The sequence below is a fragment of the Podarcis vaucheri genome, assembly GCF_965113315.1.
Source record: "Podarcis vaucheri genome assembly, chromosome: 7".
Classification (NCBI taxonomy): domain Eukaryota; kingdom Metazoa; phylum Chordata; class Lepidosauria; order Squamata; family Lacertidae; genus Podarcis; species Podarcis vaucheri.
This window is the reverse complement of record NC_138765.1, coordinates 2,790,809-2,999,980: the sequence shown is the minus strand read 5'-3', so window position 1 is coordinate 2,999,980 and position 209,172 is coordinate 2,790,809. Positions and strand designations below refer to the sequence as shown.

Sequence of the window (209,172 nt, the reverse complement as noted above, 5' to 3'; positions counted from 1 at the left end):
TCGCTTTGAGAACACTGTCCCACCATCTTGTCCTCTGCCATCCCCTTCTCCTTGTGCCCTCCATCTTTCCCAACATCAGGGTCTTTTCCAGGGAGTCTTCTCTTCTCATGAGGTGGCCAAAATATTGGAGCCTCAGCTTCAGGATCTGTCCTTCCAGTGAGCACTCAGGGCTGATTTCCTTCAGAATGGATCATTTTGATCTTCTTGCAGTCCATGGGACTCTCCAGAGTCTCCTCCAGCACCAGAATTCAGAAGCATCCATTCTTTGGCGATCAGCCTTCTTTATGGTCCAGCTCTCGCTTCCATACATCACTACTGGGAAAACCATGGCTTTAACTATATGGACCTTCCTGCTATTACAGGCGTATATATCCTCTCAAGGCAACTGCTGTTGCCATTCTGCTGAAGCTGAGCTGGTTGGGGTCTGGTCAGACTCCCTGGGGACCATACATACCCCACTTTGGGGGTGCAATTAAATGCAATAAGAAAATGCAAATAAAAGAGAGCAACACAGCTGCCTGGGTCAAGGAGCAGCTGTGGGGGCAGGAGCAAAGTGGGCAGGAATCTGCCCTTTGACCTTGGGCTGGTTAATACGAGTCTCAGCCTAAGTCACCTCACAGGGTTGTTGGGAGGATAAAATGGGTGCTGCTGGGTCTGAATTCCTTGGAAGAAAAGTGGGAACAGAAACAAAAACCTTCCTGTTTAAGTTACAGATAGGTAGCCTGTTGGTCTGCCATAGTCAAAATAAAAAAAATTCCTTCCAGTAGCACCTTAAAGACCAACTAAGTTAGTTCTTGGTATGAGCTTTCGTGTGCATGCACACTTCTTCAGATACACTGAAACAGAAGTTGCCAGATCCTTCTACATAGTGAGAAGGTGGGGAGGGGTATTACTCAGAAGGGTGGTGGGAATGGGAGATTGGCAGATAGCTGAGATGAGCCTTGGGATGTATCCAAGAAGTGTGCATGCACATGAAAGCTCATCTCAGCTATCTGCCAATCTCCCATTCCCACCACCCTTCTGAGTAATACCCCTCCCCACCTTCTCACTATATAGAAGGATCTGGCAACTTCTGTTTCAGTGTATCTGAAGAAGTGTGCATGCACACGAAAGCTCATACCAATAACTAACTTAGTTGGTCTTTAAGGTGCTACTGGAAGGAATTTTTTTATTCTTCCCGTTTAAGTTCACCGAAATGTTTCGTGCAGCCTAGGATAAGAGCAGAATGTTATTTGGGTGTTATTTTGCACGTGCTCCCGAAACACCAGCTCCTGGGTCGAAGTGCCATATTTCATGATATATCTTTGTGACGCTGCTGTATGTTGAGAGAACTGAGAAAGAGAGAAAAAGCAAGCCTTTCTCTGCTCCAACCAGCCACTCTCGACCTCGACTTTTCCAAGGGGACCCAGGCGTCCTGCCTGCTTCCTCTCGGCGTTCCCTCTAACGCAGCAGCTAGCAGGTCTCATTGTGCCAAGAAGAAAAGAGAAGACGTCGGGGGGAGTCTTTCGCGGTTGGGGTTGGGGGGGGGGAGCGGTTTGGAAAGTTTTTGCTTCTCCGAGGGGCGTGGCCTCTGGCTGCCGGAGGCGGGGCCAAGGCCCGCCCTGCCTATAAGAAGTTCGGAGGGGCCCCTTTACGCTTCCATTCATAAGCTGCGCGCGTGCCTTCCTGCTCCTGTTTGATCTCCAGCCTGTTCCCCAGCGCGGCACCTGCGGCTTCGTCTGCGCTTCCCCGCCGCTTTGGCTCCACTTCTCCCCTTTGGCTGCTGCTCTTGGACGCCGCTCGCCGGGGACTTGGCTCTCTGCAGAGTCTCCGGAGCTCGCCTTCCTCCTCTCCTTGGAGTCCCGGCTACATGGCTCTCCGCCTCCTCTTCTCCGGCTTCCTGGCGCTGCTGTGCGCCCCGCGGGTGAGTGCGCAGCGATCGGATTCCCGCGCGTAAAGAGAGCGCGCAGCCGGACCCGCTGGCAAAACGCGCCGTTTCCTACGCGCGAGGAGGGGTGTAGGACTTAAAGGTGCCTTCACCTCCCGCTCCCGATGCCCGTTTACGGCGATTTTAGGTGACTCCGAGGAGGACCAGGTGGTTTGCTGCGAATAAAGTAGCCCTTGCGCTCGTGTGCGTACAGACACTTGGGTATCGATCTGCCCAAGCTTTGCTGTTGAGTGGGAGACAGACAGGAGTGTCAACTTGGCTCCGCGGCCGTGGGTGCCGTGCAGCGTGCATGGCCCTGGCACCGAAATTTGTGGGTGCCCCGGGCCCCTTAATAGAATTTCGCGGGTGCCCGGGGACCCAGGGAGTAGTTGGTACCCATGGAAAGAGACTGGTCCGTTTGCGTGCGCTCTGGGGAAGAAGGCTGCGTTTGGCGCCCCAGCCTTCAGGTTGCAAACCCCGAGGTCTCAGGCAAGCTGTTCGTAGTAAAAGGAAGGACGTGTCAGATGTCGGGTTTTTCAAGTTTCTAGTCCACATTACAGTGTACAGGTGGGAAATGTGTGCAGCCTTTTGGAAGCCTGCGTATCTCTAGATAGGACTTGCCTAAACAAGTGCTACCATGAAACTTTGGGTCCTTATAATAGCTACTTGTTATTAATTGCATATCCTGCCTTTCTTCCAAGGACCTAAATGGAGTATATATGGCTCCCCCCATTTTATCCTTTCAGCAACTGAGGTAGGTTAGGTTGATGGAGCAAGGTCACGTGGTGAGGGTCATGGCTGAGTGGCCCAGTCCTCATCCAACACTCTTAATTTAAGCAACTGTGGTTGTTACTAAATCCTTCGGAAATAGAGCAGAACAGAAGGAAGTTGTTTGTTTGTTTTTAAAGGAATCTGGTCCTGGGTTGGTAAAGCAAAAGCAACTTGCGTGGAGCACCATCTGCCGTTGTCTTCAGAAGTTTTTTGTACTGTGTTTAAGACAAAGTGATTTTTAATTAGGCTGCTTCCAGACAAGGGTTTCATACTGTAAATGGGTTGTTGCCGTATCGCAAGTGGGTTGTTTGCAACAGGTTTTCTTTGAAAAAGAAGCGCTCAGATTTCAATCAAGATGGAATGAAGAGGTGGGGTGCAGGCTGGTGTTTTATTGATGTACGTACAGTATATGCATTTATCGCTTCCCCCTCACTGTGCAATTCCAGAGGCAGCTCAGTATACCAACTTTTGGGCACACTTTCGGAAAACGCTATTTCCACGAGTGGTGATAATGGATGTCTGGTGAGACTAAGATTCTGACGCAGCAATTGCACAGAGATTAAAAGGGCAAAATCTGGAAATGTCTTCTGTTAGGAAATTTAGGGAATTGTCTGTGCACAGCCCCTTCACCAAAACTGGGATTTGAATTGGAGAGGATGACGGTGTTCTAAAAAGAGAAGTTTTGGGGTTGAAGTTTGCTAAGATTTGGTTGCTGTGTGTGTGTGTCAGTGGTAAAGAGAAGAGCAGTTAAATGAATCGGGATCTTTCTTGAATCAAAGCGCCGTTTTGTCTTTGTTCCCCATGAAAACTTGTTGCTGAATCCTTTGCGAACTGGGTTTTTCTCTTCTGAACTTTTGCCTTTTCAAACCTCCATCCCCCATAGCCAAAAGTTAGGGATGATGGGAGTTCAGCAACAGCCACCACTGTGCTAGACTTAAAAAAAATCTCTAGCTCAGCAATCTGTTTGGGCAGATGAGCGCATGGATGTTCGCTCTTGTGTGCTGTTGGCATGAAATATTGAGGAGGAGTGATAAGCCCCTCGCCTTGGCTACTCCCCTTCTCTGACCTGGCAACGAGGCCCCCGCCTGGTTGCAGAAGGCATTGACCTGAAGGACAGGAATAAAAGAGCAGATGTTTTCTTCCACCTAATGATTGCAACTTTCAGGGTCTGGGTTAGGGGTGTGTGTGTGTGTGAGAGAGAAAGATCTACACATGGAAGTATTAATTTAGTAGTAGATTTCTCGCAGCATTTGTGGCTGTTTGTGGGCGTCCCCAGAAGTCCTCTCTGCCCCATAGCATGGACCTCTATTTGGGATCCACAGATCTGGTTGGCCACTGCAAGAACAGGATACGGGATTAGATGGGCCCTTGGCCTGATCCCACAGGTCTCTTCTAAGGCTTGTTATATAGACATCAGTGCAGTCATGGAATCAGAGTTGGAAGGGACCCCCGAGGGTCATCTAGTCCAAACCCCTCTTGCAGTGCAGGAATCTCAGCTAAAGCATCCATGACAGACGGCCATCCAACCTCTGCTTCAAAACCTCCAGGGTAGGAGAGTCCGCCACCTCCCTTGTTTTTACAGTGGTACCTCAGGTTACATACGCTTCAGGTTACAGACTCCGCTAACCCAGAAATAGTGCTTCAGATTAAGAACTTTGCTTCAGGATGAGAACAGAAATCAGGCTCTGGCAGCGCGGCGGCAGCAGGAGGCCCCTTTAGCTAAAGTGGTGCTTCAGGTTAAGAACAGTTTCAGGTTAAGAACAGACCTCCGGAACGAATTAAATACTTAACCTGAGTTACCACTGTACACTTAAATCTTACACTCTTCCTACCCACCCTGACCTGTGCTCTTTCTTGCCAGGCCATTTGCATTTTAATCTTGCATCGCAATTCCCCCGTCTCCGCTGGACCAGCGTGTAAACACAGTGGTCTTCTTTTTTGACACACACACACACACACACCCTTCTTTACTGTCCTCTTCGTGCGCTTGGTTCTTGCCATGATAAATTAGTCTTTCGGGTGTTTTGGAACTGTGCGTCGTCGTCCCCCACCCCACCCCATCTTTATTACTCCAAAGTTGACCCTTGGTGTTGAAACCTTTTTGTGGCAGTGCTTTGGATCACGGTTGTTAAATGTAGTTTCAGCCTTTCTGATTCAGGACTTTAAATTGTGCTTTTATATCAAATTTCCTTTTCTGCGTATACTGTAATGTTTTACTGTTGCTAAGGCCACTGGCTAATGCAAATAAAGTTTATTTATCTTCTTGGTGTTGAAAAAGCAGGCTCTGGATGCTAGTGTGGTTAGAGTGTCAGACTCGGGCCGGAGACCCGGGTTCAAATCTCCACCCATCCATGCAGCTGACTGGGTGGCCTTGGATCAGTCGCTGTCTCTCAGCACAACCTGCTTCTCAGGGCTGTTGTGGGGATTAAATGGAGAGAGTGAGAACAGTGTGTGCCACCTCAAACTCCTTGAAGGAACGGTCATAGAATCATACAATTGTAGATTTGGAAGTGACCCCAAGGGTCATCAAGTCCAACCCTCTGGAATTCAGGAACGAAGGAGAGATCTAAAATGTACCGTAATAAATAATAAACTACGGCTGCAATTAAGTTTAGGCTTAGGCTGCATTCCTTCTCGCAAACCCTTCCAGGAAAGCACGTACAGTGGTACCTCGGGTTAAGAACTTAATTCATTCCAGAGGTCCGTTCTTAACCTGAAACTGTTCTTAACCTGAAGCACCACTTTAGCTAATGGGGCCTCCCACTGCCGCCGCTGCGCAATTTCTGTTCTCATCCTGAAGCAAAGTTCTTAACCCGAGGTACTATTTCTGGGTTAGCTGAGTCTGTAACCTGAAGCGTCTGTAACCACTGTATAGGCTCAGGTTATTAGCTAGTATTTTTCTTCTTCAATACTGGGGTGTCTTTATAATAAATATAAAGAAATAAACTTTTATTCGTATCCCACCCTCCCCGGCCAAGACCGGGCTCAGAGCTGCTAGCATCATAAAAACAACACAATGTGCATAAAAACAGACATCAATGAATTAAAATGCATCTTAAAATTAATTCAGACAAGTTAAAATCTAGACAGGTGGCAATCATCAGGTTGGAACTGAGAGTGGTTAATACTTGCCAGGACCAACTGTTTCCACTGAGCATACAAGGACCTGTGAGTGGGTTGGGGGCCGCTTTCAGGCTTGTTTTATGCAAAGGGAAGTAAGTCAAACTGCATCCTGCCCAAAGGCCAGGCGGAACAGCTCCGTCTTGCAGGCCCTGCGGAAAGATGTCACAGGGCCCTGGTCTCTTGTGGGAGGAGAGCGTTCCACCAGGCCGGGGCCACGGCCAAAAAGGCCCTGGCTCTAGTCGAGGCCAGTCTAATTTCCACCAGGTCAGGGCTGCTTCAGGGATCATCTGATGGGTGAGCTACCTGGCCATGGATTCAGTGAGGAGAAGCAGGAGAGCAGCAAATTTGTTTCATATGGCTGTTTGCAAAAGTGCGAGGGTTTCCTCACAAAAGTGGAGTGGGTATTACGTCTAGAAAGTCTTTACAGTTCCTCCAGGAAGCTAGTCTCCTTCCCTCCTGCCGCCAACACACACAAATATATCTGCCTCCAGACTCGGGAAAGTAGGGTGGAATTTGTGTGAAATGTTCTGTGTGTGTATATGAGAGAGAGAGAGATGCACAACGGAAATGTCTAAGCAGAGACCAATGGAAGGCCAAGTACTGCTTTTTCCAAGATGGAGGGAAAGTGTGCAGTGTAATTAATGTAGACTGTACAGTGGTACCTCAGGTTAAGTACTTAATTCGTTTCGGAGGTCCGTTCTTAATCTGAAACTGTTCTTAACCTGAAGCACCACTTTAGCTAATGGGAACTCCTGCTGTCGCTGCGCCACCGGAGCACAATTTCTGTTCTCATCCTGATGCAAAGTTCTTAACCCGAGGTACTATTTCTGGGTTAGCGGAGTCTGTAACCTGAAGCGTATGTAACCTGAGGTCCCACTGTAATCTAGATTCTGTTGTCAGTGCAGTGGATGCTTGGGTTGCGAACGTGATCTGTGCGGGATACACGTTCACAACCTGCAATGTTCGCAACCCGCAGCTGCACGTCTGCACACGCACGGGCTGCAATTCGGTGCTTCTGCGCATGCACGATTTAGTGCTTCTGCGCATGTGCGACCGCCAGAACCTGGAATTAACTCCTTCTGGTACTTCCGGGTTTTGGCAGTCCATAACCCCAAAAAACGCAACCTGAAGCATCTGTAACCCAAGGTATGACTATATATGGTTCGATATTGTTGTAAAAGGAGGCGGGGGCATAAAGAAAGAGACTGGGGAGAGTGACTGCAGTGTCCTACTCTAGATGGGGGTGTCTGGGAAAGAGGCATCGCTTTCTCTGCAAAAAGAGCTCAGAGGAAGAAAGATCCCTTGGCATGGTCAGATGATGTTGATGGGGTGGGGAACATGATACAGTGGTGCCTCGCAAGACGAAATTAATTCGTTCCGTGAATTTTTTCGTCTAGCGAATTTTTCGTCTTGCGAAGCACGGTTTCCCATAGGAATGCATTGAAAATCAATTAATGCGTTCCTATGGTAAAAAAAAAGTCCAAACAAAGCCAAATTTGGTACAACAAGAGTTTATTAAGTGCTCTTTAAAGTCACACATACTGTAAAGAGCATTTCAAAATTCAAACCCAGAATTTTTTTTAAAAAAACAGCAGCGTGGCCCAATGGTCACAGAAAATCATAAAAATGCAGGGGGGAAAACACAAGCTTCCAGATTCTTGCAAACCCCTCCCCAAATGTTCCCCCAGCCACCCAGCACACAGAAATTCAAATCCAGATTTTTTTTAAAAAAACAGCAGAGTGGCCCAATGGTCACAGAAAATCATAAAAATGCAGGAAAAAAACACACAAGCTTCCAGATTCTTGCAAACCCCTTCCCAACACCAAGTCCTTGAATTCCAAACACCCCAACCCAAAATCCAACCCCCCCAAAAAAAAGTTTTAAAAGCTTAACTTACCAAATGGCTGCAAAAGAAGTTTTGGAAAAGCTTCAAAAATCACCAAAGTCTTTAAAAACCTCAAAAAAGGCTACTATGTACACTGCGTTCTATGAGTTGCTCCTCGAAGTCAAGTCGCAACTGTATTAACGGTGTTAAGAAAAAGGAAACAAACTCGCAAGACGTTTTCGTCTTGCAAAGCAAGCCCATAGGGAAATTCGTCTTGCGAAGCAGCTCAAAAACCGCAAAACCCTTTCGTCTAGCGAGTTTTCCGTCTTGCGAGGCATTTGTCTTGCGGGGCACCACTCACGTTTCTGGGCAACATGTTCCCCACAGACATCTGTGAGAACAGGATGCCGGAACACTGCGGTCGGAAGCAGGGCATGGGTTGGAAAATGACAAAATGTCCGGCAAAATTCTGCCCAGAAAGCTCAACAACTTTGGCCAGAATTTTTAAAAAGCTCAAGTACTTTTGTGTCTGGATTTTCACTTTTTGAAATATGGCAACCCTACTCTACAACAGTGTGTAGAAATCAGCAGGCGATTTTTAAATTTTTGACAGCATGGAGATGAACACTTTCAATTGGTTGTTGTTGTTTAGTTGTTTAGTGGTGTCCGCCTCTTCGTGACCCCCTGGACCAGAGCACGCCAGGCCCTCCTGTCTTCCACTGCCTCCCGCAGTTTGGTCAAACCCATGCCGGTAGCTTCGAGAACACTGTCCCACCATCTCGTCCTCCGTCGTCCCCTTCTCCTTGTGCCCTCCATCTTTCCCAACATCAGGGTCTTCTTCTCTTCTTCTGAGGTGGCCAAAGTCTTGGAGCCTCAGCTTCAGGATCTGTCCTTCCAGTGAGCACTCAGGGCTGATTTCCTTCACAATGGATCGGTTTGATCTCATTGCAGTCCATGGGACTCTCAAGAGTCTCCTCCAGCACCAGAATTCAAAAGCATCCATTCTTCAGCGATCAGCCTTCTTTATGGTCCAGCTCTCACTTCCATACATCACTACTGGGAAAACCATAGCTTTAACTATATGGACCTTTGTTGGCAAGGTGATGTTGCCAAATCCAGCTGTAGTTCCTGGCGCAAGAGCTCAGGGCCATCTTAAGCATATCTGGCGCCATGGTGCAAATATCTCTCCGGCGCCGCCCCGCCCCCCCCCCGTTGTCGACCTTTTTTAGGGGGGGTGCTTTGGTCTGGCTCCTTTACATCACGTGGTCCGATGCTGCACGTAAGTAAGAGGCGTCCAGATTGCAACCCAGATGGCCTCCCATGAAACCTCCCTCTAAGCGCCTGGTGCCCCTTAAATGCCCCCGTCCGGGGAAGTCTGCACCACAGGAGTGCCAGCAAGCAGATCAGGTGGCTTGCTGGCTGTGCCATCCTCGCTTGGCATCAGGACCGCACAGGGCGCTTCCCTGCTCTGCTCGCAGGCTCCGCAGGGAGGTGCGCAGGCAGCAATGCGGCCAGAGAGGGGCGTCCTGTGCCTGCCCCCAATTGCGCCTGTCAGGCGGCCCCGGCAGAAGGGGACACAAAGAGGCTTCCCTGAGCAGGAGGCAGCATGCTCCGATGGGTGGCTGAGAGAAGGGAGCCGGGAAGGGAGTGCGCCCTGACTCTCCTTCCCAGACACTCAGCCTGTGGCCCCCTCCAAAATCTGGTGCCCTGACACCCCACACCACTAATCTCTGTGGGTAAGACGCCCCTGCAAGAGCTTATGAAAAGGTTGACAGGCATAAGTACAGTGGTACCTCTGGTTACAGACACTTCAGGTTATGGCTAACCCATAAATAGTACCTCGGGTTAAGAACTTTGCTTCAGGATGAGAACAGAAATCGCGCAGCGGTGGCAGCAGGAGGCCCCATTAGCTAAAGTGGTACCTCAGGTTAAGAACGGACCTCCAGAATGAATTAAGTTCTTTACCCGAGGTACCACTGTACTCTGGGAACTGGCTGTAACATTGGAGGGGGCTTATGAAGTTTGTCAGAAATCAGCAAACTTTTTCAGCAGGGGGCGAGTCCACTGTTGCTCAAACCTTGTGGGGGGCCGGACTATATTGGGGATGGGGGATGAACTAATTCCTATGCCCCACAAATGCATTTAAAATAAAAGGACACATTCTACTCATGTAAAAACACGCTGATTCCCGGACCGTCTGCGGGCCAGATTCAGAAGGTGACGGGGCAGGATCCAGCCCCTAGGCCTTAATTTGCCTACCCATGAAGTTTGTGCTTTGGCAACAGCTGCAGTGCAGCCCCCCACCCTGCCTGGGCCAGGGTGGTTGTGGGCTGAGGCCTCAGGGCAAGCACATTGGGTCCAGAGCATAACATTGAGGTTGGCAAGCTGACTGTTGCCCACTATGCAGATTTCACTTCCTGCCTGGATAAAAGGCTGTGAGGAAGGACTAAGGATGGGGAAAGGGACATTGTTACTGCCACTTACTGCTGAGCTAGGTTCAAGGTTTTTGAACAACTTAGGTCAAGGCTACCTCAGGGATTACCTGAACCCTTACATCCCAGCTCAGATCACGGAGATCAGCTGCAGGCAATGTTCGAAATTAGCCAGGCGCTAAGCGCATTTTGCACCCGGCTTTGGACCACTTGCGACCAAGTGAAGATTCCTGGGCGTCAGGATGGTGCCTGACGTCTCCAGCATCTGGGGATCACTGGATTTGGACTGTTTTCACACACTGATACCCCACCCTATCGTATCCTGTCAGTTCTATTTTATCTGCACAATCAGAAATGAATTTCTGGAACCAAATTGGGTTTTCGGGGCCGCCTGAGCAGGAAGAGTCACCGTTAAGAAAAAGAGTTTGGATTAATAGGCCAATATATATGTGGGCTATCCCTGGACAAAGTAACTTATTATAATAATAATTTACTATTTATACCCTGCCCATCTGGCTGGGCTTCCCCAGCCACTCTGGGCAGCTTCCAAAAGAATATTAAAATACTGTGATACATCAAACATTAAAAGCTTCCCTAAACAGGGCTGCCTTCAGATGTCTTCTAAAAGTCTGGTAGTTGTTTTTCTCTTTGACATCTGGTGGGAGGGCGTTCCACAGGGCGGGTGCCACCACCGAGAAGGCCCTCTGCCTGCTTCCCTGTAACTTGGCTTCTCGCAGTGAGGGAACCGCCAGAAGGCCCTCGGTGCTGGACCTCAGTGTCCGGGTAGAACGATGGAGGTAGAGACGCTCCTTCAGGTATACTTCTTTCAGTTCTTAAAGCTCTTAACCTAGCTCAAGCTTGCCATCTGAACCTGCCAGATGTTTAACTGAGAATCCATCACAGTCAGTCCATCATTTGAAAAGACTTTAGAGCTGTCTGGCCCCCAAGACTTACCTAGCTTATATATCCGAGTTTCTAACACCGGCTTCAGGTACATTGTTGGTCATTTCCCAAGTTGGTGAGGCTCATTTGACCATGAGAAGCCAAGCCTTTTGTGGCATTGGCCCAGCCCTGTGGAATACTCTGCCAATAGTATGGAATAACTGTACCAACTTTTCTTTTCCACCAAGCCTATGAAGGCAGTTAAGAACTCATCCTTCCATAATGCTTAATTGATGTCTGTATTTAACCTTTGTATGGTTTTATATTTCTATCGCTGCAAACCACTTTGAGATACACCATATTTTTCCGTGCATAAGACGAGGTTTTTTATTCATTTAAAAATGATGTTACAAATTGGGGCTCTTCTTATACACAGGTAGTGCGGGAGGGGGCGATTGGTTTCAGCTGCGAGCAGGAGATTCTCAGCGTCACATGGGTGGGCAATTGGTGGCTGTCGCAAGGGCTGTTTGTGATGGGCTGCCGCTGCGGCAATTGGGCGGTTTTTTGGTGGCTGCCGGCATTGAACGGGCAGACGATTGGTGGCTTCGGTGACGCTCGCCTTTCTCAGTGTTTGCACGCTGGGTGACCGATTTTCAGCAGTCCCCCCCAAAAAGCTTAACAACCCATGGCAGTCTCCCCCTATTTTCTTAATTTTGAGTCCCCCAAAATAGGGGGTGTCTTATACACAGGGGAGTGTTAGACACAGAAAAATACGGTTATATATCTGTATTTAGGACAGAAGGGTAAAGGACTCCTGACCGTTAAGTCCAGTCGTGTCCGACTCTGGGGTTGCGGCGCTCATCTCGCTTTAATGTCCAAGGGAGCCAGGCGTACAGCTTCTGGGTCATGTGGCCAGCAGGACTAAGCCGCTTCTGGCGAACCAGAGCAGCGCACGGAAACGCCGTTTACCTTCCCGCCGGATTGGTACCTATTTATCTACTTGCACTTTGATGTGCTTTCAAACTGCTAGGTTGGCAGGAGCTGGAACCGAACAACCGGAGCTCACCCCGTTGCGGGGATTCGAACCGCCGACCTTCTGATCGACAAGCCCAAGAGGCTCAGTGGTTTACACCAGAGCGCCACCCGCGTCCCTTATTTATGACATAGTGGTATACAAATATTGGTATCAATAAATGAATAGTTCAGTGGCAGAGCATTTGCTGTGCACGATGCAGGAAATCCTAGATTTAATTCCTAGCAGCATTTCCAGGAAGTGCTGTGAAAAGACCCCTACCAGAAATATTGGAGAGGCACTGTACAGGGTTATAAAGACTAGGACTAGCCACCTGAGAAACATAGAATCATAGAATCCTAGAGTTGGAAGAGACCACAAGGGCCATCGAGTCCAACCCCCTGCCAAGCAGGAAACACCATCAGAGCACTCCTGACATATGGTTGTCAAGCCTCTGCTTAAAGACCTCCAAAGTAGGAGACTCCACCACACTCCTTGGCAGCAAATTCCACTGTCAAACAGCTCTTACTGTCAGGAAGTTCTTCCTAATGTTTAGGTGGAATCTTCTTTCTTGTAGTTTGGATCCATTGCTCCGTGTCCGCTTCTCTGGAGCAGTAGGAAACAACCTTTCTCCCTCCTCTAGGTGACATCCTTTTATAGATTTGAACATGTCTATCATATCACCCCTTAACCTCCTCTTCTCCAGGCTAAACATGCCCAACAGTTTCTACCCAAATGCATTTCTGGTTTTAAGGAGTCTCTATAGGTGTATATTGTATTTTAAAATGGGGTTTCAAAGTTTTTGGGGTTTTTGAATGTCTGATGTAGATTTTTCAATTTCATTGTTCTGTATGGGACAATGACAATAAAGATATCGTATTGCATCGTATCACCAGTCAGTGCAGAAATGCTAATCTGGATGGACCCGATGGTCTGATTCGGTATCAGACAGAGAGCTTCCTGTGTTCCTGTAATAGCTCAGGGGGGGGGGCTACAAGGACTCTCCTATGTTAACTGGTTTCCCCCCACCCTCTCTTTATTGCTCACAGGCTGAGCTGGCCGGCGTCTTCGAACTTCAAGTCCACTCCTTCACCACCACCAGCCTGCGGAGCTTCTGCCACGGCGGCCAGCCCTGCCGCCTCTTCTTCCGCGTCTGCCTGAAGCACGCCCAGGCCGTGGTTTCTCCGGAGCCCCCCTGCACCTTTGGGGCAGCCTTGAGCGACATTGTCCCTGCTGACCGCAACGCCGTGGCCACCAGCGGGCCGATCCGGGTCCCTTTCCACTTCAAGTGGCCGGTGAGCTCCTTTCCCCCAGGCCTCAGATCTGCATGTTCTGAGCCTCTCGGTTTCAAACTCAGGACAGGAAGCCGTACTCTGCACCCCTTTCTCCCACGGGATCCTGATGAATTTGCTCCCTGTGTCCCATATAGTTGGCGTTTTCTGTCTGGCACATGCCTTGTTTCTGTACTTTAGTGTGCAACGAGAAGGTATGGGGAAAGATGTGTTGCGGCATGTGTGGGGCTAGGATATCTGTTGGGGGGTGCAGAACCTCAGTTAAGTATTTTTATTGATTTACTTGAGTGTGTGGGAATGTTCAGGGTTGGCAGAGAGGATATATTGTTTATTAATATCCTTCCTAACTTGCTCTAGAAAGTTCCTTTACTTAGCAGAGTTTACATTCCCCTTTTTACATGCACAGCAGATAGTTGGTCGCAGGCTCGTGTGAGCCTCTCACTATTATACAATTCGGTCTGTTTCAGATTGAATTGTACGTTCCTGGTAAGTTCCCTTGAATCCTTAAAAGAATAAAGACACCACGATCTTATTCAAAGTCCAGGGCAGTCTTTAGCATATAAGCCACCCAGATCCACCCAGCACACACACACCCCCGCCATCCAGAGACGAAACAGGTCCATGGCTCCACAAGTGACGCCGACTGCCAGTTATTTTTCTCGCGGGCTCCTTCTATAGTTGCAGCCTCAGGCTGGAGGCACCTTCTCCTCCCCAACCCACCACCAGAGCCGCTTGCTGCAGGAAGTTTCCAAGGTTTTAATTAATTTGCAGCAATTGAAGTGCGGTTAAGAGAGGAGGCGCGGAACAGCGGCGCAGCTCCCCCCCCCCCAAAAAAAATCTCCAAACAAAAACAGGCGTGGGGGTTGCCCTCTCTTGTTCCCAAATTTCTTTTCTTAGTGGGTTGGAAACGGTTGATTTTTCTTTTGAACCCCCAAACTTGAGCAGAAAAGCGGATGATTTTTCTTTCGAAGCCCCAAACTTGAGCAGAAAAGCGGAGAGTGCCACCGATGTCTTTGGTAAATGAGCGCACAGTCGAAAGTCCTTTAGCGAAACAGTAGGTATACATTTTGGTAATACCTAGGTACATATGCATTTTGTTTTTCTAGCTTGATGAAAATTATTTATTATTTCATAACAGGTAGATAGTTAAGAGCTTAGGTGGCTTCGGCTGCGGGCACCTGGCACCCCCCAGTATTTGGAGCCTGGGTACCCCACACCCGTGGGTAAAAACAGCCCTGCCAAAGTCAATAAAAGACGTTTACTTACATCAGTTCACAGTTGGATCCCTGAAGGCAGACTTAGTTACCACTACAGTCGTACCTCCAGGTGAATGTGCTTTGGGTTGAGCACGTTCGAGTTGAGCTCCGCGGCAACCCGGAAGTAACGGAGCGCGTAACATCTGGGTTTCGCCGCTCGCGTATGCGCAGACACTCAAAATGACGTCACGCACATGTGTGGAAGCGGCAAAACGCAAGAAGATCAGACGTATCCATCCTTAAGGAAATCAGCCCTGAGTGCTCACTGGAAGGACAGATCCTGAAGCTGAGGCTCCAAGACTTTGGCTACTTCAGGAGAAGAGAAGAAGGGGAAGATAGACTCTCCACTATGACCTGTCCATCTTGGGTGGCCCTGCACAGCATAGCTCATAGCTTCTCTGAGTTATTCAAGCCCCTTCGCCACTGCAAGGCAGGTGATCCATGAAGGGGATAGATCAGACCTCTCCATTCTAAAGGAAATCAGCCCTGAGTGCTCACTGGAAGGACAGATCCCGAAGCTGAGGCTCCAAGACTTTGGCCACCTCAGGAGAAGAGAAGATTCCCTGGAAAAGACCCTGATGTTGGGAGAGATGGAGGGCACAAGGAGAAGGGGACGGCAGAGGACGAGATGGTGGGACACTGTTCTCGAAGCCACCAGCATGAGTCTGACCAAACTGCGGGAGGCAGTGGAAGACAGGAGTGCCTGGCGTGCTCTGGTCCAGGGGGTCACCAAGAGGCGGACACCACTAAACGACTCAACAACAACAAAACCAAAAGAGTACCTTTTCTAGGATGCCACCTGTTGCAATAATGTGTTCACATTATCAAAAGACAAGTAAATACTTCTTCTTTTTTCCCTTTTTGGCAGTATCGTTTATCCACGTGCAACAAATTTGACCAGGACTTCTTTAAAGAAGTGATACCCTTGTTAAGACTGCCGGCCCTGCCATTAGGCAGGATGAGGCAAGTGCCTCAGACAGTTGATTTTGAGTGTCATGACAGCCAACTGTTAAGTTAAGATTATTATTATTATTATTATTATTATTATTATTATTATCATCATCATCATCATCATATATTATTTTACTGCCAGGGAAGAGGGGAAGCAGTTATGAGATTTTCTGCTTCAGGTGCTAAAATAAATTAGTCAGCTTTTTGGGTATTAGGTACCTTGACTTGGAGTTGAGCCGGGGGGTGGGGGTGGCATTTGCGGCTCTGCCTCCCTCAATATTATTATTATTATTATTATTATTATTATTATTATTACTACTACTACTACTACTACTACTACTACTACTACTACCGTATTTTCCCATGTATAAGACACCTCCTATTTTGGGGGAGTGAAAATTAAGAAAATACACTATCCGTGTATGACAACCCCTTATTTTAAACTTCAAAAATGTAGGAAAAAATATAGTCTTATACGCGGGAAAAATACAGTTCTTCTTCTTCTTTTTCTTCTTCTTTTGCGTGTGTGCAGCCCAGCTTAATAAGAATTTATTTGCTGTTTTTCCTCACTTGGTTAAGGCAAAACAGACAACACAATACACGATTTTAATATTTGAGTGTAACCCTAAAGGTGTTTCCCCACCAACTTGTTCCCTCACAGTTCTTGTTCTGAGGAGAAAACGAGAGAAATTTTCTTTTTTTCTTTTACAATTTTGGTCTATGTGGTGTTGGGAAGGCAGCCATTTATATTTATTTTTGGATCCGAGTATGTTCTCCTGAATCGAATTGTCGTGTTTTTTATTAAGTGTAAGACGCACTCTGGGAGTTTGAATGAAGGCTGTTGTAGAGAAAAACAACAACAGGAGACCGAGGAGAAATTGTGAGGGAAATACTGGACTGAGGTGGGGACAGTCTAGCCGGCATCTGGAGCAAACAGAGGACTACTTAGTTGCCCATAAACACCACATCCAGCTTTTTATTTTTATTTTAATGTGTGTATCAGCTCCATAAAAACTCTGACTCCATTTTAGCCGGTAGACGGAAAACCGCCCAGCAGCTTTTAGGCCGCCATGTTCACCCCGAGGCCTTTCTCTCTCTCTCTTTTTTATAATATTTTTTTATTAATTTTAACATAAAAATTATAAAATGTACCACAAAACTTATCACTTATACAATCTTTTTGGACTTCCATCAGCTCCTCTGATGATCCACCGTTTTCGCCACTTCTTATGCATTTCTTTACTTTATATTGCCCTTTACATCTCTTGACAAATCATCCTCCATTTTTGCAATACTTCCAATCCTACTCCTCACAAAACTTCTTGCAAGCCTACAAACGTCGTCTGTTCTTCACAATTACTTTTCAAATAGTCTGTAAATTTACTCCAGTCTTCCGTGAATTTCTGGTCCCGCCGGTTTCGAATCCTTCCTGTTAGTTTATCTAATTCTGCATAGTCCATTAACTTCATCCTCCATTCTTCAATCGTCGGCAATTCTTCTTGCTTCCATTTTTGGGCCAGTAATATTCTTGCTGCTGTTACTGCATATAAAAAAAGAGCTTATATTCCTTTCTATTTATATCACTCCCCACAATGCCCAGTAGAAATGCTTCTGGTTTCTTTATAAATGTATATTTCAACATTTTTTTCAACTCATTATATATCATCTCCCAGAAGCATTTCACCTTTTTACATTCCCACCACATGTGATTAAATGTTCCCTCTTTTTCTTTACATTTCCAACATTTATTACTAACTTTCTACATTTTCGGAGGCCTTTCTCTTGGAGCAAGGCCAGATTGACACACGACTCTCCTTCCTTCCTTCCTTCCTTCCTTCCTTCCTTCCTTCCTTCCTTCCTTCCTTCCTTTCTTTCTCCCACAAATCCTTTATTATTTTATTCACATAATATACACTCTTTACAACAAACAACTCCAAAATAAACAGACAGCTCCAAAAATGAAATCATATGTAACAAAACCATAAGTCTCATGTTTTCATTTACACTGATCTCCTCTCCGATACCTTTACTTGATATTTTTTGCTGCTTTCCTTATAGAATCTTTATGAAAATTTAAATCTCTTAAATCCTATGCCAATCTTTAACAATTAATCCCTTCACCTCCCTCCTCCCCAGCCCAGTACTTCCCTCCAGCCGTGTGGGATCTCCTTTACCTACTATTATTTTTGTTATTGTTGCGTTATCCACTTTATTTGTTATTCCAAACTCAATATATTATTATCGTATCTCCTTGCACCTTTTAAACTTTTCCATATTAATTTTTAATCTCCATCACCGACTTTTCATGTATTCCTTAATGCATTCTCACTCTTTATTAATTTTTTGATTAGAGTAGCCTCTAATTGATGCTGTTAATTTTGCCATCTCCGTGAATTCAAGAAATTTGGTTCTCCATTCTAATAATTCTGGTAATTTATCAGTTTTCCATTTTTTTGCCACGACGATTCTGGCTGCCACGGTTGCGTAAAGGAATATATTCCTTTTATCCTTAGGGATACTAAACCCAGCAAAAATGCTTCTGCTTTTTTAAAGATCGAACTCCTAAATACAGGTGAAACTAGAAAAATTAGGCAGAAATGACTGGCAGAATCCGAGACCAGGGAGAAGAGACAGTGGAAGAGGACTGGAAAAAATTTAAGGACTATTTGCAAAAGCATTGTAAACTGTATGAATGTTAAAATGATGCAGGATATAAAAACAACATGGCATTAGTAACCTAGTGGAAAGGAGTATGAAAATAACTGAACTATAAGAACAAAGACGAAATTTGAATAATATTATGTCAAACTTAAATATTTAAATATTTGATCATGAAAGACAAATTCGGAGACATAATTGCTGAAATGTACAATTTAAAACAAATTTTGAGAGAAGGTGAAACATTGCGGAACATGATTTTGTAACTAGGAACACAGAAAAGGGAGACGTGAGGGAGTCATGAAAGAGGATTATGGAAATAATACTCAAGAAACTGAACTATTTTCTTTTTTGTGTTTTTATATTATGTATTTTTTATTTGTATTTTTGTATGTCCTTTATGTTTTCTTTTTGTCTTCTTTTTTTAACTTTGTTGTATTGTTTGAACTGTTTGAAATCTTTAATAAATATCTTATATATATATAAAAAAACTCAAAAAATATCGTGGGAAAGTTCCTTGAGTTCTGTAATCCAACTTGAAAGGCGAAACTAATATATGAGACTCATGACATGCAAAGCAAGATATGTCAAGCCTTGATTTGTTATCATTGCGGTGATCATGGCGTACAGCTGATGAAAAGCCCCAATTAATCTCAGAAAATTAGAATATTCAAGGAAATCATCAAAACGAGGATTGCAAATCGAGCAAGTTTGGACCTCTGAGAAGTAGAGGCACATCTCGCTTTGCATGTCACGAGTCGATCTCATATATTAGTTTCACCTTTGAAGTTGAATGACCTAAATGAATGAACTTTCCCACGATATTCTGATTTTTCGAGTTTATCTTTTTAAGCTCTTCGTGTATCATAATCCAGAATTGTTTCACCACTTTGCACCCCCACGACTTTCCTTTCTGTCCCCCCCCCCTCAGCATTTTTCCTGACTTATAAAAATGGTTTCCCTGCATTCCCCAGCTTGTGAGAAGGGACCTTGCGTGCGCAAGTCCTAGTCTTAACCGTAGCTGAAAAAGTACCAAGGTGGATGCGAAATGGCTGCTCGCCGGCAGTTCCCTCACACCTGATTGCGGGCGTTTACTAAGCCCGAGGCGGCCATTTATGAACACGACAGTCTCGCCTCCCATAACAGTACTTTTGAAGTAAAACTCTTTTTTTAAAAAAAAAAGTATTGATTTTTCACATCTATTTATTTATTTATTTTTTCTAAAATGTTTATTGATTTTCCATTTTTTTAAAAAAACAAATAAACATAGATCTCAACAGTTTTTAAACCAATCCTAATAACATTGTTAACTGACTTCCTCGTATCCCCCTAGTTTAATTTCAGCGTATGTCATTTTAACAGTTTTCCAAAACCAATTTTCTTGTTCACTTAACATCTTTCTTTCTTTCTTTCTTTCTTTCTTTCTTTCTTTCTTTCTTTCTTTCTTTCTTTCTTTCTTTCTTTCTATTTTGGCACTAAACATATTAACTCCTAAAATTACATATTTAAATCCTAAGCCTATCTAACATTTGCAAGCTTTTCCAATTAAATTAACTTAACATATTTAACTAAATAGTCTTTAAATTTCCTCCATTCCTCCTGGTACTCCTCCTCCTTCTGGTCGCGGCAGACTTTTCCAGTCAGATCGGCTAGCTCTGAAAACTCCATCATCTTTATCTGCCATGATTTTCCACATTTATAACAGATATAACATATAAAACACACAAAAGAAAACACGTTACAATACTAAAAAAAGAAACAATAATATAAACACTTATTACTTCTAAAACCCAATTTAACTTTCCTTGACAACTGACTGAATTTCAGTCTATCACCTTGTAACATTTCTCCAAAACCGTCTTTCTAATAAAATTAACTCCTTCAATTTACTACCTTCTTCTCTTTTCTTAATAATCTAAATCCATAATGCTTTACAATTCATTCTTATTCTAATCCGAAGCCTATTTGATACTTTCAAGTGTCTTCTAATTATGTTCTGTTACAATATTTGGCTAAATAATCTTTGACGTTCTTCCAATCTTCTTGATAATTCTCTTCTTTCTGGTCGCGGATTCTTCCAGTCAGGTCGGCCAGCTCCAATAAGTCCAACATCTTCATCTGCCATTGGTATTTCTTGAGATTTCCAGTTTTTAGCTAGCAGCAGTCTTGCCGCTGGAGTGGCATACAAAAACATCTTTTTGGGGCTAAAGTCAAAACTAAAATACAGCATCTGCTAATTTTTTTGGCACATGTGTCACTTGGTCTGCTTCTACTGACCAGAAGGGAAGAGTGACACCTGGCTTGAGAGCAGTACATGGGAAAAGGATCTAGGAGTCTTGGTTGACCACAAACTTGACATGAGCCAACAGTGTGACGCGGCAGCTAAAAAAGCCAATGCAATTCTGGGCTGCATCAATAGGAGTATAGCATCTAGATCAAGGGAAGTAATAGGGCCACTGTATTCTGCTCTGGTCAGACCTCACCTGGAGTCCTGTGTCCAGTTCTGGGCACCACAATTCAAGAAGGACACTGACAAACTGGAACGTGTCCAGAGGAGGGCAACCAAAATGGTCAAAGGCCTGCAAACGATGCCTTCTGAGGAACGGCTAAGGGAGCTGGGCATGTTTAGCCTGGAGAAGAGGAGGTTAAGGGGTGATATGATAGCCATGTTCAAAGATATAAAAGGATGTCACATAGAGGAGGGAGAAAGGTTGTTTTCTGCTGCTCCAGAGAAGCGGACACGGAGCAATGGATCCAAATACAAGAAAGAAGATTCCACCTAAACATTAGGAAGAACTTCCTGACAGTAAGAGCTGTTTGACAGTGGGATTTGCTGCCAAGGAGTGTGGTGGAGTCTCCTACTTTGGAGGTCTTTAAGCAGAGGCTTGACAACCATATGTCAGGAGTGCTCTGATGGTGTTTCCTGCTTGGCAGGGGGTTGGACTCGATGGCCCTTGTGGTCTCTTCCAACTCTAGGATTCTATGATTCTATGAGTTATGTGAACAGGAATAGTTGCGGAGGAAAATGGCCAAGTCCCAGCGCCACCCACTCAAAATGGCGGCACTCTTGCCTTTCCAGAACTTGAGATTATTACTATTTTTCTAATTGGAGCCTTGCGTAAAATCGAATGAAATGCATTTGACCACAAGGAGGACAGTAGCACAAGGGGCTATTGTTTTGGCATTTTTGTGAAAGAATCACCAGCTTTGTTGAACACAACCTCAACTGCTGGCCCATTTGAAAATAACTGAGAATCAAAGTTGTTGTTGTTTGTTGTTGTTAGTTACCTGCCCTTTGCCCTAAGGTCCCAGGGCGGGATGCAACATGAAAACATCCTATTAAGAACACTTTAAAACACAATCACAAAAAGTAAGGTGGCAATTACTGTTATCCTTGAAGACTGAGGAAGAAGTTGAGGCCTCTCGTTGCACCATAATAATAATAATAATAATAATAATAATAATAATAATAATAATAATTTATACCCCGCCCATCTGGCTGGGTTTCCCCAGCCACTCTGGGCGGCTTCCAACAGAACACTAAAGTACAATAAGCTATTAAACATTAAAAGCTTCCCTAAACAGGGCTGCCTTCAGATGTCTTCTAAAAGTTTGGTAGTTGTCTTTCTCTTTGACATCTGGTGGGAGGGTGTTCCACAGGGCGGGTGCCACCACCAAGAAGGCCCTCTGCCTGGTTCCCTGTAACTTGGCTTCTTGCAGTGAGGGAACTGCCAGAAGGCCCTCAGAGTTGGACCTCAGTGTCCAGGTAGAACGATGCGGGTGGAGACGCTCCTTCAGTTATACTGGACCGAGGCCATTTAGGGCTTTCAAGGTCAGCACCAACGCTTGGAGTTGTGTCTGGAAACGTACTGGGAGCCAATGTAGGTCTTTCAAGACTGGTGTTATATGGTCTCAGCAGCCGCTCCCAGTCACCTGTCTAGCTGCCACATTCTGGATTAGTTGTAGTTTCCGGGTCACCTTCAAAGGTAGCCCCACGTAGAGCGCATTGCAGTAGTCCAAGTGGGAGATAACCAGAGCATGCACCACTCTGGTGAGACAGTCCATGGGCAAGGAGGGTCTCATCCTGCGTACCAGATGGAGCTGATAAACAGCTGCCCTGGACACAGAATGGACCTGTGCCTCCATGGACAGCTGTGAGTCCAACAGCACCTTAGAGACCAACTGAGTATAATACAACTCTTTTGAAGACTTGATTCTTTTAAGGGAGTTTTTAGGTTTTTAAGAAGTCTTTTTAACTACCTTTTTAAAGAATTGTTCTAATTTATTTTGACTATGGCAGACCCAACATGGCTACCCACTTGAATCTCACAGGTTTGGACCCTGTTCAACAAATTGCAAAAATGGAGCAGATTTTATGATGACTGATGGTTTGTGGATTTTTTTGAGAGAGAAAGTGTTTGTGTGTTACTTTTAATTTTTTGAGTTTTATTTATTTAAGTTCTTATATTACATCGGTAAACATTATCATATTACACCACAAGGCTTATTGTAATATAATTTTCAGCATGTATACCAAGTTTATATACAAGGTTTATATAGCTAAAGAAGAGAAACAAGGACAAAAAACTATTCCAAAATCATATATGTACCAACACTTTGGACTTCCCGTTGTATATTCCTTTTTTTACAAATGAATGTACTCTTATTATTGTATATTTCTTTACATTTGATCTAATACATTCCTATATCAGTATGTACCCTTGGTCTTATTTCTCAACTCTGTCTCTCTCCAACGTCAATCGAATGTGTGTGTGTGTGTGTGTGTGTGTTTTTAACGAATGTTTCAAAGGATTTTTCTTTCATGTGCTGCCACAAATGTGCTTACAGGTTTAAACGGTGGATATAAATGTTTAAATTAAGGGAAATTGAGGTTCTCCCATGTTCCGTATGCTTGGGGGCTATTCTAAACTTGGAATTGTGGTTTTTTTGCCAAATTAACCCCCTCGTGAGTATTGAAAACTGGCAGCTTTTTACAGTAGAAAAACTTCTGCTGTATTTCCTCAAGTCTCTCTCACTTGTCTTTTCTCTTCTTCCTTCTCTCCCAGGGCACCTTTTCCCTCATTATTGAATCTTGGAGGGCAGAATCCGGAGAGCCATCGACAGGTAAGTTAAAAATAAATAATCAATCAATCTTTAGAGACCAAACAAATCATTACAAATCAATACACAATTCATACAGCCCTACCTCCAGGTTAAACAAGCATTTTGTTCAGAATAATAGGGCTCATTTGTTCTTGCAACCACCGATAAAAACTTCGCCACTGCTAACGTTCTAGCGTTTGTCCGGTCTTCCAAAAGGAACCTGACATAGTGAGCCTCTGATATTCCCGGGAAAGGTACCAGCAAGGGTAGTATCAGTTCAGCCCTGGCCTGCTTATATTTTGCACAATGCAACAAAATACGTTTTATGGAATCGATGTCTTGAGCACACCAGCAAAGTCTGTCCTGGTAGGGAACTCCTCTCAACCTGCCATCCAACACTGCAGAAGGAAAGACGTTTAATAATAATAATAATATCTTTATTGTCATTGCCCCCTTCGGGGGCAACGAAATTACTTCACTGCTCCATAAAAACACTAATTAAACAATACAGTATAATACAGCAAGGGAGATTAGATGACTTTCAAAGTCCAGGCTTCCCATTCAGGGCCGAGATCGCTCTGGAGTAGAAGCTGTTCTTAAGACGGCTCGTTCTTGTCTTCATCGTCCTGTATCTCCGTCCCGACGGCAGGAGCTCGAAGAGACAGTGACCAGGATGTGATGGATCTTTTACTCTGTCCAGTGCCTTCCTATGGCACCTTGTGGCATAAATCTGCTCTAAGGTGGAGAGTGGGCAGCCAACAGTGCTCTCTGCTGCCTTAACAACCCTGCACAACCCCAACCTGTCCCGGGTAGTACAGCTTCCGTACCACACACAGAAGCCATAAGTGAGCACGCTCTCAATGGCACAGTGATAGAAGGCAAGCAGCAGTTTCTGCGGAAGATGGTTTTTCCTTAGTATTCTCAAAAAGTACAGTCTCTGTACTTTTAGTACTTTTAGTCTGGCTTTGGTGGAAAGCCTTCGGTAGTTTGGTACTGTCAGGTTTTTAATGTAAGGTGTTAACTTAAAGACATGCCCATATTGTACTCCTACTGCCAGCGAACTACAGACTGCGTGTGATCGAGATCGCAAGTCACTGTGTGCACTATCCCATAATCTTTGCTTTAACGTCTTTTGGGCGCCTTCATAACCCAGGTAATACAGTTGGGGGGGGGAGACAGACCAATAGAGGTGGCTTTTTTAAGCCATCGCTTCTCGGCCTTTTGGCTAAGATCAAGTGTAATTAATAATAATAATAATAATAATATATTTATATCCCGCCCTCCCCAGCCAAAGCCGGGCTCAGGGTGGCTAACAACAATAAAATAATACACCATTCTAAAATCGTTCTAAAAATCACCATTCATTATAAAATGAATTCAAATCAAATTGATGGCAACCATAAATAAATTAATATACAGTGAAAATATTCAAAGTGCTGCACATTCATGATAAGTCCAAACAGCATTCCTGTAAAGAGGGCCAATAGCACCCAAAGCAATAAGAGAAAGATGAAACAATGACCAAAAAAATACATTAAGGGGGCAGGAATAGGAAAGTTATCGTGTGAGAGACATAGAAAGCGCTACATTCCTTTTTTGTTTTCATTGAGTTTATTTACAACACACACACACACACACACACACTTGTCAAACTAAACTGAAAATAATAGTACAGAATCAAAAGAAAAACAAACAACAAAACACACACACAAAAATACAAATAAGACATGATAACGTACGAAAACTTATACAAAACAAATAATCAATAATATATATGTACCATAATAAAAAAAATTCCTTCCAGTAGTACATTAGAGACTAACTAAGTTAGTTATTGGTATGAGCTTTCGTGTGCATGCACACTTCTTCAGATACCACTTCTTCAGATACCTTCTTCAGATATTTCTTGCATGTACACGAAAGCTCATACCAATAACTACCGTATTTTTCGCTCTATTGGACGCACCGGACCACAGGACACACCTAGTTTTTAGAGGGGGAAATCAAGGAAAAAAATATTATTCCCCCCCCAGCCCCAAAGAGCCACGGACAGGCTGCGCACTTCCTCTTTAGCCTTGCGCAGCATCTTTAGCCTTGCACAACGGGATGGATCGTGCCCGCTGTCCACCGGGGCTGGACTAGATGACTCCTGGGGTTCCCTTCCAACCCCACAATTCTATGACCACGGAAGGTGTTGGGGGTCTCCACCACTGGAGGCTTTTAAGCAGCGGTTGGGGGACCATCTGCCTGGCGTTCTTTAGCTGTGATTCCTACATTGTGAGGGGGCTGGGCTGGATGACCCTCGGGTGGCCCTCCCAACTCTATACAGTCCTACAATTCTGCGGCAGGAGATACCACAGCCACTTCACACAATGCCCACTCCCAATTTTCGTCGGAGAGACATGTGGCTTCAGTGTCTAGGTAGGTACCCCCCTACCTGCCACTCTTCCCCCACCCCACTTAAGGCGAGGGAATACCTGCCCAGAGAAGCTCCCAGGTGAGGCAAGGGTTAAGATCTACCTCTGGTAAATGGCTTTGTATCCCCCCTCTTTCCCTTTTCCTCTTCCTCTTCTTTGCTATTTCCTTCTTTTGTGTTTTGTTTAATCTGCTTTTATTGTATACTAAAATAAAAGTTGCAAAGTTTCCTTTTTTATAATATTCCCCCCCCCTCCAAACTAAAACGTTTAGATAAAAACACTGATCCAGAGGAAAAGAAGGGGGTGGAGAAAGGATGGAAAAAGAAAAAGAGGTAGAGATAGAGAGATTTTTAAAAAGTTGGCTTCTTTAGCCTTGCACAGCCTCCCGCGGCTGGAGAGGCGCGCAAGGCTAAAGAGGATGGATCGTGCTCACTGCCCTGGCTTCCTCTTTAGCCTTGCGCAGCCTTCCCCCCGGCTGGAGAGGTTGCGCAAGGCTTTTCCCCAGGAGGGAGAAGGGACTGACTGGCTGCATCAGTCCCTTCTCCCTCCTGGGGAAAAGCCCGCAAGAGCCGCGCGAAGCTTGTGTGTGGCTCTTGGGGGCTTTTCCTGCCTGCCTCCCCCCCTGCATTCGCTCCATAGGACACCCAGACTTTCCCCCTTAGTTTTTAAGACGGGAAAAGTGCATCCTATGGTGCGAAAAATACGGTAAGTTAGTTGTTCTCTATGGTGCTACTGGAAGGAATTTTTTTAATTTTGTTTCGACTATCTACCTGTAACTTTTCTTCTAATTGACTTCCTTCATCCTCAACACAGTTTGTTGTTGTTGGTTTTTTAGGTAAACGGTCTCCTTTTTAGAATAATAATAATAATTTATTTATACCCCACCCATCTGGTTGGGTTTCCTCAGCCACTCTGGGCAGCTTCCAACAAAATACAGTGGTACTTCTGGATGCGAACGGGATCCATTCTGGAGCCCCGTTCGCATCCTGAAGCGAAGGCAACCAGTATCTGCGCAGGGTCACGATTCGCCACTTCCGCACATGCGCGTGATGTCCTTTTGAGCGTCTGTGCATGTGCGAGCGGTGAAATCCGGAAATAACGCATTCTGTTACTTCTGGGTCGCCACGGAGCGCAACCCGAAAACGCTCAACTTGAAGCCTATTCAACCCGAGGTATGACTGTATTAAAATACAATACAGTGGTGCCTCGCAAGACGAAAAGAATCCGTTCTGTGATTTTCTTCGTCTAGCGGTTTTATCGTCTTGCGAAGCAAGCCCATTGACAGATTAGCGGATTATCGCTTTTAGCTCTATTAGTGGCTTTTAGCGTCTTATCGTCTTATCGGATCAGCTGATAAGCGGCTTAGCGGCTTAGAAAAAGGGGGGGGGGACACAGCAGGAACTCGCAAGACATTGTCGTCTTGTGAAGCAAGCCCATAGGAAATTTGTTTTGCAAAGCACCTCCAAAACGGAAAACTCTTTCGTCTAGCGAGTTTGCCGTCTTGCGAGGCATTCGTCTTGCGGGGCACCACTGTAGACCCTCAAACATTAAAAGCTTCCATAAACAGGACTACACTCCTCTTTTCTTTCTTTTGCATATAATTTTATTGATTTTCAAATTCTAACAATTATATAGTACCATAACGTAACAACCATTATCCCATTTGCCCTGCCGAGCACACGACTTCCCTCCGTCCTTCTTCTGGTTTCCTTCTGTTACCTTTTATTTTGCACGTTTGTAACATCTCCATCCTATATTTATCTTAACTTGTCTCAACACTCTCTTTTTATCTTAAATAGAATGTTAATTCTTCTCACGAAGTGAGCCTTATCTTAGAAAGGACTTACATTCCTTATTCCTAATAAGTTTTGAGGTAAAACTGTCCCTTTAAAAAATGTGTACCAGAAAGGCTTATGAATTATCCTTAAAATTTCATATGTATATATTTTGTATCAAAGGTCTTAAATGTTTGTGGGTTTTCGCTTTTGATTCATTCTGATGTCTGTTAAACATATTGTTAGCCATGCAGTTTCGTGCAGATGCATCCATTTGTGTGTGTGTATTGAACTGTAAAACTTCAGAGTTGGAAGAGGGACCCTCAAGGGTCATCTAGTCCAACCCCCGGCAGCGCAGGAATGGTAGCTAAGAAATCCCTGGCAGATGGCCATCTAACCTCTGCTTGGAAACCTCCAATGCAGGAAAGCCCAACCACCTTCCAAGGGAATCTGTTCCACCGTCAAATGGCTTTTATCGTCAGAAAGTTCTTTTTCTTTTTTTAATAATAATGTTTATTAAAGTTTCACAAACAATAAAAAAATTCCAGAATTTAAACATAAGAAAAACTACTAAGATATAAAAATACAAAAACAAAACACATAAAGAATACACAGTAAAAAACAGTTAGCAAAAGAAGAGAGGAAAAAAGAAAAAAAGAAAGAATAAGAACAAAGAGAAAAGCCAAGAGACAAAACAGAAAATAGATTAATATTTTCAAATCTTATATTTCATTCACTAGTTTCTTGACCTCCTCACGTCTCCCATTTTGTATTCCAGTTCAAATATTAAATTCCGCAAATCCTTACCCTCTAACATTTGTCCTCACTCGAGATATTAACCTATTATAAATGTCAATTTTCCAGTTATCAATCCTTATTTACATTTTCTTAGAAATCTTTTTACCAACACCACTTATTTTCCATCAGACATCGTTTTAACATTCCTTAATTTTGCAGTGCTTCTGCAGGTAGTCTTTAAATTTCTTCCAGTCTTCCTCCACCGACTCTTCTCCCTGGTCACGAATTCTGCCAGTAGAAAGTTCTTCCTAGCATTTAGTCGGAATTTCCTTTCTTGTCATATGAATTCATTGGTTCGGGTCCTACCCTCCCCAGCAGCAGAAAACAAGCTTAAATAAATAAATAAAATAATAATAATAATAATAATAATAATAATAATAATAATAATAATAATAATATAATAATAATAATAATTTATTTTATTTATACCCTGCCCATCTGGCTGACTTTCCCCAGCCACTCTGGGCGGCTCCCAATCAAGTGTTAAAAACAGTACAGTGTTAAATATTAAAAACTTCCCTGAACAGGGCTGCCTTCAGATGTCTTTTAAAGAGAAGACAGCTGCTTATTTCCTTCTTCCATGTGACAGCCCTTCGGATACAGTGGTACCTTAGTTCAGTGTTTCCCAAACGTATTTGGGCAACGGCACACCTGTTTACCGGAAAAAAATCTCGCGGCACACCGCCATTAAAGCCCCGCCCCGTGACGTCAGCGCGCAGCGTCACGCCGGGAGGGACGCACAAAAGTGAACGTTTTTTCCCTTCCCCTTGCCGGGGTGGGAGGAGGCAGCAGAGCGAGGGACTGAGGGACGGCGGCAGCTGAGGCGGCTGTTGTGGTGGTGGCGGCGATAGCGGGCGGAGGAGGAGCCGTCGCCGGGAGTTGCTGCTGCTGCTGTTGCTGCTGCTGCCCGGACATGCCGGCCTCCTCCTCCTCCGCTGTCTCGCGCTCCTCCCTTTTGCACGCGCTGCCCCGCCGCTCGGCACCACCACCGCGGAGCCGCCCCCGGCTCGACGCGGATCCTCGCCGCCGCCGCCTCTCGCCGCCCGACTCGCCCGCCTCCCTCCCACGGCACACCAGCCGGTGTCTCACGGAACACTAGTGTGCCGCGGAACACCGGTTGGGAAACACTGCCTTAGTTCTCAAACCTAATCCGTTCCGGAAGTCCGTTCCTAAAACAAAGCGTTCCAAAACCAAGGCACGCTTTCCCATAGGAAGTAATGCAAAACAGGTTAATCCGTTCCAGACTTTTAAAAACAACCCTTAAAACAGCAATTGAACATGAATTTTGCTATCTAACGAGACCACTGATCCCTAAAATGAAAGCAATAATCAGTGTACTGTACTATAAAATAAATAAATCAGTATTTTAGATGATAAAAATCTAAATTATTATTATTTCTTACCTGCACTGATGATAGCCCTTGTTTGGATGGGGGTTGGCTTTTATTCATTTCCACAGTCACACAATCAGTCAATCATTAGCTGAACGGGGTTCCACACAGTCACAAAAACAAATGAACCGAAAAAGCCTCAAAACGCAAAACAAATAGCAAAAACAAAAGCACCAAATATAAGCTCCAAATATCACTTTAGAACACTGCAATTGGAAACGGAAGGCTTGAATTACAATTGGGGGGGGCGCAAATTAGAAGCGCAACTGGTAACACAAGGGGATGCAAAACGGAGCACTTTCGGCTTCCGAAAAAATGTTTGAAAACCGGAACACTTACTTCCGGTTTTGCAGCGTTTGGGTTCCAAATTGTTCGTGAACTAAGCTGTTCAAAAACCGAGGTGCCACTGTATTTAAAGATGTCAAATCACCTCTCGGTCTCTCTTTCCTTCCCTAATAATGTATGATGATGAAGAATATGAGATACAGATAGTGTAACACTGTTTTCTCCCCAGTATCCTCCTCCTGTTATAGGCAGGAGTGGAGGTGTTGAAGCTTTTTTTCTTTTATAAATGTTATTTTATGTTTAATTTTCTCATATATGTATTTTAACAAAAAACAACAACCCCACCCCACAGTCTTTACATGATCGATCCACGTTTTCTTCGACTTCCCTTCCTGCCCTTCTGTGTTTCCTTATTTTGTATCTTTTTACTACTGCAGAACCAATTTATATCTAATTAATAACTTCCCATTATATTCCCTTTTAATTATCTTTTACTGCCAGAGTTTATGTCAGTCCTGCTGAAAAAGAAGTGGTTTGCTAAAGGTCTCACAGAGAGTTCATACAAAGATGAGAAATGAACCAGGCAGCTCCTAGTTAGCTGATCTATGGATGAAAAGCAGTATACATATTTAATACAGTGGTGCCTCGCAAGACGAAAAGAATCCGTTCTCTGATTCTCTTCGTCTTGCGGTTTTTTCGTCTTGCGAAGCAAGCCCATTGACGGATTAGAGGATTAGCGCTATTAGCGGCTTTTAGCGGCTTATCAGCTTATCAGATCAGCTGATAAGCGGCTTAGCGGCTTAGAAAAGGGGGGGAGGAAAAAACCCCCGCAGGAATTCACAAAACATTGTCGTCTTGCGAAGCAAGCCCATAGGAGATTCGTTTTGCGAAGCACCTCCAAAACGGAAAACTCTTTCGTCTAGCGAGTTTTCCGTCTTGCGAGGCATTCGTCTTGCGGGGCACCACTGTAATAATAATCGGGGGAATGGAGAAGAAACATAGATGGTTGAAATGAGGCTTATTCCAAGCCTGAATTGTCTGAAAATAAGTTCTTCCTGAGGTGTAAAAAAAAATGTAATTAAAAAGTGGGATGCTGTAGGGAATTCTATTGCTACACCTTGTGGTAATAATAATAATAATTTTTATTTATACCCTGCCCTCCCCAGCCATGGCCGAGCTCAGGGCTTCTAACAAGCAATAATAAAAACAAGTTGAATTAATACAACTTAAAAACAAGATTAAAATATTGAAACATTAAAATATTAAAATACAGCCTCATAACAGGAGGAGAAAGGAAAAAGGGAAAAGAAAGAGGGGGAGGGAATTGAATTGACTCCAAGCCAAAGGCCAGGCGGAACAACTCTGTCTTACAGGCCCTGCGGAAAGAAATTAGATCCCGCAGGGCCCTGGTCTCATGAGACAGAGCGTTTCACCAGGCCGGGGCCAGTGTTGAAAAGGCCCTGCTCTGGTTGAAGCTAATCTAACTCCCTTAGGGCCCGGGACCACTAGGGTGTTGCTATTCATGGACCTTAAGGTCCTCCGTGGGGCATATCGGGAGAGGCGGTCCCGTAGGTACGAGGGTCCTAGGCCACATAGAGCTTTAAAGGTCAAAACTAGCACTTTAAACCTGACCCTGTACTCCACTGGGAGCCAGTGCAGTTGGTAAAGCAGTGGATGAATGTGATCCCATGGCAGAGACCCCGTGAGGAGCCTCGCCACGGCATTCTGCACCCGCTGGAGTTTCTGGGACAGCTTCAAGGGCAGCCCTGTGTAGAGCAAATTACAGAAGTCAAGCCTGGAGGTGACCGTCGCATGGATCACTGTGGCCAGGTCGGGCCATGAATGAAACCCATGAGCCTGGAAAAAATCTCAAAAAGCCTAAAAATACTTCTCAGGGTGCCGTTGAATCCTTACATGACTATTTCATTCAGAATGAGAGCTCTTCAAAGACTGCACTTACATGTAAGGAACCAGGGGCCCCGGAAAATATTCTCACCTCACTAACCAGGGCTCTGCATTCAGAGTTCAGGCAATCTCAAATACTGCACTTAAAATATTATGACCACAGTGTGATCTGTGGAAATGGGAACAAATTTGTATCATTTCATATTGTGTAATTCTGGTTTGGGCAGTCAAGGCTCAGGAGCAAAACTGGAAATAAAAGCTGTTATGGACATCACAAAATACCCATTTCAAAGAAGAAACACTGACTGATCAACGCCTGCCCCCATAGACAGCGCCCCTTCACAAAACAAAATGCAGACAAGAAGCAGAAAAACCCCTCCTAGCAAAAAAACAATTTCTATACTTAGGAAATAAAAAGTAGGAGCCTTAGTTGGAATTCTGGTGTCCAGAGGTACCACATGGGGGGTCCCAGATGTAGGATAGCTAATGCCCTAAACACAGTGACGGTCAAACTTCTTTAGCTTCTGAAATCTTTGTAGGCATCAACAGTTTCAAACATACCCCACAAGTGATAGGAATTTACACACAAGGAAATGGTAGTTTCTTTGGAAGCTGCGTTCTGCACTCATGGCCAACTCATGTTGTCTTTGCTTCCGCACCATCCCAGAAAACTCATCAAGCCTGGAAGTAATTGTTGGAGCACACAGCTGTCCATCTTAATAATAGCATCCTTATTTTGCTAAAGGGGACGCGGGTGGCGCTGTGGGTTAAACCACTGAGCCTAGGACTTGCCGATCAGAAGGTCGGCGGTTCGAATCCCTGCGACAGGGTGAGCTCCCGTTGCTCAGTCCCTGCTCCTGCCAACCTAGCAGTTCGAAAGCATGTCAAAGTGTAAGTAGATAAATAGGTACCATTCTGGCGGGAAGGTAAACGGCGTTTCCGTGCGCTGCTCTGGTTCGCCAGAAGCGGCTTAGTCCTGCTGGCCACATGACCCAGAAGCTGTACGCCGGCTCCCTCGGCCAGTAAAGCGAGATGAGCGCCGCAACCCCAGAGTCGGTCACGACTGGACCTAATGGTCAGGGGTCCCTTTACCTTTACTATTTTGCTAAGCTTTAGGAAGCAGGATAAGCCATGGTTTATGAAGTTCAAGATGTGTTTCTGGTCCTCAGGTGTGACCATTTGGATCATTGTAGAAAAACGGCAACAATCTACAATCAAAATGTTATTAATAGAAAATGTTACTACTAGAAAAGCAATGAAAGGACACAGATAACAGCTAGTTTTGTGTAGCGGTTAGGGGGCACAAGATTGAGATATCTGCTCACCCATGACGCTTAACTTGGTGCCTTGCAGAATGCTGCAGCAAGACTCCTTATGGGGTCCTTGCCGCAGGATCACATTCACCTGGTGCTATACCAGCTGCACTGGCTCCCAGTGGAGTACAGGATCAGGTTTAAGGTGCTGGTTTTAACCTTTAAAGCCCTATACGGCATAGGACCCTCGTACCTACGGGACCGCCTCTCCTGGTATGCCCCGCGGAGGAACTTACGGTCTTCAAACAAAAACATATTGGAGGTCCCGGGCCACAACAACAAAGGGGTCCTGGGCCACTAACAAAGAGGTTAGGCTGGCCTCAGCCAGAGCCAGGGCTTTTTTGGCCGTGGCCCCGATCTGGTGGAGCACTCTGCCACAAGAGACTAGGGCCCTGTGGGACTTGACATCTTTCCGCAGGGCCTGCAAGACAGAGCTGTTCCACCAGGCCTTTGGCCAAGGCACAGCCTGACCCCCTCTCTCCTTCTGTAATCCTCATAGAACTCTAGCCCAATGGTTGCCATTAATTTGATTCTGAATTGATTTTAGTATGTATTTTAATTAATTGACTGTGTGATTTTATGTACGCTGTGCAATTTTACTTGTTGTTAGCCGCTCTGAGCCCGGTTTTGGCCGGGGAGGGCGGGATATAAATAAAATATTATTATTATTATTATTATTATTATTATTATTATTAGGCCAGTTACTGTCTCTCAGACTAACCTACTTCACAGGGTTCTTGTGAGGATAAAATAAGGAGCAGGAAAAACATGTACACAAACGTGGAGTAGTAGTAAAGAATCCCAAGGTTCTTTTATATTTATTGTGTGACGGCATTTGTAATGCTTCGTACAGTTCTGGTCATCTCAAAAAGGATATTATAGAATTGGAAAAGGTTCTGAAAAGGGCAACCAAAATGTTAAAGGGGATGGAGCAACTCCACTATGAGGAAATGCAACATTTGGAACTTTTTAGTTCAAAGGTGAGTAAGAGGTGACCTTAAAAGGTAAAGGGACCCCTGACCGTTAGGTCCAGTCGTGGCTGACTCTGGGGTTGTGGCGCTCATCTCGCTTTATTGGCCGAGGGAGCCGGCGTACAGCTTCCGGGTCATGTGGCCAACAGGACTAAGCCGCTTCTGGCGAACCAGAGCAGCGCACGGAAATGCCATTTACCTTCCCACCACAGTGGTACCTATTTATCTACTTGCACTTGATGTGCTTTCGAACTTCTAGGTTGGCAGGAGCAGGGACTGAGCAACAGGAGCTCACCCCGTGGTGGGGATTCGAACCGCCGACCTTCTGATCGGCAAGTCCTAGGCTCTGTGGTTTACCCCACAGCGCCACCCGCGTCCTTAAATAAGTTTATAAAACTCATGCGTGGCATGGGAAAAGTGAATAGAGAAAAGTGTTTCTCCCTCTCACAACACTAGAATTCAGGGGCATCCAATGAGGCTCAATATTAGATGATAAAGTATTTATTTACACAGTGCAGAGTTAAACTATGGAACAGGAGGCAGTGATGGCCACCTGCTTGGGTGGCTTTAAAAAGAGGATTGGGCCGTTTCATGGAGGAGATGGCTGGCACGATGGCTGTGCTCTGCGCGTACCTTTCCCCTCAAGTGCGCATGTGACCAGTACAGATGTGAAGTGTGCTCTCCTGGCTAGCTTCAAGAGAAGTATCCAGTATGAATTTGCTCATTTTGATGTGCACAGAGCTTTTCCCAGCACGTTTTCTTGAAGTGAGGTTTGAACCTCACTTCTTGTTGGCTATTTGCAGTTTAGTAGCGCTGCAGAGAGCTTGCTGGGGAGACCATGCATAACAAGGAACTCAAAAAGAACTTTAACCAGGTTTTAATAACAAAACAAAAACGCTAAAGATAACTGTTATGTACTGATGTTCTCACCCTGGGCCAGCAGGGGCATACTGTAGATAGTTATGCAAATGAAGGATCGAAAGTGACGTTCTGTGATTGGATAGTTTGTATGCAAATGAAGGATCGAAAAGTGACATTCTGTGATTGGATAGTTTTAGAAAGTTGCAACAGTTACAATTGTTCTGGAGCTCTATATAAGCTCTTCAGTTCTGTTCCAGCTTACTAATAAAGAGCTGCTTTGGAAGAATCGCTGTGTCATCTGATATGTTCGCCCACAACTTAACAAGAACAACAACAAACATGACCCAACCCATCCCCCAGGGTAATGAGAGAGCGAGGTGCTGCTCCTTATATACTATGCCCAAATGCTGACACAGCTTAATTAACACAATTTAGCAGCACCTGCTATGTTTCACAGCTGCAAGACTGGGTCTCGTTATTTGCCCTGGCCCTTAAAGACACACACAACTTGTGAAACAATAATGAACCTTCACATTTTACAGTGACCATTCAACACTTCTGGCTGGAGGTATCTCTTGCTCTCCCTGCCCACCATTCCTCCCATTGCTTGATGACCCATCCATCTGCCAACTTCTTTTCTCCCTTTCTCCAGAGGATGCCCAGAGGTTGATCAGTCGCTTGGCTACGCGCCGCCGCTTGGCTGTGGGTGAGGACTGGTCGCAAGATGTTCAGCTGGGAGACCAAAGCGAGCTGCGCTACTCCTACCACGTCACCTGCGATGAGCACTACTATGGGGAAAGCTGCTCGGACTACTGCCGGCCGCGGGACGATACCTTTGGGCACTACGCCTGCAACGAGCTGGGCAGCCGAATCTGCCTGGCAGGGTGGCGGGGCGAATACTGCTCTGAGCGTAAGTAACCTCTAAGGAGAGGAGGATGGTAGCAACCACAGCTTGTAGTAGTAGGGGGAAGGAGTGGAGTTGAGACGCTGGCATTTCCCTGGCATGAATTTAACACGACTCCCGTTTAACATAAAACAATACAATCATAGAACTGTTGAGTTGGAAGGTACACCAAGGGTCGTCTAGTCCAACCCCCTGCAGTGTAGGAACCACAGCTGGAAAATCAATGCCAGGTGGCCAATACTAAATTCTCAATGCATCTATAGTGGGAGAGTATATGGTGTTTTCTAGTGACCTACATACAGATCCGTATGGCAACAAAAGTCTGCAGCCCTATGCAGGCATAGCCAAACGTGGCCTTCCAGCTGTTTTGGGACTACAACTCCCATCATCCCTAGCTAACAGGACCAGTGGTCAGGGATGATGGGAATTGTAGTCCCAAAACAGCTGGAGGGCTGAGTTTGATCATGCTTGCATGGGGCGGCAGACTTTTGTTGTGGAATCTGTTCTGCTAAGAATTATTAGGAAAGGGGTTTAAAATAGCCAGTATCATAATAGCCTTTACATATTAGTAAAGGGTGCCTACATATGGAATAATGTGCGTCCATGTGGTTGCTCCCCTCTAGAGGATATTATTACTTTTGTGAGGTATTTATTACCTGCACTTCACCCTATGGTTCCAGGGAGGATTACAACATTAAGCCACATTATTAAAAACAATAAAAAAGAAATGAAGTAAGATTGGTCATGAAGTATCTAATGTACCGTATTTTTCGCTCTATAAGACGCACCAGACCACAAGACGCACCTAGTTTTTGGAGGAGGAAAACAAGAAAAAAAATATTCTGAATCCCAGAAGCCAGAACAGCAAGAGGGATCGCTGCGCAGCAAAAGCAGCAATCCCTCTTGCTGTTCTGGCTTCTGGGATAGCTGCGCAGCCTGCATTCGCTCCATAAGACGCACACACATTTCCCCTTACTTTTTAGGAGGGGGAAAGTGAGTCTTATAGAGCAAAAAATACGGTACATACTGTAGAAACAGAAAAAGGGAGAAAAACAGAACAAGCGACTGGAACTTTTTTCCTTTGAGAAAAAGCTATATTGAGCTTTTATAGTTTAGAAGAAAGGTGACTAAGGGCATGTGATGGGCTTGTAAAAGTATTTATGGTGCAGAGAAAGGAAGAGAGGTTTTCTTCCCTCTCCCATAACATTAGAGTTCAGAGTCTCTCCACTAATTTGGTTGGCAGTAAATCCTGGACAGACCAACTATTTATTCACACAATGGCGTTCTCTGCCAGGAGATTTGTGATGGTTCACTAGGGTAGATGGCTTTCATATTATAAGAAATACAGAAAGGGTTGGGTTTATTCACGGCTATTTCCTGTGATGGCTAAATGGAACTTCCAGGTATGGAGGCAGCGTACCCCAGAATGTCAGTTGATTTTGGTGGGGTAAAAGGTTGAAACACCGTATTTTTCGCTCTATAGGATGCACTTTTTTACCTCCAAAAATTAAGGGGAAATGTGTGTGCATCCTATGGAGCGAACGCAGGCTCCTTGGCTTCAGTGATAGCAACGCGAAGCCTCCGAAGCGCAGAGGGAGCGCTCCCTCCACGCTCCGGAGGCTTCGTGTTGCTTTCGCTGAAGTCTTCGGAGCGCAGCACGAGTTCCCACTGTGCTCTGGAGGCTTCGGGTTCCTTTTGCTGAAGCTGGGGGGGCAAGACTCTCCTGGCTTCAGCAGAGAGGGAGAGCTGCGCAGCGCCCCTTCAGCCAAGCGGGAGGAGAAATGGAAGGGGCTCCGTTTTTCCTGCCGCTTCGCTGAAGGGTCGCTGAGCAGAGAGGGGGAGAATTTTCCCCCTTGTTCTCTCCCTCTAAAACAAGGTGCGTCCTAGGGTCGGGTGTGTCCTATAGAGCGGAAAATACGGTATGTCACCTTCGTTCTCTCGTCATGGGTTTCCTAGAGATACTTTCTCAGCCACGGTTGGAAACAGGATGCTGGACTAAATGAGCTTTGCCAGCAAGGTAGTTCTTACATTCTTAATCATGGATCACTTTTCTTCCAAGTCAATCCATAGCGGTAGGAGTTTTTTTGGTGGTTTAACACCTCTTTATCAAACTGCTGCCTTAACATATGGTAGCTATGGAATATATCCAGACAAGCTCTACTCAGAGTAGACCCATTAATGTTAGCAGACTTAAGTTAGTTTTGTCCATTAATTTTAATAGGTTTACTCTGGATGCAACCAGAGGTGTACCTGGGGTCCCTTGCACCTTGACATGGAGGTATTTTGGTGCTCTCCTCCCCAGAAAAAAATCACTTTACTGCAGTAGCCCCATGAAAAAATTACACATTTTATGTGACCTAAGTACTTGAAGTATTTGAAGTGAGGACGAAGCAAGGAGAAAGGGCAAAAAAAAAAAATTTCACATGTCTTTGTGCTGTGGTGCAAGAGGACAGTAAGTTTCTCTCCCGCTTGATCTTGCCTTGACAGTGGTGGTGCAGTACCACACACAAATACATCACACACACACACACACACACACACACACACACACACAGAGTTTCCAGCAGTTTTCCTTCATGCAAACTTGCCATTTCTCCTACTGCTCAGCTCCAAGCTCTTGTCTAAACTCATGACCATACACAGATAACTGGAGACAGATATCTGGGGTGATTTTTGCACACCCACCCACACACCAGGCCTGCACCCCTGGCTTGGCAGGGGCTGGTTTTGCTAACCCCTAACGCCTCTGGATGCGGGTGGTCCTGTGGGTTAAACCACAGAGCCTAGGGCTTGCCTATCAGAAGGTTGGCGGTTCGAATCCCTGCAATGACGGGGTGAGCTCCCGTTGCTCGGTCCCTGCTCCTGCCAACCTAGCAGTTCGAAAGCACATCAAAGTGCAAGTAGATAAATAGGTACCGCTCTGGTGGGAAGGTAAACGGCGTTTCCGTGCGCTGCTCTGGTTCGCCAGAAGCGGCTTAGTCCTGCTGGCCACATGACCCGGAAGCTGTACGCCGGCTCCCTCGGCCAGTAAAGCGAGATGAGCGCCGCAACCCCAGGGGTCCCTTTACCTTTAACACCTCGGAATACAACCCATTATTTCTGTTAATCAAGAGTTTTCAGTGCTGAAACATTGACCCTGCACTGTTTGAATGAGCTCCCTCCTTTTGTGTGTGTGTGTCCAGGGGGGCGGCGGGTTGTAACTGCCTTCTTAGTGTAATTCTCACTGTCATCAAATATACCTGGGTATACAGTGTTCAAAACACTGCAGAGCAATTGACCCCCTTAGCTATAGACTAGAGATGGGGAACCTATGACCATCTGTGAGTTTCTAGGTTACAATCCCATCAGCCCTGGCCACTGACCAGACTGGCTGCTGGAGTCAGTAAACACCTGGAAGACCACAGTTTCCTTATTTCGCCCATTGTTGAAAACAGTGGCGTTGAAGCAGGTAAGGGAGAAACGATTCTATGTGTATTTGCAGCCTTTTGAGAGTCTCCTATGACCCCCACATCTGTAGGAGAATTTAGATAGCTACCAGGCCTTGACAAATAGACCCTGACAACCAAAAGAAAAACATTGCTGGTTATGAAGGATAGATTGGGGTTTTAATGTCAATGCAGTTAAAAGGATCAAGGGATTGTAGGGAAGGACTAAAAGAGTTGTTAGTTTAGAGAAAATAATAGTAATTTTAAAGCAATTTTTTTAAAAATAAAGGTTATAAACCATGGATCGAAGTGCCTAAAATATTTTTCTCACTCCCATTAATTGAAATGGATGGGCAGTCTGGTTAGGTTTAGTGCAAAATTTATTTTTAGAATTCACTCCCAGAAGTTGTGGTGGTGTGACCTCTCTTAGTGTGACCTAGCTTAGATAGTCTTAAGAAAGTTTGAGTAAACCCATCAAAAAGGTCTTATAAACAGATATTGTCCAAGAAATGTAACTGAAACCAATATGTTAATCATTCTCTTGTGGTTGAGCTTTCAGAAACATTTGGCTGGCTGTTGCTTGAGGGAGATTGGTCTCTCTGACTTAGGCAATTGGGTTCCCAAACTGTCACACTATTGAAAGCAAGGGATTTTCTTAAAATAGGCAAAACCACCGCTAGCAAGAGACACCCTTTCTTTCATGCCGTGAGGGAGAGAGAAGTCATTCCTGTTGACGAGGAAAACATTGTTGCGTGGCCAGGTCCCATACACTCCCAAGAAGTGGAATAAAGACACATGAAATAGTATTTTAGGTTAATGGGTGAAAAAGGCCACAACTTTATTGGTTACAGAATGTGAGTGGTATTGGCTTAAAGGTAAAGGTAAAGGGACCCCTGACCATTAGATCCAGTTGTGGCCAACTCTGGGGTTGCGGCGCTCATCTCGCTTTACTGGCTGAGGGAGCCGGCGTACAGCTTCCAGGTCATGTGGCCAGCATGACTGAGCCGCTTCTGGCGAACCAGAGCTGCGCACAGAAACACCGTTCACCTTCCCGCTGGAGTGGTACCTATTTATCTACTTGCACTTGTACATGCTTTTGAACTGCTAGGTTGGCAGGAGCAGGGACCGAGCAACGGGAGCTCACCCCGTCGCAGGGATTCGAACCGCCGACCTTCTGATCGGCAAGTCCTAGGCTCTGTGGGTTTAACCCACAGCGCCACCCGCGTCCCTTGGTATTGGCTTAGGCATTGGAAACCACACAACTATACCTGACTCCTGCCTGTCTACAGGAGTCTTGGAAGGGTTAACCACCAGTAGGGGGAGCCCTGCTGATACACATCAACTAGGGACTCCCCCAGGGTCACCGCTAGGGGTCATGCCATGGCCCTACCCCCCCCCCCAGTCTGGGGCTTCAGACAGAGACCATGCCCCCTGGATTCCTTTAACGGAATATCCTTGAATTAGGAGGGGTAGGTAATGGCCACTACCTCCCCTCACCTTCAACCTAAGAAAAGCAGGGGCGAGTCCTTGGCCGCGGGCAGTTTCAATAGCCTGCACCACACCCCTGGACTGTCCCAATTGGACGGCTTAAGGATGACGTGGCCGAGGACTACCCAATGCTCCCAGACCATAATCTCCGGGATGATGCTTCTGGGAATGGGAAATGGCTCTCCCTCACCTGTGTGGAGTGTGATACTTTCTGAAGATGCTCAGAAGCGCTACCCCTTTCACAGCAGAAAGTGTGATCAAATGTGCTGCCTGTCTTTTCCTGAGGTTTCTGGGATCAGAGATGGTGATCCTGTGTTGATCATACAGATTTGTGAGTTATTTAGATGTTAAAAGGATTAGACTGGGGGGGGGGGAGAGACAAATTGTGCATGTGTGAACCCCTTCTAATCCTCAAAAGTGGAAGCAGGATAATGGGCAGAAAGGGCAAACTTGGCTTAGCTCTGCAGCGCTTGTCGGTTTTGCCCATCTCCATGGAAATGGCTGTGGGGCTGGGGAATTTTACAGTCCCTTAAATCACAACGGTTTAATTGCCTCACAAAGCTTCCCCTTGGAGCCTTGGCATATGGAGGGGCTGGTTAACTTCCCAAGGGGAAAGGGCGGGGGGAGAGGGACTGGACACACTCCCCCCCTCTTTCCCCAGACACTCTGCTTTTGTTATTGAGGAACAATGGAGAGCAGCCAGAGATTAAAAGGGGGCGCGTGTTCCAAGCCAGCCATGCCCTGTCCTGTGGTGGCTCGCCTTTTGGGTGGCATGTGGACCTTTTGTTTGGTGCAGCGGCAGGCGCCAGATGTTGGCGTGACGCGTGAAATCTATACAGCAACAGCACTGGCTCTCTTCCCCCCCCTCTCTCCTCCTCCTCTCTCTGCTCCCCCTCCCTTCTTTTCTGTTTAACTCTTTTCAGCAATTTGTCTGCCCGGCTGCAGCAACAGCCACGGGTACTGCGAGAAACCCGGAGAGTGCAAGTGTCGCATTGGCTGGCAAGGGCACTTCTGCGATGAGTGCGTCCGCTACCCAGGCTGCCTCCACGGCACCTGCGCGCAGCCCTGGCAGTGCACCTGTCAAGAAGGTTGGGGCGGGCTGTTCTGCAACCAAGACCTCAACTACTGCACCAACCACCGCCCGTGCAAGAATGGCGCCACCTGCACCAACACAGGACCGGGGAGCTACACCTGCAGCTGCCGGGCTGGTTTTGCGGGGACGAAATGCGAGATCGAGACCAACGAATGCGACAGCAACCCTTGCAAGAATGGAGGCAGCTGCAATGTCAGTATAGCACCTTAACCCTCAAACTCCGCCTTCCTTTCTCCTAAACCCATTTTCACAACTGCTGTAAGTTTGTACGTTTTGCACATCCACCGCGTAACAGCAGATGCGTAGGTATCTCTCGTAAGATTACAGGTGCATCTGTTTGGATAATGTAATTTCTGTGTTCTGGGATGTTTCCAAATTCACATTTAGTAATCCTGGAAAGCAGGGGTTGTGTTGGGCTACACTGAAGAGAGGTAATGTAGGTTACTAATAGTAAAAGTTATAGGACTCTGTGAGCAAGTTGAAGTCTTGCACCAACTATGAACTCACTTAGGGAAGCTGCTGTTTTCTCACTCTCTGCCTATTAGACATGGCCTACCATACAAGGGGACGTGGGTGGCGCTGTGGGTTAAACTACAGAGCCTAGGACTTGCCGATCAGAAGGTCGGTGGTTCAAATCCCCACAATGGGGTGAGCTCCCATTGCTCAGCCCCTGCTCCTGCCAACCTCGCAGTTCGAAAGCACGTCAAAGTGCAAGTAGATAAATAGGTACCGCTCCGGTGGGAAGGTAAACGGCGTTTCCGTGCGCTGCTCTGGTTCACCAGAAGCGGCTCAGTCATGCTGGCCACATGACTGTACGCCGGCTCCCTCGGCCAATAAAGCGAGATGAGCACCGTAACCCCAGAGTCGTCTGCGACTGGACCTAATGGTCAGGGTTCCCTTTACCTTTACCTTTTACCATACTGTGGTGCCCCACAAGACGAATGCCTCGCAAGAAGAAAAACTCGCTAGACGAAAGGGTTTTGCGGTTTTTGAGCTGCTTCGCAAGACGAATTTCCCTATGGGCTTGCTTTGCAAGACGAAAACGTCTTGCAAGTTTGGTTCCTTTTTCTTAACACCGTTAATACAGTTGCGACTTGACTTTGAGGAGCAACTCATAGAACGCGGTGTGGTAGCCTTTTTTGAGTTTTTTGTTGATTTTTGAAGCTTTTCCAAAACTTTTCCGACACTGTGCTTCGCAAGACGAAAAATTCGCTAGATGAAAAAAGTCGCGGAACGAATTAATTTCGTCTTGCGAGGCACCCCTGTACAAGGAGGTTGTAAAGCACATTGAGACCATGTCTGATGTATTTTTATACACTGGAATTGTGGTTTAGAACTACTAGAAGCTACCATCAGGAAGGTGTGGGGGGGGTCTCCATGGAAGTCCCAGGTTGTATGTTGTCACTGCCAAGTATAATGCTGATCCACGCTTAGGAACCAGGTGTGAATTCTATCTCATATTACATGACAGACTTCCTTTGAGGGTTGGGGGAAGGCATTTCTGTGTGTATCTGAGAGAACTCTGCTGGAGACAGGCGTGCCCTCTTCCCTAATGGTTGCAGCAAAGCCCAGTGTTTCCCTTGGCTAGTGTGAATGGTACCCTGTGCTCAACTCAAATGCCAATTCAGTTGTGCAAAACCTGGCATACCCCTAAGACCACTTACGCATAGAATCATTGAATCTTAGAGTTGGAAGGGACCCAGGGGTCATCTAGTCCAGCCCACTGAAATGCTGGAATCTCAGCTAAAGCATCCATGACAGAAGGCCATCCAACCTCTGTTTAAAAACCTCCAAGGAAGGAGAGTCCACCACCTCTTGTGGGAATCTGTTCCACTGCTGAACAGTTCTTACTATCAGAAAGTTTTTTCGAATTTTTAGTCTGAATCTCCTTTCTTGCAGCCATGGCTTCAAGTCCTACCCTACAGAGCAGGAGAAAACAAGCATGCTCCCTCCTCCATGGCACAGCGCTTTAGATACTTGAAGTGGCTATCATATCTCCTCCCAGTCTCCTCTTTTCCAGGCTAAACCTCCCCAACTCCTTCAACTGTTCCTCATAAGGCTTGGTTTCCAGACCCTTGATCGTCTTTGTCGCCCTTCTCTGCACACATTCCAGCTTGTCAACATCCTTCTTAAACTGTGGTACTCAGAAATGGACACAGTACTCCACGTGTGGTCTGACCAAGGCAGAATAGAGCAGTACTATTACTTCCCTTGATCGGGACGCTATACTTCTGTTGATGCAGCCTAGAATAACATTCTTGTTTTTTGCTGCTGCATCACACTGTTGTCTCCTCTTAAGTGAGTTGTCCACCAAGACCCCTAGATCCTTTCTACAAGTACTGCTAGTAAGCCAGGTGTCCCCCATCTTATATTTGTCCATCTGGTTCTTCCTGCCTAAGAGCAGACCCTTACCTTTGTCCCTGTTGCAATCCCTTGTAGGAGTATGTCTGCACTGCGAAGGTAAATTTGTGTAACTGCCATGACTTCTCTACTCTGAACTTGGGGGGCTTGTAGCTGGGTAGAGGGCCTATTCTTTTTCTCGTATATCTAATGGGAACAGTATTTGCAGATTCTACTCAAGAATGTTATTCATAAATGCCAGCTTTGTAAGAAGAGGGTGCTGTAGGGAAATCCTCAAGGATTAGTCATTTCACAAATCAGAAGAGCCTTATCTTTGTTTGAAAACTTGCCTGTCAACTTCAGAGTTAGCACACACAGTGTGCACCTATGATGATGGTGGCATGAAATGGTGACAGAGTGGATTAACGATGTGTATACATACATACCAGAAGTCATAAGGGCAAGCCCAGAGATGAATGACAACTTTCAGAGGTGAAATTCAGTAGCCCAAATGGGAGAGCGAATATGTTTTGTACAGACAGTCTGGCCGTAAGCCAATCACCCCATGTAGCAGATTTGGAGCAACACTTTGGGAGATGAAGACAGGACATAAGTCACTAGGGGAGTTCTCCTTTCTAAGCTACGCTGAATTAAACTGAATAGAATTTGCACAGCAGGCAGCAAGTGGGGATCTGGACCCTGGCATGCTGGTATCCAAGCCCTAACGCTCTAGGAATCCAGGGTGGAACAGGGGACAAACATTTATTCACTTGTAGATTTGACATTGCCGTGCCTGACCAAGACACCCTTGCAATGAGTTCAGGCTTTAGCTAGCAAAGGTGCTCTTGCATTTAGAAGTGCCAATGACAGCTTTGTTTAGGAAACCAGGATTATGAAAAAGAAATGGTTTATGCTGCACTTAAATGAAACTGATCCAGCCCAAGATGGCTGAAAGGTAAGGTTTCTGGGGAGGAATGTGCTTCTATTTATTTTCCATTTTTCAGTGTGGGAAAAATGCATCTATGTTAGGTTTCTGGTTGCTTGTTCTGTCTCTCCTGTGCTTTGATCCCTGCAGGTGGTCTTAAGAGAGTCTGGTTTATTTTACTGATATAGTACAATGCGTGCGCATTGGTGTCCTGAGTGATGCAACTTGTGCTTTAAATCTTGATGGGGGGGCAAGGGTAACAAAAGAAGGCTGCAAAAATTCAGCTGCGTATACTCAGGCTTAATTTTTGTAGCAGATAAGAAACAAATGGTTACACAGATGTTTTAAGGAGGGTTTTTAGGTAAAAGGGAATATTCAAAGTGGCTTGCTCAGAGGCACATGAACAAATGTGTGTCTGCTGCAGGATTTTAACACAAAGCTCACTGGGGGAGAATTTTCCACCCTTGCCAAAGCAAACACCAGCTTCATAAATGGAATACAGTGGTACCTCGGGTTACATATTGTCAGAGCTGCTACCAGATCCCAGCTCACATAGGACCACGCTGGCCAGCGTCCACTTTATAAGAGTCTTTATTGAGTTACAGGTTTCATTTCCGAACTGCAGCGTGCAGCTCTACGTCTTCTACGCTAGACCGACGAAGACCCGTCTGAGTCTCCGCCTCTTGCACACCAACTTAATACCCTAGCCTTGCTCCACCTCCTGCGTCTTTCTTTCCGTCTCTGGGTCCCTCTGCCCCCCTGGGTCTCCTCCCTCCTACTCTCTTCCGAGGCTGAAGACCCCCCGGAGCCTTCTGCCTCCTTGCGGCGGGCTTTAGGACCTGGCTCACTCTCCGGGCTGCTTACTGCGCCAGCTTCCGCTGCATTTGAACTTGGCGCGCGCGCCCAACCTTCTACTTTCCTCTTAACCGTTTCCTCGCTCCCTGATGTGGGCGTGACTACTCCTGACTCATGCCCTCCCTCCTGCTGAAAGCCTCTGGAACCTGATGCCTGGTCCCCTTTCTCCCCGCTGCTCCCAGCTGGGCACGTTGGTCCCGACTTCCAGCTGCTGCTCTCTGATTCCCCTCTGGCCCCTTCTTCCTGGGGTGTCCCCCTGTGTTCCCCCCTTGCTCTGACCACTGGGGCTCCTTTCTGGGAATCCTCTGACTCACTGGAAAGGCTCGGGGATCTCGGGTCGTCATCATCACTCATCCTTCCTTCGTATTCCTCCCCCTCGCTCTCTGTTTCCTCCCTTTCCTGCGTCTCTGCTCCTGAACCCCTGACACATATGCTTCAGGTTACATACGCTTCAGGTTACAGACTCCGCTAACCCTGAAATAGTGCTTCAGGTTAAGAACTTTGCTTCAGGATGAGAACAGAAATCGTGCTCCAGTGGCACGGCAGCAGCAGGAGGCCCCATTCGCTAAAGTGGTGCTTCTGGTTAAGAACAGTTTCAGGTTAAGAACGTACCTCTGGAACGAAGTAAGTACTTAACGCGAGGTACCACTGTATGTCTCAGGACTGCAGCAGGGGAGAAAATGAATCAATTCCACTTCTAAATGTGCTCTGATACTTTTCAGTTATCCCTGCCCCCAAATAATGTCATTTCATTTTTAAAAACCTGCACCTTTACATGCGAAGATGCATTTAACTTTGCACTGAAACTTTTTGCACCTCTTCTTTTTCTTCCCACCTGTCATAATAGAAAAATATAAAGGGGTGGGATTCTTAAGGAAATTCTACATCACTTGCTAAAATTAGCATTTGTTTCCTAAATGTGAGGGTTTGTCGTCATGTCATCCCCTCCCCCCTCCCCTGCAAACACACTTTCTCTTGTGGATAATGTTTGAAAATGGAAAATTTATACTCAATCCCATTTCTTTAACTCAGCAGTTTCCTAGCTTTTCCTGCCCCCAGGGAGCTCTTTTATGTTAAGTGCAAAACTGGGGAGATGGGGAACTTTCGTGGGCAGCACTCCATGTCCTTTTCCTATAAAGGACCCCATGTGCCTGATAATGCTTTAATCCGAACTACTTCTAGAGTAAAAAGTGTGTTTGAATGCTTAAGCACTTACAAATGTGTATCCTTGGATCACCAGAACATTTTGACATGTCCTACATCTTGATTCAGCCTTGAATTAGCCCTCAAAATTGTTTACTAGTCAGCCTTCCCACCTGATAGTTGCATGTTGTGTGTTATATTGCAATGATTTTTAAATGCATGAGTTGCAACTATTCCTACTGTGAACATGTGTTTAGTGTTGATATTTTAGCAAAGGGTGCCACCTACTGGAAAATCTTAAACTTGAACTTCTGGCATCAAGTTTGTACAAACCTCTCCAAACAGTTCCAAGCAACTTTCACTGTTAACCTTTTTACAGATACAGTGGTACCTCGGGTTACATACGCTTCAGGTTACAGACTCCGCTAACCCAGAAATAGTACCTCAGGTTAAGAACTTTGCTTCAGGATGAGAACAGAAATCGCACGGCCCCATTAGCTAAAGTGGTGCTTCAGGTTAAGAACAGTTTCAGGTTAAGAACGGACCTCCGGAACAAATTAAGTACGTAACCCGAGGTACCACTGTATTTCCTTCAGGACGATCCATGGAGATGATGATGATGATTACCCATGCAACTCGTTCTCTGTGCCTAAGGGGCACCAAAGCAGACTGTGAATATGAACACAGTGGAGTCTGTTGTTCAAAGCAAAAATAGCACACTGTGGAATATTCAGAACATTTAATATAGCTGAGTAATCCTCACCACCTTACCCTTGTAAGGTAGGGTGTAATTATTATCCCTATATTGTAACTGAGGCAGCTGAGGATGCAGAGGCAAGACCACCAAATGAGTTTGTAGCAGGGATGAGATTTGAATTGGGGTTGCTTTTATTTGTAGCTCGGTCCTTTAGCCACTTTGCTGTACCTAATCCAATGAGTACCTGCAAGTTTGTCAAAATGCCAGCATCACTGCTAGTATCCCTGTCTGTTATTGACAGAAGAAGTGCAGCATGAAATAGGGAGAACATAAGAAACCGCAACTTCTAAAACTTTCTGCTTCTATACTGCTATTAACGTTACCAGAGCCCTGCTGTCTTCCTTTATATCTGGTCACTCAGGGGAAGTTGTTGGTAGCGGAAGGAGGGCAAAGAGAAGAAAATAAACCTTATTGCATTTTTCTAGGAGCGGTATATTCCAATGACAGAATTTTCCTTTATTTTTTTTGGAATATGATACTATAACCCTAGGAGCCGGTTCACCTATATGAAGCCACCAGGACATGACTGAACCTGTAAATGGGTGCATGAATGAGGGGAAGCAACACCACTCTTCCCCAACACATCTCCTTACAGCCTCCCCCTGCCCCCAAACACATAGCACTGTTCTCTTTGCAGAGTTCACTTCCAGCACTGGAGATTAGCTGAACAGAAAAGTGCCTGGTGAGACAAACTAAGGAGGTAAGCCATATTCTGGAAGGCTTAGCATCCCCATTAGCCTGTCACTTTTACTCCAAAAACCAGACACACATCAACCATACTTCTCACTTTTTAAACAGTGGGTTTAATTAATCCCTTTCAGGTGCACTGCTTTTAAATGAAGTCAGTTTCAATTATTGTTGTTGTTTAGTCGTTTAGTCGTGTCTGACTCTTCGTGCCCCCCTGGAGCAGAGCACGCCAGGCACTCCTGTCTTCCACTGCCTCCCGCAGTTGGGTCAAACTCAGGCTGGTAGCTTCGAGAACATTATCCAACCATCTCGTCCCCTTCTCCTTGCGCCCTCCATCTTTCCCAGCATCAGGGTCTTTTCCAGGGAGTCTTCTCTTCTCATGAGGTGGCCAAAGTCTTGGAGCCTCAACTTCAGGATCTGTCCTTCCAGTGAGTACTCGGAGCTGATTTCCTTAAGGATGGATAGATTTGATCATCTTGCAGTCCATGGGACTCTCAAGAATCTCCTCCAGCAGCAATTCAACTATTATATGCATATAATATACATATTCCTCCTCTGGTCCCCTGTGTGACAAGCAGGGATACTCCTTTCTCTACTACTGCAGAGTACGATCACCACACATGGAACAAGTGCATGACCATTTTGATATTGGCAGCATGAATGATAACAGAGAAAGGCTGCTTGAGCTGTGCATGTATCACAGCCTCTGCATCACAAACGCATTCTTCCCTGCCAAGACAAAACACTGACTCCTGGAAACATCCAAGCTCAGGCCACTAGCACCAGCTGGACTTGCCTGTCCCCAGGCGACTGGCACTAAACCCTGTTCCCGTCACATGGAACTACCACAGTGCTGACTGTGACATGGATCACTCCCTGGTGGCAAGCAAGATTCATCTCTAGCCAAAGAGAGCCCGTAGCACAAAGCAGAAAGTGCAGCCTCGAATTAACACTGGCAGAACAGTCATACCTGAACTTTGAACGCTTCTCTGATTCCGTCAGACAAGTCCCACTGAACTGCCTCAGGGATAACATTGAACCACATCAAAGAGGCAACCAAGACACAGCTTTGTCCTCCTTGGGCAAAAGAGAGCAACAGATCCTCAATTGGTTTGAGGCTGGCATAAAAGACATGGAGCCTGTTATCGCTGCCAAGCTCAAGGTTCTTGTGAACCACAAGCGTGCACCCTGCAAAAAGACACTTGCTGCACCGAGAGAGGCAAGGAGTGATGCCCAGCAGATTGCCAGACAATGTGCCAAGGACTACTGGCTAAAGCTGCATCAGAGCATTCAACTCACTGCTGACACTGGCAGCACTTATAAAAGGTTGTTGTTGAGTCGTGTCCGCCTCTTCGTGACCCCCTGGACCAGAGCACGCCAGGCACTCCTGTCTTCCACTGCCTCCCGCAGTTTGGTCAAACTCATGCTGGTCGCTTCAAGAACACTGTCCAACCATCTCATCCTCTGTCGTCCCCTTCTCCTTGTGCCCTCCATCTTTCCCAACATCAGGGTCCTTCCCAGGGAGTCTTCTCTTTTCACGAGGTGGCCAAAGTCTTGGAGCCTCAGCTTCAGGATCTGTCCTTCCAGTGAGCACTCAGGGCTGATTTCCTTCAGAATGGAGAGGTTGGATCTTCTTGCAGTCCATGGGACTCTCAAGAGTCTCCTCCAGCACCAGAATTCAAAATAAAAGGTATGAAGGCACAAAGAAAGCCTTTTGACCAACTGTCAGGAAAACTGCACCACTGAAAAGCTTGTCGGGCGAGATCATCACAGGCTGCCATACGCAGATGAAGTGATGGGCAGAGCACTATGAAGAACAGTAAAGGTAAAGGGACCCCTGACCATTAGGTCCAGTCATGGCCGACAATGGGGTTGCGGCGCTCATCTCGCTTTACTGGCCGAGGGAGCCGGCGTACAGCTTCCGGGTCATGTGGCCGGCATGACTAAGCCACTTCTGGCGAACCAGAGCAGCGCACGGAAACGCCATTTACCTTCCCGCCGGAGCGGTACCTATTTATCTACTTGCACTGGAGTGCTTTTGAATTGCTAGGCTGGCAGGAGCAGGGACCAAGCAGCGGGAGCTCATCCCGAATTCGAACCAGCAACCTTCTGATCGGCAAGCCCTAGGCTCTGTGGTTTAACCCACAGCACCACCCGCGTCCTATGAAAAACAGTGCTCACAGATAAACATGGTCTCTGACACAGCAACTGACAGCATCCAGACTACCTGTCCTGCGGGAGCTGAATGTCCCTACCTTGACAAGCAGAAGGTCACCATCAACTCTCAGGCATGTGTTAAAACTCCAGGACAGGAGGGAATCCTAACAGAAATGCTGAAAGCCTGCTTCAGTTCCTCCCTCATGACATATCTCCACAGCTGCCTCTTGCAGTATTGAGATCAAGGATCAGTGCCACATGACATGCGCAACTCCAGCATGGTGACCCTCTACAAGAACAAAGGAAGGTGACTGCCATGGCTGTAACTATTGTGGAATCTCAGTACTGTGGGTTGCAGTCACTTCCTGACAGCGTCTATCTATCCTGAGTCACAGTGTGAGTTTGGAGCTCAGAGGTCCACAGACAACATAACTTTATTGTTGTTTCAGCTGCTGGAGAAATGCTGAGAGCAGAGACGCCCCTTGCATGTTGCCTTCATAGACCTGGTGAAGGCTTGCCCACCTAAGCTTCACAAGATGATTGTGTCGTTCTACGAGAACATGCATGGCACTATCCAGTATGATGGCTCATGTCAGGTGTGAGTGGAGGAGCCAGGCCCTGTGACCAATAGGACTCTTCAGGACTGGGGTCTTCCTAAGTTTGTTCTGAAGGGTTCTGTCTTGGGCTCGGTCTTATTCAACATCTTTATCAATGACTTGGATGATGGACTCAAGGGCATCCTGATCAAATTTGCAGATGACACCAAACTGGGAGGGGTGGCTAACACCCCAGAGGACAGGATCACACTTCAAAACGACCTTGACAGATTAGAGAACTGGGCCAAAACAAACAAGATGAATTTTAACAGGGAGAAATGTAAAGTATTGCACTTGGGCAAAAAAAATGAGAGGCACAAATACAAGATGGGTGACACCTGGCTTGAGAGCAGTACATGTGAAAAGGATCTAGGAGTCTTGGTTGACCACAAACTTGACATGAGCCAACAGTGTTACGCGGCAGCTAAAAAAGCCAATGCAATTCTGGGCTGCATCAATAGGAGTATAGCATCTAGATCAAGGGAAGTAATAGTGCCACTGTATTCTGCTCTGGTCAGACCTCACCTGGAGTACTGTGTCCAGTTCTGGGCACCACAGTTCAAGAAGGACACTGACAAACTGGAACGTGTCCAGAGGAGGGCAACCAAAATGGTCAAAGGCCTGGAAACGATGCCTTATGAGGAACGGCTAAGGGAGCTGGGCATGTTTAGCCTGGAGAAGAGGAGGTTAAGGGGTGATATGATAGCCATGTTCAAATATAGAAAAGGATGTCACCTAGAGGAGGGAGAAAGGTTGTTTTCTGCTGCTCCGGAGAAGCGGACACGGAGCAATGGATCCAAACTACAAGAAAGAAGATTCCACCTAAACATTAGGAAGAACTTCCTGACAGTAAGAGCTGTTGGACAGTGGGATTTGCTGCCAAGGACTGTGGTGGAGTCTCCTACTTTGGAGGTCTTTAAGCAGAGGCCTGACAACCATATGTCAGGAGTGCTCTGATGGTGTTTCCTGCTTGGCAGGGGGTTGGACTCGATGGCCCTTGTGGTCTCTTCCAACTCTAGGATTCTATGATTCTATGAAGAAGCAAGGCGCAGCCACACAGGTGAGGCCGATTGATAACTCACTGCACCTGGTAGCAAGAGCCGGGAAGGGATATAAGGTTAGCATTTTCCCTTTGGCTCTTTGCCACAGCAACATGTTCCCTGCCTTGCTGCGTTTGACTCCTTGACTCCTTGCTTCTTGATCCTAGGACCTCTGACTTCGTGACTCCTTGCTTCCTGACCCTCAGACTCTTGGCTTTCTGACTCCTGGCTTCTGGACTCACGTTCCTGCTCCCACCCCGCCATCTTGCCCCCAGTCCCGACGTCCCCAGCTGGGATTTCGATCGTCCCTTAACCGGACTGTGACAGCAGAGGACCGGACCCCAGAGGCTGTGTTTTTGCTGTGGTTCTCTTTGACATATTCTTCTCCCTGGTGCTCTCGTATGCTTTCAGCTTAATGGAAGATGGTGTGTGCTTTCATTCAAGGAGCAACTGGGGTCTGTTCAACCCCGCACATTTCCGCACCAAGAGGAAAGTGTGACGGGTCCGAAATAATAAATTCAAGTGTGACGGGTCCATATCTAAGAGATATTGTTTGCAGACGATGCAGCCTTGACAATGCACTCTGAGGAAACTCTGCAGTGATGCATCAACCGTTTTGCCCAAACCTGCAGGTAGATCGGCCTTAACGTCAGCCCGATAAAGAACAACATCCTCAGTCAGGACATCACCAGCTCTCCATGCATCAGCATTGGTGATCCCATGCTTAAGGTAGTTGGTGATTTTTGTGTACCATAACCAGCAATCTTCCCATTGACACAGTGCTGGAAAAGTGTATTGGCAAGGAAGCTACGGCAATGGCTTGGCTATCCAAAGGGGTATGGGAGAATGCGATACTAACGTCCAGTACGAAGATGAAGGTCTACTAGGCTTGAGTGTTGAGCACACACTTTTATGAAAGTGAATCATGGGAAGAAATGAAGCCTCAGTGTCTTCCACATGTGCTGTATCAGGAAGATGTTGAGCATCATAGAGTCTCAAACAAAGATGTGCTCAAATTCCCAGCCTCTTCACCCTCCTGTCTCAGCAATGTCTATGCTGCCTTGGTCCTATCCACAGAATGGAAGATGGCAGGACCCCTAAGGATGTGCTCTATAGGGAGTCAACTTCAGACACTGAGTTACAAAAATGTCTGCAGATGTGATATAAAGGCTGGCAACATCAATTCTGCTGTGTGAGAATCCCTTGCAGACAACCACATTGCCTGGAGGCAGACAGGTCATGTTTCCACAGCAGTGACCAGAGGAGGAATGACTGCTGGGAGGAGTGTAGAAAGAAGAAATGCCGTGGTGCTTCTGCAACAGCACAACTGCACGCCTTCATCTGCCCCAGCTGCAACAAAACATGTCTCTTCTGTATTGGTCTCCACAACCGCAGCAGACGCTGTAACTCTCCAATGGTTTAACCTCCAAAGGTGCTTTCCTCCATTGTCTCCCGAAACAGACAGATATCAACAATAGGTGCCATATTGTGAAGGGCATAACCACACTCTTCCACACCAAGAAAGCAGTAACATTCAAAACAAAGAGCCGGGTGCCTTAATTTTAATCTTCACTGCATCTTAGAGTAGAAGAAGAAGAGTTTTGGATTTGATATCCCGCTTTATCACTACCCTAAGGAGTCTCAAAGTGGCTAACAATCTCCTTTCCCTTCCTCCCCCACAACAAACACTCTGTGAGGTGAGTGGGGCTGAGAGACTTCACAGAAGTGTGACTAGTCCAAGGTCACCCAGCAGCTGCATGTGGAGGAGCAGGGAAGCGAACCCGGTTCACCAGATTACAAGTAGTAATTACAAGAGTAGTAGTGCTTGAGTAAATTATTCCTGTTACTTGTGCCTACAGCAGCTAGAGGCTTTATATTCAGTTCATAAGTTTATTGTTCTAGCCAAAGACCATGACAAACTTGTGTTAAATGACAGTATTAGTAAAATAATGCAGAGCACACATCCATAATATAAAAATCGGCTTTGCCAAGTTCCAGAGCATTAAAACAGCTTCCCTTATGTTTCTGACGGCTCCAATTCTAATATTATTTTGCCTTTGTAAAATCCAGTTTGCTAACATCCATGATGTAAGAGAGAGAAGTTACCAGAGACACCAGCAAATTGAAATCCGTCTTGATTTAAGATTAGCCACAACAGTTTATAGCGATTTTATCTGACTCCTTTTTCCTGATTTTTATTTTATTTTATATGCGCACACACACACACACACACACACACACACACACACAATTTCCCCGGGTGTACCTGCTTGCTTATGTGAACAAAGGTTTCAGAAAGCGACCTCTTGGATCTCTGTATAAGGGACAGTGATGCCTACCACCTGAGGTTGACCACAAATAAAATGTCTGTCTGTGTACGGGACCTTGCTGTAGTGGCCATCCAAAACTGCAGTGGGCAGTTCAATAAAAGCATTTTTAATTTTTTTAAAAAATATATATTAAATTTGTATAGCACTCTATGATTCTATGTAAATTTTAGCCCTTTAATCTACATAAGTCCCCACTGTTCCATCTGTGTATTATAAACATTTTTCCCCTCATTTAACCATGCCTTTATGTGACAGGAGTGGGTGTCAAGACCAGCTCAGCAATTAAATCACACACAGTAAGTGATGTTAACTCTTTATTAGAAGAAACAAAGTCTGCTCCGCATTGCCGGGCCTCATGAGCACAGCAACTCTTCTTGGTAGATCTTGCCCCTATGAGGCAGTTGTGGAGTTTAAAAGTCTCCACCTTCCCACAACTGCCTAAGTCTCCTCCTGTCTTAGGTGCTTCCCATGCAGTCTGAGACGCTGCTGCCATCTCTGTTTTTGCTCCTCATATATCTCCTGGTTCTGGGAGACCAGGGCGGAGCGTAGCTTTTTGCAGCGCGCGGTGGGGTGGGAGAGAGACACCTTGGCTTCTTCACCAGCATGACTCATCTCTGCCTCTTGGCTTCTCTCCTCTTCTGCTTCTGCTTCTACTTCTGATTCTGGAATTCTGTCTGCCACAGACTCTTCCTGCTTGCTAAAACACCATTACCTCTTCAGCTTCTGACACCACCTTCTCCCAGGCTTCTCCCTCTGACCACAAATTGCTGTCTTGCCACCAATCTCTGGGCTCTGAGCCTCCATCCCTTGAGGGGTTCTCCAGCTGGTGCCTCCCACCATTCATCTGTGTACAGCCAGCCCATGATGTTATCCCATACATCAGGATCCTAAAAGGTTAGTTCAACACTGCCACTCTGGTTATAATTAGACAGGTATTTACAATGTAAACCTTGAAAGATACCTTCAACGGTGCCTCCGAAAATTTGTACACATCACTTGGGAAGACAGGCGAACTAATACCAGTGTACTGGAAGAAGCAAAGATCACCAGTGTTGAAGCAGCGATTCTTCAACATCAACTTGGTTGGACAGGTCGTGTTGTGCGGATGCCTGATGATCGTCTTCCAAAGCAACTACTCTATTCCAAACTTAGAAAGGGAAAGCGTAATGCTGGTGGTCAGCAAAAGAGGTTCAAAGACTCTCAAGGCAAATCTTTAAAAATGTAGTATAAACACCAACAACCGGGAAACACTGGCCTGCGAGCGCTCCAGTTGGAGAACAGCCTTTCCCAAAGGTGTCCTGGGCTTTGAAGACACTCGAACTCAGGACGCAAGGGAGAAACGTGCTAAGAGGAAGGCACACTTGGCAAATCCACACCGTGATCAACTCCTGCCCGGAAACCTATGTCCCCACTGTGGAAGGACATGTGGATCCAGAATTGGCCTCCACGGTCACTTGCAGACCGTGTTTATGGAAGACAATCTTACTCGGCTACCAGTGATCGCCAAAGAAGAAGAAGATAATGTAAACAATTTCCTAAATCCAAGGAAGCACCTACAATGGCTTGAATTTCTGCTTGCAGTTCAGATTCTGTATTCATGATTCTGCTGGGTTTCTACACTGGCCAGTTATGAGTGACCACCTGTAGAACATATGGCAACCTCTTTCTTCTCCATGCGCTATTTTTCCAGGTAGGCTTATTAATTCATTGTTCATTGCCTTTTCCTCTTGTCTGTGCGGTAGATCAGGAAACCTGAAGCCTCCAGAGTTCCATTGCAAGATTGAGACTTGAACAAATTTGGGTAGGTGACAGACCAATATCCTTTCCTTGGAAGGTAGCAAGTGGGTTATCAGCATACTCATCCACTATCAGTCGCCTTGGATCTGAAGGGGTTAAGTTGAGAATGGAAAACAACTCCATCTCTTGAGCACTTATATTGGTGTAAAAGCAAAGTTCCAATATTGATAGATGTCATTTAATTGTTTGGCTACTGAATCTGATAGAGCCTTAGTGAACTCAGACCTATCCTTCTCTTGATGTACCTTCAAGCCATCACTAACGTCAATTTCTTTGCAACCCTGCAGATAAGCCCTAGCAGAAATCAGAATTCCTGTGTCCAGTATACCAATTATGGCATTTAAGCCTGAAACATCCCTTTCCAATGTGTCAGTTCTGCTAAAGCTTCTCTCTGCTGTTTATTTAGACAGGTGACATTGGTCGCGTTCCCACAGTGAGGGAGTTTCAGCCTCTGTTCTGGCTGAGTCTATTGTGCCAAGATTGTTATTACACCTAGTTGAGATTTCATTATATGGAGGAAGCTGAGGTTGCCTGGGAGCATATATATTGGCTCCTAACAAGTTTCAGTCAATTGACCAGTTAGCTAAGCTCAGGGCCATCTTAAGCATATCGGGTGCCGTGGTTCCAAGATCCCTCCGGCGCCCCCCTTTCCCAGAGTTGTCAACCTTTCCCCAAGCCTCTGCGGGGATCGCTCTCCTCCTGCGGAGGCTTGGGAGGCAAGCTGCACGCCCACCAGCTGTATGGTTGACGGGGCACAGCTGGCAGGGAAAGGGGAGGCTGCCGGCAAAGCCGCACAGCTCCCCAACTCCCTGGGGCGCCCCTGAGAGGTCAGCACCCTGGTGCAACACGCCAGTATGCCCAATGGGGAAAGGCAGCTCTGGCTAAGCTTTTATTAGAGGAACATGTAGGATAAGGCTTCTCAAACCCCATTACTTGCACACGCACCATGTAAAGCAGGAGTCAGCAACCTAAGGCCCATAGGCCGGAAGCAGCCCACAAGCCGCCCCCGAACTGAGTTGCCCGCTTGCGTGCTGCGCTAAACCCATGCAGCACGGCGCGGGGACTCGCTTCCGCAACACCAAAAATCACACCGGCGCATGTGCAGATGCCCAAAAACACAGGCACGCGCATGACCCAGCCCACGGAGGGATCTCCGTGGGACCAATCTGGCCCAGGCATTGCTGACCCCTGATGTAAAGGACGAGGACTGTCCATGTAAGGCATATTTAGATGCTTTATATACAAACTTGCACTTGGTTTCCATCGTTGAACTCAGCCCAGCTGGTGCACAAGAGGAGAATCTGGAGGTAAAGCGAGGCAAAATAAAACGGGGGGCTGAACTGGGAGAGATGACGAAGAAAAAGTCCAAGTGTTACATAAAAGGTAAGTCTGAAGGTGCTACAGAAGTGTCACCAATTCCATGAGTAAAGCACCAGAATAGAAAATGGATATTCTACAGAGAAGAACAGATAACAAAAAGACTGAAAGCAGCAGGATGAAGGGAAGACAGAATTCATAGAGTACAAGAATATTAAAGACATAAAAGCAACTTTTTGGTAGTGCAAATAGGATAAAGAAGCTGATGTAGATAGAGATGGGGTGAAGAAAGGAAATAGATGGTTGAAAGGACAGGTAGAATGAGCAAACCAGCCAGAAGAATAAAGACAAGAATGAGAAATAGGGCAGAGATCAGAGAGTCCAGATGAAAAATAACCATGATCAAAATAAGAGTGATGTCCACAGAGGAAGGGCTGGGGTTTAGATTGTGAAGATACAAGCAGCAAGGTTTAGGAGGAGTTGAAGGTCAAGAGGAATTAAATATACTCTGCTTAAGCAACTGACAATGAGGACGGATAGGGACGCAGGTGGCGCTGTGGGTTAAACCACAGAGCCACTTGGGCTTGCTGATCGGAAGATCGGCCGTTCGAATCCCCGCAATGGGGTGAGCTCCTGTTGCTCGGTCCCTGCTCCTGCCCACCTAGCAGTTTGAAAGCACGTCAAAGTGCAAGTAGATAAATAGGTACCACTCCGGCGGGAAGGTAAACGGCGTTTCCGTGCGCTGCTCTGGTTTGCCAGAAGTGGCTTAGTCATGCTGGCCACATGACCCGGAAGCTGTATGCCGGCTCCCTCGGCCAATAAAGCGAGATGAGCGCTGCAACCCCAGAGTCATTTGCAACTGGGGTCCCTTCACCTTTATGAGGACGGATAAAAATATTGTCATTTGAAACATGCAGAGGACCATGAATGCAGAAGAGGAAACTGGAGACTTAGTTTTATCAGCTTCAAGAAAATGTTCTTACAGTCATGAAGGAATGGCAAAAGACAATTGATGACTGGATAAGTGCTGCTGAAACAGGTTTGGCTAAGTACTGCTGGAACAGGTTTTGAACACCACAAGCAGTAGACTAAGGTAAGAGGCAAAGACTGAAGGCATGTCCAGAATGATCCCAGTGTAGGTAAGGCTTTTGACAATGTCCCCTATGATAGTCTTGCAGAGAAGCTGGCGTAATGTGAGCTGGACAGCCCAAATGTGAGGTAACTGTTAGGTGGGTTTGCAGCTGGTTGACTGAACCTAAAGAGTTCTCACTCATGGTTCCTTGTCATGCTGGAAAAAAGTGAAAAGTGGGGTGCTGTGTTATCTTCCAGGCCCGTTATTGTTCAATGTCTTTATAAATGACTTGGACAAAGGAATTGAGGGGATGCTCATCAAATTTGCAGATGGCACCATACTGGGAAGGGTAACTAATGCAGCGGAAGACAGAATCAGGATTCAATATGACCTTAACAAATTGGAAAACTGGGTCCAGACTAACAAAATGAATTTCAAGAGGGACTAACAGAAGATTATAAAGCTAGGCAGGAAGACCCAGCTGCACAAATATGGGAGACACCTGGCTTGCATGTGAAAAGGATCTAGGGCACTGGTTCTCAACCTGTGGGTCCCCAGATGTTGGACTACAATTCCCATCATCCCTGAGCTCTGGCCTTGCTAGCTAGGGGTGATGGGAGTTGTAGTTCAACAACATCTGGAGACCCACAGGTTGAGAAAAGCTGATCTAGGGGTCTTAGCAGACCACAAGCTTGACATGAGTCAAGAGTGTGATGCAGCAGCAAAAAACGTGAATGCTATTCTAGGTTGCATCAACAGAAGTATAGTGTCCCAATCAAGGGAAGTAATAGTACTGCTCTATTCTGCCTTGGTCAGACCACACCTGGAGTACTGTGTCCAGTTCTGGGTGCCACAGTTTAAGAAAGATATTGACAAGCTGGAACGTGTGCAGAGCAGGGCAAGCAAGATGATCAAGGGTCTGGAAGTGAAGCCTCATGAAGAAAGGTTGAGGGAGCTGGGCGTGTTTATCTTGGAAAAGAGGAGACTGGGAGGAGATATGATAGCCATCTTCAAATACCTCAAGGGCTGTCACATGGAAGATGAAGGAAGCTTGTTTTCTCCTGCTCTGAAGGGTAGGACCTGAGCCAATGGCTTCAAGTTACAAGAAAGAAGATTCCGACTAAACGTCAGGAAGAACTTTCTGACAGTAAGAGCTGATGGACAATGGAATGGCCTCCTTCGGAAGGTGGTGGACTCTCTTTCCTTGAAGGTTTAAAAGCAGAGTTTGGATGGTCACCTGTCATAGATGCTTTAGCTGTGATTCCAGGGGACCGGACTAGGGGACCGTCCAACTCTACAGTTCTGATTCTGGATGGACTGGGCATTTACCTAGAACTTCATCATTCAAGAAACAAACATAAGTATTAAGTGTGCATGTTCATAGAATCATAGAATCATAGTTACAAGAGGCGTAAACATAATAGGGCCTGCTGCTCGCCTACCTTCTGTGAGACAGGAAATTTATGAACCTATGCATGTTTGCTTAGAAGAAAGTCCAACTAAATTCCATGAGACATGCCCCAATTAAGTACGAATATAATTACATTTGCATCCTTAAAACTTCCAAATTCAGTCGCCCTCTTCTGATTGTCCAGGGCACTTCATTTACTGCCTCCCCCCCCCCCCGAAAACTTTTGGACCCGGGTGGCCTTGACCTCCTATCAATTATGTGGTTGGTTGCAATGACTGTAGACCCAAAGTGCTGAGTCTGGATGGTTGAATGTTTACTTTGCTTGTTTAATACCTTCATGGTTGTCTCCAATACTCAAAGGAACCATCTTAGTCTTCCCCAGAGATCCATCTCTTGTCCCTGGCAGTAGGTACCAGAAGGTGAAGAGCTATTTAGATGCACCCTGTGCTTTCAGATGTCAATAATGGTCCCCAGTATTGCTGCATGTAGCCAATTCTACTTTTTAAAATCCAAAACTTTATTCCAGCAACCTGATGATCCTGTTCATGAAAGACTTACTTCACTCGTATTAGGGCTAATAACTTTGCTTGTAACTTCAGTCCTTTTATATCCATGCTGAGCAATATATTTTGTTGACAGTAGACTACCTAGAGAAGAAGTCAGTTGTCCATGTTCCCTTCCCAGGTGGCCATTTAGTGGGGACAGATTTGCTGAAAGCGTTGTCTGAGGGAGCAGTTGCACGAGCAAAGGAGGTTTGCTTCTCTTTCTGGTACTTCCAACTCCATTCCTATTGGCTTTCCAAAGACGACAGCTCAGGGAGACAAATGCAAAGATGAAATGGAACTGCATCGGTGAGAAATAGAGGCTCCCTCCTCTTTTCTCGGCCTCTTGCTGTCCATCCCTTATCCTCTTGAGCCTTTCCAGTAGCATGGAGGGAGAAAGGTGTAGCAAGTGAGAGATGTCAGGTTTGGCTCAGAAGCCTACCAGTTGTTGACTTTTAGGCTATGCATAATTAGTGTGGAGTATGTTTCAATATAATATTTAAAAAATGGATTGGAGATACTTTAACATGTGCTAGCTTCTCAGTGTTAGTAATGCAAGATTTTTGGATGATCTCTCTACTTACCACTCACCTAATTGTGTTTCTCCCATTTCATGCTTGTCTCCATGTGAACATGTGCTAATGTGTTACATTGAGTAGCACAATAGTTCAAAATACCACCTGATTTAAAATTCCATTTTGCAATGTAGCTCTCTGAGCAGAGAAGCTTCAACTTTCTCCATTTGTTCAGTCTCAGTACTGGTGAAAATATTTTTTCTTAGATAATAGACAGCAGGACAGTCAGGCTCTCTGGAGACCATTCTACCATTTTTGTTGTTGTTGTTTAGTCGTTTAGTCATTTCCGACTCTTCGTGACCCCCTGGACCAGAGCACGCCAGGCCCTCCTGTCTTCCACTGCCTCCCGCAGTTTGCTCAAACTCATGCTGGTAGCTTCGAGAACACTGTCCAACCATCTCGTCCTCTCCTGTCCCCTTCTCCTTGTGCCCTCCATCTTTCCTGACATCAGGGTCTTTTCCAAGCAGTCTTCTCTTCTCATGAGGTGGCCAAAGTCTTGGAGCCTCAGCTTCAGGAGTCTTGGAGCCTCACCTTCCAGTGAGCACTCAGGGCTGATTTCCTTCAGAATGGAGAGGTTTGATCTTCTTGCAGTCCATGGGACTCTCAAGAGTCTCCTCCAGCACCAGAATTCAGAAGCATCCATTCTTCGGCAATCAGCCTTCTTTATGGTCCAGCTCTCACTTCCATACATCACTACTGGGAAAACCATAGCTTGAACTTTGTTGGCAAGGTGATGTTTAAAACAGGTCTCAAGACCTTCCATGACCCCAGTTAATTTTATGGAAGCTGATTCTGTATTATCCTCATGGCTGTCTTGTAGCTCTGTTTGACACTCTTCCTGTGTTCACACACATTTTAAAGTGAAGATCTTCTAGACTGGAGTGGACTAGGGTGGTAACATGTAATCAGAAACAGGTTATATTTATAATGCCTTTGGTTTGCACAGTGTGATGTGCCTTGAGATAATGGTCTCCAAAATTACCCTTGGTGTGTTAAATACCAGTACTCTGCCTTTTAACATGGTGGTGATCAGAGTGCCCCTGGTCATGTGCAGAATGCTTCTCCCATTGCTGCTGAATATAATTCCAAGGAGACCTTCCCCCAGGACATCAGGTGGTGAGAGTGAGGAGGCTTCAGAGGTAGAGCAGTCATCTGAGAAGGTTAATGCCCCCTTTCTCAGAAATTAATAAATGGTTTTTACCTCCTCCCCCCGGAAGTAATTCCTTTTGAAAAAGTTAAGGAAACTATTGCCAGTCAGTGCTGATGCTGGCGTTTCGGATTGCCTGTTGCCTTGGCCTAAGACAGGGCCCACAAGAGCAAACACAAATGGAAAAGACAATTGAAAAGGCTGAGAAGTCCTGCCCACCTCTCTCTAACTGTATGGAGTGCCAGTGGTGAGTATTCAGGGCTCTGTACCAGCTTAGAAGACTGCTCTTCTCCAGGACATGCTCATCTCTGAGCTGCCAAAAGGAATCGAACTGGTCCATGAGATGCAGAGCTGACCCCGAATCTCTCACTATCAATGCCCTTGTGCAGAGATGGTTTTCTAGGCTCTGCTTTAGACTGACCCCTTTAAACTTAAGGGCTTTTTATGACATTTTAAAGAGGCATGTCATTGGATGAGTGGCACTAGCTGTACCTCCCATCAGATGTCAAAGAGATAAATAATTACAGTGGTGCCCCGGAGGTGCTTCACAAAACGAATTTCCTATGGGCTTGCTTCGCAAGACGACAATGTCTTGCGAGTTCCTGCTGGGTTTTTTTTTTCCTTTCCCCCCCTTTTCCTAAGCCGCTAAGGCGCTTATCAGCTGATCCGATCAGCAGATAAGCCGCTAAAAGCTGCTAATAGCGCTAATCCGCTAATCCGTCAATGGGCTTGCTTCACAAGACGAAAAAACCGCTAGACGAAGAGAATCACAGAACGGATTCTTTTCGTCTTGCGAGGCACCACTGTACCTGACATTCAGAAGACATCTGAAGGCAGCCCTGTTCAGGGAAGTTTTTAATATGTAACGCTGTACTGTTTATAACACTTGATTGGGAGCCACCCAGAGTGGCTGGGGAAACTCAGCCAGATGGGCGGGGTATAAATAAATAATAATAATTATTATTATTATTATTACTACTACTACTACTACTTCAGAGTTTGCAGGGCATCAGTTGAAGAAGGAGCAAAAAGGGTTTTCTTGTGTGTGTGTGTGTGTGTGTGTGTGTGTGTGTGTGTGTTTCTTGGTGGCTGATTAGCTGTTTTCCCTGTGTAAAGGTCAGAGGGGGCAGGGTTTCTGTTGAGGCAGGGGATTAGCTCTGGGAGGAGCTTATCAGAGTTTGCAGGGCATCTTTTAGATTTAGGGGAGCTAGTCTCAAACGTTTGTTGGGGAGATCTAGGTGTTTTTTTTGTGTGGGGGAAGTTATTTGTCCTGTCTTCAAGCTTTTTATGATGGAGGACCTCTGTAGCCAACCCCAACGACACGATCTCAAGATGGAAGGGGAGGGAACAGCTGCAGTCGCCTGCGATTCCTGCGCAATGTTTGCCATCTTGCCAAAGGTTGCAGGCAGCTTTACCTGCAGCAACTGCATGTTGATTGCCCTCTTAAAAGACAAAGTCCAGCAACTGGAGGAACGTGTAGCTACGCTCCAAAGAATTAGAGAGCTGGAGCTCTTCTTGGAAGCAACAGAGCACACCGTCCCCACCAAGGAGGAGACAGGGGACTCCCCTGAGAAGGAGTCTAGTTCACCAACAGATATATGTCTAGTTCACCAACAGCCAGATATATGGAGAAACGTGACTCAAAGAAGTAGGAGGCCCAGGGTTCACTCTGATTGCTTAGAAATACACAATCGCTTTGAGGTCCTCTCCCCTAGCATGGAAGACGAAGAGCAGACTCCATTTGAGGATCTCTCCCTCATTACAGTCGATCAGGTATATGAAGACGAGCAGCAAAGTCAGTCCTCAGGGGAATGTGCAGGCGACCTTGGAACGGACAGCTCACGGAAGAACCCCGACCAAACCCAAGAGGAGGCGTGTAGTGGTGATAGGGGATTCCCTACTGAGGGGAACAGAAGCAGTGATCTGTGGGCTTGACAAGATGTCTCGGGAAGTGTGCTGTCTCCCCGGGGCTAAGATCCAAGATGTAACTGAACGACTGCAAGGAATCATAAAACCCACTGACAAATACCCCTTCCTCTTGGTTCATGTGGGAACCAATGACACTGCAAGCAATAGCCTCCAGAAGATCAAAAGAGACTACGAGGCTCTCGGCAGGAAATTGAAGCAACTAAATGCACAAATTGTCATCTCATCTGTCCTCCCAGTTGAACGACGTGGCCCAGGGAGAGAGGGGAAAATAGTGGAAGTGAACAGCTGGCTTCGCAAATGGTGTAAACAGGAACGGTTTGGATTCTTAGATCACGGACTGCAGTTTCTTGAAGATGGACTTCTGGCAAGTGATGGGCTGCACCTCACAACGGTTGGGAGAAATGTTTTTGCCAAAAATCTCAGAAACCTCATCAGGAGGGCTTTAAACTGACTAATGTGGGGGAGGGAGACAGTGCTCCTGAAGGTAGGAGCCCATCAATTAATGAAGATGATCATCCAAATGTCATAGACCAAATGGAGAAAACAGCACACGGACCTAGTGGTGGGAGGAAAAAATCCTTAAATAAGAGACACGGGGGAATGAGTAATGGACTTCAATGTCTGTACACTAATGCGCAAAGCATGGGAAATAAACAAGATGAGCTTGAGCTCTTGGTACAGCAAACTAAATATGACATAATAGGCATCACTGAAACCTGGTGGGATAAGTCCCACGATTGGAATGTAATAATGGGGGGATACAATCTATTTCAGAGAAACAGACCAGACAAGAAAGGAGGAGGAGTGGCGTTATATGCCAGGGATGTGTATACCTGTGAAGAGATCCAAGATTTAGATCCTCAAAGCCAAAGTGAGAGCATTTGGGTCAAAATTAAGGGAGAGAAGAATAACAGAGACCTCATTGTGGGAGTTTACTATAGATCCCCAAGCCAAACGGAGGACATAGATGATGCCTTCCTGGAACAGATGGCCAAGCATGCAAAAGGAGTAATGGGGGACTTCAATTACCCGGATATTTGTTGGACGTCAAACTCAGCCAAGAGCATAAGGTCAAACAGATTCCTCACTGGCCTTGCAGACAACTTCATTGTCCAGAAAGTGGGAGAAGCAACAAGAGGAACAGTCATTTTAGATCTGGTCCTAACCAATGTTGATGACCTGCTTAGTGGGGCAGAAGTGGAAGGATCATTAGGCGCGAGTGATCATGCTCTTCTGAAGTTTACTATACAGCGGAAAGGAGCAGCCAAGCATACTAGGACTCAATTTCTTGACTTTAAGAAAGCCGACTTCATAAAACTTAGGGAAGTGCTGGGTGAGATCCCATGGACAACAATACTAAAAGGAAAGGGAGTTCATGATGGCTGGGAGTTTGTTAAGAGGGAGATACTAAAAGCACAACGTCAGGCAATACCAATGAGACGGAAACATGGAAGGTGCCTAAAGAAGCCAGGGTGGCTATCTAAAGAACTTTTAACTGAATTAAGATTAAAAAAGGATGTGTACAAAAAATGGAAAAGGGGGGAAACCACCAAAGAGGAATTCAAACAAATAGCCAGCACATGTAGACACAAAGTCAGAAAAGCTAAAGCACAGAATGAACTCAGGCTTGCTAGAGAGGTTAAAAGCAACAAAAAAGGCTTTTATGGGTAAGTTCGTAGCAAAAGGAAGAACAAAGAAACTGTGGGGTCACTCAGAGGAGAAGATGGTGAAATGCAAACAGGGGACACAGAAAGGGCTGAACTCCTCAATGCCTTCTTTGCCTCAGTCTTCTCCGATAAAGAAAACAATGCCCGACCTGAAGAATTTGGAGCAAATGATTCAGCAAAGGAAACACAGCCCAGAATAACTAAGGCGATAGTACAAGAATATTTGGCTAGTTTAGATGTATTCAAGTCTCCAGGGCCAGATGAACTGCATCCAAGAGTATTAAAAGAACTGGCAGATGTGATCTCAGAACCACTGGCAGTCATCTTTGAGAATTCCTGGAGAACAGGCGAAGTCCCGGCAGACTGGAGGAGGGCAAATGTTGTCCCTATTTTCAAAAAGGGGAAAAGAGAGGACCCAAATAATTACCGCCCAGTCAGTCTGACATCAATAGCAGGGAAGATTCTGGAGCAGATCATTAAGCAAACAGTCTGTGAGCACCTAGAAAGGAATGCTGTGATCACCAATAGTCAGCATGGATTTCTGAAAAATAAGTCATGTCAGACTAACCTGATCTCGTTTTTTGACAGAATTACAAGCCTGGTAGATGAAGGGAACGCAGTGGATGTAGCCTACCTTGATTTCAGCAAGGCATTTGACAAGGTGCCCCATGATATTCTTGTAAAGAAGCTGGTAAAATGCGGTCTTGACTATGCTACCACTCAGTGGATTTGTAACTGGCTGACTGACCAAACCCAAAGGGTGCTCATCAATGGTTCCTCTTCATCCTGGAGAAGAGTGACTAGTGGGGTGCCACAGGGTTCTGTCTTGGGCCCGGTCTTATTCAACATCTTTATCAACGACTTGGATGATGGACTCAAGGGCATCCTGATCAAATTTGCAGATGACACCAAACTGGGAGGGGTGGCTAACACCCCAGAGGACAGGATCACACTTCAAAACGACCTTGACAGATTGGCAGATGGGCAAAAATAAACAAGATGAATTTTAACAGGGAGAAATGTAAAGTATTGCACTTGGGCAAAAAAAATGAGAGGCACAAATACAAGATGGGTGACACCTGGCTTGAGAGCAGTACATGTGAAAAGGATCTAGGAGTCTTGGTTGACCACAAACTTGACATGAGCCAACAGTGTGACGCGGCAGCTAAAAAAGCCAATGCAATTCTGGGCTGCATCAATAGGAGTATAGCATCTAGATCAAGGGAAGTAATAGTGCCACTGTATTCTGCTCTGGTCAGACCACACCTGGAGTACTGTGTCCAGTTCTGGGCACCACAGTTCAAGAAGGACACTGACAAACTGGAACGTGTCCAGAGGAGGGCAACCAAAATGGTCAAAGGCCTGGAAACGATGCCTTATGAGGAACGGCTAAGGGAGCTGGGCATGTTTAGCCTGGAGAAGAGGAGGTTAAGGGGTGATATGATAGCCATGTTCAAATATATAAAAGGATGTCACCTAGAGGAGGGAGAAAGGTTGTTTTCTGCTGCTCCGGAGAAGCGGACACGGAGCAATGGATCCAAACTACAAGAAAGAAGATTCCACCTAAACATTAGGAAGAACTTCCTGACAGTAAGAGCTGTTCGACAGTGGAATTTGCTGCCAAGGAGTGTGGTGGAGTCTCCTCCTTTGGAGGTCTTTAAGCAGAGGCTTGACAACCATATGTCAGGAGTGCTCTGATGGTGTTTCCTGCTTGGCAGGGGGTTGGACTCGATGGCCCTTGTGGTCTCTTCCAACTCTATGATTCTATGATTCTATGATTCTATGATTCTATGATTCTACTACTACTACTACTATTGTAGTAGCACTGTGACCCAATATGTCTTGTGCCAATATGCCTGATGGTCACAATCTGTGCACCTAAGGCAGTGGTGGCGAACCTTTTAGAGACCAAATGCCCAAACTGCAACCCCACACCCATTTTTTATCGCAAAGTTCCAACACAGCAATTTAACCTGAATACTGAGAGGGACGCGGGTGGCGCTGTGGGTTAAACCGTCAGTAGTTCAAATCCCCATGACGGAGTGAGCTCCCGTTGCTTGGTCCCTGTTCCTGCCAACCTAGCAGTTCGAAAGCACGTCAAAGTGCAAGTAGATAAATAGGTACCGCTCCGGCAGGAAGGTAAACGGCGTTTCCGTGCGCTGCTCTGGTTCGCCAGAAGCAGCTTAGTCATGCTGGCCACATGACCTGGAAAAACTGTCTGCGGACAAACGTCAGCTCCCTCGACCAATAAAGCGAGATGTGCGCCGCAACCCCAGAGTCCGTCACGACTGGACCTAATGGTCAGGGGTCCCTTTACCTTTGCTGAGATTTTAGTTTAGAGAAAACAACTCATATATTAGCATCTTTTGTCGTAAAAGAAAAAAAGCAGCAACAGAGCTTTCAGTGATACAAACAATAATAATAATAATAAGAAGAAGAAGAAGAAGAAGAAGAAGAAGAAGAAGAAGAAGAAGAGACCAATGCCTCGCCCGGCCCTTCCCTTTGCCCCTCCCTGGCCACAAGGCTGCCTTCCTCAGTCTGGGCATCCCGTGCAGAGCGACTGAGCAAAAGGAGCCCTAAAGGCGCTGCAGCAGACAGGCCAGTTTGGGGATTTCGGCTCTTTACTGTCCTGCTTGTGCAGCACCCGAAACTGAGGGCCCGCCAAAATCATTGCCAGTGCTATTTCGCAATCCGCTTGCACAAAATACTAATTGCCACAATATGCTCCGGAAGCCTCCATGCAATTGGGTGCAATGAACTCAGGCCAAAAATAGCTGAGACCCCCTTTTTGGAGAGAGTCGGCGCCCTGACGGACATCGCATCTCGCTCCTGCTGTGCAGTTTTCTATGCCGACCCGCTACGCACATGGTGCTCTGGCTGCCCAAGTTGAGCTGAGGACTCGACGCGCCACCTTCGCCTTCTGCCAGCTCTGTGCTGGGGCGACAGCGCGCGTGCCCACAGAGTGCCCCCTCTGGCAAGCATGCCATAGGTTCGCCACCACTCACCTAGGGTAACTTGCAATATGAGGTCAGATCTATAAACTGCTACATATGAAGGTAACCTGTATTTGTTTAGGTCTAAAGACCTATGACCTTTAGGTTTTCTAAGCCAAGAGCATTCATCGTTAAGCCTTGCAAGAACTGAAATGCTTTGACCAAATCAAGTCTAACCAAAGCAAGGCTCCTCTGCAAGTAAAATGAAGTGAAAGATTAGCTATAAGTCCAAGATGTCTTTCATTCCTTCTATCCTTGAAAGTGCTTTAGCTGGGATAGGGCTAGCCAACATGGAGCTGTCCAGATATTGTTGTTGTTTAGTTGTTTAGTCGTGTCCGACTCTTTGTGACCCCCTGGACCAGAGCACGCCAGGCACTCCTGTCTTCCACTGCCTCCTGCAGTTTGGTCAAACTCATGCTGGTAGCTTCGAGAACACTGTCCCACCATCTCGTCCTCCGTCATCCCCTTCTCCTTGTGCCCTCCCTCTTTCCCAACATCAGGGTCTTTTCCAGGGAGTCTTCTCCTGAGGTGGCCAAAGTCTGGGAGCCTCAGCTTCAGGATCTGTCCTTCCAGTGAGCACTCAGGGCTGATTTCCTTCAGAATGGAGAGGTTGGATCTTCTTGCAGTCCATGGGACTCTCAAGAGTCTCCTCCAGCAACAGAATTCAAAAGCACCCATTCTTCGGCGATCAGCCTTCTTTATGGTCCAGCTCTCACTTCCACACATCACTACTGCTGTAGTCCAGATATTATGAGACTCCAACTCCCATCAGCTGCAGCCATCATGGCCAATGATCACGGACAGTGGCATAGTGTGGGTTGCTGGTGCCTGGGGCAGGCAAGCCGCTGATGCCACTAGAGCACCCCCCCCCGGAGCCAAGCTGTGGCATGCTGCACTGCCTGCCTGCCCACGGAGGGGGGAGTCCAGCCGGCTGACATGACCCTTGGCGGATAACCCCCCACACACACACACACCAGCAGAGAGGAGTGCTGGGCTGCGCTGGGCTGGGGTTGCCCCTTGCCTGCCTCCTTCCCTCTCTCCACGCCTGCTCACTGTGGGCCTTGGCTGCTCTGCTGCCTTCGCCTGGGTGGGGATTCCTGTGGAAGCTGGCGCCTGCCAGGGGGGCCTGGTTGCCTTGCCCCCCCCCCCCAGTCTCCTATGCTACACATTGATTAAGGATGGTGGGAACTAGGGCACAACAACATCTGGAAGGCACCCCTGGGTTGGCAACCCTTGAGATAGAGCATTTACAATGTTAAGTACGCTTTTCAGGAGCTGAACTGATGGGACCAAGCCAAAATAATGATCAGTTGGTTCTGCTTGGAGCTTAAATGTCAGAATGTGATAAAAATGTAAACCCTATTTAAAACACATGACAGGTATGTGTTTTGTATTGATTATATGTGAGATGAACAACTGTAGTGGATTAGGGGTCTGAACACAGTGAGACATGAGCCACTGGGAATATATCCTGTGCAAACTCCAATGAAACACACACAATTTTTTTTAATTGTATTTTTATCAAATTTTTTAAGATTGGTACAGTGGTTCCTCGGTTTAAGAACAGTCCTGTTTAAGAACGATTCGGTTTACGAACTCCGCAAAACCAGAAGTAGTGTCCCGGTTTGAGAACTTTACCTCGGTCTAAGAACAGAATCTGAATGGTGGAAGGGCACCGGTGGTGGGAGGACTCATTGGGGAAAGCGTGCCTCAGTTTAAGAACAGTTTCGGTTTAAGAACGGACTTCCGGAATGGATTAAGTTTGTAAACCGAGGTACCACTGTATTGTCTGTCTCCTGAAAACCTGAGTTGGGCCCTGTTCTCAGAATTATAAACTAAGAGACAAAAAACGCACAAGGAAAAGAGTCAAGAGGAAAGGTAACCATAAAGCAAGCATTTAAATCTAGCTGGGACTGGGTCAATCTCCTCTTTCCGATGGTCTTACACAGGAGACAACCTCAGCGGATTGTGCCTCAGCCTCATTCATCCTGGGCAAAAAGGCCTAATCACTCGGCTCTCTGTCCTTTTTTTGCAGGACTTGGAGAATGATTACAAATGCACCTGCCCTCAAGGTTTCTACGGCAAGAACTGCGAAGTCAGTGCTATGACCTGCGCCGATGGGCCTTGTTTCAATGGCGGGACCTGTGTGGAGAAACGGATTGGCGGCTACACTTGCCACTGCCCAATGAATTACCACGGTTCCAACTGTGAGAAGAAGATAGACCGGTGCAGTAATAACCCGTGTTTGAACAGTAAGTGTTCCTTTCCTCTCTGCAGTGTTTCATTGCACTAATTAAATGTAAAGGGTAAAGGGACCCCTGACCATTAGGTCCAGTCGTGACCGACTCTGGGGTTGCGGCGCTCATCTCGCTTTATTGGCCAAGGGAGCCGGCGTACAGCTTCCAGGTCATGTGGCCAGCAGGACTAAGCCGCTTCTAGCGAACCAGAGCAGCACACGGAAACACTGTTTACCTTCCCGCTGGAGCGGTACCTATTTATCTACTTGCACTTTGACGTGCTTTTGAACTGCTAGGTTGGCAGGAGCAGGGACTGAGCAACGGGAGCTCACCCCGTCGCGGGGATTCGAACTGCCGACCTTCTAATCAGCAAGTCCTAGACACTGTGGTTTAACCCACAGCGCCACCCACGTCCCTACACTAATTATGGCGATCCTAATTTGGATTTTGAGTATCACAAATGCAGTAGGGTGTTTTTTTAAGCATATACTTTTAAGAGGTGAACTGTAATCTTGCTGTGTCTTAAGCAAGGCTTCATTTATCTAGCACAGAAGACTACAGCAGTTGTAAGGTTTTAAAGAATGTCCAGAAGTCTAGGTTCCACATATCCTTGCAGGGTACCTTAGGAGGGACATGTAATGGTAAATCACTTTATATTTGGGTAGACATTTCCCATATCTGCATACTATTGTGTCAAAAGTGTCCGTAGCTTTTTGGTACAGAAACCCTAGTGAAGTAGTTTGCAGTTAAGACAGTATTTGTTAATTTATTGTTAAAAGGCGAAAGGTTACAAAATGGCTCTTGGGATAAGCTTTTCAAGGCTATCCTGCTAGATTACCAAAATGTATGTTGAGGCTCCCTAAAGGTAAAGGTAAAGGTACCCCCTGACCATTAGGTCCAGTCGCAGACAACTCTGGGGTTGTGGCGCTCATCTTGCTTTCTTGGCCGAGGGAGCCGGTGCTTGTCCGCAGACAGCTTCTGGATCATGTGGCCAGCATGACTTAAGTGGTGAACCAGAGCAGCACACGGAAACGCTGTTTACCTTCCCACCAGAGCGGTACCTATTTATCTACTTGCACTTTGACATGCTTTCGAACTGCTAGGTTGGCAGGAGCTGGGACCGAGCAACGGGAGCTCACCCCGTCGCAGGGATTTGAACCGCCGACCTTCTGATCGGCAAGCCCTAGGCTCTGTGGTTTAGACCACAGCACCACCTGCGTCCCTAGGCTCCCTAGGAAGGGTTAAAGTTTGCTTGCATTCTCTCTGCCAAATGCTGTTGGATGATGGCTCTAGTCAGCCCGGTCAATATGGCCACTGGTCAGGGCTGATGGGAGTTGTAGTCCAACTATGTCTGGCCTATACCACCTTGGCTAGTATGCCTCTTGATCTCCTCCTCCCCAGTATATAAGCAGTGACGTTTTCCCCAGGGACAGAGTGAGCATGTGGCAGGGGACCCTAATGCACCCTGCAAGTTGTGCAGGGATCTCAGAGGCTTCCTTTCTTACCCAGAAACACAGACTTAGTCCTGAACAACATAGTTCTTGCTTCTTCTTCTTCTTCTTCTTCTTCTTCTTCTTCTTCTTCTTCTTCTTCTTGTTATTTAGTCGTTTAGTCGTGTCCACCTCTTTGTGACCCCCTGGACCAGAGCACGCCAGGCCCTCCTGTCTTCCACTGCCTCCCGCAGTTTGGTCAGACTCATGCTGGTAGCTTCGAGAACACTGTCCTACCATCTCGTCCTCCCTTCTCCTTGTGCCCTCCATCTTTCTCAACATCAGGGTCTTTTCCAGGGAGTCTTCTCTTCTCATGAGGTGGCCAAAGTCTTGGAGCCTCAGCTTCAGGATCTGTCCTTCCAGGGAGCACTCAGGGCTGATTTCCTTCAGAATGGAGAGGTTTGAGCGGTAGTGTCAACCTAGTTGGCGAAGTGCGCCCAGGATTGCCCGCCAGCCACGTCCCTCCGGGCAACCTTGCTCTCCCAATCGCCTCCTCTGTGGCATGCGCTCTTCGGCTCCCAATGCCCTTCGGGTCAGTACAGGTCAGGGGCTGCGGTTGTCTGGAGAAAGTGCATGAGAGGAGGCTACTTTTGCAAGAGGCCGCAGTGAGTCGTGGGGATGGGCGACCCACGGGCAGGCTGCGCCGTGGGGATCGGGGGGTAGGGAGATGTGGGCAGGCTGCCGCATGGGGATTTGGGGTTGGAGGGCAGGCATGCTAGCTGGGTGGTGCTGGATAGGGGTTAGGGAGACATGCAGCAAGTTGGATAGGATAGATAAAACTTTATTCGCATTAGCCAATGGCCATAGCAACAGTAAAACATTACAGTATACGCAGAGAAGGGAATTTGGTATAAGAGCACAATTTAAAGTCCTGAATCAGCCGTCAGTTAGTGGCTCTTATTCTGATTGGCACTGCTATGAACCTAGCAACCTTTGCTGTTATCTGCTCATTGTGATCTGATAGAAGGAAGGAGATTGTGGCAGTGGCTGAGCGCCCTGGGATGGTTAGTACGAGTGGAGTGATGATCTCATTCCTCAGGTCTTTGTAGAGAGTGCAAGACAGGAGGATGTGTGCCGCTGTTTCGGTGCTACCATCTCCACAGGGGCAAAGACGTGTCTCAGGCGGGACCTTTTGGAATCGACCCTTGAGTACCGCAGATGGCAAAAGCATCCAGTCTTGCAAGTGTAAAAGCACGTCTGTATTTTGGGATAATAAGTTTGTGCAAATATGGGGCCAGAGAATCAAAATGGGGAGAAGGAAAATGAGGAGCAAGTTGGGTTGTGAGGTGGGGCTTAAGGAGACACGGGTGCAGGTTGGGTCATGGGGATCTGGGTTAGGGAAGCACATTCATAGGCTGGGTTGTGGGGAAGGGGGTTAGGGAGACGTGTATAGGCTGGGTTGTGGGGAAGGGGGTTAGGGAGACGTGTATAGGCTGGGTTGTGGGGAAGGGGGTTAGGGAGACGTGTATAGGCTGGGTCGTGGGGATGGGGGCATGGAAGGCCTGCATGTAGACTGGGCCAAGGGGGTGAGGGTGATCCATGTGTAGGCTGGGTTGTAGGGACGAGCATTAGCGATATTGACCATCTCTTTAGCCAAAAGCAGCCCCATACTTCCCACTGAAATACTAGTAAGTTTATTAAAATTGTCCTTCATTTTAAATACTTATTTTTTTCCTGCTTTTTGTGCACGACAAATAAATTACTGTATTTGTCGCTCCATAAGACGCACCTAGTTTTTAGAGGAGGAAAACAAGGGAAAAAATATTCTGAACGAAACAGTGGATGTATGGTTTTTGTGGTTCATGCTGTGGCTACAGACATGTGATTTGACGGTGAGTTTGGGGTAGTCCAGTGCAAAAATCCTGAGAATCCATGTGGAACCGTTCTTTGTAACCACATTTTTGCACCATTGCGGCCCCACGAAACAGCAGATATGTGGAGTTTTTGGTGCAGGCTTTAGCCATGGACATGCTATGTGATCTGGTGGTGAATTTGGGGTGCCCCAATGCAAAAATCCTGAGGATCCATCGGCTTTTACTTCCCCGCTCCCAGGCAGCCTCCTTTATTGCTAGCGTCCCTTATCTCCCTACTGACCACTTGCCAATCAGCTGCTCAGCAGCTTCATTTCAACACCCCCTTCCCTCTTTCTAAAAAAAAAAAAAAAGGACAATCTGCTTTTCTCCCCTAGGCAATTCGGCTCCAGGGACCGTGCATTCGCTCCATAAGACACACAGACATTTCCCCTTACTATTTAGGAGGAAAAAAGCGTGTCTTATGGAGTGAAAAATACGGTATGCGCAGTGTGCATAGGAATTCGTTCATATTTTTTTCAAACTATAGTCTGGCCCTGACAGTGTCTGAGGGTCAGTGAAATGGCCCCTTGTTTAAAAAGTTTGAGGACCCCTGCCCTTGATTGACGCAGAGGCATTTAAGCTTCCTTAGCTTAAATCACTGAATTACATCACCAAGAAAAACAAATAAATGTTCCAGTTTATCATCCATATATTTCCTCAACAAGCTACTAATTGACTACTATTATAAATAAACATATGGTCTATGGGCACAATCATACAAGCCCGTGTACTTTTTGCGCTATGGATCTGGCCTGACTTTAAAAGCCACAGAACATTTGTGAAATTAAGCCATTATGGTTCTCTGTGCAGTAAGAAATTGTGCAAATAAACCACAAACAACTTACTATTTGAAATATTTCTGCTTAATTTTCCAGAAGCAAGCGTAGGTAATTAGTGGATAGGTAAAAGAGGTAAAGGTAAAGAACCCCTGGGTGGTTAAGTCCAGTCAAAGGTGACTATGGGGTGCAGTCCTCATCTTGCTTTCAGGCCAAGGGAGCCGGTATTTGTCCGCAGACAACTTTCCGGGTCATGTGGCCAGCAGGACTAAATAATAATAATAAAAATAATAATTTATTATTTATACCCCGCCCATCTGGCTGGGTTTCCCCAGCCACTCTGGGCGGCTTCCAACTGAATATTAAAAACAGTACAGCTTCAAACATTAAAAACTTCCCTAAACCGTTTCTGGCGCAACTGAACACCATGACGGAAATCAGTGCGCACGGAAATGCCCTTTACCTTCCCACTGCAGTGGTACCTATTTATCTACTTGCACTGGTGTGCTTTCGAACTTCTATGTTGGCAGGAGCTGGGGCAAAGCAATGGGAGCTCACCCCGTCGCGGGGATTCGAACCGCTGACCTTCCGATCCGCAAGCCCAAGAGGCTCAGTGGTTTAGAGCACAGCACCACCCGCGTCCCTATTAGTGGATAGAAGAGCAGCATGGAAAGAATATGTCCAAACTGTTGCTTGGCAGTACCTATATATTCATAGTTTACAGAATATTGCTGACCTATTGATGATATTAATAATACTTGGCTGGGGGACCCTGTTCATTTGCAAAGAAAAGCAGGCCTTAACTGGGTGGTTGCATTCAGACATCACAATGACTCAGTGTGGAAGAAATGAGGAGGGCAACCAAAATGGTCAAAGGCCTGGAAACGATGCCTTATGAGGAACGGCTAAGGGAGCTGGGCATGTTTAGCCTGGAGAAGAGGAGGTTAAGGGGTGATATGATAGCCATGTTCAAAGATATAAAAGGATGTCACATAGAGGAGGGAGAAAGGTTGTTTTCTGCTGCTCCAGAGAAGCAGACACGGAGCAATGGATCCAAACTACAAGAAAGAAGATTCCACCTAAACATTAGGAAGAACTTCCTGACAGTAAGATCTGTTTGACAGTGGAATTTGCTGCCAAGGAGTGTGGTGGAGTCTCCTCCTTTGGAGGTCTTTAAGCAGAGGCTTGACAACCATATGTCAGGAGTGCTCTGATGGTGTTTCCTGCTTGGCAGGGGGTTGGACTCGATGGCCCTTGTGGTCTCTTCCAACTCTATGATTCTATGATTCTATGAAGCTTGTCTTCCCCTTGCATGTGCCCCTCTTTTTCTCAAGGGTGGCCACAAAGACAGAGAACTTTCGCTTCTATTATTGATTAACTGCAGTTTGACATTATGTCCAAACCTTGAACTGTAATTAATTTTAATAAGCGTTTGTTGAAACAAACCCACTACATAAATCAGTTTGCAGTTGGCTTGTTCTAACAAAATTCCGGTTAAGATTAATGCACTTGTCAGAGAGTTATAGATTTGGTTTTAAAGAACCTACTATGAATTGCATTTGATTCTTTGCAATTTAGATTTCTTTCTTTAAAAGAACATATATTTTAAAAGCACATTTAATATGGTTTACTAATCAGATGCAGGTTTTCTTAATCACAGATGTTTATCCATCCTTGCTCTGGACAGACAAGGCCTGGTAGTAGTAGTAGTAGTAGTAGTAGTAGTAGTAGTAGTAACAACAACAACAACAACAACAACAATTTATTTGTACCCCGCCCATGGTATAAGGCAGGGGTCCTCAAACGTTTTCAGCAGGGGGCCAGTCCACTGTCCCTCAGACCTTATGGGGGTTAGTCTATATTTTTTTGGGGGGGGGGATGAACGAGGGATGATGAGCGGCACATGAAAGGGCTCCGGAGAGGGGCTGCTTCAAATGGTGGCAAGTTGAGAGGGGCGCTCAGCCACCCGCTGCTCCTGTGTCTTGCAAGTGGCAGGGGCTGACGGTGGGACGATGAGCAGCGCACCAACAAAGCCCAGCCCCCTTCCTCCTCTAGGCAGGGTGGGGAGAAGCCAAGAGGAGGGAGGGAGGGAGGAGGCTCCGCCGCCGTGTGAGAGAGAGGGAAAGAACACGTGCGCTGGCGATCCATGCAGCGATTCTTGGACCACTGGCGGGCCAGGTTTAGAAGGCAATGGACGTGCTTTTACACTTGCAAGACTGGGCCTGATACGGCCACGGTCTTTAGTTTGCTGGCCCATGGAGTAGTAGATCATGGTGTTTGTCCTTCCAGCTTTGAGTACAAGTCTCTTAGCTTACATGAGGGCTTGCATAACCCACTTTTATTATGCATCTCTTCTTTTCCTTTAGTGATCACTTGTAGCCAAGTAAGATTGTCTTCCTAAACACAGTTTTAACAGTGAGTCCGTAAGTGACTGTGGAGGCCAGTTCTGGATCCACACGTCCTTCCACAGTGGGGACATTGGTTTCCAGGCGGGAGTTGATCACGGTGTGGATTTGCCAAGTGTGAGGAAGCTCTTAGCACCGTTTATCCCTTGCGTCCTGAGTTCGAGCGTCTTCAAAGTCCATGACACCTTTGGTAAAGGCTGTTCTCCAACTGGGGCGCTCGCAGGCCAGTGTTTCCCAGTTGCTGGTGTTTATACTATATTTTTAAGGATTTGCCTTGAGAGAGTCTTTGAACCTCTTTTGCTGACCACCAGCATTACGCTTTCCCTTTTTAAGTTCGGAATAGAGTAGCTGCTTTGGAAGAAGATCATCAGGCATCCCACACAACATGACCAGTCCAACAAAGTTCATGTTGAAGAATCATTGCTTCAACACAGGTGATCTTTGATTCTTCCAGTACACTGGTATTAGTTCAGCAGCTATATGCATCTCTTAGCCCCCACATCACTGGGATATAATTTAAGAGTGCAGGAACATCAGCAGGTATCAAGGATATAATCAATACAATGTTAATACAAACAATAATTTCTGACCACAAAGCAGCACACCTTATGAGCCTTCCAGCTCTCTGAGCTAGCCAATTCCTTCCTATAAAGGCACTGTGGGCTCCAGTATACCTGAAACATCAGATCTTGTTGAATCAGTTTCAATTTTAAGAAACACTGCATGTAGCTGCTGAAGCAACTTTTAATTGATTAGGATGAAATAGAACACACAAACTCTCTAGTCCATTTATCTTTAAGATCCTGAACATTGTATTTACAACGTTCCGATAAACAACTATTATGGGTTTAGTTTTCTGCAGAGATTATACCTCCCCTCCAGCAATATAAGAGATGCTTAGGCATCATAAATAGACATCAAAAGGTGCTGTAGTTGAAGATAGTGCCACTCAGTACTAGTGAGAAAGTGGAATCTAGCCTGCAAACTTGAAAATGGCAAAAAATACCCATCTGATCCTTTTAAGTGGTCTGACATTTAAACCCTGCTACCAGCCGCTACTTCCACAAAAAGGACCGCTTCTACATTTCAAATCTGGATTACTCCATGGAGTTAATTAGCATGAGCTTGTGGAGCAAAGTGTAACTGATGAGACATTATATGCTATGCCTCCCTAGCCATTGTCATTGCAGGTGGATATGGAGCCAGCATGCTGTATAGGTTAGAGCAGGCTTCCTCAACCTTGGCCCTCCAGGTGTTTTTGGCCTACAACTCCCATGATCCAAAGCTAGCAGGACCAGTGGTCAGGGATGATGGGAACTGTAGTCTCAAAACATCTGGAGGGCCAAGGTTGAGGAAGCCTGGGTTAGAGTGTTGGACCAGCATGGAAGGCATATTGAGAGTATATATATGGGTAACAACAGTGACCTTACTGTGGGTGTCTGCTGTAGACCTAGTCCAGGCCAGACTGAAGACTTGGATGATGCCTTCCTGCAGCAGATTATGAATAGTTCAAAAAGAGAGATATAGTAGTCATGGGAGGCTTCAACTTCCCCAATAACTGCTAGCATGAGTTTGTCCAAACTGCGGGAGGCAGTGGAAGACAGGAGGGTCTGGCATGCTCTGGTCCAGGGGGTCACGAAGGGTCAGACATGACTAAACGACTAAACAACAACTGGAATTCAAAATCTGCCAAGAATGTAAGATCCAACAAATTCCTACGTTGCATTGCTGACAATTTCATTTCTCACAAGGTGGAAGAAGCCACAAGGGCATTGTCTATCAGGGACCAGGTCTTCACCAACAGGGAAGACTAATGGATGAAGCAGACATTAGGGCTGGGCGAGATCTGGTTTTCAATACTATGATATATCACCAGGTAAACATCATGATATATTGATATATCACAATATCTGAAATAAGGGAGGAACTATGTAGAGGTGAACAGGATAATGTCCTGGCAACTGCTATTACTTAGGGGTCTAAAACAGCTGTCCCAGATTATTTCTATTCGCTATGACTCATTGCCACACTTTGTATTTTCCTGAATACCACCATTTGGTATCCAAGCCCAAAACCAAAAGTCCTATTTGGATGCATTTTGACTTGCCTGCTGATGAAACTGACTGTGTGGTGATTGCTGACATCATGATTTATCCATTTTAGACCCCTTCTTAGTAGAAGTTGCCAGGACATTAGCCTGTTCATCTCTTCTTAGTTGCTTCCTTATTTCAGACATTGTAGGTAGATTGCATTGTTTATATCGTGATGTATAACTGGGGATAACATTGTGATGTTTAGCTGGGGATATATCACAATGTTGAAAACCAGATATTGCCTAGCCCTCACACACATTGTGATTCATGATATATTGCCAACTCAAATATTATGAAACAGTTATCATGATATGAGCTTCAAACTGGTTTTGGATGATATATCGATATATCGCCCAGCCCTAGCAGACATACTGGGAACTTTGGAAGGAAGTGAGTGTGTCCTACTGGTTTTCATGATACAGAGGCAAAGGAAAGCTGAGTGTAGGAAGAATTGCACTCTGGACTTTAAAGAAGGCTGATTTCAAAAAGCTTAAGGAACTACTGGATGATGTCCCATGGTGAGAAATACTCAGAGAAGGGAGTCCAAGATGGATGGGACTTTCTTAAAGGTGAAATATACTGAAGGCACAAATGCAGACAATTCCAACAAGGAAGAAAAGTGGGAGGCATAAGGAGCTGGCAGGTGAGCTGAGATTTGAGAAGGGCATTTATAAGAAAAAGAAGAAAAGGGAAATCACAAAGGAGGAGTATACACAAGTAGCCAACAGATGCAAGGAGAAGGTTAGGTGAGCTAAAGCTCAGAATGAGCTGAGGCTTGCAAGGGAGGTTAAAAATAACCTTGGCTATCTTTGAAGCAAGACATAGAACAAGCAAGTAGTATGTCCTCTGGGTGGGGAAGATGGAGAGAAGCTGTTGGGTGACAGAGAGAAGATGGAATGGCTGAACACCTGGTTAACAACAGAACAATCAATTCAATGAAGGAGCTGCAGCCCAAGATAGGAAAAGAGATGATAAGGGAACACCAGGCTACTTTAAATGAATTCAGATCTCCAGTGCCTGATGAGCTGCACCCAAGGGTTCCAAAGGACCTTGCTGATGTAATCTCAGAGCCTTGGAGAACAGGTGAGGACCCTGCAGACTGGAGGGGGGCAAATGTTTTCCCCATCTTCAAACAGGAGGAAAAGGAAGTTCCAGGTAACTACCGACTGGTGACCTTGACATCGATACCAGGAAAGGTCCTAGAACAGATAATTAAATAGTAGGTCTCTGAGCACTTACAAAATGATACTATAATTGCTAAGACCCAGCATGGGTTTCTCAAAAATAAGTCATGCCAGAGGAATCTCTCTCTTTTTAATAGTGTTACAAGATCGGAGGATCAGGGAATTGATATGGGCCTAGCGTATCTTGATTTCAGTAGGGCTTTTTGACAAAGTCCCCCATGATAGTCTTGTAGAGAATCTGATAAAATGCGGGCTAGACGAGGTAACTGTTTTGTGCATCTGTACCTGGTTGTCTGACTGAACCCAAAGAGGGCTCACTAATGGTTTCTCAGCATCCTGGAAGAAAGTGACAATAGGGGCGCTACAGGGTTCTGTCTTGGGCCCATTGTTGTTCAACGTTTTTATAAACAGCTTGGATGAAGGAATTGAGGGGATGCTCATCAAATTTGCAGATGATTCCCTCCTGGGAGGGGTAGCTAATGCTTCAGAGGACAGAATCGGGATTCAAGATGGCCTTCACAGATTAGAAAATTGGGCCCAAACTAAAAAACTTAATTTCAGGAGGGACAAATGTCAGGTTCTGCACTTAGATGGGGAAAAGCAGCTGCACAAATGTAACAACTAGATTGCCAGCAGCACATGTGAAAAGGACCTGGCATCTTAGAACCTTAGACTACTGGCTTAGAACCTAAGTCAACAGTGCTGCGGTGCCAACTTGGGCTCCAGACTGTGGGTGTCCTGAGCGTGCGTGCCCCATAAGGTAAAGGTAAAGGGACCCCTGACCATTAGGTCCAGTCGTGACCAACTCTGGGGTTGCGCCGCTCATCTCGCTTTATTGGCCGAGGGAGCCGGCGTACAGCTTCCGGGTCATGTAGCCAGCAGGACTAAGCCGCTTCTGGCGAACCAGAGCAGCGCACGGAAATGCTGTTTACCTTCCCGCCAGAGCGGTACCTATTTATCTACTTGCACTTTGACGTGCTTTTGAACTGCTAGGTTGGCAGGAGCAGGGACCGAGCAACGGGAGCTCACCCCGCTGTGGGGATTTGAACCGCCGGCCTTCTGATCGGCAAGTCCTAGGCTCTGTGGTTTAACCCACAGTGCCGCCTGTGTCCCATGTGTGTGCCCCATGCCATGATGTAATGACATGACATGCCATGATGTCACATCACTACGTCATGATGTTGCGACACAGGGCATGCATGTGCTCCAGCGGCAACTGGGCTGGGACTTGGGTCTCCACCACAGCACCTCTGTTGGGACCTGCTGCAGCCGCGGATACACCCCAGAAGCACGTCTGCAGCAGCAGCAGCCCCCAACAGAGGTCCCGCAACAGCAACTGGGCTGGGGCCTGCATGCTCCACCAGTGCGCCAGAGGAAAGGCTGCAGCCGGTGCCAGGAGTGTGCAACAGTGGAGGGGTTTTCAGCTCATGGTCAATGATCTTCCATGAGTCATTGACCTGCAGTAGGTCAGTGAGCAGGCCAGTACACATGATCCTGACGTGCCTGCTTGCTCGGTAAAAGAGAGTTTGTTTCTTTTCCTTTTTGCCTGGTTTGCTTCCCGGCTGATACTCTGAGCTCCAAGCACCCTTTGAAGTAGGCAGACAGTGGCAAGCCAGCACTTTGTTGACCAGGGGCTGCCAGGCTTGTAGCTGACCAGTGAGACAGGATGATCTCTCCTACCGACAGAGGCAGTCCATAGTACTCGTACCTTATGCCAATCAGGTTGAGCTCATAGCTCATGGCTGCTGCCTCACATGTTGTTTTTGCTGTGTTTGCAGCATCGAAGTGACTTCTCTGGGGCGTAAGCTTGTGTATATAGAGGTCTTTGGCTGTCCAGACGACAGAACCCCTCTCTTCAGCCTTGTTGTGGTCCAAAGGAAAGAAAGCAGGGATGTTCCCAGGGGACCAGATTTATCGGACCATACCAGCCCCCTACCTTGCAGAAATTCACTATGTGGAATACCGTAGACTTCTTACAGCGGCTAGATTAAATGTCCTTGACTCTGCGATATTGTGGGGAAGGTACAGGGGAGTACCATACGCCCAGAGAATCTGTCATTGTGCTATGGGTGTGGTTGAGTCCACCGAACATATTCTCTTGACTTGCCCTTTTTATGCAGAGCTTAGACAAAATTTTATAGACCCGCTCCTATGTCAATCTAGTTTTCTACCCGGAGAAAACCAGGTTTTACACTTGTTGAATAATGTCACCAGAGCTATACCTTCTTTGGTGGCCAAATTTCTTTTTTTAGCTTTTAAGCGCCGAAAGATTTTAATTGACTGTATTGATATGGGGCTATCTGTTTAGCCCACTTTAGTGTTTGCTAAGTTCTAAAATCTTCCTGGAGTTTTAATTGTGTATTGACAAATGTTTTTTTCTGACTGACGGTCGAATAAAGAAGTGATTGATTGATTGACAATGCATATGGCAACAGGTTAGCCTGCCAGTCAAAGCCATTTCCGGGGTGTGGCTGCTGTCGCATGATGACAGCTTCTTGAAGCCACACATGAGAGCTGCATGCAGGGCGATGGGGAAACCAGTGGCGGACAAACTACCCAGAAGGATCACGAAATGTCCCCCACCAGAGATAATGCCTCTCCCTGAGCGAAATTCTGGCATGTGGAATTTTTACTCAACAATATTTATCATCAAAATGTTTATTCGGCTTTACGCCCATCATATAACACAACACAGCAAAACAAATCAAAACAAATCAAATAAAACAGCGGACTCGTACAAGCCACAAGCAGTACAACACTGTTCTCAACTCAGAAGGACAGATATTAGTCATTCACAAGAAAAGTTTAAAAATTAAGATTAAAAAAAATAAAAAATAAAATAAAATTTAGGCACTACACTAAAATCAATATCTGATGTAATTATAGAAAATTCTTATAACTAGCAATAATCAGCTAACATTCCATTCCGTCTCTTGTACGATAGGACAGCTGTTAGGAATTTAGCAACCTGTAGGGTAATATAAGGATCCACATCTTGAAGAACCCAGGCAAGCTGTAGGTCTACCGGTTTGTCAGCCATAGGCTGGATTATGGAAACAATATTTAGAATTATTTATGTATTAGGTTTGTATACCGCCCTTCACCCATAAATCTCAGGGCAGTTTACAGCATAAAAATACAATATGAAAACACAAAACATAAAATACAGAATAAAAACGAGAACATAAACAAAGCAAAACAATAACCCTCTCTCCCACAAACACATATTCTAAAGGGTATAGGATGTTAATCAGACAAAGGCCAGGATGAAGAGGAATGTTTTCACCTGCCGCCTAAAGGTGCACAATGAAGCATCCTATGCACAGTCAAGATTGTGCAATCCTTGCAGGTGTGGGGAGCCACAACCCACAATCTGCAATGCTCTACCCACTTATCTGGGGGTAAGCCTCATGGAGTTACTTATGAGCAGGCATGTAAAGGATTGAACTGCAAATGTATCTGTGCCTAACTGTGTAGTTTCATCTTCTTTTTAAAGGGAATGAAAGGTGGGAGTTGAGACCACTGGTATGGAGAATGAGCAAATATTTCAATTGTTTCCCCTCTCTATCCACAGTTCATACCTACTTTCTGGCAAGCCCCGAAATAGGAATGGGAAGCGTTTTTCTGCTGGTGGAAAGATCCCAACCTCCCCTGTGCTCTGTGGGCCACTTTGACAGGTGGCAGTCATTATGATGTGTGATTACAGCTTCAAAGGGGGTGAAAGTGAATGCCTTTGAAAGTGAGGTATTGTCAAATGAACTCACCCTGCTTTGTCAGTTTGCAGGCATGGTTTGGATTCAAACCACTCTTGCAAATGGACTTTTCCACTCACCATTGATGGGGTTGAAAAAAAGTTAGCAATTATCATCAATGTTATTTGTGTCTTGGAAGAACACAGGTGCTTGTCAGACCACCTTGTTTTTAAATGTCTTCATTATTTTACAAAATTAGACCCCGCATACCTAATGAAACCACTGTCTTGTTTTGAGCAGCCCCATCTTGTGGAATTGTTTGCAATTAGAGGGAACCCATGGAACCTGCAACCATGTGTGTGTCCCTGTTAGGATGCCTAAACTGGGATCAGCTTTATCTGCGAACAACAATCCTTCTGTTTTGTCTGATTAAGTTTCACTTTGCTAGTTTGCATGCAGTCTTTCAAGCGCCTTGGTGAGATTTTCGCTTGCATTTGTGTAATCTGATGGAAAGGTCGGAGAGCAGTGATGATCATTGAATCCTAGAGTTGGAAGAGACCACAAGGGCCATCGAGTCCAACCCCCTGTCAAGCAGGAAACACCATCAGAGCACTCCTGACATATGGTTGTCAAGCCTCTGCTTAAAGACCTCCAAAGTAGGAGACTCCACCACACTCCTTGGCAGCAAATTCCACTGTCAAACAGCTCTTACTGTCAGGAAGTTCTTCCTAATGTTTAGGTGGAATCTTCTTCCTTGTAGTTTGGATCCATTGCTCCGTGTCCGCTTCTCTGGAGCAGCAGAAAACAACCTTTCTCCCTCCTCTATGTGACATCCTTTTGTATATTTGAACATGGCTATCATATCACCCCTTAACCTCCTCTTCTCCAGGCTAAACATGCCCAGCTCCCTTAGCCGTTCCTCATAAGGCATCGTTTCCAGGCCTTTGACCATTTTGGTTGCCCTCCTCTGGACACGTTCCAGTTTGTCAGTGTCCTTCTTGAACTGTGGTGCCCAGAACTGGACATAGTACTCCAGGTGAGGTCTGACCAGAGCAGAATACCGTGGCACTATTACTTCCCTTGATCTAGATGCTATACTCCTATTGATGCAGCCCAGAATTGCATTGGCTTTTTTAGCTGCCGCATCACACTGTTGGCTCAGTGTACCAATGATGATGAACAGTGTACTGATGATGATGTCTTACTCTTCCTTAAAAGGCAAAGGACCCCTGACAGTTAAGTCCAGTCGCGAATGACTCTGGGGTTGCGGTGCTCACCTCGCTTTACTGGCCATGGGAGCTGGCGTTTGTATGCAGACAGTTTTTCCGGGTCATGTGGCCGGCATGACTAAGATGCTTCTGGCGAAACCAGAGCAGCGCACAGAAACACCGTTTACGTTCCCGCCGGAGTGGTACCTATTTATCTACTTGCATTTTGACATCCTTTCGAACTGCTAGGTGGGCAGGAGCAGGGACCGAGCAACGGGAGATCACCCGGTCACGGGGATTTGAACCGCCGACCTTCCAGTCGGCAAACCCTAGGCTCAGTGGTTTTGACTACAGCGCCACCCGCATCCCACTACTCTACATTAAAGGTAAAGGTACCCCGACCGTTAGGTCCGGTCACGGATGACTCTAGGGTTATGCGCTCATCTCGCTTTACTGGCCATGGGAGCCGGCGTTTGTATGCAGACAGTTTTTCCGGGTCATGTGGCCGGCATGACTAAGCCGCTTCTGGCAAACCAGAGCAGAGCACGGAATATAATAATAATAATAATAATAATTTATTATTTGTACCCCGCCCATCTGGCTGGGTTTCCCCAGCCACTCTGGGCGGCTTCCACAGAAACCAAAGAACACTAAAATATCATACATTAAAAGCTTCCCTGAATAGGGCCGCCTTAAGATGTCTTCTGAATGTCAGGTAGTTGTCCATCACCTTGACATCCAACGTCGTTTACCTTCCCGCTGGAGCGGTACCTATTTATCTACTTGCACTTTGACGTGCTTTTGAACTGCTAGGTGGGCAGGAGCAGGGACCGAGCAACAGGAGCTCACCCCGTCACAAGGATTCGAACTGCCAACCTTCCAATCGGCAAGCCCTAGGCTCTGTGGTTCAGACCACAGCACCACCCGTTTCTTCATTACAGCAGTGTAATTACTTCCTAAGCCCTAGAAATGATTTAGCTTGAAACAGGAGGTCAGTTCAACACATCACATGCAATCAACATGAAAATTACTTGGCGTGGATCCTGTTTTTTCAGGCTCCAACAGTCTCTGCAGGAGGAGGAAGCCCAACTGCTTGAAGCAATTGGAGAGGGCTTGGGGGCGGGTGGGGGGAGAGGAGGCAGGCATCTCCTTGCAGCAGGAAACTCCTTTGCTGTCTTCTGCTATCCCACCCCCCAAAAATGCTACAGGCCTGCCAAGATGAGCTTCACTGCACTCACTCAGCCAGACCAGTTACCAAGTACAGTGGTGCCTCGCAAGATGAAAAGAATCCGTTCTGTGATTCTCTTCGTCTAGCGGTTTTTTTTTTTGTCTTGCGAAGCAAGCCCATTGAAGGATTAGTGGATTAGCGCTATTAGAGGCTTTTAGAGGCTTTTAGCGGCTTATCTGCTGATTGGGTCAGGTGATAAGCGGCTTAGCAGCTTAGAAAAAGGGGGGAAGGGGGAAAAAACCAGCAGGAACTCGCAAGACATTGTCATCTTGCGAAGCAAGCCCATAGGAGATTCGTTTTGCGAAGCACCTCCAAAACGGAAAACTCTTTCGTCTAGCGAGTTTTCCGTCTTGCGAGGCATTCGTCTTCCGGGGCACCACTGTAAGCTGAAGTAACTGTGCCTGAAAGTGATACCGTATTTTTCGCTCTATAAGACACACTTTCCCCCTCCCAAAAAGTAAGGGGAAATGTGTGTGCGTCTTATGGAGCGAATGCAGGCTGCGCAGCTATTGCTGAAGCCAGAACAGCAAGAGGGATCTGTGTTTAGCGATCTCTCTTTCTCTCCTGGCTTCAGGGATAGCCATGCAAAGCCTCTTGAGCACAGCGGGAGCGCTCCTGCCTCTTCGCTCAAGAGCCTTTGCGTTGCTTTCTTGTTTCCCTCCTCTAAAAACTAGGTGCGTCTTATGGTCGGGTGCGTCTTATAGAGCGAAAAATACGGTAGTTGCGGACTTCTCTATAGAAATGTTGTATTGCCAGTATCTGTATTCACAGACTAGAATCTTAGAGCTGGAAGGGCTCCAAGGGTCATCCAGTCCAGCCCCCTGCACTGTAGGAATCTCAGCTAAAGCATTCAGGACAGATGGCTGTGAAAACCTCGAAGGAAGGAGAGTCCACAACCTCCCAAGGGAGACTGTTCTGCTGTCAAACAGCTCTTCCTGTCCAGATGAAGCCTATTTGGGGATTCTGGTAAAGAAGTGTGCAAGCATGGATGTTTGCTTTAGTGTTTCCAAAATGGCTGCTTCTTCATCTCATGTTTTGCAGAGCAGGGCTTGCCTCCACAAGTCACTGCCAAGTTCTCTCTTCCCCTCTTCCTGGATTTTAACCAACTCAAATCCTCTATTAGCTGTATTTGTTCAGAAAGCATTTTGTCTAGAAGCAAACTTTGTGTTCAGCCTTCTTATGAAAGGCTTTTCATCCTCAAGAAGAATGTGGCGCATGATACAACAATCAAGATTTCAGAGTTCTTTGACAGAAGTAGGCCCTCATACAACCACATTCTTCTTGAGGATGAAAAGGGTATCAAACTCTGCCAGGAGAAGTTCATATTTTTGCTTGTGGTCCTCTTCAGCAAGGTAAAAGATCCACAAACTTCCCAAACTTCTTATAATAGACTTGCACCAGTCCTTTCTCCTTATGGAGTCTTCTGGCCTGGCAAAGGCAAGCAAATGTTTCTTTCCATGCAGGCCTTGCCACAGAATTATTAAAAGCTAAAAAGATTTCTAGATTAGGGAACTGTGTCATTTTGTTTTGTTAGGAATTTGTGGGTTTAAAACTTAGAATCCTAGAGTTGGAAGAGACCACAAGGGCCATTGAGTCCAACCCCCTGCCAAGCAGGAAACACCATCAGAGCACTCCTGACATATGGTTGTCAAGCCTCTGCTTAAAGACCTCCAAAGTAGGAGACTCCACCACACTCTTGGGCAGCAAATTCCACTGTCAAACAGCTCTTACTGTCAGGAAGTTCTTCCTAATGTTTAGGTGGAATCTTCTTTCTTGTAGTTTGGATCCATTGCTCCGTGTCCGCTTCTCTGGAGCAGCAGAAAACAACCTTTCTCCCTCCTCTATGTGACATCCTTTTCTATATTTGAACATGGCTATCATATCACCCCTTAACCTCCTCTTCTCCATGCTAAACATGCCCAGCTCCCTTAGCCGTCCCTCATAAGGCATCGTTTCCAGGCCTTTGACCATTTTGACTTCTGACACTGTCAAAGAAGTCTTTGAGGGCAAACCAGTCTGGAAGCTAGCAAGAACTTGTATGATTCTTATCATAAAGAGACAAACAACAGGAACTCCACTTTTTTTAGGCAGCATCAACAGAAGTAGAGTGTCCCGATCAAGGGAAGTAATACCAAAGGTAAAGATACCCCTGACCATTAGGTCCAATTGTGGATGACTCTGGGGTTGCGGTGCTCATCTCGTTCTTATAGGCTGAGGGAGCCGGTGTTGTCCACAGACAGCTTCCAGGTCATGACTAAGCCGCTTCTGGCGAACCAGAGCAGCGCATGGAAACACCGTTTACCTTCCCGCCGGAGCGGTACCTATTTATCTACTTGCACTTTGATGTGCTTTCGAACTGCTAGGTTGGCAGGAGCTGGTTCTGCCTTGGTCAGACCACACCTGGAGTACTCTATTCACTTCTGAGCACCACAGTTTAAGAAGGATGTTGACAAGCTGGAATGTGTGCCGAGAAGGGCGACAAAGACGATCAAGGGTCTGGAAACCAAGCCTTATGAAGAACAGTTGAAGGAGCTGAGGAGGTTTAGCCTGGAAAAGAGGAGATTGGGAGGAGACATAATAGCCATCTTCAAGTATCTAAAGGGCTGTCACATGGAAGAGGGCACAAGCTCTGGAAGGTAGGACTTGAACCAATGACTTCAAGCTACAAGAAAGTAATAGTACTGCTCTATTCTGCCTTGGTCAGACCACACCTGGAGTCCTGTGTCCAGTTCTGGGTGCCACAATTTAAGAAAGATATTGACAAGCTGGAATGTGTGCAGAGCAGGGCGAGCAGGATGATCAAGGGTCTGGAAGTGAAGCCTCATGAGGAAAGGTTGAGGGAGCTGGGCGTGTTTATCTTGGAAAAGAGGAGGCTGAGAGGAGATATGATAGCCATCTTCAAGTATCTCAAGGGCTGTCACATGGAAGATGAAGCAAGCTTGTTTTCTCCTGCTCTGAAGGGTAGGACTTGAGCCAATGGCTTCAAGTTACAAGAAAGAAGATTCCGACTAAACGTCAGGAAGAACTTTCTGACAGTAAGAGCTGATGGACAATGGAATGGCCTCCTTCGGAAGCTGGTGGACTCTCTTTCCTTGAAAATTTTTAAACAGAGTTTTCATGGTTACCTGTCATGGATGCTTTACCTGTGATTCCAGGGGGTTGGACTAGATGACCCTTGAGGTCCCTTCCAACCCTGCAATTCCATGACTAGAGGTGCTTACCCAGCTGTCACTATCTTCCGATGGGATTCAATCACATGCCAGCAGATTAGGGTAGTGCAATTAAAGTGGATTCAATGCACTTTCACAGCAATCCCATCATCTTTCTCTCCCAAGTCAGACTATTTATTTTTAAATAGGAAAAGGGAAAGTGATATGATAATGCAATAGGAAGTGTGGAATAGCAATGCAATGTCACCTACTCTCCCTGCCCAAAAAAATCTGGATGAATGCTCAATAGCCAGGTTGTGTGGCTGACCTAAGTACAATGCTACTTACTGACTGAACTATATGTCAGTTGCATCCACATAAGATAGACACAAGCCAGTGACAAACCTTGCGATCTCAAATTTCAGCAGTGCCCTGTGCAGTGCAAAAAGGGGACGCGGGTGGCGCTGTGGGTTAAACCACAGAGCCTAGGACTTGCCGATCAGAAGGTCGGCGGTTCGAATCCCCGCAACGGGGTGAGCTCCCGTTGCTCGGTCCCTGCTCCTGCCAACCTAGCAGTTCAAAAGCACGTCAAAGTGCAAGTAGATAAACAGGTACCACTCCGGTGGGAAGGTAAACGGCGTTTCCATGCACTGCTCTGGTTCGCCAGAAGCAGCTTAGTCATGCTGGCCACATGACCCGGAAGCTGTACGCCGGCTCCCTCAGTCAGTAAAGTGAGATGAGCGCCGCAACCCCAGAGTCGGCCACAACTCGACCTAATGGTCAGGGGTCGCTTTACCTTTACCTCTTGCACTCCATTCTAAAACATAGTTGCAACATCACTTAAGCTTCATGGCCAATGCAACCAAACTGGCTGCCTTAAATCCGCCTCTGCACAAGCCACTAGGGATCCCACAGAGGCAACAGCGGAGGAAGCCGCTCGGGCGCCTGGGACAGCGTGCCCAGGGTCAGAGCGCATCGCGAAGCCCCCAGTCTGCCTGCCTCCTCTCACTCAGCCGCCCTACAGTTGGGGGGGGGAGCAGCGGGTGGACCATTTGGCAGCATGGAGCCTTGGCATTCCCAAACCACCACGTCTCTCCCAGGAGTGCTGCCTGGCATTTTGTCACACACACCCCAGTGGTGACACCCGGGGCAGTCTCACCTGCCACACCCCATTCCTGCGCTCCCTGCACAGAGGCCTCACACAAGAAAGAGCTAATGAAAGAAGAAGAAGAGGAGGAGTTTGGATTTGATATCCTGCCTTTCACTCCCTTTAAGGAGTCTCAAAGCGGCTAACATTCTCCTTTCCCTTCCTCCCCCACAACAAAGACTCTGTGAGGTGAGTGGGGCTGAGAGACTTCAGAGAAGTGTGACTGGCCCAAGGTCACCCAGCAGCTGCAGGTGGAGGAGCGGGGAAGCAAGTGACTGGCCCAAGGTAACCAGCAGCTGCAGGTGGAGGAGCGGGGAAGCAAACCCGGTTCCCCAGAATACGAGACTACCGCTCTTAACCACTACACCACACTGGAAGGCAAAGCACTGCAAATCTGTAGTCCTATACTCTATGAACACAGTAGGACTTACATCTGAGTAAAATGCATAGGAACTGTTAGTAACCACAGCATGATTAATCAATACATGATTAATCAGTGGAACGTGTGCACAGCATGACAGGATGATCAAGGGTCTAGAAGCCAAACTTTATGATGAGGAATGGTTGAATGGGCAAATTCAGTTCAGATGATCATCTAATCTACTACTCTGGGCAAGACTCCCATAGAAGAAATGGAGTGGCCCTCATAGTCAACAAAAGAATGGCAAAAGCTGTACTGGGATGCAATCTCAAAAATGATAGAATGATCTTGATACAAATCCAAGGCAGACCTTTTAACATCACAGTTATCCAAGTTTATGCACCAACTAGCGGTGCTGAAGAAACTGAAATTGACCAATTCTATGAAGACTTGCAACATAAAAGGAACAACTGGCAAGTTTGTCCTTGGAGTTCAAAACGAAGCAGGGCAAAGGCTAATAGAATTCGGCCAAGAGAACAAGCTGGTCATCGCAAACACTCTTTTCCAACAACACAAGAGACGACTCTACACATGGACATCACCAGATGGGCAGCATCAAAATCAGATTGATTATATTCTCTGCAGCCAAAGATGGAGAAGCTCTATACAGTCAGCAAGAACAAGACCTGGAGCTGACTGTGGCTCAGATCATCAGCTTCTTATAGCAAAATTCAAGCTTAAACTGAAGAAAGTAGGAAAAACCACTGGACAGGTAAGATACAATCTAAATCAAATCCCTTATGAATACACAGTGGAAGTGAGGAACAGGTTTAAGGATATAGATTTGCTGGACAGAGTGCCTGAAGAACTATGGATGGAGGCTCGCAACATTATACAGGAGGCAGCAACTAAAACCATCCCAATGAAAAAGAAATGCAAGAAAGCAAAGTGGCTGTCCAACGAGGCCTTACAAATAGCGGGGGAGAGAAGGCAAGCAAAATGCGAGGGAGATAGTGAAAGATACAGGAAATTGAATGCAGATTTCCAAAGAATAGCAAGGAAAGACAAGAAGGCCTTCTTAAACGAGCAATGCAAAGAAATAGAGGAAAGCAACAGAATGGGAAGAACCAGAGATCTGTTCAAGAAAATCGGAAATATGAAAGGAACATTTCGTACAAAGATTACCATAATAAAGGACAAAAGTGGTAAAGATCTAACTGAAGCAGAAGACATCAAGAAGAGGTGGCAAGAATACACAGAGGAATTATACCAGAAAGATATGGATGTCTCGTACACCCCAGGTAGTGTGGTTGCTGACCTTGAGCCAGACATCCTGGAGAGTGAAGTCAAATGGGCCTTAGAAAGCACTGCAAATAACAAGGCCAGTGGAAGTGATGGTATTCCAGCTGAACTGTTTAAAATTTTAAAAGATGATGCTGTTAAGGTGCTACACTCAATATGCCAGCAAGTTTGGAAAACTCAGCAGTGGCCAGAGGATTGGAGAAGATCAGTCTACATCCCAATCCCAAAGAAGGGCAGTGCCAAAGAATGCTCCAACTACCGCACAATTGCACTCATTTCACACGCTAGCAAGGTTATGCTTAAAATTCTCAAGGCAGGCTTAAGAAGTATATGGACTGAGAACTCCCAGAAGTGCAAGCAGGATTTCGAAGGGGCAGAGGAACCAGAGACCAAATTGCAAACATGCGCTGGATTATGGAGAAAGCTAGAGAGTTCCAGAAAGACATCTACTTCTGCTTCATTGACTATGCAAAAGCCTTTGACTGTGTCGACCACAGCAAACTATGGCAAGTTCTTAAAGAAATGGGAGTGCCTGATCACCTCATCTGTCTCCTGCGAAATCTCTATGTGGGACAAGAAGCTACAGTTAGAACTGGATATGGAACAACTGATTGGTTCCAAATTGGGAAAGGAGTACGGCAAGGCTGTATATTGTCTCCCTGCTTATTTAACTTATATGCAGAATTCATCATGCGAAAGGCTGGGCTGGATGAATCCCAAGCCGGAATTAAGATTGCCGGAAGAAATATCAACAAACTCAGATATGCAGATGACACAACCTTGATGGCAGAAAGTGAAGAGGAATTAAAGAACCTTTTAATGAGGGTGAAAGAGGAGAGTGCAAAATATGGTCTGAAGCTCAACATCAAAAAAACGAAGATCATGGCCACTGGTCCCATCACCTCCTGGCAAATAGAAGGGGAAGAAATGGAGGCAGTGACAGATTTTACCTTCTTGGGCTCCATGATCACTGTAGATGGTGAAAGCAACCACAAAATTAAGACGCCAGCTTCTTGGGAGAAAAGCAATGACAAACCTAGATAGCATCTTAAAAAGCAGAGACATGACCTTGCCAACAAAAATCTGTATGGTTTTCCCAGTAGTGATGTATGGAAGTGAGAGCTAGACCATAAGGAAGGTTAATCACCAAAGAATTTATGCTTTTGAATTCTGGTGCTGGAGGAGACTCTTGAGAGTCCCATGGACTGCAAGAAGATCAAACCTCTCCATTCTGAAGGAAATCAGCCCTGAGTGCTCACTGGAAGGACAGATCCTGAAGCTGAGGCTCCAAGACTTTGGCCACCTCAGGAGAAGAGAAGACTCCCTGGAAAAGACCCTGATGTTGGGAAAGATGGAGGGCACAAGGAGAAGGGGACGACAGAGGACGAGATGGTTGGACAGTGTTCTGGAAGCTACCAGCATGAGTTTGACCAAACTGCGAGAGGCAGTGGAAGACAGAAGTGCCTGGCATGCTCTGGTCCTGGGGGGCACAAAGAGGCAGACACGACTAAATGACTAAATAACAACAACAAGAACTATGTTGTACCACAGTCTGAGGAAAGAAATGTTAAATGTTATTCTCAAGGATATCAAGGTTTAACCAAATGCTGCAAGGGAGCCAAGCAGACAGTTCCAGTACCTGGTCGCTGGCATAAGGAACAGACTCTCACCCTGTGACTGCTGCAGAAGAAATAGATCAACAGAATGCAAGTAACATTTAAATCACCACACCTTTACCTGGTAGATCTTGGAAAACACTTGTTCCAGATGAACTCACTACTGAAAACATGACCCAAATTATGGCAGCAGGTCATTCAGGCAGCTTAAAGCTCTAGCCATATTATCACTAGTTGTCAGTACCCTCAAGCAAACTGGGAGGCAGCGAGAGCAGTATAGGCAGCAAAGATAATCTTGAGACAGCATGAACCACATATTGCTCATTTACGTTACAGTCATCTCCACTGACAAGGAATTTTGCTGAACTATTATAGCTATGGATAGATAAATTTGACCACCCATTCCAACCCTAGAGAATTTCATTGCGTAGTGGCCTGACCTGCAAAAAAGTTGCTTGTTCAGACTATGAAGCTATAACTTGTGCAATTCATTGAGAGAACTGTTGCGTTAGAGCCTTGAGAGAGTTTTGTCCTTGAGACTTTGAGATGGGTAAATGATTAGCTGAACTACCAAATGTTGCACAAGTGCTGATTTATTTGTTTGTTCTTTACACAAAAGGCAGTACAGCAAATGTATGAATAGTGTCATTTTATAGTTAGTGCACTATGGGTTAAACCACAGAGCCTAGGACTTGCCAATCAGAAGGTCGGCGGTTCAAATCCCCGTGACGGGGTGAGCTCCTGTTGCTCAGTCCCAGCTCCTGCCAACCTAGCAGTTTGAAAGCATGTCAAAGTGCAAGTAGATAAATAGGTACCACTCCGGTGGGAAGGTAAACAGCGTTTCTGTGCGCTGCTCTGGTTCGCCAGAAGCGGCTTAGTCCTGCTGGCCACATGACCCGAAAGCTGTACGCCGGCTCCCTCGGCCAATAAAGTGAGATGAGCGCCACAACCCCAGAGTCAGCCACGACTGGACCTAATGGTCAGGGGTCCCTTTACCTTTACCTTAGGTGGCACTGGAGTTAGTTGTAAGAGTTGGGAGTTTCTTGTTGGAGAGAGGCATATTTCCTAGCTTCCTGCCTGGTATATCCTACAAGCCTTTCATGACCAGGGTTGCCATGTGTTCTCTTTTTTCAAGATATGCCCTCTTTTTCAGGGGTAATATTTTTGGTCCAGGTGGATTTTTTAAATTTGCCAAAATGTCTCTGGTTATACTTTCTGGATGAGACATAGACATAACTGGTGGCTGAAGACTTGCTTTCCTCTTCTCTTCTCCTGCTCCCTTCAGCAATATATCACAGCTTCTGTAGGCTACATATAGTAGGGGTATTTAAAATGAGAGTCATCATAGTGTCCTTTTTTTGCTCTTCAAAATATGGCAACCTTATGAATGCCAGAGTTTGCTAATGTAGCATCTGTGGGTGTACAATCATGCACAGAGGCCTTCCTGTTAGTTTCTGCTTCTCACTGAGCAGCTGCTGGGAGTCACAGGACTCTGTTTACATTCCAGAGACCTTCAAGTCTCCCAGGAAAGGAGACAGGATGTGACGTTAGTGTGGTTTCCTGTTTCCTTTGTTCCTTTGTTCAGTTGCTCTCTGCTCTCACAGGGAGAGGATGTGTATTTCTTTGCTCTCTGCTAGAAAATAAAGCATAGCAATGTAGCTCATACTATCTCATCCTTCTGTGTGCTGTTTTGATGCTCTGCTGGGACAACGTGCCTGAGGCCTTATCAAAGGATTAGGTCGTCAATTAATCGTCGGGAGGCGATTCTCAAGATGAGCCTTATCAGCTCGGTCGAAGGGAGATTCCGACACTTCCTTGGCATCCACAGGGTTCCCTTTGCTGAAATTAGGCTTCAGATAAGCATTCTGCTGTGGCCAATAGAATACAGTGGTGCCCCGCAAGACGAATGCCTCGCAAGAAAAAAAACTCGCTAGACGAAAGGTTTTTTCATTCGCGATTTGCCTCGCAAGACGAATTCCCCTATGGGCTTGCTTCGCAAGACGAAAACGTCTTGCGACTTTGTTAAACGGTTTAAACCGTGCTTCGCAAGAAGAAAAATTCGCTAGACAGCAAAAATTGCGGAACGAATTAATTTCGTCTTGCGGGGCACCACTGTAGTTTGTAGTCTGTGCTTGGTTGCAGTGTGCCCAGGGTGCCCTTAACTATCCGGTTTGGCAGAGTGCCTATGGGCCCCAAAAGTTGTTCACCCTTGATATGTGTGTTGGCCTATGCTGTAGAAACGCGCCTTTTTTTTGTTTTGTAAGTTCAGCCATGTATATTAGAAAATGGAACCCAAGTTGGGAAAACCACCAAGACCAAGAATGTATTATATTTTTCATTCTGTTATTTAAACTTTTTAAGTTATTTAAAGTTGGGGCAGCTGACAATGGTAAGAACTGGGAGGGTGACACTATGGGTGGGTATGAAGGCAAAGAGGGGTGTGTGTGTGTGTGTGTGTGTGTGTAGGGATCAAGGCCATGGAGGGTTTTGAAGGATAAGGAGCTTCTGCTGGCTCCTAGAACTGATAAGAAGAAAATACAGGTATTTAAGGAGAGGTGTTCTATGGTCTGAGTAGTAAGAGACATGAACGATTTTGACAGAAAAATTCTCAGTAGTAGAGGAGTGATAGTTAAGGCTGGCATTTATGTAGTAATTATGTGTCTGAAGCAGTTAACTTACATTATTTTAGTGAAGCTTACCTCTTTTTCTTTGGAGATCACTCGTTGCTGAGTAAGATTGTCTTCCATGCACACGGTCTTAATGGTGTGTCCGTAGGTGACTGTGGAGGCCAGTTCTGGATCCACACATCCTTCCACAGTGGGGACATAGGTTTCCAGATGGGAGATGGTCATGATGAGGGTTTACCAAAAGTGCCTTCCTCTTAGCACGTTTCTCCCTTGCGTCCTGAGTTCGAGTGTCTTCAAAGCCCAGGACACCTTTGGTAAAGGTTGTTCTCCAACTGGAGCACTCGCAGACCAGTGTTTCCCAACTCTCTGTGTTTATACTACATTTTTTAGATTTGCCTTGAGAGAGTCTTTAAACTTCTTTTGTTGACTACCAGCACCACTCTTTTCCATTTTTAAGTTCAGAATAGAGGAGTTACAGTACTTTATAAGACGATAAACAGGCATCCAGACAACATGACCAGTCCAATGAAGTTGATGTTGAAGAATCATTGCTTCAACACTCATGATCCTTGCTTCTTCCAGTTCGCCTGTCTTCCCAAGTGATATTTAAAAATTTTTGGAGACACCATTGATGGAATCTTTCAAGGCTTTGGAGATGGTGTTTTTAAGTGGCCCATGTTTCACAAGCATACAGTAAGGTTGGTGGTACAATAGCTTTGTAAACAAGCATTTTGGTTTCCCTGTGAATGTCCCGGTCCTCAAACACTCTGCACTTCAATCGGGAGAAAGCTGCACATACAGAGCTCAGACGATGCTGGATTTCGGCATCAGTGTTGGCCCTTGTGGAAAGGTAACAGCCCAGGTAGGAGAAGTGATCAACACCAATGTTACACCGCAGAGGGGTTGTTTTGTGTTTGTTGGTGCAGCACTTTGGTTTTTTTGGAATGTTGAGTGATAGACCAAGCTTTCTGTAAGCTTCTGCGAAGATATTTAGGATGGAGTGGAGGGTGTCCTCTGAGAGTGCATACACCATGTTGTCAGCATACTGAAGCTCTATGCCGGAAGTTATGGTAACCTTACTCTTTGCTTTCAGCCTGCTCAGATTAAAGAGCATTCCATCTGTTCAATACATGATTTCTACTCCTGTTACACTGTTGGTTTTTGGCAAGTTTTATTCGAAGGCTTGAAAGCCGCTCATTAATGCCGGTAAGGACTTCTGACAAGAGCTTCACAAGATCATTTTTGATAGCAAAGCCTACTCCATGTATTTGTCCTTCTTGTTTAGGTAGACCTTTCCAGAAGAATGTGTAGCCTTCTTTTTCTTCCTGCAGTTGTCCCTCTCCTGATCTTCGAGTTTCTTGAAGTGCTGTAATATTGATGCTAAAATGTCACAACTCTCTTGCAACGATGGCAGTCCTCATTAGCTGTGTTATCCAACAAAGTCCGTATATTCCATGTTCCAAAGTTCAATTATATTTTACGGCATCTGGGTGGTGACCCCACTGGACGCGGTAATCCAGACAGGGGAAAAGGGAGACTATGTTTAGAGACACCTTTTCTAGTCTCACCCCCTTTTCGGGGTGAGCAGAGTAGATCCTTAATAGGACTGCTCAGTCATGGATACAGCTGCTGAGCTACTCAAGTTCCTCTTTCCTCGAGTCACAATGACTGGATCTGTATCCACCGCCCATGTGCCGGTACATGACTAGGGGCTTCCAGATTTCATGGTCCTGCCCTCGTTACTAATTGCCAATCGCCATGGGACTTTTTTGGGTTTCGGATGGGTTTTTGGAAGATGCCTGTGCGTGAATTTGGTTTTTTGTGTAAAGATCAGCGCATGCTGACCAACATACAGTCTTTACAGTAAGGCTCTATTCCGATGGCGTGAGTATCACGACGACCGGTAGATTCTTATCTGCTACAGCCTTCATCCACCTTCACAGCTGCTGTAACATACCGCTTGTTATCTTCCGCCTGTTCTGCCATTGAGGACTTCTTGGATCATTCTTTGTCTAGCTCCTCACATTTGACCTTACCACATTGAGTGACCCTGCTGGGTGTACAAGACTTCTGACGGCTTCGCTCATAAGGATCATAGGAACATATGAGGCTACTCACCACGACAAGGTGATGATCCAAACCCTTTGAGAAAAACCAGTTTTGTTTCCCTGTTGCAGAATTGGGGATGAGAGTGAGGTCACTTAGTGAGTTGTTGTCTGCCTGTGGTGAGATCTAAATCAGAAATTGCCTATCTTCCTCTATGTTCTCGGAAGCATTGTTATTGCATGCTTAAATTAAGCCTCAATGGATTTTGAGGATGCTGGCTCTTCAAGCGAAAACATTTGCTGAAAGAAAGCTGCTCTTAAATGCATGCCTTCATCTCTATGAAGGAAACCACTCAGACTCTCTGTCTCCATTTTGCAGGATATGGATGAGAACTTCTATGTTTGGAGATAGTACGCCAACAAATATCAGTTTCTGTTGGCGAGGGCTCTTGCCTGCATGCTCTGCTTGTGGACTTCTCAGGGGCAAGTGATTGCACTGGTCACCGTAGAAAACAAAAATGCTGGAATACTGTAAATAGATTCTCAGCCTGATCCTGTAGGCCTGCTTCTACATTCTTCTGGTAAGAGGCAAAGGAGGTGGCTGTGATAACTTTATGCATTCCTATTTCCTTGAGTCGTGAGAAGCCACAGAAGCAGGGACTCAAGGCAGCTCACAACATATTAAGAAATATACTTACTGAATACAGTGGATGCTCAGGTTGCGAATGTGATCCGTGTGGGAGGAACATTCGCAACCCGCAGCGCCGCATCTCCGCACGCGTGAGTCGTGATTCGCTGCTTCTGCGCATGTTACGTCGAAACCCGGGAGTAACCTTTTCCGGTACTTCCAGGTTCAGCGCGGTGGGCAACCGAAAAATGCGCAACCTGAAGCGTCTGTAACCCGAGGTATGACTGTACAAAGTAATACAAACTAGATAAACACAATACGTAGTTAAAATAAGATGAAATACATTTAAATCCAGCATTAAAATAAGGATTACCTTGATAGATGAGAGATACCCTGAAGGAAGGAGACTTTCGTGCTTTCTAAATATTTCTTTTATTAACACATCCAAAAGCAGAGCAGCAGGTCCCAAGAAAACAATTCTGCAGCCTCCTTAAGTGGCACACCCAGTTTTAGCTGACTTCAGTGTGAAACTCCCAACTTTCTCTTCTGAAACTACCCGATAGTGGCACACACCTGCCCTTTCCCTCAATTGAAAGGTCTCGCTTTCTATAAGCCTTCTTGGTACCTCATTCAATAACTTAGATGCTGATAAGATGTTGTTGTTGTTGAGTCGTTTAGTCGTGTCCGCATCTTCGTGACCCCCTGGACCAGAGCACGCCAGGCACTCCTGTCTTCCACTGCCTCCCGCAGTTTGGTCAAACTCATCTTGGTAGCTTTGAGAACACTGTCCCACCATCTCGTCCTCTGTTGTCCCCTTCTCCTTGTGCCCTCCATCTTTCCCAGCATCAGGGTCTTTTCCAGGGAGTCTTCTCTTCTCATGAGGTGGCCAAAGTCTTGGAGCCTCAGCTTCAGGATCTGTCCTTCCAGTGAGCACTCAGGGCTGATTTCCTTCAGAATGGATAGGTTTGATCTTCTTGCAGTCCATGGGACTCTCCAGAGTCTCCTCCAGCACCAGAATTCAAAAGCATCAAGATAGGCTTGCCATATTTCAAAAAGTCCAATTCCTGACACCCCCAAAGCTGTTGAACTTCGTTGAGCTTTTTCTTTCTTTTTTTAACTTCAATTCCTTCCTTCCTTCCTTCCTTCCTTCCTTCCTTCCTTCCTTCCTTCCTTTCTTTCTCACCGCCCAGGGGGAAGGGGGCGGTGGCGCAGCCTCCCTCCCAAAAGCAAACAATAAAAACCAAAACAACCCAATGTCTCCAAGAGCAGATTCGTCATCTTCTTCTAGCAGGGAAATAATCATAGAATCCTAGAGTTGGAAGGGACCACAAGGGCCATCGAGTCCAATCCCCTGCCAAGCAGGAAACACCATCAGAGCACGCCTGACATATGGTTGTCAAGCCTCTGCTTAAAGACCTCCAAAGTAGGAGACTCCACCACACTCCCAGGCAGCAAATTCCACTGTCAAACAGCTCTTACTGTCAGGAAGTTCTTCCTAAGGTTTAGGTGGAATCTTCTTTCTTGTAGTTTGGATCCATTGCTCCGTGTCCGCTTCTCTGGAGCAGCAGAAAACAACCTTTCTCCCTCCTCTAGGTGACATCCTTTTATATATTTGAACATGGCTATCATATCACCCCTTAACCTCCTCTTCTCCAGGCTAAACATGCCCAGCTCCCTTAGCCGTTCCTCATAAGGCATCGTTTCCAGGCCTTTGACCATTTTGGTTGCCCTCCTCTGGACACGTTCCAGTTTGTCAGTGTCCTTCTTGAACTGTGGTGCCCAGAACTGGACACAGTACTCCAGGTGAGGTCTGACCAGAGCAGAATACAGTGGCACTATTACTTCCTTGATCTAGATGCTATACTCCTATTGATGCAGCCCAGAATTGCATTGGCTTTTTTAGCTGCCGCGTCACACTGTTGGCTCATGTCAAGTTTGTGGTCAAGCAAGACTCCTAGATCCTTTTCACATGTACTGCTCTCAAGCCAGGTGTCACCCATCTTGTATTTGTGCCTCTCATTTTTTTTGCCCAAGTGCAATACTTTACATTTCTCCCTGTTAAAATTCATCTTGTTTGTTTTGGCCCAGTTCTCTAATCTGTCAAGGTCGTTTTGAAGTGTGATCCTGTCCTCTGGGGTGTTAGCCACCCCTCCCAGTTTGGTGTCATCTGCAAATTTGATCAGGATGCCCTTGAGTCCATCATCCAAGTCGTTGATAAAGATGTTGAATAAGACCGGGCCCAAGACAGAACCCTGTGGCACCCCACTAGTCACTCTTCTCCAGGATGAAGAGGAACCATTGATGAGCACCCTTTGGGTTTGGTCAGTCAGCCAGTTACAAATCCACTGAGTGGTAGCATAGTCAAGACCGCATTTTACCAGCTTCTTTACAAGAATATCATGGGGCACCTTGTCAAATGCCTTGCTGAAATCAAGGTAGGCTACATCCACTGCGTTCCCTTCATCTACCAGGCTTGTAATTCTGTCAAAAAACGAGATCAGGTTAGTCTGACATGACTTATTTTTCAGAAATCCATGCTGACTATTGGTGATCACAGCATTCCTTTCTAGGTGCTCACAGGCTGTTTGCTTAATGATCTGCTCCAGAATCTTCCCTGCTATTGATGTCAGACTGACTGGGCGGTAATTATTTGGGTCCTCTCTTTTCCCCTTTTTGAAAATAGGGACAACATTTGCCCTCCTCCAGTCTACCGGGACTTCGCCTGTTCTCCAGGAATTCTCAAAGATGACTGCCAGTGGTTCTGAGATCACATCTGCCAGTTCTTTTAATACTCTTGGATGCAGTTCATCTGGCCCTGGAGACTTGAATACATCTAAACTAGCCAAATATTCTTGTACTATCTCCTTAGTTATTCTGGGCTGTGTTTCCTTTGCTGAATCATTTGCTCCAAATTCTTCAGGTCGGGCATTGTTTTCTTTATCGGAGAAGACTGAGGCAAAGAAGGCATTGAGGAGTTCAGCCCTTTCTGTGTCCCCTGTTTGCATTTCACCATCTTCTCCTCTGAGTGACCCCACTGTTTCTTTGTTCTTCCTTTTGCTACGAACATACCCATAAAAGCCTTTTTTGTTGCTTTTAACCTCTCTAGCAAGCCTGAGTTCATTCTGTGCTTTAGCTTTTCTGACTTTGTGTCTACACGTGCTGGCTATTTGTTTGAATTCCTCTTTGGTGGTTTCCCCCCTTTTCCATTTTTTGTACACATCCTTTTTTAATCTTAATTCAGTTAAAAGTTCTTTAGATAGCCACCCTGGCTTCTTTAGGCACCTTCCATGTTTCCGTCTCATTGGTATTGCCTGACGTTGTGCTTTTACTATCTCCCTCTTAACAAACTCCCAGCCATCATGAACTCCCTTTCCTTTTAGTATTGTTGTCCATGGGATCTCACCCAGCACTTCCCTAAGTTTTATGAAGTCGGCTTTCTTAAAGTCAAGAAATTGAGTCCTAGTATGCTTGGCTGCTCCTTTCCGCTGTATAGTAAACTTCAGAAGAGCATGATCACTCGCGCCTAATGATCCTTCCACTTCTACCCCACTAACCAGGTCATCAACATTGGTTAGGACCAGATCTAAAATGGCTGTTCCTCTTGTTGCTTCTCCCACTTTCTGGACAATGAAGTTGTCTGCAAGGCCAGTGAGGAATCTGTTTGACCATGAGTTTCATTCAGTCCATGAGTTTCATTCAGTGGCCCAAGGCATGTCTGTGAACTTGTAATTGAAGATGAGAGACAATATATTAGTCAATGCAGTGGTACCTCTGGTTGCGAACGGGGTCCGTTCTGGAGCCCCGTTTGCAACCTGAGAGAAATGCAACCCGTGTCTGTGCATCTGCGCATGCCTGGGTTGCAATTCACCGCTTCTGTGCATGCGCGTGACATCATTTTGAGTATCTGTGCATGCGCGAGCAGCGAAACCCGGAAGTAACCCATTCCGTTACTTCCGGGTCGCCGCGGGACGCAACCTGAAAAGATTTAACCCGAAGCGTCTTTAACCCGAAGTGTGACTGAATAGTACAGTGGTACCTCAGGTTAAGAACTTAATTCATTCTGGAGGTCCGTTCTTAGCCTGAAACAGTTCTTAACCTGAAGCACCACTTTAGCTAAAGGAGCCTCCTGCTGCCACCGCACCGCCACCGCACAATTTCTGTTCTCATCCTGAAGCAAAGTTCTTAACCCGAGGTACTATTTCTGAGTTAGCGGAGTCTGTAACCTGAAGCGTCTGTAACCCGAGGTACCACTGTATGTGGTGTTGTGGGGTGGGTAGTACCTCTGGTGAGGGCCACGTTGTGCTCCTTCTGGGATAGTTTGTCCACCTTTTGTCCCCCACCCTGAACTCATCTCTCACCTGTGGCTCCTAGAAGTTGTCAGCGTGCCACAGCGGCCACATCCCAGAAACACAGGGGCGTCGTGTGTGTTGCCGGCACCTGGGGCAGGGCAGGTGTTGCTCCCCCCGGTGGACTGGGCAGCAGTTAGTCCCTTCACCGGCCAGTGTCTAATCAAGAGAGTCTCCCCTTGCAAACTAGTTCCATCTTGAGAGCAGAGATAAGGCAGAGAAGTGAGAAGCTAGGAGGACCTCCGTGTTGCCTCACCCTCCTGTCCTTGCAGCAAGGCAAACTGGGCAACACCCATGGCTCCGGCAGTGCTTTCCTAACTCCCTTTTCTCCCCTCCCTCCTTGGTGGGCAGTGGCAACAGCAATGGCACCCTCCCTCTCCCTCCTTCCGTCTTGGCCAGCCCAGGGAAGGCACAGGTGTGTCTTTTCAGTGATGGCTTTGACCTGGTGGAATGCTCTGTCCCATGAGACCAGGGCCCTTCAGGATTTAACCTCCTTCTGCCTGGCCTGTAAGACAGAGCTATTCCACCTGGCCTTTAATTCGAATTCAGCCTGATCTTTTATTTCCCTTCCCTTCTCTTCCCTCCCTCTCCCCTTTTATGAAGATCACCTGCTCTGAGACCCCACAGCTCATTCTCCCCTGGCCTCCTCGCTGGCCCAAGTAGGACCAATTTAGCCAGTTAGCCCTGGGGATTATCGAATTGATTTTTGAATTTTATTGTTGTTCATGTTTTTATACTGAATTTTATGCTGCTTTTATAATTGTTTTAAATTTGTTGTTAGCCATCCTGAGCCCAGTTTTTGAACAGGGGAGGGCGGGGTATGAATAGAAGTTTATTATTATTATTATTATTATTATTATTATTATTATTATTCACTGGTCATGAGGAGAAGGAGGCCTGGGAGCAACTTGCCTCCCTGCAGCTCTGGCCTCAATGAGGGAGCCTGTTGTGGGGGTGCCCAGGACCATGGCTGCTCCCCCCCATGCTATGCCACTGTGGGAATGGCTTCAACTGGCGGCTAAACCAGGTGAGTGTGGCTGTTGGCGCCTTGTACTCCTCCTTCCAGCAACTCCTGCAGCCAAACTGGTGCAAAACATATTGCTCTGCTTGTTAGTATTCCTGCTCCGTGATTGCAGTCATGGGATTGTTGTCTTTCACATGACATTATATGTTTTGACTCCACCGAGTGGCAAGTGACGGAGACAGGATGTTTGTGTTCCTGTGTTCCGTGAAGTGGGACTATTGTCCTTTGTTTTTATCTCTTTGCTGTCTGATGTGAGAGAGAGAGAGAGAGAGGGAGCCATGTTGCAGTGCTCCGTGTGTGTTTATATGTAAATAAAGTAGAATAGCCAAAATGCTGAGTTGCTGAGGTCTGTCATGCAAACTCTGTGGATCCCTAAGTGTGCCGATGTCTGGTGGCATCGGTCACTGTGATGTTCAGGATGAAGAAAGCTCCCAGGAGGGAGAGAACATGCCAGTCCGTCATGTGTCTCTGCCAGGGTCCTACTCGAGTGCAGACTGAACTCCTGACACTGCTTTCCTTTGGACCACATCAACGAGACCGAGGCTGCCCAGGCTTGCGCTCCAGAGAGGTCACTTTGGTGCTTTTAACACACCAGTATGACTTCACCTCTGGGGGCGCACTCCATTGTCTCTCAAGACAGACGGATGACAATGACAATAATATAATAAAAGAAACAATTAAATGCAATTAAAAATCATAAAGTATCTACATGGTGCATTGCAGCTGCTATAGCAGCCAGAAAAACCATTAAACGTTCTGCCAAGACCAGCACTTTCCAAGTGGTCCAGGCAGGGGGTGGAGGTGGGAACCACATACACAAGAGAAACTGGAGAATGGGGGAAATAAATAGAAGTTGGATACTTCTTCCCTTTTGTTTGAACGGGGTTCCTCCTTCATGCTAGCACTTTCAATGATAACATTTAATACAATTGCATTTCTTTTTAAAAGCTGAAGGTTTCATTTCAGTTGACTAAAGATCCTTTGATTAAAGCTTAATGTGGTTTACAGACAGGAACTATGTGATTAGCACTGCTATGTACGATGGTGCTTACTCCTAGAAAGCTGCAAAAGATTGCAGTCATGCTAATCATGGAATTTGCTGCCTGGGAGTGTGGTGGAGTCTCCTTCTTTGGAGGTCTTTAAGCAGAGGCTTGACAACCATATGTCAGGAGTGCTCTGATGGTGTTTCCTGCTTGGCAGGGGGTTGGACTCGATGGCCCTTGTGGTCTCTTCCAACTCTATGATTCTATGATTCTATAACCCAAAAAAACTGGGCATTGTGCCAAGTACTGCTGCTCTGTTTGCATGTTCTGTTGGATCAACACAGCTGCCTGCAATTTTTGATTCTCCCTGGAGGCATGGCTTGTTAGACTATTCCGTTCCACCTTAAGTACAGGCATGACTGTTGTGCGTCACATGCCTGTTTACACTCCAGCACAGCTTGCTGGGAACTTCCGTTTGTGTATAGCTTTTGCTTATGCTGCTTGCTTGGACACAAAAAGGAGAAGATATGTTTTTTCCCTTGTCCTGATGTACGCTGAATAAACTGCCTGTAAATATGCTTTACACAGCCTCTCCCTGTCACTTCTGTTGTGTATTACCGTATTTTTCGCTCTATAAGATGCACCAGACCACAAGACGCACCTAGTTTTTGGAGGAGGAAAACAAGGGAAAAAAATTCTGAATTTCAGAAGCCAGAACAGCAAGAGGGATCGCTGTGCAGTGAAAGCAGCAATCCCTCTTGCTGTTCTGGCTTCTGTGATAGCTGCGCAGCCTGCATTTGCTCCATAAGACGCACACACATTTCCCCTTTCTTTTTAGGAGGGAAAAAGTGAGTTATAGAGCAAAAAATACGGTAATTACTCTGCTAATTAGAGCGTGCTCCAGCTTCTGAAGGCTTCTGAAGCTGTGGGTCACTGTTTCATGCTAAGCCAAGGACCGGAGATCGCCTGGCTACCGGCCGGTGGGCTTGAGCCAGCTGTGGGCTTGCCAATTGCCCCCGTTTGCTTGCAAGCACCCCAACATGGCTATGGGGGCTCACAAGATGAGTTCCTGAACTTCCACATTTATATCACTGCTTTGCAGTATCCATGGGATCATAGAATCTTGGAGTTGGGTCATCTAGTCCAACCCCCTGCAATGCTGGAATCTCAGCTAAAGCATCCCTGGCAGATGGCCGTCCGATCTCTCTTTAAAACCCTCCAGGAAAGGAGAGTCCACCACCTCTTGTGGGAGTCTCTTCCACTGCCGAACAGCTCTTACTGTCAGAAGGTTTTTCTGAATGTTTAAGTGGAATCTCCTTTCTTGCAACTTGAAGCCATTGGTTCGAGTTCAGGGCAGGAGAAAACAAGCACACTGCCTCCTCCACATGACAGCCCTCAATATATTTGAAGGAGGCATGGCAAGAGAAATTGATGGATTATGCAGAATTGGCGAAATTGACATACAAACTGCGAGACAAGGACCACTGTGACTTTAAAGAAGAATGGGAACTCTTTACAAACTACTTAAAAAAATGAATTGGCAGGTTTTGAATAAACATACACAAATTTATTGATTGTCAACATAATAGACAGGTAATTTTGTTACGATATGGATGCAATGCAGCTGCAAACTGCTAGCTTGAAAACATCACATAGAATCATAGAATCCTAGAGTTGGAAGAGACCACAAGGGCCATCGAGTCCAACCCCCTGCCAAGCAGGAAACACCATCAGAGCACTCCTGACATATGGTTGTCAAGCCTCTGCTTAACAACATGATGGGAATGTTGGGACTGTCTGTGGGAAACAGTGGGACAGTCAGTTCACAGGGCAATGCACCGGAATTTGCTCAGAGTGTAATTTGAGAACTTCCTCTTGTGTATGTACAGGAAGTACAGGAAGTCTTTGTCACTTGATTGCTGGAGTTTGAAGAGTACAGACACGTTTTCTGTAATGCTGCAAAGACAGAAATAAAAGCATGTAAATACGTTTCTGTCTATCTCATTTTCCCTGCCGGGGGAGCAGGAAAGAGTGGGTGTGCTCTTCCCACGCTGGGGAGGGTCGCCTATCAAGGCCAGCCTGGACTGCCGGGACGTGGGCAGCCAAAGTAGATCATCGGAACGCAAGCCGGAGGCCTGGGAGAGTTGCCAGCTTCTCCCGAAAGAGGCTTGAATTCCAACAAATTTAAGGATCTTTACAATTTTATAATATGCAGAGAATAACATGTGCTGAAAAATCAGAGAGAGGAACTGAGGGAAGTTTTTGGGGGGAGGGTTTTTCTTAGGGAGGGGAGAGGGGGGAAATATGGGGGGGGGAATGAAGATGATATGCTTTGATACTTTGTTATGTTGAAATTCTTAATGAAAATTATTTTTAAAAAGAAAAAGATATTTGAAGGTGGCTATCATATCTCCACCCAGTCTCCTATTTTCCAGGCTAATCATACCCATCTCCTTCAAGGGCTCCTCATAAGGCTTGGCGTCTAGATCCTTGATCGTCTTGGTTGCCCTCCTCTGTGAACGTTCATTTTGTTCCTCTCCCCATAATTTGATCACTACTTCTCACCCTTACGGAGGGCTTGGTGCCTGATGTTGCCTATGAGAATTAGAGGTTTCAGACCTCTCAAACTAGGAAGAATACGAAAGTATACCCTATTGAGAATTCCCCAATTCCCTTTGCTTCCCTATATGCAGCCAGTTGAGAAGACAGATGGTGCATACAGGGTACAAGGCTGCAAGCTAGGCCTCTGCTCCCTTAAATTTCTGCTAGCTCATGACTAAGAGGTGGCGCTTGTGTACTCCTTATGGGCTCCTTACCACGGGATCATTCATCCAGTGCCAAACCAGCTGCACTGGCTCCTGGTGGAGTACAGGATCAGGTTTAAAGTGCTGGTTTTGACCTTTAAAGCTCTATGTGGCCTAGGACCCTCGTACCTATGGGACCACCTCTCCTGGTATGCCCCGCGGAGGACCTTAAGGTCCACAAATGACAACATTTTGGAGGTCTTGTGCCTCAAGGAGGTTAGATTGGTCTCAGCCAGGGCCAGGGCCTTTTCAGTACTGGCCCCGACTTGGTGGAACGCTCTGTCCCAAGAGACCAGGGCCCTGCGGGACTTGACATCTTTCCGCAGGGCCTGCAAGATGGAGCCGTTCCACCTGGCCTTTGGTTTGGACTCAGTCTGACCCTTATGTTTCCCTTATGGTTTTGACTTTTAAAATGAGGCTGCATTTTAAATTGCATTTTAACCTGTATTTTTTTTTATAATGATATTTATTGAAACAAATTTTAAAGAAGTTATAAACATAAAACACATAAAACAGATAGAGTTGCAAAAATAATAAAAAGAAAATACAGAGCAAAACAAGAAGATAGTTAACAAAATAAAAAGATCATACCAAACACCAATAAATCCACCCAGAAAAAAGTAAAAAGAAAAGGATTATGTCTCCATATATTGTAGTTTACTCACTAGTTTCTTGACCTCCTCACACCTCCCTTTCTGTATTCCAGTTCAAATATTTAATTCAGCAAGTCCTTACCCTCTATCATTTACTTTTGCTCAACATCTTAAAGTATAATAAAAATGTAGTTTCAGTCATTATCAATCCAAATTTACATATTCTTATTAATCTTATTACTAACACCTCTTATTTTCAGTCCAACGTCCTTTTAACATTCCTTAATTTTACAGTATTTCTGTAGATAGTCTTTAAATTTTTTCCAATCTTCTTCCACCGACTCTTCTCCCTGGTCTCGGATTCTGCCAGTCATTTCTGCCAATTCCATATAGTCAATCACCTTCGTTTGCCATTCTTCCAGGGTGGGTAAACCTTGTGTCTTCCAGTACTTTGCGATGAGTATTCTTGCTGCTGTTATTGCATACAAAAAGAAAGTTCTATCTTTCTTTGGCACCAAATAGCCTGCAATGCCCAAGAGAAAGGCCTCTGGTTTCTTCGGGAAGGTATATTTAAATACCTTTTTCAGTTCATTATATATCATTTCCCAGAAAGCCTTAATCTTCGGGCACATCCACCAAAGGTGAAAGAATGTACCTTCAGTTTCTTTACATTTCCAGCATTTATTATCAGGCAAATGATAAATTTTGCAAGCTTGACTGGGGTCATGTACCACCTATAAATCATTTTCATAATATTCTCTCTCAAGGCATTACATGCCGTGAATTTTATACCGGTGGTCCACAACTGTTCCCAGTCAGCAAACATAATATTATGACCGACGTCCTGTGCCCATTTAATCATTACAGATTTAACCGTTTCATCCTGAGTATTCCATTTCAACAGCAAGTTATACATCTTTGACAAAATCTTAGTTTTGGGTTCTAACAATTCTGTTTCCAACTTTGATTTTTCCACCTGGAAGCCAATTTCTTTATCTGAGTTAAAGGTTTCTCTTATTTGGTAATAATGAAGCCAGTCTCGCACTTTATCTTGTAGATTCTCAAAACTCTGCAATTTCAATTTGTCTCCTTCCTGCTCCAAAATTTCCCAATATTTCGGCCATTTGGCCTCCATATTGAACTTTTTCAGAGCCTTCGCCTCCATTGGTGACAACCACCTCGGGGTTTTATTTTCAAGTAAGTCTTTGTATCTTATCCAGACATTAAACAGTGCTCTCCTGACAATATGGTTCTTAAACGCTTTATGAGCTTTAACCTTGCCATACCACAAGTATGCGTGCCACCCAAAGACATTGTTAAAACCTTCAAGATCCAGAATATCAGTGTTTTCAAGAAGTAGCCAGTCTTTCAACCAGCAGAAGGCTGCTGATTCGTAGTAAAGTTTAAAGTCTGGCAGAGCAAACCCCCCTCTTTCTTTAGCATCAGTCAGTATTTTAAATTTTATTCTGGGCTTTTTGCCCTGCCAAACAAATCTAGAGATATCTTTCTGCCACTTCTTGAAACAGTCCACTTTGTCTAAGATTTGTAATGATTGAAACAAAAACAACATTCTTGGCAATACATTCATCTTTATAACAGCAATTCGGCCCAGCAAGGAAAGCTTCAAATTTCACCATATCTCTAAATCTTTTTTAACCTCCGTCCAGCATTTTTCATAGTTATCTTTAAACAAGTTCCCATTTTTGGCTGTCACGTTAATCCCCAAATATTTAGCTTTCTTAACCACTGTTAAACCTGTCTCATTCTGAAACTTCTCTTTCTCAGTTATTGTTAGATTCTTTTCCAAAACTTTAGTTTTTAGTTTATTCAGCTTAAATCCTGCCACCTGACAAATTCGTGAATCACTTCTAAAACTCTTTTAGTACTAGGTTCTGGCTCCTGTAATGTCAAAACCAAATCATCTGCAAAGGCTTTTAATTTATATTGTTTAGTTCCGACCATTATACCTTTAATCAAATGGTCCCTTCTAATCATTAACCTGTATTTTAAATTGGTTTTCCTTCTTTTTCTTTTTTTTTCTTTCCTTATTATGTTTTTACTGAAATTTTATTGGTGTTAGATGCCCTGAGCCCAACTCTGGCCGGGGAGGGCAGGATATAAATACATTTTATTATTATTATTATTATTATTATTATTATTATTATTATTATTAAACGGGCCTGTCTCGGTATCGAGGTGCTGGGCTTGGTTCAGTTACCTCCTTGTTACCTGGACTGGAACCTGATTTTTTTTCTCTGCTTCAACTATCAAGACTTCCTAGAAATTGAAATTTCATTTTTCATTTGATCCCTGGCCATTACCTCACAGCACAGTTCCCACAATTGCCTGGGAAGAGGGAATGTCCTTTTTAAGCTATGCAAATATATATTATCTGCTTTTTGGATGGGTTTATTGCTTTGCTTGATGTATCGTGCTTTAAGAGTGACTCGCTCTAAACATTTGCCTTGCGGTAGAAACAATGGCTTACTGACTCGGTTGCCACAGGTGTCCGGGACTGAATAAACTACCGTATTTTTCGCTCCATAACACGCACCCAACCATAACACGCACATAGTTTTTAGAGGAGGAAAACAAGAAAAAAAAAATATTCTAAACGAAACAGTGGATGTATGATTTTTGTGGTTCATGCTGTGGCCACAGACATGTGATCTGACAGTGAGTTTGGAGTAGCCCAAGGCAAAAATCCTGAGGATCCATGTGGATCCATGCTTTGTAACCACGTTTTTGCACCACTGTGGCCCCAGGCGTGATTTTTGGGGTGCAAGCTGTAACCATGGATATGCTATGTGATCTGATGGTGAATTTGGGGTGACCCAGTGCAAAAATCGCGAGGATGCATGTGGATCCATGCTTTGTAACCACGTTTTAAGTGGGGAGGGAAGGAAAAGCACTCAAGGGACAAGGAGAAGGATGCTGCTAATAATGCAGAAGAGGGGTATAAGGGGAGAAAGCTCCTCTCCTCTCCCACTTTGCTCCTTTAAAGCAAGCAGGCTCTGCTTTTCTCCCTCCTCCCCGCTCATCCCTGGCTTAGCAAGCTGAAAAACTTTGCTGCTATGTAGTGAGCTGAGTGGGTGGGAGAGAGGGACAGAGAGCCTGCTTGCTTTAAAGGAACCAACCGGACAGGAGCCGCTTACTCCTTTAAAGAAGGAGCTTTGCTCCTTTAAAGAAGCAGGCTCTCTGTCCCTCTCTCCTCCCCACTCAGCGGCTCTTCTCCCGCTTTGCTGTTTCAAAGCGAGCCACGGAGGAGGGAAGGAAGGCTCACGACTGCAGCAGATCCCCCCGCCATCCATAGGCATTCCTTCCATAGCACGCACAGACATTTCCCCTTACTTTCTAGGAGGAAAAAAGTGAGTGTTATGGTGCAAAAAATACGGTAATTATTTGGCTGGTTTTCAGCCATTACCCTGCTTGCATGTCTCTGTAATTTCCTCTCCTTTCCTTTCCAGGTGGCCACTGTCTCGATCTGGGCCGCAGCGTGATCTGCAAATGCCGTCAGGGTTTTGCTGGCCCTCACTGCGAATTGAACATAGATGATTGCGCAGGAAACCCCTGTGCTAACGGAGGCACGTGCATCGATGGCCCCAACAGCTACACCTGCTCCTGCACCCTGGGCTATGGCGGAAAGGACTGTGGTACCCGCATGGACGCTTGTGGCTCCAACCCGTGCCTGAATAGTGGCACCTGCTATACCCACTTCTCGGGCCACGTCTGTGAGTGTTCGTCCGGCTACATGGGCTCCAGCTGCGAGTTCAAAGTTCAGGTTCCCACCCCTGTGAGCAGCCAGCGGGTGGCTGAAGGCCCTTTCCCCGTTGCCCTGGCCGTTTCCTTTGCTCTGGGGCTCATGACATTGGTGCTCGCGGCATGTGCCGCCGTGGCTGCGCTACGGCACATGAGGCAGGGGCGCAAAGCTCTGAAAAGCAGAGTCCGCAATGACCTAGCGACCATCAACAACCTCAAGGAGAGAGATGGCTTCCTCATCTCCCCTGGGCGCTTTAAGGTCTCGAACAAAGACAGCCGATTTGGTGGGGACCAGTTCAACTGCAAGAGGAAGTTGCTGGATCAGAGCCGCGAGTCTGTCTGCAAGAAGAAGCTGGAAAAGTAAGTGGTACCCATCGCTCCCATTTGAGCTCCTTCTGTTTGCCTGTAACTTGAAGACTGGGGTGAAGTTCTGGGGTAGGGTGCATGGGCAAATATTAGCACAAGGTTATTAACGTATTTATGGGACCGCGTCTCCTGGTCTGCCCTGCAGAGGACCTTAAGGCCCATGAATAATCATAGTTTAGAGGTCCCAGGCCCTAAGGTGGTTGATTACCTCCACCAGGGACAGGGCCTTTTCAGTGATGGCTCCCACCTGGTGGAATGCTCTGTCCCATGAGATCAGGGCCCTGCAAGATTTAACCTCCTTCTGCCGGGCCTGTAAGACAGAGCTATTCCACCTGGCTTTCAATTTGAACTTAGCCTGATCTTTTATTCCCCTTCCTTCCCTCCTCCTCCCCTTTTTATGAAGATTCCCCGCTCTGGGACCCCACAGCTAATTCTCCCCTGGTCTCCCCACTGGCCCAAATAGGACTAATTTAGCCAGCTAGCCCTGGTGATCATCTAATGTTTATTGGATGGATTTCCCCCCTAAATTGATTTTTTATTTTATTGTTATTCACGTTTTATACCGTATTTTATGCTGTTTTTTGTAGCATCAATTAAGTGTTTTAAATTTGTTTTGTTTTTTTTTATAAAATTTTTATTTGGTTTTCTGCTTTTGTAAAAACAAAACACACACAAAAAAAAGACAAAGGACAAAGACATGTATAAAATCAGCAAATCCCGGTTTCATAACCTTGTTCCCTGACTTCCCCCCACCTCCCCTCGTGCATCCCAGTTTCAAGATTATATCAGCAAGTTGGTATTTCTCCTCTTAAGCATCTTATTTATCTTATTACTTCTTTTATAATAAAAATTGATTTTCCTAAGTTGGACTTAAGTTCTCTTCCATCGATTTTCATTTTATCTTAATTAATTGGTCATATTGACCAAACCTAAAAGTCTTAAGAGTTTTTAAGAATCTCCTCTTCCCTCCCTCCCATCCCCGGTTTATGTCCCTTCCAAATAAAAATCCAAATTCGAGATTCTCAGCCTGGGTTCCTCACGTCCGAGGCTTTCAAGTCTCTTTCAGTCCCTCTCCGCCTGTCCTGTTGGTAGTCCTTTATGTCAGTCGTCGGGTCTGGAAAAAGTTCTTTCACCATCAAAGTATATCCTCTTCCCACAAGGAGATTCAAAAGTAACTGCTGAAAAATTTCCACAAAGCCTGTATCTTCAAAATCAAAGTCCAAACGGAGGCCCCAACCATATTTCTTTATTTTAAATTCCTGTATTCCATTTTGTCCCGGAACCTCCTCCTTCTTCTTCTGTGTCTTTCGCAGACTTGTGGTGGGTATGTTCCCAGCGTCTCCTTGCTTGTGTTCCACAGATGTCAGCTTTTGGTTGTTGCTTCCCAAGATTGCTTCTTCTTTTTCTTGTTGTTTAGTCTCTTCCACCTCTGTAGATATTGTTTCCCATTCAGCTGTGGATTCTTTCTCATTCAGGTCCTCAATACAAAGAGCAGAGTTGCCTGTTCCCAAGGTCATAGTCACAAGTTGTTTATTCATGGCCAAGCTCTGCTCTTGTAAGATTCCCACCAATTGAAACATCCTTTCGATTTCCACTAGTAACTTTCCTTCCACAGCCATTGTATCCATTGTAGTTTCACAAAATTCCCCCTAGGGGGAATCTGGTTACTTATTAGCTTTTTCACCAACAATCCTTTAACTAATTATTATTACTTTGTTTCCAACAGCTTTGACTCAATTGTAACTCGTCTTAGTCCAGAGGGATCTTAAATAGCAATTTTTCCACTTTAAACCGCCCGTTTGGCAGCTTTGACAGCTGTCAAACTCCGCAGCTCTTACACAGGCAGAAAGGCAGGACGTTCCCGAGCCCGGGAGGGGGGGTTGTTTAGAACAAAAAGAAGGTTTCCAAAACTCCACTCTCCAGCCCAAAATTTTCTTTAGCTAAATCTTGAAAGTTAGTGTCCTTTTTGACTCACCCCACCAAGGGTAGGCTCTCCAGCTTAGCTCTTGTGTCGTTGCTTAGATCGTCTGCAAGGGGGGGGGTGCGGACTTCCTTTTAGCACACCCCCCGGTCGTCTCAAATTCACAGGATAATATTCTTAAAGTCCAATTCCGTCTTACTCACGGGTGATTCTTTCGATGCAAATTTCAAGGAAGGAAGTCAGCGCTCTCTGGTCATGGCTCGCGGCTTCGCTCCACCGAGGTAGCGATCGACTCTCAGTGCCACGCCACCCCCGTATCCCCTCCGCAGCCTTTAAAAAGGCTCTTCGCGAATCAGGGGGGGCGCTTAAGGCACCCGCCGAGTCTTCAGTCCGCAGGCTTCCGCGCCTGCGGTTTTTAAGGGTCCCCGCGTCGCCGGCGCGGCAAAGACCCGTCCTCGGTAGGGCCGATTCCCTCCGCAGCTCGGAGGGAATCCGCCATTTCCAGATCGCGTCAACCCGGAAGTTTTTTTTAAGTGTTTTAAATTTGTTGTTAGCCGCCCTGAGCCCTGTTTTCTGAATCGGGAAGGGTGGGGTATAAATAAAAATTTATTAGTATTATTATTATTATTTATTAATTGGGACTGGGCATTTCAGTCCAGTCCATATTTGTTTGTTTATTTATTATTCTGAACTGCTACTTTGGAGCTTTATTCTCATCTGATAGAATGAAAGATTTATATTTCATTTGATTTATATTGTGCTGCTTGTATTGCATTTTATTTCATGCTTCTGTGAGCTGTTTTCAGCAGTAGTGGAAGTAATTTAATTTAAAAGTCCATGTAGATTTGGCAGGTAAGTACAAGAAAACAACTCTGTCCAGTCTAGTGATGCTCATAAGGCTGAGACACTGAGTTTATGCTAACGTGTTGGCTTATTGCAGTACATCTAAGAATATGTATATGTAGATATCCTCATTTGCTTGTGAGATGATCGTGTGATTTCTTCAGGAAAAACCTATCTGAGCAGGATCCTAAAGGACTCAGAGCCTCATTCATGGGATTGTTCCAGGAAACTGCCATTTAGATCTACCTCTTCTCAGTGTTTGTGTGTTACATTTGTGGGTAAACAGGAAGGAAGTATGTTTTACAACGTTCATCTCAAATTAAAAAAAAGTGTTGCAGTATGTTGTTTCCGGATACAGTGGTACCTCTAGATACGAACGGGATCCGTTCTGGAGCCCAGTTCGCATCTAGAAGTAAACGTAACTAGTGATGGCATGTCTGCGCACGCGCGCGTCACTTTTCACTGCTTCTGCGCATGCGCGTGATGTCATTTTGAGCGTCTGCGCAAGCGGCGAAACCCGGAAGTAATGCGCTCCATTACTTCTGGGTTGCTGAGGAGCGCAACTCGAACGGGCTCAACTCAAAGCGTATTTAACCCGAGGTATGACTGTACTGTGCAAGGGAAGAAACGCCTTTGCATTTTTTGTGCTTCTGGAGGCAGGCTATATAAATTACACAGAGGAACAGCCCTGTAAGATGGACCACCATTCCATTATATAGGCAAATACCGTTAGCATCCATCTTCCTCAGCAAACAATGGAAGGCACCTTTGTGTGTGAAGTCAAACCATTGGAGGGTTACAGCGCTTGCTGTGGCTGTAGAGACCGATACAGGAGAGATATATTTTGTTGCATCTGGGGCAGATGAAGGCCTCTGGTTGTGTTGCTGCAGATCCTCCAGGGCATTTCTTCTCTCTGTGCTCCTCCCAGTGGTCATTCCTCCTGTGGTCACTGCTATGGATACACGTCCTGACTGATGGTCTCCAGGCAATGTGGCTGTGACTTAAGAGCATCTGAACTGCCTTACATACTAGATTTGGCAGTCATCTAGTCCAACACACTGTCTCCGACAGACAGCCTGTTGATGCTGGAAACTTGTGTGTGTGAAAGCAACTGCCTCCCCTTCTTGTTTCTACCCCAGTATTCAGCACTACTCCTGCCAGCCTAGCAGTTTGAAAGCACGTCAAAGTGCAAGTAGATAAATAGGTACCTCTCCGGCGGGAAGGTAAACGGCGTTTCTGTGCGCTGCTCTGGTTTGCCAGAAGCGGCTCAGTCAGTGTGAGTCTTGGTTGACCACAAACTTGACATGAGCCAACAGTGTGACGCGGCAGCTAAAAAAGCCAATGCAATTCTGGGCTGCATCAATAGGAGTATAGCATCTAGATCAAGGGAGGTAATAGTGCCACTGTATTCTGCTCTGGTCAGACCACACCTGGAGTACTGTGTCCAGTTCTGGGCACCACAATTCAAGAAGGACACTGACAAACTGGAACGTGTCCAGAGGGGGGCAACCAAAATGGTCAAAGGCCTGGAAACAATGCCTTATGAGGAACGGCTAAGGGAGCTGGGCATGTTTAGCCTGGAGAAGAGGAGGTTAAGGGGTGATATGATAGCCATGTTCAAATATATTAAAGGATGTCACATAGAGGAGGGAGAAAGGTTGTTTTCTGCTGCTCCAGAGAAGCGGACACGGAGCAATGGATCCAAACTACAAGAAAGAAGATTCCACCTAAACATTAGGAAGAACTTCCTGACAGTAAGAGCTGTTGGACAGTGGAATTTGCTGCCAAGGAGTGTGGTGGAGTCTCCTCCTTTGGAGGTCTTTAAGCAGAGGCTTGACAACCATATGTCAGGAGTGCTCTGATGGTGTTTCCTGCTTGGCAGGGGGTTGGGCTCGATGGCCCTTGTGGTCTCTTCCAACTCTAGGATTCTATGATTCTATGATTCTATGCTGGCCACATGACCCGGAAGCTGTACGCCGGATCCCTCGGCCAATGAAGCGAGATGCGTGCCGCAACCCCAGTCGGCCACGACTGGACCTAATGGTGAGGGGTCCCTTTACCTTTTATTCAGCACTACCTCTGAACACTAAAGTTCCATTTTTATCCCTCATGATTAATAGCAATCTATAAACTCCATGGTAAACAAATTCGGATCACTCTACTGGTCAACACCAAGTTTTGTAGCAATTAATTCTGTAAACTTATTTCTGCATAGTGAGAAGAAATATTTTATTTTGCTTTGTTCTGGATCAATTGCAAATCAGTTAAATTAGATGGCCCAGATCCCAGAGTCTTCATTTTCTCTTTCTCAGCAAGTGTTTTCTACCAGGAAAGATACAGTAACTGTGAAGATTTTCCATGAATGTTTTATTGAAACCTTTCATCACACAATAAAAAGCCAAAGTAATCTAAATACAGTGGTGCCCCGCAAGACGAATGCCTCGCGAGACGGAAAACTCGCTAAACGAAAGGGTTTTCCATTTTGAAGGTGCTTCGCAAAACGAATTTCCTATGGGCTTGCTTCGCAAGACGACAATGTCTTGCGAGTTCCTGCTGGTGTTTTTTCCTCCCCCCCCTTTTTCTAAGCCGCTAAGCCGCTTATCAGCTGATCCGATCAGCAGATAAGCCGCTAAAAGCCGCTAATAGCGCTAATCCGCTAATCCGTCAATGGGCTTGCTTCGCAAGACGAAAAAACCGCTAGACGAAGAGAATCACAGAACGGATTCTTTTCGTCTTGCGAGGCACCACTGTAAGAAAAACAAGAAAAAGAGGGAGGGGGGAGGAAAGAAAAGGGAAAAAGAAGGGCGGAAACACAAAGTCCTCTCTCAAAGGTAGATCTTAACCCTTGGCTCACACAGAAGGGGTTGGACCTTCCCAGCTCTCACCAGGCAGGTTCCCTTTCTTCTCCCAGCCTAGAGGTCCTTCCCTTCCCCACTTCTCACACTGTCTTTCACCAGCCAACCATCGCCTTCATGTAGTATTATTGTGGGTTAGGAGTTGTTTAAGATTGGGTGGCTGTCTGTAGGCAATGAAAGGTCTTCCTCCCAGAGCTTGAGAAAGAGAACTGTCATTGTCCAGGAGAGGTTGTAGATCTCTGATGATGCGTTGTACTGTTTTAACTTGGGAGCTGTATGTGATGACTAGTGGTGTTCTGTTATTTTCTTTTTTGGGTCTGTCTTGCAGCAAGTTCTCTCTGGGTATCAGTCTGGCTCTGTTGATCTGTTGTCTAACTGTTGTCCACAATAATACTACAACCAGACTTAAGACGGACACTGGCACCAGAGCCTGCAATAAACCCAGATGCCAACTTTGCTGCCACATACACCCGGACAACACCATTACTGGCCCCAACAACATCACACACACCATCTCGGGACTATTTAATTGCTCATCGTCTAACATTGTGTATGCCATCAAATGCCAGCAGTGTCCTTCAGCTCTCTATATTGGACAAACAGGCCAAACCTTACACCAAAGAATAAACGGACATAAATCTGACATCAAGAATCACAAAACAGAGAAACCAGTAGGAGAACACTTCAATCTCCCAGGACATTCTATACAAGATCTCAAAGTAGCTGTTTTACTACAAAGGAATTTCAGAAATAGACTGGAAAGAGAAGCTGCTGAATTGCAACTCATTACCAAACTCAAAACCATGGAGAGACCTGGTCTGAACAAAGACATTGGATTCTTATCTCATTATACATGACTAAGCCATTTTTCACCTTCTCACCCCTTGCCTTTTCCTGTAAGACCTATTGCAGTCGTTAAGAGTCGTCAATAGGCTCATCTCAGCTATCTGCCAATCTTCCATTCCCACCACCCTTCTGAGTAATACCCCTCCCCACCTTCTCACTATATAGAAGGATCTGGCAACTTCTGTTTCAGTGTATCTGAAGAAGTGTGCATGCACACGAAAGCTCATACCAAGAACTAACTTAGTTGGTCTTTAAGGTGCTACTGGAAGGATATTTTTTATTTTGACTATGGCAGACCAACACGGCTACCTATCTGTAAATAAATAATTTCTAAACTATAATCACTAAAACAATGGCAAGCCACAGTACATAAAATAATACAATACAAATTGAGAAGCAATTTGAGACTAGAGGGTGGGGCAAGGCAGGTAGAAAGAGGCCTTGCCTGATGGAGTCTCTCCCCTCACAGTTCTTCCTCCAGGACCAGCTTCCATTGCCTCCTGCAGTTTGGTCAAACTCATGTTGGTTTCTTCGAGAACACTGTCCAGCCATCTCGTCCTCTGTCGTCCCCTTCTCCTTGTGCCCTCCATCTTTCCCAACATCAGGGTCTTTTCCAGGGAGTCTTCTCTTCTCAGGAGGTGGCCAAAGTCTTGGAGCCTCAGCTTCACGATCTGTCCTTCCAGTGTTGTTGTTGTCTAGTCGTTCATCCGCCTTTTCAGCAGCTCCCTGAGAGGCAACATGACCGTCGTATCAAAAGTGTTCGCTTGGTCATGTGCCACATGCTTGTCAGGGTGGTGCCGCTGTGCAAAAGTCTGCACCTCCTTCCACCTCTGGCAAATGTCCCTCAGTCTTTCGGAGGACAGCCGTTCCTCAGTTGCTTACTCCTCTTCCAGTGAGACCTGCTCCTGCGCAGCCTCTGCCTGCAGTTCGACCAGCTCCACGGTGGTCAGCTCGTCGTCGTGCCCCTCCACCAGCTCGCAGACGTCCTCCTCCGTGACCTCCAGGCCCATGGTCCTCCCCAAGGCAACAATGTCCTGCACCACTGTTGACTCTGGTGCATCAGAGTCACTTGGTGTCACACAGTCCGGCCACAGGCTGCGCCAAGCGCAATTCAAATTTCTCTGGCTGTGGTGATCATCTTCAAGCAGGTGACGATGTCGAAGTGGTCCTTCCAGAATTCCCGCAGGGTGATGGTGGTGCAATCAGTCACCTCGAAGCATCGCCTGGAAAGCTCCTTGGTGTAGAGTTTTTTGAAATTGGCGATGACCTGCTGATCCATCAGCTGGAGTAGTGGCGTGGTGTTAGGCGGCAGGAACATGATGTTGATGAAGCTGAACTCCTCCAACAAGTCCTCCTCAAGGCCTTTAGGATGAGCAGGAGCATTGTCCATCAGAAGCAAAGCCTTCAGCGGCAGGTCGTTGTCCAGCAGGTACTGTTTGACAGCAGGGCCAAAAGCAAGATTGACCCAGTCCACAAACAGCACACGTGTGACCCAAGCCTTGCTGTTGGATCGCCACATGACACTCAGCTGCTCCTTGTCGACCTTGTGTTTCTTGAAGGCCCGTGGGTTCTCCGAGTGGTACACCAGCAGGGGCTTGATCTTCAGGTCGCCACTTGCATTGGCACAGAAGAGCAGGGGCAGAAGGTCTTTCATGGGCTTGTGGCCAGGCAACTTGGACTCCTCCTGTGTGATGAAAGTCCTTTTGGGCATCCTCTTCCAAAACAGCCCGGTCTCATCGCAATTGAAGACCTGCTGTGGAACGTAGCCCTCCGTCTTCACAACCTCCAGGAACTCCGCTGCAAAGTTTTCAGCCGCAGGAACATCAGAACTGGCGGCCTCTCCATGCCTGACCACGCTGTGGATGCCAGATCTTGCCTTGAACCGGTCAAACCAGCCTCTGCTTGCCTTGAAGACTTCTGGTTCGCCTGAGGTTCCTGGCTGTTCCTGGATGAGGTCTGCGTGCAAGGCCTTGGCCTTCTCACAAATGACTGCCTCAGTCACTGTGTCCCCTGCACCCTGCTTCTCTTCTATCCAGATGAGGAGCAACTTCTCGACCTCCTCCAGAACAGCTGGGCGATTCTTCACGATCCTGGTGACTCCCTTGGCTGCATCAGTCGCAAGGATCTTCTCCCTCATCTTCAGGATGGTCCCAATGGTCGATGGGTTCCTGCCGTACTCCCTGGCGAGGTCCGTCACACGCATTCCACCGTCGTGCTTCCAGATGATCTCCTTCTTCATTTCCAGTGTCACCTTCTCCTTCTTCCTCTCGCCGGCCACCGCAGCAGCAGTCTTCTTGGGTCCCATGGCAGCACAGCTCTTACCTTCGTAAACTCAGAAAAAGGAAAAAAAATCAGCAATTCAAACCCAGAACCAAGTCCTTGAATTCCAAACACCCAACCCAAAATCCAAAACCCCCCAAAAAAGTTTTAAAAGTTTAACTTACGAAATGGCTGCAAATCACCAAAGTCTTCAAAATCCTCAAAGGGCTGCAAAAGAAGTTTTGGAAAAGCTTTAAAAATCACCAAAGTCTTCAAAAACCTCAACTGTTCCCCCAGCCACCCACCCAGCACACAGAAATTGAAAACCCAGAATTTTTTTTCAAAAAAAAAACCAACATGGCCCAATGGTCACAGAAAACCATAAAAATGCAGAAAAAACCACACAAGCTCCCAGATTCTTGCAAACCACTCCCCAACTGTTTCCCCCAGCCACCCAGCACACAGAAATTCAAACCCAGATTTTTTTTCAAAAAACAACAACATGGCCCAATGGTCACAGAAAACCATAAAAATGCAGAAAAAACCACACAAGCTCCCAGATTCTTACAAACCTCTCCCCAACACCAAGTCCTTGAATTCTAAACACCCCAACCCAAAATCCAAACCCCCCCAAAAAAATTTAACTTACCAAACAGCTGCAAAAGAAGTTTTGGAAAAGCTTCAAAAATTCAGCAAACTCTTTAAAAAGCTCAAAAAGGCCACCACACCGCGTGCAATGTGTTTTTTCTCTAGGCTCACCATGTTTTAGCATGTGGTCTACCATAAATCCTAAATCATATTGTAAAGAGAGAAAAAACCTCTCTTCCCTTTTTGAAATCCTGCAGTTTTAAAAATATGTTTTTATTAAAGATTTATTTATTAAAGATTTTCCTAAATTACAAAACTACAGATCAGTTATATTCAATGTGAGACAGTATATGGTTGGGGAAGAAGGAAGGTCAGGGGGAGGGGGGGTAGTAAACTACTAAAATAGTTCTTTTACATAGTGTATGTGGAAAGCTGTTGTCTTTGTCCATGGAGTTTTCTTGGCAAGGATACTGGAGTGACTTGCCGGTTCCTGCTCCAGGTGGATCACATTTGGTCAAAACTCTCCATTAGGACCTGTCCATCTTGGGTGGCCCTGCACGGCATAGCGCATAGCTTCTCTGAGTAATTCAAGCCCCTTCGCCACGGCAAGGCAGACCCTGATGTTGGGAAAGATGGAGGGCGCAAGGAGAAGGGGACGACAGAGGACGAGATGGTGGGACAGTGTTCCATGTATTTCATGGGGTCATTAAGGATTAAGGCTTTCTGGGAGATGATTTGTATATCAAAGCTGCTGATTCATAATAAAGTTTAAGGTCTGGCAGGGCAAATCCACCTCTTTCCTTTGCATCTGTTAGTATTTTAAATTTTATTCTAGGCTTCTTGCCCTGCCAGACAAATCTAGAGATATCTCTCTGCCACTTCTTGAAGCAATCCATTTTGTCCAAAATTTGCAATGTTTGAAACAGAAACAACATTCCAGGCAATACATTCATTTTTATCGCAGCAATACGGCCTAGCAGTGAAAGCTTCAAATTTGACCAAATTTCTAAATCTTTTTTCACTTCAGCCCAGCATTTTTCGTAATTGTCTTTATATAAATTCCCATTTTTTTGCTGTCATGTTAATCCCCAGGTATTTCACTTTCTTAACCACTGTTAAACCTGTCTCATTCTGAAACCTCTCTCTCTCTCAATCGGTGTTAAATTTTTCTCTAAGACCTTAATTTTTAACTTATTCAGTTTAAATCCTGCAACCTGACCAAATTCTTGAATCAGTTCCAAAACCCTTTTGGTACTAGATTCTGGCTCCTATAACGTCAATACTAAGTCATCTGCAAATGCTCTCAACTTGTACTGTTTAGCTCCGACTTGTATACCTTTAACCAACTGGTCCCTTCTAATCATATTCAGCAGGACCTCCAGGACCGATATAAAAAGCAATGGGGAGATTGGGCAACCTTTTTCTATCTTAAATTCTTCCGTCACCACGTTATTTACAATTAATTTAGCCTTTTGTTCTGAATAAATTGCACTTATACCATTTTCAAAGCCTTGGCCTACCCCCATCCCCTGTAGGTTCTTCTTCATAAAACTCCAAGAAATGTTGTCAAAAGCTGTCTCTGCGTCCACAAATATCAAAACTGGCTTAGTATTTATGTTCACTTGTAATTTTTCTAAAATGTTGATTATATTTCTCACATTATCAGACAAATGTCTACCCGGGAGAAAGCCTGCTTGGTCTTTATGAATCTCTTCCATTAAGACTTTTTTAAGTCTTTTAGCCAAAATGTCTGCAAAGATTTTATAATCCACATTGAGCAATGATATGGGGCCGTAGTTCTTGAGCTGCGTCTTTTCAGTCTCTGTTTTCGGTACAAGTGTAATATACGCTTCTTTCCACGACTCTGGTGCCCTTTTCCCACCCATTATTTCGTTACAGACTCCCTTCAAAGGTTGTACTAACCATTCTTTTAAGGATCTGTGATATTTAGAGGTCAGTCCATCCGGTCCTGGAGATTTGCCTAGTTGCATATTCTGAATGGCACCTAGAATCATAGAATCATAGAGTTGGAAGAGACCACAAGGGCCATCGAGTCCAACCCCCTGCCAAGCAGGAAACACCATCAGAGCACTCCTGACATATGGTTGTCAAGCCTCTGCTTAAAGACCTCCAAAGTAGGAGACTCCACCACACTCCTTGGCAGCAAATTCCACTGTCGAACAGCTCTTACTGTCAGGAAGTTCTTCCTAATGTTTAGGTGGAATCTTCTTTCTTGTAGTTTGGATCCATTGCTCCGTGTCCGCTTCTCTGGAGCAGCAGAAAACAACCTTTCTCCCTCCTCTAGGTGACATCCTTTTATATATTTGAACATGGCTATCATATCACCCCTTAACCTCCTTTTCTCCAGGCTAAACATGCCCAGCTCCCTTAGCCGTTCCTCATAAGGCATCGTTTCCAGGCCTTTGACCATTTTGGTTGCCCTCCTCTGGACACGTTCCAGTTTGTCAGTGTCCTTCTTGAACTGTGGTGCCCAGAACTGGACACAGGACTCCAGGTGAGGTCTGACCAGAGCAGAATACACTTCATAATGAAGTGTTTTGAATTCTGGTGCTGGAGGAGGCTCTTGAGAGTCCTATGGACTGCAAGAAGATCCAACCTCTCCATTCTGAAGGAAATCAGCCCTGAGTGCTCACTGGAAGGACAGATCCTGAAGCTGAGGCTCCAAGACTTTGGCCACCTCAGGAGAAGAGAAGACTCCCTGGAAAAGACCCTGATGTTGGGAAAGATGGAAGGCACAAGGAGAAGGGGACGACGGAGGACGAGATGGTTGGACAGCGTTCTCGAAGCTACCAGCATGATTCCAGTTACAGATAGGTAGCCGTGTTGGTCTGCCCTAGTCAAAATAAAAAAATTCCTTCCAGTAGCACCTTAAAGACCAACTAAGTTAGTTATTGGTATGAGCTTTCGTGTGCATGCACACTTCTTCAGATACACACATATCTGTATCTGAAGAAGTGTGCATGCACACGAAACTCATACCAAGAACTAACTTAGTTGGTCTTTAAGGTGCTACTGGAAGGAATTTTTTTTATTTCTACCAGCATGAGTTTGACCAAACTGTGGGAGGCAGTGGAAGACAGAAGTGCCTGGCGTGCTCTGGTCCAGGGGGTCACGAAGAGTCGGACACGACTAAACAACAACAAATGAAGTGAGATTTGGCATGCAAACTCATTCATTTGGCACCTTTAGAATGGTGATCTATTTCATCCAACTGTCTGTATGACAAGTAATCAAGGTGGCCACTTACACATTGCCAAAAATGGAGAAATGCATCACCGAAAAGGAGAACACAAACTTATTTTTAAAAATCAGATGATACTTTAAATGGATAGAATGCTTACCTTAATTTAAAAGAGAAAAACAGTGTGTCTCGTTGTACTGGAGATGACTGTTACCAGGTGTTCTGTGTGCCTGCTTAGCCTTCTGCCCAGATATTAACTTCAACAGCCCTCCTGTTCTCCCTTCTTAAGGTTCTTTATCTTGAAACTTGACTTAGGACTTATCCACACTTCCACTGCTCCCTCCCTCCCTCCACTCCTGGAGAAACAGCTCTTTAGTGCTCAATTGGAACAAACAGCAATTTGAGTTTTCTTTGGGTTGAGATTTACTCTGATTTATTACTAAATAGCTAGTTTTCCCTGGGAAAGGAGCAGGGCAAGGGAGAAACTGGTCAGACCTGTGCCCTGGACTTGTGTAGAAGTGTGGGCGAGCCCTTAAACTAGACAGCCCTTCAGAGGACTGGCACTGTCCTTTGTAAAGTACTACAAATGATATGAATATTATCGTGCCGTTACCATAGCAGTTAGAGAATCCATAAGTGTTGTAATGGGAAGTTAGAGAATACATAATTTTGCAAGGTTAGAAAACTGATATAAATGGATAGTTAGCTTAACACTATTTCAGGGTTTTTAATACCCTGCACTTCCTCCAGGGCACAAGGTAGCTTACAACACAACATAAACTGTAATATACAGTATAAAATGAAACAACAATGAAAACAGCAACATTAAGGCCCAACACCGGGTTCCAAAAGCCTGGAGAAATCCACAGTAAAAATGCATAACTTAGCTAGTAAAGCTCACTGAGTTTAGTTTAAAAAAGCATCTTCTTCAGCCAGCAGAAATGCAAACCAGCTTTTAAGTTGAAAATTCCAACAACCTTATGAAGAAATTTTATCAATTCAACTGCTCCTCTTAAATAAGACTCCCATCAAATAAAAAGAAGTCTCCAACCACTGCTTGATTCTTTTCCTTCCTCTCTTTTATTAATGTTTTTCAGTGTGTTTTCTTTAAAATGATAAAGGTACAGTGGTGCCCCGCAAGATGAATGCCTCGCAAGACGAAAAACTCGCTAGACGAAAGGGTTTTCTGTTTTTGCGTTGCTTCGCTAGACGAATTTCCCTATGGGCTTGCTTCGCAAGATGAAAACGTCTTGCGCTTTTTTTTTAAAGCCGCTTGAAGAGGCACAGTTGCGACGGACCGTGCTTCACAAGACGAAAAACATCGCAAGACGAAAAGACTCGCGGAACGAATTCTTTTCGTCTTGCGAGGCACCACTGTAAAGGTAAAGGGAACCCTGACCATTAGGTCCAGTCGTGACCAACTCTGGGGTTTCATGCTCATCTCGCTTTATTGGCCGAGGGAGCCGGCATACAGCTTCCGGGTCATGTGGCCAGCATGACTAAGCCGCTTCTGGCGAACCAAAGCAGCACACGGAAGCGCTGTTTACCTTCCCACCAGAGCAGTAACTATCTATCTACTTGCACATGACGTGCTTTCGAACTGCTAGGTTGGCAGGAGCAGGGACCGAGCAACGGGAGCTCACCCCGTCGCGGGGATTCGAACCGCAGACCTTCTGATCGGCAAGCCCTAGGCTCTGTGGTTTAACCCACAGCGCCACCCTTGTCGCCCTTTAAAATAATACTTTACAGTAAAATAAATTCATTCCCTTCTTACATTTTCCATTGTTATTGTAACAACTGCAGTAAGCAAATGTTAACTTCGGAAAACCTTACCTTCTGTGAATCAAATCAATTTATCCATTTCTGCAGTCTCCAAACCCTTAACAGGTGCTTGTGGATTTCCCCAGTTACGATCCCATATACTTAATGCTGCTTTGGGCAGCAGTGATGTGGTAGCACTGGGGAAGTATTGCAGAACTACTAAATAAAACAGAATAAAACTATCACTAATGCACTATTGTTGTGCCAAAAACAGGTTGTAGATTACAGCTTGAAGGGGTCCACAAAATTAGGCTCAATTCCTGTTGTTTTAGATCTAGAACATGGGTAGGCAAACTAAGGCCCAGGGGCCGGATCTGGCCCCATCGCCTTCTAAATCTGGCCCATGGACAGTCCAGGAATCAGCATGGTTTTACATGAATAGAATGTGTCCTTTTATTTAAAATACATCCCTGAGTTATTTGTGGGGCATAGGAATTTGTTCATATTTTTTTTCAAAATATAGTCCAGCCCCCCACAGGGTCTGAGGGACAGTGGACTGGCCCCTGCTGAAAAAGTTTGCTGACCCCTGTTCTAGAATCTTTGCATCCTCTGCATAGTACAGTGGTACCTCGGGATGCGAACGGGATCCGTTCCGTTCGCATAGAGCTTTCAGGGTCAAAACCAGCACCTTAAACCTGACCCTGTACTCCACTGGGAGCCAGTGCAGTTGGTAAAGCACTGGGTGTGGTCCCGTGGCAAGGACCCCGTAAGGAACCATGCTGCTGCATTCTGCACCCGCTGGAGTTTCTGGGTCAGCTTCAAGGGCAGCCCCGCGTAGAGCGAGTTACAGTAGTCGAGCCTGGAGGTGACCGTCGCATGGATCACTGTGGCCACATCCGAGCGAGAAAGGGAGGGGACCAACTGGTTAATACGGTGGAGATGGAAAAATGCCACCTTTGCTGTGGCTCCATGGAAAGGGAGGCATTGAAGGTTACACCCAAGCTCTTGACAGAAGGTCCTGGCACTAATTGAGCCCCCACAAGAGATGGGAGTTGGCCCCCCTACCCCATGTCATCCCGACCCAGCCAGAGGACCTCTATCTTTGAAGGATTTAACTTCAACTGGCTCCCACGCAGCCATCCAACCACAGCTTCCAAGCATCTGGTCAGTGTGTCCTGGGTCGAGTCCGGGTGGCCGTCCATCAACAGATAAAGCTGGGTGTCATCAGCATATTGATGACAACCCAGCCCCAAACTCCAGACCGTCTGGGCAAGGGGGCGCATAAAGATATTGAAAAGCATCAGGGAAAGGATTGTGCCCTGCGGGACTCCACACACCAAGGAGTGCCACGGCGACAACTCCTTCCCTAGCGCTTTCATCAGCATATTGAAGCTCTATGACAAAGGTTATGGTAACCTTACTCTTTGCTTTCAGCCTATTCAAGATAAAGAGCTTTCCATATGTTTGATACATGATTTCTACCCCGGCAGGGAGTTTCCCTTCAACAATGTGTAGGATCCTGGCAATGAAAATAATAACTAGAGTTGCGGCGATAACACATCCCTGTTTAACACCTGATCCCACTGTGAATGGTTCACTTTGAGAGCCATCGTTATCTGAGATGGTTGATGTCATCTTATTGTGGAGGAGCAGAAGGATGTTCACAAATTTATCTGGGCAGCCGATTTTCAAAAGGACATTCCACAGGCATTACGATTTACAGTCTTGAAGGCCTTAGTCAGGTCAATAAACAGCATATACAGCAGTTGGTTTTGCTCTCTGCATTTTTCTTGAAGCTGTTGAGCAGTGAAAATAATGTCCACTGTCCCCGTAGAAGGTAGACTACCATTTTGGGATTCAGAATGGGTAGCCTTGGCTATAGATAGGAGAAGGTTTGCTAAGATCCTTGCAAGAATTTTGCTGGCCGCAGCTAATAAAGAGATGCCTTGATAGTTTCCGCAATCCATTCTATCACCTTTCTTAAAGAGATGGATAATTTTGGCATCCCTAAAGTCTGCTGGGATCTCTTCTCCCAGATTTTTCCGATGAGCTTGTGAAGTTGTTGTGTTGGTTCAATTCTGCCCACTTTTAAGACTTCGGCAGGTATCCCATCAGTTCTGCGGGCTTTGTTTTTCATTTGGTTAATAGCTGTACACAGATTTGGAGAAACTCCAAGCTCATCTCTAATTTGTTTTTTGTGGAATTTGTGAGAGGACCTAGCAGATCCAGAGGTGATGGTTAAGGAGATGCTGGTAATTTTCTTTCCAGCACAATGCAATAGCTTATTTATCTTTTCGAAATCTGATACTTTCTGTTGAGCATAGGGTGAATAAAGCATGATTTATTGGCCCATAGATGGTCTTTGTGGCTTTAAAGAAACTCTGTGCATCATGAGTGTCAGCTAAGTGCTGGATCTTTTGAGCTTTTTTTTAATCCACCAGGTATTCATTAGTTCTCTTTAGGGACTTCTTAAACGGGTTTTAACATCCATGCCAACATGACCTCACAAGGGGCCACTCAGGGACTTCATGGAAAGCATGGCCTCCATGGGGCTGTCCCTGAATAAGTTTGGCCCAACTCATAGCCGCGGACATGCCTTAGACCTGGTGTTCACCTCTATGGACCTGGGTGATCTGACACTAAGTAAAAGTGAAACAAAAGAAGTGCCATGGTCAGATCAGTTCCTGGTGCCACTTGTCTTCTCTGCGACCCTTCCCCTCCACAGGGAGATGGGACCAATTTGGATGGCCCACCCCACTACTTAATGGATCCAAATGGTTTCCAGAGAGTGGTAGGGAATATATTATCCCATGTTGATGGTCTCTCAGCTGACTCCCTTGTGCCTACTGGAACGTGCAGTTAACCACACTATCCACTTGTCTGGCTCCGAAGCGCCCTCTCCAATTGCATGGAGCCTGGACAGTCCCATGGTTTTCCCCAAAGCTGAGAGTGATGAAACAATTGCTGCGACAACTGGAGCGCTAGTAGCGGAAAAATCATTCTGAATAGGACTGAACATGGGTTTGAGCTCAACGTCAAGCCTACCAAGTGGTGATAGCAACAGAAAAAAGGACCTTCTTCACTGCCTCTATTGCATCTGCAGAAAATAGCAGCAGGAGACTCAGGTGGTTCATAATCTAACTGAACCACTGTCACCACTGGGACCTGGAGAGGACACCAAGATCTCCTGCAATGATTTTGTAGTTTTTTGCAGATAAAGTCGCTCAGATTCAGAAAGAGGTAGACTCCACCATGGTAGCAGAGCCGGTGTAGGAGAGTGCTAGAGTTCTGTCTACTCAAGTTGTATGGGATCAATTTCAATCTGTTACCTCCAAGGATGTGAATAGGCTGTTTGGATGAGTGAAGCCTACCACCTGTCTCCTTGATCCTTGCCCATCCTGGCTCATAAAAGCGAGTCAGCCAGGGCTGGACGATGGGCTCCGTGATGTGGTGAACACTTACCTCTGTGAGGGAGTCTTCCCAGACCCACTTAAAGAAGCGGTTATTAAACTGCTTCTTTAAAAAACATATTTGGATCCAGCCCCAATGGCCAACTATCACCCAGTCTCAAATCAGTGTGCAGATGATGTAAAGCTCTACCTACCCAAAGTGGTGTTGGGGGATGAGTGTTCAGACCCCTGGGCTCTCACTTGTGGGGTGCCTCAGGGTTCTGTCCTCTCCCCCATGCTTTTCAACATTTACATGCGGCCGCTGGGAGAGATCATCAGGGGGTTTGGGCTGGGTGTTCATCACTATGCGGATGATACCCAGCTCTACCTCTCTTTTAAATCAGAACCAGTGAAGGCGGTGAAGGTCCTGTGTGAGTGCCTGGAGGTGGTTGGAGAATGGATGGTGTCTAACGGATTGAGGTTGAATCCCAACAAGACTGAAGCACTGTTATTGGGGCACAGGGGGCGGGCAGGTGTGGCGAACTCCCTGGTTCTGAATAGGGTAACTGTGCCCTTGAAGGACCAAGTGTACAGCCTGGGAGTCATTTTGGACTCTCAGGGGTGGAATGGTTATTCCGAAGTTTCTCAAAGGTCTCTGCATCAGTCCATCCCATAATACAATGTTTCCAAACAAACAACAGCCTGCAACAGTCCTCTCCCCCCCACTGGTTAAGCTATGTCTCAAATCTTTGCCATTTCCTCCTCAGCCTGGGAAGAGTGGGCTATTTCAATGTTGCTGCAAATAATTTTGCACTCCCTTTCAACTCACAAAACCCCTGTGTCACCTTTATTCGCAGCCCACAGTTTCCTTTCATCTTTACAGCTAAGATTTATGGCAAATTATCCCTCAGCTTAGGTTACATTTCAAATCCTCTCAGTCTCTTCCCTCCCCCTTTTGTTTTTTGTTTGACTCTACATTTCCAGCATAGTCCGTTCAGACACAGATCTTTTCCCCGCCCTCCTTCACTTTAAGACACATGAAGTCTCTTGTTATTTTTTAATCTTAATGTTACTCCGTTTTCAATCCTCATTTGTGTATCTTTCTTTTTTTTTAACTTGCATTCCGGACACGGTTGCCAAATCAGAAATGTAGAGAAAAACTTAGAATAAACAATAGTTGTAGGCTTCCTTCTCCCCAACTGTCTCTCACACAGAATGAAATCTTATCTCAGTTCAAAGCTTAAATCCATGCAGCTGAATGTCCCACAGCTTGGATTCACATCTCCTCTGGTACGCAGTGATGTTGCTTCTGCACCAGGCACTTTTGCCTGCTCTCGCGTTCCATGGGAAAGCGAATGCCAGACCACAAGACAATTGCAGTTGAAAGCTCATTATCCCCTTGCCCTGAGAGGAATTCAGAGAATGGTATAACCCCTGCCATTCTCCTTATTTTCGTCTGCATGTCCCTGCGATGTCGAGGAAGCATCCAATCTAGGAGCAGACCAGAAACGGAAGCCGAGCTGCTATGCTCATTAGGCCTGACACTCAGACAAGTCTGTGAAGATCGTGTTTTTGATAATAAAGAGTCAACTCCAATTTTGAACGGTATGATTTACCATTCACTAACTCTGTGACACAGAACAAGGGATTATTCAATTGAATGGAATGTTGGAAGATTCAGGACAGGCAGAAGAAAGTATGTCATACAGCACATAGTTAAGCAACCACCAACTTTGTTGTTTAATCGTTTAGTGGTGTCCGACTCTTCGTGACCCCCTGGACCAGAGTACGCCAGGCACTTCTTCCACTGCCTCCCGCAGTTTGGTCAGACTAATGTTCGTAGCTTCGAGAACACTGTCCCACCATCTCGTCCTCTGTCGTCCCCTTCTCCTTGTGCCCTCCATCTTTTCCAACATCAGGGTCTTTTCCAGGGAGTCTTCTCTTCTCAGGAGGTGGCCAAAGTCTTGGAGCCTCAGCTTCAGGATCTGTCCTTCCAGTGAGCACTCAGGGCTGATTTCCTTCAGAATGGAGAGGTTGGATCTTCTTGCAGTCCATGGGACTCTCAAGAGTCTCCTCCAGCACCAGAATTCAAAAGCATCAATTCTTCGGTGATCAGCCTTCTTTATGGTCCAGCTCTCACTTCCATACATAACTACTGGGAAAACAGAGCTTTAACTATACGGACCTTTGTTGGCAAGGTGATGTCTCTGCTTTTTAAGATGCTGTCTAGGTTTGTCATTGCTTTTCTCCCAAGAAGCAGGCGTCTTTTAATTTCGTGGCTGCTGTCACCATCTGCAGTGATCATGGAGCCCAAGAAAGTAAAATCTCTCACTGCCTCCATTTCTTCCCCTTCTATTTGCTAGGAGGTGATGGGCCCAGTGGCCGTGATCTTAGTTTTTTTATGTTGAGCTTCAGACCATATTTTGCACTCTCCTCTTTCACCCTCATTAAGAGGTTCTTTAATTCCTCCTCACTTTCTGCCAAGTTATTATTATTAATAATTAAATTTATATACTGCCCTATACCTGCAGGTCTCAGGGGTGGTTCACAGGATAAAACCAGAATATAAAACCACAAAGTACATAATCAAAATAAAAGCAACCCAATAACCTCCCCCCATTTTAAAAGGACATGGGATGTGAATCGAATCAACCAAAGGCTTGGTTAAAGAGGATATTTTTTGCCTAGTGCATAAAGGTTTATAATGAAGGCACCTCTGTTCCAGAATCTTATTTGATTGACATGGTCTGAGCTGAAGAACACATGGAATAGTAGTAAGTAACAGCTCTGACCATGGGCAGTGTGTCTTTCTGGTAGCAGACAATGTTTACCCCCCACTGTATCTCTCTTGTACTTGGGTGATTTATTTATTAATATTTATTAATTTAATAATATTTATATTTATATTAATATTTATTTATTATTATTAATATTTTTTTGCCGGAGGGGCAGCTTCCCAGTGAGCCCTGATACCTCTTGTTTTGTCAACTAAGCAACATGGGTTTAGTAGTGTAGTAGTGGAGGTGCCATTTGTTAAAGTTGTTTCTGGCCATGTTTAGATTTCTCAAATTCTTTTGCTTTCTGACTTGATTGGAGGTTATGTGTTGGAACGGGAATTAATGGGGGAGCGGTTTTATGCTGCAAAGTATGACCCTGTAGACACGCCCATCTTTCCTTCACAACTCATTCCTAATCAACTAATTAACAGGAGCATGTCCCCACCCAGCAGCTTCATGTAGATGTTAAACAACTTGGGGGATAGAATTCAGTCCTGCCGAACCCCACTTTGACGGGTCGGGGGGGCTGAAAAGCACTCCCCAAGCAACGCCCTCTGGGAAAGTCCATCCAGGTTGGAGTGGAACCTCTGCAAAGCAGTGCCACCCACGCCTAATCCAGAAGTATACCATGGTCAATGGTATTGAAAGCCACTGAGAGATCGAGAATTAACAGGGACACATTTCCCTTGTTACACTCTCGGTGGAAGTCATCAAACAGGGCGACCAAAGCAGTTTCTGTGCCAAAACCGGGTCTAAACCCCGATTGAAATGGATCCAGAAAATCAGTTTCTTCCAAAAGTGCCTGGATCTGGTCTGGGTGGGGCACAAATAATAATTCTGTTGTTGTTTTAAGAAACTCTGGAGATAGACGCTTGATTCAAATTGTCACCTGCCCCCCCAAAAAACATAATAATAATAATAATAATAATAATAATAATAATAATAATAATAATTTATTATTTATACCCCGCCCATCTGGCTGGGCTTCCCCAGCCACTCTGGGCGGCTTCCAAAAGAATATTAAAATACTATAATACATCAAACATTAAAAGCTTCCCGAAACATCAACGTAAACCCCCACTTCAGGAACTCTCACATCAAGTTTGGTGATGATATTTGAAGAGGCAGCCAAAAACCTATGTAAAAAATGGGCTAAGTCACACCGAAGTCATATTTTGGACCACCACCTTGATTCAAAATGGCAGCTGTCAACTTCAGGACTCCTCGTGCCAGGTTTGGCAACAATATTTTGAGAGGTGGCCAGATTTACAGAGAACAAACAGACAGACAATTCTTCAAAAAATCTAGTCGATATCTTCATTTGCCAGATAGCGAGGGGTGGGATTTTAGGGGACAGGTAGTCTAGGAGCTCCAGGTAGCATTTTCAGAAGTTTGCTGACCTTCAATGGTCAGGTGGCATTGCGGCCTGGCCATGGGCCTCATCAACGTTCCGGCAGCTGGCTGGGGAAGACTGCAGAGTGGCCTGGGTTCGGGGATTCCCCAGGGGGCAGGTCCAACAACCCAATGGACCTTGCTTGGGTCTGCCCCCTGGGGAACAAATTGAGGCGATCACAACACTCCTCCTCAGTTTTTCTGTGGTGGTTAGGCATTGGGTAAGTCTTAGTCAGGCATCCCCTGACTAAGTCCTCCAGATGTTTTGGGACTACAATTCCCATCATCCCTGACCCTGACTCTGACTTGTAGTCCCAAAACATCTGGAGGGCTGAGTTTGGGGGTGCCTGGTCTTAGTCTTGGCTGGAGGGGAGGTTGTAGCCTCCACCTGCCCCTCCCTTGTTCTCAGTCTGACAGTTTCCTATTGTGAATGTAACCAGACATGTTCCCTCAAATTACTCTTGATATAAAGCAGCATTAAAATAATCTAGACTAGTATCAGTGTATAATATGTAGGGTTTCCTACTATCAGAAAAGTTGCAAGTGTTAGGAATTTGATAGTCTTATCCATTCACATAAATTTTCCAGTAGTTCTGATATTTTATATCTCCCATCAGCGGACTGGACACATCCTCTTTCCACAAGAGAGACTCCTTTCATTAGATCTGTCAGAGGACAAACAACAGAGGGCTAGTTTCACACAAATCTCTGGGAGCCAAATCCTTCAAATGGTCTCAAGGATTTCAAGTCAGTTATCTGCAGTTTTAATTTTAGCTCGATACAGTGCTACCTTGGTTCTCAAACTTAATCTGTTCCGCAAGTCCGTTCCAAAACCAAAGCGTTCCAAAACCAAGGCACGCTTTGCCAGAGAAAGTAATTCAAAATGGATTAATCCGTTCCAGACTTTTAAAAACAACCCCTAAAACAGCAATTTAACATGAATTTTACTATCTAATGAGTCCATTGATCCATAAAATGAAAGCAATAAACAATGTCACACAATCAATCAATCAGTAGCTGAACTGGGTTCCATACAGTTACAAAAACAAACAAAAAAGAACCACAAAAACAAAACGCAAAATAAATAGCAAAAACAGACAGACCTCAGCGTAACACTTAAATCAGAAGCGTAACGCTCAAAATGGAGCACGTTCCGCTTCCAAAAAAAGTTCGCAAACTGGAACAACTACTTCCGGGTTTGCCGTGTTTGGGTTCCAAGTTGTTTGAGTACCAAGGCGTTTGAGAACCAAGGCACCACTGCATGTGGAAATCCTTCTTCAGACTTATGCATGGTATTCAAGTAAATATTACTCAGAGTAGACCCATTAAAATTAATCAGTCATGGTCATATAATTCAATGTGCCTAGTCTGAGTAGAATCAACTTGCATAATACTATGTCATTTAAGACTGATAAGATTGACATTTTATTTAAGAAGAGCTTCAAGCTATGAGCTTCTAGTTGATCTACTTGATGCATCCTTCAAACTGATAGAAGCCCAGAGGGCAAATGAAAGCGCTTTTCTTTGTTTGCCTCTGCCATGGTAATTTTATAATAGCCACTCCTGAGTTCCAGCACTTTAAAACACTTAGTACAGTGGTGCCCCGCAAGACGAATGCCTCGCAAGACGGAAAACCCGCTAGACGAAAGGGTTTTCCATTTTTGAACTGCTTCGCAAGACGATTTCCCCTATGGGCTTGCTTTGCAAGACGAAAATGTCTTGCAAGTGTTCCGATTTTTTTTCGCTCCCCCCCTTTTTCTAAGCTGCTAATCCGCTAATAGCCTTTTAGCCGCTAAGCCTTTAATAGCCACTAAACCGCTAATAGCGCTAATCCGCTAAGCCACTAATAGGGTTGCTTCGCAAGACGAAAAAACCGCTAGACAAAGAGAATCGAGGAACGGATTAATTTCGTCTTGCGAGGCACCACTGTACGTCCAGTCAAACTGTTCAATGCACCATCTATCCAAGGTGTATTTATCAGGAATGGTCTGTCAGTTTAATCAGTGCCTACCTGTGTGGCACTAGTCTTTTGGCACACAATTACAATGAGTGGTGCAAATGGACTCCTGGATGATCCCTGCAAGAAGTAGTTATTAGAATCATAGAATTGTACAGTTGGAAGGGACCCCTGGGGTCATCTAGTCCAACCCCCTGCAATGCTGGAATCTCAACTAGATCATACAAGACAGATGGCCAACCAACCTCTAAAAACCTCCAAGGAAGGAGAGTCTGTACCACTGTCGAACAACTCTTACTGTCAGAAAGTTACAGATAGGTAGCCGTGTTGGTCTGCCATAGTCAAAATAAAAAAATTCCTTCCAGTAGCACCTTAAAGACCAACTAAGTTAGTTCTTGGTATGAGCTTTCGTGTGTATGCACACTTCTTCAGATACACTGAAACAGAAGTTGCCAGATCCTTCTATATAGTGAGAAGGTGGGGAGGGGTATTACTCAGAAGGGTGGTGGGAATGGGAGATTGGCAGGTAGCTGAGATGAGCCTGTTGACAACTCTTAACGACTGCAATAGGTCTTACAGGAAAAGGCAAGGGGTGAGAAGGTGAAAAATGGCTTAGTCATGTATAATGAGATAAGAATCCAATGTCTTTGTTCAGACCAGGTCTCTCCATGGTTTTAAGTTTGGTAATGAGTTGCAATTCAGCAGCTTCTCTTTCCAGTCTATTTCTGAAATTCCTTTGTAGTAAAACAGCTACTTTGAGATCTTGTATAGAATGTCCTGGGAGATTTAAGTGTTCTCCTACTGGTTTCTCTGTCAGAAAGTTGTCAGAAACTCCTTTCTTGAAACTTGAATCCATTGGTTCGGTTCCTACTCTCTGGAGCAAGAAAAAACAGTTTATTTAGGTGTATCCCACTTTTCTTTCTTGTTGGAATTGTCCGCATTTGGGCCCTTCATTATTTCACCTTTAAGAAACTTCCATCCATCTTCGACTCCTTTTGCTTTGAGTATTTCTGACCATGGGACCTCACCCAGTAGTTCCTTTCTTTTTGAAATCCGCCTTCTTAAAGTCTAGAGTGCATGTCCAACTACACTCAGCTGTCCCTTGTCTCTGTATCACGAAACCCAAGAGGACATGATCACTTCCTCCCAAGGTTCCCTGTGCTTTCACTTCGTTGACCAGGTCCTCCCTGCTGGTGAGGACTATGTCTAAGACAGATGACAACCTTGTTGCTTCTTCTACTTTCTGGGAAATGAAATTGTCAGTGAGGCAATGGAGGAATTTGTTTGATCTTACATTCTTGGCAGAGTTTGATTTCCAGTAGATATCAGGGTAGTTGAAGTCTCCTATGACAATTATGCCTGTTGTCTTTGTCCATGGAGTTTTCTCGGCAGGGATACTGGAATGGCTTGCCGGTTCCTGCTCCAGGTGGATCACGTTTGGTCAAAACTCTCCACTATGACCTGTCCATCTTGGGTGGCCCTGCATGGCATAGCGCATAGCTTCTTTGAGTTATTCAAGCCCCTTTGCCATGGCAAGGCAGTGATCCATGAAGGAGATGGTCGGACAGTGTTCTTGAAGCTACCAGCGTGAGTTTGACCAAACTGCGGGAGGCAGTGGAAGACAGGAGTGCCTGGCGTGCTTTGGTCCATGTGGTCACGAAGAGTCGGACATGACTAATCTGCTGGAGGAAGGCATCACCCAAGTCTGGCTTGACAATCCATAGCAGACACCCACAGTAAGGACATTGTTGTTTCCCTGATACAGTTTTCACCCATATACTCTCCATCTGCCCTCCATACTCTAAGTCATAGATCTCTTCACAAGTGTACAATCCTTTACATATAATGTTAGTCCTCCTCCCTTCCTGATTGATTTCTTTTGAGAAGGATTAACATCTCAGTTTCTACATTCTGAGGGACGCGGGTGGTGCTGTAGGTTAAACCACTGAACCTCTTGGGCTTGCCGATCAGAAGGTCGGCGGTTCGAATCCCTGCGACGGGGTGAGTTCCTGTTGCTCGGTCCCAGCTCCTGCCCACCTAGCAGTTAGAAAGAACGTCAAAGTGCAAGTAGATAAATAGGTACCGCTCCAGCGGTAAGGTAAACGGCGTTTCCGTGCGCAGCTCTGGTTTGATAGAAGCTGTCTGTGGAATCTGACCCAGAAGCTGTCTGTGGACAAACGCCGGCTCCCTCAGCCTATAGGGCGAGATGAGCATGCAACACCAGAGTCATCCGTGACTGGACCTAACGTTCAGGGGTACCTTTACTTTACCTTTGAAATGCCAGTATTATCTGGGAAAATCCAGACGTGTGGCAGCCCTAGTCTCATCCCACCAGATAATAATGCTTTTTAGGTCATATTTGCCATTCTGTATTAACAGCTTTCATGTAGAGACAACCGAAACCATGACTCATTCTACTCCACACTGCTGCCTGTTCCCTACCATAGGAAGTCACCTGCCGCCACCACATTTCATTTTCATTCATTCAGCTTATTAGTTGCTTGACTCTCAAAGGTCTCCCAGTGACTTACAGCAACAACACACACACATACCATAGAGGGGGAAATTAGAGAGAATCATAATACATTAATATTTCATATATTGTAACATCCATTAAAAAACATACTCAAATAATAAAGCAATACTCAGACCCACTAATTAACACTAAATAAATAAAATCTCAACCTCCCTCTAGTCCAAAAAATCGTTCACATCAAACCAATAATTTCCCCCCTTTAGCCTCCCTACTCTGTCTAGAAGTCTGATGCCAAGACCAGCTGTTAGAATCTGTGGTGGGTAGACCCAATGTCCTCCAGGAATAATCCGGCAACCCTCCTCTTCCTTCAAGGGGAGCAGTAGCAAAGCAAACCAGGAAGATGGTAACAAAAGTTTTGCCTGCTTTGCAGTTGACCTGGCTATTGATCCTCTCCTGTTGCTCCTGGCAGTCCTTCTTTGTTGTGTCATGTTCCTCCAGGGGTTCATCTCCGGCACTGGGCAATCTTGTAGATGTTCTATCAACACCCTTAGGCCACCTGAACATCTCTATGGAAAGTCATGGGTCATGCAGACAGATAGGTATCCTACCACTTTGACAAAACCACGTCCTATTCATTTGATGAGTAACCTTTGTGTTTAGATGCCAGCTGTAATTTCAAACACTCTTTCCACTCCACTGGTTCAAGAGAGTCCTTAAGGTTAAACTTCTCTGGATCAATGCAAAGGGTTACCTCACTGTGGTCTTGCCTGTCACCAATTATAGCAGCCTCATAGATGTGAACTCAGTGCTATCCCTGTAGATGCCGTGATTTCCCCCCTAGATTCATTCCTCAGGAGGATCTATAGTTCCCTTTTCTTCAGTGGAGATGTAGGCAAGACTACATCTAAAAGTGCTCCTGGCAACTCATTGTTTGGTGGGATTTATACTAAAATCATCTGATTTGGGGGGATCAGAAGGGTATTAACTCTGCAAGCGACAAATGTCTTCCCTCCAGCAGGAAGCGTTGTGAAACTTGTTTGACTGTGTCAGGGGAAGGTTAGCTGCTTGTGCTTAAAATTGTGCCCCTTCAGAGTTTGTGCGACCCCACAAACCTCTGTGTGTGACAGAGCTCCTCAGACATGTCTGCTCTAGTCACTAGTAGAGTCTGACAGTGGCTGTCTGCGGAAGCGCTTCCAGCAAAGAAGTTCCTTAACGGAAACGCGTCTCCTGGACTCACGACGTGGCAGCTTCCGGCGAAGCATGGGTCTCCCTGCAGTAGCTTCTGACACCTCCCCGCTATTTTCGCTCGAAGTGTCTCTCACCCCTTTCTCTTCCCTGCTGCTTCCTGCCTGGGCTGCTGCGTCTCTCTCAGCATTACTGAGATCCTCCTCCAGAGACCCCGCGCTCCCCCTGCTGGTCCCTGCTTTGGCTGTTGACTCTCTCCCAGTCTCTGGGAGCCTTACCACTTCCCTTTCCTCCGATGTCAGTTCCCTGACAGACTGTGACCAACAAACTCTCTGAAATCTCTTCTTGAGGCCTGAGCATACTGGGGTCCTACCAAATCTTCATGTCTTTGGTACAAGCAGCCAAAATACTGGCATTAATTCCTATAATTACAGAAAGGTCATTGTACCTTTTGGGTGCTGAGCACACAAATGCCATTATGCCAATTTCTTTAATTCCAGTAATATCTTCAGGACACTACGTTCTACAGTGACATAGCCTGTATGGTGTTGCTTAGGCCTATATGGCAAGTCCTTCTATGGACTGGAGAGAGGGGCGTCATAAATGCTGTTCATGAAAATTATGGTAACTTGTGATCATCTGTCCAGTAAGGCTTGGCAAGTCCAATACCCAAGTTTAACTGTGATCATTGGTGTTGGCCCAATCAATCCTTGGGAAGTATTTCGTGCTGAGGACAATATGCTGAAAGTGGAACTGTTTCTTGTTGGGGAGCTGAGTCACTCCAGAACTGCGCCCCCAATGTTTTAACCCTTTACTAGCCTCCTTATTAGCCTCTGGGGTTTTTTGGAGACAATAATTATAATAACATCTTCTCCACATCAATAACAGGAAGAGCCAAGTGACTTACGACACAGTGCGGGAGCAAAAAATGTGCGTCTTTTGGTCTCGCGCTCTGGTGTGGCCACAGCACAGGAGCCAAAACGGGACATCTGGGATTGGGATGACAAGTTGGAGCAGCTTCTGTAAATCCGGGATGTCCTGCTTAAAACAGGACACTTGCAGTTGCAGTTAAAATGGGACAGTTGGAGCCCTGTTTGCATCCTGAAGTGAACGCAACACGCGTCCGCAGGTCGTGATTCATAGCTTCCGCGCAAGCGTGTGACGTCATTTTGAGCACCTGCCCATGCGCAAGTGGCGAAACCCGGAAATAACGCACTCCGTTACTTCCGGGTTGCCGCAGAGCACAACCAGAAAATACCGGTACTCATCCCGAAAGCTACTTCAACCCAAGGTATGACTGTAGTGCATCATATGGCCTTCATTTATACAGTGGTACCTTGGTTTACTAACTTAATCCATTCCGGAAGTCCGTTCTTAAACCAAAGCATTCTTAAACCAAGGCATGCTTTCCCATAGCAGTGGGGGACTCAATTTACAAATGAAACACACTCAATAGGAAGTGGAACATATTCTACTTCCAAGGCAAAGTTCACAAACCAAAACACCTACTTCCGGGTTTGCAGCGTTCTTAATCCAAGTTGTTCATAAACTAAGCTGTTCTTAAACCAAGGTACCACTGTAGCTTCATGCACTGTTGGGCATAAATTTATATTGCTTTGTGTAACTTAAGAGGCTGGGAAGTCATGCCTGGCAGTAGAGAGGGCACTGCCTCCTCTTGAGAGCCAGTGTGGTGTAGTGGTTAAGAGCGGTAGGCTCGTAATCTGGTGAACCAGGTTCGATTCCCTGCTCCTCCACATGCAGCTGCTGGGTGACCTTGGGCCAGTCACACTTCTCTGAAGTCTCTCAGCCCCACTCAAGTCACAGAGTGTTTGTTGTGGGGGAGGAAGGGAAAGGAGAATGTGAGCCGCTTTGAGACTCCTGAAGGGGAGTGAAAGGAGGGATATCAAATCCAAACTCTTCTTCTCTTCTTCTTCTTCTCCTCTTAAACTATGATGACGGGATTTACCCAAGTTTATTTCCAGGCCCACCTTAGAAGGCTGGTTTTGACCTTTAAAGTCTGTTGTAACTTAGGACCAGCCAGGGTCCTTGAGTGACTGCCTTTCTCTATATGTACCTACCTAAACATTAAGATCCTCAACTGCCACCCGAGGTGAGGGGCTCCAGGGAAGACCTTAGTAGTGGCACCTCAGTTGTGGGATGTTCTCTCCACTGTGTCACATTCTTATCTTTTTGGCACCAGGAAAAGACCTTTCTTTCCCAAGTTCTTTCCCCCATAAACCCTGCTGATTATAATGCTGGTTTTATGAAATGTTTTTTTTCTTTATATACATTTTAATTGTTTTATAAACCACTCTGAAAATATGATTTGGAGGGTGGTATAAAACAGTCACATATATAAATATTCAGTGTCAGGGCTGAGTCTTGGAACACTGTCAGGAGCCAGCATCAAGAGTAGGTCAGCAAGAACGAACCCGGTGTCATTGAATTCTTTATTCAAAGAAACCAAAACAGGGCAGAACTAATGAGCCCAACAACTCTTGCAACTCTTATCAGTAGGTATCACCCCAGTGAGGAAGTTGCTAGGACTAAAGGCCCCTGCCTTCCCACCACTCCCCAAGCAGTCTCAGGCTCCTTGGTCTACTATCGTCTTATTGCTGAACCCTCTTCATTCCTGTATGTGTCACTGGAATACTTTTGAAATTCACTGGCTAACTAAGGTTAGTTTCTTGGGGGGGGGGGGACCTAAACAAGAAAAAGTGTCACCACTTTTTATTAGGGCCAACTAAATCTCACAAAATAATGAGCAAGTAAGTGCTTAAGTTTCATATAACTCCTCAGACAAAATGTTAAAAGAGGAAGAATATGATGTACTGGTAGCAGACATGACAAACTCTGATTGGCAGAGGGAAATTCAGAATGCTGTTGGCAGATTGCTTAGATTGGCTTACATACTGTCCATGAAGTGCTTTGACCTGCCCAGGGAATGTTCTCAGTAAGTTGCTAGTACTAAAACCTTTCCCCTCCTTAATTTATCAGTGTTTAGTTAGGCAGGAATCTGATATCCGAAGTGTCCTTCTGTTAGAAGTGTCCTAGTTGTATGAGCAGTCTGGAGAATGACAGCTTTTGAGAATGTATATAACAGGAATAACAGTACATGTATGATTTCTAAAATGTGCTTTTGGTATTTAGAATAGAGCCGAACTACAAATTTCCTTTCCGCATATACTGTATTAAACTTAGGGACTGGTTGGGCTATTTTTCCATTCTCATTTTTGTCATCATGGTCCATCTACGTCACAGTAGTTCTCAAATCTACCTGGAGATGGCAGGGCTTATACCTGGAGGTTCCTCATGCAAAGCAGATGTTTTGCCACTGAGCTATAGTCCTTTGTTGTTTAGTCGTTTAGTCATGTCCGACTCTTTGTGACCCCCTGGACCAGAGCACGCCAGGCTCTCCTGTCTTCCACTGCCTCCCGCAGTTTGGTCAAACTCATGCTGGTAGCTTCAAGAACACTGTCCAACCATCTCGTCCTCTGTCGTCCCCTTCTCCTTGTGCCCTCCATCTTTCCCAACATCAGGGTCTTTTCCAGGGAGTCTTCTCTTCTCATGAGGTAGCCAAAGTCTTGGAGCCTCAGCTTCAGGATCTGTCCTTCCAGTGAGCACTCAGGGCTGATTTCCTTCAGAATGGAGAGGTTTGATCTTCCTGCAGTCCATGGGACTCTCAAGAGTCTCCTCCAGCACCAGAATTCAAAAGCATCCATTCTTCAGCGATCAGCCTTCTTGATGGTCCAGCTCCCACTCCCATACATCACTACTGGGAAAACCATAGCTTGAACTATACAGACCTTTGTTGGCAAGATTACAGCACTTACTATAATATAATTTCCAATATGTATACAAAAATTATATACAAAGTTTATATACCTAGAAAAAAATGAAATAAAAAAGAAACAAAGAGAAAAAACAAAAACAATTTCCCCCCCAAATATCATATACATAACAACACACTAGACTTCCTGTCTTTCCCGTTGTATATTCCTTTTTTACAAATGAATGTACTCTTATTATTGTATATTTCTTTACATTTTATCTAATACATTCCTATATCAATATGTGCTCTTAGTCTTATTTCTCGACTCATTCTCACTCCAACGTCAATCAAATGCTAGCATAGATGGTGAACCTTTACTGTATTTTTGAACATATGTTTTATATCTATCCCACTTTTCCATAAGTTTTTGTTTTGAATTGCCTCTCAGGGTATTTGTTAACTGCGCCCCTTCAGCACATTCTTGTAGCTTGTAATGCCAGTCCATTATTGTTGGGGCTTCTTGTTCCTTCAACAATTATTATTACAATTATAATTTAAATTTGTATACTTCCCTATACCCATGGATCTCAGAGCGGTTCACAACTTAAAATTACAATATAAAAATCACAAAACACATCGTAAAAATAAGAACAAAAACAAACTAATAATCCACGCAGGCAGTTTTAAACTGCACCAAAATCCCTATTTTTCCTTAGCTAAAATGCATAAACTTGAGCCGTTGAGCAAATGCATAACAAGAACACAGCTCTCTCCTTTATCAGTTTGTGACGTCAAGGATGACCCTGACTGTACCAGTAGAACAGAGAAAACACGTCTGTGCCTTATCTTATGTTCTGACCACAAGGACGCGCAGCCCCAAGTCTGGGAACAACGCCAGAGCGTGTTCTCGGAAATGGTGACCTCTGGCTCCAAGATAAGAGTAGGAACAGGAATATCCTTTTATGGTCAGGAGTGCGGGAAGGAAATCCCTTTTATGGTTAAGAGTGCCAGAGCAGGAACATCTGTGATGTCAACCTGCGTGGATAGGCTGACGTGGCTGGATTCCTGGGGAAGGAGGGAGAGGGTGCCTGGATATATATACTGCATGGAATTTCTCATTTCTTTGGACTTGATGTGGATACACCACGCAGGTGCCTTTCTGCTGTTCCGGAGAGCAGAAATAAAGAACTCTCTCTGAACCAACCCTCGGTGTCATTTGACTTCCTTCCACCTGTCTGGGAGCAACGCAGACCCAATTGGTGAGCTCCAATAAGGCTACATTTCTTGGTGCATTGGCCGGGATACATAATGAAGGCGCTAGTGGAACCTCTGTGGTGACAGAACAAGCAGGGAGCCATTGCAGAAAATGCCCATTCTCACGTTGCCACCCTCCAGACTTCTCAGGGTCTGAGTGGGTTCATATAAAGAGAGGCGGTCTTTGAGGTACGGCAGTCGTGAGCCATTTAAGGCTTTATAGGTCAAAACCAGCACTTTGAATTGGGCCCGGAAACTAACTGGTAGAAATTGTGACAGCAGGGATCCCTTCTGAACCAAAGTAAGACACCTATTTGCTAAGCATTAAGAAACTGCAATGTTGACAGCAGGGACCCCTTTTGAACCATTTCAGTTACTTAAGGGCTAACCAATTGCAAAACTGGAACGCTGAAGCGTCCACAACAGTCGTGCAAGGAAGGAGGATAAATAAAATGAAAACTGAAAATTTGGGGAAAGGAACAGGGATATCCCAAGGGGCGGAGGCTCCTACAGGTTGTCTTTCTCCCTTCTGCTGTTGCAGTCCTGTTTCTGAAAATCACATATCCATGTTGCTATCTTGGAATAGCAAATGTTATGTGGTATTCCCTCACCCTCCTTCCCAGTAGAAATGATCCACGAGTCCTCAGATACTTCCTATATCCTTTTCCTCCACAGTTCTTCCTTCCTAAATCCATTTGGATTCAAATGCAGAATGTTCTATGTGTATATTCCTCCCATTCTTCATATATATATATATGCTTTCGTAGATTTTCACGGGTACAGGAATGCAGGTTTTGGTGTCTTCGGGTGTCTTCCCGTGTAAGAGTCGGGGTGTCTGTGCGACGTTTCGACGAGGTCTCACTCGTCATCTTCAGGCTGGTGCTTTCGGCTTCTTGTTACTGGAACAGAGCAGAGTCTGGTGTTTGAGTTCCTATAAATACTGTGGAGGGGTGTGGTGTATAGCCTCCAACGTTCTGGGTAGAGAGGAAGTTCCTAGATTAGTGTGCCTTTTCTTCTTTTGTTCCTTAATTACTTGAGGGATATCTTGGGTGATTTCATGAGTGATATTCTGAATATCACTGGGTGGGTCATTAATTACTTGAGGGATATCTTGGGTGATTTCATGAGTGATATTCTGAATATCACTGGGTGGGTCATTAAGTGTAGATAGTTGCTAAAGCTCTCGTGTCTTGACCTCTTGAGCTTGTGAAGAGTTTTTCTGAGAAGATGGCTGTGCTGCATTTAGTTGTGCTCTGGCTTGGCTTCGTGTATAGGGGCGAGCTATGGTTTTGTGCCTTGTGCCAGCCAGATCTGTGTAGGGATTGCAGGGGGGTGCAGCATCCGGAGGTGCCACTATAGTTTGGTTGCTGGATGGAGTCTGTAATATGTCTGTGGAGAGGGTCTGGGTTTGGGTCTGGTGTGGTTGATTGGTGACGGCGTTCTGTGTGCCTCTGGTTCTGGTGTCGGTTTTTGTGGGGAGGGCTAATTTCCAGATGTCTGGCAGGCGGGACGTGTCGTCACGCTTGTTCATGTTGTGAGGGTGTTTCTCCACAGTATTTATAGGAACTCAAACACCAGACTCTGCTCTGTTCCAGTAACAAGAAGCCGAAAGCACCAGCCTGAAGATGACGAGTGAGACCTCGTCGAAACGTCGCACAGACACCCCGACTCTTACACAGGAAGACACCCGAAGACACCAAAACCTGCATTCCTATACCCGTGAAAATCTACGAAAGCAAATATATATATATATATATATATATATATATACACACACACACACACACACACACACATCATTTCCAACAGTCATTTAACATATATTTTTATCTTATACAGTTTTTTAGACTTCCGTCAACTATCTCTGAAGACTTTCCATTCTTTATCACTTAATGTGCATTTCTTAATTTCTCTATTACTTTTAATTATCCTTAACTGATATTCTCTTCATAATCTTCCTTGCAATATTTCGCATAATCCTCCTTACAAAACTTCTTGCCGTCCTACTAGCATAATCTGTTTATTACAATTGCTTTTCAGATAGTTCAAATATTTACTCCAGTCCTCTAAGAATCTCTGGTCCCGCAGGTTTCGAATCCTTCCTGCCAATTTGTCTAATTCTGCATAGTCCATTAATTTCATTTGCCACTCTTTCGCCGGTAATTCTTCTTGTTTCCACCTCCCATTCTTCTTAAATCAGTTGTGCCCTTTGCAGTAATGTAACCCAATAGCATTTTCGAGTCATCCGTTTCATAAACAAGCTCTGAAGAGATTTCTCTACAAGTGGAGCAAACGTGGCTGATCATGTTGAGAAAAGGTGTCTTAATTGCTACTAATCATGATCGCTCAATGAAGCACCCATGCCCAGAGGCAGCTTACGTCTGAGCACCAGATACTGAGGACAAAGATGTGCTTTATTTGGGAGTTTCCTGGAGGCATCTGCCTGGTCCCTTCTGGAAACAGAAGGATGGGCTAGAATATGAACCCATCTTGATGTGACCCTGCGAGACAGTTCATAATTCCTTACTTTCCTGATGGAGGAGCGCGCGTCCAAAGCCCCCTTTAGCATATGGAATGAGCTGCGCAGCTCTTTGCATTTTGTCCAGTATGGCCAAGTGAGCTTCCACTCTGGCGTTATTACTAGATTTAGCCCTGGAAATGTTCCCAGCCCAGGAAAGCACCATATTTTTCGCTCCATAAGACACCTTTTTTCCTCTTAAAATCTAAGGGGAAATGTCTGTAATGTCTCTGTGTCTTATGGAGTGAATGTGTGGTCCCTGGGGCTGGGGGGGGGGAGCCGGGCTTCCCCTACCGCCAGCCCCACAAGCTCGGGGAGCAGCGGAAAGGCTGCCCCAGAAGCCAGCGCTCCCTCTAGCTGTTTTAGCTTCTGCCTTAGCGGCGCAATGCCTCCGCAGGGCAGTAGGGAGCTTTCATCCCGCTACCCTGGGGAGGCTTCACGCGGCTCTTGGGGGCTTTTGCAGGAGGTGGGGGAAGGGACAGAGCGAGGCTCTCTCACTTCCCCCACCTCCCGCAAAAGCCCCCAAGAGCCGCATTTTTTTTCCTTGAATCCCCCCCCCCCAGTAGGTGCGCCTTATGGTCAGGCGCGCCTTATGGAGCGAAAAATACGGTAATTTGTGTTGAATTCCAATTTTATTTTGTGGTATGTATTGTGAAACATATTTAGGGGGAAATAAAAAAAATCCTTCCAGTAGCACCTTAAAGACCAACTAAGTTAGTTCTTGGTATGAGCTTTCGTGTGCATGCACACTTCTTCAGATACCTAGATATTTAGGGGAATTATTTTTGCAAAGAGAGGCTAAACTGGTCCTTGCTGTTTCATTCTAAAATGTGAGTGTGAAGCTGACATCATCTAGAACGGACAATTGCATTGTCTTCAGTTTTCTCTCCCCCATTAACAGCAGTCACAAGAAACCCAAAATTGACAAGAAGCTCAGAGGTGCTTTTAAGTGTCTCATGTGTCAATTGCATGTCATCTTGTAGACTAACCAGCAAGGTAACAAAACATTCAACATTAGCAGCAGAGCAGAAAGCTTTCTAGGGCAGTACAAGATGTTTTGGCAACCGTCACATGATCTAACACAGGAGTGGGAGACCTTTGGGCTTCCAGATGTTTCTGAACTGCAGCTCCCATCCTCACTGGCCATGTTTGCAGGAGCTGTTGAAAGTTGTAGTTCAGCAACCTTTTAACTGTTGCTATTATCTCCCTTTCCCTGTTTCTCGACACTCTACAGGAGTAGTCAAATATCAGGATGATAAATTGGGTGTTTAAATATATTAAAAATTGAATTTTAAAGAAAAGTTTGGGGTTTCGGCTGCCATTTTCTCTTTAAAAAGAACCTGGTTTGAAACGAAATCTGAATTTAATGCAGACATCTATCAACTGAATTTATGACGCTCTAAGTAACTTATAAAAGACTATATAATTGGGCAGCTTTTTCTCATAAAGAAAGAACTGTAAAAAAAACCACACATTTTAGTCTTGTCATTTTATACAAACCTGTAGTTTATATACTACTTGATACTGGAGGCCAGAGTGGCAAATTACCACAGCCATCATCCAGTATTCCATCTACGCGACCTTATTTATGCTTAGGGACGGCAGGTTCTCTGCAATTAGAGTGGGTAGTATAATTATGAATGAATATGGTTATAGCTACTAAATATAATACACTCTGGTAACTCAAATAATAGATGAAACAATTAAAAGTGAGGCCAATTGTCAGGGGTTCAGGAGCAGAGGCGAGGGCAAGGGAGGAAACAGAGAGCGAGGGGGAGGAGGCAGAAGAAAGGATGAGTGATGACGACGACCCGAGATCTCCGAGTCTTTCCAGTGAATCAGAAGATTCACAGGAAGGAGCACCAGTGGCCAGAGCAAGGGGGGAGCCTAGGGGGACACCCCAGGAAGAAGGATCCAGAGGGGGCTCAGAGGGCAGCAGTGGGAAATCGGGACCAGCGTCACCAACAGAGAGCAGGGGAGAGGAAGGACGTCAGGTATCAAGCGCTGGCAGCTCGCAGCAGGAGGGAGGGCATGAGTCAGGAGTGGCCACACCTCCATCGGGGAGCGAGGAAACGGTCAGGCGGCAAGTGGAAGGTTGGGCGCGCGCGCCAAGTTCAAATGCACAGGAAGGTGGCGCAGTAAGCAGCCCGGAGAGGGAGCCAGGTCCTAAAGCCCGACGCAAGGAGACAGAAGGGTCCGGGGGGTCAGCGTCAGAAGCGTCCCGAAAGGAAGAGACCACGGGGGGCAGAGGGACCCAGAGAAGAACGGTCAGGCGGAAAAGGTGGAGTAAGGCTAGGGTACTTAGCTGGTGTACAGGGGGCGGAGACTCAGACGGAGCTTCGCCGGTCTAACCCTTAAGACGTAGAGCTGCACGCAGCAGCTGGAGAATGGAAACTGTAACTCAATAAAGACTTTTACAAAGTGACCGCTGGCTAGCGTGATCCTCTGTGAGCTAGGATCTGAGAGCAGCTCTGACACCAATAATTCAAAATAGTTTTTCCCCTTGATGATTTAAATCAGCCAAAATTGCCAGATATTGTATTCTCAGTGGCTGCTCTGTTCTCCATCATGTATTTGATGGTAGAAATTATGAGTTGTCTCCAACTAAGTTCTCCGAGTATACCCCCTGAAATTAACAGATCTTCAAATATCTTAAGGGCTTCCACATGGTGGAGGATGGGATTTTCTTTGTTTTTGGAGCCAGTGTATAGAACGCCATTCTCAGTGTTACAAAGCTATTATTGTCACTCAAAAGAAACAGGACCATTTCTGCTGGAGTGTACCTATTTGCTTTTGTGAACAAAGGTTTCAGAAAGCAATCTCTTGAGTCTCTATATAACGGGCAGGCTAACAGATAATAAGTGATGTACTCCACCTGAGGTTGACCACAAATACAAAGTGTGTCTGTGTACAGGACCTTCTTGTGGAAGCCATCCAAGACCACAATGGGCACCACATGCAAATGCAACACAATAAAAGCATTTATTAAGGAAGCTGGGGAGCGTTTGGTCAGATAACTAGCTCTAAAATGCTCTGTCCTCAAAAGTAGATACCAAGGGGTAAGTTTTGTGTTTCTAATTAGTCATGGCAATGCTATTTTTCTAGAAAAAATAGACTGCCTCTCCTGGTATGCCCCGCGGAGGACCTTAAGGTCCACAAATGACATTTTGGAGGTCCCGAGCCTCAAGGAGGTTAGATTGGTCTCAACTAGGGCCAGGGCCTTTTCAGTGCTGGCCCCAACTTGGTGGAACGCTCTGTCACAAGAGACTAGGGCCCTGTGGGACTTGACATCTTTCTGCAGGGCCTGCAAGACAGAGCTGTTCCGCCTGGCCTTTGGTTTGGACTCAGTCTGACCCTTATGTTTCCCTCCCCTTATGGTTTTGATCTATAGGCTACTTTTAAAACGAGGCTGCATTTTAAATTGCATTTTAACCTGTATTTTAAATTGTTTTTTTTCCTTTTCCTATTATGTTTTTACTGCAATTTTACTGGTGTTAGCTGCCTTGAGCCCGGCTCTGACTGGGGAGGGCGGGGTATAAATAAAATTTATTCTTATTCTTATTCTTGTTATGAAAAAGTGGTGCCGGAACTCACCATGAATGCCTCCCTTGTTCTCTTATAACGGCACCATCCCTGAGAGGTGCAGGAATTGAGTTCTGGCTGGAAAAAGCCCTGGTCACAGGAGACCCATGAATGCAAAGTGCATGGTGTTTGTTTTTTGAAGTGTAGGGGTTATCCTACACTGTATTGGAGGTCTTACCACAAACATGCCACAAAGAGGAACAATTTGTGTTCACTGTGTATGTAAAAATGAGGTCATCCCTCTCTTCAGTCATGGAGTAGCTGATAGAATGGGACTTTTGAAAAAAGTAGGACTATCAGAAGGAGTGTTTGGAGGTCTACTAAAAGGTAACAGAACTTCTGGCAACAGAACAACCTCCCCTGCTGATCTTAGCTCACAGATCATGCCAGCAGGTGATCCAGTCACACGACATCAGGTTTTGGACAGGTGGTTGTGGTTTAGGGAAAAACCACAGGCCACATGCAAGCCTAATTGGGGCTGGAGGCCAGAGGAGCTTCACTGCTGCCATAAGAATGTCATGTCTTGCTGCTGGCAGTGTTGAACCAAGCTATGGAATGGAGATGGTGGAGCCCTATGGTCCTTAACCTCAGGCGGCAAGATGCCTTGAGCTTCCTCTACCCAAAGCCTCACGGGGCTCCAGAAGGAGGAGAAATAAAGCTGTGTGTCATCTGCATATTGAGGATGACACACTCCAAATACCACCCTTCAAGGGGCTCTGTCCCCTAGCGGTTTCACACAGAGGATGAGAGTGAATATGGAACCCTGCAGAACACTGAAGGGAAGATGCAGTGGGGCTGAACAGAAATTCCCCAGCACCTCCATATGGAAACAGCTGTCTAGGTAAGAGAAGAACCACTGCAGTACATCCTGTCCACACCCAACTCTGGCAGCCTCTTCACACTGGTTGAATAGTGTTGAAAGCTTCGCAACTTGTTTTGATGCACACTGGACCACTCTGGGCTTTTGAGCTGCAAATTTAAGCAATTGGGAGATCTGACTTGGTAAAATATATGCTTTTTATTTATTTATGATTTTATCATATTGAAGAGTTTAAAATGTTCATAAATATTAATAAATCTGTCTGGTGACCATGATGAATGTGCCCTCTCAAACCAACAGAGTATGTAAACACTCCCCTTTTTTGTATTATTTTCTATTCATTGCTCATTCTCACCTCACCCTTGCTTTCCAGAGTAGCAACAAGAGAACACCCCTTGCCATGAGCTGATAACAGACTTTAAACATGAGGAGCAAAGATAAAGCCAAGGCCTGTATGTTCGTTCAGTGGGTAAAAAGTGTCTACTAGGTGTATGTTATGAAGGTGGTTAAGCAGGCAAGAGTGATCAAAGGTGCCATAAAGTCCTGATGAGAACTGAGTTTTTTAATTTCTGGATTGAAAATTGCCACCATAATCAAGGCTTACTAGGAGGCAGAGTCCACTGCCACTTAGCACTGTGACTTGTATACATTGCCAGTTGAGTTTGCTGTACAGAATGTCTTCTTTTTCACTTGCTGATGAATGGCCCTAACCATCCCGCTCCCACATATTTTGGGAGGGAACAAAGCTCCCCCCTCCAGTTTTTAACACACCCCTTGCTTCTTTTTCCCTTTACCGCAGTAAAAAAACTGAGCCCACCCGGTCCATTGTTCCTGCTGGATACCCCAAAGAAGGCACCTACCACCCCATCTATATCATCCCAGACCAGATGGAGCAGTGCATTTATGCAACCGAGGTAATGAATATATGCTCACTCCTCCAACCTGCCCACTCTGTTACCCTGGAACCAGCTCAGGGTCAGAGATGACAGTCACTGCCATACGGATCAAATGGTCATGTCAGGTTCACAGCTGATGGTATAACTAGACACAATCCAATAGCAGAATCAGAAAATGTGCCAGTTCTGTTGTGCGCCAGGGCTCATGGTGTCAACTTATTAAACACAAACAGGGCCCCACAACAAAATGTTGGCCGTTCCTGGGGGAAGCAGCCTTCGAAGCTCTGTCTGCTCAGGCAGGATATTGCTCAGAGCAAGTGTTGGCTGACAGAAGATTGAGTGAATGGGTGCATGCCTTTACAGTCGTACCTTGGATCCCGTACACCTTGCGAGTCAAACGTTTTGGCTCTTGAATGCCGCAAACCCAGAAGTGAGCGTTGGTTTGTGAACATTTTTTGGAACCTGAACGTCCGATGCGGCTTCCGGTTGGCTATAGGAACTTCCTGCAGCCAATCAGAAGCTGTGCCTTGGTTTCCAAACATTTTGGAAGTTGAACGGACTTCTGGAACGGATTCCGTTCGACTTCCAAGGCACCACTGTGTATCTTGGCTTCCTTTTCTCCATCCACCTTCTCAAGACAAATAATTTCACTCTTCCCATCTTTCATTTTCTGCCTCCTTTCTTATTTTTAATGACACACCTCTTAGCCAGAGTTGCAGGTTAAAAAACAACAGGAATACTCGCTGACACAACGTCATTTGGCTGTATCCAGCTGTGCGGGTCCCGAGGGCTAACTGTGCGGCGAGGTCCGAGTCCAGTCCGAGGTTGAGGGTGTGGTATGGAGGCTGTCCGTCAAAGCTGAAGCTGGGTGCAGGGCAAGGAGTCGGGTGAGGTCAGGTACTCTGGCAGAAGAGCAGAACAGGGTGCAGGCAGGAACAGGCTACCAACAATGTTGCTCCCGCAACCTGGGACTGGGGCTGGCCGGCTTTTATCTGCCCCGAGGCATAGGGCGGTCCCGGCCTACAGGTGACTCGCCTCTCCTGGCCTGGAGGCGAGCACTCCTCCTGCGGGAATTTAGTTCCCTCCGCCTCTCTGCCCTGAGCCTCTGCAGCTCAGGAGAGGCTGGAGGGTTACCGGACCCAGAGGCAATCTCACCTTCCCCTGATGGGGCTGAGAGTGGAGCACCTGCAGGCAATGGGTCCTCCGTCATCTCAGGAGCCAGAGCAGACTCAGCTGGTGCCTGCACCTGAGGACCCAGCACAGGTGAGGACCCTTCAGGCTCATGCCTCAGCCGCAGCTCAGCCGGCCCTGGAGGCGGGGACTCCTGTGCAGGCTGTTATCCCTCAGGTTCAGCCTCCGAGTCCGGATCCCAGGCCATCATACCAGCTGCCGCTGCGCAGTCTTCCAATGAATGCAGCCACAGTCTTCTAAGACTTTAAAAATCTGCCTGAGCTAGCTGAAGCTGCTGAATGATACCTGAGCAGTTTCTTACTATGCTTTAGGAATAAATTATAAATTGCTAGAGAATAATCTTTTCCCTTGAAAAATATTACATCATGAAATACACTGGAAATCAAGAACCATGTATTGTGTTTTGTTTACTAGCTTAAAAGCCCTGAAGTCGCTCAGCAGAACTTCTTTACCACTAAATCACATCTCAAGGGGCAACTTCCTTTTCAAGGAAAACACTTTTAAGGTAGAATTTTATGAAAATCTTAATGTCACACTAATCCACACAGATATTTTTTTTCTAATTCCCATCTTGCACTTCAATCTCGTTGAAAAGCAGGTTGTTTTTTTACTGGTTCTGCTAAAAGCATGAAACAGTCTCACATATTCATATTATAATATGCATATACATTCCAGGTTTCCTAAAGTAACCAGCACATATTTATTGTATGTAGATGTTTGTGTAAAAATATATCATACATACATTTTGCATATAGTTTTGCGTATAATTAACAGCAACAAAACAATACATGAATGGATCTGACACAGGCACTCAATGCAAAGGCTCTCCAACGCAGGAACTGCCAAATTTCATGTATAAATCCTCTTGCATCTCTGACCACTTTCTGTTAGCCCCAAATTGTTTCTGCCAGGATAATAATAATAATAATAATAATAATAATAATAATAATTATAATTATAATTATAATTATAATTATAATTATAATAATTTATTTACACCCCGCCCATCTGGCTGGGTTTCCCCAGCCACTCCGGACGGCTTCCAACAAAACACTAAAATACAATAACCTATTAAACATTAAAAGCTTCCCTAAACAGGGCTGCCTTCAGATGTCTTCTAAAAGTTTGGTAGTTATTTTTCTCTTTGACATCTGGTGGGAGGGTGTTCCACAGGGCGGGCACCACCACCGAGAAGGCCCTCTGCCTGGTTCCCTGTAGCTTTGCTTCTTGCAATGAGGGAACCACCAGAAGGCCCTCGGATCTGGACCTCAGTGTCCGGGCAGAATGACGGATAGCACACATCTCCCTGAAGCTGTAATTCACTGCTCCATAAGCTTCTTGCTACTTGCTTCCTGGCCTTTGCTCTCTATCCAACTTGCATGCTCTCTCCTTGGTCCTCTCACCTGACAAGCTCATCGTCCCTGATTCTTGCTTGCTTCTGATTGCTACCTGCCAAGCTACCTACTCGACTGATGCAGTGAACTCTTGAGATATAGCGAGGGATTATCCAAGTTTCAACAGTGTGAGAATTAAATCTAATGGAAACAAAATCACACTTTCCAATACACTAAATATTGTGCAAACCAAATACAACTATGCCATTGACATATTTTAAAAAATATACAACCATGTCGTGTTTCTTTATTCAAGCCCTGCAGAAAACAACATACGTAAGGTATTCAGTCTTGCTACGGTCACTGATCTCTGAAAATACTTTTAGGGTCGAGGCCAAAGTGTCTATGAAAATGGAAATGTTTAGGCAACAAGTTCTGAGTTTCCAGTTTAAAAGTTTGGCTACCCTTCAGCTGCAGTCCTTGTTTTGGTCGTTCAGTGTAAAATTCTCAAAGGCATTTCTGAGAGCTGGTGGGATAAACAACATTGGAGATGTGTATCTGACTGAGCTAGTCTCATGTGGTTGCTGTTGTGAGGTCCACCCTGTCGCTCCCCAATCTCTGCTCCAAAGCTTTTCCCCTCCCTTACAAAAATAGCCAAGGAGTTCATCCTGTTGGAAGCCACAGATTGCGATAACAAATTTGATCCTTCCTCCAAGGAGTTGAAATGGCTTAGTTTATCCCTGGCTTCCTCAGCCTCGGCCCTCCAGATGTTTTTGGCCTACAACTCCCATGATCCCTAGCTAGCAGGACCAGTGGTCAGGGATGATGGGAACTGTAGTCTCAAAACACCTGGAGGGCCGAAGTTGAGGAAGCCTGGTTTCGCCACACAAGGACCTTGTAGAAAAGAGGAGTGGGCAAGAGTGTTACTCGTCTGAAGCCCCTCCAGTAGGTTTTTAGACTGAATGGTTTTTTTCATGCATCCAAGCCCAATTGATCTCAATGAGCCCATTTGATAAGCATTACAGGCAAGGCTATTATATTATAAGGGACGCGGGTGGCGCTGTGGGCTAAAGCCTCAACGCCTAGGGCTTGCCGATCGAAAGGTCGGCGGTTCGAATCCCCGCGGCGGGGTGCGCTCCCGCTGTTCGGTCCCAGCGCCTGCCCACCTAGCAGTTCGAAAGCACCTCCGGGTGCAAGTAGATAAATAGGTACCGCTTACCAGCGGGAAGGTAAACGGCGTTCCGTGTGCGGCTCTGGCTCGCCAGAGCAGCGATGTCACGCTGGCCACGTGACCCGGAAGTGTCCCCGGACAGCGCTGGCCCCCGGCCAATAAATGTGAGATGGGCGCACAAACCCCACAGTCTGTCAAGACTGGCCCGTTCGGGCAGGGGTACCTTTACCTTTACCTATTATATTATAACTAGTAGACTTGATTGGTACTACTGTGCTTTGGCTGATTAACATTCTATGTCCCTTTAAATGTCTTTGTGGGAGGGAGGTTATTGGTTTTCCCTTGTTCTTGTTTTCATTATGTGTTTTGGGTTCTCATTCTGTACGTTCACGTGAACTGCCCTGTACTCTTTGGATCAAGGGAGGTATATAAATTTTAATGATAATGATAAACCTCTAACAGTTGATGGCTAGCAATAATAATGTATTTCATGATTAGTCTATGGGCCAAAAGGAATGATCAATATCATTTTGAAGGATTAAACAAAGTAGCTTCCCCCCATGCCTATGACCCTAATAAAATTATTAGTCATAGTGACCTTCAGTAATGAGCAGCTGCTACCATAACACCTAGTGTTTTTAAAAAGAAAACATGTAATATTCAGTTTGGGGCTATACATTGTACATTGCCCAAAAGGGGTTCAAATTGACCAGAAAAAAAATCTATAACATAATGAGAAAATTGAGGGCAGGGTATCGCTGAAAAGATGCTAAACAAACCCCAAAGCTGTAACTCTTGCTTTTTAGATTTTACTTATGGGCCCAATCGTTCACAGAGGTTAGTTTTGCTCTACATCAGCATGTGCCCTATTAAGTATTAAAGGCAAATGCTTTATAGCCTTAGAGAGATGTGCACCGAGTTTTTGCCAAGGGATCATTACATGCAGGAACAAACAAATCAATGGACACACTCAGCACAGGGAGATGCAGGATGGATTTCCCTGTTTTGTTCAGGAAAGTTAGGGAAGGCATGGAAGCTGCTGAAGTAAAACTAGCAGAAAGGTATAATGTGCAACACCACATCAAAATGTGTGATCAGTTTCAGCATATGTGAGAAAGCAGAGGTAACATGTCTTTATGGGGGGGTATCTATGTATTATGGGACGCGGGTGGCGCTGTGCGTTAAACCACAGAGCCTAGGACTTGCCGATCAGAAGGTCGGCGGTTCAAATCCCCGCGACGGGGTGAGCTCCTGTTGCTCGGTCCCTGCTCCTGCCAACCTAGCAGTTCGAAAGCACGTCAAAGTGCAAGTAGATAAATAGGTACCACTCCGGCGGGAAGGTAAACGGCGTTTCCGTGCGCTGCTCTGGTTCGCCAGAAGTGCCTTAGTCTGTACGCCGGCTCCCTCGGCCAGTAAAGCGAGATGAGCGCCGCAACCCCAGAGTCGGTCACAACTGGACCTAATGGTCAGGGGTCCCTTTACCTTTTATCTATAGATTGACTTGGTAACCCTTCTGTAAAAAATTAATTGGTGTGTCAAGGGAAGGGAACTGAAAACACCATTTTGAAGCCATAGAAACTATAATTCCCTGGTGTTTTGTGTATGATGTGACCAACTACTCTCATTACCTTCCACGGTACAGTCATCTCTCAACTTACACAGGGGTTATGTTCCAGGGCTGGTACTTAAAGCCAAACTTGCACATAGTCAAAACACACTCCCTGCACCTCTGAACACTCTCCCAAGACCACATGCACTCTCCCAAGGCTGCTGTATACTCTCCCTGCACCTCTAGATGCTCTCACAAGGCGAGTGCAATGGTGGGGGGGGATTGCCAACAGTTCCCCCCCCCAGATGCCCACCCTGCTATTTATTATTTTCAGCCAAACACATAGTGCTGAATTCACACAAGTTAAATGTAAGTTGCAAGTTGACTGTACTTATCAGGTCTCTCACACACACACACCCCAAGTGGTGGATGCTCTGAACAGATTGGACAACGTAATTATCTTTGGAAGGATACCAATGGACCGAGCCATTGAAGACACAGTTAAAAGGATGGATTTGCCGGGTGGGACTAAAGGATTCAGTTATCATAAAGAAGCAGCTATCAGGTATCGCACTCCTGTGGATTACAGAAGTCCGTGCATTTGTTAACTATGAAACATGACAGGTGTTACAAACAATTGGTTTATCTAAGCCAAACATGACGAAGTGGGCGTGACATGTTTCAAAACACATGAGTAAAATCTATTCAGTTCTGTGACTAGAACTGGTGAGACAAGCCGGATAGTGATTTTTTAAAGGCACAATAATTTGGGTAAGAACATTACTACACGTTTTAGGCATAGAGACCCAAACATAAATGAAGTAATAGGATTCTCAAATTGCAACTGAAATGATCTTCTACCCTTAACAGAATGGCACAAGTCATAGCTAAAGGAAGAACCGTATGCTGAATAATGACAGAGCTCTGTTTGGATAGATGATTTTGACTGCATAGGGCCATCATTTGTCATTTAGAGATATTCTGGCCCACTTGGCCCACTCAGACCATTTCCTTTGTCATTAGCGATGTGCTGTTTATTTATCTTTTCACACAATTCAGGCTGCATTCTTATACACACCTACCTGGAGACAAGCCCTATTGAACTCAATGGGATTTAAGTTTTGAGTAGGATTGCACTGGTGTTTTGTTTTGCAGAGTATAAATAATCAAATCAAAAATCTAATCAAATTGTTAACAGCCATGATGTTAATAATTTTACTAGGGTTGTAGGCTTGTTTGTTTTTTTAAGCTACTATGTTTAATCATTCTAATTGGTAATGTTTTAATGGCCAGCGGCTACAAGCAAGGCAAACCTGACTGACTGCTATCAGCCATGCCACTTTTAGATCTGTGACCAATTTCCTGAGATTGTTCTCTTATACCGAAAAAAGTGGCTCTCAATATTATCTGAATATACAAGCCCCCTCCTTGATGTTAACTTCTAATTTGGACATCAATGTGGATTGTGAGAACTGTGAACAAGTATTGACCAATGGCCAAGACCCAGAACAGGCTGTAGCTCACACAACTGGGATCGCACTCTTGTGTGGTGCAGCCAGTTCTGGGTATGTTCAAAACTTGCTATTGTTGAGTTTCACAATTTAACATTATGGGGCAGGAAACATACAGGGACCAATGGTGGCTATCTGGCTTTCCACTATAGCAGCAGAAAGAGGTTTATTATCAAAGTTAAATGTGCATGGCTCCTTTTACACTGATGCGATAGACGAGTTCTACAGGAAGTCTCGACGGTCGAGCTCTTGTACAAATAATGTGGGTAAGCCGAAATAATTACTTATTTTCCTTGATGCATGCCTCGAATGGATAAAACAATTTACCCATCCATAGTCACACTTTTGCTGAGATTGAACCTTACGACACTGGTTTAAAGTGGTGGAATTCTCTTGTAGAAATATGTGTAAGTAGCAGTGTAATACAGGAGTCTAATTGTCACAGACAAGGATGGTGCAAAAGCTTCTGTTTTTTAAAAAAAATGCAAGCCTTAACATTTCAGGATCAAGAATCTCAACATGAAATTCTCCGTCCGTGAATCGAGTGTATACTGGATCAGGTTATATCTCCCACTTGCTCCTGGCAGAACAATGTGAATCAGCAAACTTTACCCCTTGCGGTAAGAGGGAAAGCCATGCCCTGCCGTTCGGGTCCTCCCTGTTCCATGGGGGGCAGGACATGCGCAAAGCTCCCCCCATCACCCTGCGTTCGTTTTTTTAGTACAATGCCTCAGAATTTTTGTTTTCATTTGACCCATATTATCCCTGACATGGAGAAAAAATACCTGCCAGGCCTCACTAGGGCTGGGAGAACTGGGGAATGCATACACAGCCAAGACATCAAGGAGAGCCGAATGGAAGGCTCAGGTGAGCTGATGGAGGCAACAGCCCATGCCCATTCTAGAAGATGTAGCACCCTGGTCAGAGAGTGGCACCTCCAATCACTCACTGCCCACTGGCACCAAACCCATCTGGAGCATGGCAGTCATTCCTTTCTCAGTGTCGTCTTTGGTTTTAGGGAGTTCTAGTTTTCTATGTTGTTCGTATTTTTGTGTGCAATGCATTTTGTGGATTTGATCTGATGTACAGTTGTTGTAGCTTGCTTTTAGTTTCTTTCCCCCAAAAAATAAGATGCATAATTTTAAAATACGTAGAGTGCAGCTCCCTGGGAGTAGCAGAAAGGCTGCGATGCAGCATGAATTATGGTCTTTCTCCATCCAGGGATTGTATAACCACTCATGTATCAATAGCCCAGCAGTCTGACAGCTCTGCACATGGAGACCCTCAGTGGTGGGGATGACCCTGGGGTATCTCTCCTACTGGACAGAGAAGAACACCCAGGGATGAAAGTCCTGCTCCCCTTTTTCAGACAGATGACCTTTTTTTGCGTCTTCTGATCAAAGTGGTGTCTGGTTCTGGAGCAAGTGGTAGAGCCTGCAGCCCAGAAATTCCCCATCCCCTCCCTTGGCCATATAATTCCTCTCCCCAATGCCTTCAGTTAAGTGTATAAACAGGGTCTGGTGCTCACCCCTCATTTATAAGGAGATGTCAAACATATGGAAGCACTCCCTCCCTCAGCAAGGGAGGATGCACTCTTGGGCACTATTCTTCCCAAGGATACGAGACAACCAAGTTCATGTAGGCTTTTGCTATCTCTGATTTTTCTGGGGAACATCTGTCCTCGTGGCCAATGATTTCCTTCAGGAGAACAAATGTTGCAGACAAGCTTGCTTGAAGCTTTCTGAGCCTTTATGGTTCCAAGGTCAACCTTACTCTGTCATTTGGAGAGCAAGCTCTGGGGGAAGTGTTGGTAGAAACCAAGATAAAGAGAAACCTTGCCTTCTGTCCAAGGAGGAAAAAATTGCATGACCCGTGAGGTGTCCTATGGCTTCCTTCACCCCTTGTACCCAATTCTGATGCAAGGAAACCAGAGCTTCCAAAATAGAACCTAGACCACTACTGCTAAGCACCATTCTCCCAAGCAAGCATAGAACAGGTAGAAGACCTCAGCAGCCATAAGATCAAAAGGAGAAATCAACTTAGGAACTGACACGTTCTCCAAGGGACAGGTTTCTTCTCTCACAAAGGATTCATCAATTGAGTTAAGGTGGTGTGGTTAATGTAAGCTATTATGTTAACATTCATGTTGTGTTTGATTTCATGTTGTGTTTGTTGAGAGGTGTCATGTTATAAATTTAGGGGGGGTTATGTTGTTGCTGGAGAAACACCTCTTGCCTCTCACTCTCATGTCAGCATGACGCCGCCAAGGTGTAGCCATTGCCTGCTCCTTCTGCGGGCACAGCTCATTCATTGACAGCAAGGAAGAAGAAGAAGAAGAGTTTGGATTTGATATCCCGCCTTTCACTCCCCTTCAGGAGTCTCAAAGCGGCTAACAATCTCCTTTCCCTTCCTCCCCCACAACAAACACTCTGTGAGGTGAGTGGGGCTGAGAGACTTCAGAGAAGTGTGACTGGCCCAAGGTCACCCAGCAGCTGCATGTGGAGGAGCGGAGATGCGAACCCGGTTCCCCAGATTACGAGACTACCGCTCTTAACCACTACACCACACTGGCTCTCAAACTTCATTGGAAGAAGGATGTCACAAAGACATCCAAGATTCATCTTCAGCTTTTTGGGAGGTAGCTACTCCAACAAGTTATTTCTCTTTAAGCCTAGAAGGCAAGATTGCCCTTCCACAGAGTTATGCTTGAATTAGAAGGATGACTTTTGAGAACATCTCTGCCAGAGGGTACCTGCTTTATGCCTAGAACGTCCTGAAGATGTTGAATCATCAACTGATGAGAAAACACCTTCACAGTAGTCCCAAGGCTTCTTCCCCTATCAGCGGAAGAGGATATCCTGGAGCGGGGTGTTCGGATGTGAGTCCAGGAGAATAGAGTGTCAATGTACATACAGGGCAATAGCCTGTACATGTACGTCATCAGCAAGCAACAAAGTGAGCAGTATTACCTCAAGATTCCTAATGAAAGGAGCAGAAAGAGCAACTAGCCTAATATATCCACAATTCTACTTTCTATGCTTTCTCCAGCCCAGCTGCTTTGAAAAATCAAAAAAGGCAAAGGCCATCGTGATCATCCTCTTGTTGGCCAAGGCGTCTGGGTTTTGGACCTGATGAGGGTATGCTAAGCTCACCTGTGTGACAATTGGGGAAGGGGGCTTTGGGCCACAGAGCTTTTAGTGCAGTGCAGCTTGAGGGGTTGACGCTCTTCCTGGCCCTCTTTTTCTCTGTTAGGGCTTCAGGGAGTTTTATTGTTTTGAAGATTATTTCCAGCTGTAGAGTGACAGCTACACCAGCTTCATTATTTCCCCAAATGGGGGAGGGCACCTCTCACCAGAAGGAATAAAGTTTGCTGATTTACATGGTCCCCTACATGAGAGCAAGGGGCAGGAGTAACTCATCCAGGATACCCTCCATTCACCAAGGAACCTCCACGGTAAGTCCAAGGTTTCTTTCTCCAGCTTGGCTCAGGTGTCCCTCCAAACGATGTGCTAAAATCCCTCTTGGGGCTGTAGGAGGCAGGCCGCGTCAGGAAAATTGGTTGGAGACTGCCTCTAGGAACCCTGCACAGCCTCGGCTGAAGAGGGCAGGGGGTTCAAGCAGACAGGTGAGCCAAGGCGTACTGTGGGAAGGTGAGCCCTTCTTCCTCCTAAGTCATTGTTTACCTAACCACACAACTGTAAGGCAGCATCAACTCTGACCACATCAGCTATCTTTCCTTTCTCACATCTTGCACATGGCCAAGCAATACCATACCACCTCCGGCCAGATCCCAGAGAACCAACACAGTGCAGTGAGACTGTGGTAGCTCCCATGAGTAGGTGTATAGAAACCCATCTCTCTTTCTCTCTCTCCTGTTTTGTTTTCTTCCCCTCTTTTCCTAGGGTTGAAGCCTTAAACTTTGCAGGCTTGGGGTGGACACGAGCAGCATTATCTTTCATTTCTGGGCATTTTTAAACTATGGCATCTTCAGAAGAGACTCTTCTTCTTTTTTTAACATATATCGCTTTTTTATTTTGTGTAAGCTAAGAGGAAATTTATACACTGAAATTTCAAATGGACCTCAGGCATGCACATAAACCTTGTTAGGGGTTGTTCTACATAGCATTCTCTTTTTTCCATAGGAATTTCCCCAAACATTTACAACCCATAGTTTTACTGTACATACAGCCTAAACCATAGCAATCTACGATCATGTCAAATTTACACTGTGCAAAATCAAAATATAGGGATAGTGGTACAACGACAAAAAAATGCAACAGGTATATTTCCGTGTAAGACATTTAGACAGTTTTGGTCCTTCCATCCCAAACCAAATTGATTAACGCAGAGATCTCGAGAATCAAGTGCTTAGGCAGTGATCACTTAACTAAAGACTCTTTTTGTGAGCCGCTCATAGCCCTGGCAGAAAAACAAAAACCTCTGTCTCCAATAGCCTCATTTTCCTCCCTACCAGAAACCGTTGGAAAGGAAGATTTCACAGGCTCTGTTCACAGCCAAATCAACATTTTATCAGTCAGACTACTTGATATCAGTCTAAATGGGGTAAAGTGGTCCAGAGATGATCCCAGCAGCATCAGTGTCCCTAGAATCATGGCAACTGCTCTGGGGGTCTCCTCAGGGCCAAGTAGGAGGGAGGTAGTCTTGGTTCCCTGAAATATGGAGAACGCTCAGTTACACTCGCTGTTGCCAGTTAGACCTTTTGGACTACAGGTCCCATAAGCACTGGGAACTGTAATCCAAAATATGTGGAGGACACCAAGTTGGCAAAGGCCAGCTCGCATGAAAGAATTTGTAAGTTCACCAATGAAATGTGTGTTATATCCCTTAGCACAAAGTACTTGCTCCCCACCCCACCAAAAGAAGACTTGCTATTGGAGGGTACCACTCAGAAGAGACAAGCCCACAAGACCAGAGAGGGAAGAGGGTGGGACTGTTCTATAGTTGTCTTAGTTCCAAGAATGAGAAGGAAGACGAATGTATTGTGAACTAAAAAAAAAAAAACCACACAAAAAGCAGGCAACTTGCAAAACCCAGATCTTCTGAATGGGGGTTAAAATGGAACTGGACGATTTCATGAGATCAAGAGTTGTAAAAGGACTTTGTGCCAGTAAGGATAAGGCTGTCATACAAGAGAGAACATCAGGTTTATTCCATTGAGAGGTGTTCTCAATATCTGATCTTGCCCGATGTTCAGAAGCATGTTGAGAATAGCGATCACTCTACCATGGGAGCACTAAATACATCATTCTGCACCTCTCAACTATCTGCTGATCCCTGCCCAGTTGCAAGAGAAAGTCATACATAAACATATCTTTTAACAGCAATAGGGATGTACAAAACCCCCAAGTTTGGCTCTAAACTGAGCAGGATTTTGTGAGCATTTCCTTCAAGTGAGACTCTCAAAAGATCAAGCACTTTGGTAAGTGAATTTTAAAAACTTGAAAAGTTCTTATATGCCTACTAAAATCAGCAGGACCCTGGCTTCCACATAACCCTAAACTATGGCTTAATGAATAACCCTTCCCAGAAGCTTAACTACGGTTTGCTTACTGCCAAGAGACCATGAGATAAAGCCATGGTTTGTTGTTGACTTATGAATTTTGGTTCCCTTAGTTATGACTTGGCAAGCCTTCCTTTAACCACAGTTTGTTTGGCCACCAGACCAGGCTACAAAAGCACAAGGTAAGAGCAGAAGGAAACCATAGTTTGTTTGATCACCTGTAAGACAACTCACATTTAACTTGTAGTTTGTTAAGCAAGCCATGGCTTAACGTTATGTGTAAACTCGGCCGTAATTTCCAAAGCCAGACTAAAACCTGCTGCATTCCCTAAAAGGGGTGATGAGCGTCTTCAGGAGTGGGTCTGTTTTTGCCCCACATCAGTCTTGGGCTGGGAGCAGGCAGCATGCTTAACTTTCTCTACCGAAATCAGTGGAAACCTCCATGTTTCAGATTTCAATTGAGACATGCTGCAAAACAGCTGCTGGGAGCTATTTCTGTTCCACCTGGTGTTGAGATCATGAGCTCTGGCAGTAGCCAATGTTGTTGTTTAGTCGTGTCCAACACTTCGTGACCCCCTGGAGCAGAGCACGCCAGGCACTCCTGTCTTCCACTGCCTCCCGCAGCTTGGTCAAACTCATGTTTGTAGCTTTGAGAACACTGTCCCACCATCTCGTCCTCTGTCGTCCCCTTCTCCTTGTACCCTCCATCTTTCCCATCATCAGGGTCTTTTCCAGGGAGTCTTCTCTTCTCATGAGGCGGCCAAAGTATTGGAGCCTCAGCTTCAGGATCTGTCCTTCCAGTGAGCACTCAGGGCTGATTTCCTTCAGAATGGAGAGGTTGGATCTTCTTGCAGTCCATGGGACTCTCCAGAGTCTCCTCCAGCACCAGAATTCAAAAGCATCAATTCTTCGGCCATCAGCCTTCTTTATGGTCCTGCTCTCACTTCCATACATCACTACTGGGAAGACAACGGGCAGCAGCCAATATCTGATTGCAAAAGTAGCCTGCCCTGCTACGCAGCTTCACCTTGATACCTGTGACCTAATGAGAGGAGAACACCAATGACAGCAGCAAACAGAATGGTGCCGAGCAAGAACCACCTCAGGAAGAAGGATCCAAGCAAGTTCCCACTCTGCGGTAGCAAAACTGGAGCCAAATGTCGGCAAGGCATTGCTTTTCTCTAATCGCTACATAAATACGAGGTAGTCACAGGCAGTAGCAGTACTTTTCTTATCTCAAGTGTCTAAAGTGGACTCCTTTGCACTCTTCTTCCATTGGGAATCTTTGTAGCATCTTATTGGCCTGGACAATGCTCTTAACAATGCAATGGTAGCCTTAACACCAAAGTAGTCTTAACTCCCATGGCCTTATGATGCAACATGATGTAAAGATAGTGCAAGGACTATGAGCTACACCCAACCAAAGTGAAGATCTGTGATGTTCTGGTGTTCTTGGAAGGTGGCCTCCAGAAAAGTCTAAATCAAACACCAAGTGGTGGGGGACAGTACTGTGGCGGCTTATGGCGTGAAGGCTGCCATAAACAGATTTGCCCTGCACACTTCCCACCACGTGTCAGCAGAGTTGAAACACTGTCGGCAGCAAAGCGTGAGGAAATGGCCCTGAATCTTGATTAATGAGCCACACATGATTGTTCTAGGCAGCTTTATTGCCTGTTATGAAGCTTAACAGTTGCTATATACAGAGACTGCTTGCATCCTCTCAGCAGACCAAAACTGAAACTCTCACAGTCACTCAAATAATGCAATGTGCATGCCCACAATTTCACTGTCATCTTTGCACCTTTGTAAACAATCCCAGAGCTTCGTGTTACATACGGAAACTCTCAGACATTTTCCTGAAAACGTATGACCAATATCCCCAACACCCCCTCTCAGTCTTTTCAGAACAACTATTTACAGAGCATAAACAGAGTGCTTACTTAGTATGGTTTTCCACATCTAAGCATTCAACCATCATTTTACATTTCAGGAATGTCAAAGGTTCCGTCATTGCATCAGCAACATTCTGGTTCCTTTCACAGTACACTGGCATAATTACATTCTGTGCCACGTTACTGTACATTTTACATACTGATATTTAATGTTGACACGTTTTGATCTTCCTTTAAAATGATCAGATTTAGCAAGAGATACGGTACACATGACGGATTATCAATAGAGGCCTTTACTGGAGATTCACCTTTCATTCCCATGTCAATCAGTAACTGTTTAAAATAGACCAGTTCACTGCACAACTCACTCAGAGAACAGTACTTGGCTTCAGTGGAGGATACACTTGCAAGACCCCATTTTTGTGATTTCCATCCTATCAGGGAACCTCCAAACTGTATTACTAGTCCAGTTACAGTTGTTACAGTCCAGTTACAGGATGCGGGTGGTGCTGTGGATTAAACCACTGAGCCCAGGGCTTGCCGATCGGAGGTTTGGCGGTTCAAATCCCTGCGACGGGCTGAGCTCCCGTTGCTCGGTCCCTGCTCCTGCCAACCTAGCAGTTTGAAAGCACGTCAAAGTGCAAGAAGATAAATAGGTACCACTCCGGCGGGAAGGTAAACGGCATTTCCCTGCACTGCTCTGGTTTCACCAGAAGCGGCTTAGTCATGCTGGCCGCATGACCCGGAAACTGTACACTGGCTCCCTCGGCCAATGAAGCAAGATGAGTGCTGCAACCCCAGAGTTGTTCGGGACTGGACTTAACTGTCAGGGGTCCTTTACCTTTACCTTTTACTTTACAGTCGTACCTTGGTTTTTGAACAGCTTAGTTCTTGAATGTTTTGGCTCCTGAATGCCGCAAACCCAGAAATGACTGTTTCAGTTTGTGAACTATTTTTTGAAGCCGAACGGCTTCCATGGCTTCCGATTGGCTGCAGGAGCCGTGTTTTGGTTTCTGAATATTTTGAAGTCGAACGGACTTCCAGAACAGATTCCGTTTGACTTCCAAATTATAACTTTATTGACTTTCTATCAGGCAAATTAGCCCAGTCACTGTAAAACATTCCAGCATTTCATATACCTAAGAACACGCTTAACAGCTTGCCTTCCCATTTTGGTTGGGTTAGCTTTATCCTACTGAAGACACCTACTGCATAGCAGATGTCAGGTCTGCTCCACTGAGATAGATATAACAAACTACCTATTGCTGAACGATAGAGATCTGGTTGCTCAAACTTTGAGTTCTCCTCAGATTATAACCCTCTGAGGAAACCAGCCTCTGCTGGAGTCCTTGCTCCTTTGCAGTTCTTCATATTAAATCTCTCCAGTAATTGAACGATTTCAACCTTTTGGCTGAGAAGAAAACTTTCGTCATTGGTTCTGTGCGCTTATACCCCAAGATAGGTTTGCACACTTCATAGATCTTTCACTTTGAATTTCAGAACGAGCTGAGTGGCAAAGCTTTAGAACGACACATAACTTATCGTCCGCAAGTGATAAACAACATTCATGTTTGTCTCCTGACCCTTTGATATACATGCAATTGTCTGCCACACTTCTGTTGAACCCAAGAGATTGCAAAGTACTGTCCAGGCATTCATTCCAGTTTCTAGCTGACTGGCGCAGACTATAAATGGTGTTGTGTAATTTGTACAACTCCCTTGGATTTCTAGTCTCAAATCCTGGTGCTTGATCCATGTAGATCAACTCCCCCTCTGTCTGACTGCAATTGTACCACCTTGTGGGAAAACATGTCAAGCATGGCATGGGGACGCTCCATACAACCCCTGTGTACACTGACTCTTAAAGTCTCCTTCCCCTGGCTCACAGGTTGTTGTTGTTTAGTCATTTAGTCGTGTCCGACTCTTGGTGACCCCCTGGACCAGAGCACGCCAGGCACTCCTGTCTTCCACTGCCTCCCGCAGTTTGGTCAGGCTCATGCTGGTAGCTTCCAGAACACTGTCCCACCATCTCGTCCTCTGTCGTCCCCTTCTCCTTGTGCCCTCCATCTTTCCCAACATCAGGGTCTTTTCCAGGGAGTCTTCTCTTCTCATGAGGTGGTCCAAGTCTTGGAGCCTCAGCTTCAGGATCTGTCCTTCCAGTGAGCACTCAGGGCTGATTTCCTTCAGAATGGAGAGGTTTGATCTTCTTGCAGTCCATGGGACTCTCAAGAGTCTCCTCCAGCACCAGAATTCAAAAGCATCCATTCTTCGGCAACCAGCCTTCTTTATGGTCCAGCTCTCACTTCCATACATCACTACTGGGAAAACCATAGCTTTAACCATACGGACCTTTGTTGGCAAGGTGATGTCTCTGCTTTTTATTTTTATTTTTTTATAAGATATTTATTAAAGTTTCAAAAATAAAAAGATGTCTCTGCTTTTTAAGATGCTGTCTAGGTTTGTCACTGCTTTTCTCCCAAGAAGCAGGCGTCTTTCAATTTCGTGACTGCTGTCACCATCTGCAGTGATCATGGAGCCCGAGAAAGTAAAATCTGTCACTGCCTCCATTTCTTCCCCTTCTATTTGCCAGGAGGTGATGGGACCAGTGGCCATGATCTTCGTTTTTTTGATGCTGAGCTTCAGACCATATTTTGCGCTCTCCTCTTTCACCCTCATTAAAAGGTTCTTTAATTCCTCCTCACTTTCTGCCATCAAGGTTGTGTCATCTATATATCTGAGGTTGGTTACCTGCTGAAATCAACCCTTTTACAAGCAAATCCATTACCATCCATCAATTTAAGCCACTTTGCTCAGTGACACTCTGTTGGCTGTATATGAAGGTACACCTTTCAAAAGTTAGAAGATTCTGACAGTTGGGTTTCTTTCTGTCCAATCCAAAATTTGTGGCACAATTCCTAAGGAGAAGATGTCCTCAAGCCCACAGCGAATTCCCCTTTTCGCCATTCTCAAGATCCAGTCTTGCCACCATTGTCTTCAGACTCAATATCCACAGGGGAAAGTGTAGAACATGCTGCATTAAGATTCCTTGTAGAAGAGATCCTGCATTATTGGTCATTTGCAAGGTATGTACATGCGGAAAGGCTTCAACAGCATCCGTATCAAGGCAGATAAAGCCATGCATTCTAGAAGTCCACAAGGCACTCCGGGGAGGCAGCTTTCTGGGCCTTGCAATCCTGGATTTTTGCCCGAGACAGATGCTGAACATCTAAACCGCCATCATTTCTTGGTGTGGTATCGCAAAATACCTTTGCCTCAGTAGAGGCGGCATTTGGGTGTGTGGTACTATCAGCTAAGGTAAAGGTAAAGGGATGCCTGACCATTAGGTCCAGTTGTGGCTGACTCTGGGGTTGCAGCGCTCATCTCGTTTTACTGGCCGAGGGAGCCGGCGTACAGCATCTGGGTCATGTAGCCAGCATGACTCAGCCGCTTCTGGCGAACCAGAGCAGCGCACGGAAATGCCGTTTACCTTCCCGCTGGAGTGGTACCTATTTATCTACTTGCACTTTGATGTGCTTTCGAACTGCTATGTGGACAGGATCAGGGGCCGAGCAACGGGAGCTCACCCAGTCGCGGGGATTCGAACCTCCGACCTTCTGATCAGCAAGTACTGGTCTCAGTGGTTTAACCCACAACGCCACCCGTGTCCCTTGGTACTACTCTACATTAAATTTATTTGCTCAGTTTGGGAAAGCTGAATGGAAAAACTTGACTGAACTCTTTTTTTAAATGCAAACTGTCACCTCTTCTTGGGTGGAGGTGACTTGCTTGGTATGGTCCACCTCTTGGAGCAGCACCTGAGACCATCTGGAGAACAGCCAGCTGTGCGCTACCCTCACCTGTGATTTGTCCTTCTCCAGTGCTCTCAAGTGCTACTCCATCCCTCCTATAGGAAGCTGCCTTATACCGTCAGATCATTGGTAGCTGCACCACAGCACTGTGTCTTTGGGGCAAAAAAAACCCTGTTAAGAGTGGTTATTCCTCAGACTGGCTCCTTCTTATTCAGGACGGAGAAAGGAGGAACCCTAAGGAGGGAGGAGAGCCCATCTTCAAGTTCTGCTGTCTTCTTCTCAATGTCTGTCTTCATTTTTAAAATTTATGCTTATTCAGGAACTAATGGTTAACAAACTAGGGTTGGGAGGCTGCAGAAAGGGGCAATATAGTGTTCCTAGAGGCAATCTCCAAACAATTTCTGTTAGGGAAATCAACTGTACTCCTGGCCTCAGAGGCGTTTAACCTCATCTTTTGGCGCGACACCTGAGGATGTGAGGACGTCAACTCACAGGTGAGTACACACAGTTGGCCACCCCGACATTTACTGCTGGGCTGGGGAGTTCTACATAGAGAGCGCATTACAAAGAGACTCCCTTTCCCTATTTACACCTTGAGCCGAACTATTTGCTCATATGAAACTACAGCACCAGCTTTGAGCTGAAGAGAGAACTGAGAATACTTTAAATATATCCATTATACTTTGTAAGACGATGGTTAAACACCTCTCCGCTCCCAGTACCTCTGCCCCAGTGGGTATTATTTCAGTCCTCCTGGATAGGTAGGTCAGTTGTACATGGGAAAAAAAATGGTGCAGGAATCCCAATATTCATCATCTGCACAAAATTAAGACAAGCCAAAAATTTCACAGAGATCCAGGTTTTAGAAATGCCGAAGGACTGCTGGTGGTACCTGGAATCTGGACTCTCTTCCCATGCCTGCAAGCCCTCCTTATCTTGGGCTGGTTTGCCGGTTTGGTGGTGACGCACCTCTTGCTCCTTGCAAAGTTTTCCTTCCTTCAGGGAGCTGGGAATGTGAGCAGCCGCCACTGTGCATTACCTTCTCGGTGTCCTGAATGGAAAAGGCATTTTGCGCTGGGCAGGGCAAAGGACTAGGAGGCTTCTCGGTGGCTTCTCCAGGAAACTCTTGGGTGAGGAACACACCAGGCACAGCAGCAGTCTATCTGGAGATCCTATCTGGCATGATGATTAATCCAGACTTGGCAGGGATAATTCCTTCCTTGGAAACATGCTCACTTAGTTTTGGGGAGGGGGGGAGGGCAAAAAGGCAATCCTTGGTCATTGTGTTCCGTTCTAACCCTCCCTCCCCTTCTCCCTCCTTTTTCACATTCATTTCTAGGTCTGAAGAAAACCCTTCTCCCAAGCCTTGGACTCCACCGCCTGAATTTTATTTTAATTCCCCTCCAAATTCTCAGCTAAAGGAATGTTTACAGAGCAGACTGAACGGACTCCCGGAGCAGCCAATGTCTTACCATTATTAATTTTTGATCTATATAGTATTATTATAAAAAAGACTCCTTTTTTAAAGGAAAATATTTAATATTTATTCTTGCTGCTATATTTTTTTATTTTTGCATCGAGAGCAACAGACTGACTCAGAATCTTAGGAAGCGATCGCTGGATTGGAAAGTCTTTGAAAGTCAGAGTTGAGTTTTGGAGAGGTTTGTCTGGGTTTTCTCTTGAAAGGGGGGAAAAGAAGGACGGAGGCTGATTTGGGGTGGGGGGAGGCTGCCCTAGGATTGTCTAATCTGGAGAAAAGGCAGGTCCTTTTCCCATACAAGTGCCAGGAAGGAAGCGATTATTTTTTTCATGTTCCTATTTTTTATATGTTTTTAAACTCTTGCCCTTTTTAAACTGGTTTCCCTTCCGTTTTGTGGGCTCTTCGCCTCAGCCCACAGTGACTCTCCTCTCAGTCTGAAGGAGGAAAACTGCCCTTTCATTCAACCACCGGAGAGGTGCAGGAAAAAAACGACACCCCCCCCAAACAGGAAGCTATGATTGATTGGATTTGAGTGATGCCTCGCCTTTCAACTACAAAAGAATCCACAAGGCACCTTTCATTGAAAAAGGAAAAAGGAAATAAAAATTAAGAAAGCACAATGCGCACCTGTTGGCTTGATGTGGCTGTAAAAAAAACCAAGGAGGAGAGGATATGCTAAGGGGGACTCAGGTGAGATACTCACCTGTAAAAGAACCTGGCAGGACAGGTTCCAAGTATCCCTCTATTTTGCCAGTTGTAGTTCCTGAAGAAGCATTTTTCACCTGGAGGAAATGGTATGGTCACGCCACTCTTATCACCGTACAGGGACAACATTTATACAAGCCAAGTAGCATGTGGGAGACTAACAGATTCCTCCCTTTGTAGTGGAAGTTCCCTGGTTGGTTGGTTTTAATCAGAGGCTGGGAACCTCCGGCCCCCAGGCTGGGTGTGGCCCCCGGAGGTTTCCCAGGGCCACTCTTACCTGGCCCCACCCTCTCTCCCTCCCGTTCCATGGTGGCCGTAGGAGGGAGGGGGGAAAGCAGCAAACAGCAGGTCCCAGGGGCCTGATCTGGATCAGGACCCAGGTGCAAGGTGGCCGTTTAACCCTTCAGTGTGGTCCTGAGCTGAATTGTGGCTGCCGTGCTGCCCATCCATAGACCCTCAAAAGCTCACTTAGGTCTCTAGCCCCACCTACTGCTGGAATATGGCCTGCAAAGATTCCCTGTCACTCTTCTGAATGATTCGGGAGGAAAACTCAACCAGACTCATAGGGGACACCGTTGTCCTTCATTGCGAAGCAGCACAGCAAGAGGAGATTCTGTTTAAGAGGACCTTGGGTCCTTGGGGTGCGTTGCTTTAGAAGGCTCCCCACCACCACCACCACTCCCTCCACAAGAGCAAGCCCCCTCGGCCACCACAGAGGCCTCCTGGTCCTGGAGACGGGCCTGGACCAAAAGCAACGTGGAATATAAAAGCGCACTCTGGCAAGAGATAAGTCATCATTTTGGGCTATCAAGTCAAAACGGAATCCATTGTGCTTTACGTGACCAATTGGATGAACGTCGCGATTGCTTATTTTGCTTTTTGAATTTTTTAAAACACATTTTGAGAGATGAACTTCTTGTTCTGTTACCCCACAATTGGCAATTTGAAGCTTCGTATAAAGAAAAGTCGACATTTCCCCCCCAATAATGGTGAGTATTTTTTTTATACAAAAAGGATGAAGTGAGTGAAATCATGCTTTGGTAGCAACTTGGTCAGTTTACTACAGCTGCGGCAACCTTTTCATTCCATTAAAAAAAAGATTAAGACTGCAATCCTAGACTTGCTTACCTGGGAGTAAAACCCATTGAAATCAATGGCTTTTACTTCTGAGTAGTCGTGTAGGATTGCAGTTACATTTTCAGCCTCTGATCCTAATGTCACAGATTTTAACAGAAATATTTTGAGATGCATAGCAGTTCTTGTTCCTTTTTAAACTGTTCCCCTCCCCCCCCCCGCCCCATGTTTTCTTTTTTAATTTAAAAACACAATAAATACTGTGTACAAAAAAAGTCTGCTGGAGATGCTTTATAAACATATTTAAGTTGTATATACTGTATATTTATAAGTGCCATGTTTATATATCCTTCCCCACCCTCTGTGACTTTTCTTATGTATGGTCCTTTCTCTCAAAAGAAAGTTATATAAAATATCTATTTTGCTCAGTGAAACCGAATCTGCCTGAAGCTGTTTTCTTCCACTGTTTTGCTTCATTTCTACACCACACTTCTACACAACCACCACGTCCAGGTGGAACTTTTAGGGTGGCTGTGATGGGGACAATCAGCCGAGCCTGTGCCCAGTGGTGTCCCAATTTATTGAACTGGGCAGTGGACTAGCTCAATAAATTTTGCCGCCCAAAGCACAATGGCAATCTGAGAGGTGCAACCCAGACTCCTCACATCATCACCACAGAGTTTGTGGTCTTAGCATTCATTGACATTGCCAAGGATTCCAGAGGTGGCCTCCCAGTTTGCATAAGGCTGTTTAAGGGACCTCTCTAAAAATGCTGCCACCCCAAGTGGCTGAATACATTGTTTGAGTTAGGCCTGCTCTCAAGGGATACTTCCGTGACCAGTCAGGTCCCACCACACTGAAAAAGAGGCCACAGGTGGAAAGCCACCAAGGTGGTTGGACTTCCATGACTGCCACCATCCCAAGCCTGGGGCCATGATGGGTGGGCTTGATAGGAGTTGGAGTCCAGTAATAGCTGGATCTGAGGCTCCAAGACTTTGGCCACCTCATAAGAGGAGAGAAGACTCCCTGGAAAAGAGCCTGATGTTGGGAAAGATGGAGGGCACAAGGAGAAGGGGACGACAGAGGACGAGATGGTGGGACAGTGTTCTGAAAGCGACCAGCAAACTGCGGGAGGCAGTGGAAGATAGGAGGGCCTGGCACGCTCTGGTCCAGGGGGTCATGAAGAGGCAGACACGACTAAACAACAATACTATATGGAGGGCCACAGGTCCCCCCCCCAATGTAGGGGGAGTCCTTGTGAGTAGCAGGAGAAGCAGAGGTCTCACACTCAAAGAAACCAAGCACAATATTTGTGGGAGACAGGCAGTGGCATCATCAAACAGGAATCCCTTTCCCTGAACCAGCCCACCCAAAGTTGTACAAACAGTTTAACAAAGCTAAAGCAGCCCTGTTTAGGGAAGCTTTTAATGTTTAATAGGTTATTGTATTTTAGTGTTTTGTTGGAAGCCGCCCAGAGTGGCTGGGGAAAACCAGCCAGATGGGCAGGTATAAATATTATTATTATTATTATTATTATTATTATTATTAAGCCCCCAACTATTTGCAAAACCTTGCACAATGTTTCACACAGAAGGGACATTCCAAGGGACCCAGTTCAAGGGACAGCTCTTGCGAGTTAAAGGATCTGGAAGACATTCCTACTTCCTGACACTTGATAACCACACATGGCTTTTCGTTCTTCGGTGGAAAGGGCAAATAATTTTTCTTCCTGCTGACACTCAGTTTGTCCACTATTGTAGTAAGGGGGGGGGCTCTTCACAGTAGGGATGGGAGAACATTTGACTGTACACAGCCAGGTACCCCTGAATAGAGGCCCCTTGGAGATGAATTGGCTCCCTGCTTCGCCAAAGCTTTGTCCCCCTATGCCCGCCCCCAGGAGCAGAGCTCCCTGAACTAACAGAGGAAAGTGTTAATGGGGAAACCATAAGGCAGGCAAGTGAGAAAGGCGATGACCTACCAGCCCTGGGGCAGCTGTTTACAAGCAGCTGTCAACACATGGCTGAGAAATGAGTGTGTCCACTCAGCGTGTGGGTCATGGCTGTCAAGGCTTTGAGATGGGCATGCTGGGGAGTCAGGAAGCGGGCGCTCCTATGGGAGGAATGTTTTAAAAAAATTAAATATAGAGTCGCTGGTTTAGTAAAAGCTTTTCTCCCCCAGTGATTGGGTTTAAATATAGCATCACATGCTGGTAAAAAAGGGGGGGTCAGTCACCACCCTCTCTCCATCAGATAGAATTAGAGCAATCAAAAATGACACCTGGTTGTGTTCCATTTAGCATCAAGGAAGGACACATCTAACCTGCAAAAACCACGCCTAGATAGAGCCAAAGATCCAAATACAGTGGTACGTCGGGTTACAGACGCTTCAGAAATAGTACCTCGGGTTAAGAACTTTGCTTCAGGATGAGAACAGAAATCGCGTGGTGGCGGCAGCAGGAGGCCCCATTAGCTAAAGTGGTGCTTCAGGTTAAGAACAGTCCTCCGGAACGAATTAAGTACTTAACCCGAGGTACCACTGTATTGCGGAAAAAGTGCTTGACACACACTGAAAGGATGAGTTGCGCATTTATCACTTGGTGCTGCAATGAGCCAACACTCATTGAACTTTAGAATCAGTCAAGCACAGGACATTTCGGTGGAGTCAGTTCACAAGTCCAGCTTCAACTCAGCAAGCAACCTGACTGCATTCAATTTTCCGGAACTGAACCATACCTCAAGTGAAGTAAGTCTGATTTCTGACAACGTTACCAAGGGCCCATCTTAATACAGCTGATTTATTTAATAAATCTGCATTCCCGTGGCCCGTCTTAATATACACACACTTTGCATTCAGCCAGAGAGACCCTGCAGATCATTCCAGCAGTGCCCCCCAGTGTCTCAACAATGAATCAAGTCATTCTATCACAAAGTTCCAAACTGAGAACAGTTCTGTTCCCTGATAGATATAAATTGTTGCTTTTAATTCACTGCTCTCCCTGATACCCCTTGATGTCAGCCCTGTTTAGGGAAGTTTTTAATGTTTGAAGTTTTATTCTGTTTTTAGTCCTCTGTTGGGAGCCGCCCTGAGTGGGGAAACCCAGCCAGATGGGCGGGGTATAAATAATAAAAATGATGATTATGTCCAGGCTTAGAAAGCCTATCTAGCTACATTTCAGCAAAGCTAGACTACCATCAACCTGCTTCTAAAAACAGCAAGTTTCTAGATTTTATTGTTGCTTGATAGGGGGGAAGTATAGGCAGGTCTGTACAAAGAAGCCCAGAAGAGAGAAGGTGGTGCAAACTGAAGCGGCATTCAAATAACCTGCAGAAGCTCCCATGGCAATGTCAATCCCTGTGGACTTCCAGACGTTGCTGGACTACAAATCCCATCACCCCGGTCCATTGACCAGGGTGAAGGAAGCCAAGGTCCAACAACACTTGCCCCCCCCCCATTCCTAGTCTGTTAGCTTTCTCTTGACACCAAACTAGCCAGCACACCTCAAATGGGGAGGTACAGAGCCCTAATTATAATTTGTTTCTTAGGAATAATTTGTACAGATTTGCATATCATTAAAATATTTCTATCCCACCTTTTGTGCCAAAGCACTTGAAGGCAACTTACGGCAGGGGATCGCATTTAGAAAACAAACGAAAACCATTAAATCTGCAACATCAGTAAACAAGCATCATTTTGAAAATTAAGACACAGCCAGCAGCAAGAAACTACAAATGCCCTCTGATATAGTCTGCAACCAGAAAGCCTTTGACAAAGGGGGGACACACAAACACACCCCACCCCTGAAAGGAGCGCCATAGCCTGGGAGATACGGTGGGAGAGGGCAGTTGGGGTGGGAACCCCTCCATAGCTGAAACGGAGAGGGGAGTTAGCCTTTCAAGTACACTAAGGACTTTATAAAGGCCAAAACGGGGGCCCTTAAACCAATTGGAAGCCAACAAAACGTTTCAGGATTCAGATCATAAGCCCTTCTGGCAACAGCTCCAAGTTCCATTTTCTAACAGCAGTTTCCCAAAATTTTGAAAGGCAGCACTATAATTACCAAGGGTTGAGGTCTCCCATCCCCCACCCCCCGGCAATATTCTGCTGAAGAAGAGACCTTTGTAACTCAAAGACCTGCATGCAAGTTGTTCTTCTGCAATCCCTCATAACCAAGAAAGATTGTCTTCCATAAACACAGTTTTAACAGTGAGTCCGTAAGTGACTGTGGAGGCCAATTCTGGATCCACATGTCCTTCCACAGTGGGGACATTGGTTTTCAGGCGGGAGTTGATCCCGGTGTGGATTTGCCAAGTGTGCCTTCCTCTTAGCACCATTTATCCCTTGCGTCCTGAGTTTGAGCGTCTTCAAAGCCCAGGACACCTTTGGTCAAGGCTGTTCTCCAACTGGAGCGCTTGTAGGCCAGTTTTTCCCAATTGTTGGTGTTTATACTTCATTTTTTTAGATTTGCCTTGAGAGTGTCTTTAAACCTTTTTTGTTGACCACCAGCATTACACTTTCCATTTTTAAGTTTGGAATAGAGTAGCTGCTTTGGAAGACGAGCATCAGGCATCATGACCAGTCCAATGAAGTTAGTGTTGAAGAATCACCACTTTGACACTGGTGATCTCCTTGATAAAGAGTTTTGTGAAACCCTAAAGTCTGCATTTGCCTACAACACTGGTGATCTTTGCTTCTTCCAGTACACTGGTATTAGTTCGCCTGTCTTCCCAAGCGATGTGTACAATTTTTCGGAGACCCTGTTGATGGAATCTTTCGAGGAGTTGGAGATGGCGTTTATAAGTGGTCCATGTTTCACAAGTGTACAGTAAGGTTGGTAGTACAATAGCTTGGCAAACAAGCATTTTGGTTTCCCTGCAAATGTCCCGGTCCTCAAACACTCTGCACTTCAGTCGGGAGAAAGCCAAACTCGCAGAGCTCAGGCTGTGCTGGATTTCGGCATGCAACTTACAGCAGCCACTTAGCATTGCCTGCCTCTCTCTTCTCCCTGCCTTTCCACCTTAAAACAACTCTTCCCAAGTCCCTCCTCCCCTTGCAGTGGATCAGCTGTCTGGCTGTGATAACAGCTGCTGGGAGTGTGACTCTCTGCTGAAGTTGGTAGGTGTCCCGATATTAATATAGATGCACACACACAGAGAGAGGCACGCCCTGTAAACAGCTTTGGCTGCCCTGGAGGAGAGTCAGAACGGCTTCAAGATGGGAGGCCAAACTTCTCAGCTCTTCACCGTCCCTGAGCAGCAGGAGATCATGAAAGAAACTGGCTGTACGGGAAAACTTTATAAGAGAGAACGGTTTGCTTTCCTTCTTTCCATGAATAGAGGGGGGGGAATGGGGAGGAGGGAGTTAGCAAGAGAGCTCGGAATTGTTTTAAACCCCCCTCCCCAAAATGAGAAGCTCACCTGCCTTGCGGAGCATTTGCTCTCGTCTTGCCAACCCCACAGACCAGCCTTAGATCTCTGGAGCTGTCCCAGGAGGCGACTAGGCTTTGCTGGGAAGAGAGAGGTCCTGGCTGCCCCAGACTTACGCAAGGGGTGGGGAATCATGGCAATCTCATAAGAGGGAAAGATCCAGCACTTGTGGAGAAGAGCCTTGTGACCAGAGAGAATCAGAATCGGGACTTCATAGCTGAAACACTGCTCAGTTTGGGAGCTGGGAGGAAAGGGGTGTCGGGACTCCAAAGATCCAGATCAAAGCACAGGGCAGGGAGCAATTTAAGAGGTGAAAGGGGGCAGTGGCTGTGGCTCTCTGCAGCTGCCGTGATGCCAACGCACCCCTCTCACCTTGAGCCAGAGAGGGAGCAGGCACTGGAAGAAGAGGCTAATCCGGATCTTCGGGTTCCAGCGTTCTGGGCCTGTCCCCTTCCAGCCTCACCCCAGCGGGGCCACCCACCTCCTGTTCCCAACTCAGGGCACAGAGCAGAGCAGAGGTGACTAACGGAGATCAGAGATCCACGAAGTCTGTTCAAGTACAGCGCATCAGCTAGTATTGTGCAAGTGCAGAACTTCTGGACAGTTTGCAGCTGTGGAAGAAATTGTTTTTTCCTTGTTCTGATGAGTCAGCCAAAAGCAGAGACTTGGGACACGGGAATCTTTCATCTGGGGTGCGGTTAGTTTGGGAGAGATCATCATGCTCCTGGGGTGGAATGTGATCCTCCCCCCTGCCCCTTTAAAGAGTTATTTTACCAAGTTTTGGGTGAAAAATGAACTGTTGCTTTTGAGCTTGGCACGGTGCCCCACCCAAAGCCTTGCATCTTATCTGGCAGCTGGCTTCCTATTGTTTGCGAAATCTCCAGAGGAGGAAAGGGAGGGGAGGGGGCTGACTTTGAGATTTCCATCCTGTTCCCCACTTCAACAAGTGGGGGGGGGGTATCAAATCCCCTCAGTATGGGGCAGGAGGTTTGAATGCTTGTGCTTTAAACCCAATGTTGTCTTTTATTATGCTGGGCTTGTCACTTTTCCCTGGAGAGAATATGCAGCACATTTCAAAGCAACAAGTGCTGTGCCAGGAATAATAGTCACAGTGGCACCTCCATTTCCCATCAGCCCCAGTTAGCATGGATAATGGGAGGTTGGCGGTGGGGGGAAAAGACACCAGACTGACAACCTTTGCTCTATACCTTTTCCCATTTCATCTGGTACTTGGAATTTTAGTTGCTGCTAAAATCATTTATAGGGACGTGGGTGGCGCTGTGGTCTAAACCACTGAACCTCTTTGGCTTGCCAATCAGAAGGTCGGCGGTTTGAATCCCCGCAACGGAGTGAGCTCCCGTTGCTCTGTCCCAGCTCCTGCCAGCCTAGCAGTTCGAAAGCACCTCAAAGTGCAAGTAGATAAATAGGTACCGCTCCAGGGGGAAGGTAAGCGGCATTTCTGTGCACTGCTCTGATTTTGCCAGAAGCGGCTTAGTCCAGCAAACCAGATGAAGCTGATCACCAGCCCTCCCTCAGGCCTGCGAACTTCTTTTCCCCAGCAACCACGTTCCCATGTGGACCAGGAAACTGCCCTGTATCTGGACAGACTGTTCCCATTTCCTTGCAGTGCAGGCGTGCTCTAGCCTGCTCTCCAAGTTTCAAACAGTTTGCCTTTAGATTCAGGGGAATGTTAATTGCATCTGGCTTCTTCCTTTTTTTAAATACATTCGTTTCAAGGTCATTATACCTGCTGCTCATGGCACTTTCTTGGCTAATCATTAAACCTCTCCTTTCCTCTTGTACCCAGTCTCGGAAGCTAATGTTGTGCGCCTTTACCAGCGGTTCCAGGCCTTGGACAAGGATGAAAAAGGCTTCCTCAGGTAAGGAAGAGGGAAGGGAAAGAAAGAGGATGGCAATCTGAGAACAAGGAAGGAACTCAGAGGCCTCCGTCTGTAGACATTGCCCCACAACCAACACCCCACTGACCTTTACACAATAGAGAGCCAAGCAGCTGAGTTGAGGTTTGTGCTTTTTCCTATCCTGCCATGTTCTATTCACACTTGTGGACATGATATAGCCAGGGGAACAGGGAAGACACAAATCACATGAGAACTTTTTTGTTCTTAAATTAAAAATAAGTGAATATGAACTGCAAGAGGGGAAAACGCAGCAGAGAGAGGGATTTTCATAACAATGTCACGCTTATGCCCCATAAAAAGTTAGTAAACGCAGCAAGGATATCCCATAGTAAATGCGTACAGAAGCCCCTTAGCCACTGCTTTTGACCACCAAATTCCAGCTCATTTGTCATAGAATCATAGAGTTGGAAGAGACCACAAGGGCCATCGAGTCCAACCCCCTGCCAAGCAGGAAACACCATCAGAGCACTCCTGACATATGGTTGTCAAGCCTCTGCTTAAAGACCTCCAAAGTAGGAGACTCCACCACACTCCTTGGCAGCAAATTCCACTGTCAAACAGCTCTTACTGTCAGGAAGTTCTTCCTAATGTTTAGGTGGAATCTTCTTTCTTGTAGTTTGGATCCATTGCTCCGTGTCCGCTTCTCTGGAGCAGCAGAAAACAGCCTTTCTCCCTCCTCTATGTGACATCCTTTTATATATTTGAACATGGCTATCATATCACCCCTTAACCTCCTCTTCTCCAGGCTAAACATGCCCAGCTCCCTTAGCCGTTCCTCATAAGGCATCGTTTCCAGGCCTTTGACCATTTTGGTTGCCCTCCTCTGGACACGTTCCAGTTTGTCAGTGTCCTTCTTGAATTGTGGTGCCCAGAACTGGACACAGTACTCCAGGTGAGGTCTGACCAGAGCAGAGTTGTCAACACCTGACGTATTTCAGTCACAGTGCTTCACCCAGCTGACATAGGAAGTTAGGGCGCCCTGGCAGAAGCAACTACGTTATCACCGCAGCTTTGTGCACAACACCTAGTGCATGGGTGAAAGATTTAGGGATGCAGGAGTTGAGGCTGCAGCACGGCCCCTGAGCTCCCAGTACGTTTAGTAGGCTGGTCTCTGCTACTAGCAGCAGTGCAGAAACCTTTATGGTTGTCCACTTCTCAAGTTCTTAAGCGGATTGTAGCAGGAAGAAAGGCAATGTGGATTCAAAATATTCACTGCCTGGACACTGAGGTCCAGAGCCAAGGGCCTTTTGGCGTTTCCCTTGCTGTGAGAAGCCAAGTTACAGGAAACCAGGCAGAGGGCCTTCTCGGTAGTGGCACCTGCTCTGTGGAACGCCCTCCCACCAGATGTCAAAGAGAAAAACAACTACCAGACTTTTAGAAGACATCTGAAGGCAGCCCTGTTTAGGAAAGCTTTTTAACAGACCACTGTATTTTAATGCTTTGTTGGAGTATAAATAAATTATTATTATTATTATTATTATTATTATTATTATTATTATTAATCACCATCATCATCACTGCAGGCCAGTCAAAGGAGGTGGGTGTGGGGTTAACAATTACACAGACGGCGCCTGAGCCGAACGGAACGAGTCGCCATGTCTCACACAATTTTGCTTGTTCAACCTACCGAACAATTACACAGACTTCGCACCAGGAAGACAAAGAAACCTTGGGGGTTTTTTTCTGACTATGACCAGAATTGATTCCCTTTATGTGTTTTACCCCTGCTCGTTTTGGTCATCAGCCACTTCAGATATTCACTGTGAACAGAAAAGCTGGGTGGAATAGAATAAAATAAAAACCTAACATAAGCCCCTTTGAATTGTGGGGGGTTGGGCTAGATACCCCTTGGGGATCCCTTCCAATTCTGTTGCTAAAACTTATACGTTTTGTTATAGCTATGTTTTCTCCCTCCGCAGCAAAGATGACTTCGAAGGGATCGGAGAACTAGCAGTGAACCCCATCGGTGACCGGATCATTGATGCCTTCTTCCCAGATGGGTGTGTGTGTGTTGTGTGTTGTGTGTAGGGAAGTCTCTGGCCCTGCCCACTGCCATAAAAAACAGAAACCGCCCTCGCTTGCCCCTTGCCCTCACTTCAGCATCCTGTCCTCTTCTGACAATACAGGGAATCAGACCTTAGTGCACAAGAATGATTCTAGAGTCCATTCTATGTTTCAGGGTACTGCTTACAGATAGGTAGCCGTGTTGATCTGCCATAGTCAAAATAAAAAAATTCCTTCCAGTAGCACCTTAAAGACCAACTAAGTTAGTTCTTGGTACGAGCTTTCATGTGCATGCACACTTCTTCAGATACACTGAAACAGAAGTTGCCAGATCCTTCTATATATTGAGAAGGTGGGGAGGGGTATTACTCAGAAGGGTGGTGGGAATCTTGCATTTAGTAAGAAAGAAGATATCAGTCTGTACCTGTGCAAGTTTCTTGGTGAGGTTGATGGACTTCCATTTCATGCGGCTCAATGTGGTGCCTTCCAAGGTTCCAGTTACAGATGGGTAGCCGTGTTGGTCTGCCATAGTCAAAATAAAAAAATTCCTTCCTGTAGCACCTTAAAGACCAACTAAGTTAGTTCTTGGTATGAGCTTTCGTGTGCATGCACACTTCTTCAGATACTTCAGATATCAGGGTACTGCAACAGCCAAGTGTGCCTGGAGGGCTCTTCCGCTGCCTGCTGCTTCTTGATTCTAGTCTGTTATGTTCTTCCACAGACGCATTTGCTCTTGGCGAACATCCACAAGGAACATCTCCCAGCCCCAATTCCCAAGTCTCGGGAAAGGGCCTGGGCTCATCCTGTGCCTGCCTGAGAGCCACACAGAGTTCCTGCGTTGTCGCTGAGACCCAACCAGGCAGGAGTGGCCTCTTGCAGGCAGGTCCCCAAAGTCCACGCAAAGAGAAATCCCAGGACTGAGAGGTGTGAGGCAGACACTGGCCTTGTCCAATGTAATCAAGGCCTGCCTCTTTTGCAGCCCTGATGCAAATGCATAATTAAGAAACACCCTCAGGCTGAGCAGGCTTCCTCAAGCAATGGCATGCTAAAGAGATGAAAGGAAGTGCCATATTTTTCGCTCCATAAGACACACCTAGTTTTTAGAGGAGGAAAACAAGAAAAAAAAATATTCTGAACGAAGCAGTATGATTTTTGTGGTTCATGCTATGACCACAGACATGTGATCTGATGGTGAATTTGGGGTGAGCCAATGCAAAAATCCTGAGGATCCGTGTGGATCTGTGCTTTGTAACCACGCTTTTGCGCCATTGCGGCCCCACGCAACAGTGGGTGCGTGATTTTTTGGGTGCAGGCTGTAGCCATGGACATGCTATGTGACCTGATGGTGAATTTGGGGTGACCCAATGTAAAAATCCTGAGGATCCATGGGCTTTTACCTCCCAGGCAGCCTCCTTTATCCCTAGCGTGCCTTATCTCTCTTCCGATCCCACGATCAGCTGTTTCCTTTCAACACTCCCTTCTCTCTTGTTTGCCTTAGGGTCTTTTCCTTAGCTGGAGCAGTTTTTTGCTCCTCCTTTTCTTCTAATTTCTTTCATTGTTTTAGTCTTCCTGTCTCCTCTCCTTGCAAGTTTGCTGTCTTTACCTTCCCCCTCCCAGGCAGCCTCCTTTATCTCTGTTGTTGTTTAGTCGTTGAGTCGTTTCCGCCTCTTCGTGACCCCCTGGACCAGAGCACACCAGGCACGCCTGTCTTCCACTGCCTCCTGCAGTTTGGTCAGTTTTATCTCTAGCATCCCTTATCTCTCTCCCCGATTGGCAAAAGATCAGCGGCTTTGTTTCAACACCCACTTCCCTCTTTCCAAAAAAAAAAGCATGATCTGCTTTTCGCCCCTGGGCAATTTGGCTCCAGGGACCACACATTTGCTCCATAAGACACACAGACATTTCCCCTTACTTTTTAGGAGGAAAAAAAGTGTGTCTTATAGAGCAAAAAATACTTTGCATGCAGAAGGTCTCAGATTCAAACTCCAAGCATCTCCAGTGAAGGCAATGGGAAGCTAGATGGGCCAGCAGATTCCCATGTTCCTTCCTAGTAGGTAAGATTCCACGAAGGGTCTTGTTTCTCCCTAGGAGAGAGACTACGGACTTCCGGACATTCACTTGTGTGCTGGCTCACTTCCGGCCAGTGGAAGGACCCGGAGGCTCGCAGAACGCTAACAGCCGGCTTAGCAAGCTGAAGTGTGAGTGGACATACAATGGGTGTTCCAGGGAAAACAACTACAGGAAGGTGCCAAGAAGTACCCCCTGTAGCTGTAAGGGCTAGACGCTGGGTTGATTTCATTTAAATGAAAACTGAAACACTCTGGATGCAGAGTTCCGCAGTCACTGCCATGTTCCCCAGTTATGCTGTGCGGTAACAAAAGTACAACATGCACATGCATCCTGGGCGCTTAATGTCCACCCTTAAGCTGGACAGATCTGTGGGCCGGCAGCACAACACGGTGTCTCGCGCTAAACCTTCCCCACTGCTAACCTCCCCCCCCCCTGTTGTTCTGGTTCCTGTTCAGTTGCTTTTCAGCTCTACGACCAAGACAAGGATGGGAAGATCTCCCGAGCAGAAATATTACAGGTAACTCTTGCAAACAACTGGGGGGAAATGCAAGAGTGGGAAAGAGGTGTGCGTATGAAGAATTAAAATCAGGGAGGGGCAGCGCTTAAAGATGTTACCCAAAGGCAAATATATCCTGCCCCCTAAACCTCAATGGAGGAGGAGAGCTGGCGTCACCCTGACAAAAGGAATGTGCTCTCTACATGCATAGAAACACTTTTTAAAATTCACATGTACCAGGCTAGAAACGTCTTGGGCTCAAAGCTGACTGTTGGAAGATTCAGGATGGATAAAAGAAAACTTATTCATGCAGCGCATAGTTAAACTGTGGAACTCGCTGCCACTGGAGACAGTGACGGCCACCTACCTTGATGGCTTTAAAAGAGGAGAGGACAAATTCACAGAGTGCAAGGCTGTCCTTGGCTACTAACGATGATGGCTATGCACTGCCTCCATGGTCAGAGGCCATAACAATTCTGAATACCAGTTGCTAGAGGGACGCGGGTGGTGCTGTGGGTTAAACCACTGAGCCTCTTGGGCTTGCTTATCAGAAGGTTGGTGGTTCGAATCCCTGCGACGGGGTGAGCTCCCATTGCTCGGTCCCTGCTCCTGCCAACCTAGCAGTTCGAAAGCACACTTGTTCAAGTAGATAAATAGGTACCGCTCCGGTGGGAAGGTAAATGGCATTTCCGTGCACTGCTCTGGTTCTCCAGAAGCGGCTTAGTCCTGCTGGCCACATGACCCGGAAGCTGTACGCCGGCTCCCTCGGCCAGTAAAGCGAGATGAGCGCCGCAACCCCAGAGTCGTCCGCAACTGGACTTAACGGTCAGGGTTCCCTTTACCTTTACCAGTTGCTAGGAATCACAGATGGGGAGAGCTGCTGTTGTGCTTGAAGCCTGCTTTCAGGTTTCGCACTGGGCATCTGGTTGGCCACTCAGAGAACAGGATGCTGGACTATCCAAGCCATTGGCCTGATCCAACACGGTCTTCACATTGCGAAGGTCACAAGTGCTTATCGTGCCAGGAACCCCAGGAAATTTATCCAAGGACATCGGTGCAGAAGTACGCCCAAGTTTGTGCTCCAGCCATCAGCAGAGCAAAGCTTTAGTCCCTCATCTTGATGAAGGCGGAGGAATAGGGAGAAGCAGCGCCCTTAAGAACCCCTCATCTCTCTGGCTACCCCTCTTCCCCAACCCCCAGGTGCTGAGAATGATGATTGGGATCGAGGTGACGGATGAGCAACTCGAGAGCATCACAGACCGAACCATCCAAGAGGCCGATAAGGATGGAGACAACGCCATCTCCTTTGAGGAGTTTGCAAAGGTCTGGGATAGGGCAGGTTCTTCCACACTGGCCGTTCCCAACTTAGTGCCCTCCAGATGTTTGGGCCTCCAACTCCCATCAGCCCCCAGATGGGAGGAGAACAAAACATCTGGAGTGGGACCACGTTGAGGAAGGCTGGTCTATACACTGCAGAGATATGGACCCTGAGGAACATAAGATTAATTTCCAGTACAGTGGTGCCCCGCAAGACGAATGCCTCGCAAGACGGAAAACCCGCTAGATGAAAGGGTTTTCCGTTTTGGAGGTGCTTCGCAAAACAAATTTACTATGGGCTTGCTTCGCAAGACGACAATGTCTTGTGAGTTCCTGCAGGGTTTTTTTCCTCCCCCCCCTTTTCTAAGCCGCTAAGCCGCTTATCAGCTGATCCGATCAGCAGATAAGCCGCTAAAAGCCGCTAAAAGCCGCTAATAGCGCTAATCCTTCAATGGGCTTGCTTCGCAAGACGAAAAAACCGCTAGACGAAGAGAATCACAGAATGGATTTTTTCGTCTTGCGAGGCACCACTGTAATTTTTTTTAAAAAGCCAAAGATATCAGACAAGTGGAGCTGTGTCTTCAAGGCAGCCATAGCCGAGGTGTGGAGAACCTCAGGCCTGGGGGCTGAATTTATCCCTCCACACCCTTCTATCTGTCCCTCAGGACTCTACCCAGAACGCTCCATCCTCTCTCCCCAGGCTACACACACACACACACACACACACACACACACACACGTGTCCTCTGAACTCTGCTTGCCTGGATGGCAGAGATGGTTGTGGGAATGTGTGCCATGTAGAAGCTGTCCCACAAAGGTAATATTTACATTTATTGCCGCACCCAACACATCATGTGATCCCCAGAAGATTGCCCAGAAGGGGGCCATGACCCTTGCGCTGAAGGCGGGGAAGGGAGGGTATAAATAATATTTATTTATTTATTTATTTATTTATTTATTTATTATATTATTGAGGTCCCCCACCCCTACACTAACCCCTTGCGGACACTTGGCTCCTTAACCCCAGAGTGGTGCTTGGTCCTGGTTTCCCCACTCTGTTTGCTTTTTATTAAGAGATTTATAAACTGCTTCCTCTAAGACACCAGGGTGGTGAACAGCGATGAGGCACCTTCTCAGAGGCACACACTGAATTATCCATCAGTCACATTTTCCAGGACTGGGGTTCCAGCCATGAAAAGCAGTTCTAGGTCTGAGAAAGGCTAAAAAGGCCCACTAAAGCTTTTTTTTTTTTTTTTTGGTAACACCAATCTTCTCCACTTTGTTTTGCAGTCTGTGGAAAAGCTGAACATTGAACAGAAGATGAGCCTCCGGATCCTGAAGTGATCCATCAGGGACCCTGACAACTTGGGAAATGAACAAGCCTGGCTCCTGGCAGCAAAGGATGCAGTTGCAAAAACATGTGGGATACTGTCGGATCTCTGCTCTGCTCCTGATGGGCCGCAAAGAAACCAAATTAGAGATCTCCATCTAACAAAGATCCCTCACTGACAACAAGATTGGATCGGAAGCTGTTGACCAGCAGAGGCCTGCCATTCCGTCAGCCATGTCTAAGCAGACCTCCATGGCAAGCGAGCCTTGTAAAGAAACCGTGGAGCACCATGCAAAGATTTCAGAATGCAGTTGGGGCCTAAAATGATTACTTCCTTTGGAAAAGCCCCCAGTAGCCTGGGGCGAGTGGAGTGGGGGCGTGGGAAAGAGGAGTTCATACTTTTGTGACCTCCCCTCCTTTTACAAAAAGCTTCGCAAAGGCAGTAGAATTTAATGCTGCCAGACAGCAAACAAACGAGCCAGAATTCATTTCCGGGAGATTTGTTTCAAGGTTTCATCAAAAAGGTAATACAAACTGGAACTGTGGCACTGGTATCTGAAAACCTCTTTGGGAGTTATCATTCTTCGATCGCATTTTCATTCATTAAAAGATACGCAGATTGCATCCACACAAAGCTAGAAGTGGTTTTAAATTATCTGCCCTATTTTATTTCCATTCTTGAATTCTGCAGCTATGTAGTAAGTACTGTCTTTTTTGCTCTATAAGACACGCCAGACCACAAGACGCACCTAGTTTTTGGAGGAGGAAAACAAGGAAAAAAATATTCTGAATCTCAGAAGCCAGAATAGGAAGAGGGATCGCTGCTTTTGCTGCGCAGCGATCCCTCTTGCTGTTCTGGTTTCTGGGAGAGCTGTGCAGCCTGCATTCGCTCCATAAGACGCACACACATTTCCCCTTACTTTTTAGGAGGGGAAAAGTGAGTCTTATAGAGCAAAAAATACGGTATGTAGGAAGCTGCCTTGTACCAGGTCAAGTTTCTTCTCTTCTCTGGCTAGCAGCGGCTCTCGGGGAATGGGGAGGACAGGGATGTGTCTCACGCAGAAAAAGTTCTTTCCCATCACTTAGTACCCGATGCTTTGGGTTGAAGCAACTACCCTAGGAGGAAAGTTTTCAGCTTTGGGGCTTTTAGAGCCAAAGGAAGAGGTGATGCTACAGAGGTGTATAACATTATGAACAGCATGGCGAACGAGGACAGAAAGAAGTTTTTCCTCCCTCTCTTGTACTGTGGTACCTCGGGTTACATATGCTTCAGGTTACAGACTCCACTAACCCAGAAATAGTACCTCGGGTTAAGAACTTTGCTTCAGGATGAGAACAGAAATCGCGCAGCGGCGGCAGCGGGAGGCCCCATTAGCTAAAGTGGTACCTCAGGTTAAGAACAGCTCTCCAGAACGAATTAAGTTCTTAACCCGAGGTACCACTGTAATCCTAAAAGCTGAATGTTGGAAGATATGGGACACACAAAAAAGGATTTCTTTACAGAGCAGACAGTTAAACTGCAGTAGGAGGAAGGGCTGACCACCAGCCTACATGGTTTTAAGAGAGGATTTGATAATTTCATGGAGAATAAGACTATCAATGGCTGCTAGCTGTGATGGCTATTCTCTGTCTCCACAGTTATGCCTCTGAATATCAGTTTCTGGAAAGGGAAGGGTGTTCTTGTGGCCGCATCCTGCTTGCAGGTTTCCCACAGCCAACGGGCTGGCTATTATTAGAACTGGGTGCTGGACTAAATAGGCCACTGGCCTGACCCAGCAGGCTCTTTTGGCGCGTTTAAGGGAGGTCCTGCCAGCTTGGGACCTTCTGCATGCAGAACAAGGGTGGCTCTGCCACTGAGCTAGACGTCTCCCTCTCTCCTTTATGTTTCCTACATCTCTGCTGCTCTTGGTCTGTTGTTGTTGTTGTTGAGTCGTTTAGTCGTGTCCGACTCTTTGTGACCCCCTGGACCAGAGCACGCCAGGCCCTCCTGTCTTCCGCTGCCTCCCGCAGTTTGGTCAAACTCATGCTGGTAGCTTCGAGAACACTGTCCCACCATCTCGTCCTCTGTCGTCCCCTTCCCCTTGTGCCCTCCATCTTTCCCAACATCAGGGTCTTTTCCAGGGAGTCTTCTCTTCTCATGAGGTGGCCAAAGTCTTGGAGCCTCAGCTTCAGGATCTGTCCTTCCAGTGAGCACTCAGGGCTGATTTCCTTCAGAATGGAGAGGTCTGGTCTTCCTGCAGTCCATGGGACTCTCAAGAGTCTCCTCCAGCACCATAATCCAAAAGCATCCATTCTTCAGCAATCAGCCTTCCTTATGGTCCAGCTCTCACTTCCATACATCACTACTGGGGAAACCATGGCTTGAACTATACGGACCTTTCTCAGCAAGGTGATGTCTCTGCTTTTTAAGATGCTCTCTAGGTTTGTCATTGCTTTTCTCCCAAGAAGCAGGCGTCTCAGTCTGCTCGCTGCATTTATACACTTTCTCCTTTCCGGATCAGCATACTGATCTTAGGATCAGGCCCAGCTCAGGCATTGTAAAAAAAGGAACAAGACAATTGAGAAATATGCACAGACGCAGCTAGAGCCGCTTCTTCATATGCTTTGCTGAGCTACAGAAAAATAGGTGGTGTGGGGGTTTTTTGGGCGGGAAACTTGCAGTTGAGAATCTTGTGCAGGGAGAAGGAAGGTTTCCTGACAGACAGAAGAAGGGGTCCCATCAACCAAATGATACTAGGGGGCAGCATGTTAAAGATAACACAAACCTCTTTTATCTGGTACTAACTGTTGCCAGAGCAAATACTTTTATATGCAAAGAGCTCCACGTGTCAGCTGCTGGTCAGGAGACGTGGGATGAACAGCAACTACACAAAGTATTCATGGTATGCTCTGGTACAAATCATGCAAAAATTTGCTGGGGCATACATTTCCCCGAGAGAGTTCCTCGTGTCAGGCAAGAACTCAGATCTTTGTCTCATTAAGAGGCCAAAACATCTCCCCTCCCTGAACTGTTGCAGCCTTTCTGGAAAGCTGGGCACAGAATTATAAATTTTTGATGACACCATTAGCAGAGGTCCATCTTTTGTTCTCCGTTAGCAAATCTGCAGCCAAATCCAACTCAGGAGACAAAACTTGAGAAAGCCTGCATCGTCCAAGCGATGCCTTTTAGCCCAACTGTCCTGCTGGCAAGAATCGCACCTCTCGCCCCAAAAGCTCACTAGTGTGTGCATGTGTGCAGCACACACACACACCCTTTACATCATTGTAACATTTGAGAAATACCTCAATACAAGATCGTACCTCTGTACTCCATGCTAATGTGGGTGGTCTATCACTCTCTGTTTTTCTGTATGGAGTCATTAAATGCAGATCACAACCACTCATAAACATGCCCTGAAGCTCCACCCTGCGAGTGACCATGACAGAATGTTAAGCCCTATAAAGCTGGTAAAATGCGGTCTTGACTATGCTACCACTCAGTGGATTTGTAACTGGCTGACTGACCGAACCCAAAGGGTGCTCATCAATGGTTCCTCTTCATCCTGGAGAAGAGTGACTAGTGGGGTGCCACAGGGTTCTGTCTTGGGCCCGGTCTTATTCAACATCTTTATCAACAACTTGGATGATGGACTCAAGGGCATCCTGATCAAATTTGCAGATGACACCAAACTGGGAGGGGTGGCTAACACCCCAGAGGACAGGATCACACTTCAAAACGACCTTGACAGATTAGAGAACTGGGCAAAAATAAACAAGATGAATTTTAACAGGGAGAAATGTAAAGTATTGCACTTGGGCAAAAAAAACGAGAGGCACAAATACAAGATGGGTGACACCTGGCTTGAGAGCAGTACATGTGAAAAGGATCTAGGAGTCTTGGTTGACCACAAACTTGACATGAGCCAACAGTGTGACGCGGCAGCTAAAAAAGCCAATGCAATTCTGGGCTGCATCAATAGGAGTATAGCATCTAGATCAAGGGAAGTAATAGTGCCACTGTATTCTGCTCTGGTCAGACCTCACCTGGAGTACTGTGTCCAGTTCTGGGCACCACAGTTCAAGAAGGACACTGACAAACTGGAACGTGTCCAGAGGAGGGCAACCAAAATGGTCAAAGGCCTGGAAACGATGCCTTATGAGGAACGGCTAAGGGAGCTGGGCATGTTTAGCCTGGAGAAGAGGAGGTTAAGGGGTGATATGATAACCATGTTCAACTATATAAAAGGATGTCACATAGAGGAGGGAGAAAGGTTGTTTTCTGCTGCTCCAGAGAAGCGGACACGGAGCAATGGATCCAAACTACAAGAAAGAAGATTCCACCTAAACATTAGGAAGAACTTCCTGACAGTAAGAGCTGTTGGACAGTGGAATTTGCTGCCAAGGAGTGTGGTGGAGTCTCCTCCTTTAGAGGTCTTTAAGCAGAGGCTTGACAACCATATGTCAGGAGTGCTCTGATGGTGTTTCCTGCTTGGCAGGGGGTTGGACTCGATGGCCCTTGTGGTCTCTTCCAACTCTAGGATTCTATGATTCTATGATTCTATAAAGCCATATTCATGACATGCCAGTATTTGCCCCGTATTTCCCATTTAAGCCCACAGGCGCCTGCCCCGCTACCCCCACCATTTCTCCTGCAGGGACCCCTCCTCCCTCTTTGCAGATCCAGCCCTCCCCCTGCAAGATTAAAGATACCAGCAGGCCAGTCCTCGCTGCATCATCAGATGATGTCATCTCCCACAGCTGGCCAATAGGGGAGCCCCCAGCTGGGAGCATCTCTGCTGCAAGACAGGAGGGCTGGGGAGGGAGCAAAAGCAGCTGCTGGGGGAAACTGGGGGGGCAGGGAGGGTTGGGTGGGGACCTCCTTTGTTTCTCAATCCCACTGCTCTGTAAATCCAACCTGGACTCTCCTCCTCGGGCGGCTGGCTTTGACATTGCAGGTCCTAAGATATCCACCTGCGGCAGGAGCTCATTCATCACTCTCCAGCAGCGGATACTTAAGAAAAGGACTGATCTCCCTCCGATTCTCTAAAAGAAGACTCTTTGCCTCTGCAGAGCAACTGAACTGCACCTGCTTCAGCTAGGAAAACACAGAAGCCAAGGCCACAGGGAAGGTACATTTCCTCTCATCAACCTTCGTATCGGCATCATATTACCTTTATTCCAGGGCAGGGAGATAAATGAGGGTGGGGGTGGGGAGGGGAGAGAACAAGGAGGGAACGGAAACCCCTCTTTCTCAAGCAGGATGGGTTTCCAGGAAGGAGCACGCAGAAGAAACTGGGAGACATTTTACTGCATAGCTACCAGCTTGCGAGGTATAAGCCAGCCAAAGGCTTCCAGCGGGCAGATTAAGGGAATGGAGTGTGTTTCTGTGGATGTGAATGGATATGCCAGCAACGGTGCTGGCCTTCTTTCAAGAGACGTCATTTTTTTAATTAGATTTGGGACTCATTTTTATTGTGGGGGGCAGGGAGGCAGTGTCAGAAATAAATCTTTTTGCAGATCCATATCCAGCGGTGCCCAGTATGAATCGCAAACATCCGCTGAAACACTCCCCCAAGTTAACCAGGGGTGGGGGTGGGTGGGTGAGTGTTCCCAGTTTTTGACAAATCTGAACATCTCTGTCAGATTTATGTCCCTCCAAACTGAAAAATCCCAGCTTGCTTCGCATGTTTCTATCCTACCTCCCCTCTCCCCCCCCCCCAAAAAAAGGTTTTGCCCTTAAAAGATTGTGGAGTCTCAGCAAACTGTCAACTTGCCAGGATTTCTTTTCTTAGCTAAGGCAGAAGAATTAAGGCATCACCACCAATCCTACATTGTATTTCAGTAAACACTGGCTATTTGCATGGATGTAAAACAAGGAGTAACTCAGGTTAAACACGGAAGAGCAGTCGGTATCTTAACAGTGAAAACGACACAGCCCAGTAACAACTTTGTGCATATCTGAATCAAACTGGTCCGATAGTTTTTGCTCTTCCTAGGGAGGGTTCCCTGGGAACTGTAGTTCTGTGACAGGAGGTGGGACGGCTAGGGAACTCTGCCTGCTATGGCAGCGGACTACCATTCCCATAATCCTTCGAGGGAAGCCATGACAGTTCACACTGTTATAAAACTATTATGGTTTGTTGTTGTACAGAGAGGCCCTTGGAGAGTAGCCATGTATTGTGGGGAGGGCATTTCGTAGGCATGAGCCAGCGTCACCCGTCCCACACACAATGGGAATTGAAACAAGACCTATTTTGAGCCAGGGCTGAAACTGGAAGAAGCGAAGAAGCTTCTGTGCAGACTGCCTCTCCCTCACCTGCACATCTGGAAGGCCCTGCACATCTGGAAGGAATTAAGAGGATGGGCTCATGGCGCTAATTGAGGAGTGGAACAACTGAGAAAGCCAGAGGCAGGTGAAAGCAGAGGCAGGTGAAGCCACACAGGACAGGGCACATTAACCAGGGGTCAGCAAACTTTTTCAAGGGCCGGTCCACTGTCCTTCAGAACTTGTGGGGGGCCGGACTATGGGGGGGGGAATGAACGAATTCCTATGCCCCACAAATAACCCAGAGATGCATTTTAAATAAAAGCTAACATTCCACTCATGTAAAAACACACTGATTCCCAGACCATCTGTGGGCTGGATTGAGAAGGCGATTGGGCAGGATCTGGCCCCCAGGCCTTAGTTTACCTACCCATGACATTAACCAAGGGTAGAAGCAAGCATAATGTGGCACAGCCAACACATGCGTCAAAATGCCACAACATCAAATATATTGATGGTTTGACACCCAGCCAAAAAACAGGAAAACAGTGTACTTTGAATGGGAAAGACTACCTGGTACCTGTGACAAACATAATCAGAACCGAGAACTGAATTAGAAAAACACTAAAAAGGAAAAACACTGGACAATTTCGTCTGAGGCACCTTGCACACACAAATCCCAACTTCCTTCTCCAAACTCTTTGAATGCATTAAAAACAAACAAAAAAATGGAGAAGTGCAGCTTCAAAAATTCTCTGCACAACGAATCTTCTTGTTTATCACACAGCAGACACAAGTTGGGGAACTGCAACCTTCCACACCTGCTTTCAGAGGGCTCAAAGCAGCGGGACACACCTGGTTTTCTGCATGCCTGCCTGCCTGCCGACATGTCAACTATCAGTCCTGAATAGTGAGTATCTCCTGACTAAGGGAGAAGCCTTGTTGGCAAGAGGCCGTCTGCACGTGAACAAGGGAGGTGGTGCCGGGTGAAAGGGCATTCTGAAATCATTCCAAATTGAGCACTGGGTTTTGGATGCTCACCCAGGGAGGGAACGAAACCACCAATCAGAGGCATCACAGACACTGTGGATTAATTACTTCCTATTCATAATTAAAGCTTGCTCCTCTTCTTTTAAGAAGAAGGGGGGGGGGGAACCATGTATGTGGCCCCCTTCAACCCAAACCAATTTACAGTTGCTCACCAAAATGCCTTTCTCTTTTCTACCTTGTCAACAGTGACTACTTGTTTAAGCTGCTCCTGATTGGCGATTCTGGAGTTGGGAAGTCATGCCTTCTGCTCCGTTTTGCGGTAAGGCTCTTTGGGAAGGGGTGTTCCGGCACCTTGGCTAGCTTTTGCTGAAGTATCAGAATAATAATAATTATTATTTTTATTTATATTTATACCCCACCCTCCCCAGCCAAAACTGGGCTCAGAGCGGCTAACATCAAATGCATAACACATAAACTTAAAATTATTATTATTATTATTATCATTATTATTATTATTTATTAAAGGGACAAGGCAAGCAAGACTCTCAGCCACATTTTCAACATCAGGTCTTACCCCATGATATATAGAGGAAGATGCCTCCGAGCACGCGCAAAGCATCTTAAAAATAAAGCTCCTTTTTTTGGCCAGTCAGACTATTGGGTCCTGTACTGTCTACTCGGGGCCTCAGCCAAGGGTCTTTCCTATCACCTGCTCCCAGGTGATGGGCCTTCCTCTAGCCTGAGTCCAGCGCCCAACCATCAGACGTCCACCTGGTCAATGCAAACCACAGAAGTCACAAGCTGTGCCATAGAACAAACTTACAAACAACTCCAGACCCAGGGAAAGAGACACAAAAATGAAACACCAAGCTAATTTTGATGGGGGGCGGGGGGAATCTGCGACCCAGGCTGCCGCGTGTTCTTCAACAGCGTGCTTGGCTTGACAGAGATAGGCTCCAGGTGAGCCTTTTGTAAGGGTGTCATCCCCATGTCAGAAAAAGGTTTCCTGGGTCACTTCCAGAAAGAAGCCTTATACAGTGGTGCCTCGCAAGATGAAAAGAATCCGTTCTGTGATTCTCTTCGTCTAGCGGTTTTTTCGTCTTGCGAAGCAAGCCCATTGACGGATTAGCGGATTAGCGCTATTAGCGGCTTTTAGCGGCTTATCGGATCAGCTGATAAGCGGCTTAGCGGCTTAGAAAAAGGGGGGGAGGGAAAAAACCCGTAGGAACTCGCAAGACATTTTCGTCTTGCGAAGCAAGCCCATAGGAGATTCGTTTTGCAAAGCACCTCCAAAACGGAAAACTCTTTCGTCTAGCGAGTTTTCCGTCTTGCGAGGCATTCGTCTTGCGGGGCACCACTGTACTGTGTTCACAGGTCATAAAGATCTCGTTTTTCCTTATACATTAGCTCCCATGCACCCCCATTTTAGATAGCCAGTGCTATTTCTGTCCACATTAGTGAGTGGAGCTTAACAAGAATGGAGGTGTGCTGTGATTTGTTTTTTTAAAGAAATCCCTTCCCACCCTGAAATTCCAGACACAGATGGAGGGAAGTACGGGGCTGTGGGGGACGGAGGTGAAGGGATTAACTGAAATTGTTTAAAAAAGGAAAAAGGGGGGGGGACACTGGTAGAGCAATCATTTGGAGATAAAGCATTTCATAATCCAATACCCAATACAGATTTATCTGCTGTCTCTTTGAGACATCAGCCATCTGCATGCATTGAGACAGAAAAACAATAAAGACTTACTTTTTCCAAGTTAAAATAAAATAAAATTCCAGACTTTGAATTCCCCAGATTTTTCATTTTAGCGTTAGGATCACCATGAAGGTAGCCAAGGTAACTGAACCGGCAGTCAAGAGATATGGTGGTTCAAGTGCTGGACTAAGACCTGGAAAGTTAGGGTTCAAATCCCCACTCTGCCCTAAAACTCACTGGGTGACTTTGGGCCAGTCTCTGCCTCTGAGCCTAAGCTACCTCACAGGGCTGTTGCAGGAATTCAACGAGGGCGGAAACGTTTGCCACCTTAAGTTCCATGCAGGAAAAGGTGGGATACATATGCAGTCAATAACTGTGGGGTGGGTGTCAAGGCAAGAAGCTGCCTTGCAAAGAGACAGACCACTGGCCCATCGACCTTCACTGACAGGCAGGGCCCCCCAAGATTTGAGGCAGAGTTCCTTCTCAACTCTACCTGGAAAGAAGATACTCTACCCATGGAAAGAAGATGTTCTACCTCTTCAGTATCTTACGATTTCTTAACTTACAAACGATACCATACGATACGACGTCTTTATTGTCATTGTCCCATACAGAACAATGAAATTGAAAAATCTACATAAGACATTCAAAACCCCCTAAAAACTCTGATACCCCATAATTAAATACAATTTACTCCCATAGAGACAACCTTACACTGTGTTTAGAACCAAAATCGCATTTGGATAGAAACTGTTTCTCAGGCGGCTAGTCCTAGTCTTTATAACCCTGGACCTTCTTCCAGAAGGCAGAAGCTGAAAGAGATCATTTCCGGGGTGAGCACTGTCCTGCGCGATCTCTGCAGCTTTCTTACAACACCTGGAAGCATAGATTTGATCCAAGGTGGGAAGAGGGCACCCAATTATTCTCTCCGCAGTCTTTACAACCCTGGAGAGCATTGTTTTTTCCCTGACCGTGCAGCTCCCAAACCACACACACAGACCATAAGTTAATTCACTCTTCACAGTACAATGGTAAAATGCCATCAACAGGTCCTTTGAGAGATTGTTTATCCGGAGGATTCTCAGAAAATATAACCTCTGCTGTGCTCTCTTCACCAGGTCTTTGCTGTTTTCTCCCCAGGTTAGGTAATCTCTCAACTCCATTCCCACAAATCGAAACACTGAGACCTGTTCCACACACTTCCCCTCAATAATAAGTGGTTGAATATTCAATTTACATTTCCTAAAGTCCACAATAATCTCTATTGCTCCCACTCAGACACAGCACATTATCTCAGCAGAATACCACTACTCACATGCACACTTTCTTTTCTTCTTCTCTAGGATGACACCTACACAGACAGTTACATCAGTACCATCGGCGTGGACTTCAAAATCCGGACAATAGAGTTGGAGGGAAGGACCATTAAGCTGCAGATTGTAAGTATATCCACATGGCTGTGGAAACAGGAGGCTGGAAACTGAGCCTCCTGGATTCTCTCCCTCTGGTGCAGGTTGCAATGGCTAAGAGCTCCTGTGCCTTAAACAGCTGCACAGAATCTAGAATCACAGCAGGTGCAGCTTTTTCTTCTCCACCTTGACAAATTGTTCCACTCAGCCACTTGTAATTAAGGCCCCCTTAAAAACACCTTGAATGTTTGGTGAAATGATAACCTTCCAGTGGAAGTTTTGGCATCCTTTAACAGCAGCCTTAGGAGCTGCTTCAAATTCTAGATTTGCTGACAGGTCCAAGGGATGAATCCAAGGAGGACAGAGTGCTGAAATATACAGTATGTGTATTTATGTAAATGTTGTGGCAACTGAATATAAATGCATCAAAACAGACCTATGATAACTTCCCCTAGTATCTAGTTACAAGTAGGTAGCCGTGTTGGTCTGCTGTAGTCGAAACAAAATAAAAAATAAAAAAAAATTCTTCCAGTAGCACCTTAGAGACCAACTAAGTTTGTTAACTGAAGAAGTGTGCATGCACATGAAAGCTCATACCAATAACAAACTTTTTTTTTTATAAATATTTTTATTAAGTTTTCAAACATAAGATGAAGAGTCACATATCGAACACACAAAATCCCTTCACCAAAGAAATAACAGACAGAAAAACAAGTACAAATACACCAACAAAAAATATAAAAAAAGAAAAAAGAAAAACACAACTGTTCATAACCTTTTTTATATTACTAACTGGACTTCCTCACATCTCCCTTACCCTGCATTCTCTGTAATAAAAATGCCAGCAAATTATTACCTTGTTTCATTCCATATTTTGTACTTCTCAAATGTTATATTTCTGAACTTAAAGTAATTTTTGTCAATTAATTGTAACTTAGATTAAACATAATATTGCTCTAAGTTTTGACCTTTTCTTACATATCAATTAATTTTCTATATCTCACAATCAAATTGCTGGAGCCATATTTTTCTGGATCATGCAATTTCTTACCATTCATACAACTTGTACTGTTTTTGTAAATAGTCTTTAAACTTTTTCCAGTCCTCTTCCATTGCTTCTTCTCCCAAATCTCGTATTCTGCCAGTCATTTCAGCCAGTTCCATATAGTCCATCAATTGCGTCTGCCACTCTTCCAGTGTGGGTAAATCTTGTGTCTTCCAATGTTTTGCAATAAGTATTCTTGCTGCTGTAGTCGCATACATAAAAAAAGTTCTGTCCTTCTTTAACACTTTCTGGCCAACAATACCCAAGAGGAAGGCTTCTGGTTTCTCATACCAATAACAAACTTAGCTGGTCTCTAAGGTGCTACTGGAAGGAATTTTTTTATTTTTTATTTTGTTTCCCCTAATATATAATCGCACACACATATATATTTGCAGGCAATTCACCTTGTATACAATGCAGTGGGAAACGAAGCCACTGTCCTGATTCAGACCTATATGAACAGAATCAAAATTTCTGTTAAGTTCCATTTTGGTTTCACTCATTTTCTCATACTCTTATTACATTCTCTTGTTGAAAACTAAGTCACATTTCTAACACTGCCCACTAGGCAGCACTGACCAGAACAAACACATTTCTTTGCCCCACAGTGGGATACTGCAGGGCAGGAGCGCTTCCGAACAATCACGTCCAGCTATTATCGAGGTGCGCATGGCATCATCATTGTATACGATGTGACAGACCAGGTAAGTGGGACAGAGAACAGCTTTTCATTCAAGAAAAGCAGAGGGGAGATACTAGACCTTAGGTAAGATGTTCCTAAGAGGGCAACTGTGACCATCACAGCACAGAATCATAGAACTGCAGAGTTGGAAGGGACCCAAGTCATCGAGCTCAATCCCTTGCAATGCAGGGTATCTTATCCCTTGCAGGGATTGTCAGTACGCCTTTCAACCGGTGTCAGCGACTGGGCTCAATAGCTGGTTCTGCCCCGACTGGGCTGGGTGACTGGAGCACTTTCAGAGACCTTCCAATCCTGGATAACAAGTCCCAGTGCACTGGACTCACAACTGTGCATTGTGAGCCCCAGACTCAGCAGAGTATAAATAACGCGGAAGCTAGCTGTGAAGCATAACTCCTTTTATTTCTAATAGCTACTACAAACTAACGAACTACTGGCTTGCATGAGTGTTACAGCTCCCACTCAGCCATCTAGTCACTACATAGATAACACACAGAGACAGGCAGTCAGTCAGGAGCGGAAGAGTAGAAGAGCAGTTTCCGCCCCCTCCTTTCTCAAAACATCAGATCAGGAGATTCTAGCAATGGGAGGGGATGAAGATATCAACAGGGATACCCCTGCAAGGGATAAGATACATGGCAGCAAGAAAAGCAACTGCCTTGGCTGGCTACCTTGGGCCACCAGTAACAGAGGCCAAATTGCAGACTTCCACAAAAATTCACTACCACAAGATGCAGCAATGTCCACTCCGCTAACTTAGATAGGTTTAAAAGCGGAGAGCTTTATGAAACATTCCGTAAACCTCCATGTTATGGCTCCTCTGTTCAGAGGCGAAATGACACTAAGCATCATTTGCTTGAAATCATCAGCGGAGGACAGTTATTGCCCAGTTTGTGGGCATCTGATTGGCCACTGTAAGGGAACAGGATGCTGGACTGATGAATTTTGGCCCAAACCAGCAGGGCTCTTCTTATTGCCACCAGAAAGTTCTCTTGCCAAGCCCCATGTAATGAATAAGGGTAGCATTGCAAATGCATCCATATAATTTAATAGCACACATTTTTAACTAACCCTCCTGCTCCATCTATCTCAGTGTTACTGATGGGCAGCATAAGAGAGGCAAAGAATTAACTTTTGGAAAGCATCCCTATCTAATCACCTGGAAGGGATTCTTGCTCACCATAGGTGACTAGGCAAGCAGTTATTTAGAAGCTTGGTTGGTGAGAAGAAGCCAGGGACAGACAAATGAACAATATGGTTAGGGAAGAAGAGGAGTTTCAGCAAACATGAGGCCAGAGTAGCTCACTGCTGCTGCTACCCACATACGTAAACGAACCACTTCTCTGAACTTTGTCCCTGCCCCTTTCCAGGATTCCTTCAACAACATGCATCTCTGGCTGGAAGAGATCAACCGCTATGCCAGTGAGAACGTCAACAAATTGATTGTGGGAAACAAGAGCGACCTCACGAGCAAGAAAGCAGTGGATTACACTACAGCCAAGGTGCATAAATAGGGGAAAGGGAAGGGAATGCATCAAACCAGCTTTTACCCTTAAAGTGCCGAGAAAGCAATTTCAGCTTCAGTGAAACGAGCTGCAGTCGCACTCTTTCATTTTCATTCATTCTCTTTGTCGTCTCCCCGACTCCTGAAGGAGCTTTTAGATTGTAAATTTCTTGATACAAGAATCTAAGCAATAAACATATTGCTTATGTTATTTCATAAACTGCAGTGGCGCTAGATCAAAAAGCCAGCTTTTACCTTATGAAAAGCTGGGCAGCAGAGAGTCGCCTCCTGATAGTCTCCTCTTGTTCTCTTTCAGATCACCCCATACTATTCTATTTCTACTAATAATCTTATTATTTGTAGCCTGCCCCATTTGATTGGGCTGCTAATAGCTGTCAGGGCCGCAACATTTGTTTAACAAGTTTATTTAGATATTTAAAAAATGTACAAACAAAGCTTTCTGTAAAAACAGATTCCAGGGCACTACAGAGAGAAATCTAAAATTACAGAAATGCAATATACAGAATAGCATTTAATTGCTATGGAAAACAACAAAGAGTCTCTTGTGACATGTTAAGAGATTCTTAGTTGCTTTTGCTGCAAAAGGCTTAGCACGGCTACCTGTCTGCAGATCATCGCTGAGTCTTCATTGTTGTTTTGTCTCGCCCTCCCTGCACGCAGGAATACGCAGACTCGCTTGGGGTGCCCTTTCTAGAGACCAGTGCGAAAAACGCCACCAACGTCGAACAGGCTTTCCTCACCATGGCGGCGGAGATCAAGAACCGGGTGAGCAGCGGCCCCACCCAGAACGACAGCCATAAGTCCAACCTCCACATCCAGAGCGGCCCCCTGAGGCAAGAAGGACCTGGCCAGGGAGAAGATGGCGGAGGAGGCTGTTGCTAAGAGAGCAGCCGCCCAACGAGCGAAGGAGGGGAAGGTTCGAGGAACGCACAAGGGGAAGGGAGCAGCGGTGAGCCTTGGGCCTGCAGAACGGCCAACGGTGACAACGGGACCCCCTTTTTCTTCACAGCATCCCAACGGACTTGGAATACACAACGGAACGTCTCCTGGCAAAACAGCCTTGGCCAATCTGTGCTTGCTTCATCCCGTTTCCCTGACTTTGGAGCTGTCCTATCTTTTCCTGTTTAGCAACCACCTCCTGACCTGCTGTGCCAACACACACACACACACACACACAGCCCAGTTTCTTTCTCCTAGCAAATCTCCTCCCAGCCCAATGGAACATGGGAACTACCAATTGTCTTGCTGCATAGAAAGAGGGAGTCGAGGGTATCAAGGGGGTGGAGAGACCCTTATACCAGATTCATCTGCCTAGAATTACCATCATTACCTGGTTCCACACACATCAAAATGGGTTTCGGAGCATGCAATCAAGATCCCTTGGCACTGTCTAACAGCCACCACCTCCCCCTCAAGCCTTTCCCATTTTTTAAAAAATCAGTACTGTGTTGCTGAAGGCTGTTCAACTGACAGAAAGGGTAGATTTCCACTCTTCTCTCGGCCACCCCTTCCCGCTACCGTCTCCCCAAAACTCCTGCCTGCTAGCTCTGGGAGCATAACTGCATTACAAACTTATATTAGTCCATGGATCCTGGGGGTTGTAGTTTGGCAAGGGTCAAGAGAAGTTCCTATTCCATAGAGTTCCCCACCAAAGAACTACAGATCCCAGAATTAAGGGGAGAAACTGGAATAACTCTTTAACCGAACGTAAGCGTGTGATGCAGCCATAAACACAGTACATCCACGCCCAGCGTTTCATGGATGAAAATACGGACACCGTTGCGCATGCGTAACATGCCTGTTCCGCCACTACAGATCACTGTCTTGGCTCTCCCCAAACCCAGCAGCACACAGACATTGTTGAAGGTTTTCCTCCCCCAGCGCACCTTAAGGCTCATTCATTTATGTCCATGTAACTTAGATATCGGTGGGAAGGGCTGAAACTTGAGGAAATCCTAGTCTGCGCACACATGTGCTAACTAGTTTAGAGAAGGGGAAAGGGCACTCCCCAAAGCCCAAGCAGGGATGATGTTTCACCTTGGGCAGCTACTAGGAAACGGGGGCAGGCAACCCACCTGCCAGCGTATGGTGTGTGATTTGCAACCTCGTGGCGATGCAACTGTAACCCCATGCCTGCAACAGGTCAGAAGTCCAGGGTAACAGGATCTAACATTTCCACTTGCCTTTTGGATGGTTTGCAGGCCTTATGGTGCTCCTAACCCCGACAGCATCAAGAAATGGTAGCAATCAACTCTTGTTGGCAGAGCACAATGTCTAACTCCTTTTTCTCATCTCTTTTTTCATTTTATTTTTTCACATTTTGCCCTCAAGGGTTGCAATGCTAATTTGCCCTTTCTTTAAATAAGTAGGTTGGCAAGTTTTCTATTCGTCCAACATACATGCGTAGTATGTTATGTTGGTACCCTACTGATTTATCTGTCACTCTGGAAAATACTGGAAAACTGAAAGGTGTTAAGAGAGAGGAAGCCTCTAGCCCTCATGGATGTGAAATATACAGGGCTTCTCTGTGGAAAGCTCGAAAAGGCAGGGGCCCCAGGGCTTAGGGGAAGGGAACTGTGGTCCTATCTGGTTCCCTATTTCCCTTCTCCACATACCTATTTACCATGCAGTCCTGATTTCAATACCCCTGCACTAATTTTGAGGCCATATTCCTCACCGCCACAGATGAACATCAACAGGAGGCAAGGGCTTTCCCACTGTCAGTGGGAACTATTGAAATCAAACTGCCCAGCATATGAAACATCTGGTGGGACTGAGAAGAGGACCCTGAAGAACATCTGTCCCCATGAGCTCACTTTGCTGCTGTCGCCATATTTGGGGGGAGCACAGCCAGGAGTCACATGATACCACAGGCTCCTTCTTTTTAAGGGCAAAAGCATTTCCCTATAAATGTTTGTGTGTGTGTTTTGCTTTTTTTTGCCTTTTTTTTAACCATGAACTGCTTAGAGAACAAATAATGTTGAAAATATTTTGAAGTAAACTTCGCTTCTCTCCTTGCCCTGGGTCTCTCACCCAAAACGAAATTTCTCTTTTAACAGATTGGATTTGTCAGCCGGACTAAATGCAGAACCAAGCGAAGGCTAGCAACGTTTATAACTCTGGCAGTTTATTCGGACGGCAGAATTCAGCATGAACTCCTCCAGAACTTGATTGGGGGGCAGGGGTATAAAACGAGGGGAAAGGGTTTTGTGTGTTTCTGGACTGCGTCACAACATCTTATGGAAACTGAAAACATTGCTGGGTGTAATTTGTCTGATTGAAAGCTTGACAGGGTGCAGATTAAAACAGAAAACAGCTCACTGATTAAGTGGAGTGATCCATCTGTACTCTCTTGGGACGCTGGGAAACAGAGGGCCTGATTTCTGGCCGCAGCCTCTGAGCTTAGCCCCAGTGAAGGTCACAGGTCTGCCAGCATAACAGATGAAGGACAAAAGTGCAGGGTTTCGGAGTTGCTGTATTTGATGTTTTGAACTGTACACTGCCCTGGGAGTCTTGCGCTGAAAGGCAGCCTAGAAACAGATCAATGCTAGCAAAGGTCCTTTGCCAAACCCACTGAGCGATAGCAATGCAGGGGGAGGGGAATTCTCTACACAGCCCCTTTTTCGGTGCTTCTTCTTCTTAATTTATGAATTATAAACTCACGAGCCTCAAGGTGTTTTGTAAACATACCATTTTGACATTAAGCAGTATATAAATAAATGAACAAGTTGAAAGAGCTTTTTAAAAAACAAAACAGAAACACAAAAGGCTTCCACTGTTTCCAGTAAGTACAAAGAGCAGGTGTGAGTGCCTGTCAAACCTCAATGGGGATGCTGTTATGGCCGCCATTGTGACTCATGGCCATTGATAAATAAATGTGAGAAAGGAAAGAGAGAGGTCGGGGCATCTAAAAGCTCACCAGGCAATAGACAGAGATGTTTCAGGCATATACCCTTTCTTAAAAACAATTCCCAGTCTTTTAAATACTCTTTAGTGTATGATGGGATTTTAACTCATGCTTGGATTTCTTTTGATGTTGCCTTTTATCTGCTACGCTGTTTTATAATTTGCATTTTAAACCTTGCTATTGTTCACAGCTCCAGACATTTTTTATTTTTAAAAAGATATTTGACATTAAATAAATCCACTGGAATTCCCCATGCAGAATATAAGAACCAGCCAGTTCCTTTTGTTCCTTTTGACTATTTTGCACAAGACACAGACTTCCTCTGTTATCAAGGCCACATGCTCAACCCCAGCATAACACAGCAAATGAGCAGAGAGCCAGCAAGAGCCAGGAAGACAAGAGCTGCTCTGAAGTTGGGTCAGAACAAAGGCCCATCTAATCCACCATTCTGTTCTCCCACTGGCCAGCCAGGTGGCCCAATGGAAAGCCCATAAGCAGGACACTGGTTCTGCCAAAAGCTCACTACATAACCTTAGGCAAGTCAGTTACCTCCTCAGCCCACGACATCCATCCTCAAATACTTTCATTTATTGGAATACTTCTATGCCGCCTTTTGGTCAAGCAGACCAGGCAAGTTATCTAACAATACAGTGGTACCTCTGGATGCGAACGGGATCCGTTCCGGAGCCCCATTCGCATCCAGAGTAGAACGCAACCCGCGTCTCCGGGTCACGATTCGCCGCTTCTGCGCATGATGTCATTTTGAGCGTCTGCGCATGCGCAAGCGGCGAAACCCGGAAGTAACGCGTTCTGTTACTTCCAGGTCACCCCAGATCACAACCTGAAAACGCTCCACCTGAAGTGACTTTAACCCGAGGTATGACTGTACAAGGAAGGGGGGGGGACGCACACCAACTCCCAAACAGAACATAACATCAAGCTCACACACACACAAACACACACTATATTCAGCATTCCAACTACCCAAGCTCAAAGTCTTGGGTAAAGAGCGTTGCCTTCACCACCCACTAGAAATCAGGCAGCAAAGAAGCCAGGTGCCCCCCCTGGGAAATTCACCAGCAAAAGACGGCAGAGCCGAGCCCCCCGTCTTGATCCAATTGCACAGGCAGATTCATCTGGGAGGAGGTGGTCCTCAAGACATGGGGATAATAGTAAACTACTTGGCAAGGTTGTTGAAAGGATTGCTGCGACATGTGTTGGAAGTATTTCGAAGACTCTAATGCAAGGGGTGGCCTAACTTAGGCCACCAGCAAATGTCCTGTCCCTCCACCCCAACTCCACCAATTTTGACCCTGGTGACAAAAAGAAAAATGATAATAAAGTAGAGTGTGCTGCGATGGAGAGAGCCCAACTTGCCCTGATAACCAGAGATGGAGCGATAGCCCCCCTTCTTAGCTGATCTCCACATAGATGGGGGGGAGGGTTAGCAGGGGAGTTGGGGGGGTGCCGTGTGCAAGCATGCAAGAGCCTGTGTCCAACAGTGTGGACTGGCCACGTCCACTGCTGGCA

At 45.9% G+C, this 209,172-nt stretch overlaps 3 protein-coding genes, 1 long non-coding RNA gene and 1 pseudogene across 7 annotated transcripts; 4 read left to right on the top strand and 1 right to left on the bottom strand.

The window, feature by feature from the left end:
• The first annotated feature begins 1,641 nt into the window (after window positions 1–1,641).
• Window positions 1,642–175,998, top strand: DLL3 (delta like canonical Notch ligand 3). Of its 2 annotated transcripts, XM_082231102.1 has the most exons (9): window positions 1,642–1,903; window positions 13,002–13,247; window positions 23,176–23,233; window positions 35,581–35,838; window positions 41,669–42,030; window positions 71,154–71,370; window positions 113,377–114,028; window positions 154,231–154,345; window positions 173,645–175,998. In XM_082231102.1, the coding sequence occupies exons 1-9, from the start codon at window positions 1,850–1,852 to the stop codon at window positions 173,648–173,650; spliced, it is 1,968 nt and encodes a 655-aa protein (XP_082087228.1). In that variant the 5' UTR covers window positions 1,642–1,849; the 3' UTR covers window positions 173,651–175,998. The 2 variants fall into 2 exon arrangements, with proteins under 2 accessions (XP_082087228.1, XP_082087229.1); XM_082231103.1 differs by lacking the exons at window positions 1,642–1,903; window positions 13,002–13,247 and adding an exon at window positions 22,467–22,497.
• Window positions 117,595–123,500, bottom strand: LOC309537568 (tigger transposable element-derived protein 1 pseudogene; annotated as a pseudogene). Its single transcript, XR_014224727.1, has 3 exons — window positions 123,408–123,500; window positions 122,085–122,986; window positions 117,595–117,612 (listed from the first exon to the last, which is right to left on the bottom strand). The product of XR_014224727.1 is annotated as a tigger transposable element-derived protein 1 pseudogene (transcript).
• A 4,657-nt stretch (window positions 175,999–180,655) lies between the features above and the next one.
• LOC309536961 (calcineurin B homologous protein 2-like) lies at window positions 180,656–190,757 on the top strand. Its single transcript, XM_082231383.1, has 7 exons — window positions 180,656–180,842; window positions 182,795–182,867; window positions 184,826–184,906; window positions 186,999–187,108; window positions 187,436–187,497; window positions 188,677–188,799; window positions 190,084–190,757. Exons 1-7 carry the CDS (start codon window positions 180,776–180,778, stop codon window positions 190,135–190,137), a joined length of 570 nt encoding a protein of 189 aa, XP_082087509.1. The 5' UTR covers window positions 180,656–180,775; the 3' UTR covers window positions 190,138–190,757.
• LOC309537017 lies at window positions 184,925–186,992 on the top strand. Its single transcript, XR_014221755.1, has 3 exons — window positions 184,925–185,078; window positions 185,542–185,973; window positions 186,842–186,992. It is a non-coding gene; the product is annotated as an uncharacterized lncRNA (long non-coding RNA).
• Window positions 190,758–194,995: 4,238 nt separating the features above from the next.
• Window positions 194,996–207,063, top strand: LOC309536952 (ras-related protein ORAB-1-like). Of its 2 annotated transcripts, none has more exons than XM_082231369.1 (7): window positions 194,996–195,231; window positions 197,158–197,277; window positions 197,604–197,676; window positions 200,400–200,495; window positions 202,119–202,214; window positions 203,581–203,712; window positions 204,396–207,063. In XM_082231369.1, the coding sequence occupies exons 2-7, from the start codon at window positions 197,255–197,257 to the stop codon at window positions 204,615–204,617; spliced, it is 642 nt and encodes a 213-aa protein (XP_082087495.1). In that variant the 5' UTR covers window positions 194,996–195,231; window positions 197,158–197,254; the 3' UTR covers window positions 204,618–207,063. The 2 variants fall into 2 exon arrangements, with proteins under 2 accessions (XP_082087495.1, XP_082087494.1); XM_082231368.1 differs by having other exon boundaries at window positions 197,155–197,277.
• The last annotated feature ends 2,109 nt before the right edge of the window (window positions 207,064–209,172 follow it).

What these genes read in the sequence shown, in the direction of transcription:
- LOC309536952 (XM_082231369.1), top strand. Translation starts at nt 197,255, where the DNA reads ATGTCAACTATCAGTCCTGAATA. An exon ending in GCCTTCTGCTCCGTTTTGCG is followed by an intron (nt 197,677 to 200,399) that starts GTAAGGCTCTTT and finishes CTTCTTCTCTAG; the next exon opens with GATGACACCTACACAGACAG. An exon ending in TGGATTACACTACAGCCAAG is followed by an intron (nt 203,713 to 204,395) that starts GTGCATAAATAG and finishes CCCTGCACGCAG; the next exon opens with GAATACGCAGACTCGCTTGG.
- DLL3 (XM_082231102.1), top strand. Translation starts at nt 1,850, where the DNA reads ATGGCTCTCCGCCTCCTCTTCTCCGGCTTCCTGGCGCTGCTGTGCGCC. An exon ending in GGGCGAATACTGCTCTGAGC is followed by an intron (nt 35,839 to 41,668) that starts GTAAGTAACCTC and finishes AACTCTTTTCAG; the next exon opens with CAATTTGTCTGCCCGGCTGC. An exon ending in TGCAAGAAGAAGCTGGAAAA is followed by an intron (nt 114,029 to 154,230) that starts GTAAGTGGTACC and finishes CCTTTACCGCAG; the next exon opens with TAAAAAAACTGAGCCCACCC.
- LOC309536961 (XM_082231383.1), top strand. Translation starts at nt 180,776, where the DNA reads ATGGGAGGCCAAACTTCTCAGCTCTTCACCGTCCCTGAGCAGCAGGAG. An exon ending in GATCATGAAAGAAACTGGCT is followed by an intron (nt 180,843 to 182,794) that starts GTACGGGAAAAC and finishes TCTTGTACCCAG; the next exon opens with TCTCGGAAGCTAATGTTGTG. An exon ending in GATGCCTTCTTCCCAGATGG is followed by an intron (nt 184,907 to 186,998) that starts GTGTGTGTGTGT and finishes GTTTCTCCCTAG; the next exon opens with GAGAGAGACTACGGACTTCC.